General features: G+C 29.9%; 9 protein-coding genes across 15 annotated transcripts; 5 read left to right on the top strand and 4 right to left on the bottom strand.

Annotated features, from left to right (window-relative positions):
- Positions 1-11,030: 11,030 nt before the first annotated feature.
- On the top strand, positions 11,031-14,377 carry LOC122273829 (uncharacterized). The gene is made up of 3 exons (XM_087157169.1): positions 11,031-11,316; positions 11,453-11,553; positions 11,628-14,377. The coding sequence occupies exons 1-3, from the start codon at positions 11,164-11,166 to the stop codon at positions 14,236-14,238; spliced, it is 2,865 nt and encodes a 954-aa protein (XP_087013295.1). The 5' UTR covers positions 11,031-11,163; the 3' UTR covers positions 14,239-14,377.
- Positions 14,378-27,855: 13,478 nt separating this feature from the next.
- On the top strand, positions 27,856-45,672 carry LOC107449635 (ras-related protein Rab-18). 3 transcript variants are annotated; one of them, XM_043044019.3, is made up of 6 exons: positions 27,856-28,113; positions 31,814-31,864; positions 40,351-40,474; positions 42,873-42,997; positions 44,068-44,192; positions 44,863-45,672. In XM_043044019.3, exons 1-6 carry the CDS (start codon positions 28,005-28,007, stop codon positions 45,286-45,288), a joined length of 960 nt encoding a protein of 319 aa, XP_042899953.2. In that variant the 5' UTR covers positions 27,856-28,004; the 3' UTR covers positions 45,289-45,672. The 3 variants fall into 3 exon arrangements, with proteins under 3 accessions (XP_042899953.2, XP_087013302.1, XP_042899954.2); XM_087157176.1 differs by lacking the exon at positions 40,351-40,474 and adding an exon at positions 28,484-28,499; XM_043044020.3 differs by lacking the exon at positions 31,814-31,864 and having other exon boundaries at positions 27,858-28,113.
- A 4,536-nt stretch (positions 45,673-50,208) lies between these two features.
- On the bottom strand, positions 50,209-62,087 carry LOC107449613 (uncharacterized). Its single transcript, XM_043044021.3, has 8 exons — positions 61,900-62,087; positions 60,907-61,123; positions 58,784-58,849; positions 56,991-57,116; positions 55,017-55,166; positions 54,644-54,773; positions 52,609-52,666; positions 50,209-50,368 (listed from the first exon to the last, which is right to left on the bottom strand). Exons 1-8 carry the CDS (start codon positions 61,902-61,904, stop codon positions 50,275-50,277), a joined length of 846 nt encoding a protein of 281 aa, XP_042899955.1. The 5' UTR covers positions 61,905-62,087; the 3' UTR covers positions 50,209-50,274.
- An 83-nt stretch (positions 62,088-62,170) lies between these two features.
- On the top strand, positions 62,171-79,201 carry LOC107449630 (E3 ubiquitin-protein ligase PPP1R11). The gene is made up of 4 exons (XM_043044022.3): positions 62,171-62,473; positions 66,165-66,273; positions 73,923-74,069; positions 78,120-79,201. The coding sequence occupies exons 1-4, from the start codon at positions 62,387-62,389 to the stop codon at positions 78,134-78,136; spliced, it is 360 nt and encodes a 119-aa protein (XP_042899956.1). The 5' UTR covers positions 62,171-62,386; the 3' UTR covers positions 78,137-79,201.
- Positions 78,873-91,370, bottom strand: Dbp73D (putative ATP-dependent RNA helicase Dbp73D). The gene is made up of 3 exons (XM_016065218.4): positions 91,008-91,370; positions 84,925-86,739; positions 78,873-78,997 (listed from the first exon to the last, which is right to left on the bottom strand). The coding sequence occupies exons 1-3, from the start codon at positions 91,034-91,036 to the stop codon at positions 78,925-78,927; spliced, it is 1,917 nt and encodes a 638-aa protein (XP_015920704.3). The 5' UTR covers positions 91,037-91,370; the 3' UTR covers positions 78,873-78,924.
- A 34-nt stretch (positions 91,371-91,404) lies between these two features.
- Positions 91,405-100,563, top strand: LOC107449620 (uncharacterized). The gene is made up of 3 exons (XM_016065203.4): positions 91,405-91,978; positions 95,401-95,550; positions 100,164-100,563. Exons 1-3 carry the CDS (start codon positions 91,696-91,698, stop codon positions 100,394-100,396), a joined length of 666 nt encoding a protein of 221 aa, XP_015920689.1. The 5' UTR covers positions 91,405-91,695; the 3' UTR covers positions 100,397-100,563.
- A 3,363-nt stretch (positions 100,564-103,926) lies between these two features.
- On the bottom strand, positions 103,927-124,317 carry Fbw5 (F-box and WD repeat domain containing 5). The gene is made up of 8 exons (XM_016065201.4): positions 123,392-124,317; positions 120,260-120,434; positions 116,456-116,868; positions 113,543-113,717; positions 111,538-111,775; positions 110,602-110,787; positions 108,279-108,491; positions 103,927-107,358 (listed from the first exon to the last, which is right to left on the bottom strand). The coding sequence occupies exons 1-8, from the start codon at positions 123,743-123,745 to the stop codon at positions 107,142-107,144; spliced, it is 1,971 nt and encodes a 656-aa protein (XP_015920687.3). The 5' UTR covers positions 123,746-124,317; the 3' UTR covers positions 103,927-107,141.
- A 194-nt stretch (positions 124,318-124,511) lies between these two features.
- Positions 124,512-150,343, top strand: Polr2B (RNA polymerase II subunit RpII140). The gene is made up of 21 exons (XM_016065200.4): positions 124,512-124,694; positions 126,503-126,726; positions 128,509-128,621; positions 130,027-130,246; positions 130,335-130,493; positions 130,572-130,736; positions 130,974-131,170; positions 133,009-133,315; positions 134,923-135,066; positions 135,841-135,980; positions 136,060-136,171; positions 136,738-136,892; positions 138,933-139,134; positions 139,672-139,937; positions 141,447-141,541; positions 141,619-141,740; positions 142,256-142,474; positions 142,950-143,171; positions 143,855-144,015; positions 146,182-146,377; positions 149,947-150,343. Exons 1-21 carry the CDS (start codon positions 124,676-124,678, stop codon positions 150,034-150,036), a joined length of 3,528 nt encoding a protein of 1,175 aa, XP_015920686.1. The 5' UTR covers positions 124,512-124,675; the 3' UTR covers positions 150,037-150,343.
- A 2,944-nt stretch (positions 150,344-153,287) lies between these two features.
- Positions 153,288-189,768, bottom strand: LOC107449633 (protein phosphatase 1 regulatory subunit 21). Of its 5 annotated transcripts, none has more exons than XM_087157164.1 (22): positions 189,469-189,768; positions 188,456-188,519; positions 187,519-187,587; positions 185,972-186,115; positions 183,261-183,365; positions 182,531-182,695; positions 182,394-182,452; positions 179,879-179,973; positions 178,283-178,470; positions 177,245-177,343; positions 176,247-176,332; positions 172,660-172,790; positions 170,958-171,050; positions 170,406-170,533; positions 163,437-163,589; positions 163,267-163,359; positions 163,071-163,109; positions 159,182-159,235; positions 158,056-158,196; positions 157,876-157,974; positions 156,437-156,565; positions 153,288-153,541 (listed from the first exon to the last, which is right to left on the bottom strand). In XM_087157164.1, exons 2-22 carry the CDS (start codon positions 188,513-188,515, stop codon positions 153,518-153,520), a joined length of 2,154 nt encoding a protein of 717 aa, XP_087013290.1. In that variant the 5' UTR covers positions 188,516-188,519; positions 189,469-189,768; the 3' UTR covers positions 153,288-153,517. The 5 variants fall into 5 exon arrangements, with proteins under 5 accessions (XP_087013290.1, XP_087013291.1, XP_087013292.1 ...); XM_087157165.1 differs by having other exon boundaries at positions 188,456-188,516; positions 189,469-189,598; XM_087157166.1 differs by having other exon boundaries at positions 189,391-189,590.
- Between the last annotated feature and the right edge of the window lie 34,148 nt (positions 189,769-223,916).

The raw sequence follows: 223,916 nt of genomic DNA, 5'->3' as shown, positions 1-223,916 counted from the left end.
TGTTTATGTTTGTAAATAAAATTTAATATTGAATGTTTCACTCTCAACTGAAATTATTTAGAAGATTTATAGAAGTCTATGGATTAATACGAAGTGTTCCCGGCCTTTTGGTGGAGGTAAGCTATCTCCTTTTTGATATCTTTTGGTAATACCCAAAATCTGGCATCCCTGCTCGGGATCAGAATAGACATACATAGACTTAAGAAATTAGAAAGACTAGAATAGAACTTTATTAGACTTTATAGACTTTATGAAACTTTATACGAATTAGATATGTCAGTTGAGAGTGTTAGAAAATTACGAACGCCAGCGAGAAGTAATTTCTCAAAGGCATTGAATAAGGCGTTAGATTTATTGAAAGATAATGAAAATGATCCCGATATTTTGGCCACACAAATTGTTCTCTTAGAACAGAAATACAAAGAATTGAAAGAATTGGATTTTAAACTTTTATCCATTTTAAGTGATGATCAAACATGCTCGCAAGATAATTTTGATTTAGAATATGACGCAATAACTGTGTACGAAGATAGATTTCTAGAAACCAGTACTAAATTAAAGAGACGATTGAATATTATAGAAAAATCGAAAATAGAAGAACCTGTTAAAAAATTCTACTGAAAATATTAGTTCGCCGCGCAAATTCAAACTTCCTGAATTAGAATTGAAACAATTTAATAGAAACATTAAAGAATGGCTTCAGTGGTGGGGGCAATTCAAAAAAATACACGAAGATTCGGACATTGAGGATGACGATAAGCTACAGTATTTAATTCAATCAACAGTAAAAAATTCGGCAGCGAGACAATTAGTAGAATCATTTCCCCCCTCAGGAAAAAATTATGAAGAAATTATTAAATGTTTAAAACAGCGTTTTGGGAGGGATGATTTGTTGATTGAAGTTTATATTCGAGAACTTCTTGCTTTAGTAATAAATAATTCAAATCTTCAAGGTCAAAAGTATTCCTTAGTAAGATTGTACGATACACTACTAGAAGGCCAATTGAGATCTCTTAATTCTTTGGGTGTAGCGAAAGATAATTTTCCCGCTATTTTGTTATATCCCTTGATTGAGTCATGTTTGCCAAGCGATTTATTGAAGATATATGAACGGGCGCAAAGTGAATTAAAAACAGAGATTTCTGGAAATGATAGATTAGCTAATCTCTTAAATTTTTTGAAAAAGGAAATAGAATCAGAACAAAAATTATTGATAGCTCGTTCTCCTTTCGGATTAGAAAATCATAACAGAAAACCGATGACTCACCACTTCCAGAGGAATAAGATATCTGCCGCTGATTTAATTAATAGCTCAAAACAAAACGTTTCACATCTGGCAAATTCGAAAGTGGATGAGTGCGTATTTTGTAATAAATCCCATTTAAGTCAAGATTGTAGATATGCTATGAATTTACCATTTGAAAAAAAGAAAGAAATACTTATGGAGAAGGGTATCTGTTTTCGATGCTTAAGTTATAAGCCTAATAGACATATTGCGCGATTTTGTAAAAATAAAGTTAATTGTTTGAAATGTAATGGGCAACATTTGTTAATTATGTGTAAAATGAAAAAAGAATTTCATGGCAATAAAATTAATGAAAAGGGGTCGGAAGAAAAAGTCGTTACGGAAAGCTCTTTAACTAATACTACATGCATGCGTCAGGTTTATTTACAAACATTAGTATTACAAATACGAGGGGATAATAAAACCAAATTTATTCGGATTCTCATTGATACGGGTTCGCAGCGATCGTACATATCGAAATACGCTGCAACGTGTATGGAATATGATGTTATCGGTGAAGAATCTATATTGCATTCTTTATTTGGGGGTGTTAAAAAGACAGAAAATCATAGAAGATATTTAGTTCATATAAGTAATGTAGATAACAGTTATCATTGTAATTTTGAGGTATTGGATCAGGAAGTAATTTGTTCTAATATTTCTAGAATAAATTTATTCCCTCATATAAAAGAACTTAAATCTCGTAGCATATTTTTAACTGATACTACACAGGGTTATAATGATCAGTTGTTGTATCAGTCTTCTCCCTTAGAAATTCATTTGTTAATTGGGGCTGACATCGCTGGCAAACTGCTCAGTGGGGGAATAGAGGAACTTAGTTCAGGACTGGTTTGCGTAGGAACTAAATTAGGTTGGACTCTAATGGGAAAGAATAATAAAGCAGAAGAACAAGATAGTACAAATACCGTCCTATCTTGTCACGTGAATGATGCGAATATTTCAGATTTATGGCGGTTAGACCAGTGCCGTAACTTCACCCCTCGGGGCCCTGGTTCAAAAATTTTTGGCGGAGGCCCTTTCAAAAACTTTCAGTACTCCATCTCTAATCATCATTTTCGCTATTTATGTATTATGTTAGCGAATATGTTTATGAAAACAAGTTATTTGTTCGCATATAAATTGGATAACAAAACATTGTAAGTTTTCCACATGGCAAAATACAAAATTTCAGCGAAATCGATTAATCCTGAGAAATTAAATTTTAAAAAAGTCGTACTTATAAAACTCAATTTCTCAAGAACTAATCAACCAATTTCGCTCAAATTTTGTATTTTCCATGTGGAATTAGATACTTTAAAATGATACAAAAAAAATATGCCTTGCGATTCAAAAGTTTTCAGACTATTATTGTCCCGTAGTGGACTGATCGTTAAGACTCGGCTCCCAGCAGATCACCGAAGTCAAGCATCACTGGCTGCTGTCAGTGTGCGGGTGTGTGACCACTTGGATCAGTCTGCGTAGGGACCGAGGGTGTGCGGTATTGGTCCTCGTTAAACTGTTCTACCATAAAGTGCTCGACTTCGCGTGCAGGTCGCCGGGCTACCGAACCGGGGGTGCCATCCTCTCTGCAGAGGATCAAACCTCAAGGGATGTTTCCCAGACCGTCGCCAATAGCCCATTGTGTAGCAGTAGTGCGACGTAAATGATCAACAACATCAGACTATTATTAAATAAAAAAATAATAAATATTTACTAAAAGTTATTTTTTGCATGGAATTATCTTTAGATAAAAGAATTTTATAATAGTGTGCAAAAATTTTTCGATTCCCTTAACATTTGGGGGTCCAAACTTTGGATAGCCCACCCGACCCAACTATTAGGACCATATTTCTCAGATTACAGCTACCTCCTATATTACGGGGGTTAGAAAATCGAATCTGTTGAACAAAAGTTATATTTATTCAGGGAAAGTATGTTTTTGTATCTGATTGCGTAACTTAATTAAAATATCGTGCACTAATTAATTTGCATATTTGAAGTCACACCCTCGAATTATTAAGATGGAGGCCTAGAACGTGAAGATCCGATCATTAAATCAAAAGTTATTCAGGGTGGTACGTTTTTTGTTCACTGCACATAAATGTTACCAATTTACGGCATCTCACCGAGGAAATATGACTAGGGGTGGGGGAAGCTATTCATGTTGTCTCCTCTTGTCTCGCATGTCCACAGTAGCTTCCTTTTCCTCTAAATATAATGCTAATCATAAAATACCAATTTTATAAACCTGTTGAATCCGGTTACTATACCGCTAGAAAGGTCTTTTCAAGACAAAACCATTATAATAATAAAAATTATTTTTTAGTTTCAAATCTAAAAGTTTTTGATCGCGTTATGGAAACTGAAGGAATTATAGACTTTTTTTTCTATCGGCATATATATCCACATTTTAAAAAGTCCTAATTGAAAAATTATACAGAAATTCTTTCTCTATATACATCGATTAACAAAAAACAAAGTTGCTTTACTCCAATATGGACAGGTCCCTAGAAAATATAGCTATATTTTGAAAAGAATTCGTTCTTGAATATTTGGCCTATGTATTCATGACGCCTTGTAATCATATCGATGGTTCAAAACTAAAACGACACTTCTGCACTCACTTCTCATTCAAATAACATGAGAAGATAGTGCAGAAGTGTCGTTTTAGTTTTGAACCAACGATATGTGGCAAAATTATGACAACGAGTAATAGTTTTTTTTTTTTTTTATGAAAGAAAAATGAGAAAAAGCCAAAGCATATTTGCTAATTAAAAAAAAAATTCTTCTTAATGGTTTGTGTTGTCATTCCCTGGGAAGGATAGCTACGAAGTCTTTTTCTTTTTATACCGCCAGATGGCGTTCTTTTTAAATTTGTATGTGTTTGTTTGCTTTTTGTTAATAAACTTTCACTTTCTGTCTGAATCTCGATCCACGGACAACAGTTGGCAGCATGGCTGTGGTTTTGAAAATTATGACGCAGTAAAAAGTTTCACTTAGTTTCGCCGTGATTTACATCGTTTAGATTCCAAAATCAAAATGAACAGGGATCTGCCGAGTATCCCACTGCTGAACAGTGATAACTTCTATCAGTGGAGTATTAAAGTCAAGGCTTTGCTGACACTTAAGAAAATTGCTAATGTGCTAACTGAAGAAGCCCCCGTTGATCCAAAGTTGCGGGAACAATGGACATTAAACAATGATGACGCAGTTGCATACATACAACTATCGCTTTCTGATGACCAAAGTCTTCAGTTCGCAAACGAAACTAACGCTAATATTCTATGGGAAAAAATTCAAAGCACATTTACTGGTAAAACAGAAGATCGAAAAATCGATGCAAGTAACGAAATAAAAAATCTTGAAATGAAAGAAAATGAAAATGTGTCAGACTATATTGCAAGATCACGAGGACTTCAAACGAAATGTTCATCACTTGGACTGGAAATTTCTGAAAGAGAACTTGTTTATTATACTGTTAGAGGATTAAGAGGAAAATTTGCAAACGTAAGGGAAATCCTAAAAACCCAACGCGAAAAACAAATGGAGGAAATTTTAGAAATACTGCGGGAAGAAGAAAACATCCTATCAAAATTAAGAAATGATATTCCCAGACGAACAGAAGCATTCGGAGTAAAACATAAAAATGAAAATAGAAGCAGGAAGAAATGTTTCATCTGCCATAAAACGAATCACCTAGCTAAAGACTGCTATTTCCGAAACAAGAACGAGGGAAATCAAAACCAAACATATCAAGAGAAAAGAAAATTTTCGAACTATAAATCGGGCATGAACAAAATCAAAAACAATAAAGCTCATTGTGCATTTGAAAATCAAGATGAACATTCTAGTGAAAATTTTGCACTTACCGCAGAACAAGAACACCACCAAATAAATTCTAGTGCTACCGGTAAAAACAAAACTGTTTTTATTTTGGATTCTGGTGCTACTTCACACATGGTAAAAGATTTAAACTTTTTTGAAAACTTAAATCATGTTAATGATGGAATAATACAATTAGCAGGTAAGAAGTCAAATTTAATTTCAAAAGGAATCGGTATTGTAAAAGTTACAACAACAGTTGATAATTGCAGTAAAAATCTAACAATATACGATGTAATATATGTACCAGACTTACGAAACAATTTAATTTCAGTATCTAAATTAATTGATAAAGGTTATAAAATAGAATCTAAAGGTAATAATATTTTGATTTTAACTAATGATAATCGCAGTGTTTTAAAAGCTGTAAAAGTAAACAATCGTTTCGAAATTTTAATGGAACCGTGTAATAACATTTCACCTAAATTTTTTGATTATAACGATGTAACTAATTCTGAGTTAGAATGTAATGAAGTAAGTAATTTGGATACTTATAATATGTGGCATAAAAGACTATGTCATTTAAATCCACAATACATGGTTAAAATGCAAAATGTTCTTGGCATAAATTTTAAAGATTTTGAAAATTATCATTGTGAATCTTGTGATATAAGTAAAGTAACTCATAAGAGTCATCCATCAGTTAATATTGCACAAAGTAATTCTGTATTAGAGTTAATTCATGCGGACCTTGCAGGCCCTATAAATTGTGATTCATTAGGAAATTCAAAATATTTTTTAGTACTAGTGGATGATTTTTCTGGGATGTACTTTTCTTATTTTTTGAAACATAAAAATGAAGTATTTGAAATGTTTTGTATGTTTAAAGAAAGGTATGAAAATTTAATGAATAAGAAAATCAAAAGATTCAGAACAGATAATGGTCTAGAATTTGTTAATAACGAGATTGATAGTTTTCTAGAAAAATATGGGATCATACATGAAAAAACAGTACAGTATAATCCTTCGTCAAATGGACGTGCTGAGCGAGCCATAAGAGTATTAGTAGAAAGGGCTAGAACATTATTATATGAAAGTGAATTACCATTAAAATTTTGGGCTGAAGCAATAAATTTTAGCACACACATTTCTAATCTTACACCGCGTAAAAATGAACAGAATCTTCCGATTGAAATATGGTCAGGAAAAGAACCTAAACTTAACTACTTAAAAGTATTTGGATGCGTCGTTTATTTTCATATACCTAAACAATTCCGAAATAAATTTGATGTTCCGGGAAAACGTGGCATTTTCGTCGGTTATTCTAGAGAAAGGCGCGCTTATAGAATATATGATGTCGATAAAAATATTGTAATTGAAGAGCGATCTATTAAATTTAACGAATCATTAAGGGGAAGTAAATTTCTTACAAACAAAAATGAATGTAGTATATGGAACATTGAGGATTTGACCCAGTTTAATATAACTCTACCACAGATCGAAACTGAAACCCAAAACTCCCCTCCAACTGAATCAAGCAGTGAACATTCTTTTTCTCATAAATCTTCTCAAGAAAGTGCTGATTCACAAAATGAAAATAATCAAAATACTCCTGCATTAAGACGTTCCGAAAGAATTAAAAATAAAATATCCGCAAACGCGAACTTAGCCTTGAAAGGATCATCTATTCCTCAAAATTATGACCAGGCGATAAATAGTAATAAATATTCCGAGTGGAAAACCGCAATGGAAAACGAACTTCTTTCGATGGAGAAACATAAGGTTTTTGAATTAATTGAGAGGCCTAAGAAGGATAAAATAATAAAAAGTAAATGGGTGTATACAATTAAAAATGACGATAATAAACAAAATAATAACAAAATTTACAAAGCGCGACTGGTTGCAGCAGGGTTTAATCAAATTAAAAATGTTGATTATTCTGAATCATATTCACCTGTGGTAAATATTGAATCATTCAGGTTATTAATTGCTTTAGCAGCAAAATTGGATTTATTTGTTAAATTTTTTGATATTAAAACTGCTTATTTATATGGTGATATTGATGAAACTCTGTATATGGAAATACCTCCAGGCTTTGAAGATAAATATGGTAAAAATAAAGTGTGTAAATTAAATAAAAGTATTTATGGTCTACCTCAATCTGGTAGAAATTGGCATATAAAGTTAAAAAATGAACTTAAAAAGATTGGTCTCACTCAACTTGCATCCGACAATTGCGTATTTACTAAAATTAATGACAATGATTTTTTCGCAATTTGTGTATACGTAGATGATTTGGCAATATTTTCTAATAATTCGAAATTATACAAGGAAATTATTTCAAAACTTAATCAAACATTTGAATTAAAAGAAACAATTGATGATTCAAAATTTTTAGGCATTGAGATTTCACAAAAAGAAAACGGAATTGGTCTATCTCAAACTCATTACATTGAAACTTTAATGAAAAAATATGGTTTGGAAAATTGCAAGAAAACAAATATTCCCATAACTAAAGGTGAAGATAGATGTTTTAATCCTACTGATGATTTAGTAGATCAGACTGATTATCAGGAAATCGTCGGTGAACTTTTATATTTAGCAAATAGAACCCGACCAGATATTGCTTTTGTAACTAGTTATTTATCACAATTTAATAAACGTCCAGAAAAAAGGCATTATGTTTTGGCCAAGAGAGTTTTGAAATATTTGAACGGTTCAAAAGATAGAGTCTTGTTTTATAGTAAAGAATTTGGTATTTTAAACTGTAGTGCGGATGCAAGTTGGGGCAATGCAGAAGGAGGAAAATCTTTTTCAGGTTGTGTAATTATGATAGGTAATTCTCTTATAACATGGAAAAGTAGAAAACAAAGATGTGTAGGACTATCAACATGTGAAGCTGAATTATTTGCTGCAGCTGACACAGCTCGAGAACTTACTTGGATAATTAATATGTTAAATGAACTGAACTGTAAAAATTTTATTGATGCTCCTGTTACTATGTTTTCTGATAGCCAAGCAGCTATTGACTGGTTGAATAATGGTAAATCTTCTAACAAAACCAGGCATGTAAACCTTAAATTTCATTTTGTGAGAGATATGATTGAAGATAAAATTTTAAAAACTGTTTATAAGAATACTAATGATAATATTTCTGATTTTTTAACTAAAGCTGTAACTTTTGAGAAGTTAATTTTTTCTTTGGAAACAATAAGTTTAATTTGAAATTTATGTTAAGAGAATTAATATTTTTTATGTGTATATTGTTATATGTGTTAAAAAGTAAAATCCTTCTCGCAGGGGGAGATTGTTGTCATTCCCTGGGAAGGATAGCTACGAAGTCTTTTTCTTTTTATACCGCCAGATGGCGTTCTTTTTAAATTTGTATGTGTTTGTTTGCTTTTTGTTAATAAACTTTCACTTTCTGTCTGAATCTCGATCCACGGACAACAGTTTGTCATGGCAATAAATTTTAATTGCTACGGATTTCTAAGCTAATGTTCATAGCTTTTTTATTAAATTAAATGCGTTTTTTTATTAAATTAAATGCGTTTTTTTATTAAATTAAATATGATTTTTTTTAGATAAAATAAAGATTGCATTTCATTTTTTAATGAAAACAAAGTTGCTGATAACCCTAAAAATTCGAAGTTCTAATTTAAAAAATTTAAAGGTCCTAATAATTTAAAAAATTTAAAATAAGAACAAAATTCATGCACACAATAAACAGTAAAATTATCAATTAAAGTACTATGCAAATTAAATTTTATATACGAACATAAAGATAAGCAATTTTTATGTTACCATTCTTATAAAAGAATTCTAACAGTATATAAATATAAAATTTAAATGTATTAAATGAGTTAATGCAAACATTTACTTACCTCCTTATAAATAAATTTACATTTGGTTTTCTTGTTTTCCAAAGAAAATTTTTATTAAGAATGGGAATTATTGATATCACGATTTATGTTTGAAAAAATGAAGTTGCAAATAATTTTAAAAACTCTTAATTAAAGTTAAATTTCAAAAATTGAACAAAACAAAAGGTAACAGAATTTATATCTGAATTAGAAATGGTTAATTTAAATGACGCAATTAAATGAGTTAAAAACTGGAATTTAACTGCAACGTTTTACGTTTGTCTCAGAAAAAATCTCTTGACAAAATGATCTAAGTAAATGTTAACAAGAGTCATCCCCTTGGATCCCTTAAAAGCTTACATCCGTTTTCCTAGAACATCTAGATAATTGCTAGTTTCAGACAACTTAAGGGACATATAGATGGTACTGTAAATATGTGACATTTTATAAAAGCACAAAAGAGCCCAGGGTCATAAAAATGATTTAGGCAATTTAAAGAAGGAAAAGGTCATTTTCCCATGGTGAAAAAGGAGATGGCTATTTTTTGAGGAGTCAGATAACTGTGGGTCAACTCTGTGGGGGATATGAAGGTTTTAACACCTTCATACCACTCACAGTCAAAAGATGCTTTCAAATATATCTATTAGTCTCAGTGTAGAATGCATTTTTCAGGATGCAAAACAGTGGTGCTTATTTTAGTTTTCTAAACACTTGTTATGTTTTTTTTGATGTGCTCTTCTTCTCTTTTCGTGTTTTTGTTTTAAATTTTTTTAATAAATTAAAAGTTGTAATATGTAGTAAAAAATTGAAACAAAACCGAAGAATTTTTCTTGGGGGGGGGGGGGATTTCTATTTCAATTTGAAAAATAGCTATTAAATTGGGAAAAAAGTAGTTTCTTTTTCTGAAATTCTCAATTCTACTTTACTTTATTGTAGCGAATTTCAAATTTTCAGATGGGGAGGCTAAAGTTTTCGATTTGGAAAATAGCTTTAAAGTCGAAAATAAGAGTTAAATATAAATTTTACTCGATTTTATTCTTGCGAAAGTCTGATATTCAGAAGGGGTGAAGTATATTCTTCACCCCCTCACTTTAAGAAGAAAATAAAATTTTCTTTTTTAAAAATAGCTTCAAAGTTTTTTTTTTTTTTTTAAAGAAAAACAATTTTACCGGACTTTATTATTTCAAATGTCTAAATTTCTGAAGATACTAAAAACATTTTAGCCCCCCTTACTTTATATCAGAAGAAATTAAAGTTTTCTATCCCCTTACTATAATTTAAGAGAAAAATGAAGTTTTCTATTTGGAAAATATCGTCGAAGTTATGAAACAAAACAATTTTTTTCCACTAAAATTTTCAACTTTACTTGATTTTATTCTATTAATGTCTAAATTTCAGAAGATGAGAAGCAAATTTTTCACCCCCTCACTTTTATTTCAGAAGAAAATAAAGCTTTCTATTTGGAAAATAGATTCAAAGATGACATTTTTTTTTTAGTTACCAATTTTTATTATTTTTGAGCACTTTGAAATTTCAGAAGGGGCGAAACACTATGTTCGCCCCCTCATTACTATTTCGGAAGTAAATAGAGTAAAAATTGGAAATAAAATACTTTTTCTACTTTTACTTTACTTTTCCAAAAGTCAAAAAACATATTAATCGCCCATAACAGAATAACTTGATGTATATCTTCAAAGCTGAAAAAGAATAGCCTTTTTTTTCCTCTAAAATTACCTACTTTACTAGACTTCGTCTTGGCGAATAACTAAATATCAAAAGAGGCAAGGCACATAAATGTTAGAGGAATATAAAGTTTTCTATTTCAAAATTAGCTTCAAAATTGAAATTTTTTTTCTTTTTAAATTACTGATTTTACTTGACTTTATTTTTGTGAGTGTCTAAATTTCAGGAGGGGCGAAACGCATCGTTTGCCCCGTCATCTGAATTTTAGAGGGGCCCTCTGCCTCCCCCTGGTTGGCACGCCACTGGGTCTGACCGTGACCTACGAGATGAGAAGGCCTTCCAACTGCGTCATCAACCCCTCGTGACGTCACCATACTTCGATCATTCCCCGCGACATGTGACACTTTCTTCTTCGTTTGTTTTAGTCAGGCGTACTAGTATTTTGATTTGGATATTTGTAATCGAAACTCATTCTTATGCAATTAATTATTACAAAATTTTAAACAAGGTATGCCTCATCCATGTTGTGTACCAGCATGTCGAGGGAATTACAAAAATGGCCCTAAAGTCAGTGTTTTTAGCTTCCCTAAAAATGACGCATTGAGAGAAAAATGGATTCGCGCCATTAAAAGAGAGCATTTCAGTCCTACAAAACACAGCAAGGTAAGCATTATGCTAGTATTTTTCTTTTTTCTTTTTTTTTTCCTTTTCTTTCTCCCATATATTCTCTTGGCATTTGAAATTTTGGAATTTCTTCAAAGATTTAAACATGATTTAACCTATTCTTAATTGTTTTTAGGTGTGTGAAAAACATTTTAGTGAAGAAGACCTCCTTACAACTACATCTGCCTATGATAAGAAAACGGGCCTACTCATAGAAGCCGAACTAAAGATTAAGAAGTAAAATTTATTTTAAAATCAAGTATTTGTGTCTCTGGTTATATATTATATTCTAATTTTCTTTTTACTTATAGATTAAAGCCTAATGCAGTACCATCTCTCCATCCAAATTTACCGAAGCACTTCTCTTCCACAGCTGTTAGTAATCGAGAATCTTCGGATGACCGAAAATTAAGAAAGGAAATGGAAAGTATTCAAGCTGCAACAGCTGAAAATGTAAAACGTCAAGAATTGTATGATGCAACACAAAAATTTTCCTCTTTTTCAGACCTAAAGTCTAAGCTGCCGGATACGAAGAACTCCTGGAATATTATAAAAAGTGAGAGTTACATTCTTTTCATGTTATTAGATGTTCAGCCAGTACCAGAAGTAAATATCTCTTTATATATAGATTCCAATTGTGAAGTAAAAGCTTATGTTAAAAAAACAGAAATAAAAGTTTTAAAAAACTTTAAATTTCCACATCAGCTTGTTGCTATTGATACAATAGATGATATTTTGAATGAATTAAAAAAATTAGCTTTGGATACACCACCAACGGATAAAGATGTAAAAATAATTATAAATACTGTTAAAGAATTTTTAAAATCCCTTTTAAATGTCACAAGTGTATGCAACGATGTAATTTTATTCATTATCGATCAACTTTCTTACATAGGCGATGATAAGCATGCATACAGGTATTCTGCCGAAACTTTAATTTTTGCTTCCTTAATTTATACAATATCCCCTAATGCATATAGATTTGTACGTAAAAGTGGCAATATTATTTTACCACATCCAAACACAATAAGAAACATCTGCTTAAAATCAAATATTAGTCCGCAGTTCGAACAATCCGATGAATACTTTTTAAAGTATATCCAACAAAAGTTTAAATTTTTAAATGAAGACGATAAAACTGTCCTTATAATGCTAGATGAAATACACATAAAAGAATATTTTGATTATAAAAGTGGCAACATTGTAGGAACTTCTTATGATGGTAACTGTACTTCCAGTGCCCAAGTATTTATGTTGAAAAGTGTTCTCTCTTCTTATAAAGATGTAGTGCACGTCTTACCCGTAAAAAAAATAACTGGGGAAATACTCCACGAATTCCTAAATAAAGTAATACTGGGATTAGAAGAGTTAGGATTCTTTGTTATTTCTGTAACAACAGATAATAATTCCATAAACAGAAAAGCTATGTCCCTATTTGTTAATCCTCCTAAACTGCAATTTGTTTATCCTCACCCCATTGACAATAATAGACCTCTTTTTTTCTTAATTGATTTTGTGCACCTGTTAAAATGCATACGCAATAATTGGCTTAACCAAAAAAATCCCGATAAATGTTTTTTTTATCCTATGTTTGGTGAAAAATCAGGTAATGACGTAGGGCACAATTTTTACACTGCATCATTTTCAGCATTAAAAACGCTTTATGATATTGAACTCAATAGCCTTGCAAAATTTGGTTTTAAATTAAGTCTAAAATCTCTTAATCCTTCAAGTTTTGAAAGACAAAATGTTAAGTTAGTTTTGCAGATTTTTAATGAATTTGTCCCTCAAGGATTGCTTGAATTAGGTAAAAACCATAGTATTGTTCATTATGAAAATACTGCCAATTTTATAAAAATTATTAATAACTGGTGGAATATAGTAAATGTAAAAACTCCAACTAAAGGTTTTCACCTAAAAAATGAATTTCAATATCCCCTTTCCTATAAGAACGAAAGAAGCATAAACTTTTTAAACAAATTTTTAGACTGGTTGGATGCCTGGGAATCAATGAAATGTGATACAGGAATGTTTAGTAGAGAAACGCATGCAGCTCTAAAATTAAGTACTGAAGGTATTCTGCAACTTATGGATTATTGTGTCAATGAATTGAATTTTAAATATATTATGCCTGGGAAATTTCAAACCGATGATTTGGAAAGTAGATTTGGTTGTTATCGACAATTAGCTGGATGCCAATACAATATCTCAACTAGGCAGTTATTTGAATGTGAGGCAAAGCTCAGATTAAAGTCCCTTTTGTATTTAAACATCCCCACAAAATCATTTGGTCTTGTCCAAGTCACAGAGTTGCTACACAATGAACATTTTGCAGAAGAGTTTCAAAATGATAAGATATTCTCCTCTTTAAAAATTATGACACCTGATCTATCCTCTGCAAAAACTCAATTGCCTGTTATTGTGTATGTTGCAGGTTATTGTGCCTTTAGTGCTTTAAAAAAAACCAACTGTTTAGATTGTAGAGAAATTCATTTATTTGACAAAGAGCTACCTATATCTAAAGAATACAATTACACTCAAGCTCTTGACAGAGGGAGCCTCTTACTTCCAAAAAAACATGTGGTAAATGCGGTTCTGTTAAATTATATTATTGTAAAGAAGTTATGTTTTGAATATGAGGCCGAATTTAACAAACAAATTAATCAGCGAAATGTTGTTACAAATTTAACTAAAAATTATCTTGTAGAAAAGGATTTGCTTGGAAATGAGGAATTTTGCCCCTCTGGACATTATATGGAAAAATTTTTGGATATGGTTGTTTGGTCTTCCACTAATGTATTTTTAAACAACTACACGAAAACAAAAAATGATGCTTTACTGAAGGAGAAAAAAAACGCAGCTTTATTAGCTGAAGTAAAGAGAAATAAGAGAAAAATTGAAACATTAAGCAAGAATAAATAATACTAAGCATTAGTTAATCCTCAGACATAATAAACACTAAATTTTCAATAAGCAACTTTGTGCATGTCAATTTTTAGTTAAAACATTATTATACATAATTTTTGAGTTGTTAGGTTTTTATTTTTATTATCCAGAAGAAAATTATTTTATATCATTAAATATATTTTTATTAGTTTTTTTTATTTTTACTTTAATTTATTAAATAAAAAATAAACTAAAATAAATTAAACACTTCTACAAAACGTTAAACTCTCTACAAAATTAAAATAATTAAATAATGAAACAAAATAATTATTTTGTAATGTTTGATCACTGTTTCTCTGCAATATCAAATTTGTTATAAATACACTTCAGTAATATTGTTATGTTAAAATCCATATTATATTTCAACAATTGTATTAAAATTTTAATCACTCTTAGTTTAAAACTTGGAATTTTTTCTAATTGTACTTCAATAATTGTATTATTGAAAATCTTTTATATTTTTCTAAGCATTTAATGCAATTTTTAACACTCATTGTCTAATGATTTTTATAATGATTTACAATATATTTCAATGTTTATTTTTAAGTAGGTAAGAAATGGAATCTAATTTTTTTTTCATTTGTTGTGATAGAAATAATGTCAAAATAAGCATTAAAAGTTTGTTGTTACTTTTTTGTGTAATAAAGTATTCCTTTTTTGTGATTTACCATGTTTCTTTTTTTATTTAGTATTTGATATGAAATTTTTATTCTGTTCACAAATAAAATATTCAAAAATGATATCTAAGCTCCAAAAATCACTTTTTTCTTAAGGACTGTGATTCATATATTTGTACGGATAACATATTTTTTGATTATCACGAATTTTTTAGTTTTCAAATTTTTCTTTTAACAGTTTTATTAATTAAATTTAAAGAGAAAGAAAAAAAGGTTTCAGTCCTTGTTCCCAACTATTTTTGCGGCATTTTAATGAGTGTCTAATATTATATGAAGAGACAAAGTAGAAATAATTATATTAGGAAATCTTTCCCCATGTTAAAAGCTCGCAACAAGCGCAGAGGAATGATCGAAGTACAGTGACGTCACGAAAGAGTTGTAAGGCCTTCTCATTCTCGAAGGTCACGGATGAATAGAACACCTGCAGGCATAGAAAATAGCCCTTTGGTGGTGACAGAGGGCAAAGAGATGTGAAAACCATGGGGTATCCCTGTCCAGTTTAGCCCAATTATCTTAAATTTTATCAGGCGTGAAAATCACTTTGAAAAGCGGCTTTCGAATTTGTTGAATATACAAATAGAACCCTTGCTGTAAATTAGCGTAAATCCTTTCAAAAAGGAAAGTTTTGCCACACATGGTGGGAATCACTGTCACAAAACATTTAAATACTAAAAACAGGAGGTGCCTCTGCCTTGCTTAAACCAGACAGCCATAAATGTAATTTAAACGAAGTATTAGGATTTTCTGAAAATCAAGGATTAAATTGTAAGTAATCATTTCTTATGTATTGAAATCATGCTCACTTCATTATTTCACGTTATATTTTATAGCGATCGATATACTTTCTAGCAATGCCAACTGCTCCACTTTCTTTAAAATATTTTATTCAGTGGTAGTTAAAAACGAAACCATGCAGAATTTAAGATAATTCTGGTAAAATTTATAATTCTCAAAATAACCAAAACAAAATAACAGTAAACAAAAGTATGTTTCACGTGATTTTTTTCAATTATTTATTATTTAAACGTAGAAAGGGAAAATGGTTTTACATTAAATAAGCAAAGAATCATACAATAAATGTAACTTTTGCACTCAATAAAAAATATTTTTCTATACGGAGCAGAGCAAGTTTGCATCTCTGTATATGCAGATTCAGAGGGGCGTTTACTACATTATAATATTTTGTTTTTGTATATAATTATTTTTATAAAACAAAATCGTTTAATATGCACAATGATATTTTGGTAACAAAAAGTGAACTTCGTGAATTAAATGCTCGTTATTGTATTATTATTAAAAACAATGTCTTAATGGGAAGAAAAAACGAATGCTAAAATTTGAAATGTTGGAAACATAATTGCAATAAGTAAATATTTTTGTGTAAATTACGTAGCATTACGAAATAGATTTCCTTTCATTCATTAAAAGATAGATTTTAGGTTTAAACACTCATAAAAGTTCAATTTATTTATTTTTAATTGGTTAATTTATTTATTGAATGAATAGATTAAGGAACGTATCGTTAATTGTTCAAACTGATCTTTTTTTCTTTTCTTTTTTTTTTTTTAATTTTGCCCTTAAGTCACAGAAATATTTTTCACACTCAATTTTAATTTTAAATTAATGACTTAAGCTCAAGTTTAAATAATTCTTTTGTTTACAAATTGAGAAAAAAAAGAGTTGTGTAATTTATCAAGACCTTACTTAGTATTTTTTTTAATTTCAAAGCATCTTATTTGTCCATTATAATTAAAATAAAATGGAAAAAAATATCACTGAGGCTTATATGTATTTGAGGCTTATTTGTAGGCACATATGTATTTTATAACTATCTATTAAAGCAGCACAATAAAAAAATTTTTTCATTAATTAATTCCCTTTATTTTAAGAAAATAAGAAAAAATTAATAATAAACATCTTATAGAAAAATTCGAGCTTGTTTATTTATTAAACATATGCATTTTTATAAAAATTCAAAAAGCCCTCTGTCCTCAAAATATTCAAAAGATTTATATTTCGCTTTTTTTTTAAAATTTTGGAAAGACTTATTCGGATAATGACTTCGTCTAAAAAATATCGATGGTTACATCCTTTATTTTAAATATTAATTATTTGTTGCTTGTAAACTGAAGTTGCATTTTAATCTAAAGGTTCTCGATTGGGTAAATTTTTAACCGCTTAAAATTTTAAACTTACTTATTACCCCAGACAATATTTAAATTTAAAAAAAATGTCTCTGCACCATTAAATGTTTAAACGAATAACCGCTAATGCAAAAATTTACTTTATTAATAATTATGTATTTGTCGATCTATGTGTTAAGATTAAATTTGATCATATGAACTTTAAATCATTTTTTCTATAAACGTGCATTTCGTCTCTCCCAGAGCCGTTTTTAAGGATGGGCCCAGTGGGCCCTGGCCCAGGGCCCCGAGTTCCATAGAGGCCCCCGAAAAGTCTAAAATCTCATGGCATTAATTGTTTTTTTTTTCTCTTTAAATTCTAACTCATTTATTATTTATAACATAAAAGGTCCCCCAGATCCCACTTTTTTCTTCTTTTTTAGAAAAGTTTTATTCGGAGCTGGAGTCCTCTGAAGCCCATAATACATTGTTTTTCTTTTTTAGATTGTCGGACGCCTTTCAAAATCTAAACGAAGAAGTGTTTACAATTATAAAATTGTTACTCTTCACTTTTCTATTCAAAAGAGCAATAAAACACTCTTTCCCGTAACGAAAATATCCCCTCTTTCCCAGCTACCACCCACAGAGTTGTCAAATAGCCTCCTCACTTTACTCTGTGAGAAAATGCTATTAGTTTCTTTAAATTGCCTTGGGCTCTTTTTTTCCCAGCTTCGGAAATATCAGATATCCTCGAAACACCCTTTTGTCTGATTCCTGGTCATAAATTGTTTGAAACAAAAAATTCTTAGGGCTGTAAATAGGGGAAGGGTCTTCTTAGTATTCTTTGGGTCATTCTGTCTCGAGATTTGCGTTTTGTCACATTATCGTTATATTGGTCCTCGTTCAATTTTAATTTTTCTTTTTAAACAAAATTTAAATATTTTTCCTAATTTATTATTTTTTTTCTGATTTAAAATTTAGATATTCTTTAATTATCTTAAATGTTCCAACTAGCTTAATTGTTTAATTTACTTAATTATTGTAACTGATTTTATTTTGTAATTTTCCAAATTAATTGTACATGAATCCGCGAACGAGGAATTTCTGTATCAAATTTTTGTAGGATATCAAGAAGACAGAAATTTTTCACCTGTGGAGGTAAGCAAATGTTTTTATTAAATCAACTTTTGTTGCAGTTAGGGAAAACATGAAAAGTTTGCACAGTTTTTTATTAAAACATTTTTTAACATAATAAATTTTAAAGTTGAAATTATTTATTATCTAATAGCTTATAATATTTGTCCCCTGTTTACATCAATATTTTTTACCCAAATTCGAAACTTTATCAAATTAAAAAATATATTTTATAAATAATTTTTTAAGAGCTAAAAAACTGGGTCAAATGTTCTTAATTAAAGGGTAATTTGTCCCAATTTATTCTGAAGGATGAGTAGTTAAAGAACCAACAAAGCAATAAGTGTATAAAAAAATTTGATAATTTTGTTTAAAGAAACATCAAATTTAATAGTTATTTACTAATGAAAAGTAAGAAATCTGAAGCATCATTTGTTTAAATCTCCTGTATGACCAAATTTTCCATGTTTCCCCTAAATATGAAATATGTTTAATTTGTAATATTATACACTGCTGGACAATTGCTAAGGACGGATAACACTATCATCCATAGCAACCACAAAATGAAAGGAAGCAAAATGTGGAAAATTGGAATAAGTGCGGGATGTAGTAAGAAGAGGTATGCGTATGCAAATTTTTTTCCCACGTCTGTTCATCACGTGATAGCGCTGAGACAGAGCTTTAAAGGTTTTGAAGCGTATGGAGAGTTGTTATTCCAAGTCAAAGTTTTACAGGAAAGATTTAGTTGACGAACCTGAAATTTTCGGCATGTTTTCTCGATATCACTTAGATGATTTTAAGCGTGGCCGAATTATTGGAAAGATCGAAGAAGGGCGAAAAATAACAGATGTTGCCAGGGAGTTCGACATCGCTCACAGCGTTGTTTCACGGCTGTGGAAATCATTTAAAACTACTGGAATGTGTAGTAGACGGCACGGGGGAGGTTGTGTTAGAAGTACGACGCCTGCAGAAGACAGATACATTGTCTTATCAGCAAAAAGGAACAGGCGCACCACAGCTCAGCAGGTGGCAAATCAGTTTCTTGCTGCCACAGGAAAGCAGATCTCTCGAAAAACTGCTGCCAGCCGTTTGAGGGGAGGAGGACTATATGCCCGCAGACCTGTTGTGTGTGTCCCATTGACCAGACAGCACCGTACTGCACGTTTGCAATGTTTTCGTGAGCATCACAATTGGACTGAACAGGACTGGGCATGCATACTATTCTATTATTCTCAGATGAGAGTAGGTTCTGTCTGTCATTGGATTGTAGACGCCAACTGATCTGGCGCGAGAGTGGTACTGGTTATCGCCCAGAAAATATCCAGGAAAGGGATCGATATCCGACATGCAGTGTCATGGTGTGGGCCGGCATCATGATCAATGGTCGCACGCGCCTACATGTGGTTGCGAATGGGACTATGACGGGCCAACGATACATTGGTAAAGTTCTACTTCCTCATGTTCGTCTTTTCCGTGGTGCTGTCAGTGATAAATTTGTTTTTATGGACGACAACGCAACATGTCATCGAACACTCGATGTTCAGGATTGTCTAAACAGTGAGGGTATTTAACGCCTCGTATGGGATTCACGTTCTTTAGATCTAAACCCCATTGAAAATGTTTGGGATGCTTTGGGGAGGCAACTTTTTGGTCGAAACTATCCACCGACAAGCAAGAACACCCTCATCCGTGCACTGACAGAGGAATGGGATAAATTGCCTCAACAGCTGCTGGATAATGTTGTGAAAAGGATACGACGTGCAGAATGTTACATCACACTCCACGGTGGACATATCCCGTACTGACACTTTTCTTCAAGTTGCCTGCTGACATTTAGATGCATTGTTCCATTTTTCCGTACGCAGCATCAAATGAACATTTTTTTTCTTTCAGATGTTTCATAGCTTTTGTACTTTCCAGAACAATGAATATTCTTTATTCTAATGTCTGAACAGTGTGGCAACTATATTTTATCCTACTAGGCCTCGTGTCTCGCTTAATGTTATGCTACATTGCAATTTGTGATCCGTCCTTAGCAATTGTCCAGCAGTGTATTTCAGACACAAAATTCATTTATTTAGTTAGCTTATGATTTTATTGTTTATTGATCATATTTGTTTCCATTTTTAACTCCTTGATTTTTCTTGTTAAAGTTATGTGTTTAAAGTTAAGAAGGCTTCTAAATTTTTTTTATTTAAAAAGGCTTTTAAATTTTTAAAGCAAAGTCGAAACAACTTCTTAAAATTGTAAATCGAAACTATATATGAAATTTTGGCAGCTTTAGTTTTATTTTAACGAAGTTTTATTTTCATTTAATTTAATAAAATAAGAACAAATAAAAAATATAAATAAATCACTGGATAAAATAAAATACTTCGTTGTCATTAGACGGGAGCATATTTGTTAAACAATTTGAATATTAATAAATTATTTAAAAATAAGCAATTTTTTAGTGTAAAATATAAAAAAAGTTTTTGATTAGTTTAAAAGGTAATTTTGCCCCATCATTCGATCATAAGAATACTTAATATCTGTTCCTAAGGATCAGAATTCCTTTTTATTTTACTTTAATATTTTAAAAGTGATATATTTAATACTTTCATGTGATATGCTGCAGTTTTAAATACCTAAAGAATGACTGAAATTGTCAATTCAAAATAACAATTAATTAATACTTATGATTATGAATTTAAATAACTTCACACGTATTTATATTATCTCATTATTTAGAGCAGACAGATGCTTGCGGGTGTGTGAATGATACAAGTAAAAGAGGTGTATAAAAAAAAATTAATTTCAGTTAATGCTTTCAATATTATATATTTAAACTCCTCGCAAAAATGTAGTAAAAAAAGGTATACAAATTAATTGTCGCAAACAAATTAATATGAAGTAAGAACGAAACAAAAATTGTATCAAAATATGCTGAATCACTAGTGAGACAGGTGGGTTGAAAGGCATCGAAACCAATTTGATTGAATAGTAAAACTAGAAAATGTTTCGAAATCCGGAAATCTATCTGGCTTTAATTTTTTTTTCTGTCACAAAATTTATCAAGGGCTATTTGTTAGATTTCAATATTGGCTATGTTCTTTCTTTGATTAAATATTAGACATTAAGAAATATTTGTCTTTTATAGTATTTCATTCTATAATAAAAATAATTATTCTATAATTGTAATTATCTTAAACTAATTGATGTAACGTTTTAGTGTGTTCCTTTGATATATTGAATGCTCGTTTTGGCTGGATGCCCGGGGCTGTTGCTCTTTTACATCCTAGTCATTGTACACCAACAAGAGCAGAACTGATACTTCAAACCCGTATCACATTTATTCTCTCTGATATTTAATAGACCTTGTAATAAATCCTTAAAAATATAAGCTGAAAATTTAGATAAATAATGATAATTATTATTCTTGCACAAAAATTTGACAAATGTACTCAAAACAATTAAAAAGAATGCAAAAATTATGAAGAAATATTTTTAATATAAACATCAATTGAATAATATCAGCTTCTCTACCTTCTTTCTTTTTAATATTTTCAACTAATTGACGCTTGAGTGCAAATTTTAAGAAACGACATTTTTATTAACTAAGATTTAACGTAGTAATTTGGTCACATAACAGCCTACTTTGGTTTTAATAAACCGTAACTATAGAAAATTCTCAGAACTATTTAAAATATTTAATAATAATATTACATTACCTTCCTTTAAAAAGCATTTTATGCCCGCTCGAAATAATATTTTTTTAAACTAATTCTTTTAGCAATTTTTTTATCATATCTTTTATGGATTTTTTTAACAATACCCTTGGTACCTTAGCCATGGCCATGTTTGGAAAAATAAGATTATTGTAAAACAGTTTTAATTTATTGCATTAATTCAGAATATTTCTTCTTAGAAATAAAGCTTTTATCCTCCATTTTATTTATTTTGTGAAATATGCGAAAATTATGTGACAAATTCAAATATGAACAAAAGAAATCAATGTGTGTTATTAACATTTTAATATTAGTGCAGATTTTCTAAATGTGTTTTCAGTTATTATTGTACTTTTGTTACTTTTTTGTTTCTTTACTTAAAAATAATATTCTATTTAGCTCAAATTTAAAGGAAATATATTAGGGGGAGGACCTGTTTTCTAGTCTAAGGTTCTGGGGAATACGAAGATCAAAAACCTAAATTCGATGAAAAATGTTTTTATTAAGGGGAAGTATGCTTTTACATTTGATTTTATTGCTCAAGTTAATGTATGCACTAATTTCTATGGGTTTAAAGAAAAATAAAGTAACTTACAATTTTATCGTAATATTTTGTAATTTAAAATAAAATATTTAACGTTTCCCTATCGAACCATTAAAATTGTAATAATACATGATTATCTGATACTAATAATTAGGATTACCAAAGTTCAAAGGTAATTCTTTTTCTAGTTTACTTGATGGGTTCCAACCACCTTCGGACTTATGTGTATAAAATGAACAAACAAGAATTAAAGATAAGAATTTTTAATTTAAATATACAAACTTTTAATTAAATATTTAAATCTTTTGAATAGTTCCAAGTCTACCATACGATTTTTAAAAAAAGTTTTATAATCCTAAAAAGAAGAAAAATTCGAAACGAAACTAAAATGTCTATACTTTAATTGTCTTTATTTTCCTTTTAAAAATTTCAAGCACGATGCCGCAAAAATATGTTCATAATAGTTTCCATTTTCTCAACCTACTTAAACATTAATTATTAACAATATCATTAAAGAAACTTTTTCTTGAATTATCACTAATAATCACTCGAGTTTAGAATATATTAAAGATAATAAAATTAACCCGATTGCGACTTTTGATTTCCAGGATCTTTTCAATAGCATTCCCCTTTTTAAACTAAAAGATGTCTTTTTGAATTATTACTATGATTTTAAAAATATCCTTAATTGCGATTTTCATAGTATTTTTAATAACTACCTTAACAATGGAAAAGAATATTTTTTCAAATTGATGGAATACCACAAGGATCTAATCTTTCATCTCTCTTAGCTAATTTATTTTTGCACTATTATGAAGAAAAAAATCATGCACTTATTATTAAATATGTTTTTAGATTTATTGGTGATTTAATTATCTTTAATTTTCAAAGTTATACAATTTTATTAAATAATATTTACCGCAAAGAATTAATCTTACTTTGTAAACATGATGATAACATTAATTAAAATTTTTTAGATTTGGGTATTATAAAAGAAGAAAATATTTGCTTTGTTGATTTAAACGATAAAAGAAATGATTTTAATGTAAATAAACTAATTACTTAGAATTTTAATGTTTCTAAAATATCTATTTAAATACGATGTTTAATCAAATGAATAGAAATAAAAAAACATAAAGTAATGGTTTTTTTCTCCAAAAAAATTGACAAACTCTTCAAAACTTGAAAGAAAAAAAACAATTGATACCCAACTAAAGTGATAAAATTCTATGTGAAATCATTGAGTTAATTGTATGTTATTATAAATAAGTTAATTAAAAACTTCTTGGTTAATTTATATAATTTTTACCACGTGCAAATCTATTTCGGGCAAATCCGTGGCTAAAAATATGCGCCAAACGGCAATTCATGCTTCTTTCTCTCTTTTTTTCTTCTTAAATAAATGTTATTTTTCTAAAATCATTAAAATTGTATAATTAAATGTAAATGTCAACCTATTAATTATTAACTTATCCAGAATAATATCAACTCGCGCACATCCATTTTCGAGCCAATCCTTGGTAACTTACAAATCAAACGCGCTTCAGTACTGTATTATATATATATATATAAAATATTTTAAGAAGGGGCGCCGATAGGGAGGATTGCCATACGCGCCATTTTCTCTAGATACGCCTCTGTTAACACTTCCTCCTTTTTCGCGTACAAAAGGGGATTCAGAGCCAATCCATTTCATATTCCCCATGAGGAGTTTTTTATTAAAATCTACTGAGATTTTTTTTCCTTTCAAGATCGCAGAAATACAATAGCGATAGCTGTGTGAAACATAAGGTTTATTTTATAATCGTCGTTGAACAGCAGACCCAATTTTATTGGTTTATGATCATATATGGCAACGTTACTTTTAAAAAGTAACGAGTAAAAGAACAAGTATTTTTAAAAAAAGTAATGAGTAAAAAGTTCTTATTTTAAAAAGTAACGAGTAAAGAGTACAAGCAAAAGTACAAGTACTAAACAAAAAAAGTAACGATTTAAAAGTGCATTTCTAGGAAATCGAAGATTCAAAGTAACCTATAATTTTATTGAATATTATTCTTATGCTCTTTAATATTTTTTCAAAATTGTTGTTATTTATTTAATTATTTTTAATTTTGAAAGTTGTGGACATTAATTTATTTTGAAATTCGGACGAATATTATAATATAATTTTATAATATAATCGTATAGTATAATTTTAAAATCAAATATAATTTTAATATCAAATTTTTTTGGATTTGCACGAAAAAGAAATTTTAACTATTGATTTTAATTTTTAGTTTATTATTTTTATTTATTCAAATTACCATTGATTTAAAATTGTTTTACTCTATAGAAACGCGTTTTAAAAGCACAAACATAAACAAAGCAAACACGGGGTTTCATATAGCTTTGTGATCTTTGAGCTAGTAAAAAATAATTGCATGTGCAGTATAAGTTGAAACAGAACAGTCTACAATTTTATTTGTAACAATGACTAATGCTGAAGTCATGCGAGAAAATCATTTTCCGAAAATTTCTGCCTAACAGAATAATTAAAATTTGTAAACGAATTTTAGTATCAGCGCTAAATTAATACCTTCGAGTTTTCAAGAGTTAAAATAGTAATTAGTAATAGTAATTTTCAATAGCACAAATAGTTCTGAAGTTCTTAGAGATTTGACTGGGCTTTGTTTGACAAGGTCGGGCATAAACATAATTTTAGTAAAAAATGTACTAGGTAAAAACGTATTTAGTAAAAAATGCATTAAGACAAAAATGTATTATTAGTGAGTTCAAACGAAAATTGAAAAACGTAATAACAAAATCCAACATTTTTTATTTAAAATTTATTAAATAAATGCATAAAACTCGAAAATGAATGAAAATGACTTGCTAATTAATATTTTTTTTCATTTTGCAAAATAATTGCATTTCGAAAGTGGTGTCACTGAGTCTGCTGCGAGAATTTCTCAGAACGTGCTTAGCCACGCTGAATAAGCGCTCCACGGGAGCACTAGAAGGTACTGTAGTATTATATTTCACATATAATTTTTTTGCGATTGGATATCGATTCAAAATTGATATGCTTTCCGTTTCGACATTTGAGCTCATGTATGCCTTAAATTCTTCTGTCGCTGGTGATTGGCATGATGTTTTCAGCTTTAGAAAATTTAAATTCCCTGGGTTTTTTTTTCTGTTATGTTATTAGTTATAGCAGGGTGTTCAGCTTGGACAATTCTTTCCAATTTTTTTGTAGCCTCCTCCCTAGCTTATTCTTCCGACCAATTAAATTTGATGCAAGGTACCAGACCTGCAGCAAACAATAAATCGTACTGCGATTTCACATCGCGAAACCTTTCGCAGTTCAAAAGAGCCGTCTTTTCCCTTTCAGGAGTGACAATTTTCAAAGGTCAAGGTATTTAAACACGAAGTTAGCAGTGAATACATATATATTGCACATTAATTTTATAAATTAAAAAAAAACATAAGCATTTATTTTTAATTTGATCTTTTTTTTTTTAGAAAGCTTACCGAGTTTTAGAAAAAAGTAACAATTTCATTCGACATTTCCGTTACATATACTTGTACTTTTTCCCTAAAAAAGTAACGAAAGTACAAGTAAAAGTACTAAATTTAAAAAGTAACGAAGTACAAGTAAAAGTACGTACTTTTTACTTGTACCGGCGGTACAAGTAACGAAAGTAAAAGTACTGCCATATATGATTCTTATACACAAATTGATTTGAAAAGATGTCTAGAACAAAATTCAGACCATAAATGGCCCAATCAAAATGGGGAGATAGTGTTACAATCTGAAATTAAAAGATTCTTGACATCTCAATGAAGTTTTTTCCGGTTAATTTGAAATTTCAATTATTTTTTTATTCATAATAATGATGATAATAATTGTCATGCTGAAATATGCATAAAATTTTTCCTATCATTTAAAAAATCCTTTTTCAATAAATAAAATAAATATCAATATATAAAATAATATTCAATAAATGAAATAAATTTCAATAAATAAATATCCTGATCTCGGCTCAATTTATTTCAAGGGAAAAAGATGTGATTGCTAGAGGAAATTTATACTTTGTTGAAGAGGTTTGATTAGCCTTTACCATAAGTTGAAGATGTTAATGAGTTCTAGTTAGTTTCGATTCCATTAATTGAAAGGTTGGGTGTTTTTATCATAAGTTGAAGAAGTTCAATGAATTTACCATTCGTTGAAGAGGATGTTGATTGGTGTTGTCGTCCATATATTATTCCAGTCCGATGTAGGCAAGCAATTATTTAACGAAAATCATAACTTGCTTAATAAAAAATTAGATTGGAATAAATAAAAATGTTTTACTTTTGAAATTTATGTGTAATGTTATGGAGCTCCAAAGTAAAAAAAAATGATTCATACATATTATAATAAAACGTAGAAAATGGTGAATTGAAATGTGTATAGGCCAAGATCCACAATGCACCTCTGTGCATCAGAAATGCAAGTGTAATGCGTACGTTGTAATAGTTTTTCGAAGGAAAGTTAAGAAATTCGTATATTGGCTGTCAATTGATCTAATTTAATGCCGAGGCTCTTTTTTTATAGCCTTACGCATTCGAATACGTTGGCTGAAAAGAAAGAGGAAGAAGTCCTAACGAATTTTAATGAAATCAAAGCATTAGCAACCATATAATGGTTTTCGATTTTATGCTAATGCGTTAGGCAGAAGTAGAGGGAATCTCTAAAAATATATTTTATTCTGTACTCAATTAAAGGCTATGGTATTTATTTTTATTTTTCCGGTCGTTGAACAGCCGACCTAATTTTGTGTTTACGACTCCTAATGCTCAACTCCGTAGCCTTGTAATCTTGAAACAATCCAGAAGACAAAGAAACTCCAGGATCAGTACCCCCAAGGGTATGGATTTGTTATGCATGACTAACATGTGTCATGCATGGAGTGTCTTGTCCATTATTGCTGGGTAGTGCATGGCAAAATACACGAAAAGTAAAATGAACATTAAGGGGACCAAACTTTGGATCGCTCTCCTGATCAAACTACAGGAACCATATTTCTCAGATTGTGGCTGCCCCCTATGTTAGCTTGTTGAGCTTGTTAGGTCAGAAATCCTAATCCATCGAAAATAGGTTAAAGGAATTAAGTGACTATTTTTCTTAAATGTAATTTTCTACTGATTATCATCATTGTTATTACTTAAATAAAAATAATAATGAAAGATAAAGTACAATATTTGTGATATATATATATATATATATATATATATATATATATATATATACCGTCATTTGATCCTTCTTTCTATTTCATTGCTTAATAAACTCTTGTGCCTTGAATTTATAAATCCAAAGTGAAACTTGATGCTACAGCATAACTATTACGTAGGTTGTGACGTAACTTTCGTAGATTATCTCACTTTATTGAGATTCATAGCTTCGAAAGGATTTCTTTCATTTAGATAAGAGATTATCACACGACAGATGAAAGTTGATTTCGACATTATTATTGAATATTAGGGTCGGTTGTTCAGCGAAGTCTTGAATGGAAAATGTAACAAAATAAATGGAATGGGTAATAAAACAAACAGAACGAGTAACATAACAAATGGAATGGATAACGAAAGTCAACAATTTAAGCTTGAGTTTGGGTTTAATATTGTCTTACTAGGAGAATCCGGTGAGTAATCTCACTTTTTCATAATGATAATGAAATATTACTTTTTGCAATTTGGATTATGCCACTTTTTTTTCTATTGGAAATTAATAATTCTTTTAAATAAATGTTTAAAAAAAATACTAAGAAAGATACTTTTCAGTTTCTAAAACTTTTCGTCGATAGATGGCGTAATTTTCAATTTCAATGAAAAACTTTTATTTTAATGACATTTAAAAAGATTCAGTTAGAAATTGGTTGCCATTGAAATCAAAGACAATTGATCTTGTTCCTAAAATGTCAATCATAAATCAAAATAAATCGAATTAAGATAGTAAACTTTATAGTACCATGTTTGGAATTCATCTTTCATATTCTTTTTTTTTTTTTATAGCAGCAAGAAATCACAGGTAAGCCCATTTCGATATCCTTTCAAAAATTTACCAATGGAAACAGATACTAAGAACGAGATATTTTTTGTTTAAATGTACAGTGCGCAAAATAAAAAACGGACCACCCTGAATAACTTTTAATTTAATGATCGGATTTTCACGTTCTCTGAATAAACATACCTTTTTTCGACGGATTTGGATTTCAGACTTCCGAAATACAGGGGAAAGCTGCAATCTTATGGCCCCCATACTTTGATCATGAGAGAGGGTTAAAGTTTAGACCCTTTAATGCTAATTTCATTTTTTGTGTATTTTGCCATATCTTGTTAAACAAATTGAAAGATTTTTGCACACAATTATAAAATTTGTTCATCCAAACATAATTCCACTCAAAATATAACTTTTAGTGCATATTTATTATTTTTTTTATTATTTTATTTAATAATAATTGGAAAAAAATTTAATTGTAAGGTATAAAATTTTTTACAGCATTTTAAACGATGTAATTTTACATGGCAAAATACAAAATTTGAGCTCCTGAGAAATCAAATTTTGAAAAACTGCTTCTTTAAAATTCAATTTCCCAGAAATTACTTGACCTATTTCGCTCAAATGTTGTATTTTGCTGTATAAAATTACATTCTTTAAAATGATGTAAAAATTTATATACCTTACATTTAAAAATTCTTTTAACCATTGTTAAATAAAATAATAAGAAGTAATAAATATCGACTGAGAGTTATATTTTGCATTTTATGATCGTTGGATAAACGATTTTTATCATTGTGAGCAAAAATTTTTCATTTCGCTTAAAAAGTTCTGGAAATATGACGAAATATGCAGGAATTAAAATTAACATTAAGAGGTCCAAACCTTGGACCGCTCTCCTAACTAAACTGTGGGGGCCATATCCTTTAGAATACAGCTACCCCTATATTTTGGGTAACATAAATCAGTATTTGTCGAAAAAAATTATTTAGACTAAGTAAGTTTTCGAGTCTGATTTCGTAATTTAAAATACCGTCTACACTAATTAATTAACACATATTTCAGGTCACCTCCGCGATAATCATTAAAATTGAGTCCTAGAAAGTGAAGATCCGATCATTAGATCAAAAGTTATTCCGGAAGTCCATTTTTTTATTTTATTATTGTTTTGCGCGCGGTACATAAAAATCTTTTGAAGATAATGACGGCTATAACAGATAAATTATATAATATGAGGTTAAATACATCAAGAAGATCTGCATATCTTTACCTTGCCATCAGCCTAAAATTAATAAAAGGTTTTTACGCGTATGTTATTTATTTATCCTTTATTTTACAGTATTTACCTGAAATATTTATTAATCTTCCAAAAATTTGTCTGTTATTATTACGTTTTCACTTTTGACAATGGTTTAAATTAAAGGCTTGAAAATAAAATATATAAACACACTACATTTTAAAGCAAATAATATGCTTTAAAAAATTATTTACCTCAAAAAATTAAAAGACAGTGTAAGCAAGTAAATGAGCATTTGCGTTAAAAAACTTGAAATTGGTCTTTACATTTATTTGACACTTTTAATTGGTAATAAAAATGAATTTAGCTTGAAATAAGTTTTTTAACTTTTTTTGCCCTAGACAAAAGATTTCGGCTAGCCTTAAAAAAGTACTAAATCTATTATTTTCTTTTTATTGACATCCAAAAGTTGAGACTTAACTTGAAGCCAAATGAATAGCTTGAAATAAGTTTTTTAACTTTTTTAGCCCTAGACAAAAGATTTCGGCTAGCCTTAAAAAAGTACTAAATCTATTATTTTCTTTTTATTGACATCCAAAAGTTGAGACTTAACTTGAAGCCAAATGAATAGCTTGATGAATACACACATTTAATAAATACTGTTCACATTAAATTAGAATTTATATAAAATGCGTTTTAGATAAATTTGGCATCAAATACTTCTGATGCGAAAAGCACAAAAACAAAGTAAACAGAATAACTAGAAGTGCAATTTCGAATTTAAAGATGAATACAAACTTAGAGTTCATGTATAATTATAAAATAGTTTAAAAATGCGTGCTTGACGTCACGTCGCTTCATTACTCTTCTTCTAGTTAAAACCTCATTTGAATGTGTCGAGACGAGAAATTTAGATGAAACTTTAGTAGGTCTCCTAACACTTGATGTCTTGTTGAAAGCAGCCTTCTTTCTAACCATTTTCACTTTAATATTTGGAGTAGCTTATTTATGAATAGCTGGTGGTATGCTGACTGTGAATAATCGAAGGAGTGCTCTTCAAGTCTGCAGATTGTTTCAAACGATTTATAGAGATGCTTCTGGAATTGTTAACGTTCTAAGATTTTTAATTTTTAATGTTCTGAGGATGTTCTTCAAAGGTCCAATTATGTCAAGTTGAATTTTGTCGATTCTTTCTAATGTAGGTAGGTACCTCCCAAGCGATTTATATACTTGTCGCTGTATCTTGAAACTTTGACAAGATAGACAGGTCTTAATGAATATCTTGACATCCTGGTACATCGAAGGCCATGTAAACTTCTTTGACACTAACTTTGTTGTTGCTTATTGAGCTCCTTGAGGACATAGATTACTTTTTGAAAACAATTGGAGGCATACATGGATGTGGTTTTCGGGAAGAAATATTACACTATAAATAGAAATACAAACTTAGAGTTCATAAATAATAATAAAAGCAGAAAACGTGATTGATGTCACGTCGCTATAAAATGATTTATGTCCTAAATGTGTGTACTCAGATATGTAACGTATGAATGTTTGGTTGCGTAATTTGCTGGTTTTGCTCAACTCTCATCTCTATTGGTTACAAGGATTATGTGCTGCATGCCTGCTAACTTTTAATCCTTTCGAGGATGGTTTTCCCCAGTGGTTGTAAAATGGAATTTAAATTACAAATTTTAGGTAGAAGCATACGCTGTATTTTGAAATAGCTTATGCGGACTACCACAACAGTATTACATATTAATACATGTGCTTAATTTTCTTAAAAATAGTGGTGGTCAAAAAGATTATAAAATAAGTTTATAAATGCAAGTAATATATAGAAAGCATACATTTTACTACCACTTTCAATATAGAAATAAAATTTTACGCCAAATGCTTAAAAGTCCTGATATTATAAGGTTTGAGAATTTTAAATTCGTGATCAAAAAGCAATTAATTATTATTATTAGTTAGTGTTAATTTGTTTTGTTTTAGCATTAGAGTTTAATTATACTACATGAATTAAATATTTCTATTTTGCTCTAAGTTTCGCTAATTTGTTTTGATAAGCAAGAACACAATTTATTATTATTTTTTTAAATTTCAGACGTAGGAAAAACATGTTTATTTCGAAAATATACCACTGGAAAATTCAAAGGTAATTTACATGAAAATTAATTTTTGTTTAAGCCATATTTTCTTAAAAATTAATTTTAAGATAATAGTTTAATGATTTTATTGTCAAGTATGATACATTTATATTTTTGAAAATAATATTCATGATAATGTTATGTTAACTGAATAATAAGACTCAGCAATAGTACCATTTGTGTGACGAATGAAAATTTGTTAGAATTCCCTTTAGAAGAAGAATTTATTGTGCGGAAAAAGAAAAAAAAAAGGTTTAATCTTGACATCTAAAAAAAATCCATCCCCATAAATTCATAGCAGGAGCACTGTGCATTATAGTAACCCCGGTAGCAGAATTTTCAGAGTCAATCTGCATCACTCTATTTTCATAATTTTAAATTTGCCTGCTACGCTAAAACAGTCAAAATTTTATTATAAATACTCGGCTTACTTTAGCATGCGTGCAGTGCGGAAAAAAAATTGACCACCCTGGAAAAACTTCTGATTTAATAATCGGATCTTCACATTCTAGGACTCAATCTTAATGGCTCGAAGGGGTGACCTCAAATTTGCTAATTAATTTGTGCAGACCATATTTTAAGTTGCGAAATCAGACACAAAAACGTACTTTCTCTGAATAAACATGCCTTTTTTTCGATGGATTCCGATTTCTTACCCCAAAATATAGAGTGTAGCCGCAATCTAGGAAACATGGTCTCAATAGTTTAGTCAAAAGGGTGCTCCTAAGTTTGGACCCATTAATATTAATTTTACATTTTCCCTATTTTGCTACACCGCGAGAACTTTTTTGAATAAAATTGAAAAAAAAATGAAATTTTAGAAAATATTTTTTATTATTTTATTTGATAATGGTCCAAAAAATTTCAAATTGTGCACAATTTTTTACATCTTTTAACAGAATATAATTTTACACAGCAAAATACAAATTAATTGGTACAGTTAAATTGTTCATGAGAAAATGGAATTTCAAAAATTTCAGGTATTTATTATTCGATTTCTCAAGAACTACTAGACCGATTTTGTTTATTTTTCAAGCATTCTTAAATAAAATAATAAAAATTTATAAATTTAACTCAAAGTTATTTTTTGCATTGAATTATCTTTGGATAAACGAAATTTATAATTGTGTGCAGTAATTTTTCAATTTCGTTAGAAAGTTCTCGAGATATAGCAAAATACGCAAACAGTAAAATTAACATTAAGGGGTGTGAATTGCTCTCCTGACCATATTTCCCAGATTAAGGCTACCCTTATAGTTTGGGGGTCAGAAATCCGAATCAGTCGCAAAAAAGGTATGTTTATTCAGAGAAAGTACCTTTTTCGTAACTTCAAATATCATCTGCATTTATTAATTAGCATATTTGAAGTCACCCTCTTGAGCTACTAGGATTGTGAAACCATGAGAACGATACGAGTCGATCATTAGATCAAAAGTTATTCAGGGTGGTTTGCTTGTTTTCATTTTTTGCTCATTGTACAGCAAAATTAGCACATATAAAGTAGAAAAATTACACGCTCTTAAATGGATTAAATAATTAAAGTTAAAAAATTGGTATAATTTTACGAAAAGTTAACAACGAAAAGTGTCCCGAGTTAAGTTCCTTTTTTTTGCAATTAAAATTTTTATTTTTTGAAATTCCAAATAATTTAAGTCAATTATTTGGAAATTTTGTTAGTCAATCACTTTTCTTTTGATTATACATCTGCAAATTGGCTAAAAGCAGTTTTGTTATAAGGACTTGAGACAAATAGTAATTGAGTACGTTTAGGGTTAAAAAAAAAAAAGGTCTTTTCTGTTTCTCCTCGTAGTAATTTTCAAATCTGACTTTTTTGAAATCTATTGATGAAAAATAAATAAATCTGCAGATGCTCTGATAATCTGCATCTCCCGTTTCCGTACTAGAGGATTTCTGCTACCGGAATTGTAAGTATCTCATGTTTTTAACCCTTTACCGCATTTGGAATACCGGTGTCCTTTTTATATATTTTTTTCTGATGCTTTAGTCACAAGCAAAAGTATATTTTGGTATTTTTCAAAAATTTATCCTTAATTTATTTTGTGAATTAAAGAAACTTCAATGAAGAATAACTGTTTCTCTTAGATCTAAGTAATTGCAAATTTGAAAAAATTATTGTTTGGAAATGAGCCGTGTTTGAAAGATTTTACCTTTCACGCCGACACCGGTGTTTCATGCTGTATTTCATGTCCATAAATTATTCTGCGTCAAAGGGTTTGTCGACGCTCAGGTAAATATGAACTCGCTCAATAAACAAAAAGAAGCGGACTGTAAATTCACAATATTTATTTATTATTATTTGGAAGAGAGCTTTTTTGTAGCTCGTTACAGCTCTCCTTCCACACACACTCTTTTTCTCAGTGTTACAAGTTATACTAGGTGGCGCTACAAATCCGTGCGGATACATACCGCCGGGCGTTGCATTGTTTTAACAATCAACGATATTACTACAACTATCAACAATATTACTACTATTACACAAATATTACTATACTAAACAATTACTATTACACGATAAATTTCACTTTTTACATGATTATGAAAAGTAATATAAAGTTTTTTTAAAAAAATATTCATTCAATTGGCAATAAACAAATCTTGGAAATGGGCCTTTTAAAGATCCCTTTGTTCGTTTTAATACTACAAACACGAACTCTGCCATCCTTTCCCGGAAAGACCTCCACAATTCTACCAATTGGAAAATTACATATAGCTAAATTATCTTCCTTTATCAAAACCATATCTCCAGGTTTAATGTTTTGTTTCTCAATGTACCATTTTGACCTTTGTTGCAAAGTTGACAAATAGTCTTTGTGCCACTTTTTCCATATTAATTGCACGAATTTAGTGGTTTTGTGCCATAAACTCAACCTATTATCAGATACATTGGTTACATCTGGTTCAACAATTGATGTGAACGGTCTTCCGATCAGGAAATGGCCTGGAGTGAGAACGCTCAAATCATTGGCATCTGAAGATAACGGGGTAAGCGGTCTTGAGTTTAAAACGGACTCAATTTGAGTAGTTACAGTCAAAAAATCTTCATAAGTTAATTTCTTATCACCCACTACTCTTTTCAGATGATATTTGAAGGATCTCACTCCAGCTTCCCAGAGCCCTCCAAAATTCGGACTCCTAGGTGGCAAAAATTTCCATTTGATATTTTCATGACTCATATAATTACATAAACTCTTATCAGGATTTTTAACTAAGCTAAATAATCGCTGTAACTCATTATTACTCCCAACGAAATTAGTCGCATTATCTGAGTACAGAATACTGCTTTTTCCCCTACGCGAAAAAAATCTCTTTAACGTAGCTATAAATGCTTGAGAGCTCAACTCTGTCACAAGCTCCAAATGAATCGCTTTTGTGACGAAACATACAAAAATCGCGACATAAATTTTTTGAAAAGTACCTTTCCGTTGGTTCTTGTATTTAATTGCAAATGGACCGCAAAAGTCCACACCTGAAATGGCAAATGGAAAGTTTTGACTCACACGACTTTTGGGTAGATCACCCATAAGTTGATCACAAGTTATTGGTTTAGCTTTAAAGCACGACAAACACTCACGAACTACTTTTCTACAATTAGATCTGCCATTGATTGGCCAAAATCTTTGCCTTATAATAAACAATAATGTTTGAGGTCCAACATGTAAATTCTTAATATGATTACTAATAATTATCAATTGTGTTAATTTATGTTTTTCTGGTAACAACAATGGGAATTTTTTGTCAAAGCACAAATTACTATTGGACAAACGTCCACCTACTCTTAAGAGACCTTTTTTATCAATGAAAGGACATAAATTTCTTACCTTACTCTGCTTTGAAACTTCACCTGTAATTTCTAAATCTCTGATTTCCTTGCTGAACTCCCGTTTCTGCACTAAACTTACCAATTTTAGTTCAGCTCTTTTAAGTTCATCTGGAGACAAAGACCCAGTTGATGTGTCATAAGTGCTCCGACAATTATCGATGAACCTACATACAAAACTTAATACACGAATGAGTTTACTATAATTATTACTAATTTCCAGAAAATTATCAAGAAAATTACTATTATCACTAATAAAACAATTGAAGTCACTAGATGGTTTAAATTCATTAGAAAATTCATCTTCAATAACTCTGGATGGAATGTCTCTATTTGGATATTCACTGTTACACAAGAAATTTGGTCCTTCAAACCACAATCTACATTGTGAAAGTTTATCAGGATCGAGACCTCTGGAGATAATGTCTGCTGGGTTCTCAGTTGATGGTACATATCTCCAACTGTCAATGTTAGTTAAGTCTTGAATCTGGGATACACGATTGGCAACGAAAGTCTTAAGTAGAAATGACTCCTTACGTATCCAAGAAAGCACAATCATGCTATCACTCCATAAGTAGATGTTGGATATAGGCAAATCGAGAGCTTTTATCACTTTTTTCACTAATTTGGCTAGAAGCAGTGAGGCACAAAGTTCTAGTCTTGGGATGGTTACTCTTTTCAAAGGTGATACACGACTTTTGCTAGCAATCAATTTGATAGTCGCTGCTTGACCATTTTTAACACACTTACAGTAAACAACAGCACCGTAAGCAACCTCTGACGCGTCGGCGAATCCATGAATTTCAATCATGTCAGCTCCCTCTGTAAGTATACATCTATCAAATTCCATGTTGTTAACACTCTTTAAAGCTTCGACAAACTTCTTCCACTCTTGGATTTGTTTCTCAGGTAGTTCTTCATGCCAGTCCAGTTTTAAAGACCATAGCTGTTGCAAAAATATCTTTGCTTTTGACACTACTGGTCCAAGCAATCCAAGGGGGTCGAAAAGGCGTGCAATTGTGGATAAGACACAGCGCTTCGTGACTTTCGAATCTTTTCTTTGTGATGCACTACAGGTAACTTTAAAATAAAGACTATCTTTCATCGGACTCCAGGAAACTCCTAGCACTTGAGTTCCATCACAGTTAGTAAAATTATATATTTCTTCACCATCAGAAACTAACGCTGCGCAGTTGCTATGCCATTTGTGGAGTTGCATGCCAGCATTTCCTAAAATACCAATTAACTGATTTTTAAGTTCCTTTGCAGTTGCTAAATTATCAGAGCCGGTCAACACATCATCGATGTAGAAATCATTTTCAATGACTGGAGCAGCAAGAGGATACTTTTCTCCTTCATCAATAGCTATTTGCTTTAATGTACGAGTTGCTAGAAATGGTGCACACACCGTGCCGTAAGTGACGGTATTCAACTCGTAGGTTTTGACAGGTCCTTTCTCTTTTTCTTTCCAAAGAATACGCTGCAATTTTCTTTGGCTTTGGTCAATTAAGATCATTCGGTACATTTTCTTTATGTCTGCTGTGAAGGCATAGACATATTTACGGAACCGTGTCATGATGGAAAATAAATCACTCTGAACTATGCCTCCATTTAATTGCAAAGAATTTAAGGAATTACCAACTGAGGTAGGATAACTCGCATTAAAAACAACTCTTAGGACAGTTGATTGCTTATCAGGGCGGTAAACTCCTAAATGGGGAATGTAGTAAGTGGCTTCTTCCTCTTCATCATCCGAAATTTCTGACATGTGTCCCATCTCTAAATATTCATGAAGGAAATCTTTATATAAAGATAAATAATTTGGCTCCTTAATTAAACGTTTCCACATCAGATTTAATTTCTTAAACGCAAACTCTTTAGATTTTCCCAAATGTTTAGGATCCTCTTTTAAAGGCATCTTTACTATGTACCGTCCCTCAGAATTTCTAGCACAGTTGTTTTTAAAATGTTCTTCACAAATAATTTTTTCTTTACTCTCAATTATTTCAGTTTCGATATTTTCTATCTCCCAAAAACTTCTAACAGTTTGTTCTAAATCAAGAGTTTCTTTAACTAACCCACAATGGATTTTGTTATCCTCCATATTTGATATGCTTCCACTAACTAAATAACCAAACACAGAATTTTGTAAGATTAAATTCGAGTTAGGAGGGTAAATTTGCCCAGGTTTTATTAGCTCAAAAAAGGATTCCGCACCAATTAATAAATCAACTCTCTGCGGAATGTGAAAATACTCATCAGCTAAGTTAATGTTTTCCAACCCTTCCATACACTTGTTTACTTTCTTTGAGGGTGTGAGATCCGTAATTCTAGGAACAACTAATAAATTCAGATCTGCGTTAAAAGTTCGGGCTTTATTTATTAAAGTAGCACAAACTTGAGACCTAACAGAAATAGCTGAATCATTCAACCCAGACACTACTATGTTTATTTTATTCTTTCTCAATTGTAGGCGATCTGCACATTCTTTACTTATGAAATTAGACATAGATCCCGAATCTAATAAAACACGAACTTCACTTTCATTTCCAAAAGAATCACATAAATAACAAATTGCAGTACTCAAAAGAACTGTTTTGTTTTTATTCCAGACATAACTACTCGTGGCCGAAAAGATATTGGCGCCTGTGTTTTGCTCTTCGCATGCTGCTGGTGTAAATTCAGAAGCAAGTGGAGAGAGGGGGGGATTTCCTCTATCAATTTGTTTTTTATTCGATTCTGAATTCATAATGTTCTCCTCTCTTATTTTTGATTTCGCTGAATAATTATGTTCTCGATTAAAGTGTAATGAAATATGATGCCTTTTACCACATTTAGCACAAGAATATTTTGATTTGCAAGACATCACTTTATGTTTACCAAGACAATTAAAACAAAATTCATTATCTTTAACAAATTGCATTTTCTCAAACACAGATAATTTCTTATAAGTAGAACACATATAAAGGGGGTGATTTTCATTACATAAAATGCACTTCGAACTCTTAACATCAGACAAAAAGGTTTTAGAAATATTTCTTTCATTATGACTTTTATTATAAGAGCACTTAGTTAAAGATTTTCCGCGAGAAGTCATAAATAAATCTATTTCCTTTCCTAGTTTAATTGGTTCAAACCAGGTGTCCGATTGTTTTACACTTATATAAGTAGCGGTTTCCCTGTCCAATGTTTGGAAGAGTTTATCAGAAATTATTAGCTGATTTAATGTTTTGAAATCTGTGACATTTCTTAATTTTAAGTAATAATCCCAACTAGTTGTTAAACGTGACGCAAACTGGACGTGCGTTTCGTTTAACTGGCGCGTGGTTGTTTTGAAATTGTCCAGACAAGATTGAGCCGTTGGCTGAAATTCTCTAAGTACTATTTCTTTCACTTTTTCATAATTATTAAGATCATCATCACTTATATATGTGATAATATTAGACGATCTTTCTCCAAGCAGATTAAGAAGAATCTCTGATTTATATTTATCTGGCACACACTTAACTATAAATGCTCGTTCTAACGATGTAAAGAAGAATCCCCAATTTTCGGGTTTACTCGGCACTTTAATGGTCAATGTTCTAATGCTCTTAATCAAAGAATCTAGGGAATTATTAGATTCAATTAGCTCTATATTATTCTCTTTTGGCTCAGAACGAATGCGTGCAATTTCTAATTCAGTTTTTGTTCTCTCGAGCTCCTTTGGCTCAGCACGAATACGTGCAATTTCTAGTTCAGTTTTTGCTCTCTCGAGCTTTATATTCTCTAACTTTAATTGTTTTGATTCTTCAGACTTGCGCTCTTCTACTATTAAACTTACTAGATCACTAACAGTTTCAGAGTCTGTTTTATATTTTTCACAACTTTTAATTATATCAATTAAGTTTACCACAGTCATATCATCACTAATCTCTAGATCTAGTTCACTGGCAATAAGCCTTAAATCATCTTTTTTACAATTCTTAAACATTGTAAATTAAAGTATTTTATAAAAAATCAAAACAATCCTACTTCGAATGGGAAGGCACGAATCCACAGTTTTCTCGTAACACTGTCCACAATGGTTATCTCTTAGAACTCAAAACGAAACTCTTTTCGTTAATTGTTTTTAATTTTGCTGATTATTTCTCCTGGTGAGCGGACCACTCATGTCGACGCTCAGGTAAATATGAACTCGCTCAATAAACAAAAAGAAGCGGACTGTAAATTCACAATATTTATTTATTATTATTTGGAAGAGAGCTTTTTTGTAGCTCGTTACAGCTCTCCTTCCACACACACTCTTTTTCTCAGTGTTACAAGTTATACTAGGTGGCGCTACAAATCCGTGCGGATACAGGGTTAACTCTATTCTCCTTTTCTCTGTTATCTTCTGCTTGGACAATTTTCCATAAATTTTCAAATTTGTATGTATTGAAACAAAAAATAATAATAATTCAATTACCATTAATAGCAGTGATATCATTGCACAAAAATATAGAACATTGTTATGACTTGAGAAGAAAGAATAAATAAAATTTAGAAAGAAGGTTTTTTTTTAAAAAAAATTAGATGCTTAAGAGTGTACATAGTTGGTACTTTTATCTGATTATATTTCACTCATGTTTGTCAGTTAAAGTTTTACTTCAACTAAAGGGTTGATCATCATTTTAGAAAATTTTAATCAGAAATGGGGCTATCACTACTTCTTTAAACAACTTAAGGTAAAGGATAAAGATGTGGAATTATTTATTGGAGTAATTGGTGGTCAAAAGAGATATCGCAGATTGGTACCAAGGTGAGTATAAAAAAGTCATTTTTAAATCAAATTTGTTACATTTTAGCGCTAAATATAGCTTACTTTTTGCAAAATATAACATATTTACCAATAAAAATTTTATTTGATTATACTATTTTCTTACATTATCACTGTGTCGTAACTTAATTAAGATTTATTTTTATTACCCATGACAAAATTTGTTGAATGCAGGGTGCCTCAGGATTATTGGGAAAAACTTTAAGGGACGGTAGGGGGCCATAACAAGGATTTAGAATTGCTCAATTAGTTATGCTGAATTTAAATTTTTATCGCTTTTATCCTAATCAAATACTGATATTTGATGCTTTTTTAAGCTGGCTTGTTCCATTTTAACCTTAAATCATTATTTCTATTTAATTCTTTTCTAGTCTTAAACCAATTTAAAATTTTTCTCTTAATTTTAACTGATTTTGGTAAATTTATATTATCGTATAATGTGAGTTTCCGAGGGAAAAAAATTATTTAAAAGGCTCATTTCCTTTATTTCTTAATTTATATCTAATTTTATTAGAATATAAAGAAGAAAAGTTTGAAAAAGTTAATGCAAAATTATTTTTAAATAAATTCTGTATAGCTTACACTATTATTAAAATTCTCCTAATAACAAACAAGCTTGTTGCCAGATTGTATGTGATGATGTTAGAATACAATAAAATTTCCTGGATGACCAGAAGTGGGTGGGACAGGAACATTGATTGACATTTACCTTAATAATAAGTTCAAATCCTTAAGTAATAAAATCTTCACCTAAAAAATAAAAAAAATAAAACTGTTTTGATGATCCAGTTAGAATCTACTTAAAATTTTTCTTTCCAAAATGTCGGAAAATCCACACGATATTCTTCATATTTTTGATATTGAAAATGTTAGTACCCTCAAGACGTTTAAAAAAACTTAATTATTTGCGTATAATTTGTGACTGTTGGTTGCGTTTGCGGCCCAGTGCACTTTTGCGATTTTTTTTAATTCTTTTCCTATCTTACAATGAATTGTTTGTAAGACTTAGTTTCAAGAAGATCACCAAGGTAAAGCATCACTGGCTGTGGACAATGAACCAGTGGTTTGTGTATGTGTCAGTGTGGGTGGGTGACCCCTGATCAGCCAGCGAAGGGAATGAGGGTGTGCGATATCGATCCTCGTTAAATTGTTCTATCGTAAAGTACTCGACTTCACACCCAGACAAGGGCGCCGGCAGAATAATATAAAAGGGGGTGCAACCCTCTTATAAACTATCCCCCCCCCCCAAAAAAAAATTAAAATGTTCTGTTATTGCACCCAGACAAGGGCGCCGGCAGAATAATATAAAAGGGGGTGCAACCCTCTAATAAACTATCCCCCCCCCAAAAAAAAAAATTTAAATGTTCTGTTATTGCATTTTGTTTTGTTATTACATATACTTTCATCTGTTAATTTTTTTCAGCATACATTTCTTCATTGTTAACAAGATATTTAAAAAAAAATAGTACGAATTTCTTGTACTTGCAAATTCTGCCACGAGAAACTGTACTGATGGCGCTGGTATAGCTACTGACTTTGAAACACAAATAACTACGATAGTAGTTTCGTATACTAACGTGTTTGTGCATGCTTAACATTGGTATTTATTGTGTTGATGAAGTCTTACAGTTGTGAGAAGTCAGTTTGTGCTATACACCTTAGTTAAACTAAATAACTAATACAAAATATAATATTATTTATATTTTATTAAATGAAATTTAAAAATATAGCTTAGATATTTGCCACGTTTGAGCATGCTCAGTGTGCATAAGAACAGTATCAAAGATGACTCAGAATTCATTGAAAAAGTTATGAACAGATTTGGACAGCAAACAAGACGATTACAATTCTTGTTTGATTAAAAAAAATTTTAATTGTTATGTATCAATTATTTATTTGTTTTTGAATAAAAATATTTTTAATAAAAATTTTTTATAACAAAATTGTTTTTCTGTATCGCTTTAATTGCTTAAAAAAAGCCAGGATAGGGGGTGTAAGTGCACCCACTTGCACCCCGTTGCCGGCGCCCTTGCACCCAGACATCTGGGTTGTCAAAGCGGGGAGCCATCCTCTCTATTGAGGATCAAAACTATGATGGCGTGTGTTCAGATCATCCTGGGGTGTTTGCCAGACCATCTCCATTAGCCCATTTTGTAGCCCTAAAGCGATTTAAATAATGTACTACCACAACTAATTATTTTTGTATGCCTACTTTATCCTTTTATTTTTTTTAATCTTCCTGAATTTATTTTTATATTTACCTTAATAGTAAATAAAGACCCTTTAGTAATAAACTTTTCTCCTCGAAGAGCAACAGCAACAGTTAAAAAAATATTTATTGATAATGCTGCTGATATATTTAAATTTTTTTTTATTCCAGGATAACTCAAGATGCACACGGTATTCTTCTGCTTTATGATACTGCAAACATTCGTACCTTTGAGAAACTTCGAGAATGGCGTGAGATAATGAGGGATTTAGCTCCAGAAGCAATCATATTCATAAGTATTTATATTACTAATTATTTCTAGTATTTGGACCGAGATAGCCTGGTTTGTAGGACGTTGGGCTCGTGTTCTTCAGATCACGAGTTCGAATCCCGCAGGTCGAATAATCCCCGTGCATCAAATGGTGACTGGTGCACGTTGAATCTGCCGGAGTCACAAAGTCTTCCAAGTTCCGATAAAAAAAATCAATACCTCTGGAGGTACTGAATTGGAGATTGATCGTTCTCAGCTTAAGGTCAAAATTACGATCCGTGTATGAATGAATTGGTCATCGCTGTAAAATGGACTGTGATGTGTGCGTGTGACTTGAATCGTATGCTTGGCCGTAGATGGCGCCACTTAAAAACAAGAAACGCACCCTCTACCTTCCAAATTCGCTATGTTTACCCACAGCACGGTTGCTGATATTGGCAAGTGGCATAAGTAACAACTTCTAGCATTTTATTTTCACAGATAGCTTAAAAATAAATATTTATATCGGAATATTTCTAGCTGTTTTTAATTGGATAGGGTTTCTGAAATAAAAATACTTATCTAAATCTTTTGCCGAGTAATGCAAGGGTTGTTTATGACCATGGAGATAGTGCAATCTTCAGTTTGTAACCCTTAGGTTTGATACAAAATACACATGTTTGAAACTTTACAAATTTCTGCATGGAGATACCATGGGGAAAAATATGTCTGTATGTGTGCAGTGTGGCATTTAGATGATACAAATTAATATGGACATTGGAAATTCCATTTATGGAAAATATTTGGGCGAATAAATATTTGGTTTGATTATATTAGTGAGGGTGAGAAACACATTCATATGGTAAGACAACTTCTCGTGTCGAAATCTCTCCACTTCTCAGCTGCTTGCGCGCCTTTTCGTTTTTATAAGATGAACTATCCATTATGTTAGAGTATCCACTGATATAATTCAAGAACAGTTGCATATTTATCGAATTTAACGAATTGAGCATTAACTCAATAATGTTACATTCCCACTAAAAAACAATTTGTTGATAACAATTTTTTTCTGGAGATTTCATGTTTCTTTTAATGAAAATATTTTATAATTGACAGTTGGTGCTCGATCTGACCTTTTCCACAGAAGGGAAGTACTTTTTGAAGAAGGCCAAAATTTTGCCAAAAGTGAAAATCTTGAATTTTTTGAATGCAGTGCCAAGACTGGTGAAAATGTTAAAGAAGTAAGACATTATAGATTTAATTCAAGTTTTTATACAAACTTATTTCACGATTCTCGATCACCATCACTACATACATACATCTAATACGATAGTGTCATTTTAAACTGAGATCGTGGGGTACTTAAGAAACTGAAAAAATGGCAGCAAAACTAAGAGGATCAGTCGCATTCCATTACGGTTTATATTCAGCAAAATATTCGATTTCACCAAATACAATTGCCTGCTTAAAAAATTTTGGGTTTCGAAATTTATTTCTTTAAAAATAACTAATTTAAATTTTCCTCGGATCCCCTCCCACTCTTCAAAAATAGTTTAAACTTTAGATTTCTTAACAGAAAAATATGTATATTAATATTGTATAAAAAAAATTATACCTCGTTTTCAAAACTTTTATTGCTAATTAATTAGCATATCTGCTACTGATTTGTCAGCATATATATGAGGTCACACATCCTACTGGAACCGTTAAAATTGCTAAATACGATTATTAGTACAAAAGTTATTCAAGGTGATATCCTTTTTTTCCTGCCTAGTACGCTACGTTTGAATATATGCAAAGGTAACTAAAGGTTAAACGAGATTAAAAAGTTATACTTCTTTCAACCTTTCTTTTTTTTTCCTTCGATTATTATACTATACATATTCATTTTCCTTTCTTAAAAAATTGCAGATTTTTGAACAAATGACTTTGAGAATACTCGAAAAGGAAGAATTGATATCATTTATTCACTCTTTTGAAATTGAAATAGAAGGAAAGTCTCCCGAATGGAAGCAAAACAAGTACGTGCCTGCTACGCGCACTACAGATGAAGAAATATTCAATGAATCTGCTAATAAAACAGAAGTTCTTCCCCAAAAAGATTCAAGTTATCTAGAATATAGCGATTTGGAGTCTAGAGGTGAAGTCGAGAACTTGATTGTGATAAAAGAAGATATTATTGGTACTAAATCAAGCAGCAAATTAAAACCTTTAGAGCTAAACGAAAATTACCATCCTTCGAATGATAAAAAAGATGTAATTCCGAAAGTAGAAAATTATATGCTTTCAGAAAAAGAGATGCTCCTAGAAGGAAAATGTCCAGCGTTGTTTGCTTGAAAAAAAAAACTGTTATTTGGCTCCCTTTAAGTTATGATGTTTAAAGATAAGCTTGTTTTTCCCGCACAGTTTTAAAATTTTATCTGACAATTTTTATTCCTATTTTCTTTTTGCAAATTCTACTTATCATGGATGTATACAAGGCGTATGGATGTATAGTACAAGACGTAACAGGCTGTACTTCTTGGCACTATAAAACACGGGCTATGACAGGGTTCTCTGTCAGAGATTCAATTGAAGACACTGTATGAACTGTGCAGATTTTAATTTCATTTTTAGATTAAGCCAAACATAGTGTTTTTTAATGTTTGGAATCAAATTTGATAGAAAATTTTTTAAATTGTTTTTGAAATATGATTAATAAAAAACGTTTTCTTTTTTAAATTAATTTTAATTTTAAATTTGTTCTTTAAATTTTTGTTTACTTCGTAACTAATCATTTTTTACAAAAAAAAAAGTATTTTCTATCTTATTTAAAAAATAGTACAACTTCAGTTTATTCTGCTTAATTGAGTACATAAAAAATCAGACACTAGAAGGAAAAAATAGTTAAATTAAATTAAAAATCGTTTGACTTTTTAGGTTCTGTGGCTCAAAATGATCAAACATGGAATTAGCTCAGTAGTTAAAAAGAAAATGCCTTCATATGCTTTGCTTGAATCGCAAAGGAATTGATCTTCGTTTTCAATAGCGATCCCGCAGGAAAAAGATAGTGTTTGTTTCATCGTGGTCATTCATTATCTGTTTCATCCTTAAACATTATATTTTTATTTATGAAACGTGTTTTGAATCTTATATATTCAACATAGTACAAATAAAATGTTATAAAATGCATTAAATAGAAATACTATTTTTTTGAAATGGCAATTCGGACGATTGAAAATTATTTGAAATCATTTGTAATTTTGTATCGTGTTATATGTTGCCAAACATAGTGCATATGGTTATTAGATTCTAATATCATGATTAGAATATTTGATGACTCGCTCTACAAGATATTCTATAATAACGAAATAGATAAATCTATTTCATTCGGAGGAAAGTGATTCAACATATCCATTTAGGTATTAAAATTACAAAATGAAAAAACTCTATTGGAATTCTGGTTTTAATTTTATGAAATTAAAATTCCGTATTTTCTAGGCATGGCTAGGTTTTAAAAATTGGATAAGAAAATCATATGTTTTTAATATATTAAAAATTAAAGTTGCATTTAAAAAATCTTAAACAGTAGGTGAAGATTTTTAAAGTGTGTTGAGGTACTCAGTAGGAAATTTCGTATCTTTCTAGACAACGACTCTATGAATTGTTTATACAGTTTGAAACGATTGTTACAGTTAATATTACAGTTTCTTTTTTCAAAAGACATTTTCCTAAAATTATAAACTGAAACTCAAATCAATGACAAAATATACAAAGAAATTTGCAATGCTACACAAAGGAAATTCAATATATCTTCGCGGATTATAAAAGTTTTTTTTTTCAAAATTAAAGAATCGGATTTTTTTTAATTGATTTAATTGCAGAATTCGTATTACGAACTAGCAGTTGCATTCAACGTCCAACTGATCCACTCTCACGAAAATAACAAATTTGTCTTTACCCCATGACTTGCCGCCCTGTCTCAAGTATTTTGCTTTTACTCACGGACTCGTAAATGCATAACTTTAGATTTATAAGCTTCAAATCATGAATTAAAAAGATGTGAAGAGTGTTAGGGTACTCAGGCCAATTTCCAGACTCTGAAACAAGAATAGTAATCACTGGTTAAAAAAAAACTAAACTAAGAAGAAAAATAAGTATAGCTTAAATACATATTTTTAAAAAATTAAATTGATATCTCATAAAAATAATATATTCTTTTAAATATTAATACACTATCTTTGCTGTTTTTGAAACAATATTTTCTAAAACTGCGGAAAATCCATGGAAGAATTTCTTATTAAAACTGTACCAATTACCATAATACCAGCACTGTTATGAAGTATCCCTGCCCTGGTTTTGCTTGCTTTATTTACATCAGAATTTCTTTTTGTTGCATCATATCTTCTTCTTCTGCATGCAGACTTTTGCTTTATTTTATAATACAAAAATTTTGAATGCTGCAAAAAAAAAAAAAAAGAAACACGAGATTTTCTTAATTTTTTAGCAACGTGAAAATAAAGCTAAACAATTTAAATGAAGCTTAAATCAAGCACAAAAACAAACACACTCTAGTTTCGGTTATATACTCAACAAATTTTCTCATCCAAACACAGAAACAAAGAAGGATAACCAAGAATTTTAGAAGGAAAGTCACAAAAAAGATATTATATCAAAGAAGGATGGGAAACAAGTTAGAACAAGATAATCAAACAATGGAGGGGATTTAAGAAATAGATTTGGGATATAGGGTGAGGACCTCAAGTCTGCAAGATGTGAAAAATATAAGTCGTGACCGATGAGCAGAGTTGAATGATTTTAGCCGAAGAAAGCTCAAACCAATAACATCCCAGTTATGTAAGTCATTATCCAACATAGACAAAGTGACACAAATAAGAAATTTGGTAAATACACCAGCAATTAATATCAACGATGTGGACTTTAAAATGGGTGAAATTTAGTTTATTTATAGAAGTGAAAACAACTTTAAAATGGGAAAGTTTCTCATTATAAAACTGGAACTATAGCGAACTTTGCGGCTTTATTCGTGTCTTATTCACGTTGTCTACTTTTATTTTATTTCCTTGTATAACACAAAATTTACACTTCATCCAATTAAACACACCATCATTGTATCTGAATCGGCTTTATTTTCTTACAAAACGGCACAAATTAAAGCGAATCTCTTGTGTATAATATGTAAAGGGAAAACACAGGTAATTTTGAGGTTTTTTTTTTTTTACAAACTGGGATAATAGAAGGAATTTTGGTACTTATTTTCGTCTTTTAAGAACTGGTAACCACTCTAAGTGCAATCTATGGGATATTTAAGGATTATATTCCAGCAATTATAACTAGTTCACTTACTATAACATTATTTGTTATAAGTATATTCAGCTGTTCCTTTTTTACTGAAGTTTTTCCAGCAATTATAACTAGTTTAGTTAGCCAGTAGAGTAGTTTTAATGTGTGTTCGAGAGGGTTATCTCCTTTTAATGCATATATTTTATAATAATATTGTATTATATGTTACTGTTAAAGTGTAAAATTGAGTTATTTCATACAATAACTAGGTATTTCATGAAATAACTCGACAAATCAGTTAAAGTATATATCAGATAAAAAATTTCATACTTTACCTAGTTATTCTGTGAAATAACTGATGATTGGTCGTTAAAGTGAAAAATGAACTATCCCGATGTTTCGAATGACCCGTCTTGTTCTGCTTTTTTCAAAATTTCTTCATATGTTGTCTTTCTTTATTAGCCAGTTATTACGTTGAATTAATATTGCCTTTTCTGCATGAAGCGACCAAAAATGCTATGAAAAGTTCTGTCAGAGCAATGCGTTCCAGAGACTTGACTGCCAATTTAGAGGGAAAAGAATGATGTCGTCATTTTAAGAACAGGATATTATGACAGAGCTAATTAGTAATAGAACACGGTGTTTAGATAAAGATATTATTTGGTGTAGGGCCAGTTTTATCATTATGTGCCATCTTTTTTATCTCTTAAATAATTCTAGAAATTTGATCAAATAGATGAAAAGCTATATAACATTCAAGGGCTATACATAAATTGTCTTAACTTTTGGGATCCCATTTCACAGATTCCAACTCCACCATATAACTGTAGGGTGATGAATCCAGACCTTATTTTATAACCAGTACTCAACAGCTAACCCAATTTAAAGTTTAAGACTATCTATGTTTAACTCCAATAAACTTGCAATTTTGAACCCAATCAGAAAACAAGAGAACTCTGGATCAAGTATAGAGACAATCTACCCTTATTTCTTTTTAATGGAAAAACTCACCTTTTCACATGGAGAGGACAAAAATCACAAAATCCCCTACTGTTAGCCCATAGGGAAAAATATTCTAACCCACGACTCCATCTACAACTGAGGATATTTTACATCAGCACTGTGACTGGTGCGAGCCTGGTGCAGAATTCATATTGATCAAATATCATTGAGATTCGAACTGGGTCACCTCATTAAAAGGCAAGCACTCTATCCTCTGAGCCCTCACAGCTCATACAAATCTGTTTCATCTTATTTAATAACCAGCTTTTAACAGCTGACTCACTATTGAGTTTTTTACCATCAATGTTCAACTGACTTTTAATTTTAATCCCAAGCCAGAAGACAAAGGAACTCCTGGATCAAGCAATAGGACTAGAAAACAATGAAAATATCTCACAATTAGCCTAATGGCAAGGGGATTCTTACCCACGACCCATCTATAACAGAGGATATTTCATCTAAGAATTGTGGTCAGTGCGAGTTGGGAGCAGAATTTGTATCAACCAGCCAAAGCAGGAATTCCAACCTGAGTAAACTTATGGGGAGGTTCCCCTGAGGGTCAAGGCTCATCCAAATCGATTTTTTTAAAAATAAAACATACTTCGAATCAGAGAAAGTATGCATTTGTATCCTATTTTATAACTTAAAATGTCCCCTGCACAAATTACGTAGCCTATTAAAGTTCAGACCATCAAATCCATTCATTATATCAAAAATTAGTAAAAGTGATCTGTTTTTATTATTATTACTATTATTGTTTACTTTGGGCATTGTACTGTGAACTATTTATCACCTAAGATGATAAGCCATGCATCACTTTCTTGTTTTGATATTACATTCAGCTGAAAGTACAAAAAGAGGACAAAAATAGAATTATTAGAATGATAAAAGCACTAACTTTTGCTATTTGTTTTAGTAAGTGTTTTGCTTTTTATAACTTGAAGTTTCTGTACTTTAAAGAAAAATCATGAGGATGATATGAACTATTTATTATTAAATAATGTACAAGCAAATGATAAATGATAGAAATGGGAGAGTTCAGGAGAGCTTTACGGTGAAGCGCACATTTTGAGGATTATGAATGGACCTGGAATTGACAAGTGAAGGACGTGGATCCACCCTCTCACCTAGTCTGCAAAAAGAAAGAAAAATCAAGCTTTGTTAATAGAATATTGATAATACTGAACTATAATTTTGGGAACAAGAAAAATAGTTTTGGTAATTTGTGATGTTTAATTAAAACAGTGAGATAAAGTATTCTAATAATATTACTAATTATTGTTGCAACTAATTATTATAACATAAAAATTGATACTTAACTATGAAAACAGAAAAAGCTTGACTTTGAGAGTTACAGCAATAAAAAAATAAAAATACACCATTAAAAAGATGAATCTCAACTTTCCAAAAGATTTTGATTGTCCCAATTAGGTTTGCTCCTGATTACTTAAGATAATACAAAATGGAAACGCTTGAAACAACAAACAAGATTATTTCCAATAATACGTTTTGGAAATGCTTCTTTTCTGTTATGTGTTCTTTTCATTATATGTGTTGTAAACATAAACACGTGATATTTTTTTATTGTCAAATATATCCTATTTTAAGTTAGTGAACAAGTTTCTCTCAAGTATTATTTACATTTCAGAAAACATGCATTTTGGTATAACAATTTGATTGTTTTCAAGTAAAGAAACTTCCTTCAAATTGCCGAAGAAAAAAGTGCCCTCGATTCAAAGAAATTTAAAACTCAAAAATAGAATTATACATATTAACAATTGGACAATATAATTAGCTGACACAAAAAAAAAATTTTTTTTCCACAATACTTTTTTAAGAAGAAATTTTTACACATTTCTGTCCATAAAATTTCTAGAACTTATTAATATATTTGTTTTCATGTATTGTACATCAAATAAATCATTTTGTAAAAAATTTGGAAAAGCATTAACATTTTCACATTTTTCAGACCAAGTTATTGCATCCTAGAATAGAAGCGAACTAAGCTTTTTTTAAATTTGTATCTACCACTTTATGATAAAATATTTTACAATATATCTCTTAGTTTACATATTGTTTTTTTTAAGAGGGTTTTTTTTTTTACAACATTAAGCAAAAAACATACCATTTTAGAATAGTTTAAGCAAAGAAAGAAACAGTATGAAATCGTTCATTTGCAAAATGCCCCTTGGAAAACAGAATTTGATGCACTTTGCATTTTCAAAGAGCTTAATCAAGGTCCAAGAAGTAACCGAAAACATACTTTGAACACTTCAATAATCATAAGGTCATCAAAAAGAGAGTTCAAAGAAATCAAAGGGTTTCCATGAGAAAGACCACTTGAGAAATTTGAATAAATGAATGATCGCTACAATGAATGGCAAAACATAGCTTGGACTGAATCCTTATGAACTTCAAAAAGTTCAGCTTCTCAGTGAAGAAAAAAATTTGCGCAGCTCCAAAGATGCTGAAAACTTTGGAGATGGGCAACAAGTCAGCAGTGGGAAAGAATCTCTTCAATTGATGATAAGATCCAACACGCTCAGAACTCCCAGAACAATAGGATCTGGTTTATTGACACTCCAAGCAGCACTCCGGCAATTGTTGAACATCACCAAAATCCAAAGCCAGAGTCAGGAGCAAAACACCTGATTTTATTGGATGATGGCCATAAAATAAATCAAAAAGTTTACCAGCGGGACATTTTAGAAGCTGTTATGCTTCCACAGACTAAAAAGCACTTTAGCAACGTAAACTGGACATTTCAATAAGACTCCGACTAGTTTACAAGAGATTGGTGCAAGGCACATTTTTCTGACATGATATAATTTGAACTCTACTTGCCAAATTTCAACCCCATGGATTATTGTGTATGGTTCATTTTGGAGTCTAAGGGCAGCACTGGACACTCGAAAACAATTGATTCAGCAGGAATAGAATAGAATAAAGATAGAAGACTAGTAGTCCTTTGCTGAAAATTTCAATAAGTGTTTGCGCCTCTACAACGGTGCAAAAAGCAGCCATTTTGAATGCAATTAAATGTATTATTAGTAAAGGACTACTCTCATGATTATTTGTTATAAAGGTATATTAAAATTGTTTGTACAGGGTTTTTACCAAACCCAGCATAACATTGACTGATTTATTCAAATGAGGTTTTTTTTTTAAACGATTTAGTTTTTCTTCCTTTATGTGTTGACCAACTCGTTCATACCATACACTTTTTAAAGTGTTATACTTACAGGAAGGTTTCTATTTAAGTTAACTAAAAGAAAAAAATCCTTAAAAATAAAAGGGAATTCATTGACACTCAATCAATTTCAAAAACTTATTTACACAGCATGAAAAATTATAAAAATAGAGTGTGTTTACCTTTGAGAAATGAGTGATGATCGCTTGGATGGTTGAACTTGGCACATCATTGGCTGACCTGAGATAGGAGAATGTACAACAATCAACAATGCAAAGTAATACATTCAAATCAATGATTTCAAACATTATTTTAATCACTTGAAATTTTTTTTTTTAAAAAAAAGCATTAAAATCATGGAAGTAAAAATATAAAATAATAATACAATGAAGCACCAAAGCACATTTTATTTATTGTTTCATTACAGTTTGTTTACATGAAGAAAAAAAACAACATATTATCAGTTATATGTTTGTTTGTTTTTTTCAAATTAGTACATAAATATTAGGTCTGGATTTCAGAAATTTTAAGTAAAGATCTAAAAAGAAATTTTTTCCTTTTATATTTTTCCTTTTTCTGAAATAATAAATTTTTTAAGGTAAAGATTTTTTTTCTATTTTGAAGCAAGTAGATTGTTTCAATTTTAATTACTAATACCTCTATCGGTTTCAATATTGATAATATTAGGAGCTAAATTAACTATATTAATATGTTATCAAATTGTGATTTTCACAATGAATTTCTATTAATTTAATTTTCAGTTTTAAGTCTTTTTATTCATGCTTCCCCCGAAAGAGGTTGAAACCGTGCTGAACTATTCACGTAATTTGCCATGTTTTCAAAAGAGATTTTAAGATGTTAGAGCAAACATGGAATTCCATTTAAAGTAATACAATAACTTTTATTTTTTTACTCGAAAGTTATGCACAGACATTTTCGCATTTACTTATTATGCAAAGGTAAGTGATAAAACTATGCAGATACCAGAAATTTTATTTACCGGCTAAAAATTACATAATTCGATTTTTTTTTCTTAATCAATATATTAATTGCATCATACCTGCCAACATTGGAGAAATAAAATAATGGAGACTTTAATAGTGACACTTTTTAGGCTATGAGTAAAGTTTTGATACATCATGCATAATCATGTGTAAGTCAAAAAATCATTTTTAAATCATTATTTATTTACTTTTTTTCCAATGGCAGGCACTGAATTTGAATCTTTTGCCTATACTATGCCAGAATTGTTGCTCAATTAGCGTTACCCAGTGGGCACCTGTGAACCAAAGTCAAGGAGGCGAGCAACATTGCCCACGTCACACTGCCACAAACCCGTTTATAGGGTGGGCCACATTCACACACACAACAGAGGACAGCACAAAGAGATAGAGAGAAGCATCCATGCCCAGAGTGGGATTCGAACCCGCAGCCTATGGCTTCGCAGTCAGGCACGCTAACTGCTCGGCCACCAGGCCGGCAAATCATTATTTATAATTACTTAAACTATAAGCACTCAGCACACTGGAGTGCTGGCAATAGCATCATCTATAGAGGAATAAGAAAAGTATTATTGAAATTAAAGGATATTTTATCGCCAATTTTTCTTTATAACTTCTTCAACAAATACAGGGAAAATTTTGAGAATATGCAGGTAAACAGGAGATAGATGAAAATACAGGAGTCTTCATTAAAAAACAGGAGACTTGGCAGGTATGTTACATGAATAACATCATACTTGAGAACTTTAATGTTATAAATGCTATAGTTTTTTTCTTTTTGTGTGTGTTACTAAATAACTACTTATAATTTTTGAGTGCTATTTGTATAATAAATCTCAAAGCAGTAGTAGAAAAGGCACTAATCCTCTCAATTTCTTTTGTGAGTGAATTATCAATTATTATATAGTTATATAAATATAAATATGCACAAATTGTATCATTTTAAAAATGAATAACTAAATAACTTTAAAACATTCAATTCTTAACAAAACCTTGAATGAGAAAAATTTTAAAAAATCAAAACTTAAATTTTTTTCATTAAAAAATGACTTTTGTACCCCTGGACAATTAAATACTCATCTGAACGCATAGAACTGCAAACTTAATTATAATTTAAAAGCTAATGTTTTCTCAAACAAAGCTTTAAGCTAAGTAGCAAAAATTAAATTTCAACTAGCTGTGAGTTTTCTACATAAATAACTGAAGTAAAGGTTACCATCTAATAATCTTTGATGATAAAGCTCACAGGCTTTGATAGCATCATTTGAATCAAAGAATTCAACAAGAGCAACCCCTGGTTGAGTCATTTCAACACGCTTGATTAATCCAATATCACCAAACAGCTCCTGAAATAGGAAGAAAAAAATGCATAAATTAAAAAAAACTTAAACAATAAATTAAAAAATAAATATTATAAACATGCTTAGCTTAACGTGTCTATAAATGCGGTTGCAAACTTAGAAATAGGTATTAAAATAAAAAATACATATTCAACAGATGTATACATATGCATACGTCTACTTTTATTAAAGCAAAGAGCATGCTCATTTCAATAATAAAAAATGTTAATAACAGACAATGCATCTTACCACAATGTCTTGCTTAGACACTGATGCATGCAAGTTAGAAACGTAGACACACATAGAAGGTTGTTGTTGCAGAGTTGAAACCTGATCTGCTATCATTGTATCCTGCATGTCAACAATCTCTTCTGCAAGACTTCTATTACTTGGAAGTGCCTAAAAATGCATCATAAAAAAATTTATAAATGACAACATTGTACAATAAATAACAACAACAATAAATAACATTAATGCTCACATTCAGCAATATTTCCTACACAATTTGGTATATAGTCTATACCACCCTAACTTGGCAAAAAATGTAACAGTGCACCTTGAGAAATAATTGACAATTATTTTGGAATTTAAAATATAGCTAAATTTGTATGTGATGCAAATGGGCGTCGTAAAATACTAAAATTTAGTTTAAAAAATTAGAAGTCTTCTTGCATTAATTGTATTAAATTTGTAAATGTCCAATGAGCAAAACAAACATCTAAAGATACAAATTCATTGACAGCTAAAAACTCTTAAAATCATTTTCTTTTAAAAAAATAGTAATTATAAATAAATAAATAATCTTTATTATGCATAAAATTAAACCATGAAGTAATAGCAAACACTTCATTTTTTTTCAATTAATTTATGATATCTTGATTATAAATCAATTGATTAAACACCTAAAAATTGTTAGAATAAACTTTAAATATGGAATAAAAATTATCTTTCTTGAAATCAGCAATCGAAGAAAATTAAAACAGGAAAAAAGCAAACTACCAAAAATCTTAAGTCCAGTTCATACATTCTCTCATTCCTCTATTAAACAAGTTGTTAATTATATTGCATGATTTTCCTCCCACATTATCGAATTTCAAAATCATACATTCCCGAGAGTAAAAATAACGAGCTTGACCTTCAATGAAAGTGGGAATAAACTTGACCTTCAAGATAGATCGTTCAAGCACTTCATCTCTCTCATCCCTTTAAATGATCTGTATATTTCTTTTCTGTTCTTGTGACCTACCTACAACAGAATGTGTGAAGAGGCATTCTGATTTGGTTGAGGAGCTGAATTCTGATATTCGTTCATTTTATCGATAATATTAATAATATTTGTTCATTTGATTGATAATATTAAGTTCGTTTAATAATTTTTGATTATTAACATCAACCCAACATGCAAAAAGAGTTCTCACAGCCAATCACCAGGACATCAAATCACGATAAAAGGTCTCATTGAGTAAAAATAAACAATCCTACTTGCCAAAATGTGAGGCCTACAAAAAATTTTTTTTAACTCTCTCATTTGAAACAGAAAATAAAAGAAATTCTATTTTTCCCTTGATCACACTGATGAGCACTCAATTTCACAAAATTTGCTACAAAATATTGAATAGAAACGGTTTAAAAATTGTTTAATTTCCTGATGTAGAGACATGAATATAAAGAGACTGTGGACTTTCCGAAGAAGAATGATTTGCAACAACTGTTTGGTAAACTTTACCATAGTCATACATACCTGTAACAACATCATGCAAATAGGTCAAATAGGTATTTGTAAAATTTTGAAACGGCATTTGAAATTTGGGCTTCAAGAAAGAGCTAAAAAATATTTGAAAAGTGAAATAATATTTAATATTTCTTATTACATGCACTTGCTTTTTTTTCTCTCCAGAACTCGTTTTGTAGCTTGTATAACTGATGGTTTAATTTTAATTTAGATCAGTAACTTTGGTAGTGGAAATAAATAAATTTTACTTAAATTTTTTCTTCTTCATTTGACTAGGGTTTTTTCTGGCAAATAAGCTAAATCACTAGAAATTGCTAGTCAGTTGAAAGCCAGCGAGCTCCATGCAATTTATCTTTATTGTAAGACATTTTTCATACCCATAATTTAGAGTTAAAAATTCCAAGTGTAGAATATAAATTAATAAAAAATTACATAAAAAAATATAAATATTTTTTCTTAATCAAAAAATAAAATAAAGAAGAGAATATTACTTTATTCATTCCAATGAGAGTAGATGGTAGAGAATCCATGTCAAGAACATCATCAATACCCAGATTTTCCACATTGGTTGTTTCAACATCAGCAGGGGACCACCGAGGAACAGAGTGTGGAAAGACCTTTTGAATTATTACTAATTATTAAAATTTCAATCTAGCATACAATTTCTTTTTTATAAAAAAAACACATTAAATAATAGGTCAGTAGAAATCAAAATTGGACAATTAACTAAAATAGACCCTCACCAATTTCATGATCTGCTAGTTTTTTAAATTAGTTAGAAGAATATGCTGATTGATAGAGTTAACTTCACAAGCTTCTCTAACTTTATTTTCAGCTACTTGTTAAAGATACATTGTGCTTCTTACAATCAAAAGTATAAATAGAAATGAAATGCTTGAAGTTAACATTTTAATTCATAGTGATTGGCACTTAGTTCCTGAAAACTAAGAAAATGATCAGAACAAAAATTATTCAGAGGAAAACCTTTTTTTCTCACTGCATGCATATATATTTGTATACAATTATGTGTGTGTGCATATATATAAATATATATATATATATATATATATTACATACACACACAGTTTATCTCGAATCTCACAGGAAAGGCGAAATATTTGAGATAAAGAGGCTTTCAGTTATACAGGGACTTACTACTCTATTTAAAGTGCGTTAATTGTTTTCGGTATAAAAATATAGGTATTTCTTTAAATTAATCATGCCACATACATCCATTTACATAACATTTTTTTAATATACATTTAACACTGAAAATAATTTTTTGAAGTTTTTTGACGTGTAACCTTATTTGTTTTGATTATTCTTTTAAGGTTAGAAAGAGCAAAAATCACTGATAGCCAACATTTTACTGGGATTCAAGAATAGTTTATAAGAATTCTACAGCTTTTTTTCCCACCTCTTTTGCATTCTTTTTTGGTTCATCAATATGATCTTCAGCTTCTTCATCTGATATTCCTTTGACATTATCTACGATTTCCTCATCTGTCTATCTTCTGCCTGACAGTTGTCTACTTGTAAAAATCTTCAAAATTAATGTCAACAATTAATCCAGATTTTATTGCATTCCATTCTAGCAAATCTGCACTGCATTTTCAGCATCAACAGTTTCTTCTTCTTTACTGATGCCTTCAATCTCTTATTCATCATCGTCACAGCTATTCCTAAAACCAGCTTTTTAAAACCATTTTGGATTGCTTTTAAAAACACATTTCTCCAGGCAAAACAGTAATTCTGATAGCATCTACAAGTTTGCATACAAACTGTTTTCTATAGTTCACTTTAAAACTGGTAACTATCCTTTGATGCATTGCTTGCAATTTTGAGGTGAGAATGAATTTCTATTCTTAGCTTTCTTATCTATGTTGTTAAGGTAACCCCTGGTGGTCACAACTCATTAACCCCTCACTTACTGCCAGAATCATTGTATTCCTTTCTAGTTAAGGATAGTGATTGAAATTCCAAGAAACACCCCCAACTTGTTCATCCCTACTTCCTGCGGATTCACGAATTTCATCTCTGACTGCAAGTTCTACTGATAAAGAAAGTTTTGACACTTGCGCTCTATTATTAGAAATTTGAGAAACGAAGGTTTTGAAATTTATTTTTTTTACATAAACATGGAAAATACATGGATTTCAGACAGTAAATGTAGGGAATTTTAGAAATTTTGAGATACAAAGGTTTTCGAGATAATCAGGTTCAACTGTATATATGATTGCAAAGACTTAAATGTAATTTCATTTTAATTGACAACAGTTTTTACCTCTTTTGACTTTGCAGTGATCACAATATTTCCATCTCTTGCCACTTTCACACGTTTTTCAGGAGGCTGAAATAAGGACAAATGAATAAAAGTGGACCACAAAACTACATAGAAGAGAAACATATTTTTTGAGAAAATGAAATTTTGCATTCTTTCCAAGACAGTAATATGATGCATAAATTCTACATTTTAGATAGAAAAGAAATAAAGAAAAGATTTTGGTCATAATTTAAAAAGTAAGAAAAATATCAGACTTATATACAAACAGAATATCATGAAATCAGGAGCCATGGAGCATTACACCTCATGCTCCAAGTGGTGTAAATAGCATATGTAGGTATAATTAACGCAATATAAAAAACTGATATGACAAAAAATGAGTTAAAAAACTGAATTTAATGCACTCTATATAAAATGTTCAGTACAGTACAGGACCCGTTATCCAGAAATCAGAAAACCGGAACGAAATTCGATAAATTTTCCAGCCATTTTTAAAAAAAAAATATTTTTTCCTCATAAGATTTTAGGATTTTTCTTTCTTTTTTGAAAGATGATTACCTTACCATCATTTTGGAAATAATCATTAGTGTATTACTTAATCGTTTTTTCTTCTTTTTAAGATTATTTTCAAATATTTGTTTCTTTTTGTTGGGTTTAACAATAAAAAAATGGCTTTTTGTAGCGATTCAGTAAACCGGAAAAATGAGTTATCCGGAATAGCGATGGTCCCGATCGTTCCGGATAATCGGTTCCCTACTGTAATTTTAAACATTAAAAATTAATAAATGCTAATTGGGTTTTAATTATAAAGATGTTTATTAATTTTGATAGGCATGAGATTATAGAATAAGAAGGAAAAAAAGGGGGAAATGTGAAATAATAAACAATCAAAAGAGTGTTCTTGAAAATCAATAAAAAGACTAATTTTTCTTTAAATATTGCTTCATAGGATAAAAGGTATGAAATTTTATATGTTTTAATAATTTTCTGTTTGTTTTTTGAACATTAAACAAAATTGACATTTCATATCCCAAACAGATCAACAGAAAGCAAAAACACAAAAATTTAAAAACAGCAAACAATTAAAGCAGCAAAAATTTAAAAACACAAAAATTTAAAAAGTATTTAAAAACAGCTTAAATTATCCTGAAATAATGAGATATGATAATACAATAGTTAAAGCACGAAGCCATTATTGTGAAAGATTAAGGTTAAACCCCTGACGGATACTAGAAGCTCAATTGGATACAAATACAGTTGTATGAAAAGAACATAATGCTGATCAATATTGCCGCATGTTTTTTTTCTCCAACTAATTTTGATAAAATAGAAAATAGGAAAAAGAATCTATAAAAAGAGAGTACAAGATGGTTAAGCTCTTAGGTTTTAGTTTTCTTAAAAAAGAAAATGCTTTTAATATTATCAAAGATACTAACTGATGTGTTAACATGACAAAACTAAGGATATAAAAAATAAAAATAAAACTTCATAAAATATCAAATTAAAATATTAAGAACTTAAAATTTAAAGTACAAAGAAAAATCTATATCAATTGAATAATAATAGCTAAATAAACTAAAAACAGTTAACAAATGAAAATATACTAATACCTATCAGGATATCAGACTGAAATTCTGATCGGACATCTCACTCTTAAATAATATGAAAATAAATATAGGGGTTTAACTTTTTTGTTTTGTGTCAGATTTAATAACTTAAGAAATGGCTAAATTATTGGCATATTTTTCTGGTAAACCAATCCACATAAATTTTTGCAACTCTTTGAAAATGCTACAAATAAATCTAAAACTATTAAAGATGGGATAACATTTTTTCAATTGTACCATATTCATAAAAAAATAGATCACATAAGTTGTTTGAATTGCTTATGTTTTTCTTTTTACAGAAACTCTGATCTGTTATAAATTATTAAATTAGAAAGTTAATTTATTAAAAGGTGGAATTTCAAACGTGGAGTAGTAAAAAGATTTAAGCTTACACTTTGTCAGCTTTGATTTGAAAAGTCTAAATTAAAGATATTTATACAGATCTTAAGCAAACCAATAAATAATATACACCACATGGTGGATAGTAATAAATACAACATTAAGAACAATACATACTGCAACTTGGGAAGTACTAGCATTTGAAGGAATTGATCTTTTTGTGGAAGAAAATGATCCTTGAACATTAACACCTGCACGATTCATTGGTCTAGACTTGTGTTTTGAGTTAAGAATACTTCGGGCATCCATTACCCCACGAGGTGCCTTTCTTATCATGTTTGTTGGCCTTTTTAGTTGCTTTCTGTTGATTAAATATCTTGCATCTTTCATAGTTCTGAAAGAGAAACTCTTTGTAATAAATGTACATCAATAAAATTAGAGTAAATGTTTGTCTATCTTGAAACAGAAAAATTTAATAAAATTTTTTAGAAACCAAAATATCTATTTCCTATAATACTTAATTTTATGAAGACAAAAATAGAGCATCTTGATACTCCTTTTAAAGAATGATTTTGAAAAATTTTATTTCTGAGAAAAAATTAAATAAAAAAGTCATTTTAAAATTACTATGTTGGAACCTGCATCAAAAAAGTAACGAAATTTTGTTAATGACAGGCAGTGACACACCAAAGACATTTTACCAAAGTATAAAAATATGCTCTTTACAGGCTTCTGCACCTTCCTTAGTAGCAATCATTCCTTTTCAAATAATATTTAAGATTTTAGGCAAAAAACTTATAAAGACAACTATAAAACTTTAACTTTACTTATTCTAATGTGAATGAATAAAATTACACGAATTTATAGAATATAGCATAAAAGTTACAGGCAATCAAGCTTTTATTTTTACAACTTAGAACCAATCAATTATTTATTACCAATCAAAAAGGTTTCAATCTCAATTAAAGAAAAAATAATATTTATAAAACGTACTAAAAAACAACAATCTACATTGCTAAATTAATAAACAGGAACAGTCAAAAAGCACTAAATTTATAACAACAATTTAAAATTGTTAAAACTTGCAGAATAATTCTTTAATTGGTTCTAAAAATGAGGCATTTATTAGGAGCAAGAGGGTTCAAAAATAGCCATTGCATATTAACTTACTTCATTTTGAGTTTCTTAAGAGCTAGTTTTAAAAAAATATTCCTCCGATATTTCAATCAAACTGAGCAAAGAAAGAATTTATTGAATCAAATAAAACAACTTTCCAGTAATCGAAATATAACAATTAAGCAGGGACTATGCACAAATAATAATAAACAACTTATTGAATACCGTTTCTGTCTGCCTATTTCTGCAACTCAATAGGGAGAGGAAATGTGGAAGGATTAATTTAGCTGAAATCCAATTTTATTAGGGTAATTAAATATTGAGTTGGACAAAAGTGGGCGGGTGGAAGTTTCTTCACAAAATATCAACATACCGTTAAATTTAACAAAATATTGTTATCTGTAAAGTATCTAAGATTGATGGATACCTGCACAACTTAATTTTCTTCGTATGGTTTATATCATAATAAACTTAGTCTCAACATTTCTACCTTCACAATAACACTTCTTTTTCTGGTGATTAATTAAACTCGTAATTTTTCATGGCTGGAATGCAGAAATTAAAAACTGAAGAAGCGACTGCTTCTTCCACGGTTGTTATAGAATCAGATGATAACGAGGCTACTGCTGTAATGAATTTTAAACTATTTATAATAAAGTTTTGTGCTGCTTCTAATTGTTTTGAAATTGTTGGTATAATAGTCATAATACCTTATTGTTGTATAATGGCTTTAGTTCTCAGGAATTACTTCTAATATTGATAGTTTAAAGTGATGTAGAGGTATTTTAATTAATTTAGAGGATGTAAAGATCGGAATTTTAATTAAATTTCAAAGTTGGGATTTCTTTATCATCAATTCTTCTGAATCCTATTGGTCAACATTAATTCTGTGCTTAATCAATGCTAATGCTTGTTTGAAAATATACTATAATTATTCGCTGAATTTTCATTATATTCAAAAACTAATAAAAGCTTCTGCTTTCTTAAAGAAGACATTGTTTTAATTAATATCCCTGTATCTTCAAATATGAAAGCTTATAGTCATACTTGTGCTGAAATTTTTCTTTTTCTACAACCTTTTCATTATTAAATAAGCAATTTGATCGTTGTAACTGAAAATTAGCACACATTAAATTAAGTGGACTTTCTGAAATTTTATAAGTAGAAAATAAATAAGACATCTGGTGGCTGAGTGGTAGCACTTTACACACTTATGCCACAGGTCCTAAGTTTGATCCTTGGACCAGGCAAGGTTGACTCAGCCTTTCATCTATTCAGTTGGTTGATAAAATGAGTACCAAGCATGCTTGGGAACTAAACACTGGGGGTTCGATGTCGGTCTGACCACCTAACCAAAACATCTGCTCCTGTACTCCAGAGCCCTTGGTAAAGAAAACTGAGATGGACACAGTTGACCTTATCTTACCATAAGCTGTTAAGCTATTGTGTCTAGTTTTTGAAAATAAATAAATTAACATTTTTAAAAAATAGTTGGAATTGCGAGAAAAGTTATCACAATTCTATGTGTACATATTTTAATCTATAAATTTTTGATACTTTACTGTGTAGTTTTATAATAGAATTCTGTTTTAAAATTTATAACATTGTGGAAATGACAATTATGTCTGTTTTAAAGGAGAAGAGAGATAAATAAATATTATTTGAGCCTTTTGAGTTCTGAAAATATGTAAATAAAGAAATTGAAATATGCCTAAATTTTTCTAAATCTTCCTAATTCTTGAAAAGTATGTTTAATTTATAAATTAAGATGCATTGACCATTACAATGACGTTTACAACCCTAGCTACTTTTAAGTATCCAATTCAGTTTTTTTTTATCTGTTTAAATGATATTTAAACAATAGGATAATGATATATGTATTGATATTTATTTTATTCATAGCTATATAGGCATAACAGGCATAAAATTTTTGAGGGAGACAAAATTAAAATACGATGTTGCAATATTTTGGAAAACTTCAAATTTGAAAAAAAAAAAATAAACTAAATGACCTTCTAATAGCTAAATAATTTATTCCTTATAATAGCTGAGCACTTAATTTTTTTTAAATTTCTTAGCGTGTTTATATATTAAATAATGTTCAACTTTATTACGTAAAATTCCAAATTTTTTATCTTATTTTATTTAAAAGGCTTGATCAATGTTTCAAGACTTTCAAAAATATTTATATCATTTATTTTTATTCTTGTTTAATATGTAATTAATGTTTTATGTAGTGTCTAAAGTTTTTTGCTATCACACAAGTTTAGTTTTATATATATATATATATTTTCAAAACTAATTGTGACTTGTCTGTTTTTGAAATTTCTAATTTTAAGGGAACATATAAGCACGATTCTCTTTACCAACAATAACATGATCATGGACATTAAACTAATGCCCCATTGACCAAGCATAATGACTAAATGACACTTTTTAAGCCAAATAATAGGTTTCAAGCTATTTTTTTATTTGTTTTTATAACAGTAATTGGGATATAGCAGAAGTACATTTGTTTAGCATACTAAACTCAGTGGCGCAACAGCCCATAGAGGGCCAAGGTCTACTGTGCCCATCTCAATTTTCTTGAATTTGGACTCTGAGATGCAGGTGGTCAACCAAGCATGCTTGATACTAATTTTATCAACCCACTAAAGGGATGAAAGTCTAAATCATAGGTTCCCAAAGTGGTCCAGGTGCACCCCCAGGGGTCCGTAGGAGACCACACGGGGGTCCACGTAGACGTGAAAAGAAAACAGGGGTTCACAAGTTGCAAACGGGGGTCCACGAAAAATTTTCTGGTTTTCATAATAAAGAACAAAACTTTTGGCTTGGATTTACCTTAAAAACTTCGCAAAAACTTTGAAGTCGGACACTAAAGGCGAATCGATAGTCCTGAGTGATTTTTTTTTTACAGAAAAATCTATTCCATTTACAAATATAATTTCGGTGGCAGCAGATGGAGCTCCTGCCATGTTCGGGTGATATCGTGGCGTACACCTTGTAGCGAAAAATTTGAGTGATAGATTGCCCCAATCGCCTCAATTTATGATTAACGCAGTTAATAAAATAAGAAGCAATGTTTTGACTACCCGTTTATTTGCACTATTGTGCGATGAAAATGATGAAGATTTCCAACGACTACTCTTGCATACTGAAGTACGCTGGTTGTCGAAAGGTGCATGCTTATCGAGATTTTATTCACTTTTCGAATCAGTGATAGAGTGTCTGGAAACTAAAACACCAGATTTAAAAGAAAATCTGATCAAATATAAAGCGGATATTGCGTACTTAACAGATTTATTCATAAAATTCAATGACGTTAACTTGCAGTTACAAGTGGACAGCCTTAATTTAATAAAAACAAAGAGGGTAATTTCGGCTTTTCTTGGTAAATTGAAATTAGCACCAACGAGGAACTAACTGAAGGTGGAATTTAAAAAAGGCTATCAAACATTTTGGCTGCAGGCAGAAATCCCCGAAAAATATCCTGAGCTATAAGAAATTGCGAGAAAATTTTTGATAGCGTTTCCCTCGTCATATCTTGTCGAAAGAAGTTTCAGTGCCGTTACCAACCTGCTGTTAACAAAAAAAAATAGCAGATTGAACATCACAGAATGGGGAGATTTTAGATTACTTCTTACAAAACTGAAGCCAAATATTGATAATTTGCTGTCAATTCATCAAGTGCATCAGTCTCATTAAAAGTATGACTATTTTTTATTGTTGATTTACATTTCTGAGTTCATTGTTGATTTTTTTGTAATAATAAATGCTTATAATTTTGTATAACCACAAGTATTATTTTAATAAATAGGACACAAGAAAATGTGCTACTTTTTCTCCCTTCTTAGCACCCCCAATTTAGGGCGATATTTCTTAGGAGTTTTGGGAATACAGTAGAAATGTAGCAGCAGGGGGTCTACCGAAAATAGTAAAACTTTGAAAGTGGTCCACGAGAAAAAAAAGTTTGGGAACCTCTGGTCTAAATCAATCTTGTCCGGCCTGAAGATCGAATCCTGGATTTACCTTTCAGCCACCAGTCGTCACATTTATTTAATAAGACATTGAATAAATATTTATACTTTTGATTTTTGTTGTTAGTGATGATTTTATCTTTCTGCCCTTGTATACTTTTTAAGTGTATTATCTATTTAACTCTTCTCATAATAATGATTATGAGCAAAGAAGGAATGAAGCGCCTACTGAGAAAAGTGACTATTATGTTCATTTTTTCTGTAGCAATATGTTTAATTTACAAAATTTTTTTCTAAATAATTTTAAGAGGCATAATAATTTCAAAATTGTTTTTCTTTCAGTCTCTTCAAAGTGTGAAAGTGAAATTGAAAAAACCCAAAAAGAAAAAGAAGGTTGGTTGGACAGCAGACACTGTGGATAATGAAAACATGAATAAAAAGAAATCAAAGTGTATGTAATCACTGTTTATTACTATGGTATTGTTTTAATCTAAAAAAAAACCATTCTGTTTTTTCTTTCTTTCTTCTTGTACTTAAAAGTTTATCTTTCTTTGGGTAGACCCAGCCTTTATTTTTTGGACATGCTTTTGAAAAAAAAATTTTTTTGAAGAGTGAAAATACTTTGTGACTTATCAGTTATTATTTTTTGTCTTTAATATTAAAGTATTTCAAAACATGTGTAGTAATTTGCTAAAATACTAAAAATATACTTAAAAAAAATGAGCTAAACTGCTGGTAAACTGAAGGAAAATTATAAATTTAATGAGCGATTAAAGTATTCTGAATCTTTAGAGATTATCAAATATATGTATTAATGTAACAATGTACTTCAAATGTTGTTTGTAAAAAACTAAATCAAAATGAAAAGGGAGAGGGAAGAATTTCTAAGATGAAAAAGCAGATGATAAATTCTTAGCTTCTTTATGTATCTATTTCTGCGTGCATTACAGTATTCTCTGTGGTTCTGAAAAACCTTAGCAATATGGCTAATCTGCAAAATAAACCAGCTGAATGAAAGTTAAGTTAGCATAATTAATTTGCCACCTTCCTTTTACTGATCTGTATACAAACCTTCCAAATCTCCTGTTTTTTAACGGAGACTCCTGTATTTCACGACTATCTCCTGTTTACCTATATGTTCTCAATTTTCTCTGTGCTTGTTGAAGAAATGTAAAAAAAAAAAATTTTTTTTAAAAATGGTTTTAAAATATCTGCGGATGGCAAAAATACTTCTCTTCTTCCTCAACAGGTAGTAGTATTGCTGGTACTGTTTGTTGAGTGTTAAAAGTTTAAGTAGGCCAGGATAGCCTGGTTGCTAGGACACTGGGCCCATGTCCAAGAGTTCATGGGTTCAATCACAAGCCGGCCGAAGACTCCCCGTGTAGTAAATGGTGACTGATGCACGTTAAATCTATCAAGTCGCAATATCCTCCCTGTTCCCAGAACAAATCAATACCTCTGGGGATACTGATCCAGGAGTTTCCTTGTCTTCTGGATTGGGTCAAAATTACAAGGCTATGGAGTTGAACATTTGTAGTTGTAAACAAAAAAATTGGGGCGGCTCTTCAACAACGGATGTTTAAAAAATAATAGTTTAAGTAATTATAAATAATGGTTTAAAGAAATCTTCTTTAAATTAAAATTTATATACATATATTTTACTTTGCTAAATGTAAGTGCTTATATTATTTCCAATTTTGAATTTCTCATTTTGACTTACATGGTGTATCAAACCTTGTAGCCTAAAAAATTTTGCTAGTAAAATCTCCGTTATTTTATTTCTCCAATGTTGGCAGGTATGTGTATACAATTATCAGCTATAGAAACTACAAAAATTATTTTACTTCAGAAATTTCAAAATGGCAAGAAAGAAAAAGAACTCTTATAAAACGCTGATGTTTGATTAAAGTTAATTGTACTTTTCGTAATAGCACATTAGTTGATTCCAAGGTTGGCAAGATTTTGCCGCAGGTGGAAAAAACCATGGTAAATACCGGTAAAAACCGTCCTGGCAAAAACAGGTTTTTGCCAAGCAAATTGGCAAAAAGGGGCAAAAACCTATATTTTCCAAGATGAGAGGACAAAAACACATTTTTGATACAACATTATTCCTAAAATTGGAATATATACTATAAATATAAATAATTACAAAAAAATTAACAAAATTATTATTCCATAAGTAAATGATAATGTAATAATATATCATTCTAGTAGTTTAAAACATTATTGATTGGAAAATTTGTGATTATTCTTTTTTTTTTCCAGTGAAATGAGCTTATTTTAAATTAATATAACTATAATTTAAAGCATAAAATATCTATCAATATGTGTAGTTAATTATTGTACAAATAATAATTTTTTATAATAAATAATAATATTATACAAATAATAATATTTATTTATTTGTAAAAAAACATTTATTTTAGGATTCTAAAATGAAAAGAGATCACAAACTTTCAATCTTTTAAAAATTATTACCATTATATTAATTATTAATATGTTAAAAATAATTTTTTCATGTAATGTATCAAAATTATTATTCCTTATGATTGATTTAAATTTGTTTCAAGTATTTTGTAATAATATTTAATCAGCAATTTAGATAATTTGGTTTTTGCCGGTTTTTACCAGGTTTTTGCCACTGTCCTGGCAAAAACCCCTTTTTGCCGGCAAAAACTCCAACCCTGGTTGGTTCAATAAATGAAAAAAATATTTCTGAAAAAAAAATCAAATTACAAATCATAGTCAATATTAAAAAGTAGTTAAGATTCTTTTAGGCAGGCACACATCAAATGCCTTCTTGAAACTATACAATGACCTAGAACAGGGGTCGGCAACCTTTTGAAATGAAAGAGCCAAAAGTTACAATTTTACAAAATTTCCCGCTTTTAAAGAGCCACTGAAAATTTTTGATTTAATACTATAATATTTTTTTATGTATTTATGATTTTTAATTAAAAAAAAACGGTTTTGAATACAGAATAATATTTATTCTTTATTTTCAAAATAAGCTAATAATTTTTTTAAAATTTAGTTTTTATTTAATTTTTTTAACTTATTTCTTTTTTGGGGGGATAAGAATATTTGGGTGATTAAAATTCGATGAAAATTGTAAATTTTCTTACTAATTCTTGTCAAATTTTCAACAGAAAACGCGATTTTTTTTATTAAATGTGCAACGAAACACAATCTTATCAGACAGATTTTATAATAATTCTTTTTAATTTTTCATAGCAATTCTGTAATAATATTCATTTATATTATATCAGAATTTTTTCACAATTTTCCTTTTTTAAGAAATATGTACCGTCTATTCTTGTTACTGTTAAAAACAACTTTTAAGCACTTAATTATTAAACATTTAAATAAATTTTGCATTTTTTTGTCAAGGCAAACGTTAAATCGACTTAAGTGCTAGAAACGATGGTCACATACTTTTTCTATTTATTATAATTTTTATTTCTATTTATTTTCTATTTATTGTAAAGATTTATTGAGCCTCGAGCTTTCCAACTCAAATAATTTAACATTTTTTTAAAAAATTAATTTAATATAAGTCACTGAAAGTAACGATCTTCTATTATTTTAAATATCTTTTATACGCAAAATTACAACATTAATGTATTTGCTTGCTAAATTTAATAATATGCAGGTAATTCGGAGTGACCGTTCTTAATATGCATTTAAAGAAATTTTGTTTCAAGTGAACGCGAAAACGAACGGATAGAGGTCACACGTTAGAATTTTAACAATCGAAAACAAACAAATCACTGTTGAGGAAGGCGAGTGTAAAAAGGCGATTAACGATTTTTTACCAAATTAAATAACTTTATTAATTAAAAACTTCAACATTCACCAGGCAATTAAACAGGCCTGTTATTATTGCTATTATTATAAAGATTATATCAATATATTGCATTAGATATTTTTTAAATTTATATGCTTGTTTTTTCCCTTTTAAATTTTAATTTACTACATCCGCAGAAGTAGATTTTTATCTTTATTTTTGACAAGGTTTATAAAAATTTGTATTAAGGGTGGTCTTTTCATAACATCATGTTTTACATGATAATAACATGTGATACACATCAAAGGCTTTAAAAAATGTAGATGAAAATTAAATTAGTATTTATTCATTAAACTGAAACATTAAACTGAAAAATTATCAGACATCAATTATGACTCGTGCATTTTTTTTAAACTCTTAATCTAAGTAGGATTCTTTCTGATGCATTTCAAATATTATATCCGTATTTTATTTAATTTTAGTAATTTGATTTGCGAATAATTATTTTTAATGCTTATTTATTACTAAAATTTTATTTTTCATTTTCATTTAATAATTTTATTTATTTTTATTATTCATTTTATAATTTACATTGTTATTAATATAAGAGCTGTGACTAAAATCTTGAATGGGGATACAGAAATAGTTTTTTTTTTCTGGGGGGGGGGATGAACTAGTTTTGGAAGCACAGATAAATTTTTTCATGCATTCTTGCCTTAAATTTGTAAAATGCTAAATTTTTTATCCGAATACTTCTTTATATAAAAATAATACTATATAAATAATAAATAAAACTTTAAAAAAAATTTAACTATGTATTCAAACATTGCAGCATGATAAATCATAAATAAATATTTTTAAAATTTGATGATTTGTAAATAATGCTTTACCGAAGAATGTTTAAGTCTTTTTTTAAAATATTAAAAAAAAAAACCTTAAATCGCAAAATAATTTTTTTTTCTAGTTAAGGTAGTTAAAGTACAATTTTGTAGATTATTTATTTTGTTAATTATCGTGCCTTTTAATACAAAACTGTGAATTGAGTTTTTACTTAATTACAAAAATATTAAGTTTCTTTTTACTAATAATTAACTTAAACAAATGGAAAATTGTTAACTTAAATCTAAAATATAAATAAAAAACATTAAATACATACGAAATACATCAACATAGTAACAAAAAAGATGAGAAAAAAACATTATTTAAAAGAAAACTGCAGCTTTTCTATTTTTAAACACATTACATTTTTAATAAAATAAGCATTAGTATAGTTTTGTTCATAAAGGATTGCAGTTTGAACTTATTATAAAAACAACTGCTACGAACAAATATAGAATTTGATTTTTGAAATTTAAATTAAATAAGATCTGTGAAAAATAATCTCAACTGAAAAAATTAAATTTAAAAATAAATTACTATTTTAAACACGAAATTAAAAAGCTTAGTAAATAACTATTTAAAAAAAGGAAAAAGAATTCTTATATTTAGATTTCATATGTGATTTATCTGTTTCCATCTCAAGCTCCTACTAATGAATATAAATAAACTAAAAAAATTTTAATTGCTCTTTTTTCTTTCTTTTAATCATTTTACAGTGGAAAAGAGATTAAAAATTTTTTATCTACTTCATAAAAATCAATTTTTACCCATATATATTTTTAAAAAAAATTTTTTTTTTCTTTTTTGAAAAAAGTCTTATACCTAAATTTTGAAGCAATAATTGAGGAATTAATTTAATAAGAAAATAACATATTTAATGAAATTTAATTTTACCTTAATATTTAAACAATAAGACTGCAAATAGTAAATATTCATAAAAAATTTATACTTACATTCAATAATAATATTAATTTATAAGATATGCTTTGAGTAACTAAGTACTTGTAAACTGGTACTGGACAGTTAAAGACAGGTCAGTGAAGTAACTGGGGGGTGAGTGAAAAGAAACTGGACAGTCATATAGAGAAAACCACAGCTGTATGTGCATTGAGCCCTTTCCTTCCCTTTCTTAACGACATGGACAAAGATATTGTCTTTATTTTAGAAAGAGCAAGAGAAAACGTGAGAAAAAGGCATTTCTAAATAAATACTTTTAAAGCACCCTGGATTTTTCAAGTTGACAGAAATTTCTGGGGTTTTGTCTGCTGTTTCACAAGATGAGAGTCGCAGGCATCATCCTTTTTTTGTGCCTTTTCATGTTGTCGGTAACGGCATGCTCAAACAGACAACAGACTTGCCACTTTTCCGGGTGAATACTCGGAATCGAGTCGGAATGAGACACCCCTCTAACCGGGCTTAACGACGGGCCTGAGGGTAGCGGTTTGTAATTATCGATTATAAGAATAGAAAGCTCTTGAGAAACTAGGTACTTAAAAATTTTTTTTCTTATTTTTAAGGGCTTTGGTAACAATTTATTAATTTTTTCGTATGGAACTGGAGAGCCGCAACTTTACATCAAAAGAGCCACCTGTGGCTCGCGAGCCACAGGTTGCCGACCACTGACCTAGAAGGATTGTATTACAGTACAGAACCATTTATCCAGTATCCAGAAAACCAAAGAAAATTTTGCTTGGCTTTCCCGCCATTTTGAGCTAGAAAATTAGGTGCATCTTCAAGATTCTTCTATTATTCTTAATCGTTTCTGAGTGGATGTCTGAGTTAAGGAACATGAAACTTATAGTATTGACATACTACATTCACTTTAGTTACTCAGTTTATGTTATACTTATTTTATTATGACTAATTATTTTATAATGTTTTATAAAACATTTTAATTGCGGTTAATTATTACGAGCAAAAGTTTTTTTCTTGATGTGGAATCACGTCTTCTTTCGTTAAAAATCGTCTGCTTTTATTTAAAAAAATATAAGAAGATTGTTTATTAATCTAAATATACCATTATTTATTACTAATAGTAGACAATTATTTTATGAAGTAGATAACAGCTCTATTTCTTTTAAAGAGATACATTTCTGATCCCACAATGTTTTGAGTTGCTTTTTTTTTGTTGCAGTAATTGCAAGTTTTTGTTGCAGCAATTTTTTTTTTTTGTTGCCGTTTGTAATTTATTTTAAGAAAATTTACTATGATTTCAAAATTCTTTCAAAAAAGAAAGAAAGAATTACCTCTTAGCTCTCACAATTTCGCGAATATGATCATTTACTATAACTATTCCTTCTATGCTAGACATAAAACGAAAAAAAATTATATTTCAATGACCAAGGAATCGGGATTGATCCAATTCCTAAATTAAGCCAGGAGTAGATACTATTTGTTACTCGCAAATCTTCTCACTCTGCTGTAAATGCAGATTTTTTCTTTAAGGTTTTAATTTAGTTCTCAAAGAGCTCATTCTGCTACTGGGATCTATTTTTTCTCTGCATATTTTAAGTTATTAATCATGAAAAGTTTTGGGTCTTAGGCTAAACATTTTTGTAGTATGTTTACAATCTTGGTGGGTTTTTTTTGGAGTGCTATAGAGCATAAGTTAAATCGCTGTATAAATTTAAATTTTGTAAAAAAAATCCAGATTCTGCTTGAATTAATCCCCAATTTCTGTTATTTTTTGTATTTGTAATTCATCGTTAAAAATCTAGGAGGATATACATATTTTTAATGCAATAACAAAGTTATTTAAATATATGAGATATTTCATTTTTTGATGCATATCTGCACATTGGTCTACTAAGCTGAAAATTTCTTGTAGAGTTGAGGCTAATTCTTTTGAAACCAATGTATTGAGTTATGGAAAGTGGCACAGCTGCATTTTTGCTTTTATGAAAGTAGAAATTATTTTTATTTAATCTGTTCTAGAAAAAAATGAAGTGGTCCAAATTATGAAATACAATTTTAATACATACATATTTATGCAAGCTAAATTTCTGATTTATATATTTATTCAAAATTGCCTTAAAGTTTTGCAAACATTGTTTTGTATTTAAATAACATTAATAAACATGAACTTTGTATGTAAACACAGAATGAGGAAAAAGATTTTATGCAAAACATACATGCTTCTATAGGAGAAAACCGGAACTGTCTGCTTGCCAGCAGGTTAAATAAAATACAATTCTGCAACATGCAATGCACAACATTACTACAAATAATTCTTCCTTTTGGTATTTTGATTCAGAACACAGTTTTTATGCATGCAAGAGAAAACTGTAAATGTGTGTGTGGAAATAAAAAATAAAATGGCAATTTTATTCTCTGTTTCTATTTTTTATTTCATGAGTAGTCATAGCTCTCTTTTTGAAACATATTAAATAAAAATGTAAGTAAGATGAAATTTTAAGAGATTGTTATTTAATCAGGTTGTTGCATATATGAGAAGCCTCGGAAATTTGACGAAAGCTCTTCTGAAACAGATGACGAGTGTGAGCATTGCAAAGGCCACGTTGAACGTAAGCATCAACAAGCATCAGCAAGTGTAACTTCTGTTGAAGAAAATCATACAAATGGTAAAAGTTTATTTTTTAAAATTTTAGTGTTAATTATTTAAACCATTTATTGCTATCGCTGAAATGCTTCTTTATAAATGCATAATACAACTGTGATTTTCTTCTAAAACAAGCAAAGTATTACAGCTTGCCTTTTAAACATGAGTGCCACTCTTCAATCTTGAGGACTAAAATCAGTCAAGAAATAACCAGTAGACTGAGTTCCAGACTATTAATCTCTCTTTCTAATTTTTTTTAAACTAATTTTTCCAAAAAGAAAAAAAACATTACTTTTTAATTAAGACATCTTTTTTTCCTAATTATTGCAAAATTATCAAATAATGATGTCACATTGCAATGAAAGAATTGCAATGATTGAACTTCATCTTTTCATGTTGAATCTGGCTCTGCTTGAGTTAATTTTATTTTTCTCCCTGATGTTTAGAAATTATGATCAAAGTTAAATTGATTTTATTTAAAAATATATATATATATATGGATCTAGAACTAAAAATTGGTGATGGTGAAGTGAAAAATGGAGATAAGAATGGCTTCAAGAAAAAAATTTGTGATTTATTATTTAGCAATTGGTGTAAAAAGATATACCAGGTAGCTTTTATTTTCTATGAAAAATGAAGAAAAATTAATTTTTTTTTGGAAAAAGTAAACAAGTCATAGATATAATATGTAGGCCATGCTCATGGAAAGGTACTTTTTGCAGTCATTGAGCAATAAATTTCTGAAAATTATGCTGAACTGCACTAGATTTTAGTCAAAAAATAAGTTCAGTCTTGAAATTTTTTTAAAGTGCTTATAAAATTTAATAGTTAAAATTTAAAATATTTTCACTTAAGTCTGAACTTATCACTGTCATTACAGTTACCTAAAAGAATTTTCCTCTTATTTTTTTTTATATGTATAGATAATTTTTTCTAGAGACTTTGGTAAAAAAAATTATATGTTGAATAAAATTATAATTTATCAGTCTGAATAATCTATGAATAAAGAAATATGATTGATTATTTTCAAAGCATAATTTTTTTATTGTTAGTAAAATAAAGTTTGTTAGACTATGGCCCCATCAATGTGACCTTTCCAATATAACCACCTATATGCAAAGTACTGTTCCATAGACACCATCTAAAACATTTGAAAACCCATTAGGATATCCAAAGTAAACCATTCATTCCAATATAGGGACCAAAATTTTATTGAAATTTAATTCCTAGAAAATTACTCCGACAGGTGTTACACATTTTTATTCTTTGAAAACTAAAATATTTTCTTTGACAGTGAGTCCATGGGTTTCAAAAGTCTTGAAGAAATTATCCAAACCACTATTCATTTTGACGTTACCGCTCAATAAACAGGAATTTCCTATTTTTAACTTAAGAGATCCTATACATACTCAATGGTCAGAAAGATTGCGAAATATTGATGACTTTTCATTATTGAGAGGTTGAAGTGCATATTGTATCCTCATGTGGAACTTGGAGTTTCTCGTATGCATTCATAACCTTTGTAAATTTATTTTCAAAGGGTTTAATAAATTCCTAAATTACACTTTTCTTGTTTGAAAATTATATTTCCTCTTTTTATTAAATATTGAAAAAGGTGGTTTTATTTGTAGAGTTAAAACAAGTGATAACCATGCTTTTCTTTGTTTTAGTTTTAGTCAAACTTTACAATTCTCTGGGCATATAGTGTTTCTTAACAAAATAAGTGTATTGCAACATATGAAAATTCAGAAATATAAATGGTGAATAAAAAATAACATTTTATTGTAAGATTTAATAAACAAATATTTGCTGCAAATTGAATTGTGCAAAATTTTATTATGAATTACTAACCAATTTTCGACTTTTTTTTTTTTAGAAAAAAACATAAAATAATTAGTCTTATATTAATTGAAACTATCTAAAACTAATTTTGCTTTAATGAAATTCTAGTTGTATTTTCACAAGATTTATGTGATTGAATTACATTGACTTTTTTTGTCATCTTTCAAAGCATATAAATACAAATTTCAAATCATGATATTTTGTTTATATTTGATGCATGTTACATAATTTATCCATGTGATTATGGGGAATACTTAACAATTTCATTCAATATCTGAATCTACATGATTTAAATCATCTCTCTATTTTACAAAATGGAATAATCAATTTTCAGCAAAATTTTCTTTTCTTCTTTTTTCCCATTCTTTATAATTATTTCCTTTCTGATGTGGAGAATCATGATATCAGCTCATCAGAAATGGATGCAGAATTTGTCGCCCTACTTCTTTTTCCATATATATAATACAGAGTGTCAGTGGTTACCCTATAATTGTTTTAGATTATCTATGCCAATTCTATTTTTAACCCACTGAGGATTACATCAGATGGCATTCCTTATCCTTATTAGTAGTGAAGCTCCACCAGCCATTTCATATCAACCAAAAGAAAAAAAAAAGACTTCAGGCATTTGCTTGTAGTGCATTTGTTAAAAATAATTGTGTTCTCAAGCACCTATTTTTTAATACAAAAAAGTATAAAATGCAGAAATAAACTTATTGGTGGGTGCATGTTGGCATTAAAAACATTAATTATTACATATATTATGATTATTATTTTATTAAATGTTTTGTGCTGAAAACATTAATATGTTTTGTGCTGAAAGTAATTTAATTTGAAGAAATCTTTTATATCAAATCACTGTTCATTTTAGTTGGGAATTTTTTTCCACTTGAAAGAATTATTAGTTTTTAAGATATAATTCTTATAAAAATGTACCCAATTATTTAAATATAACTATAAAAATGTTTAAAAACATGAATAATTTAATGAATTTTATTTACCTTTTTAATTTTTACAAATGTTAACTAACGTAGAAAAATTTAAAAAAAAAAAAAATAAGTCCATTTATTTAGTTTACTTTTAAAAGAAAGTTAGAAATATTGAAATGAAATAACTTTCAAATTAATGATAATTTATTTGCCATTTTTTTTTACAGACAAAGTTTAAAATAAAAAACATGATGCAGGAGAAAGGCTCTTACTCACTTCATAAATTAAAGGTTTTTAAGTAATAATTTGCAAAGAAAGAAAAAAAACTTATATTAATGTCCCATACTTTAGCATCCATAATGAAAATTTCAGCTTTCGGCAATATTTTTTTTAGATATTCCATTTAAAATTTATTAATAAATTGTTTAAACAAGATATGCGGTAATATCTGAATGTAATTATCCAAATCCTATATGATTTTTTTTTGTTACCCACTACAGTTCTTAATAACTTTATTTTAAAAAAAAAATCTGTCAAAGTATTTAATCTATCATCTAAGATTTGAATAAAAATTTTGTTTAATATTGAATAATATTTTTTTTTTCTTTTTCACTTTCTTTGGCACATTTGAACATTAAATAAATAAATACAAAAATGGAGAATAAGTAATAAAAAGATAAGCTAAATAATTTTAGTGTGTTCTAGCTTTAGTTTTCAAAGTAAAAAAAAAATTATTTTATTTTGATTTTTTGAAATTTTTTTAATTTTAGAAATTAGAATTTTAGTGCTTTTCTCTAAATCAATTTCTTATGATTATTTTAATTTTCTTAGTAGCACCTTCTAGCTGCAAAAGCAAAAAAAAAAAAAAAAAAAAACATAACATACGTTAAAAATTTGCTATTGACTTTTTGTTGTATTTATGAAATTTAAATCTATATGTATATATATATATATACATATAGATTTAAATATATATATAGAGAGAGAAAGGGAAATAAAACTAATTTTCTTTGTTTTCTCTCTCCTTTCATTCGCGCTATATATATAGAGAGAGAGAGATATTTATACATAAATTCGCTCCTTTTCCTAAAAAAAGCAAATGCAATTTTTTAAAAGTTTCTAAAATTCATAAATTTTTTTAAATAAATATTATGTTATTTATTCAATATTTACTTTATTCCCTTTTGTTTATTTTTTATATAAAAAAAATCATTAATTAGAATTGATCTTCAAAATTAAATATTGTAATTTTTACTGCTCTGATAAAAGAAAGTCATTAAATATTTTAATGTTTGTTTCAGATCCTGAAAATAAGTGAAGACCAAAACCATTTCAAATTAGGACTCAGTGTTTTGTGTATATAAATATTTATGTGTCTGTACATACTTGTTCATTGACAAATTCACTAAATTTGTTGTTGTTGGCATAAAAGAATTAAGATTCATTTAGATTTTCTGCTGTGTACATAGTTTTAGAATTCATGTGATTCAACTCCCTTATATATGCATGCACGTTTGATGAAAAAAAATTTCACAATCATAATGTTAATTAAAGTTTTATGATGTAAGAAATTATTGTTTTCTTCTGCATTGTATTTCCAATGCTACGATTGAACTACATGTTGATTGACACTTAAGGAATTTGCAAACATCACTTTTAGAATGTATAAAAAAATATTGGGAGCTTCTGTTGAACTTCACCTTTTATGACCTAGTAAAATGCACTTATAATTCTATACATACAGATCTCCATAACATATAACTTAAACTAAAATTTAAGTATTTCAAAAATGTTTTTTAACATGTTTAAGTACATGAATGCTTCATAAACTCAAAACTGTTTTTAAGGAGGCACAATGCATGGATAAACTTTCAATTTGAAAAACTCAACTATCTCCTTAATTAGGTAAGAAAAAAGAAACTGTTAAATATAATCAATAATAGTAGTACAACAATAACTTGTACTGCAATTTCTTTAAAATATATGTTTCTGTATTAAATCTATTCAGTATTGACTGCAATAAGAACAGGAAGAAAAAAACATTAACACAAAAGTTTAATAAAAACATTTGTTTATTGGAGAAATAATAATGATATAAACTAATGGCTAGGTTTTTATGTTTGACTTTCTTCTATGCGTCTTCTTTGAAGCATTACTACGTTTTGTATTTTTCTGTTTCCTGCAAAGAAAATATAATGGATTAAATATTCCAAATTGTTTTTAATTACGATTATAAAATTAAAAAAATTTCATAGAAACACAGCATAGATGGAGGTCGTAGTACTCATACTGAGCTTAACAGAAAGTGACAAAAAATGCAAATCAAACATTAATGGGGAGGCTTTAACCTAATTAAACAATAACCAAAAAAAAAAAAAAAAAACTTGTCTGAAAAATCCGAACTAATTTGTAAAAGTCAAATGCAATCTGAGTAGAATGAAATGTAAGGACAAATATAGAGATAAGTTGATAGCAGCAATTGCTAATTCTCATGCCAATTTTGGTGCTAACAATAGATGTTTTATTAATAGTTCTAATATCCAAGAGTTCATATTTCATTCTAAAACAAAAATTTAAATTTGATATTGCACCGTTTATATAAAATTATTGTTTTAAAAATTATGTTAATTTTTTTTTCTTTCCCCAATTCTTATTATTTTCTCAAAAAATACCTATTTTTTGAGTGAGAACTCTTTTCTTGATTATATTAGGCACCATAAAAACAATTTATACACAATTTAAAATATATTCAATATTGCGTGGCTCATTCTATTTTTAAATTATTAATTACTTTATTTGATTATGTAAAAATATTTTAATTCAAAATGAAAACTAACTACTATTTAAAAAGGTTTTCGAGTGTATTTTACAAATGTAATTTTTGCATACGTAAAAAATTAAGATAAGTCAGAAAACTTTAAAGTCATATTACAAATGTAAATTGTTGAATGATTCCTAATAAATATTTACTATAATTTGTTTTGGTTCAATATTTTCTCAAATGGTCAAAAAAAAATTTCAATACTTTTGAAATAAAAATACAATGAGTATTGAAGCTAAATATTTTTTGCTAGAAATGAATTGTTATATGGTTTTTACACTCATAATATTTAACAAATCTTAGATAATAAAATTTTTTATTTCAATTGTTTTTAAATTAAAATATTAAGAAATGAATTAAAGTTTTATTTTTGGAATGGCAAATCTGAATAATATAAGATTTTTTACTGCATTTAAAAAACAATAAAAGTCCCTCACTTCATATTTTATTAAAATCTTGCCTCGAAATGTTATTGAGCTTTTTCATAGCACTGAAAACTGTAAAACTTATAATACAATAAAAGTTTTAAAAAATTATGCAATTAGTGAATGGTCCCTCATGTATAAATCTTACGTTTAAAAACCTCTATATATACAACAAAATGAACAAAAGGGAAATACAAATTTTAAAAAGGTTAAGCTTTGTTATTATTGACTGCTCTGGGGGACCCACATGGAAATACATAATTAGTGAATGATCCTCAAGTCAAGTTTAAAGATTATGGTTTTGATCTATAAATAATATAGCATGAGAAAGCCATTATCTTGCCAGTGCAGATTATGATGTTTTACCAACTATGAAATTAGCAAGAGAAATAAATTTTTTTTATACTCTTATGGCTATATCACACGAGAGAAAATATGTGCAACTGCAAGTGTAAGTGCAACTGTAAGTGAAATTTCTCCAAAAATCGCTCGTGTGATATAGAAATTACGGTTGCACGAAATATCTGCAACCGTTCAGGCAATTTCTTTCATGAACCAATCAGATCGTTTGCTTTTTATGACGTTTCAATTTTATGTGATGACATATACAAATGTAAATAAAAATGGCGGCGACGTTAGGAAGAGGATGATCGGATGAAATTTTTTTATAGATGAGGCGGAACAAGTTTTTAGTTTAATAATAACATTTCCTTTAAAATGAAAGCATTAAAAATACTTTCGCACTATGAGATGACCATCTCAATGCAGTTGATGTACTACCATAACAGGAACCTGCACACGATTTTAGTATCGGTAAGTATAGTACATTATTTTTGCGATAAATTTTCTTTTAAAATATTTATTTATTTTAAGCTAATAAAATTAAAACTTATTATAATTTGTTCCGATCAAAGTTTTAATTACTTTAAATAGAAATAATTTCTATTTTTATATATGTAAAGAATTATACTGGCGAAAAGCTTTACTTTGAAATATTCGCCAAGCAACTCGCCAAACTTTGTTTCAGTATTATAACATAAAATATAATAATGATTATATTTCTTTATTTTTAAATTTTAATCTTTGTTTCTGTTGATTGTAAAAGCATGTGTCCAATTATTTGAAAGTTTTATAATTATTAGTGAAATAATTATTTTATTCTTCCCTAAGAATTCTTTTAATTTTTGAAAATCTCATTTTAAAACAAGTTAGAAAATATGTGTGGTAAATATTTACCTTGCTTCTCACAAAGTTACCCCATTTTCCAGTAATTATTGAAAAGTATTACAAGAAAGGTAGTATATTATATATAAAAAGTAATTATTAAAAATGCAAATTCCCAATCTCCTTGTCTGTTTCTACATTCATCCCTTCTATTTTTTTTTTTTTTTTGTGTATGATGATTTGCATAATATTTTGTTTATAATTATTCAAAGTTAACTAATGATACTTTACTTTTTATTTATACTTCACATTTATCTCTTGATACTTAGCTTTTCTATAATGACAGTAAGTATGTAAGTGTACCTTACTAATTTTTCAATATAATTACATTTTTAAGAGTCTTCGTTTATAAATACAATTTATTTTTCTTGAAACAAATTTCAATCCAAACATAAGAACTACAAAACTAAACACACCTGCCATCTTTCATTAGTGTATAGAATAATCTTAGAACTATAATCAAAATATCTGTCAAACTTAAAGTAAGTTTAAAAGGGATACCTAAGGACTTAAATGATTTCAAATTATTGGCATTTAATCTTCCTTATTCTAATAATGTGTTGGTAAAATTTTATCATGAAAGTGATTTCTTTCTTTTATTTCAGATATTTCGTATAATCCTGTAAGGTTTATCTGGTAAAGAAGGAAAGAGATGTAATACTGTTTTTATGGAAGAAATAAAAAAAATAAGAAATAAAAATGAATAATGTTCTAAATGTTTCACTTGACAATAAATGTTTTATTTTTTAAATTGATTCTTGTATTATTTAAAATGCAAAACAAAACACGTAAAGGGCTATAACAAAATAATATGATACATTATAAGTATGTTCTTAATAATATATTTTTTTTTTCATAGTTATAAATAAATTTTAATTTATATACTGTATATTACAATAAATTTGTCCCAAAATAAATCCTATAATTTTTAATTAAATTATCTTATACCAATAATGAATGTTTTAAATTTTACAATAATAAAATGTAAAAAAGACATTAAAAATCCTCTTATATTTAAAAAGCAATTTTACTAAGAAAGTGGAAAAAATAATTTTCATAAAAGTGATATTCCTGATATGCAATGTGTAAATGAATAAAATTGATGATCCCTTCATGTAATGTAAATTAATTTGATGAAAATAAAATTCTGAGACATTATAGTATAGACAAGTCTGACATTATTTATTATGTATTTTCTAGACTCAATTTAAAAAATAGAATTGATTTGATAGATCTAATAGTTTTGATGTTATAAATATTTTATGAGTGAAAGGTAATTCAAAAATTTTATATTTCATACATTAAACCATCATTTCTTCTACAGAATTATTTCAAAGGACTATGTTTTTGAATTAAGCTTAAAAAATAAATTTGAAGAAATGCCTTACTTGATTAGATAGCAATGCCAGTTGCATAAAGTGGTATAAGTCATAAAATTGTCCTTTCTACACATTAAACTTTTTATAAATTTTCGAATTGTTAAACTATTAAATCAGACAGCTTGTTTTTATTCTCATTCGATTTAGTGTTTACATAGATAATGATACCGCACTTGCCTAGCTAGCATGTTACATAGTAAATATATATAAATAAACTATGCTTTTACAGGGTGCGGAGCCAAATCTTTCAACAAAAAATAAGCAACTTTTAAGAACATTTTAGGCACTCAAAACATCCCGGAGGATGATCCGAAGACATGCCATCACAATTTTGATCCTCTGCGGAGGGGATGGCACCCCCGCCTCGGTAGCCCGACGACCAGCGAGCGAAGTTGAGCACTTTGCGGTAGCACAGTTTAACGAGGACCCATACCGCACACCCTCGGTCCCTACGCAGACTGATCCAAGTGGTCACCCACCCGCACACTGACCATAGCCAGTGATGCTTGACTTCGGTGATCTGCTGGGAACCGTGTCTTAACGATCAGTCCATTGTGGGACGAATGATTTCTGAAAACGTGAAATAGAAAAATGTGAAAAGTACGTTTTTACATAATATGTGGCGAAAATCGACATTCCTTTTCATAAATCTCTTTTTCGAAAAAGGAAAATAAGGCACTTTTTAAAAACACTTATTAAGAAAAGCACCTTTAAGGGCCTTTAAAAAATGAAAATCAAAAATAAGCACTTTTTAAAAACGCTACGCACCATGTTTTATACCTTAGTCACTCAAATCAAGATAAAAAAAATCATCAAAATTCTAGATAGTATTTAAGTCCATCCCCCTTTCACCCCCTTATCCTTTTAGGGACACAACATGAAATTCATTGATATCTTAATATCATTTTATATTATGAGGTAGAAATCATAATCCTTTTTATACTATGCTACTTCACTTAAAAAGCACTTTTTAAAAATGCTCTGCACCATGTTTTATACATTAGTCACTCAAATCAAAGTAAAAAAATCGTCAAAATTCTAGATAGTATTTAAGTCCATCCCCCTTTCACTCCCTTATCTTTTTAGGGACGCAGCATGAAATTCAATGATATCTTAATATTATCTCATATTATGAGGTAGAAATCATAATCCTTTTTATACTATGCTACTTCACTAATGGGGAAATAAAGTTTTCAGAATTTTAATTTCCTGCTGAAGAAAAGACTTAACACAAATACAAATGTAAAAAATTAAATCAAAATCAATCAATATTCTACAGCATCTTTACGAACATCGTTGAGAAACTATGATATAATAGAATCATATGATAAAATAAAATATGAGCCAAAAGTAAAGATAAATAACAAAATATGGTAACCCAATTTCATGCAACCGTTCAGGCAATTAAGCAACCCTTTCGGCTACTCCGAACGGAGGAATTTCACTTACACTTGCAGTTGCACATATTTTTCTCTCGTGTGATAGAGGCATTAGGGAAAGAAAATTTGGTAATGTTTAATTGGTTCCTGTGATCAGTAAAACTTTCACAAATTGTTCAGTTCGATTTCAGAGGGCGGAAAATAAAGCCTAAAATTGAGAATCTCTTGCAAAATGCAGCAGAGTTACACATGAAAGGACCAGAATCCTTCCCACTGAATCCAGTTCAGTATACGCACATGCAGAACTGCAAGTGATTCATCAAGTGTAAACATGTAAAATGATTGGCCCTTTCACACAAAAATAATGTCTTAGTATTTTGATGATTTTTACTTATTTTAAATTTAATATGCAAGCATTAAATTTCATAAAATAAGCTTAAAAAGAAAATCAATATTTTTATTTATGAAAATTAAAATAATTATAATTTTTTAAACTGTTTATAATTTTATAATAATTTTTCTGCTAAAATTACAAGTATTTTTTCATGAAGCCACAATCAACTGTAAATTCATTTATTTTTCAATCATTTTTTGTTGAATGTGTGCAGCCAAAAGTTTCAGAATCTGTAGACAAAGTGATGAAAAAAAAAGTTCACCCCTTACTTTTAAGGATAACTGTTGATACATATATTGCAGATACTTTAGGATTCTGTGTGCAGATTTAGAAATTAAGAGAATATCTTTTATATGTATATATGTTCTTTATATATATGTTTATATACATAAAGAACCGTAATAGTAATGTAAATAAAGGTAATATGACTATGCATTATTATTGAGAATCAAAAACAAACGAATAAAAATCAAAACTTGCTTACCTAAATTTTGCATCGGCAGCTTGAAGTGCTTTTTGGAAAGTTTCTGCATATTCTTTTAAATGCTGAGCATTTACTGGTAAGTTGATAGGAAGAGCCATACCTGCATCAGAGAGCATTTTCTTAAAGCTAGGAAATTCATCTTTAGAAACCAGGGCAACTGCAGTTCCTCCTTTTCCCGCTCTTGCCGTTCTTCCCACCCTATGTACATATGTCTTCAGGTGAGGCGGGACATCATAGGACACGACACAATCTACGCCTTCTATATCTATTCCTCTTGCGACTAAATCTGAACAAACAATGACGTCTATTTTTTTAGAGTTGAACTGTTTCAATATTATTTTACGCTGAACTGGTCTGTAGTTGGAAGATATTTCTCTGGATCGAAGGAGCCCCATCTCCTCTAAGATCAGTTGTAATCTGTTCGCTCTTTCAACACTCTCAGTAAAGCAAAGGATCTTCTTAAATTTATATTTTTTGATAAAATGGCAGAGGACAAGAGGTTTTATTTCTGTTTCACAAATAATATGCTGAAGAACCAAATTTTCAGGAAGGGAGCACCTACCTGTCGAATCCTCAGAGTTCAGTTTCTCGCTCGCAATAAATAACTTTGGTCTGTACAAAGAAAGCGAGTGTAGTTTTTCCGGATCGTGCGAAAGGGTAGCCGAATACAACAGCTTCTGAAACGAATGACTCGTGCGCCCAAATCTACATGCATTGGACTGTCCAGACTGTGTCCTCTTGTCACAAACTGAGAAGCATGCACATTCATCACAGTCTCTAAAAGTTGCTTCTTGAATTTTCGTCAGCCATCCTTTCAGTATGTCCTCTACCATTCGGTCAGCTTCATCTATAACAAGATACCTCAAATGCTGAAGGGTGAATCCCTCGGTCTTTTGAATATGATCCAATATTCTTCCTGGTGTAGTGACAACTATGTCTACTAAGTTTAAAACTCCATAAGTTCCATGTTTGATGAGAGCATTTTGTTCAGCTTGAAAAGACTTCTGACCCGTTAGAAGCACCACTTTCAAGTCAGTGTTTTTCACGAATAACTCAAATACTTTGTAGACCTGCATGGCCAACTCACTCACTGGAAGAACGACCACGGCACGTATTGCGCACACCGTTCGTTCTTTCAAGGACTCCACAATGGGTATTACGAATGCAAGAGTTTTGCCACTTCCTGTGGGAGCAGAGACGCACAAGTCGTGAGGTCTAACAAAAGAATTGTGATTATTTTGCATCAACCATGGAATGACTCCCAGCTGTACAGGAAATAAAAATTTTATTCCAGATTCAGTTAAGTTTTTTTTAGAGCTGTCATCTAAAAATTTAAGGTCTGAGATGGGGATTTCCTGTTCTCTCAAATCAATACTAATGATTGAGGGATTTCTAATCCATTTTGGTAGATTTGGTTTTATTTTTTGAATATTTTGATTTCTCTTTGGGCCTATGACACAAAAGGCTTCACTGTTATTTTCTAAATTTACAGAATTGTTTACTTCATCTTCTGTGTGGAAGTCAATATTGTTTTCTTCTTTTTTGGAAGCAGACATATCTTGAATTTTGTCAGCATTTTTATCTTCTACTTTTGTAATGGATTTATCTAGAATTTTGTCAGCTTTTTTATGTTTTACTTTTGTAGTAGAGATATCTTGAATCTTGTCAGCATTTTTATCTTTTACTTCTGTTGTAGATATAGCCTCATGCTCATTTTCAGAGACTGAAGTTTTTCTCTTTCTTTTAAGTTCATTTGACTTTCTCCGCTTCTTTTCTGAGTTATCTAGCTTTGACTCTTCATCACTTCCATAATATCTAAATAAAAAAAATCAGTTATCACATTTAAAAATGAGTTCAGAACAAAATTATTTATGGGTCAATCTGGATTTCCTATAAATTTTTATTTTTTTAGAATTGTAATGAAATATAATATGAAATTTTGGGATAAATAATTTGGAATATTGAGAAAAATGATATAAAAATTATATTTTTAATTAATTTTTTTGTTTTTTTAATAATTTTTTTGTAACCATCTAAAGAGACAGTAAAAATTTCCTGTTGATGTTTGGACAAAAAAAATTAACGAGTTTTGCAAAAACAAAATTTTTTATTTGTTTCTTCTTATTTTTAAAATTTGCATATTTGATGGTTCTTACTGTTACTTTATCTTACTGTCCTAGTTAATTGGCATTCAGAATTTTATGCATGATGCTTTTGCTGACAAAAACAATTATATTTTAGAATTTAATTAAATTATTTTTTTAAGTAGCAGTAGTAGTTCATTTACGTCGCACTAGAGCTGCACAATGGGCTATTGGCGACGGTCTGGGAAACATCCCTGAGGATGATCCGAAGACATGCCATCACAATTTTGATCCTCTGCGGAGAGGATGGCAACCCCGCTTCGGTAGCCCAACGACCTGCATTTTTTAAAAAAAATTCAGAAGCTTTTTTTTTAATGAACTCAATTTCATAAATAGCTTTAATATTTCTGAATATAGGTATATTTTAGCTACTTTAGTATAAGCAGGGTGCCAAGTTACACATCGGCCCCAGACCCTGAACATATTTATTTCATTATTACCAAAATCATAATAACCAAAATCAGCAAGTAGATAAATTGGCATCTATCTAAGTTGCTTATGCTGAGGAAAAATTAATGAGAATTTAACCCACTAAAACTTTGATGGATTTAAGCACATTTTTTGGCAAGTAATTCCTATGTGTTTGTACTTTATGCTTATATTATTCATTTTTAAAATCATTAAAGTATATTTTCCAATATTTATAGGGAAAAAATAACCTAGTTAAATGGTAACAAAACAATTCTATAAATTTAACAATAGTGCAGATTGTCAATTGTCATACATATGAAATTTATCTTTTGAGTTTGGACAGAAGAATGGAAACAAAATAGAATCTTTATTATAGTACAGTGCCCGCGGCTAATAAAATCACCGGATAATAAATTCCATATTATTTAAGCCGTTTGAGTAAATTATAGTTAGAGTTAGAGCACGTATCATTTTTAAGTTCGTGTGGTGTTAAATTTTATCAGCATGCCGAAAAGGAAGGATTTGAGTCTTAAAGATAAACTCGAAGTGTTGCAAAAATATGATAAGCTTCCAAAAAGTAGTCAACGTGAAGCTTCAATTAAATTAGGAATTTCCCAAACTGCTCTTTTCAACATTCTGAAACAAAGGATAAATATTCCCGAGGAAATAAAAAAGAATGGAAATCTTTCAAGAAAGCGTAAGCGTGAAGGAAAATCGGAGGAAATTGAAATGGCTCTTTTAGAATGGTTCAAAAATGCACACGAACGAAGAATTCCAATTTCCCGTGGAGTTTTATTTCAGAAAGCACAGGACTTTGCTAACCTATTTGGTTATTCTGATTTTAAAGCTACAGATGGGTGGCTAACCCGATGGAAAGACCGCAACAACATTGTCTATCATAAATTGCATGGTGAAAAGCTAGATGCTGATTTTAGCTCTGCCGTCGATTGGGCAAACGACATGTGGCCAACACTCATCAAAGACTATAAACCAAAGCAAATTTTCAACACAGATGAAACAGGATTATTTTTCCGAGCACTTCCTGAACACACACTGCTGTTTAAAAATGAATTGACTGGTGGATGCAAAAAAATAAAGGAAAGACTAACTGTGCTGCTAACATGCAACATGACAGGAACTGTGGAAAAAAACCTTTAGAGATAGGAAATAGTTTAAAACCTCGATGTTTTGAAGGAGTAAAACACCTGCCCACCAGTTATGCCAACAGCTATAACGCATGGACATAACATTTGTTCTGCGCACCCTGCTGATGAGGACTTGCGTTTGAAAAACATTAAATTAGTGTTTTTGCAACCCAACACTACAGCTATATTTCAACCTCTTGATCAGGGAATCATAAGATCATTCAAGTTTCATTACAGAAAAATGGTTGATCAAAAAATCATTAGTGACATAGACTGCGACAGCTCTTCGGAACTCTTAACTGCAAACAAACTATCGAAATCCCTTACTATTTTAGAATCAATGCATTTGATCCGTAACTCATGGGACATTGTTTCAACCCAAACAATATCAAATTGCTTTAAAAAGTATGGATTTAGCACTGTGGATGGAACTGATAACTGTTTCGAAGAAATGCTCAGCAATAAAGAAAATGAAATGGACGAGAATTTTTCACGTTACGTAGCTATTGACGATAACCTGCAGACATCAGGAGAAAAATCTGATTCTGAAATCGTTACAGACATCAAAAATTGCAAAGTTATTTCCAATCAAGAAATGGAGGAATCAGACTCAGAAGATGAAATAAACTCATCAGTGTCATCTTCAATGGAAGTTAGAAAAGCACTTAATGTATTGCGGCAAGCTTTAGAATAAAGAGGAGGAAATATTGAAAACTATAAAAACTTCTGTAAACTCTCAAATGATGTTGAAAAATTAATTTTAAATACTGCAACTCAAGCAACCATTGATCGTTTTTTTGCAAAATTTTTGTAAATTTAATCTTATATAGGGTTTTACTTTTTAAAAAAATTAAATTAGTTAAAATAAAGCATGAATGTTGTCATTATTTCAGCTTTTAAAGTGTGTGCATTTAGAATATATCGTAAAAATGTGATTTTTTTCTTCAAATGTTGAATCGCCTCCTAATAAAATCAAAAGAGCATAAAACGAAAGTGATTATTTAATAAACGGCGGGCACTGTACTATTTAAAAAATAATAGAGCTTCAAATTTTGTGAAAGATCCTTTTTTGTGAATGTGTAAAGAGCCACTAAGAAGTTCTAGAATTCATTTATAAAATAATGTTTAAAAAAAAAACTTTTAGTGCACTAATTTTTGTTTCTATTCTACATTCAGAATATCAAGTTCTTTTACAATTTGAAAAATAAAACTATACAATGATAAATATTTGTATTTTCCCTGTAAAATAATATAAATATATCAACACTTGAGTTACAACAATAATTTTCTTATGTTTACATAATAAATAATTATGTTTTCTTCTTTCTATTGAATCAAAAGATTTATTAAATGTTATATTTTTAACAAAGGACAGTATTAGCGAAAAGTAGTAAGTTAAGGTGAGAAATGCTTATATGATTCATTTCTTTAAAATAAAATTGCAAGATAATCCAATTTATATTTTTTATGACTTAAGTGGCATTATGACTTATAATGCATTTTTCTCATAAGTTTAACAAATCGTGATCTGTTGCGCTAACTACAATCGCCAAGGTGCCAAATAGATTATAAACTTGCAAATTTGTTTTTTAAAAAAAACATGTAGGTAGCTAAGAGTTATAACTTTAGAGTTGGTCCCTTTTTGTAATATTTTTTCTAGTTTCTCGTGGATCACTGCCCGGAAGTTTCCTAGACTTGGCGATTATTCTGCCACAGATTACGATACGGAAATCTCCCCCGATTTAAATTGACGCACAAAGATACAAATTCGGAAATATCAACTTAACAATAATTAACAAAGTGTCGAACTTATTTCAATTTATTGTAGATAAATTGTCTGAATACTTATACAAGTTTTGGTTTGAGTAACATAAAAATAACTAATGGAATACCTTTAATACAATACAGTCATTTTAATACATTTGTAGTTTTAGAAAAGTAATTCACAAATAAATACTAACCAGATTATAATATTTGCTGTATATTCTACAGAATTTATTTATCGAATGAAAATAATTCATTTTAATCATGAGTTAATACATACAGTATTGCATCACAATGCTTTAGATTGCTTAAAATTTAAACATTTTCCAACCTTTTGTAGAACGTTTACCATTAAAATCTTATTGCTCATAAAACGAAATATTTGATGACTGAGTATACAGAATATTTCGTCCGGGAGGCAGAATATATCCTGTTCACCGAATATTCAATATCCATCAAAATTCATAATTATAAGATTTTAAAACAAGATTCAAAATTTATTCTAGTTACTATTATTACTACTTGAAATTTAGTTATTAGACATACTATTTACACGCATTTCTAGCAATCGCCCATAATTAATAATTCAGGGAAGTTAAGCCCAGCAAAAAAAGTTTACCTTTGCATCAAAAATAACCCATCAGCCATTGTCGTCAAAGTTATATGTATAAAAATGTAATTAAAAAGAACCAAATTGTGTTTACATGTGTTCAAAAACACTATTTTGTTTATTTATATTACGTAACGGTCTGCTTCATAGACTTCCGGCTATCTAATTCTTCTAACAAAATAAGTTGCTTAGGCAAGCCATGTTTTCTTAATATCAAAATCAAAGACAAAATTAATATGAAAAGGAGAATTATTAAAATTATATTGATCAATTTGGAATTTCAGAATTAGTAATATTCTTACAAATAAAACAAAGAATGGAAAATAATGAAGTAACTTCAAATTAAAATGTGAGATTTCGATTTAATTGTCGGAATCGATATTTACGACAACACACCTGTACGATTAGTTCCTTTCGTTTTTTGTTTTTACCTGTGGATGTTCGTTGTTATACTGTGTTTCGGTTGAACGAAGAGTTGTTTTGATTATTGGGTGTGGTAGAGTTATTTTAGTTTAGATTTTCACAAATTCCATTTTGACGAAAGCAAAAGCTTAATTTTTTACTTATAATTATTGTTTTTAATTTATTCATTTTGTTTTATTTGTTGTTTTCATTGTCCCCAATTGTAAATTATAACCCAGTTTTAAAAATGAGTTACCTTATACCTTGATATTAAAGGTTTGTTTAGTCCCTTAAAATGGTTAAATCAGGAATGGGTAGTGGCAAATTTCCTCCTGTGATGCTTACAGCATCTGCTTTCCTTGGTGTGAGTGCGATATTCATCATTATAGCCTTCACAACCCCATATTGGTTAGTTTCAGATGGGAGAGCACCTGTGGAAAAATTCCAAAAATTAGGTTTATGGGAAGCTTGTTTTAAGCGTTTTGTGGACATCTACTATCGTTATGATCGTGAATTTCATGGCTGTAAGTGGATTTTCGATGAAGACTACAATTTTATCCAGCATTTTCTCTCACCACGTAAGTATCCTATTTGTTTCTAACTCTTAAAAAAAAGCTCATCTATAGTTAAAAGAAAACGTTGCCTTATCGGTATCGATTCGCATCCACTAATTCTGTCAAGGTGCCACAGGATTTTTCTTTTTTAAACTAGCATAAATTTTTTTTAAAAATATGTTGTGTTTTGTGTACCATTTGAGTGGTCCATTTCTGTGATGTTATATTTTTGTTTCTCATAGAGTATTTGCCGAAATTTGCTTAAACTTCGCAATTATTTTGGTGTAGATACTGTTACAAAATTCTTCCTTATAATTCTTACATTTGGCCGTTTTGTATGTATGTATTATTAAGATCTTGCTATACAAGATGCACTTAATTTCGTGCTGTTTATCCCTGACAGACAAAATGTTGAAATCACAATGTTGAGTACATCATAGCAAAAGCTTCTTAATTGTAGTTGCAAATTTTGTGTATATATTCTTCCATTATAAAAACCAATATAAGCAAATAAAGCTTGCTACGCCACAAGTGTTTTCACCGGTCACCATTACTTCCACTGATAGATTAAATCGGTTAATGATAGTAAAAGTTGAGTTTCTGATATACTATTTATACTTACTTTTTTATCATACCATACATGATTGTAAATTATTTTGTTTTTTCTATGAATTGATACCAATATTACATAATCTGGTGCTTATTACTTGGGAAGGACCATATAAGATATACATTAGGTACATTTCTATTTAAACAACTCAAGACCTAATATCTCAATCAATTAGGTATCTGATTTGTAAGATTCTATTTAATTCTTTAAAATGGATTAAGTATACTAACAATTTATAAAAATTTTCTTTTTGGTGGTTATGTATGGTTAATAAATTATAAATTACTTTTCATTATTGCTGATCAACAGTAAATATTGCATCGTTTCTGAAAATCAGCAATGATGTGCCATGATACCACTAGACTTCAGAAACTACAACTCTTGATTTATGACCTAGGATTATTGTTTTCTTTTTTTACTAAAAGCAAGTTTTTATTTAAAATAGTACAAATCTCCCAATAAAGATAATGTGATTAGTTATTGATGCATTAATAATCTAAAAAAAAGTATTAAAACCAAAATTTCTTTATCAATTATCCTTAAAAGATGAAAATCTGGTGATTTTTTCAAATGTGAATAAGACACTTTTTAATCTTTTTGTGTATTAATTCATTATGCTGATTAGACCATTTAGAATAACATTTCGTTAAAAGCAGGATAAAACAAGTATCACTAAAACAGAATAATTTATGTATGTTACTTAATTGTAAAAAAATATCCAAATGTTCTAAATCTCCAAAAGTTGTGGAATTTTATGTTATTATAATAAATTTGCACTTCAAATAATGCTTCTGAAATCGAAGCAAAACAGAGAAAGGAAGGGGAAATAGTATTCTTTAAAATGAAAAAAAAAAATGTGATATTAGGCTATTTGTAAATTCTTAGCATGTTTATCCTTGTAATTTCTTAAATTATAGAAAACAAAAAATTTCGAAACATGAAGAAAATTATACGCCAATTGGCAACATCTTATTTATGTTTAGATCTAAACCTTTAATTTTTTATGGTTACATGCTATAAAAATTACTGAAAACTATGACCTGATTTTTGGTACAGTAGAACCTCAATCCATTGTTTTCCCTGGCAAAAATTTCTTGAATTTTTGCTGTTCACGGGGACCAACTAGAGATTGACAAATTTTTTTCTCAAATTGAAATTTAGCAACAAAAAAAAGAAGAAAGAAAAAGCATTTTTATTTCTCCTGTTAATTTAATTTGGTGACGCACCATTATCTTCATCACTGGCAAGCTGATGGCCTTCTTTTCCTGTGCTATTTATGGAATAGTGCCATTATCCTTGAACTTAACTGGGGATCTTTCACTGATAACATACTTTCATGTGGGTCCCTGGATCGTTAAGAATCACAAAGCTCCATCCACTCAAAATTTCTGTCTCCCTTTTATTCATCTAGTTAAATAAAGATAACAATTGAGATTTTTACCTGAGAGACCTTCCACTACTTGCACACAAAAATTTTAGACTTTTATTTTACTTAATTACTTTTTTCTTACTTATAATATTATAATATATTAGTTTTACAATTTTCAGTGCTATGAAAAAACTCAATAATATTTAGAGGCAAAATTTTAAAAAGTATAAAGTGAGGGTCTTTTACTGTTTTAAATGCAGCAAAAAATCTTCAGTTATTTAGATTTGCCATTCCAAAAAACTTTAATTTATCTCTTAATGTTTTGATTAAAAAATAATTGAAATAAAAATTTAATTATCTAAGATTTCTTAAATATTATGAATGTAAAAATCATATAATTTATTTCTGGCAAAATATTTAATTTAACTACTCATTGTATTGATGTTTCAAAAATATTTTAAGCAAAACTCTAATCATTTAGTTAAAAACTGACCAAAACAAAATTATAGTATTTTATTAGAGACCATTCAATAATTTACAATTGTTATATAAATTTATTAAAGTTTTCTTAGTTTGCTTAATTCTTTGCACGTTTTTCTTAATTCGGTATGATCAAAAATATTAATCTTGTTAATGTTTGTTGAATATGCTTTTGTAAATTACTTTTGTTTAAATCTAAAAATTCCTGGAAAACTTTTTTTTAATAATATTTAAATTATAATTTTGAATCAAATTTTTTTTAATGTAATTAAAGTAAATATTGACTAAAAAAATGGAATTACTCAATATTGAATATATTTAAAATTGTGTATAAATTGTTTTTATGGTGGTTAATATAGTTAAGAAACAAGTTCTTTCTGTGAAACTAGTTATTCTATCATAAACATGTCAAGTCTTATGAAACTATTTTGCATTTTGTTAATAATCTAAAACTTTCGGCAATAAGGAGATAAAAATTTTATTGATGTACATATCCTAATTATCTTTTTTAAAGTGCTTAAAATATTTTTTAAGGTGCTTAAGTTGTGTTTTTTTTTTTTTTTTTTTTTTTGAAAAATGTGACTGAGCACTTTACGAAAGTCACCATTTTTATTAACTGAAGCATAAACATCAAATGTAGGTAATGTTTGGTATATTTTACCTTAGCTGTTACAAATCCTATTTTTCTTCGTCAAATGCAATCAGGAGTGACTATTTTTTCTCCAAAAAAATAAATAAATAAATTCCCTCTTTATTCAATTCTGAGTAAAAATTTTGAATGAAAGATGCGGAAATATTTGAGTTTAGAAACTAAACTAGTAATAATATTATAAGAATAGCATTTGTGATGGAACTGTTATACAATATATCCAGGAAAACAGAAAATGTAGGAACAATAGATTGAAGTTAAACTGCATTTACTAAGGGCAAAGGTAGTAAATACACATTTATGTGACTAACATATATTTTTTTGTATTTTCCCTGTAGCATTCTTCATTGCAGTTCAAGTCCTCTTCACTCTAGGATTGGTGTGCATGCTTCTGGCATGTCTAGTGCTTATGGTGTTCACTTTGTGCCTTGTTTCTGACAAAGATGTATTTGTTCTCAAATTATTGACAGCTCTTGTTCTTACAGCTGGTAAGTATTTCTCTTTCTTTCTTATAAATTAGTTAAGGAGTGGCCTCATCAGTTAATTAGTGTAATATACTTTAACACCTTACAAGGAATACATTTTTCATCACTCTCTTAAAAGAAATTGATTTTATTGGGAATATTATCAAACAAAGACATTTAGTCTTTATTTTCAACACAAGTTTCAATTATGAAAGATGAAGTTGAAAGCATTATCTATTAAATGAATCTTATACGACCACCTATTCTGGTTTAATAGTGAAAATGTGAAACTTTTTTAGAAAAATTTCCTTTTTTTAAGCTCTGATGATTGGGGGAAGGATCCAAATATTTTGTCCAGTTAAAGCTTTCCATATATTAATTTTATTCCACGAAAATGGCACCTTTTAAAGTGGTGACATAAGAGATATTAACTTATTACCATACTAATTAAAGCCGCTCTATATATATACATATAACGTCGTTGCCGAGTGGAAGGATTAAAACAGGTCATAGGTCGGGAAGGAGGGTACAAAATTTATTTATTAATTATTAGACAAGAGCAGTCATGAGAATGAGTAAAAGTGCACATGAAAAGTTGCGCTCCTTGGTTATATGTTAGGGAAAATCTTGCAAAGTAAAATCCGTAAAATGTCTTAATTTAGGGAAAGAGGGAAATCTTAGTAGTTGCTATTGGTTTATGAAATGGATCGAACGTTTCCCACACAAGAGCAAAGGAAAAAATGTCCTGCTCTTAATTAAATGCATACTTGAGCCAAAAATAGATTTAAGAACAGGATGTGGCTTTTAAAAGTGTGAGAAAGTATTTCGTTTAGAATAATTAATTAAGATGAAGTTTTATAAAAGAAACTAACATAAAAGGATTAATTGAAGCTTTTTATGTTACATACATATATGCTCTATACCTATGTACATAAATCACTTTATTTCATGATTATGGCTATGTTGAAAATATTATTTTAATGTAATCAGTGTAAAGTTATACAGTTAAACTCATATCTTGATCAGCCCTAATTTAACAAGATTTTTTTTAATAACTCAATGATAAATAAAACTCTGTCATGAATATAACTTGGAGTTTTAGCTATAAATTTCTCTTAATGTTTGAATATGTCATGATTATTATTTCCAACTCTCAGAATAAAGAACATCTATCTATATGTTAATCTTCATATAGTTTAAAAATGTCTTATGTAGATAAGCAACAAAGGATGTCCTCACCTTCCTTGTCATGAATTCACATGACTAATTCTACAAATGAGAAGAATTTGTTGGTAGTGATTGCAATTGCTAAATAAAAGATGTTGCTATGCAAACCATTGAAAAGGTCAGGGGTCTGTCTAGGTTTTTCTGACAGGTACCTATTTTGTGAAAATTTAGACGTAATTTGTGAAAAATTAAAAATTATATTAAAAAATCAACACAAAAATATGGATTTATCGTTTCTTAAGGGATACAAAAATGAAATTTTAAGAAAAAGTATTTTGTGAAACTACCGTTTTTCCTAAAGTTGAATTTGTGAAGGTACCGCTAAACGGTAGTAAATTCGGCCTGGACAGACCCCTGAAGGTCTATGTTTTGCTGCTCATTTGCCTGTTCTATACCCTACAACACTGTTTCCCAAATTTATGACTTTTGTGTACCCTTTCCAAATTTTTCGTAACGCTGTGTATGAAAAATTTAGTACCACAAATAAAAAAAATTAATGTATTTTTTACTGTAAAAAAAATTTCACAAAAGTTTAAAATCACAACTAGCTGTCAACACCACTAATTATTAACTTTTAACTCTGCAAAAAATAGCCAATAGAAAAATGTGTGATTGTAAATTTTCATGGCTAGCTTTGTTTTTAAATAAAAGCTTTTGAAATTTTTGTTAGTTGCAAGATATTTCGCATAAGAACGCGTACCCCCGCTAAACTGTTCCCGTACCCCTGGGGGTATGCATACCACACTTTGGGAAACACTGTCCTACAACATTGAGTTAAGTTGTTCTGGATTCAAAATGTGTTAGTCATTGATTATGAATTTTATTCCAAGAGTATTGTGTGCCAAATTGTTACAGAAAATAGGCACAAGTTTAATCAAAACAAAACTCGTGTATTTAAATTTTAGTGAAAATTAAAAACTTACCTGATACCCTGTAAAAATATCGCTTTCCAGGCTGGTCCTGGGCACTTGGTAAAAATTTTATTTGCTACCAGGCTGGTTCAAGGTACCCGATAAAATTTTAATTCATTACTCAACCAGATATTATAACATTTATTTAAAACAATAAATAAATCGTATGATTTCCTACTGCACAAATATTTTATACAGTGTAGTTCTTTGGAAAATCATTACACTCTGTTGTTTTTAATTAGAAATATGAACTTTTATTTTTAGATTTTTTTTAAACTAAATTTTAAAAAAAAGTTTCTCAATGAAATTTCAAGTGATCATCCGAATATAGATGGATTAACCTATAATTTTGTTAGAAAGTGAAGAAATTTGCTAATGGTGGATTTTTTATTAATTTTTCATTTGTTTTACACAAACTTTCAATGGTCTTTTTTAATGTAGCTTTTGTTAATAGTAAATATTTTAAGTATATTTTAACTTTCAGGATATCATTTTTGATCATCTGATTACTATAAAGGAAATTTATATATAATCAGATCTACCTTAATACAATCTCTTGAATTTTTCCTGACTCAGTGAAAAATTTTAATTTCTAACCAGAGCTGAAGATTTATATAACTTTTTTGATGTTCTGTGAAGCTGATGTGTAGTTGTATAACACAATGGAAAAAAAACGAAGCAAACTAAAAAGGTTTTATTCTTTAAAAATAGAAATTAACTAAGAAAAATGCCATTATCAATTTTTGTTAAAACAATTGTTGCAATTTTAATGTGCATTTATTAACTAAGAGACAAATCTTCAATAATATTTGAATTAGAAATAACATTAGAGTAATTAATGTGTCACTTGTTAAAAATATTTGTTTTGTCGGCCAAATAATAAAAACATATTATTGCATTTACTCATTTGCTGAAAGCAAATTTAGATTGAAAGTAATACAATATATCATTTTTTTTAAATTTTTTTTTATAGTTATCTTTGAATTTTATTGTAAATTATGATTTCTTTAAATAAATATTAATGTAATTCCTTATTGGCAATCACAATGGGCTATAGGTGGCGTAGAGCAGAACTCTCTACCTATGGCAACACTTCATAGGCTTTCTCCATTAACGCGTGGAGACAAGAAGGAAGTACGTTAATTTCTGTCTTGATTTTCAAATAGATAAAAAAACTTTTATGTTTGGAAACTATATGGAACTGAAAACTATGTTGAACATAGTTCTAAAAGAAAGTATTGTGGAAATTTAAAAATAAAAATTTTGACAGTTAAATACAAAAAATATTAAGAAAGTAGAAAATATCATAGTACATTCCTATACAACTGAAAAGAGGAGGGAGGGTCAAGACATGGAACCGGCCTTCTCCCCTGATGGTGTATTTGAACGTTGTGATTGAGAATTCCTAATTTTTATTTGGACCTAATCTAGCATGGCTCGCATAACGTTTTCAAAAGTTTTTGCTGAGAAAAAACACTAACCTTTACATTTTAAACCTAATGGTTGTTGTTTTTAATTTTTATAAATAATTTTAAATTGAGTATTAAAATAATACACAGTAGTAAAAAATGTCTGTTTATTTTTAAGTATTTTGTTATAAGTATTTGTATCTAAATAAGCATAAAACTTAATTAGTACCATTTTAATATGTTAAATGGCAAATTATTTTGCTTAGAGATAATGGAAAGTTATAGTTTTTTACATCACTTTAATCCACATTTAGTCTTTTTTTTTTATTCTAAACAATTTGCATTTATTACCCTCTATCATTATTTCTCTGCTGAAAACCTTCATTATTGATGAAATCAGACTTTTTAAAAAAAATTAAAATACTTAAATATATTAGTAAATTATCCTAAATAAAAAATATTTTGATTTGATCAATTTTTTTTAAATCAAGTGGTTTAAATGCCAACCCTGCTGTATACATATATTTTTGGAGAGAGGTAATATCTTTTTTAATGAAAATAAAATGTTTGCTACAAAATATAAGAATGATTTATTATGCTATTTTAGTTAACATATTTTAAGTGTAATCCTTAGATTATATTTAATTAAATGTTTATATATGTGGTAAAAAATGCCAACTACTATAATTTGTGTGCAATTATTAAGTTTTCGTAGTCGAGATTTTTGTCTTACAGTAGAGTAATAAAAATACAATTTTTGAGGATTTTTGTAATTATATGTACGAAATAAGTTTTTTTTTCTCCTTAACTTCCAAGGCTTATGAAATTTCGCTGTTTGTAGTTAATATTAAAAAAGAAAAGAACACTTAAGTCTTACTTTTTTTATTTAATACTAAATTCAGGCATAATGTTAATATTAGGTATACTGTATATACCTATATAGAATTAGGTACCTTAAGATTGTGTTAATTAGAAATTTGCTAACGTTATATATGTGTTACTTTATTTCTGATTACAGATAGCTAGTTTGGAAAAATGGCAAGAATATGTAGTTTGCATGCTTGTAATTTTTTCTCTTTTTTTTTTCTAGGCGTGTTCAGTGTGATTTCAGTAATTGTATTTGGGGCTTATGGGGATGAAAGGAATTGGATGCCTGATCCAGATCATAATTCACTCTCTTGGTCATTTGCTTTGGGTGTCATAGGTGGCTTCTTTGAACTGATATCTGGGGTACTCTTTTATATTGAATCTCGACTTGCTCAGCGTAGAGTGAAAGACAGAAATCAACAAGTGTTTTCACTCAATCAAGTATCAAAAGCATAATTATATGTGTCATCATTGTATATGTTGTTTTCATTTTTTGATCTTCAAATCTCTATGATCTTTGAATCTGTATGTATATTTTTAATATGTAAAGATCTAGGTTGTGTATCATTTTTATCTTTAAATCTCTATGTATATTTTTAATAATAAAATTTTATGTCGTGTTATTACTAGATTTCATTTGGAAACTGCACTCTCTTGGTGTTATTATTTTTGTTTATAATGTTTTAAATTGTTATGTTTAAAATAGTGCTTACTATTTTTATTTTAAATAATACGAGTTTATTCACTGATATTTTGTTTGAATAATTTCATAAAAATAACCTGATCATTAAATAATGACTGGACATAAATATAGTTGCATGTTTCAAAAATCATTACTGATATTAAAGGGAAAAAATAGTTCTAACTCTTAGAACTTTTGTGACCTTTCCACGGAACCCTATGACTCTGTGGAACATTTTTTGGGAATTCTTAAATATTTTTGAGAACACTATTGGTTTGTGGAGTTACCACTCTCTATCTGAGAACACAGAAAATCTGGAATACTAAATCACAATTAATTCTGGAAATTCGTAGAATATTAGCAATGAGCAGTATTGTGACAATGATCACTCATAAATTCACCACTTATATGTTTTAATCGATTATTACACCTAAAACTGTTAAACAACTTAAGAGATCTCTCTTATTTTTTTTCTGATCAATGACTTTTTAATACATTTAGTTCTTTTTAACAGAGAAAGAAGTAACTCTTACATGTCGGTGTTCCTTATTCAAAGGGTACATGAAAAACTTTTTAAAGAAATGTAATTAAAAATTTACGTTTTTAGATTGCCTTTATTGATTTTTATTCATCACAAATTGTCTTAAAAAGTAATGCTTAAACTTGTCTAAACAACCAGTGGTTGTATTAAAGTCTTGAATGAATATGAATGTCAAATAACTTGAAATATAAAAATCAAATAACTTAACATTTTCATAAATTTCAGTTTTTAAAAACTTGTTTGTTCTGGAATGTTCCATATTTTTTCACAATAATCCATATATTTTTTATTTTCATGTTAATAGTTAAACTCTTTGCATCTATATGATAAATATCATATAAAAATAACACGGGTACAAAGTTGCCCTTCCCAACAGAACCCTAGCTATTTTTTTCAATTAAGAAATCATCCCTCTCTCAGTATGGTCCGGTCATCAGACCACTTTTTCTTTCCAATTGGTCCCTGTTTCTGCAATATTAGTTTCTGTACATCTTTGCCTGATTCACAAAAAGAAAAGAAAAATTTTTTTGGTTGCCCCAAGGTAGGGTTTTTTCAAACATTCCACCCGAAGCAGCATTCTCCGAAGAGAGGGATTTTATTTTGCATTTCTTACTTATTGTAGTTTTCTTCAGTGTCGCATTTAATGTCCCTATTAAAAGAAACCAGGGCGAACAAAAATGTCCCTCAAATACAGTGCTCCTTATAAGAAGCACTACAGTAATTCTAAATTAATAATTTTGACTTCCTGTGAAAAAATCATTTCTTGTACTTCAATTAGACCTTCAAGCATAAAAAACATATGCTAAGCATATAAAAAACATATGCTAACAAGCATATGCTAAACATTAAATTTTTTATAAGATTCATAGTTATATTGAGCTTGCAATTAAGTTAATGATGAATTTATTAGAGGGAAATTATTTCATTTTTTACCGAGTAACAAACTTTCAAACATAAAATTACAAACTGTTAAATTAAAAAATATATACAAGTAATTTTTTTCCTGCTAAATGCAATCTATAAAAATAGGTAGCTTTGAATAATTAAAGGTGATTTATCTCTGTAATTTTCTAATTAGGCAACTTATGTTACGAAGGGTGAAAATTGGAACACAAACTTATGAAAGGCAAAATTCATGAAGTACCAAAGGCAACAACATAGTAAAGCATCACTGCTTCTGCTGTAGACATTAATAAAAACAGCTGAATGCATGTCAATGATTCTCAGTTTGAAAATTTTTAGTAATGTACTAAAAACACGAGTGTATGTATCATGCATCTCAGAATACCATAAATTTATTAGTGAAAGGACCTTTAAAACTGTAAAAATCATTTATGTTAACCCTGTATATTTTTTACAGAAAATGCAAATTTCTTAGGAACATTAATCAGTTTTTTTTAATACAAGGAAACCCTGCTCACTCACCACCCTGATTGCCATGTGTCATCTTTATTTTAAGAAGTCCATATTATGCAACAGGAAAAAAAGATTTTTTTGTTTATGAAATATATAATTTTGTGCAAGGACATTTTGTTAATCTTAACAAAAATGAACAGCTAATTGGATCTGAAAAACTATTAACCTTACTTGAAAAGAAAAAGCATTTAAACTTCGGAATATAAAATGTGTGGTATGATAAGCAGTAATAAAGGAGTTTTTTTTTTATTTGTTAGCAACATATACTGATAACTTTAAATTGTATAACAGTTAAAACTGGAAACAAGTTATTTCTTGAGTTATTTATACTTCTATAAGTTCCGCAGTGGACTGATCGTTAAGACACGGCTCCCAGCAGATCACCGAAGTCAAGCATCACTGGCTATGGTCAGTGTGCGGGTGGGTGACCACTTGGATCAGCCTGCGTAGGGACCAAGGGTGTGCGGTATTGGTCCTCGTTAAAGTGCTCGACTTCGCGTGCAGATCGTCGGGCTATCGAAGCGGGGGTGCCATCCCCTCTGCAGAGGATTAAAATTGTGATGGCATGTCTTCGGATCATCCTCCAGGGATGTTTCCCAGACCGTCGCCAATAGCCCATTGTGCAGCTCTAGTGCGACGTAAATGAACAACTTTTAAAAATTTTGATGTAGATGTTAATATTTATAATTGGCCTAATCAGACTCTCTTATTTGTTTTGTTTATTCATTTTTTTATACTTAAACATTTTTTTCATAATTTTGGACCTTTTTTTTAATTCATTTTTTTCAACCACTAGCTTATAAAAATGACGAGATATCTCAATGAAGATAAATTTATTTTTTTACAAGTCATTATTTAATGCAAAAAAAGTGAAAAAAATATTTACAAAAAGAGCATGTGAATTTGTGATGACTTTCAAACGAATTGAAATTAAGAAAAATAACTTGTGTTATATTCATAAATGAAAATGGTATTTTGATTGATAGAGCTATATTTTTCTATTAATTATGGTTATCAATTAATGCAGTTTCAATAATTTAAAGCTATATTTAAGTTATAGTGAGGCTTTATAACTAACACTGAGATAAGTGCATTTTATTAACATCAGTTGACCAACTAAGATTTTTTTCTTTATGTAATTTTTCTCACCTTTTTCTTCAGTTTAATTTAGATCAAAGGAAAATTTAGATTCAAAGGAATTAAAACACTTGTGTCTTAAACACAAAATATTGTGTATATAGGGAAATTCTATGAATTATTTGTTTCAAATGTAACCTTAAACATTTTTCAATACTGTACAACATGTCTTCATGGAAATCTATTAAAATGAACAACAATGGGTCATACTCGTGCACCAAAGACTTTTTAATGAAATAAATTATTTACAAAAAAAAAAAAAAATTTATGTTATTACACATTTGGGAAACATGAAAGTTCATAAATATCTCTTTGAAACAATATAAAATACATCAAATATACTTGTTTATTTTTGTTTAAACAAAATAAAGTAGTTTTTTAAATTTAAATACAGAATACTTTTGATCTCCATTAAAAATTTTCAATAAGAAAATAATAAGTTATATTCATCACAATTTTTTTTCACCTCTTCATATCAATTTAAATTGGTTGTGAGTCGAAAGACTTTATACAATGTGCAACGTGATTGTTAGTTGGCATAAAATATCAAAATACTTCTGCATTTTTTAAAAGACACTCACAGAAGAGCAAAAAAAAATTGACATCCTTAGCACAGAAAAAATATCACATAACTATTCACCTGAAGAGAAATAAATTTCTACCCACTGCTCAAGGAAAAATTGCAGAAAATAAATATTAATTGTCTGCATCATTTATGATAAAAAAAAATTTCAAAGAGTGAATAAAATTGGCCTAACCATTTTTTTTTTCCTGGAAGCTTAATTTCTGTTATTTCAAACAATCAAAAGTGAAAAACTGTTATAAATTAGAAACATTTAAATCATAAAAATTACCTTTGTTTTTTAAAAAGAAACATTAAATAAATTTAAAAACAAAAGGACAATTTTGTGTGAAAGCAAAGGGATAAAAATTACATATCATCCAAATTATACATTTTAAGCTTCCTACTAATAGTGACCGGTACACGTTAAATCTTTTGGGTCACAAAGTCTTCCAAAGAAACCTCTGAGGGTACTAGATTGGAGATTGATCATTCTCTGCTTTGGTTCAAAATTACGATCTGTAGATCTATGAAGAGTCTGCTCAATAAACTGGTGTGGCAAGAAGTCGAATTCTTGGCCAAAGAGGGCGCCACTGGAAAACAAAAACAATCGCACCCTCAGTGCCTTAATAGGGTACGACAACAACAACAAGGCTCCTACTGATTTTAATGATCTTTAGGGTTGCTCTTGTTAAAGGAATCAAATGCTATTTGAAACTCATTATAGCTCATAGAAAATATTATTTCATTCTTTAAATCAAATTAAATATAAACTGAAAATTGCTGTCAATAACTGATTGTTATTGAACAAACAATAATATTAAATCATATTAAGAAACTTTATTTATAATTAGTAAATATTAAACAACTAGCTTTTATGTTAAACATAATGTAGTTGATATATCACAACCAATTGAATTTGATATTAAGCATATTTAAAATGTTATTAACATATAAATGGTACATTCTGAGATATATTTTCTTTTTATAAAACTTAGATAATAACAATGAGTTTTGTCATCACTGGCAATTACAACATCACAATAGCATTTTATAATAAACACCAATATATTTCCTTTAAGTTTTGATTTTTTCCAAACTTAAATATAAAATATTACATCCAATCTCTGTAAATGCTGATGGGTTTTTTTTACGTATTAATTGTATGCATATAACAAGAAAAAATATTTGGAAATACAAATCGCATTCAGATACAACTTCAGTACACATAACAATGTAACACTCTATCATATAAGCTCAATTTAAAAAAACAAAATAGACATCAAAGAACATCCTCAAACATTATATATATATAAAATTATAGTACTACTTAGGACATTTTTATCTCAACTTCATACTATTTATAAAGTGTTTAATAACAATTATATTTTCACCATAACAATTTACAAATAATGCTTATAAATACAGCTGCTCTAAAATTGTAAGTGTACTCACATTCATTTAATTTAAAACCAGCCATTTATTTATTAATTTTCAAACAAAAATTCTGAAAAAAGAAATTGATATTTATTTCCTGAAAGTTTCAAGTGATTGTACATTTAGAATTCATGCAAAATTTGATAAACTTTAATGTGTCAAAAAAGTGAATGCCCTTTTAACATTCTGGTTCTTTCTTCAGCAAGCAGAAAATTGCATTTCTTGTTGTTGAGTAGAAAATTACATTTTCTGCCCAACTATCCAATTTTCAACATCTCTTTATTAAGGGAAAAGGAAAGGAACAACTGCACAAATTTGTAAAAGAGCTAAGGGACTAATGGCTGATGAGAGATGACCATTATTGAAAGAAAAAAATTTCTTAATGAACATTTCATGCATCAGATACTATTTATATGTAACTATATTGCACATAATGAGTATTTTTTGATATGTTTGTTACAAAATATGAACCATAATTTTGATTTCTATAACATATTACAGTGACTTCGTTCCTTTTTAAAAAATTTATGAAATTACCCTTAGTTGAGAAATTTTGATTCAGATTATACTATATGCAACAGTTAAAGTCAAATTAAATTCTTTAGTAGGACAGAAAAATTAAATTATTTTTAATTTTTGTAACTTTTTTTCTAAATATTCAAGAATATAAGACAACAGAAATAAAAATAAATGGAGAAACAAATTCCCAGAATATTGGGGAAAAAACATACATTGAGGTTGAAACTACTTTGCTTAGTTTTATCAATTTTCTTGCCTTTCTGAAATGGTGGGATGCTTATGCTTTACCAGTAACATTGATTGCCATAAGTTGCTATGCCAAAAGCACCTTGAGCAAAGTTACATTTGTGGAAGCCCAACTACACAATGTTTAGGAATTACTTCCCATTAAGTCATTATTGACAAAATATGTTCATATTTATGTTCATATCTGCTGTAAAAAGAATTTTTTAAATTCATGTGCTGATCTTTAAGTTTTTGATGTGGGGCATCTCAATCAGCTTTAAAAATGAAGAGTAGTAAGTGTTCTCTCTATATAAATAAAATTTAAAAAAATAAAATTATATAAATGTATAAATAAAATTTAAAAAAAAAAAAAGATTTAAAAGTAACAATATGACAAATCATATTTTTAATATAAAGTTCATATTTTTTTTTTAAGAATCAGAGTTCTTACTGTGTAATATAAGTATATAGTTTATTTTAAATTTGCATTTTCAAGGCATTAAACTTGGTCTTATGTAATGTGATTGCAGTCCATTCATGCAGTAAGGATAGATATCTATTACTTTATTTAGCTGTTTATAAATGGCAAATGTATCTAAATGCTTAACAAAACAAAATCTTAACCAGCCCTTATGCTATTCTAAAATAATAATAATAATAAATTTTTAAATCTAAAACAAAATCACATTCTCATGTCTTCTCCCATGTCAATATTCAGCTCCTTGATCCGGTTTCTAGATCTCCAGACTTTGAGGGTGAAATCATCACTGGCCGTTACCAGCATTTCAGGATCTTTAGGGTTGAAAGCCACTGAGTTGACCACATCTGCATGAGGCAGCTTCGCCAGGCAGTTTCCATAATGACGATCCCACAAATATCCACGTTTATCCTCAGCACCACTGAAACCATAACAATACATTAACTGAAAAAAACTTTTTTCTCCTCACCATAAGTGAAAATTCTCAAATGTGATGAATAACACATACCGAGTAAGTAAAACAATAGTTTTAAACGATTTATTAATTGAACAGAAGATATAACACAACGTGGACTAAATCTTAAAGACAGTTTCAAAGACAACTTTATGTAAAACTATGATTATCCAACACTCAGAAGTATGTCAAAAAACTAAAATTCCAAGATAGTAGGGAGTACTCAGTCAATTAATTTTTTTCTTCCATTTTACAAAATGTTAACCGTCACAAAATAAAAATAACATTGAAATTTTTATAAAACTAATTATTTCATTTTATAAAGTACTAAGTTAGCTGATAACAACTTTTATCAAAATTTACACTTAACAAAATTTTAAAATAATATTCCAAGTTACTACTAAAACCTAAAAAAAATTCAGACTTTCTTTTAACAATATTAGAAAATTTTAAATATTTTTTTCTAAAAAAAATCAAAATTGTGTACTGATTTTTTACTAATTAAAAAAGACATGCATGCTGTTGGGCAACTGAAAAATAAACAGTGCTTCATCATAGATTTGAAGAAAAGTGATTTGACAACTATTTTCTTTCCCTTGCTAATACTAACAACACAAAAATAAAATCTTAAGAATCTGATGAAAAAAAATTATTTTTTGAAAAAAAAGCTTTGCAATATTTAACCAGTTATAACAAAATACTAAAAAGCCAACTATACAAATATCTCAATTTTGAATTTTCTGTTTCTTACGTTGACTTTTCTATTGCAAAGCAATATGACAAAAATAAATAAATAGAAATCTTTTGTTAAAAGATTTCAGCATTATCCACTAAGTAGTTTGTCAATTATTTATGTTATGCTTGAAATAAAAAATAAAACAGGTTACCTAGCAACATATTGATCACTAACATCCAGAAAAATGAAGAAACATTCATCGTTTGGAGTGTAAGCTTTATGAGATCTGAGCATAGTACCAACTTCTTTTAGAGTGCAAAGATCAATGACATGTATATCTATCTCTTGGGCTATGGGTGGAGGGCTTAATGGGTTATCTATCACATAGTTCTGAGGCCATGGCCTACTGTTCACGTACAGGTATCTATGAGAAAACACAAAATAATTAAAGCTATTGAGGGAAATCCACCAAGAATTGCTTCATTGAAAATTTTGCTGTTTATGACTAATGATTGGTAAAAGTAAAACAAGCAAATGCAGTGAATTTAGATTAAAAAAATAGTTTTTCTTAAAAAAAAAACTTAATGTAACTTTTAGGTTTTAAAATGTTTTCCAACCATTTCAAGCATAATTGTTAATTTAATTTTTCCACATTGATCCAGCTAGCTTCAACATTTGGTAAAACTTTTTTTTAAATTTAGCTTATAACTTTTTTATCAATTGAATCTCAAGAAGAAAAAAAAAACGTTTTACAAAATTAGTCAAATAGTTCTTTAAAAAAACAAATTTAAACATATATATATATTTTTTTAAATTTAATTCAGAAACTGTTCTACCAATTGGAATCATATTTTTTTAATTGCAGCAACCACCCATATTTTGAAGTTCAAAAATCCAAATCCATCGGAAAAACGAATGTTTTTTAAGAGCAAACTGTTTTTGTCTAATTTTAAATTTGAAATATTGTTCGAACAAATAAATTAGCATATTTATAGTAAGGCCCTCCAACCATTCACATTGAGTCTTTGTACATGAAGATCGGATCATTAGATTAAAAGTTATTCAGGGTGATTATTTTTTGTGGCTTGTAAACAACTTTATAATCGATAAAAAAATTTAGATATTAAGACCCATTTTTAATTCAAGCACACATTTTCTGTTAAATACTAAAAAATTACAATTTAGGAAAAAGATAAACATTCCAAGAATTAGAAAAACAATCCAAGGATTAAGTAAATGTTCAAAGAGCCCAAGTGAGGAATTCAACAACCTGAATATCCATCCACTAGCTGTGCTACTGCTAAAGTGTCAAGGAACCTACGTTTACTCGATGAAGTTATACCACTAATAGCATTTTTAGCTCTTTATTTGAAAAATATATTCAGTAATGAGTGAGTGATTTCCAAATGATTTTGTTTACAATTTTTTGTAAAACAAGTCATTCTGTTGACGATCCCTTATAGTCCTGGTAAAAACTAGTAAAAATAAATTTTAATATCTTAAATTGTTTGATATCATACATAAGAATAAGAAAAAGAAACCAAAAATCTGAATTCTGTATGTATTTGCTATTCTGATTACAGAAAAGAAAACTATTTTAGCCAAATACAATTAAAATAATAATTCCGAGATCTAAAACTGCTATTTTAAATTTATATTCTTAATAACTTTTCTTGAATAATTTTATGAACAGGGGTCTGTCCAGGTAGTTTTTGAGTTAAAAATGAAGTTTTTTTCCCTTCTTTTCCATGATTTCATTACAATATACATTCTTTCTCAAACCGCCCATCTTTTGATCATTGTACTTTTAAAAAGATTGCATGATGAGGAGAAGCTCATTCCCTTTGAAACTATTTTTTGTGCATGGTGTCTTATGAAGTTTTAATTTATATTTATTAGTTTAACACCAGTTTTAATAATCGTAACAAATTATTTAAAATTAAGACATACTCTATTTATCCAAGAAAGTCACAAATTAGAATCTATAACTAAGGATTTTTTTTTCTTGGTTAATGGCGGCACTTGGGTCCATTTTCCCATCAGAATCCCATTTTCCAATCAGGCCTCAGAAAAGCCAGAATTGCTACTCTCTTATCATTACCCAGTGAGCACCTATGGCTAAGCCACGGCGTTGGAGTAGCGTCGTGCACGTCATACAACCACAAACCCGTTTATAGGGTGGGTTATATTCACTCAATCACGCAGAAGAAAGGACATAGAACACAGAGGGAGATAAAGAAACATCCATGCCCTGAGCGGGATTCGAACCCGCAACCATCGGCTCCTCAGTCAGGCACGCTAACCACTCGGCCACCTGGTCGGCTAACTAAGGATTATTCCTTTAGGCATTTACATATATACCTGATGTTGTTTGAAATACGTTAGTTTGAATTGTTCATACACCCTGAGGATAAAATATCAGAAATCAGATTTATAAAACCAGAAAATAAAAATTCAGGCATAAATTTTTTGACCTCTAGGAAATTTTTTATCTGTAAAAAAATAAAAGTTAGACAAGTGTGGAGTGAAAATACCTGTGGTCAGGAGAGAGTCCCATTCCAATGATGTGTCCATGCAAATCAATGACATGGTCGATTTTATCAAAGTAATGCATGACACTCTGCTCATCATACCAATTGGGAGATGTAGTTGGGTTTCTTTCTTGCCTCTCAGCAATACGCTGCACCAATGTGGGAGTCTCTGTGATTCGCTCAGCAAATCTTTACAAAAATATTTTAATGTACAAAACAGTTTTTATTGCAACAAAAAAATTAAAAAACAGTGCAACTTACTTATTGCAATACAAATTTAAGAAGAAGGTTAATTTTTATTATATAATAACTTTGAACATGAGGCTTTACTGAATGATACGTCGAGATGTAACGAATAATGATTAAGTATCCGGCAGCAGAATAGCAACATTTTTTAAAATCATTAATAATTATTACCTGTTATTCATAAGTAATTTTTCTCATTATTGAAGACTAATCAAAACTTAGCTATATTATTGGCATGGGATCTTAATTTAACTTTTTTACCTTGCCATATTTTTAGAAAAAAGTAACAATAAAAAATAATGATAATTAGAAACGCTCTTTAATGCAGAGTCATAATAAAAACATTGAAAAAGTTAATACAAAAACCAAATGGAACAAAAAGTTCATTCATAAAGGTGATTTCATACGTTGGTACTTTTTTCTCTTTAGAAGACTTTAACTTAAGAGAAATAATGCATAATGTAACGTGTGTAAATGCAATAAGCTTTAAAACTGAAATCTAATTGACAACAATCAAAAAGAAAGATCCAAAGCTTTGTCGAATTCACATATAAGTTGACTTTGACTTTTTTTAAACAAATTAAAATTTTTTGTGTTGAAATAATTCAACTTTAATCATTTACAATAAAAAAGCAAAAATCATTACATTTAAATGAATCTTAAAAATTGTCAGAAATAAGGAATTATTTTTACTTGAAGGGCTTAATCCGCTTGAATCCAATTTGGTGTGGTGTGTAAGTCAAAGAGCCAGTGGTAAAAATTAAGAATTTCTCTCTTGGGTCTAGAATTTTCCCAACACTCCCGTCCTCTTCCAAACTATCTCCTGCCTCACTCTCTTCTTCCTCTTGCTGAATGTTGGTCTTCTTCTGAGACAGTTTACGAGACTTCATCTTTCTTCGACCAAAATGCTGCTGTTGGCAGTTCTCTTCCTCTGAAGACACCAAAAATTTAGTTTAATTAGAATCAAGCTCTCTGAAGAAAGTTTCTCTTTTGAAACTACCTAACAAGGCATCATTTATATCTTATGAGAAGCGAGAATTAGTTAAAATGTTTTTCAATCACTTTAAAAACAGAATAGAGCCTTTTTAGAAGTTAGATGAAAAAAATTATGAATATCTGCTAAAAGATTTATATTTTGGGGTTTGAGATAAATGTACCGTTACCCTTCAAACTTTGGCAAGGCTGTGATCTTTTAATTGAATTTTGGTAACAGTTACCCAGGTTCAAAAATAGACAATTAATGAATTACATGAAACATTTAACCAGTAAAATTAAATTTCATTATAACTATAAATTTTTAACAAACACAACTTCAATCATTTCCAGATGCCTTCATGTGTACAAAAATTTCCAATTTATACACTTTTAAATTTCTAAATTGTTATACTCAAGATAAAACTTTTCGATAAAAAGCACTTTTAAATTTCATATGCATAACATTCAATTAATTCACACTAAAAGAGACAATTACGAAATAAAAATACTTGCTCATTCTAAATCTACAAAAACATTTAAACTTTAGGTCATTATATTCCTACAACCGATAATTAGAATCAAATATCCAAGGCTCATCTTAAAATAGGTATCTTAACACCTGATAGAAATAATTTAAAATTCGGGATAAAATGCTCTTCTAAAAAGTTACTAAAAAGGTAAGAAATTAGAGTTTATAAATACAAAAGGAACTTGCAGATCACCTTCTGGAACGCCCACCGGGTTTGCAGCTAGACTTGTGGAGTAGGAGAACTTCGAGTTTCCGCCCGCCATTCAATTCTTTAAGCCCTCCATTAGTAAGACAGAGTGCACCAGGGAAACATTCGATTTTCAGTCGAGGAACGCTCAATTCTTGCCAACCGCCTTAAACTTAGCGACATTCAGTCTATCACTTGAAAAGATTCAGTCTCACAATAGTTGACGGGAGTCAACTATTCTGAGGCTTCAGATTAACTTTCTTCCAGACAACAGCTCATCCGATCAATGTTGCGTACCTAGTCGTTGCATCCAGAGATTCTTTCCAAACATCAACCTTTCAGCATTTCAGCCTAGATCAACTCACTCCGAGACTCCAGCTATATCTAAACTCTTTCTCGATGATACCGGCTCAGAACACAATTCTAGCAGCCATGATAGATCCCGTCAGCGGTGATGTCTCAACCCAACATTCCATCGGGCACGATCTGCACTCCCGTCGCACTGCTTTCTCCGCCACTCTTCACGCCTCTTATACTCTTTTCAGCAAGGCGAAATAATCCATACTGACCTGTTTACTCGCTTAAAAGTCATTCCGTATCTCGTGAACATCAGAACAAAAAAAAGATCCATTAGAAAAAACAGTCACAAACCCTCTAATCCGCTATAAAAGTGATAATACAAATCTCCTTAAATGTTAATACAATTAACTATCCACAATCTACCCCATAAATCCCATTTTAAAAGGATAAATAAAAATTTCTCATAAAATATCATCATTTTGATTGCATTTAAATTTTATCATAGTGGTGCCCCCTATTGAAAAATAACCCTTCTTTAAAAAGTATCTATAAAAAAAAAACTCCAATAAATTCCTATTTATTACATAAAGTACCAATTCATGTACAAGATAATAAATCTATCTGTAACTAATGAATTTTGATTCAATAATGAAGTTATAAATGAAACCATATCTATTTTAACTATTGAAAAGAAAAAATACGGTTACCACTGAGTCCACTCCACTCTTCATCCCATGGAAGCAGGGGGTCTTCAAAGTCAGAGCTAGTGTTCTCTTCTTCTTCACTCGACTCAGATTGGACCTCAGCACGACGGTATTCTTGACTGTACCTTATCGGACTTTCCATGGTGCATGCCTCTTTACTCTCAGCAGTGAAGTGAACCTAGAAATAATACTATGTTCAAGTGCATGTTTCAAAAACACATTGTCAAGAAAATATAAAAACTCCCAACAATAATACACTTTTTTTACTATAGATTCACTGATTATTAGACTCTAGGTCAATTTTACTATAGTGCCCGCCATTTATTAAAATCACTTTCGTTTTATGCTCTTTTGATTTTATTAAGCGGCTGATTTTATTAAGAGGCGATTCAGCATTTGAAGAAAAAAAATCCCATTTTTAAAATTCTAAATGCACACACTTCAAAAGCTGAAATAATGACAACATTAATGCTTTATTCAACTAATTTAATTATTTTAATAAAGTAAAACCCTATATAAGATTAAATTTACAAAACTTTTGCAAAAAACCGATCAATGGTTGCTTGAGTTGCACTATTTAAAATTAACTTTTCAACATCATTTGAGAGTTTATAGAAGTTTTTATAGTTTTCGATATTTCCTCCTCTTCGTTCTAAAGCTTGCCGCAATACATTAAGTGCTTTTCTGACTTCCGTTGAAGATGGCACTGATGAGTTTATTTCATCTTCTGAGTCTGATTCCTCCATTTCTTGATTGGAAATAACTTTGCAATTTTTGATGTCAGTAACAATTTCAGAATCAGATTTTTCTCCTGATGTTTGTAGGTGATCGTCAATAGCTACGTAACGTGAAAAATTCTCGTCCATTTCATTTTCTTCATTGCTGAGCATTTCTTCGAAACAGTTATCAGCTCCATCACCAGTGCTTAATCCACACTTTTTAAAGCAATTTGATATTGTTTGGGTTGAAACAATGTCCCATGAGTTACGAATCAAATGCATTGATTCCAAAATCGTAAAGGATTTCGATAGTTTGTTTGCAGTCAAGAGTTCCGAAGAGCTGTCACAGTCTATGTCACTAATGATTTTTTGAACAACCATTTTTCTGTAATGAAACTTGAATGATCTTATGATTCCCTGATCAAGGGGTTGAATAATAGCTGTAGTGTTGGGTGGCAAAAACACTAATTTAATGTTTTTCAAACTCAAGTCCTCATCAGCAGGGTGCGCAGAACAATTGTCTAAAAGTAAGATGACCTTTTCATTTTTCAGCTCCTTGTCCCATTCAGGAAGAAATTTTGTGAAGATGCTGGATGTCATCCATGCGTTATAGCTGTTGGCATAACTGGTGGGCAGGTGTTTTACTCCTTTAAAACATCGAGGTTTTAAACTCTTTCCTATCACTAAAGGATTTTTTTTCACAGTTCCTGTCATGTTGCATGTTAGCAGCACGGTTAGTCTTTCCTTCATTTTTTTACATCCACCAGTCGATTCATTTTTAAACAGCAGTGTGTGTTCAGGAAGTGCTCGGAAAAATAATCCTGTTTCATCTGTGTTGAAAATTTGCTCTGGTTTATAGTCTTTGATGAGTGTTGGCCACACGTTGTTTACCCAATCAGCGGCAGAGCTAAAATCAGCATCTTGCTTTTCACCATGCAATTTACGATAGACAATGTTGTTGCGTTCTTTCCATCGGGTTAGCCACCCATCTGTAGCTTTAAAATCAGAATCACCAAATAAGTTAGCAAAATCCTGTGCTTTGTGAAATAAAATTCCACGGGAAATTGGAATTCTTCGTTCGCGTGCATTTTTGAACATTCAATAAAAAGTAAGATAAGAATTCAACCCCTTCGATCCCCTGTTGAGTGAGATGGGTTTCTCCAAACTTCATTCAAGTCAAGGAATTGACACTGTTAAATTGATTTCTGCGAACTCGCCGCTTACCACCCACATTTTTCCTTAACTCTTACACTATGTATATCACAGGAAAGTGCTAACCACACCTGTTTTAGAGGTTTGTGAGTAACTGTTGCTTCTTCTAAAAAAATCTTTAAACTTCGAAAAATTAAAATTTTATAAATAAGAACAAAAAAAGCTAAAATATCGCACTTTTGATTTATTATGTAGTCAAAATTTTGATTTTAAAAAGCGGCGGTGTTGATTTTATTAAAGGATGTTTTTAACATGTATTAATATTGTAACGATTCAGGTCTTGCCGATTTGATTTTATAAAGCGGCTGATTTTATTATCCGGTGATTTTATTAGCGGCGGGCACTGTATATACATATTTTGAAAGATGTAATAATAATTTATGAAGAAACTTACAGACATTACTAATAAAGTTAATAATGCCAAATACAAAATAATATTTTTTTAAGAAACTCAAAATAAGAGATGAAAGGAGTACAAATTACAAGGCATTTTTCCTTCTGCTTCTGTCAAAGTAAGATAAGTAGAATCAAGGCTAAACAAAGAATTTATAGTAGCAAGGTTAAATTTTACCATTGATTCAATTTTTGCAAGTATCAATTTATATAATTAAAGTTAATTTCAAATTTTTGTCAATGCTTATTCGAACTAAAAACCAAATGTAAGTAGTTTTATATTTTTCTTAATCTAAGCTAAATGTGAAGAACACTTTGACTTAAATTGTAGAATTTTGCTAACATACATAAATATAAAGAAAAATTTAACAAATTAAAAAGTATTTGCCTTCCTTTAAGGAATTTTAGGCTTTGGAGAGTCCTGGTCCTTGGAGAAATTGTCTCTGTTGAAAAAATTTGCGTCTACTGATCAGCGACCGTTATATAAGAGACTAGAAAGGAGGACAGAGCATTACGACTGGTAGTATGAGTGTTACAAACCCAGTCACAATACAGTATTTAAACTTCAGTCAACAAAAAATCATTCATTTACCTTAATATCCTGGGGAAAAGAACCTTTGGCCAGTTCTAGTGTCCGCCCTCTCACACGAGACCAGTTATTAGCTGCCACAGCATCTCTGGACACAGGGTTTCCGTGTGTAACAGTTTCAGAAGATGAGTGGGGTTCTTTAATGCTGTCAAGTTTGAAATCTGACATGTGACAGTTAGCCACAGTAATAGTACGTATTGAGCTGGCTTTTCTGTTGTAAAACTTAAACAGACGCTTCACAATGGGCTTTTTTTCAGATTCAGATTCCTGCCATGCCTTGTTTAACCACAATGCTGAACAAGAAACTAAATGTCCAAGAAAATGAAGTCTCCCAGACAGCAGATATTCATCTGTGTACCAGGTACCAAAAATATCATATGGCTTATTCAATACACGACACTGGAGAGTAAAATTTCCTAAAAGAAATAGTCATTTAAGATTAAATAATAAAATATCGAAAAAAATAAGAAATTTCAACAATTTTGCTCAGATAAGTTTTTCAGAAGTAGAAAAATAAATACAGCAGAAAAATTTTCAAGAGTTTTTATACTAATATTTATTCTACACAATATCTTATGTTAAATTTCATCAACCACAAACCATAAAACACAGATTACGCCACTATATTGAGGTCGGAATTTCAGGGCTGCCACTGGATGAAAACAAGAAAAATAGTTGCTTTAGTTGCATCATATATGAAAAAAAAGTCTCCTAAATAGTCTCCAAGATATATAAAATAGTTGCTAACATCATATCCTCTTCGAATATAATTTTAATTACTTGTGCTGTAATAGCATAAAATTCAAATAACATGCAGTTAGATACTCATATTTTATAAAAAATGTACATTTATTTGAGGATTTGCAAACAATATATTCTTTCACACTACGCATAAAAACAGGTAGTTTTATTTTTATCTGTTACAGAACAGTTGAATTTGAAACTTGAATTTCCTTTCTCAGTTCTAATTTGCAGCTGCTTAGTTTAGATATTTAAAAAAAAAAGAAATATTGCAATTTAATTCCGTTTTATTTTGTTTATTTTTCATAACTGACACATTTCCAAATTTTAATGCTATCAAAAAAATTATGATCACAACTCGACGAAACGAATATCACCATATACCTTTTTTTCTATTCTAAATAGCTCTAAAAAAATTAACAACACATTTGGAGTAATTAAAGACAATTTTTTTAATTTTGCTACTTCGTTCAAATTAAAAGAGGGGAAAAAACGTAATCCTCAAAGATATTACATTAGCGTTCTGAAGCAGGAGGAGCATTCACGTAGAGCGAATACCAATTCCATCAGTTTGATTGGTTAAATATGCCTGTCATGCTTTTGACATCAAACAGTGAGAAATAATAAAGTTAGGATCAAACGAAAGAGCGGCAAAAAAAGTGGGGGAAGGGGGAAACTCATGAAGCTATTCTTCATTTTAGTCGTTTTGGCTTAAAAAAGTAGCCGATTTTAAGCAACTCATTGCAAATTAGTTGTTTTTACTCATATTTCTTCTAAAATAGTCGCCATAGTTGCTATTGCTTTAAAATAGTCGTTTTAGTCGCCTCTTTAGTCTCCTATGGCAGCCCTGGAATTTAAAAAGAAGGAAAATGCTATTTGAAAAAGCAATGTCAATGATTTTAATCAAATATAAATATGAATAAGTATAAAAAACAAAATGCTACAGAAATAAATGATTGAAAATAATTGTATTTCAAAAATCCTAAATTTCACCATGGTCAAACTTTTATAAACTCTGTTATTTTTAAAATAAATTTGTCTTGTTCTCCCCTCTTTTATAACATCATATTTTGCATGATTAAGGGTTTTATTCAAAAACAAGATAGTTCAATTTTTGAGGTTTAAACTATTTTAAGATTTAAAAAAAAAAATTATAAATCTAGTAAGAATGTAATACTAAATCTAGAAAAGGTAAACATTTTTCGGTAAATATAAAAATTAATAAAACAGAAATATAGCACTATACAAAATAAGCTTGAAGTTTTCAACTAAAATTTCCTATCTTTCAATAAATATTATGACAGTAAATAATATTGCAACTATAAATTCTATATTTCTGTCGGGACTTTCTGAAGTCTGGAAAATAGATTTTCAAAGAGATAAGCTTTAAGGCAAAGAAACATCAAAGCCTGTGTTGTTCAATAAAAAATGAAAAATAATTGATAATATTAATTTTTACTTTATGACATCTTGTTATTTATTAAATGACTTTTAATTAACGAAAGTGTGTTTAGCATAATAATCTACAAGTCACTAATAAAATGAAATAAATAATGAAAAAGTAAGCAGAGTATATGCTTCATTTTCTCTTCCATGAATGCAGATTTCCTCTTTGAATTCTATTTGTAGAGAAGAATTAGGAGTTACAAATATTCAGATGAAAAAACAAATTTTAAATTGGAAAGGAAAATTGACCCCATTTAATAAAAAGAAAAAAATATTATTAAAATGTGAAACATATTTATCACAGGGTTGGCAAGCTTTTGACACATGACGGTTTTTACCGTCATGTCAAAAACCTCTTTGTCAAAAACGTCAAACTGTAAAAAAAAAACATAGTTTTGTTAAAACTGCATTTTTATTTGAGTTTAACTGCTTATAATTTAAAATTAATTCATTTTTGGGCAATAAAACTAGAAAAAAAGTTGTTAAAAATTATTTAAGAACAGATTCTTGCATTTTCCCAACATGAGTATATCAAAACATACTATTTGAAGTAAAATATTAGGATACTAAAAACAATTTCAACATTTCCAAGTATCATTTTGTTTGGCATATTACATTACTGAAGAATGTCAAGATTGATTACTTTCATTCTTAAAATCTTGCTATGAGAAACACATGTACACATAAAAAGAAAGCCTCATAAAATAAACTTTTCTTATCAATTCTGCTTTCAATATTTTACACAGAAATGAGACATGAAAAAGCCTGGGAAATCCTTTTAGAGTTTCAATATTTCTGTATGAATGTATATCCTTCTATAAGAATACATGCATATAGTTGCAAAATCAATAGCAATCATTTACAACATTTATTTATGAAGGCAATTATGTCAAAATAATATATTGTCCGCTATATGCCATAAATTAAAGAAAACAGTAGGCTTTGACAGTTTTTACCACTGTCATGTCAAAAACCAGTTATTGACGGCAAAAACCCAACCCTGATTTATCATTTACCATAGATTTTTGAATGAAAGAAAAAAGAAGCTGTTAATGGGTGTTTATTTTTTCAATCCCTTATTCAGCTGCATAAATATTTATTGTTAACAACTGAAGTTTGTTTTTCTTCAACTGCTCTTGTCTTTTCAATAATTCCTAAGTGTGCTAATTGAAAAGACAGAATAAATGGTTAATGCATCAAGCAAAAATAAAATTTTCCATTTGTAACATTTTGAACAAAATAAACGTTTAAAAATGGAATATTTTTTCGAAAAAAAAAAGCTGTTTAGTGATTGTTAAAAAAGGTTTTAGAAAATTGAGGTTTCCTGAAAATATATACAAACCAGTCTAGATGTGGGACTTTCTACTGTATTTGAAAATAATATCTTATTTTCTCAGTCTAGAAAAACATAAATTATGTGCTATAAAATTGCTTATGCTGCTGAATGGGGAAAAAAATTATCAAATGAAAAAATTATCCCAATATGTATGAATAATTTTAAAAAATTTGAAAGAAAAAGATTAAATATTTTTAAACAATCGTTATGACTTTATTTAAAAGTGTTACATTTGGGGATCATTTGCACTCTTTTTATTGGTATTATTATAGCAAACAACTTACTTTGAAGATTGAATACTGCAATCTCTCCTGATGCTGTGTGAGCACCAAAATGAACACCAGATACTAAGAGAAGAGTGTCTGTTTCATTGAACTGAGAAAACTGTGTGTAGTTCCAACTGAAAGACTTCATATCCGTACTGTGACAAACTGTTGCCGGGTAGGTAGCATTCCACACCTGAAATATCACATTAATTACGATATTTTCATTCATCAGGTATGACACAATAAAGGTCACTTCTGGAATTTTTCTTAGGAGAGATATTATATATCACAATTACGTTTTAAACTTTTGTTTTTAAACAAATATTACTTTATTTATTTCAAAAAATATTGAAAGTACCAAGAAATCTTTTTACAAAAATAAAAAAAATGTGTCTTCAGTACGAAACAAACTTAACAATTTGATGAAAGCTCGGAAAGACAACCCTTGTATTAATAGTTCAAAAAAAAAAAAAATAGTCTGAATATCTTGCGGTTTTAAAGTAGGAACATAAGGTAAAATGGAGAATACTTGCCAGTGATAAGACGAGCAGTAGCTGGTCGCCCACAACATGCGTTTGTTGAAAAATTTTATTTCAGATTTTAGCTTTAACAAAGCTTTTCAGTTATTTAAGTTGGTCTAAGTCCAAGTCCATATTAACTCCAATAATCTGATAGTCTATTTCCAAGTACTAGATAATTAAACTTTGAACAAAAAGAAACTAAACACTTTCATTCTAAAGAGCTCAAAAGTGAAGTGAAATGAAAAACGTAGCAAGTACCTCAAGTTACAAACATTTGTTCTCCTGAACAATTGCTCATAGTATTTTCTGTTTTTATTCCTCTCTTGATCTAGCAATTTTTTATACTTTCTATGACTTTTTCTTTAACTTGGATATTAAAAGATTCTGGTCATTTTAAATTATCTTAGATAAGACACAATACATAGAAACCTAATTTTAGTTCGAAGAAGAAAAATATGTTGAAGACAAGAATTTAATTTTTGGAGACTTAGATTCAGATTTATAAAACAAAAGAGAATAATTTTCTTCAAGATTAACATCCATTACTTTGAAACTACATCATCAAAGAGAAAAGAAATTTCAAATTCCTTGTAATTTAATTCATTTTTACACCAAAATTGCAGCATTTAATTCAGAGTTAAAATTTTTACTCGCCAGCTTGCGAGTGGTGGTTGAATATTTAAATCGGGCAAGTAAGTTTTGTCTTGCGAAATATTGCATTTCAAATCAAACTATCATAATTACATCAGATTTTTACAATAGACTTGATTGGGTCTCAGGATTCTAAATTCCCTAAGAAGATCTGCTCAGAATTTCTATAAATACAGCACAGAACCCGTTATCCGGAAATCAGAAAACCGGAAAACCAAAAAACCGGAACGAAATTCGATAAATTTTCTCGCCATTTAAAAAAAAAAAATTTTTTTTTTCCTCGTAAGATTTCGCGATTTTTCTTTCTTTTTTTAAAGATGTTTACCTTACCATCATTTTGGAAATAATCATTAGTGTATTACTTCATCGTTTTTTTCTTATTTTTAAGATTATTTCCAAATTTTTTTTTTAAGTTGGGTTTAACAATAAAAAAATGGCTTTTTGTAGCGATTCAGAAAATCGGAAAAATCAGTTATCCGGAATAGCGATGGTCCCGACCGTTCCGGATAATCGGTTCCCTACTGCAGAAAATTTCTATGTTTCTTCAGAAATGCTATAATAGAGTTTGACCATAGAGCTGCAACTGACAAATGGTATTTAGCACAAAAGGCAGTGGTAAATAAATATAAAGTGCACGCTATAGGATGGGGGAAACTTTTCATGATAAATTCTGTTTCACATGAATTAGTAATTATTAATTTAAGCAAAAGAAATGTGAGATAATGTAATGCAAGAATAAACCATAAGTTTCAAATGCTGAATTTTTTTCAAAATATCAAAATGTGTGGAAATTATGACAGGATTGGATTACTTAAGATTACATAATCTACCTAATTTGTTTGTATTTTGATTTTTTTAACTAATCATTTGAAACTTTCTGGTTTACATTCGATTTACATGAACTCACTGTTTTTTAAACCTATCACAATAACGTTTTAACTTTCTACATTCTTTTCTAATTTTAATCCTCAAAAACTTCTTTATACTAAATCTGTAAATATTTGAAAAATAGATGAGCAAAAACTTCAGTCTAACTAGTACCTTTCAAACTGAAATTTCAAGCCCTGGTTTAATCCATCTGCACAAATTATTCCGTTTCATCCTTAAATACTTGTCTTTTTCCTTAGAATAATACAAATTCCTCTAATTTTCTTTCATTCAGTTAAAAGAAATACATAATAAAATCACTTAAAAAAATTATCCGACCAAAAAATATTTTGTCGAATTTCTCATTTCCTAAAAAAGATTAAAAATTACAGTTTCAGTAAAACCAAACTTTATCTTATTTGTTATTTTATGCAATCAGGCAAGATTTTCATAAATAATTTATGAAAATTCTCACCCCATTCAATTAAACCAGGGATTATAAATCTGCAACTTTGTTTCTTATTTTTTATGATTACAAAAGTAAACATTGAAAATATGATTATTTTACAGAAAAATACTCTCCTCCCCAAATTTAAAAAATTACTTCTTTGAATAATTTAAAATATCCCTTAAACTCACATGTTTACATTTCTTTTGAAAAGGAGCAGGATGCCTTCAATAAAAAAGGCATTTTTTTCTACAAAATGGCATTTTCAAGGGAGAAAAAAGGCACTTTTTTCTCATGTAAAATAAAACTGCCAAATTAGATTTTTTACCATAAAATAATCATCACTTTTTCAATCCTAACTAGGGTCCAAAGTAAAAAAAAAATTTTTGTTTCGAAATATTTATGATATGTTTTTTCCCATTCAAATTCTGATTATGTATAAAATGTAGGACAGAATATTTCGTGACTGGAAACATCATTTATTGGATTTAAAAGCCAGTAAAGACCTTTGTAATGTTACGAAATTGTGGCACCTAGTTGAGTTACAACCAGTGGAGTCCACTCCTCTCCGAAAGCTCTGTGCCTAGAGCCCTTGAATTTCTAAATCATGTCTGGATTATCAATAATATTGACCACAAACAAAGAGGGAAATAATTTCATTACCTTAATATAACCATCCTTAGAGCTGCTTGCAAACATCTCTCCATTGTGTGAAAAGCTGACATGAAGCACCTGATGAGTGTGTTCAACCAGCACTTCAGTCTGATGTGTTGGTGTGTGATACTTCAGTCTCTTGTATTCATTGAACCAAGAATACTTACCAGGTGCTATTGGAATATTCTTGTCAATTTTAAAGTCATTGTGCAAAAGTCTCTTCCACAACAGTTCATCATTGGCGAGACGATGCCAATTCTTGCAAGTTTTCCTCACATTCAACAGATCTTTTGCACTTAAATGAGAAAAAATATACAATAATACTGGATCCGGGGTTATGTGCCATAATTCCGAGGCTTCCATTTTTTTTATTTTCAGACTAAAAACATCATTTTACTTAAAATACATTCAATCAATTCTGAACAAATCTATCCACTCTAAAAAGTATCCAGTGCAAAAATTCAACAAATTATTATATAAACAACGAGGCAAGTTTTTAATTATGGATATACTTTTTATTACCACAATTCTATTTTATAAAATACTTTTAACGTAAAACACAGCCTAGTTAAATCTCGGACAAATTGCAATTGCGTAAAATATTGATTGGACATTAATCTGAACAAATAAGGAGCTTAAAATTATTACGAAATACAGGAATTTTGCTATGAAAAATCAATGTCGTTATTGTATTTCTTGGATAAAGACGGGCAAGTAAAAATAAGTTTCATCAGAGAAACTCTTAAGCTAAAATACTCAAAAAATGAAGCAATTAAATAAGCTTCAACATATGCTGATCTTATAAATTAGGAATAACCCCAATTTTAAAATTATTCTTGTTTTTCGAACGTTTCCTCAAGCCGATTTCCAAACGTAAACAGATAAAGCTTAGCAGCTGATCGTGCAGCTATTTTCGGTTTTGGATCCTCGACATCAGCGATGCCTAAAAATAAAACTAAAAAAAAAATTAAATATGCAAAAATAAAAAAGGAGTGAAATTTTCTTTTTTGGGTTTTAAATTATGCCTTAATCTTCTTTATTATGAATTTTTTCATATGTATTTATTTTAAAAAAGGGCACCAAAGATAAATAGCAAAATTAACAATACTTAACTGTAATCGAGATTTTAACTGTCACAACAAGTCAGTTCTAGTGAGATTAGCGTTAGTAGAGTGCGTGGAGTTTCTAAGTGGTGTTTGTAATTTAATAATAAATAAATATATATCTATTTATTTGCCTGTTGATTAAATATTTGTAACTTGATAAGGTTTTGAATTAATTCTGAAGCTAGTCATGTATGAGGCTGAAGATGGTTAGCATTTTTGTACATTCTTATTGATAGAATGGAGCAGTGATTTTTTTTTTACCATTGCTTCATCTAAATAACTTTAAAACTTGTTGCGGAATTTTTTGTTTATTCGGGAAGATTTCCGTATCATAATCTGCTGCTATTAACGCAACCGATCACGGTTTGGAACTAACACCGAATAATCGTCAATTCTTGATATTGGCCCCAGGAAATTAATAATTAAAAACATCACAGAAGTCCAACTCTTAGTCACCCCCGGTCAAACCTCTACATATTTTTAAAAAAATATGCAAGTTTGAAATCCGTTTTGCACCTTGGCATTTGTAGTTAACGCAACACACCCTATACGGAAATATTCCATAATTCAACGCCGTGGTGATTGTAGTTGGCGCAACAGATCACTATTCGAAAATATACTCGTTTATTTAATGTGTTTGTTAAATTTAATTTCTGAGTAGTTTAAATTAATCTGGTTAATTCTCTGACGTAAAATTAGAAAATTTAGACACTGGCATCAAAGTGAAAAACTTGGTTGTCTTTGCCTAAACTTTTTATTTAGTGATTCAGGGATTAGTTTAACTTTTTTTGGACTGTAAGAGTGAGAAAGAAATGTTACCCCGGCCCTCATACTTCTAGAATATACCTACTAAAGAGAATGTGAGATGGTAGTAAAGTAATGAAATGAGATTACGTCTATGTGATCTTGGGTCACTAGTGTGTGAAAAGCTCATTTTATCTGTGATAATGTGGGTCATGAAGGATGAATCACTCAATAATCTATATGCAATCATGATATAGAGGAGTAGAAGTATTTTTGTACCGTTAAATGTCGTACAATCTACATACGCTAAGGTGTTAAATGAATTTCAAACTTGCACATTTTTCTAAAAAAGCATGTAGATGTTTGCCCCGGGGGTGGCTACAAGTTATACCTTTCGAGTTGGTCCCTGAACAGTCTGCACACCTTAATGCGAAGCCAATAATTCCGGATTTGAATCCCGCTCAGGGTATAGATGTTTCTCTCTGAGTGAATGTGGAAAGGGTCTGTGGTGTGAGTAATGTTGCTTGCCTCCATGACTTAGGTTCACAGGTGCTCTACGAGTAGTGATAAATGAGCAACAGTTCTGGCTTCCTGAAGTTCAGCACCTGCTGTTAGAAAAAAAAAATTCACTGAGCATTATCTATAAATCATGATTATAATTTTTGTAAAGACGGTTCTCATGACAATTTATAACAGGAGTAATATAATTTATAATAGCATGATACTAGGTGGGTTTTTTCGAGAGGTTATATTTTATAATAAAATGAAATACAAACTACATACAATGAAATATCTATATTTTCTTTACTTCTATATTTTGTGCTTTAAATTTTTTAATGAATAAAAATAAGCAATCCATACAATCCTGGATAAGAAAAAAGGGTAATTTACTACAAATAGAAAAGAGGCAGAAGCAATTAAATAAACTGATACTTTAGATAGATTAAAATGCTTTGAATATTAAAGAAGTGAATTTTAATATTTTGATTTATTAAAATTATCATATGTTGTTAAGCTGAAGCATATGTTTGAATTTAAAATGAATACACTCTGAATCTTTGTCCTTGTTGTTTCTTTTGTCTGTGCTACGGAAAAATAATTTTTCTTTTCTTTTAACAATTATAAAAATAAAAAAAATGAATAATTAACTATTACAATTTTAAAATTATGAATTTAAGATTCAATCTGCAGTTGTTTTCTTAAGCTATAGACCGAATTGCAAACAAATTTTTTGTATAAATTTATTTTTAAAATAAAAAATTTTCTTCAGAAAACTTTGATGAAGATGAGTCAGAAGAAATAACTGCCGATTTATGGCAGGAAGCCTGCTGGATTGTGATCAGTGCCTATTTTGATGAGAAAGGTCTGGTGCGTCAACAGCTGGACTCCTTTGATGAGTTCATCCAAATGTCTGTGCAGAGGATTGTCGAGGACACCCCTCAGATAGATTTGCAAGCTGAAGCGCAACATACAAGTGGAGAAGTAGAAACTCCAGTGAGTCAATTTGTTTTTATCAATGTTTTACTTAAGTAATGCTCTTTTTTCTTAAATAACAATAGAAATTAGTCAATGAACCTTGAGGTTTCTTAGCAAGATTTTATTTTATGATAAGCATGAGTTCTGTTATACTGAAGACATCTTAGTTCTCTTTTATTTTTCTGTATTGAAAGTATCCTTACACTGTAAGTATAATATTGTTGTATAAGTCACAGTATAGTGGATTTGTGCCCTCTTTTCATTACATTCCAGTCCTATCTGCAAAATTGGATGAACGTTCGTAAACTATGGACATAAGCATGTCAATCTATCAAGTAAGGCTAGATGATAGTTTGAATGGCAAAAATAGAAAATAAAGTAAACATGAGGGGTGACAAATTTAAAAAAAAAAAAATTATAGATTCGAGCTATCAATGTTTTTAATTAGAAGTGATCTGCATCAAAGAAGAGCAGCAATGTAATTTGATGCTCAAAGTTATAATTTTTTCTTTCAGCTATAAATTATAAAGGAAAAAAAAACATTATATGTGTATGAAAGAAGGTGGATAAAGACTGAGTAGATAAGAATTAAGGACCTGTTGAGGCTAAACTGTACAGCTTAGAAACTATCAGGTTTTTTTTTTCAAAATATTCATTTAAGGCTATTTGTGCTTTGAGGAAACGGCCCATAATAAATTTTGTCCTGTAGCCTGTAAAATCTCTGTTCAGTGTTGAACATATTTATATTCTTCCTCTGCTGCACTGCAAGCAAACGCAAAAGCTTCCTAGCAAACACAAATCAGGTGAGGGTTGGCTAGACCTTGTAGCTACCTTCAGAGCAGAAGTTATCAAAGTGCAACTATTAGACTAAACTCTTATTGTATGTTAGGAAATGAATCTTTAATGGTATAAGCTGGACTCAAAATAATTTTTATAAGTGTGAGCCGATAAATATGGCTGGTTTAAAAACATCAGAGTTGGTGTAGGAAAGCAAACTTATCTACTCGGACTCCTCAATTAATCAACAGCAACACGCCAGTATGCTAGGTCTTTCATTTTAACTAGTAAAGTCTAATTCAAAGTTCGTCTCCTGTAAAACAGAATTAATTTAACAGTTGTGATACCCAATGTTAACCCACTATCTGGTCTTGCCCTACTCTTCCCTTGATAGTTTTGATATAATTTTACTGGCATAAATCTGCTATTGTAATATTTTTTGTCTCAACTCCAGAAAAATTAGGCTACCCATGGGTTGTGTCATAACTTATTTTTTGCATCTTTTTAGCTTTTAATATATTTGGTGCACTATGGCAAAGAATGAAATCGCTGAACACATTTATTTAAATTTGTAACTCTGTATGCATGAGTGTATAAATTTTGTGAATTTTATTATTTTTAGTAGTCATTCATACCAATTAAAAATAAGTTACTAAGCTTTAGATCATTTTCAAATTCTGATTCATTTTTGAGACTTAAAAGAGAGAGAAAAAGTTTGGAAGTCAAATTATGCATACAACTTATAAAATTGTTCAATTTAAAAAAAAATTAAAATAATTAATTTTTCATATAATTATTTTCGAGAAAACAAGCTTTATAATTCTTATAATTTTTTGATTACTTCATAAGACTAACTTCCAGCCTGAAATAAGGAAAAGTAAAATATAACTAATAAAATATAATTCTAAAAATTTTTAAATCATTTTCCAATCTTGCATTTCAGAAGTCAGATATCATTTGTGTCTCATACATTATTTCTTTTATTAAATGTAGATGTAACTTTCTTGGCTTTTTTTATTTTAGCCTCGATACTTGGTTAAATTTGAACAGATCTATTTATCCAAACCAACACATTGGGAGAAGGATGGTGCTCCTAGTCCTATGATGCCCAATGAAGCTAGGCTGAGAAATTTGACGTAAGATAAAACCTAGTTATATACTTTATTTACAATTCATATTTTCTAAAGGAAAGTTATACCCTCTTTGCTTGAAGCTTAAGGAATTCATTATAATGCACGACTCAAAGGGGGAAAAAAGAGCTCCCCATATAACTTGATATGAATGATCATATCACGATACAATTTCCATGATTCAAGGGGAGAAAAGATGCTTTTCATCTGAATAATCATTAAATTTATTTTTAATTTTTATCAATTTTACAAAAATAAATTGCTATTAGAAAGTTCTTACTTATAATCTTTAAACTTATAAAGTCATAGCTATATTGGAAACTTGTTTTAAATATCTTTAAAAAAAAACATGCAAATAATTGGGTAGGAAGGAAACGCCACCTGGAAGTAATGATTTGTTTCTGTCAAAGCTAAGAATGTGAAACTAATTTGTGAAAAAATCTATTTTATGTGCCTTGAAGTTTTTCAGATTATCACTTATGCCAGCAAATCTTTGAAATTCACCTTAAATATTTTTCATTGTGTACTTAACGTAAAACTCCTTTATTTTTTCAAAAATCCTGGTTTTTCGAGTTAAAAAAGTATTTTATAGGTTTTTAAAGTTTTCAACTTTTTATAAATTTTAAAAATTCTTTTTTTTTCTATTAATGCAACTAGTTTAATAGGAAAATTAATAAATTAAACTTAAAAACGAAAATGTCATTTTAAAAGTTTAACAAGTTTTTAACTGTGTTAAAGTGCGTATAAATCTCCTTGACAATTTTAACTACAAAAATGGAATGAAAAAATTTAAGCAATAGTAAGCGAAATAATGTTTCAAATAACTAATATAAGAATACAAATATTATCACAAAAGATGGTAATTAAAAGTACTTTATTTAGCATATTGTCTGTGTGTTTAGCAGTCGTCTAAGATGCTAAACCATTTTTAGGAAAGAAAATGTTCTTTTTTCTTATTTCATAAATTTTGATTCGATATTAATTGTTTATTGTGGTTCTCTTTTAAAAATGTTTGTGTTGTTGAAGAAAAAAACATAGTAATTTATATTTTGCAATAAGTGATTCAACTTCAGAAAGGCTGAGGGTTGCTTTGTAATTTTTTTTTTTTTTTTTTTTTTTTTTTTTTTGTAACAAGATTAAAGGATGAGAGCAGCAAAATTTTAACCTTTGAAAACAGTATATAACTGAGGAGCACCATAATACATATATATAGATAGATGGCTTGAAACCTACAGTTACTTCCCTCCTGTATAGAAAAAAATCCAAAATACTGATTCTTCTGGTTTTTAATTGTTTACAAACAAGCCGCATTTTATTTGTTGTATCGTAATTTATTTGTTATTGAATTTATGCCTTTTGCAATTGAAACATCATTATTAGACCGTGTATTATATTCAACCTCCTTATCTAGTTATTCTGCTCCACTTTATGTGGATATCACAAAGACTGTCATTAAAGAAGGTGAGGAGCCAGTAGAAACTCAACTTCAAAAGAGCTTTATTGGAAAAATTCCTATCATGTTAAGATCTACCTACTGTCTTTTAAATGGCCTCACCGATAGAGATTTGACAGAGTTGAATGAGTGTCCTTTAGATCCTGGTGGCTATTTCATAATTAATGGATCAGAAAAGGTAAGAAAAAATCTATTAATATAATTCAGGTAAAAGCTCCATTAACCGTTTTTCTCTTTTTTCAAAAAATATCTTCTATTTTTTTTAGGTTTTGATTGCACAAGAAAAAATGGCAACCAACTCTGTGTACGTCTTTCAAATGAAGGATTCTAAGTACGCCTATAAATCAGAATGCCGGTCTTGTTTAGAGCACTCGTCTCGTCCCACCAGCACATTATGGGTAAACATGCTTGCCAGAGGGGGGCAGGTAAGATGAATATCTTCTGAAACGAATTCTCCGTTATAGAAGCTTCCCTCCCTACAACACATATCAATTGTTTTTCAGGGTGTGCGTAAGAGCGCTATTGGACAGAGAATAATTGCTATATTGCCATACATTAAGCAAGAAATCCCCATCATGATTGTGTTCAGAGCTTTGGGATTTGTAGCTGATCGAGACATTCTGGAGCATATTATCTATGACTTTGAAGATCAGGAAATGATGGAAATGGTAAAATTTATTTATGTTAATGGCATTAGAAATGTTTCGATTGTGTATTCAGTATTTTGCATTAGCTCATATTTTTCTGAAAATTTCAAAAGTTCTATGAAATGTGAGTCTTTAGGAAGTAACAAAAAAATATGGTTACAACCAGCATTGTTAACTTTGTTGTTGCCCTTTACTGCATTTTTTTAATCACTGCCAATTTTTTTATTTAATTTTACAATATTTTTTTTTTTTAATAAGGTTAAACCATCTTTGGATGAAGCTTTTGTCATTCAAGAACAGAATGTGGCACTGAACTTTATAGGTTCTCGTGGTGCTCGTCCAGGTGTCACAAAGGAAAAGCGTATTAAGTATGCAAGAGAAATTTTGCAGAAGGAAATGTTACCTCATGTTGGAGTCAGTGATTTCTGTGAGACTAAGAAAGCTTATTACTTAGGGTAAGTTATATTGCTTCATATATGAGTTTAAGATGTGATTATGAGTACTTTAAACGAAATATTCCAGATTTGTAATGAAACAAATAGAAATTGAGGAATTTTCTCATTTAGATCCAATTAAAAAGATTAGGTTTCTTAAGTGTTCTGTTGCACCATGGATGCTCTGTAAAGATTGCGCTCCTGATTAATATATTTGATGTAGTTTTTTGGTATTTTTAAATAAAAAGTGTCAAAAACCATTTTAATTGAAACAGCTATCTGAGTTACTTTATCTATACCAGTGATTCTGTTTATGAGCTATAAGGCATCAAATGCGCCAAAAAATCATTGATGGGGTGCAAAATAAGTTATGATGCATTCTCTGAGGCATGCAATTTTCCAGCGTAGAATAAAACTAAGCAGTACCCTAGTAGATTTATGTACACAAAATTATAACCAAGCTGTAGATGTATATAAAAAGATTATGTATCCTGATGTATATAAAAGAAATCTTTTTATTAAAAGTGAAAATTAAAATGAGTATCAAATTACGTTGTTGCCTTTCCTTGAAGCGATTGGTTGTTTAAGCAGTTTTAATTAAAAGTTTTGACTGTCCAAATATAATTCCTTTTTTGATTTTGTAATTTTTTGTTTTATATATCAATAGATTGTGATAGATTTGTTATATGAATGCCATATTAATAGATAGATAAAGTGGTATAGAATTTTTATTTTAAATAGGGACCTGCTTTTAATAAGAAGAGACCCAGTGTCGAAGTTCTGAGTTCTACGGAACTGCAGTTTCCGAAGACTAGTGAAATCACTGCCATATCATAAAGTTCATTCTCAACCCTAGTGGGTGGTCAAATCCCTCAGAGAGTACTAGTAAAATTGTGATTATTTAAAAAAAAAACTAATGTCGAACTGTGGGGGTTAGAGGTTTATAAACAAATAATCAAGCAAAATAGATTGAAGTATATAAAATTATTCTTTGTAGTTAAAGAATTAATTACATTTTCTATCTCAACATGTGTTACTTGTTAAAGTATTTGTTATTAAAATTGTTTGTCTTAACAATGACAAGAAAAAACTGTAAAACTGACGAAATTACTGTTTAGTAATGACGAGAAAAAATGTGAAATTAAAAAATTTATTTCTCCCAATTTGTTCGCAAGTAGCACGCCCCTGCTCTCTTTTTTTTAAAAATGAGGAAATCTTGTTATAATGTTCCATAGTTATTGCATCAGCATCGATTGGATAAATCTTCACTTATAGTTGGAATGGTACAAAATTACGTTATTGCTTTTATTTTTGAGAATTTTGCTTATTTTTTTTTAGATTGAATTAATACTTTTACTTCCTCTGTTTTTTTGTAAAGATTTGTTTGATTTCATGAAGTTGTGCAGTATTTAGGAGCTCTCTCTGATTTTTGGATGCTTATCTGTTAGTACATTGCATTACGAATAAAGTAAGTTCAGTTATGTAATGAAGTGTAAAATCTCCACGTCTGGAAATCCTCCCTATCCTTAAGCTTGGCTGAAGACACTTCTTTGTTAGAATGGACATTCTTTTTGTTTATATTATAAAAACGATGCAATGCTTAATTGATTGAAAGAAGCAAAAAAAAAACTATTTCCACAGTGTTTATATTAATAACCTATATTAGTATATTTGGTTCTTATTATCACAGTGCCTATTGCCTCAGTACCTTGACTTTTAATTTGTTATACCTTTATTTTAAGTCCTACTTTAACATATAAGTGCTGATCATAGTGGTACGTCGTTTAAGGTGTTAGACGTAGGTAAACTTTGCTTTCATTGCCTAAGCAAAATCTAAACAGAATGTTGTTGTTTTTCAGTTACATGGTTCACCGATTGTTGTTGGCTGCCCTGGGAAGGAGAGAGTTGGATGACAGAGATCACTACGGTAATAAGAGATTGGACCTGGCAGGTCCCCTTCTAGCTTTCCTCTTCAGAGGATTATTTAGGACTTTAACAAAAGAAGTCAGGATGTATGCCCAGAAGTTCATTGATCGTGGGAAAGATTTCAACCTGGAGTTGGCCATCAAGACAAGAATCATCACAGATGGGCTGAGGTACTCCTTAGCCACTGGAAACTGGGGAGATCAAAAGAAGGCTCATCAAGCAAGAGCTGGTGTCTCACAGGTTAAATCTTTTTCTTAATGTATGACTTAAAGTGGGCATTAATTCTTTTTTAGGAGAGTAAATTAGAAAGTAGTTAAAGTAAGCTATTGAAAATTTAATTTTAATATTTCCACATGTCTTATACTATTTTATAGCAAATTTTCTATGTTTAAAAAAGTAATAATTATCTTGCTACAATCTTGTTACAAACTGCAGATTTGGATAGTTTATACTCCCTGCAAATATCAGCTTGATTGCATCCATTTTCAATTTTTCTGATTATGCCCATTTTATCAGCAATGGAGAACATTTTACAATCACTGCTCGCCATAGTTAAATTTGAGACACTTGTTTGCAGGATTTTTTTAACTGAACTGAGATAAAAAAGGAGTTGAAATGAGGGCCTTATCAACACATATTAGTGACCAACCCTTTAACTAATAATGAATAATTACTCATTCCCTCTGACAGAAAATGCATATTGATCCCACTGACACCTTACAGGTGCGTCATCTGCGCCTGGGTTGGAAACTTCTGCTTGGTTTGTTTAGGGATGGGAAAGTGAGGTAAAAGAAGTAAACAAGAAAAAATGCTTATCGCTACATTCCCCTCTATAAAATCAGTATATGTATTTATTTTGAAGAAGAAATTTCAAAATTACTACCAAAAAATGAAGAAAAAAATCAGTCGGAGACAGAAAAAAGTTCATTATATCCAACTTCCTTGCTTTTTTGGTTCTCTATATCCACAAAAAATATCACTATACGCACTGTAAACCGTGTTCACTATAGCGGGATTTGACTGTATTTTTATTTATCAAATTGATTATTATTGTAATTTAAAATTTGGATATCTAATTGATCTACTCACAAAAAAATTTTGAAAGGACGAGCAATGTTCAATCTTTCTAGCAAAATCTCTGAGTTAACCTGCCATATGTTGTATTCTTGTGGCTGATACCAGCTCTTGTGTCTTTATTCATTGATAAAAGTTCCTTTTATCACTGAGAAATTCTTAAAAAATATGGGGGAACAAGTAGCAGTATAGACAGATCAATCCGGATTTCAGTGAATGGCTTACAACTGCTTTACAAAATGATAATGCATTTAAAACTAGAGTTTAAAAAAATGTATAATAGTTTATAACTTGTCTAATGTATAAATGAAAGGAAGATAGTTTAATTACAAAATTTTGTAAATTTAATAACCTACAACAACTTAATTTATAAGAAATTATGATCTGTAAAAACTTTAATTCAAGAATTTTTTTTTTCTTTTAAATGGTGTTTTCTTTAATTATAAAATGGATTGTATTTGTTTGGGTTCTTAAAAGCTCCCTAATTTTCAATTAATAGGTCTGTAAGTACCTACTATTTTAGTCAATTTATTGTCAGCTTTGTTATGCATTCAATTCAAATCATCTTTAATTTTATTTTAAAAAAAAATGTTAAAAAAATTGAAGCATTTTATTGGAAGTAAAACTATAATTTTGGTCATTGTTTTTCCCTTCCTATTCTGATTTTTCTTAAACATTTATAGATTTTAAAATGTGATACTTGATTATCTCTTAAACAAAAAAATTTTTTTAATTATGTAATAATTTATAAAATATTTAAAAAAAAATTTCAGGTGTTAAACAGGTTGACTTTTGCTTCAACACTTTCTCATCTAAGGCGTGTCAATTCACCCATTGGCCGTGATGGTAAACTAGCCAAGCCACGGCAGCTTCACAATACTCTTTGGGGTATGATATGTCCTGCTGAAACTCCAGAAGTAAGTCCTCTAAACAAATTTATATCTCTTGTAAAAAATAGTTCTGTTGCAGGGTTGACTAAAATCTATCTTCCTTAAATCAAAAAAATCTAATTTAGTTTTCCTTTTTATTTACAAACTAAAGTATCTAATAACATGACTTAGTTTAATATTATTTAAGGACAATATTAAAACTAAAAAAATTACATTTTGTTTACATATTACAAAAAACTAATCACAAAATAAATAAAAAAAAATTTATTTTTTTTTTTCCCCTAGCTTAGCATTCTTATGGATTGTAAGGATGGGAAGGCAATTTATCTATTAAATATCTGATGAAGAGTAAATTAGTTTAGATCAGAAAACATTACTGTACAAAAACAATTATTCTTAGTTATTCTGGTTACAAAATCTTCCTTCATGATTGATATGCACTTATTTTTAACAGCACTTGTGTTTATATAAATATAAAAATGGGTATGATTAAAATATGTTCATTACAACTAATTAAAAATTATAGTTTAAATTTTATCCCTATCTTATCCACTTAGTGTATTTATTTAGTTCATTATGAAGTATAATAATTTTATATGCCTTATATTATTTATGTACCCTTTCATTATTTCTTTGTATATATCTTAGACTTAATAGTTTTTGGGTTTTTTTTTTTTTTTTTTAAATTAGAGGGTTTGAATTTTTTTTTTTTTTTTTTAAATCACAAGTTATTTAAAACATGATTTTTAATCATGCCAACTCTTTTCTGTTGTAGTTGTAATGCATATTAATTCTTTATAGGGGCATGCTGTAGGCTTAGTGAAAAACTTGGCTCTTATGGCCTACATTTCAGTTGGATCCCAGCCATCTCCGATTCTAGAGTTTTTAGAAGAATGGAGTATGGAGAATTTGGAGGAAATTGCACCTTCTGCTATTGCTGAGTAAGCCTAATTTTTTTTTAAATCATTTTTTAAACTCTTTTAAAGCATATTATTGATAATGTGTTGTCTGATTTTCTAGAGCCACAAAAATATTTGTAAATGGCTGTTGGGTAGGCATTCACAGAGATCCTGATCAACTGATGAACACTTTGCGTAAACTTCGTAGGCAGATGGATATCATTGTGTCTGAAGTATGTGTATATTTTAAAGTTCTTTCTTTTTTTGAGATGGTATTAGATATTCTTTGAATTCAGTCTACCTCATTTAGTCTTTTAATGTGGCTTGTTATGTTTAAAATGCTGCATGTCTGGTTAGCTGCAAACCATTACATGTGTTAATGTTTTTATTCAGTAAAAAATAAATTTAGTTGCATTTTGTAAGTACCAATAAAATGTTGATATTAGGTAACTTAACAAATTGATTTTAATATTTGTGCACATTTGTATCGTTGTCACTCCTTACACTTCTTAAATTTAAACAGTTTTTTTTTTTTTTTTTTTTACAATCAAGTCTTCTTTTTTTTGTGATCTGAAAATTTTTCATTCTATTTTGTGCTAACTTTAATTCCCATAAGTAGATTAAAAGTTCATTTTTGATGATACATCTTTAATGATAATAAGCCAATTTATGTTTTACTGTTAAGCAGTTAATTTGGTTGACAGTTAGAAACAGTTTTAATGAAAACTTGATTTGGCATGCTTATCTCTGTAATATAGTTTAAAAGTTTCAGCTTTAATCTAAACTTGATGCTTGACAGGTATCCATGGTAAGAGATATTAGAGACAGAGAAATTCGTATTTATACAGATGCAGGACGAATTTGTCGCCCACTACTTATTGTGGAGAATCAAAAACTTTTGCTGAAGAAAAGACATGTGGATCGCCTGAAAGAGCGTGAATACAACAATTACAGGTAATGATGCTTGATTCTCTTGTCTGGACCTATCTTTAGAACTTACCATTCCTTAAACTGTCTTGTTTGCTTTTAAAGAAATTATATTTACATCATGGGTGAGTGGAGGATTATATTTTATACTGACTGATCACATATTACTAATTTGTATGTAAACTAATTAATAACAAAAAAACTAAACTAGCTTAATAATTAGACTAACTTAATAAGATTTGAGACTTTTCTCTTCCGATCACCAAAGTCAAGCATCATCGGGTGTGGTCAGTACTTGGGAGGGTGACCACCTGGGAACACTGCATGCCCTTGGCATACCTTTTAGGGCAGAGATAGCCTGATTGGTAGGGCTCTGGCTCTATGTCCAAGAAGTCATGGGCTCCACACTCGGCAGCTGAAGACTCCAAATGTAGTAAATGGTAACTGATGCATGATAAATCTGTCGAGCCTCAAAGTCCTCCACATTCCCAAAACAAATCATATCTCTGGGTGTACTGATCATGGAGTTTCCTTGTCTTCCAGATTGGCTTAAAATTACGAGGCTACAGAGTTAACATTAGTAGTCGTAAACCCAAAATTGGGTCTGCTGTTCAACGACGGTTATAAAATAAAATAAAGACTTGAGACTGTGCATTACATAAAGTTTTATGTTATATTAATCCTTTTGCATATTAAACTTACCTACTAAATGTGGCAATGTTTATATGTAACAGATTAATTATGCTTTAAAGCAATTTGTAAATGGAAATACTTTAAAATAAATGACTAAATATTTAATATTTACAAAAAAAAAATTAAGGGTTTAGAATTAACAGCCAACAAATTTATAAATTTTTAAAGGCTTTTTAGGTTATGTGATTTACTGATAATTGTGGGTAATAGAATTGTATTATATAGATCTGAAATTATATCATAATAATTCTCTACTATTCAAGAGCAATAATTCAAAGTCATAAGAAATATTCTCCCATCCCCTTGTTTAAGTTTTCTTCTGCTTCCTATCCCCCCCACCCTCTTTGAACCAAGAAAGTAGTAATAAAGAAAATTAAAAAAAGCATTTGATTGCTTTCTTATTTATGTGCATAGATCAAAGTCTTAATCTTTGTGAGAGCTTCAAGTTCAGGTAATTTTAAGTGATTTCGTTCATAGTAACCATTTTACTTTTTTCAAGATAAGTAATTTTGGCCAAATTCTGACAAATCGGACGCAAATTGTTTGTTTTCCGACCACTTAACAATTTTTATTTATTAAAATTATTTTTTTAACCAAAGAAATTGTTTTAAATAACTTCAATTGTAATAAATTCAATGAATTTATAATATAGATTTTGTTTATTAATAATGAAAATATTTCACATTTTGTGTCATGCGCAGGATATATATTTAAAGTAATTTTGTTCTGGTATTAATGCACATTTTCAGATATTAAATTGATATTTTGATGTCTTATCTTCGTATTGCTGATTTGCCACGGGAAAAAGAAAAAAAAATTTAATTATACTTTTTGTAGGGGAAAAAAATTGTTAGTGAAATTTAAATAATTTTATAAACATTTTTGTGAATTTTAATTTTTTTATAGATGCAATTGTATAAGTGGCTTATTAATTCATAATGCTACCTACATTAATATCTATTACCTTCCAAACAGTGAAAATATCTTGGGTATTTATAATGCTAAAAAAGCATAATTTCTTTATGTTCATGCAAAATACACAGTTATTAACTCACATTTTTCCATCAGTTTGATAATCTACTTACTAGTCGCTTGTGGTGGTCAGCCTGTTTGCCTACACAAACTGCCTCTGCCTACAAATACCACTGTTTTATAGTTGCAATTTTTGGTGTTAAATTTAAGTTATTCTCTTTTAATTTATTTTTGCTGATAATCTGTTTTAAAGAAAAACATTTTATACGGTTAGATATTTAAAGTAAAAAAATTGTAATGATTCAAAGATGTCATAAGTCTGCTGGTTTTAAAATCAGAAATAATTCTAAGAATATTTAATAAACAGAAGCATTATTTTTAATTTCACCAATTTTATTGCAGTTGGCAAGATCTTGTAGCAAATGGTGTTGTTGAGTACATCGACACCTTAGAAGAAGAAACTGTAATGTTGGCCATGACACCCGACGATCTTCTTGAAGACAAAGGCCAGGCCTATTGTTCAACTTACACGCATTGTGAAATCCACCCTTCTATGATTTTAGGAGTCTGTGCTTCTATCATTCCATTTCCAGATCACAATCAGGTTGGTGTTTTTCAGGTTGAGTTGTGTCGTGATCACTTGTTAGTTATGAAATCTAAGCTTACTTATGGTTTATTTTATTTATTTATTTTTTTATATCATTTGGGCCAAGTATTTCTTAAGTTATTCAAGTAAAAGAATACTATGTTCTACAGAATAGTGTTAAGTTGTGAATTATGATTACCCATTGGGTTTGTACATGGATTCTAGGAATTCATTAAAGTTTTTCTAGTTTTTTTCTTTTTTCAGTGAAATTCATTAACATTTATTGAGGACTAATGATCTCCCCATGAAAATCGTTGCTCAAACATTTCGGCCCCAACTGATAAAATAGCGCAAGAATGTCACAACTTCCATTATGCATTTTTAACTATCTGGAAAATTTTTTACAAAAATATTCTATTTTCTAAAATTATTGCGATTTATGATAAATTTGTTTGCTCAGCCTATTTCTAAAAGTCTTATTCTTTTCTTTGATGAAAAAAAAATTCTTCATGAGAAGTTCACGATTAATTTAGAAATTTGTTTGTTTTTTTACAGTCTCCTCGTAATACTTATCAGTCTGCTATGGGTAAGCAAGCTATGGGTGTCTACATCACAAATTTCCATGTTCGAATGGATACACTGGCTCATGTACTGTATTATCCTCAGAAGCCTCTTGTGACAACAAGATCTATGGAGTATCTTAGGTTTAGAGAATTGCCTGCTGGAATTAACTCCATTGTTGCCATCATGTCCTATACTGGCTACAACCAAGAGGATTCTATCATTTTAAATGCCTCTGCCATTGACAGAGGATTCTTTAGGTAACACTCTCTCTTTTGAAAAGAAGAAAAAAAAAACATTTTACTACTTACAACAACATAACATTTTTTACTACTAATGGCAGCTTACATGTTGACCCGTAAAACAGTAATGCACATTAAAGTTTCGAAAAATCAAAAAAAATTTTCTTGAATTTTTTTTTTTTTTTTTTTTTTAGTAGAATATTTTGCAGGCAAGTTCCTACATGCCTGCAAAAGTACAGTATGTAGTTTAAATATAAATTGAGAAATATATAAAAAAAAAATTAAATGTACTTCTTAAAAATGCTAAAATGTAAATTGAAATATTTTAATAAAATTACCAATATTGCCAACTTTCCTTAAATATTATTAAATAAATGCAAGACTCAATCTTAGAAATATAAAGATCAGACTCTTTGTCCATCTCACTATAAAATTAACTATCTGTAATATGAATTATCATTCAATTTATGACAGTACGTACACATTTATTAGTTTATTATTTATCACAAGTTTATTACATGCATGTACAGAGAAAAATAAATAAAATTAAAAGACAAAAGATATTTTCCATAAGAAAAAATATTTCTTGAAAACAGAAAAAAGAAATACTTACATGTGCTTTTGAATGAAAATTGAAAAGAACAATCAATCAAAAAACTCTAATATATTTAACATTTTCAAAAATAATTAAAGTTTGAACGGAATGTACAAAAATATTTATTTTCTGGCTTTTTCATTTTCCAATTTTTTAGTGTGCTAGTCAAGTGCAAAAATAAACCTTGCACAAAGACGGAAATAATCAACTGATTTTTCTTCTGTTGCTTCATGAAAATAAAGATTTCATAAAATGAGTGCCATAAGAGATACACCTTCCTTGAAGGTATTCATAGAAGTCCAAGCTATGAGTTTAATGTTGTGAAATTACTAGAATATTTCTTCTCAGCTTATACAAAAGCATTCTTCTTTTACATATTCATTCAATCTTTACTTCAGATATGTGAATCAATCTAATAAGCTGAAAATAAAGTCCTTGTAGAAATTTGTTTATGTTGTTAAGGGCAGCTTTAATAATAACAAATTTTAATTAACAATTCTGTTATCGAAATAGAATACATGGGAGAAAGGTATTCTATTGCCACTGAAGCTTCCCTTCTCCAAAAAAATACGTAATTTTATTGACTCAGATTTTATTTTGAATGACAAAGAGGTTTAATTTGCGGTAAGAGATTAAATTTGCATAAAAAATACTTAGTTGTATCTTATAAAAAAGTGTTTTAATTCATGAATTAAAATAGATTTAAATGAATTAGGATTTATATCAGTTAATTGGGAAGCTCTGTTCAGGATATTTAAGGAGATAACTGCCCTCTGTCAACCTGCTGTATGATCACTGAACAATTGTAACAGAATTATTTAAATATAAACAAAGAATCCAATTGGACAATTCATGCCAGAAAATTTGCGCTTTCGTGTTTCTCAGATCACAAAACATGACATTATTGTCCTCATGAAATTTTTGTTTTTCAGATCTGTATTTTATCGTGCTTACAAAGATGCTGAACAAAAGCAGATTGGAGATCAAGAGGAACAATTTGAAAAGCCAACAAGAGAAACATGCCAAGGTGAGCATTGTTATTATTTATTTATTTTTGTTATGATTTGTTGTGTGCGATTTTTTAATATTTTTTCCCCATTTAAGGTATGCGTAATGCTATTTATGATAAATTGGATGATGATGGCATTATCGCTCCCGGTACCAGGGTTTCCGGAGACGATGTCATTATTGGGAAAACCATTACACTGCCTGAAAATGATGATGAGGTTTGTCATAAAATTTCACTATATCTTAATTTATTTGAAAAGATATATATATTATATGTATATATAGCACGATAAATAAATACAAAAAGAAAAATAAGGAAAATTAAATAAATCAATGAGTTTTATTTACTGTGCATAAGCTGCAAGTATATCGAACTCATAAAATAACAGTTTTTTACTTGATATTTTTTACTTAATGTGTTTTTTTATTTATTTATTTTTTTCAAAAACTTTTTTAGTGCTCCTCACTCTATTGTATCGATATATTTTGCTTTGGCTATATTGATAAAATATAAATAAAAAAAAAACACTTCTTTTTGCGGATATAATCGTGTGAGCTGATGTTGAGATTATATCTTCTTTTTTTTCCGTGGATTTTTATTGAAGTTTTATTATTATTGCTATTATTTTGTTACTTTATTCTATTTTAATAATTTTCTTCTCCTCTTTTCATTATTCTGTAAGTGATTGTTTTCTCTATATTTTGAATATTATGTTCATCTCTGTGTTTTCAGCTGGAGAGCACTACTCGCAGGTTTGTGAAAAGAGATGCCAGCACGTTCTTGCGGAACAGTGAAACTGGAATTGTCGACCAAGTCATGCTGACCCTCAACTCTGATGGTTATAAATTTTGTAAGATCAGAGTGCGTTCTGTGCGTGTACCCCAAATTGGTGACAAGTTTGCATCCAGGCATGGTCAAAAAGGAACTTGTGGTATAACATACCGTCAAGAGGTATTCCATTGTTTTCCATTATCTTTAACTTTTACGGCCTAAGCTCACATTAAAAAAAAATTTATTCAAATTTAAATTTTATTCTTTCTTTAAAAAATGGTGGAGAATTTAAGAGTTATCTCATCTTACAATTCAAACTTTGTTCTGCGATTCAAAGTATTTTATTCAGGGTCCTGAAACCAGCATTAACTAAACATTATAACTTTTAAGGGTGGCCATTGTTAAATTTGCTTCACCCAGCCACTGGCCAATAGTCAAATTTCCTAATTTTGCACTGTAGTCGGCACTCTTTCTGAAAACCTGGAATTCTCGTTGAATTGGAAAAATCCCATCATTTAAATTATTTTGTTGAAAATTTTGTCCTAAAAGTTGCTCTGGATAATAAGCTTTTTCTAAATAAAGAGGGATTTGTGCAAAAATGATATTGTTAGCAGAGTGTTGCATTACTTATGTGTTGAACTTATTTGTTTCCTAGGATATGCCATTTACTGCTGAAGGATTGACGCCTGACATTATCATCAACCCCCACGCCATTCCATCTCGTATGACTATTGGTCATTTAATTGAGTGCCTCCAAGGAAAAGTTTCATCAAACAAAGGAGAAATTGGAGATGCTACACCTTTCAATGATACTGTCAATGTGCAAAAGATATCCAATCTTCTTCAAGAATATGGGTATCATCTGCGTGGAAATGAGGTTTGTACAATTTCTTTCTTTTTTTTAACCTTCCGTTAGTCGCGCACTTGTTTCCGACATGGTTAATCGCGTTGCACCTATGAGGTGTTTCTGATTTTTTGAAAGCCAAATGAAATTTAGTCTAGTTTAAATAGTTAATTGTTACCAATTTAAGACTCTTTACAGAGATAAATATCAAAAAATTTATTTAGCGAAGTACCGAAGATAAATTTTTCTTGCTCCCGCGTCGGATCTCTTCCTCCATCACAAGATGTTCAACCAATTGACGCAAGAAGGTTCTGCGGTTTTTTACTCCGTAACCATTTTCTGTGTATATAACTTGATCATTTATACCTGCTACGTTGAGTAGGACAGAAAATGAGATAAAATATATATATTTAATTCATAAAAATATTATATCCATAATACTTGCGTCAATGGTCGTGTTGCACCAGAGGGGTGATTTGAGCGGTTCCAACTCTTCATCGACACATTCTAAGGTCGGTTTTACACGGACATTTGAGTAATCCAAAGTTAGGAACATAACATTAGGCTCGACCCCCGGAAAAATCTATTGACGGCAAAGGAGGTGGAAATGCAGTAGGGATGCACCTGTGAGGTGCGCGCGACTAACGGAAGGTTAAGAAAAGAATAAAAAAAATTACATTTTTTCAGTGTTGCTAATTTATTATCTTTCCTAACAGGTAATGTACAATGGCCACACAGGCAGAAAAGTGAATGCCCAGATCTTTTTAGGCCCCACCTACTACCAAAGATTAAAGCATATGGTGGATGACAAAATTCATTCAAGAGCAAGAGGTCCTGTCCAAATTTTGGTTAGGCAGCCTATGGAAGGAAGGGCAAGGTGACTCCTATTCTTTTTTCTCCCTTAATTTCTTCATATTTTATTGCCTAATTTGAACCATGGCTTTAATTCTATAATTACGTGCCATTAATTTTATATTAGCTTCGATTTCCCAAATGGTTAGAAAAGTAAGTTATATATTTTTGTAGATATTTATGTGGAACTGATTTGGTGATAATCTGAATTATAACAAAGATTGGTGTTTATCTAAATTTATCATTGAATTTTTTAACTTAGATTCATGTTTTTATTGCTCAGTCAATTTTAATACTCTTTCTGTATAATGATGATTCTCTTATTATTTTTCATTAAACATTTATTATGAAGAAAGAGCCTTGAAATTGAACTACTATTTTTCAAATGTACATGGAGCAGAAGCTCTTGGAGACTTTTATAGATTTATTTTCAAAAAACAAGTACACACTTTTTTCACATAGAGCATATAGTTATTATTTCTTTCATGTCATGTGATCCATAATATCCAAAGTTTTTGTTAGGGCTGATATTGCAAGAAATAATCGTAAGACTGGATGCAGATCTATTAAAATATCAAAATATTTATTAAATTGAATGGGAACTGCAATTCTAATTTCTTCTCTAAGTTAACTGGCCCATGAATCATATTATAAACTTTAAATTAAAGGGCTGCACATAAAAAAATTAAATGTTACTTACAGCTTTATATAGGACTTTTTTTTTTTTTGTAATGATACTACAGTGGAAAGTCGCGTATCCGGAATCGGCGGGACTTTCCGAAGTCTGGATAATCGATTTTTCCGTATAATAGACCCCCAAGGTAAACAGAGATTAAAATTATCTGAATCTAAGAAGCAGAAATTAAATAACATTATTTTTCTTGCAATAATGTTTTAGTACAGTACAGAACCCGTTATCCGGAAATCAGAAAACCGGAAAACCAAAAAACCGGAACGAAATTCGATAAATTTTCCCGCCATTTTCAAAAAAAAAATTTTTTTTCCTCATAGGATTTTAGGATTTTTTTTTCTATTTTACTTCATCGTTTATTCTTCTTTTTAAGATTATTTTCAAAAATTTTTTTTAGTTGGGTTTAACAGTAAAAAAAACGGCTTTTTGTAGCGATTCAGAAAACCGGAAAAATCAGTTATCCAGAATAGCGATGGTCCCGATCGTTCCGGATAATTGGTTCCCTACTGTATTAGAATGACATCTAATCAATCAAAAACAAAATATTTTTAAAAAAAATAATTATTGCTATTATAAAAATAAATATAGGAAACTAAAAAAATTTACAGTTATGAAAATATTAATTCCTCTCTCCGCCATTTTGAACTAGAACGTTTCAAGCAAGAAGGGGAAATTCCCGTCATTCATTCATTAAGGTGGGTAGGTGAAGAAGCAAAATTCATTTCCTTCTTACTTGTCATTCAAGTTGAAGGGGGGGAAGTGACAAGTTCTTACTTTCTCTCCTGTCATTGGCTATCAATCAAGCATAAAGGCGTGGCATGCTGATTGGGTTCTCTTTATTTTTTCTTGTGTGACTAAAGGGGATTCCCCCTCCACTTTAACGTTTGCTGTGTTTACCCTTTTTCACAGTACTTCTTTCCCTAACACTTTATCAAAAAGGTTCCAGGAAATGCCTCTTTTACTAGCCAGCTGCACAGGAAAGAAGGGGGGAGGGGACTCAATTGTGCTCGTTTGAAAAAAAATCTCCCCCCCCCTTTCCTGCATTCCAGAGGAGGAGCGTTACTAACGGTAGGGTCTTGGTAGATCTTCTGTTCTCTTTTCTGTTGATTTATGGGTTTAATGCATAGATCACTAGAAGCTAAGAAAGGAAAAAACCTGTCAAAAAACTTTTTTTTTTTTTTTAAGAGAGTGGGGAAGATGAAGAAATGTTTGTTTATTTTGATTGTTAAAAAGTGTCCGGGAAATTGACCCTTCCGGAAAAGGGACGTCCGGATATGGGACGTTACACTGTATTTTTAAACTAAATGTAAATGCTACTAAAAATGTGAAGTATGTGGTCAAAGAGATCTTCAGACTGTGCTTACAATATTTTGTTTTTTTATGAGGACAAAAAGGAAGATGGGTTAAAATAACTCACAATGACTAAATTCAACAAAAAGCTAAATGAGTTCTAATTGAAGCTATTCCATTTCTCAAACATGAAATGTCTTTCCTTTTCAGAGATGGAGGTTTGCGTTTTGGAGAAATGGAACGTGATTGTCAAATAGCTCATGGTGCTGCTCAGTTCTTAAGAGAAAGGTTATTTGAAGTCTCTGATCCATATAGAGTTCACGTATGCAATTTATGTGGTCTTTTAGCCATTGCAAATCTGAAAAACAACACTTTTGAATGCCGAGGATGCAGAAATAAGACACAGGTAATTAACTTTTTCTTTACCTTTAAAAAGATGCTACACCATGGGATAAACCCTTTATGACAAATTCTGTTTCACATACATAATAATTTAAAGTATAGAAAAAAGAATACTTAACCAAACTCAATTGAAGCGTAAACCAAGAATAAAACATGAAGCTCTAAATGCTCTAATGCAAAATCTCTAAATGTAAATAAATTATTCAAGATTGTAGAGTGAGAAAGTAATCTTCTCTCAATGTATTTATATATTGATAAAAACATTTTCAGCATTTGAAGCTTCATGTTTTACTTATCATGTTTTGTTTATCGATATTTTTTTTTCTTTCTAAGTGAAACAGAATTTGCCATGAAGGGTTTCTCCAGAAATAAAGCATAACATTTTTACCAGTCAGATTAGTTTTTCATCTATACATTTTGCATTACCATAATGAAAAGTATATTTGTGACTTAAAGCCCTCTTAATATACTGAGAATTTAAATTTTTCTTTTAAATCTCTAAAAATAATGTATAAATTAGTATGATTCTAACATTAATTTAAATTTATTGGTTATGAAAATTCCACTGTAATGCTATTTTCACAATCCCAGTAAAGGTGAGAAGTAAAACAGAAAATTAAGTAATAAATAATAAAGCAAGCCTTATTTATAGTAATAAATTTGAAACATTTCTTTTTAAAATGTTTATCACATTTTCAGTTTCTTGCTATTCAAAAGTCTCTATTATTAAATTAATGAATATATTATAACTATCTAAAATTAATTCAATATCAAAACCATGAATTCAAAAATATAGCAAACATAATAAAATTTATCTTGTCTTTTACAACAATACTTTTGATAAATATATAGTTTCGATATTTTTTTATCCAAAAAAAATTACTTGTGTCTAAAGTATTTTAGATCTAACATAATAGTTAGCATGAAGTTTGGTTTTTTTTAAAATAATATGGATTTTCACATTCATGGCCGTTTTTCCCTCCGTTTACAATATGCTTCACCTAATTTGGTCAAGATGATTATCCCTTGATAGTCCACAATTATGAACAATCTCTGATATTATAAACTAAATACAGTAAAACCTCACTACAACAATATTTTTGTGACCAAATAAATATACTGTTGTAAAGGGATATAGTGTTATATCGAGGGTCTACTAACTTTGGGAACACATTAAGATTTTTTTTTTTTTTTAAATTTTAATGTTATATATGCAGGGGTCTGTCCAGGCCGAATTTACTACCGTTTAGCGGTACCTTCACAAATTCAGCTTTAGGAAACAAATTCAATTTTAAGAAAAACGGTAGTTTCACAAAATACTTTATCTTAAAATTTTATTTTTGTATTATTTTTTAATTTTGTTTTATTTGAAGCGATAAATCCACATTTTTACCATATTTTTGTGTTGATTTTTAAATATAATTTTTAATTTTTCACAAATTATGTCTAAATTTTCACAAAAAAGTCTCTCAGAAAAACCTAGGCAGGCCCCTGATATGTATTAAATGACGCCCGGTGGCTGAGCGATAGCTCTCGCGCTGTCGTGCCACAGGTCTCTGGTTCGATCCTCTGGGCCGGGCAAGGTCGACTCAGCCATTCATCCATTCAGTGGGTCGATAAATGAGTACCAAGCATGCTTGGGAACTAAACACTGGGGGTTCCCCGTTCGGCTGACCACCTGGCCGGAACATCTTTTCTTGCACCCCAGAGCCCAAGGTCAAGAAAACTTAGATGGGCACAGTAAGCCTTGGCCCTCTATGGGCTGTCACGCCACTGAGTTAGACTTCTAATCCAAAGGACTTGTAATCCAATCCAAGTTTTGTTAGACTTGTAATCCAAAGGATACGTTTTTACATTCTTGAAACATCGGGGATTTCGGTATTTTCCGATAACAAGTAAGGGCAATTTCTCTGTCCCAGACGCATTTCCTTCAACTAGGACAGTCAAACATTCCTTGCTCATTTTGCCCCCTGAGCAGTTTTCATCCTTAAACATCATAGTCTTATTTGGAAGACATTTAAAAAATAAACCCATTTCATCAATATTGAAAACATCATTTTAACTGTATCCTTGAAGTAAATTTGGTAACGTTTCATTTTACCACTGCTCACATACTTCTAGAGGGACAGCTTTAGCTCCTCCATGAAGAGTGCGAAAGACATTGTGTGTGTGTTGCAAAGGAAGTGTGTTGAAATTGAAGATAAAAGGTTCGGGACCTCTTAAAAAAATCGAGTTATCGTACTTTGAGTTATAGCGAATTGACTGTATGTATTAAAAATAAATGTATATGTTAATTTGCAAATAGGTTAATTATGGTCAAATATTTAAAACAATTGAAATAAAATAAGATCGCTAAATACTTGAAAACTATTTTTATTGAAAATAATCCAATATTTTTGTTTGAGTTCAAAGTACGAAAATTATTTTATTTTGTGAATGATGCTCCTCCGACCCTTTGCGGAAAAAATTCTCTTTCAGGTGTTAATGTGATGCTTGTGGTCATTTGTGACTCCTGATCACCTTTTAACATGAAGGAAATGAAATTAGATAGAGAATGTTACATCTGTGACTTCTTAAGTGATAAGGGAGGCAATTCTAAGAATGGAAGGTCTTGGGGTGGTCAGCAGTGAGTCATTTCTTGTCAGAAAAAGTTGGAAAAATGGCAAAAGATGATAAAATAATATTTATATGTTATAATACTATATGTTTGAGAAAATTTAATTAAAAAAATTTTTTTTTTTTTTTTGAAAAATTTTATTTGACCACTCTTCAATTTCCCAACACAAACAAGAAATTTTCGATATTCGTAACTCATTGCTGTTCATTTTCTTTTTGTTCAGAATACAAAAAGTTCCACATGGTTTCAAGAGCTATGAGGCTTTCCACAAATGTTGGCACTGGTTGTGACTTCGTTTCACCGTCTTCATTGATATTACTTATCACTTTGTCTGCTTCTATAATCATTTCTCAAACTGACAACACCACAAATTTCAGCGTTTTCATCATCTGACGTATAAACGTTCAACATGTTGTTTGAGGCATTTTTCCCAAACTGTGACAAATCCTTATTTTCTTCATGATTAGCATCAAGATTTCGAAACGAAATAACTTCAATATTTTTTTTAATGTCAGTAAAATTTCTGCATGAAAGATGCTGGAGTCTCTTATTTTCAAAAATGCATTCATTAACATTATAAAAGAATTTGTGACAAGACCATTACAATAATCCAATTCGTACGGAAATCAATAAAGGTTCGACTGACCCTATTGCACAAAAAGAGGAAGAAACCAATTATTTCATCAGAAGTTGAGTCTTGTTACATCTTCTAATTTCAATTTCTTTATGAATAGCTAATATTATCAGTATTCTTTTTTATGTGTTAATTAGAATAGTTTGGTATTAAAATAAAAGTTTGATTCTGCTGAAAAATGCACCTTTTTATTTTTTTGGGGTAATGCAACTGTAAAAGTGAAGTTAGCTTGTGATCTGAAATGCATTATTTTCATGTGTGATCAATGTATCTTATTTGTAAAATGATGATTGTCTATGCAATAATGATTTTTGTTTTACAGATATCTCAAGTAACTATACCATACGCTTGCAAGTTACTCTTTCAAGAGCTTATGTCGATGTCCATAGCACCTCGAATGATGGTGATCTAAAAGCCCAAAGACTTGACCTAAAAACTTGTATAACATTTTGTTTTTGGAACTGATGTTAAGATTTTCATCCATCACCTGAAATAATGACGACTTAAAACAATTGCTTGAATTGATTCTCTTCATTTTCTTTTAAACCAGAACAATTAAAATCATGTGTCATTTGTATTGTATTTTGTATATTCATATATTATATCATGCCTCAAATAGTTTCGGTATCATTTTTTTCCCCTGATTGTATTTGAGTAATGGTTTACTTCTGAACATGTAAATATTTGTGCATAATAAATCATAGTTTTGAAAGAAAAAACCAAGTTTCTAAAAATTTCTACTAATCTTTTTACGTGTCAACTTTTTTGAATAACGAAGTGTTGCACATTTTCAATGTAAAAAATATTAGCACGGCTTTTGTGGCATTCAGCTTGTTGCATGAGATCCTATTTCAAATTCACGAATTTTTCAGTCCTTTGCTATTTTTCTTAATAATATAAAAAAATAATAACCACACTGTCAAAAATGTTTTGCCAATGGGATATGTAACATAGTGTGGGTATCTCGATCCTGATTGGTTGTTGAAATGTGGCTTTCGTTTATCTTAGCAACTGTTCTTTCCATTTTATTTCGAGAAGGCTAAGCCGGTCAAGTATCAATTCTCTTAAATGACTCATTTTATATTCTTTCACTAAGGTTTCAATTATTTTACTACATATTTCTTACTTAACACAGAGACAAGTATGGAGCCATGTGGAACATAAACAAATTATGTATTGAAGTTGCCTGGTACACAAAACAAAAACAAGTCACAGTTACAATAAAATATATAAACAAATAATCTAAGTTTAAAAGATGTAGAGAAAGAATTATATCTTAACAAATTTGATGTGCGGGGCAGGACGGTATTTAATTAACTTCCCGTTAATTAACATTCTAACTTGTGAGGAGAAACTTACCTCAACACTCCATTTTGCTTATAAACAATCAGCTAGCACTGACGTCATTAGGGTCTGGGGGTTTCAATGATCTTCTTGAAGTGCAAGTACCCAATTAAACTGAAATTGCATTCATTTGGCTGATTATTATATTTCAGTTTAAAACACACTCTTAAAATAATTTGTACTGGTTAACATACTTCGCACGAGTCGTAGTGGCTCAGGTGGTAAGGGGCTCCGCCTCCTACTGAGGTGACCAGGGCTTTAATTGTAGCAGAGACTGGTAGATACGAATTCTGCAACCGGCTCACAGTGATGACATAAAATATCCTCAACAGTAGATGGATCCTGGGTTAGTCTCCTAGCCATCAGGCTAACCATGTGGGCTTCTCCTGGTTTTCCCCTTTGTGTAACGCAACTGTGGGTCCATTAAAAAGTCCTCCACAAAGGCAAATTTCTTCCATTACTTGATCCTTGGAGTTTCCTTGTCTTCTGTATCGGGTTCAAAATTACAAGGAGTTGAACATAGGTAGTTGTAGACTCAAAATTGTGTTTGGCTTCTCAACGACGGTGATAAAATAAAAAGTTACGAGCGCAATATTATAAAGAAAGTGTTGATAATTATCATGTACTAAATATCTAAAAACCAATCAAAACTTTAAAATTAATTAATTGATAAAGGCTCGTAAATTAAGTTTTTTGAAGTGATCTATCAAATCATTTATAAATTTCTTTTGTAGTATTATAATTATTGTAATATTTTTACCTTGATCTTTTTTCATTAAAACTAATATTCAGAACATTTTCTGACCTGTTGATTTAATAGTGTTGCTAAATCTCTTGTTACTACTGATAATATAGCTTTCAAACTGAGTCTTCTTACCTCATGTAGCAACATGTTTTAATGACCAGATGTTCACAAACTAAGTGCCACTATTAATGATTCAAAAAAGTCTAAATTATACTAATTAATTAATACTAACTATTAATTCTGTTACAAAAACAGACACAACATACTTTCTCAGAACTTACATACCGTTTTTCTAAAAAAAAAATTTACCGTCAAAATAAAAGGGCCCTAATAATTCTGACATGAGAACGCCCGAAAGTTTGCATACTTTAATATTAAGTTTCTGCGTATTTAGCCACATCTCGAAGTTTTAAAGCGAGTCGGAAAACTTTTTGCTCCCAATTATAAAATTCAAGTAAAAAAAATTTTTCAGTATATTTTATTTCATTTCTATGGGTCAAAAAAAGATTGGATTGTGAGGTATTCAACTATTTGTAGTACCATTTTAAATTATGTAATTTTAAATGTCAAAATACAAAACTGAGTTATAAAATTTCTAAAAAGCCATAATTTTAAAATTCAGTATAACAAGGAATTACTCAAGCAACTTCTTTCAATTTTTTTATTTTACCTAGTTAAAAATTATGTAAAAATCTGTTTACCTTATAATTTATTATTTAGAATCATTAAAAGTAATAAATTAGAAGTTATTTGGATAAAATGATAATTGTGTAAAAAATTTTGTTTTGCTCAAAAAAATCCCGAGATATAGTGAATTGTGTAAAGAATAAAATAAACATTAAGGGAAACAGTATTTTGACTGCTCTCCTGTCTACATTATTGAGACCATATTTTTAAGATAGCAACATTTTGATAGTGAAAAATATAAATCTTGTGTCAAAATCAATTTGAAATCTAAAAAAATGCAGAATCTATTTTTGTGTTTGATTCTGCAACTTAATTCTTAGCACTCATTAATTAGCATTTTTTAGGTCCCTTCTTTTTGGTATGTCACTAATGCTTTAACATAATGTTTCTCTCAGAAAATTGAGATTTATTAGAGGAATTAAGCGGACTGTGCATTGTTACAAATAAGAACTATTTGTAATTCAGAGCTGTAGTTTGCTTTTTAACTCTGGAGTTAAAATCTCAATGTTCTCAAGACTTCAGCTATTACAAAGCATACTATAGCTATATATTTTCTTCCAAAATTTTTGATTTTTTAATCTAGGATTTTGAATTAACGATTTCACAATTTTATTATTATGTTACTAAGTTTTTTTTTTTTTTCGCTTTTGAAATATGATAGAACATTTTATAAAAATTATTGTAAGGCAATGTTTTGTTTTCCTAAATTACATATTTAATCCAGAAATATTTCCCCACAGTGGTATTTCATCCAAATATTTTTTTTCAACCCTCTAAAGCCTTTTTTTTTATTGTATAATCATTTCCATCCCCCTTGTTCATTTATATTTTCACTTAATGCTGATGTGCACGTTGAAAAAAAAGAAGAACGTCACATTCAGAAACTGTTTCATGTTGAAAAATTTATTCAAACTTCTACACAGACAAATTTGTTTCTTCCAAGAACATAACTATACAACTTTGAATACATTGAGTTTTCTGTTATTGAGAAATAAGGTTCAACTTTTTGCTGGACACACAGAAATTTAGATAAACTAACTTGGAAAATGTATTTGTAAACACAATGAATCATTTAACTTTCAGTAAAATTCACTAAGCAGTAAAATTCCAGTCTCCATTACTTGGATTTTCCTTTTTTTCCCTGTAAAAAAATAAAATGCATATAAAAAGAAATTTAACAGTTCTTTCAGAACAAATGTTAGTCCTGGTTCAAGACTGAACTAAAAGGTGATTTGATCCAGATAGGCCCATTTGAAGGGATCATATTCCAGGGATATTAAAAAAAAAGTACATTTACCTTTACTTTACATTTGATTATAAGCTTTTTAGCTACCAAAAGTATGACGGAGAAAAAAACTAATACAAAAAATATGCACTTTTGGCGCACCATAGATGTGGTACCACTTTATATGCAGATGTGGTACCACTTTATATGCTCATTGACAAAATCTTTGCTCCGTGGAGGAGAATAAATCTAATTTTAAAAGTGAAATTGTTTTAGCGATGACAAAATAATGATGGGCATATTATTATATAACCATTTGGTAAAATCTTTCCCTACAATGGTACTGTATCCAACAATATGTGTTCTTAAAATTTTGCAATGAAAATTCTATCATCTTTAGAGCTGCGAACATAGATTTATAAAAATTGAAATATTTGAGCATAAAATAAAATTCGATAATCTTGTTTATTAAAAGAGAATGATCCTTAGCAAATTTTTACTTTTTTTTTTACTTATATGAGTATAGTATGGAAGATGAAATGTACAAGCATACAAATGATAAGAAAAAGTTTACTTATGTTCATATTATATTTAACTAATTTCTGAAATTAGCATTCATTTTTAATTAATTAAAGAAACGATCGTACTATTTGAACATTTAAGTGTGTTTAGATTATCTATTGATGTGTTTTACTAGATAAATCCGTGAAATTAGATTTTTGTGAATAGTTTAATGATTGTAGAGATTAATATCACTCGTATCAAAGTTAAATCGAACTTTTTTTTTTTAAAAAAAAATTTTATCATGTACTCACTTTAACAATAACAAATGGTTCAAGAAACTAAATTTCGAGCTAGAGTTGAAAAATCAACAGAAAACAAAATAAGGAAGGAAATCAATATGGTTACCATATATCAAAAAGTTAAAATTTTAGTATTGTAAATGCAGATAGATTTTAATATGGGCTGCACTGACTCAGTGATTATGGTACTGAAATCTCGTTAAGAAGAACCTGAGAAGAGATGGTGGCCTGTGCGCAAGGCTGACCATCTAGCCACAATCATGCTGTTCATCTTGAGATTGTGAAGCCTTAATCTCTTTCACATATCTCTAGCCCACAATGGACTGTTGCGAGAATGCTTTGCTTTCAGAACTTAACAGCACAAGTGTGGAATTAAGTTATATAGCGCACTAAATCTATTTTTTCTACAAATAAAAAAAAGGAAAAACTTTGATGTTGCGTTCTTATTGAAGCAAATGGTGCTCAAAATTATGTCTGACGCTAAAACAACAAAGTGAAAAGAAACATGAGAAGCTTGCCAATTCTTACAAGTTAAAAAGAGATATTATTTATAGCCTCTGTATTGAATCCCTTTTTACAGGATGTCTCTATGTCCTTTAGACAAACTTAGAGGAATGGCTGAGCTTACTAAAATATGCATATTTTGTATGGGATTTTAGATTCTAAAGAGATATGTTAAGGAACGAATGCAGAAATGAGAATAGGTGGGAAAATGTGTTTATTTACAAGTATTAAGTTATTGTAAAGTGCTTATTTGCAGCAATAGAGTTTTCACATTGAATGCTCAAAATTGCGACTATTAATAGTAATACGACTTATCGCTGTGATTGACAGGCAATGCAGCAGGTTGAGGGCACTACTGTGAGTTGGGCAAATCTCTTGATTCAATGCGTCAGCATTTCTGCTTTAAAAATTCACTTTAGACCCTACACTCTTATAAGAAATATACATGAACACACACCCATCTCTCCGAATTTGTACCCTGATTGTAGAATCACCCTGAATATTAATGTTACAAAGAAAACTTGCTGATTGGATAGAAGATTTAAATTAGATCAATTGCACTGTAATTATTTCACAGTTAGAATTTTTATTTAAAATTAATTTTGTTTCAATGCAAGACACTTATGAAAGTGTATCAATTTCTTTTTATTATTATTGTTACAACAAAAAGTCAAGATTATTAAATTTTTATAACTGTTATAATACATGCAAATAAAATGTTAAAAACTTATGTTTTTGGAATTGAATCAACTAGCTCATGTTTGTAGAAGCTGTTTCTTTTTTTAAAAAAATATTTTTTTATTTCTTATTTCATTTCAAAATGGATTCAGATCCATGAATTCTAATGAGACATTCCATACAATCTTGCAGTTTAAAGAAAACACCTTCCACATTTTATTACAGAAAGATGCCATCCCAATAGTTTTTATATTTTTTACAAAAAAGCAAACTATGGAAAGAATAAAAATTATGAAAAGTTTTTTAATGTATAGCTCATAAGCTGCAGAAATGTCTTAGGTAAAGCCTTTCTTTTTGAAGGGTGTATGGCACCTGCAATTTTTAAGTTAAGACAAAAAAAAAAATATTTCCATTATACATGCAAATAGCTACAGAAGTAAATTTTTTATTTAACATTTTTTACTAAAAGAGAATTATTTAACAAAAAAAATCACATTTATCCAAACAAATTTCAAGAAAACTGCTTCTAACAAAAATGAAATGAAAAACAAAAATGCCATTCTATAAAGAGAAAAATTTAAACGCAACTGGTAGACTGTAAGGATACGGCACAAAAATTCAAGTGCATGCAAATTTTTCAGTTCTACAATCTTTGAATACATTATTTAATAGCATCAAAACACTTTTCAATTAAATTGGAAAAAAAAATTTTTTTATGGGTGCTAGGGATTTTTTTTACCCATAAAAAAGACAATGCTAGTAAGAATGATGAACTATATTGTACACTCATCATGATGCTTCTTGAATTATAAATATTATGACTCACCTTATTTGAGTGTTTGAGTGCATCAATTTCATCCTTTTGGGCAGTCAGAGTTTCATTCAAATTAGCCAAATGCTCACTCATTGTGTTCAGCTGCTCATCATACGACTGCATCAGTGTCTTTTGCTCCTCCTGTTGTTGATTTATAAAAAATTAAAAAAAATTCTAACAAAGTATCCTTATTTTTCATTATTTAAAGCAACATTTGAGGGCCCGTTGCATTTTTTTGCAAAAAACACTAAAAATTATTTGGGAAAAATAAAAGAAACAAAATTCATTTATAATTTTAGATTAGATGATGCAATTCTGGAATCATGAGATCAGATTATGATTTGAATAATAATAACACAAGACATTTTAATTTTAAGCATAGAATCATTATCAAAGGGGAGAAGTTAAAGTTTAAAACTTAAGCTTAACATGAATTTCATGTCAATGACATGAATTATGCCCATATCTGAGTTCCGAGTTCAAATTATAATTAAGAAAGCCAATCTTACATATAATTTTATCTTTAAGTCTATGATAAATAAAATTCGCTATTGAAAGAAAATGCTGTTAGGAAATCCATATCATTTACAAATACTTAGCAATTTAACCTCCATTAAAAAAATTTGAGTTGATAAGAAAACTGTTTATTAAGTTTTATGAATATTTTTAGGTATAAAATAAAAATAAATAAATATAAATATGCATATATATACAAAACTTAAAATAATATATTGAATAATAATAATAAAAATATAATAATTTAATATGTATGTATACACACATATACAAATAAATATGCATACACACATATATATATAAATACATATAGATACACACATATTAAAAATAAATATGCATAGAACTTGCTACAACTGAAAAAAAAACACTTTTGACAGAAAACAAAGGTTTAAATTGCTACATAGTTAAAAAAGATAAATTTCCTTTCTTACCCTTGCAAACATCTCAATAAAATAATTTTAACCTTTCCATTTTATTATCAAGTTCTTTTAGTCTTCTTCTTTCTTTTTTTTTTTTTTTTTTTTTTTTTTTGGCAATAACATAAATTTGACTAACGTGAGCACAAAACTTTAAAACTTTTTCATTAGCCACTTTTTAATTGAATTCATAGACAAAACCAGAAGAATTTGGAACTGTAAACATAATTTACCTAGATCTAATCCCCCATTCCACTGTAATTTAATTTTTAAAAAATTGTAATTAGAAACATTATTTTAACAAACATTGATTTTTATCTTATATATTAATATTATTTTCATTGGCCTATTAATTTCCTAAAAGAAAAAGTAAATCAGTCTATCACATTTTGCTGATAAATAAACTGGCTTTGATAATCTAGGCCATTCTCAGAACAATTGAAACTCTTATAACAAAAGATGCTGTTTTTGAAATAAAAAATTTGTTTGAAAAAAACCATACATAAAATTTTATACCTTTAACCGATCTACTTCCTTTCTTGACATCAAAACCTCACTCTCCAATACTTCTTTCTTCTCCAGACTCATTTTCAATCTCTGGTGTAGGGTCTCACACTTTAAACAGCAAACAAGAGTTTTAACAAGTGTTTTTGTAAAGAAACAAAGAGAAAAACAAACATTTTGCTTTATTCTCACCTCATTTTTAAAGGCAATAGCCTTGCTGTCAGCAAACTGAATCTGTTTGATAAGTTGGTTGACAGTGTTTTTGACGAACAAATGGATTTCGTCATAGTCTTGTAATTTCATCTGAGGGCTCCCAGGTTCAGAATTAGGATCCTATAATGAAACACGTGATTAGCTATTTCTCAAAATTCATTAAAAATAAATTTCAAAGACTGCATTCAGCGTAGGCAGAAAAAGTTTCAGCAATCCTAGAGAATTGAGATACAAATTGTTGTCAAATAGTAGTATACAGTTTAATAGTACTCGAACTTTTCTTTTACTGTACTTATAATAGTAATTTTCTTTTTCATGTATGTGTATATTTTGCCATTTCAAAGAAGCTTGGTTTCTAAATCTTTAATTTTCACTACCAGATTCCCTTCACAATTTTAATTTCGACATTTAAAATTTCATTAATTAAATGACATAGAAATTTGGATACCTTATAGCTCAAAAAGTTTTCGACCATTTTTAAATATATGAACAATAATTTTTACTTGGAATTTTGTATGCAAAACTTTTCTTAGTTTACTTCATTAGTTCCGAAGGTATGGCAAAAACTGGGAACAAATTAACAGTAAAGTGTCCAAACATTTGACCGCTGCTCTGACTAAATTATTGGGGCCCAATTTTCCAGATTGTAGCTCTCCCTTATATTTTTAGAGTCAGAAATCTGAATTCGTCAAAAAAGGCATGTTTGTAAAAGTTCGTGTATGTGAAAGTTAAATGATTAAATCAAAAGTTATTCAGGGTGCTCACTTTTATATTTTGTGCATCATAGTGTATTTTATTTTTTCTAATGCTAATCTATTGATTATATAAATCTCGTAGATCCTTTAACTCAATCTTTTATTACCAGAATTGTCAATTCATCTTATTACTTAATATAATACAAACAAAAATGGTATAAGATTGACTCTTTTGCCTGAGTGCTACAGACCTAGTCCCAAGGCATGCTTTTGTTAATGTAATCTTCAATAAGTATTATTTAAGATATTTTTCCTTACAGCTTATGATAAAAAAAGTTATTTGTTATGATAAGGTTCTCAAAAATTGATGTTTTGAGCATAATTATTATGATACTGATAATTAAACTCACCTGTATGCTTTTCACTTTCATCAGTTCACATTCCAACATCCAATTTTCTTTGTCCTAAAAATGTAAATATTTGACAAATTATACAAAAAAAAAATTTTTTTTGTTGCTTCAAAAAGTAACAGAAACTCCCAAAAGAGGAAAACAAGATCACAATATGCGAGAATTAAAAGTACATACAAAAAATAGTCTCTTTGCTGTTCTGGCAAAAACAGTAATACTCAAGGCACAATTTTTCAATAATAATAAAATTGTTAAGTGTCTTGAACTCAACAAGATTACAATTACAGAAAATTTTGTAAAAAATCTATGCAACCTAAGAGACACAATCAAAATAGTCAAATGCAAAAAACTGAATCAAAAAGACTACATTATGAATAGACATTTGATATGCCTGATGATTTAAAAACTTCATTTACTTAAAAAATATTAAGAAAGTAATAAAGGTCAACATGTTTCAAAGGTCAAAAAGCACCCTTTAGAATACCCTAAACATAATGACTTTTATTACAATCTTCTTAATTTTAAAGCAAATGAAGTTGAGTCAAGTATTTCTGTTTATTATTGATAAAGAAATTTCAATTAAATATTATTTATGATAAAAAATTAATCCTATAAGCTGTAGCGCATTTTGAAAAAGTTATAATAGGTAAAAGCTCAAGACTACCAAACATAGCAAGCATTTTTATTTGACATATTTGGTTTCTTGGACGTCAAAATATGGGGGTTGTCAAAAATTTTTAAAAAAATAGGGCCCCAGTAACTAAAGTAAGAGAAAAGTCATAAGTTTGGGTCTCTTAATGTTTTTCACTTTTGCCTATTTTACCACAAATAAATTAAGTGAATCAGCAAAATTTTACACACAATTTTACTAAAAATTATTTTTTTTTCTTTTATAATTTTTTTAAAATTTAATAAAGGTCAAATAAATTTGGCAAATTCTCTTTCTTTTCTCAAGAAATTTTTCCTAAAGTAAGAAAGATCTATGGTTGAATGCTTAAAGCGTAAATATAGTTAGTAATTTAATTTAATTTCACCCACCACTCTATGTACCGAATTTAAAAATTTAATAAAAATGCAAATATGCTTCAGTTTTTTTGTGAGAAGCCTTTTAAATTGTCAGCAAAAATTAACCAAAATCTTATAAGTTGTAGTTATAGTTTTTAATCTGACATCACTTTAAATGAGGTAGTTGGCATCCTTGGTTAAAGAATATAAAATTTAACACATTTTGAACTATTTAGTTTTAAATGACAAAATGCAACATTTAAAAGATACCAGGTGATTAATTCTCGAAATATATTTCTCTGAAATGACGAAATACACAAAAAATTAAATTTAGATTATGGGATACAAACTTCTGACCACTCTCCTGAATAAATAATGGAATAATCTATTTTCTAAATTTTGGCTTACCCCTCCCATATAATGAGGATCATGAATCCAAATTTGACTGGAAAAAAAAACATGTTTATTCAAAGCAAGTATCTGATTTTTTTAATTTAAAATATCATTTGCTATAATTAATTAGAATATATAAAGTTAGGCTCGCAAACCATTAAGATTGAAACTTAATACCTAACATTAGATCAAAAACTAATCAGGTTATTTGCTTTTTTTTCATGTAATTGAAATAATTAAAATAAAAAAATTCTTTTCCATTTCTGAACAAATAGTTTTTTTAGAGTAAAGTTTGTTTCTGAAATGCACCTGAAATCAATGTAAACCTCTTTTAAAGTGTTACATAATTTGTCTGCTTTAAACAGTTAATTTAATGGTATCAGGTTGTTCCGAAAGTTATTTCGTTTTTCCAACAGAGAATTTAATTGTATTTTTTCGAGCCCAACTTCCGACTTAAGCCGTATTATCATTATATATTTCAAGATCTGATACAGCAAGGCTTGTGCGTGAAAAAGTTCCATTAATTCTGCGCAATAGTTTTTGGTTGGGGCCCTTTTAAATATGGAGAGCAATAAACAGCATTTTTGTCATATTTTACTTTTTTACTATAGAAAAGGTAAAAATGCTGCTCATGCCAGAAAGAAATTTGCCTATGTGTATGAATAAGATGTGGTGACAGTGCGCCAGTGCCAGAATTGGTTTTCAAAATTTTGATCCGGCAATTTTGATGTCGAAGATGCACCACGTTCTGGAAGGCTCGCTGAAGCTGATAAAGACACGATAAAGGCATTAGTTGATGCAAATCGGCGAATAACAACACGTGAGATCAGTGAGAGGTTAAATTTATCGAATTCAACTGTTTATGACCACTTGAAAGGCCTGGGTTTAACCTCAAAGCTCGATATATGTGTTCCCCATGTTCTCACGGAGAGAAATTTGTGTCATCGCTTTGACGTCTGTGATTCGCTTCTCACACGTCACGAAAATTATCCATTTTTGAAGAGCATCATTACTGGAGACGAAAAATGGGTTGTTTATAACATTGTTAAACGCAAGAGATCATGGAGCAAAAAAGATGAACCGGCTCCAAGCATTTCGAAAGCCAATATCCATCAAAAAAAGGTGATACTGTCGGTTTGGTGGGATTTCAAAGGAATAGTTGCTTTTTTTAGCTTTTAGCAGAGGACACATCACTTAATTCAGAAGTCTACTGTCGTCAGTTGGATAAACTGAATGATGCTCTTCAACAGAAAGGGCCAGAATTAATCAACAGAAAAGATATAGTGTTCCACAAAGATAATGCGAGACCTCATACAAGTTTGGTCACTCGCCAAAAGCTGTTACAGCTTGAATGGGATACACTGCCACACCCACCATATTCTCCAGATCTGGCGCCTTCGGATTATTATTTGTTCCGGTCACTAAAAAATTCCTTGGATTGTAAAACCTTTACTTCAAATGAGGAGGTCAAAAATCACCTGGATCAGTTTTTTTGCCAGCAAAGATCAAAAATTTTATGAGCAACAATAATAGAAAAATTTTATGAATCATGCTACTACCAAAACGATGGCAAAAGGCGTTGGACCAGAATGGCCAATAAATAATTTAATAAAATATTTATTCACTATACGAAAATTATCTTTACTATTACCCAAAAAAAACGAAATTACTTTCCAAACAACCCAATAGTTAACTTCTACAAGCTTTAATGAGAAATTTATTACAATTATTCAAAATGAATGATTACTGCATTATAATTTCCTTTCTGATTTTAAAAATTTGATTCAAAATAAGATTGACCTTTAAAACATATAATTAATTCAAACATACTTAAAAATTATCTAATAACAATGTAGTCACATTTTTAAAACTTCAGCTTCCTTCAATTATTATTTTCTTATTACTTTAAATACTTTTGGAAACTGGAACTTCTGGATTGGTAACTATGATTTATTTGATATGATGGCTCTCAATGATTTTGAAATGTTAATGAAAAAGTGATGTTAAATATTTCTCCATCCATAGTATCCTGAAATTTGATTACATAAAATATTCTAACCAATTATGAACTCCTTAAAAAAATGATATGAGTGAACCAATTTCTCAGTTTTTATTTAATATTAGTACATTTTTGATAAAACTTCATAAAATTATATTTTGATCAATAAATGGAGCAACTCCAATTCAATAAATGGAGCTAGCATATCTGACTTCAATGATTCAATACCTCATTACTTTTCTATACAGCAGAATAGCTGCATTTTTTATTAACTTGGCTGTTTAATAAAGATTTCATCTAGATTATCACAATTTGCTCTACAAATGTTAACATCTCTTACAATTTATTTCCCCAACCATAAAATGAAGTGATAGAGAAAAACAAGGCTAAAAAAATTCTAATTCTTCAATGAAGCAAGGTATCAAATTAAAACTGTTGAAGTTTAAATTAAAAAATAGTAATTTAGTTAATTTTCTTTCAAATATGTATTACCAATTCCAACTGCATCAGCTTGTTTTGATATTCTTCCAACTAAAAAAAAAATAATTGTTAGCAATATAAACATTAAAATATAATAATAATAAACAGGAAACATTTTACAACAATGAATAAAGTTTATTGAATGGAAATTTTAAGACCTAATGTTTCTTTACAAAATGCATTTAATAATATATATAAGAACAACTACCTGTTGTGTAAGATTTTCTCGATTGTCAGCGTGATCACAAAGTGTCTGATAATTTTTCAGAGCTACTTCATAAGGAATGGAAGGGGATTCTTCCTGGAAAATCATAACCATTTTTACATTCAATTGAACAAAATACATTTTGTTAAAAAAAGAGAGATCAGAAAAATTACCTGAGCAATACGCTGTAAATAGTTGCAGCCCCTTTCTTTGAATTGCCAAACACAAGGGCTAACAGACACTTTTCCATATTTTGCCACAAACTTAGGTTTGTACCAAACATCACTGGAAAGTATTCCAATGTTAGTTTCCATCAAATCAGCCAGCTGAAATAAACAAGAGTGAATTGCAGAGATAGAAAAAGGTTAAGGGATATGGTGCTTTTCTAAAATAAAAATAGGTACCTACACTGTTGTGCAGTTGGAAAAAAACAACACAAGTGCTACACAATAGATTTCAAAAAAATAGCTCGACAACTATTTTTTTTTCTATTGCTAATGCTATGAAAACTAAAATAGAGTTTTTAAAAACTGATGAAACAAAATTTTTTTAGAAAAAAAAACTTTTTTGCTATCGATAGCTTATCAAATATAAATGCCAAATATATAAAAATGAAAAATATGAATTTTTTCATCACTTGCATTTATTTTTCCATAGCATGGCAAGATGTGGTATTTTAACACATTAATTGAAACTAATAATGACCTTCTTCATATTCTTAACTAAAGCTCATTGAATAGTATTTTCAAAAATATATATCATTAAAATAAAAGTATTTAAAAAAATATATATCATAAGCTTTCAAAAAGAATTTTATAATATGAAATTAGCAAAAATTAAGTTTCCAAGCTTTATATCAGTTATCAAGAATTAGGTTGATAATTAGCGTACTTTATTTAAAAGCTTGACTTGAAAGTGGCTATGTTTTTTATGCAATAATCTATTCATCAATTTGCCTTTTAAAAATTTTTATAAATTTAATGGTAAGAATAAATTTTTTCTGTGAATCTTGCATTTTAGATGTTGATGTTTGTTTGCTTCTTTTTCAAAAAAAAAACTTTTGATAAATATATATATATAACGCATCTCTCAATAAGTCTCCAGTCTGACACATAAATAACACCACTACTAACAGAACCATATGATTTCTGGATATATATGTAGGTTTCAATACCATAGTGTAACAACTGCGAACATTGCGTCATCCACCATCTTGTAATATTAAAGGAAGTTGCATCATCCTCTTGACATTGAAAGGCGCCAGCCAGACCAGAAGGGGAAGTCCCGAAGGGAAACTCCCGAATTTATAATTAACTCTTACTTTATACCATAGAACAATCTAATTCTTAGTCACATGCATTCCGGAGACCACTGCGAGAAGGCAGCTCTCACGAGACATGTCAATAATGCTAACTGCTATATCCTTCTACGTATCTTTTTATTTCTATTAAATTGTTATGTTTATTAAATGATCGTCATCATTTACTCCTATGCTGCACTATCCCCCACAAATAATGGGGGCTCGGGCTCGAGTCCGGAATTTGAACTGCGAGCTGTAACTATTTCCGAACTCTGAAATCCCGCGAAGGGGATTTTAACCAACTACTTCGAAATCCCGAGAAGGGGATATTTTTCAGCCAAGTAACTTTGCAAATCCCGAGAAGGGGACATTCACCGAAAAAAAAAGGAAAGCAAAATTCTGCGCTCGAGAAGGAGATCCAGATTTTGTTCCTATTTTAAATCCCGAGTAGGGGAATCACCGAACTGTTCACCGAATCACCGAAATTCTACGCTCGTGGAGGAGCGATCTGTCAAAGTGCAGCAAAAGCAGCTGGAATCCACGAATTTTCAGGAGTCATAGTAATCGAGAGGGGAGAAGTGCAGCAAAAAATCAGCGACTGGAGAAAAGCAGCAGCAGAGACCTCTAAACTTTCCTAAATCAGCAATAACCGGATCTGTCGCGAAGGACAGAATTGATCCAGAAACTTCTGTCGCGAAGGACAGAATTGATCCAGAAACTTCTGTCGCGAAGGGCAGAATTGATCCAGAAACTTTCCGAAATTATTGGAATATCCTGTGCTAATCAGCAAGGCAGTCAACTTTTCCGTGGAAGTGCAGTGTGAAATCCTTGGATATGAAAAGGAATACGAATCTGGTTTGAATCAACGAATCGAAAAACATTGGATTACCATTGGACACTGAGAGTCTCTTCAATCAAGGTAGGAAATTTTCAATTTTAAAAATGTATAAAAATTCAAAGAAAGAAGACCTAGTAAAAGTATTAGAGGAAATAGGAGGCATCGCAGACAGCAGCGATAATATCGTTAAATTAAAAGAAAAAATTGAATGTTCCGAAATATTTAAGAATGATTCTGAATTTGTCAAAAATTTGATAAGTAACGCCGTAGAAGAAAGAGTACAGGCAGCAGACAGGGACCTTAAACAAAGCGAAATTCAAGTTGAGTTAGAAAAACTAAAATTAGAAAGACTCGAAAAGGAAATGCTTTTATTAGAGTCGAAAAAGAAAGCATTTGAAATAGACCCTCCCAAAACAATAAATGATACACCCGAAACAAACATTGAGAATTTAATTCATAGCATTAAAACTCTATCTCTTCCAGTTCCATCGAAACCTGAAAACTTTAATCAATTTTTTTTCATCGTTGGAAAGAGCTTTTAGTACGAAAAACGTAAATGAGGAGCTTAAAGCCGAAATCTTAATCAATATGCTAGGTGAAAAAGCAAACAGCATCTTGTTATACATTGAAGATGAGGATTTAAAAAACTACGAAAAATTAAAAGCTTTAATATTGCGCGATTTTCAACAAACTCCCCAAGAATGCTTGAATAACTTTAAAAATGCCTCAAAATTTAAAGAAGAAACATATATTCAGTTTGCTACTCGCTTAAATTCACATTTTGAGTATTATTGCAAACTACGTAAAGTTGAAACATTTAAATCATTATGCAACTTAATTATATCCGATAAAATAATTGAGACATTAAATAAAGATAATGCCAGTCATATTTTAATCCGTCAGGGAGAAAATTGGTTTAATCCCGTCGAGTTAGGACGAGAATTAGACATTTACACTATGTCGAAAAATATGCCTTACAGAGAAGTTTCTAATACCCATAAATATGGGCAGAACACTTTTTTTCGAAGCGAGAAAAAATATTTCAGAAAAAACCAGCCGGATCGTTTTTCTCAACCAATAAATAAACAAAATAGAGCAGAGAAACAATGCTACATCTGCGGAGAAGTCAGCCATTTTGCACGTGATTGCGAAATGAGATCGAAAAAAACATACGAATCCAGAAGCGATAAATCAGAAAGAAAAAATACCCCTCCCAGTGATAACTTAAGAAATCAAAGCTTTAGTGTTAATTCCTGCAAACCATCTGGAGAAAATAATTTTAAACACGAATTACAGTATGCTGAGATTTATTTGAATGGAAATCACCCGGTGAAGGCCATAATTGATTCTGGGGCTCAAATATCAGTGATTAATTCAAATAAAATAAAAATAAAAGATTTTCCTAAATCTAATATAATGCTGACGTCATGTTTTGGGGATGAACGGAAAGCGAAACTTATACAGATCCATATGTCTCTATATCCCAATGAGTCAGGGTTGAAGGTCAGCGCCGCTGTTTCGGATGATCTTAAAGTAGATGCAATAATAAATTCAACGATTTACGAGCAATTAATAAAACTAGGTCAGCTTTCTTCAAGTGTAAATACTCAAACCAAAACTTCTAAGAGTGAAGATTTTTATGAATGTTCTTGTTTCAATATTAATGACTCTTGCTCTTGTGAATGTTTTTTATTTAATATCAACAATGTGTATAGAAATGATGAACTTGATTTATCACATGTTAATGATCCTTGTATTAGAAATGAACTGTCCGCGTTGATTAATAATTACAAACCAAACAAAATTAAGACACTAAGTTAACAATGAAAATTATTTTAAAAGATGAAATCCCAGTATGTCAAAGAGCTAGACGTTTATCTTTTTCTGAGAAACAAAAGGTAAATGATCAGATATCAGAATGGTTAAAAACAGACATAATTAGAGAGAGTTGCTCTGATTATTGTTCCCCAATAGTTCTTTGCAAAAAGAAAGATAATAGCTTAAGATTATGCATAGATTACCGGAAATTAAATTCAAAAACAATTAAAGATAGATACCCCTTACCTCTTAATGAAGATGTGTTAGACCAATTACAGGGTTCTAAAATTTGTAACAAAATTGATCTTCGAAATGGGTTTTTCCATACAGACGTGGACGAGGATAGTAAAAAGTACACATCATTTGTAACACCTGATGGGCAGTATGAGTTTAATAAAGTGCCATTTGGGTTGTGTAATAGCCCTAGTACATTCCAGAGGTACATCAATTATGTATTTCGTGATCTTCTTAGAGAAGGTGTTGTTGTCATCTTCATGGACGATATTTTCATACCCGCAGAAAGTGAAATAGAGGCACTGAACAGGTTAACACGAGTATTGCAAACTGCATCCGAATACGGACTAGAACTTAACTTAAAGAAATGCCAATTTTTGATGTCTAAAATTAACTTTTTGGGTTATATTATTGAGAACGGTACCATTAAACCCTCTTCTGAAAAAAACATTAGCTGTTCAAAATTTTCCTGTACCTAAGTCTACTAAACAGGTGCAGAGTTTCCTTGGGTTAACCGGATATTTTAGGAAATTTATTCTTAACTATGCTTTAATTGCTAAACCATTAAGTGATTTACTTCGAGATAACAGTGTATTTTATTTTGGCCCAGAACAACAAGCAGCATTTCAAACTTTAAAACAAAAACTTTCTGAAAATCCAGTACTACACATTTTTAAACAAGGAGCAAAGCTTGAGTTACATACAGATGCAAGTAAATTTGGGTATGGTGCTATTCTTTTTCAACAATCTGATGATAACAAATTACACCCAATACACTATATGAGTAAAAAAACGACTCCTCAAGAGGAAAATTATTCAAGTTATGAACTTGAAGTGTTGGCTATAATTGAGGCTTTGAAAAAATTTCGAAATTATTTGGTGGGAAATAAATTTAAACTTGTAACAGACTGTTCAGCTTTCCAAAAGACTATGAGTAAAAAACAATTAACTCCTAAGATTGCTAGGTGGGCATTATTTTTGGAAGATTTTGACTATGAAATTGTACATCGCCCAGGTAAACAAATGAAACACGTTGATTGTTTAAGTAGATATCCAATTATGCATATTACTTGTGATGAATTAACCTCTAAAATTGTTATTAACCAAATAAATGATGAATATATTTACTCTATTAAACAACTTTTGGAAAATAAATCGATTGATGATTTTGTGTTAAAAAATAATGTTTTATATAAGCCTGAGAATGATAATTACTTGTTAGTGGTTCCACAACAAATGCAAACTGACATTATCAAATCTACACATGCTAAAGGTCATTTTGGTATAACTAAAACTCTCGTTGTACTTAAACAAAACTATTATTTTCCAGATATGAAGAAATGTGTTGAAAATGTTGTAAATAATTGTGTTGAGTGTATATTAGTAAATAGGAAGGCAGGAAAAAGAGAAGGGTTTTTGAACCCGATTCCTAAAAATAATATTCCCTTAGATACTTACCATATCGATTTCATTGGTCCCATGCCTTCAACTAATAAAAACTATAAACATATTTTCACCGTGGTAGATACTTTTACCAAATTTGTTTGGTTCTACCCAACCAAATCAACGTCAAGTCAAGAGGCAATAGACAAGTTAAAAGCTCAACAGATAACATTTGGAAATCCTTCACGAATAATTACTGACCGAGGTACTGCGTTTACTTCAACAGATTTTCAGACTTATTGCCAAGATGAAGGTATCGAACATGTGAAAATAACAACAGGCATTCCTCGTGGTAATGGACAAGTGGAAATAATGCATAAGATCCTCATACCGATACTAGCAAAACTATCAATAAAAGATCCTACTAAGTGGTACAAATTTGTTCCAACAGTACAGCGTACCATTAATTCTACAGTTTCTCGGAGCACTCAGATGACACCTTTCCAGCTTCTGACCGGAGTGAAAATGAAAACAAAAGAGGACTTACAAATTCTACAAATGTTAGAGAAAGAACATATAGAATCATTTATCCAAGATAAAGAGAACATTCGAGAAGAAGCCAAAAAGAATATTTTGAAGATCCAAGAAGAGAACCGCAGGCAGTACAATAAAAGAAGAAAGAAAGCCAACGAATATCGAATTGGAGACTTTGTTGCAATCCAGAGAACTCAGTTTGGATCTGGTCTCAAATTAAGACCCAAGTTCTTCGGTCCATACCAAATCACAAAAGCGAAGAAGAATGATAGATATGATGTGCTAAAAGTCGGGAATCATGAAGGACCGAACAATACTTCATCTTCAGCTGACCACATGAAACCGTGGCCAGTTAATTAAAAAATTGCTTTTTATATTTTCATACTTTGCTTTCTCGTTTTTTTTTCTTTTTTTCAGGTAACTGTGTCTGGTAGCTATTCTGATGAAAATGAGGACATTTTGATGTCAGGATCGCCGATTGATGTAGGTTTCAATACCATAGTGTAACAACTGCGAACATTGCGTCATCCACCATCTTGTAATATTAAAGGAAGTTGCATCATCCTCTTGACATTGAAAGGCGCCAGCCAGACCAGAAGGGGAAGTCCCGAAGGGAAACTCCCGAATTTATAATTAACTCTTACTTTATACCATAGAACAATCTAATTCTTAGTCACATGCATTCCGGAGACCACTGCGAGAAGGCAGCTCTCACGAGACATGTCAATAATGCTAACTGCTATATCCTTCTACGTATCTTTTTATTTCTATTAAATTGTTATGTTTATTAAATGATCGTCATCATTTACTCCTATGCTGCACTATCCCCCACATATATATACATATAAATAATGTAAAAAGATAAATGTTATAAACCCCTTAAATTTTATTTTGAAGTGTCACCAGATATGCCATATTTCCTGAACTTACCCGCAATCAGCTTTAAAAATATACAGTTCATAATAAGCTGTCGATAAGTACAAGTACCAAAAGATCAAAATTTTCAATGATTTCACGTCAAACAAAATCTCTTACTTTTTTTGAAGTGGATGCGACTGATACCAGAGTAGAGAGTATGCAATCATCCGTGCTCTTTTCTGAATCGCTTAACGTGGGCAACTGGTGATCCAAGGCAATTTTTGATCCAAATAATTTCCTAGTATCTGCGTAGAAATAATAATGAGGTTTAATATATTATTCAAGAATTGAAGATCTATGAAATGAATTATATTTAGACTCAGTGGCCAAAGAATTTGTCACTGTCTCATAATGGAATAATATTTATATCTATGTTTAGTTTATTTACTTCAAAAAAACTTTACAAAATTTCAATGTAAAGGTTATGCTTACAGAAGAAAAAAGTGAATTGATTCTTTAGTTTTCTCAGCATTTTGTTAGGTTAGTTTTCACGAAATCAATCTAACAAATGTATCCAGTCAAGTAGATCCAACACATTTTAGATTATATTTTATTTTTAGATGCTTGCTACATAAAAACGAAATTAAGCAACAAGAAAAATAGTGATTACAATCTAATAATTATCCCTCTAAGAGGTAAACAATTACTAACTAGAAGATAATAACTTACCATCAAGTAGCGTGTGTAAGGATTGCACAGCCAAGAAAATCTTTTTCACAACAACTGTCTGTGAAGCATGATAAATGTCCTTCTCTGATGAGCCTGGAAATTTAAAATAAATTATTCTGAGAAGAAATGCTTTTGCTTAAGGTTGGGGCAAATGAGGCTCAAAGCTTCATATTTTTAGGACTTCAGAGGCCTCTTATCTGTTATATTCAAACAAAACTTCTAATGAATTTAAGGAATTTTATATACATTTTTTAAAAGAAATAATTTTTAGTATTTTAAAATTTAAAAAAAAATTGTTTTCCATATGAATCATATAAAAAAATTAAAACCTAGGCATGGCATTATAAATTCAGTAATCTTCACATTTTTTAGAAAACTATTCATAGAAAACAAAACAATAAAATTATAAATAAAATATGTTAAAACATAGATGCAAAAACTAGAAAATGTGTGCAGGGAGTACCAGGCCAATGAAGCCACCTCTGTAATGATGATATGGGTAGTGACTAAAGTAGGAGTAACTGCCTGATGTGGAAGAATGAAGATGGTGGAATTTTTCGATTTATTACTTAAATGTGACTCTCAAAGGCGAAATTACCCAACCACACCAGATGTATAAAATCCATAAGAAAAAATCTTAGGTTGTTCATTATTAGGAATGAAATTTGAGAAATAAATGAATTATATAACTTTCTTAATATAAAAAAAGCAAATTAAAAAAACATATCTATATTACCTTACATATTAAAACTATATATATTAATAAAATAATACACAAATCATGAGTTAGTAAATTAAATAAAGCCTACAAAAACAGTGCAAATTTTATCACTGAAATATGAATTTAAATATGACAAAATTACATTTAAAATTATATAATTACAACACGGATATTCACACAAAAAAAAAAAATCTGCGTTAAAGTGATGTATCAGAAATCTGGGTGCTTCATAAAATAAATCAATGCATAAAGGCATACATGTATGACTGAGAGTTCAATAAAAATAGGTCACAGTTCCATTACTAAAATTTCATTAAGAAATGTCAAAAGGATTTTTAATCTTTTGACAGTTTAATCGATAAACTGCACTAAAAAATATTATTTTAAAATAATTTTGTAATAAACACAAAATTATTTAAGAAACTAAATTTATTTCCTTTCAAAATAATAATTAAATGCAAATCATGGTTTTAAAAAGTACACATCAACTAAAAGTGAGTGAGGGGAAAATAACGTATAATTATAAATAGAAACAAAAATTTTGTAAAGGCAGAGCTCGTTTACATAAGAGTCAAAGGATTTTTCAAAAAATTAAAATTTGTTTCCAAGATTAGAAATGTAAAGAATAAATATTTTAACTGGTTATAAATTATTTTGAAAAACATTTACTTTAATATTTATTTTGAAAACATTTAGAAGTAAATACTCTATAGTGAACAGCTTATTCTTAATGACAACAAATTGCACATTTGCAAATCTGATTAATATTTTTCTTCAAAAATAATCCTCCAAAAGTTAAAATATTAAAGCTAAGCATTTATTTTGTTGTAGATATAAAATTTATTTGTTAGTAATTAAAGTAGTAAGTAGAAAAAAAGAACTACTCAAACCGAAAATGGAAAACTAGAATTTATCCAAACGCATTTTATCTGAAAAAAAAAAACACATTTTTTGAACTTGTGAAGAATGGTTAAGTCTTACCAATACAAGAAAGCAGTTGAATGTAGCGGAAAAGCTTTTTGAAACAAGACATTAACTTCTTTGCTGCCACAATAAGTTTTGGAACTAACTCCACCATCTTAGAAGATGTCCACGACTCTTTATTTTGAATCCTACATTCAGTGAATCACATATCTTTGAGAAGAGCATTATTTTTAATTTTATGGAAAAAAATTATAGTTCAAAATTACATATTTTGAATGCACTCATTAAAACTTTCTGAAATTGTATGATTAACTTGAATTTTTAAAACATTCATTTTTAATAAAAGAAATAATTTTTCTAAAAATTAATTGCTTACTAGTTATCAAAGGTGCACTCTATTTCACAAAACCAATAATTTTTTAACACATTCAAAAAGGTACCAAAATGTTCTTTAACTTCCACTAATTTTGCAGTAAAGTTAGTACTACAGACAATTTCTGAAAGCTTTAATAATAGCCCCTCTTGAAAATTTATAAAAAAAAAATAAAAAAAATTTCTTGTGTAAAAGTTCTTTTTATAGAAATAAGATGAAGGTGCATACAAACATTTTTAACTGACTGCATACAAATGCACACAGAAACAAAAATTTATATGTAGGAGAGAATGAAGTAAAACCAGGTACATCAATTTTGTAGAAATTAGTTCTGATTTCTTGTGAGCAAACTCTGACTTTTATTCTACTAAATAAAAAAAAGAACCAATCACATTAGAGTATTGTTGTTAATTAATGCGTGGCACCTGTGTAAGTGAATTTGTTTAACTATGTCAACTCTCTAATGTTCTCTTGTTAAAAAAAACTATTCTTATTTATTGGTCATTATAGTTATAAAAAATAATTTTAGTCAAGATTATTATATGTTTATTACAGAATCATATCCTAACAAAGGATAAAGATTTAGCAAAATAGTATCGCTGTTTTGTTTTGTTTCAATAACCCCTGCTCGTGGAGTAAGACCAAGTACTACCCTGTTGTCTCCCTCCCCCTTTGATGCGAATGTATGCTGGGCCTTCAAAAGATGCAGTGCAGTGAAGGAAGAAGATAACTACATACAAAGCTAAACAAAGGTTTCACTGGCCCCTTTCCAACACACAAAAAAACTTCTCTTCAGATTTTGTAGAATGTTTGAAGATATTTTATGCAAAATTGTAGTTTTCATATAGATAAAAAGAAATCCTCCACAATTTTCTTCTAAAGAAACCTTAATTAACACTGTATCTTTGTAGGGAATTCCAGTTGGGCCCTGGGACAATAGTACTTTTCTCTCCTTCCTGTACTGAAGTACCGCCTTGCTTATATCACATGAAAATTACATGCATAAATTTCTTAAATTGACATATCAAGTAAAACTGAAATTCTAATATTTTTTAATTTCTCGTAGAATTAACATGTGTACCCAGTTTTAATCCACTAGTGCCGTAAGACCAGGTAGTTTGACTTTTTCTAGAAAAAAAAAATTTTGTAAAAAAAAATTTACATCTATGATTTTTGATAATGAAAAATTGTGCAGAACTAAACAATGAAAATCTTGGTTAAACCCAGCAGCTTTTAAGTCCCACAGTTTAACTCTAAAAAACCTGTGAATCTCAGTTACCATTACCGTCACCTTCTCTTATATGTAAAAGAAGATTAAGTAAAGAATAGTATTATTCCTAACCTAAATACATCGGATCTTTATTAAAAAAAAGACATTGATTATTATTTTTTTCCACAAATTATGAACTGTAAGACTAAATGAAATAGCATAAAATAAATTTTTGATGGTAGAAGGAAACAATTAAAGTTGTGCTAATGTTTCTTTGCTAATAATCAAAGGATAGTAGTAATCCACTTGAAACAATAAAAAGCTATGCTTGTTAAATGTAACGGTTTTCCCCAAATGTGCGCATACATTCCGTCTAATTTGATTTCACCAAAGCAGGAAGGTAGAGCAAAGAGCTAAACTGAAAATCTTTTTAAAGGATTCCATTCAAGGTAAGTCCCTAAGAGGCCTTCAAAAATGTATCCTTAAAATGGAATGTGTCTTAATTAATTATCAAAAACTGACATTTGAATTAATAATAATGTTCAACAAATCATATGGTCTTTTGCCATTAAAAATATTTATTTGGTACACAACTCAAAGAGATAGGGTTAGAACCATCAAAGATTAGTAAGCTCCATATTAAAATTGCCAGTCTTTAATAAAATAAAGTATGTAATAGTTGCAATTTTTTGAAGGTGTCAATAGCAATATATTATCAGAAACAAACACATTAGATTATCTGTAACCCTTTACTCTAAATAACTTTTTTGTAATATTTACTTTTTTAAAAATCGATTTTGAATTCCGGATTTTAATTTAGGTTTAAATTTAAATTAATTTAAAAGTTAAATTCATATTTTCTAATTTAAATCATATTATTTAGCAGATTGACTTTTTTTATGATGAATATTTTTAACTCCTTAATTTGTTTAACAGGAAAATTAATATTAAGCTCTCAAGCTCTAAAGATCTACAGTCATAAAATTCAGGATACATCTCACTGAATTCTTTAAATGCTAATGAAAAAAGTCTAATGTACTAAACTAAAAGACAGATTCCTTTAATTAGATAACTTTATTCTATCAAAAATATTTTTTCTGTGCATATTTAGGATAATTGAGACTCAACCTCACATTTTCGTTATTAATTTATGTAATTCTATTAGCAACTATTTTTTAGACATTTACTCTTTCAGAGATAACCATTAATTTTTAAAGTCCCATTTCTTATTGAAATATGCAATTATGTAACATGAAATATGACAAAAACTTTTTTTAACAGAAATAAGCATAAACAGAGAAAATAAATAACAAATAAGTCATAAACTATAGGGAGCGTTTTCTTTAAAAATATTAATAAAATTAAATTAAAATCTAAAAGCAGCATTTAATTTAATTTTTCTTTTAAAAACACATACATAAGAAATTATTTCAAGAGTACAAACAAATAGTTGTACAAGCAAGCTGATTTCCTTAACATCAGGCTTGTAATGAAACCATTATTACTTCATGTAACTTTCTCTGGTTCAAGTCAATATTACGATCTGTTGATGTATACATCTGTGTAATGAAGTATGATTTGGTTCTCTCCATAAAATGGCCATTCTTGGCCATAAATGGGGCCACGGAAAAAACGAGAAGAGGGCTTTTTGCCTTAAAAATTTGCTTGATTTTAAATAGGTTTGCTGATTGGCAAGTAGCATGAGTAACAACAACAACTTCATGTAGGCATTTATTCTTATAATTTTTTAACTTTTATTATAAATTCTTATGAAATTAAATATTTTTAATTACAATCCTTGGTCAGAAGAAAATATGAGAAATGCTTTCTCAGTTTTATTCTGTAAAACAAAAGCTGACAAAAACCCTCCCTTTAAAAAGTAAAAGAATGACCCAATAAAAAAAAGGTAGTTAATCACAGAAATTTATTTAAATGACTAAACAAATCAAATATTTTGAGCATCCTTCATTTATAAATAATAAAAATTTACCAGATTACATGAAAAAATAATTTATTTTGTGATATTTCTGGGTGAAAGACAGAAGGTAATGCAGGTCTCACCTTAAAATAAGAAAAGGTAGCATCTTATCCAAATACTTTTCATATCTTTGGAATGCTAAACAAAAGTTTTTCACTGGTGATTTATCCTACAAAGCAAATATTAATCGTTCAGTATCCAAAAATAAAAACCTTATGCAAAGTAAAAAGTAATCAACACAAAAAATATTTTGGTTTGTTTCATGTGTACAGTAAGTTCAAACAATTTTTAATAGTACATTGATTTTAATAAGATCAAACACACACAAATAGAACGTAATTCAAAACAAAATGGATATTTGAATTAAAGTAGAAAAATATGTATATATTCTAATTTCTAATATTTATATAAACTTTAACAGCTCTCAACTATTTACAAAAAAAAAAAATATTCCCCTCTAATAATAGCTTTGCTTATAAAAAGCTCATTACAGCTTTACTTATTTCTATTCATTAAATGTACAAATCTTTGTAGGAACAAAATTAACATTAGCATATTAAAGCATAAAGCTAATTATTAATTACCAATATAAGCAAAAAAATAACATTGAAATTTAAAACATTATACCAATTAATCTTTAAAAAATAATTATATTTTAATTATTTACTTTAGAAACAATAATCCTTAAAATTTAAAATAACATGCAACAATAAAGGAATAAAATTTTTCACAGATCCCCATTTTACTCTATCATCCACAATCAATCAATGACAAAGAATTTTGAGATAAATTATTCATTTAATAATTTTATAAATATTCCATAAACAATTCACCAAAATTATAAGAAAATGAATTTAAGAGTTTACAAAAAGTTAACATGTCTGTTTCTGTTCTTCATTTTATTTTTAAAATTAATAATGAAAGAAGAGTTTTCCATATGCTTGGTAGAAGGGTTTTTATTGTTTTCTAAGTCTAGCTTAAAATTGCAAGCTTAAATAACTTAATGGTTATGCCATAAATTTCCAAGGTGGATCAGCTCTTTAACAGTAATGAAAGTAAAGATAATACCCATTATACTTACCCATGTTAAAGTTTCAGCTTTGATAGCACTAACAATATTTTCAAAATTGAGTGGAATGACTTTTAATTGTTGAATACTCTCTCGCAAGCTTATTTCTAGCTGAAACATTGAAATTTAATAGTTGAAATCAAAATTACAACCTAAAATTACAATAAATACAACTTCAGCAAGTAACAAAAAGCACGATTATATTCAGTTTTACATGCATGATTAACAAAAATCAAAACGAACATAATAGGAAGGCTAAAATCAAACTGCAAAAATGAATACATCAACACAAAGTATCCCCTAAAATTGTCTTCTATATTGAAAGAAGTATTCATTGCACTAAAGTGGACTTAAAAGAGGATTAAGATAAATGGAAATTTCAACAGTATACCTCATTTTAATTTTTTTATCAATGCTGCTTGATAAGTGATACAAATCCTCATAGAGAACCACCCAGAATTTGAATTTAGGAAGCCCCACCTTGAAAGAGATGGTTAATTTATTGTATGGTAAAATTGAAAGTAATAGTCATTTAAATTTTTTTTTATCTTGTAATTTGTTTGTTTTGTTTGGGAACCACAAAAAAATATTTAACCCTTGTCTTAATAGTTTTCCTGGGGAATAAAAAATTTTCAATTTAATTTTGCACATTCAATAGAATGAACACTAAATTTGTCATAATGACAGTTAAAATAATATTACAAACATGGAATGGACTTAGTATAGGTTGCTATAATGGAAGAGCCCAATGTCATGATGAAGATGTACTAGAGCAGTGATCCCTATGGATGTGGTGAATAATAAGATAAAGTATTACTTAAAATTTAGGTCATCAGGCAAACCTAATGATTTTCAGAAATTTTTTTCTTGAAATAGTGTATTATATTTTAAATTATAAGACTACAATCAATTACACAATCATTATTAAAGATAGATATTGGTATTTAAACTGTTAAAAGTAGTAAAAAAAATACTATTTCATAACAGAACAACAAATTAACAGAACTAAAGAGAAATAATAAGGCGATATATGCAGCATGTAACAGTTACCTTTACGGTGACAGCTTTATTGTCTGTATCTGAAGCGCAAAGTCTTTGTATCATGAAAGTGTGCAAATCGGACATTTGCCGGCAAAACTCGTATACAAGGTTTTGCTTCTTGAGCATTAGCAACAACAGCTGATTGTGCTTACCACGTTGAATAATGGGAGTATTCAGAATATTTAAAACATCCTTAGCTGAAACATGCACAACCCAATGAGTAAATATTTGTAACAGAATTTCAGTAAAATGAACAACAAATTATATACTTTTTAAGATGTAACAGTTCCTTCTTATGGGATTTACAAAAAGAAAAACATACATTAAAAATGAAATAGACAAGTTCTGTAAAAACATAAAACTTCATTTAAAATAAATAAGGAGAAATTAATCATTACGAAACTGGTGGGTCAAATTTAAACCAATTTAAGATTAGTGACAGAATCAAAATAAAAAGTGTTTTAAAACGGGTGACCTCAAGTAAAGATAAAAATGTAGAAAATACTATTCCAAAATCGTGATGAGTTTTGACACAATCACATATAGATGGCAACGAAATTTGCACTAGTGTATTATATTACATGGGTAATGAAGATAATAAAGAGTATGTAAACACCCTATTTTAAATTGAATGCAAAAAAGATGGATAAAAATTTAATATATCAATGTTATAAAATGTCTAATGTGCCACGCATAATTCTTAAACAGTTTATTTCAATTTTTACTAGACGATTACACTTCTCTAAGGGTGGTTCAAATTTCAAACTCTCTTTGGAATGGAGTTGAATCTAGTTTTAACTCATTTAAAAAGTGTTTTTTTTTTAATTGATGATTTCAATATTTAATAAATCCTAAGCTAGTAAAAAAGAAGTCATACTATGTAGCGTATAAAATAATAAAAACACTGATACTTTATCTTGATTTAAAGAAAAAAACTAGAAAAATAATTTTCACACAAGTGATAAATGTATCTCTTACACACTACCTTCTCTAAATCACCATGCTGCATGAGTGCTTCTGGAAGCCTGTCCAGGGTTCATTAGTTCATGTGGTTGAAAATATGAACTCTGTCAAGTATGTGGACAATCTGGACAATGATACTCACTCAATTCTATGCCAATATTTCGGGAGAGGACCATTTCTCTTTTAGCAAGATAATTGCTCTATTCACACACCGAGACTTGCACAGTCATAATTTGACAAAATTGGTGTGCAAAACTGGACTAGCCTTAAAACCCAGATCTAAATTCCATAGAGAATCCTTGAAATGAATTAAAATTCAAATTACACAGCCTCACTGCTAGCACTCACTTCAGCTAGGATGGGTATGTGAGATGGATGGATATCAATTCCTATTGACACCAATCGAAAAGTGACATAAATTCTACTAAGACATATGCACGTCATCATAGAAACAAATGAGAACCAAGAGCTCTGTGTCTGCACCATGGTGTGTCTAGAGACATTTGACAAGACAATGTATCCTCTACTAATTTATGCACACAAAAAAAATTTTCATCATTCGGTTTATCTTGAGACAATCTGATCAAAGATCAATAAAGACAATGATAAATAACATAAAAAACAGTTATTTCTAAAACTTACACTTATCATTAAACAAAACGTTATTGGCTATAATTGTTTTCATTTCTTCTATTTGAAGATTTAGCTCTTTGTTCTCAGCTGTTATGTCTTTTGACCTAAAAAAAATATTATTGAAAGCGAACAATATCAAAAACAATATCAATTTTATGAGTTAACAAAATTGCTTTAAAATAAAGCAATATAAAATAAGGAATACTAAAAATACAGTTTTTGAACAAAATCAGCTTTTGAAATTGCAAGATATGTTACATAAAAAAACAATAAACTCGTTTGTAAAATATAAAGTAATTATATATATATTTATCATGCCATATTTTTAAAGGAATTATAAATTCCTATAAAGATACATATATTGATTAAATTAAACACAAAAATTATAACCAATCCAAATAAATTAAAGACAGCTCAAATCTAAAAATAAGAATTGAATCCAAACAAATTAGCTTTTAATAATTTCACTCAATTCAGAATAAAATCTAGTTGCTTTCCTTAAAAAAATCTATATTGAATCTAATCTAAATCTAACACATATATTGTTGTTTAGAAATTTTTTTACTGGAGTAATGAGACAGTTAAACACAATGAAATAAAGCAAGCCTATTTCAAAATAAATTATTCACAAAGATATGCTTGGCAACGTACAATTTGATACCAACGAACGTAAAACATATAATTTGATGTCTCCTTTATAAAGCTGTGGTAATATTTTTTTAAATATCTCCCTTTTAAATTTGAATACAAATATGTAAAGAATACTGGTATTAAATTTTGATATTTGATGAGGAATTGCTTTTCACACATTTACCTTTCAATGAAGCAAATCAGGCTCAAATTTTAGCAAAAGCTAGTCCATTTGTATACTATTCTAGGAAAACATGGGCCTAAAATATCTCCAGTGACAAACCAATCGTAGGCTAGAAATCCCTTGCTGTAACTGAAAGAGGTTTTTGTGGTTTTCATTTTACCTAACATAAATGTGCATCATTTTCACTCAAAAAATCTGCTCCACAAAAGCAAGTTCATCCTAATCTTTATTCCAAGAATCCACTTATCTTCTGAGTTGGGTTAAAAATCACAAAGCTGCAGAAATTGAAAAGAGGTAGCCAAAATTCTATGGGGTTAGCAGTTGAACACAAGTCATCAGGTAAAATAATGATAAAATAGAGTCACAATGATCACAAGAAATTAGAGCCAAGCCACAGCGATTAAGACACTGGGCTGTCATTGTAAAAAAAAAACTCAGGTTTTATCCCTGGTGGTGACTTAAAGCCCATCTAGGATGGTGGGCTTTAAATATGGTATGAAAAGTAAGGATGGTGGAAGCTGACTACATCACCACACATTGACTATGAAATTCTGCAAATTTAACCTCTCGGACTTCCTGATCCACAATTGGCTGTTGCAGAAATGCTTTACTTATACTAATATTAAAATCATGAAAAAAACTGTACTTAAGGCTTAACAGCTATAAATAATGGGAACTGGAATACTATCATGTGTGACTGAAAATTCAGGTAAAACATCAGTTAACAAGCAAACATGTTTATTGTTATTAGTGTTACAAAGACACCAGTTCAATTTTGACAAGTTAGTCAGCAAGAAACAGCCTCCTTAAATCTTTGTATACATAATAATTCAGCAGCTGTTTATAATAAAGATTAAATTAGTTCAATTATTAACTGCCCATTTGAAAAGCATAAATGATGTATTCTTCTTGCAGGTTACATTCTTTTGTGGAACAAAGTAACCTTTAAACTTAAGAAAATCAAGTCTGATGTAAATGCAGATATTATTAAAAACATGTTCTGAAGCTCTATGCATTTTAACCAATCTAATGAAAAGTTTCTCGAATTTCACTAATTGTATTTAAAAAAAAAAGCTGATTCCACATAAAGCTAAAATATATTAGCTTCAATAATTTTCAAACAAGCCAGTTTTATTGTAGTTAGTGTTGCTAAGTAACACATGACTAGAGTCAGACGCTGTGAAAATGGTAGCATAATGGCACTATGCAAATAAGTGCATATATATATACACACACACGCTTATTTGCTTCTTTGAAAAACATCATCACACTTGTCACAAACAACTTATCTATCCCATCATTAACTGAAATGTATTATTGCCTTCTTTCGCCTTCTTTCAGAATACCCTACACACCAGAGAAGTGAGGAGACTTAGTAATCACTTTTGTGAATTTTATAAAATCTTGGTTTGGAATATATTATTAAATTTTATTATAACTGTAGCTTGTAGAGAGAAACCTATTGCAGACTAGAGATCAGTGATGCAAAAATATGTAAAATCTGTTAAGAAACCTCTTACAACAGGAAACAAAAAATAAGTTGTTCCCCAATGTAATCAATCTTTGAAGTACAGTGATTACAGATGGTGTACCATTTACAAACTAGACCAAACATGATGCTAGTTTTAAAAAAAAAATTTGAAAAAGCATAATAAAAAATACATGCAAATATGGAAAAATTTCAAAAGATAATAAAACAAGCACAAGTACTTTATGTCTTCAGATGAATTCAACTTTTTTAATTCTTGCTCATGATTTTTTATGCAAACCTGAAAAAAAAGAGAAATGTAGAAAAAGAAAAATAATTTTAATATGAAAGGGATCTTAATTAAAATGGATGTAAGTACCTGCATTTTTATCTTTTCTTTCTGCAGTGTATCTATCGTTGTTTGTTGCTCTTTGATTTTTTCACTACTTTTTTTCTCAAGTTCAGTTAAATTTGACTGTAACTGCTCTACAGTAGAATTTAGATCAGAGACAATTCTACCATGTTCTTGATCTGCAGTATAGACCTTAAAATAAAGCATGAAAGTTAGTATTAAATATTAAAAAAAATTCTGTTAATAATATTTTGTTTGCTTTAAACTAAACTAAGAGTAGCCATTTAGTTTACAGTCACAATCTCTCCTACACAAAAACCCAATTTTCTTTTATGTTATTCAATAGAGAATAGATGTTCAACAATAAAATATTTACGCAAAGAATAAAATGTTCTATTTCACTTTTTAAATATTAAAACTATTTTATTAATCGATTGAAACAAGTTTAGACTGCAAATATTCTTATTTGAATGAGTTTTTTTTCCTCCTAAAACATTTCAAAACTTTTGCTGAAATTTGAAATTATGTGTATTTTTTGGAAGCTTGGAAGATAGCGCAAAAATTGGGGACCTTACAAAAAATAACTGTAAAATGCCGCTGGTTTTAAAAAAGAAGAAATACAATACAGTAAACAGATTATCAGAACATAATTTAAAAGAAACCGATTTCGTACAATGCTTACATTAATAACAATTTTTAAAACATTTTATAATAATTTTTAGACCAAAAAAGGAAAATTTAAATAAGTTTTTCCCACCTGTTGGTGCAGTCTTTCATTTTCTTCTATTCTACTCTGTAGTTCAGCATTCAAAACATTGTAAGATTCAGATAAATGACCAGACTGAACACCCGGTGATTTACTCTGAAAATGAATTAATAGTACATTTACTACCCAAAAAATATTTGTTCTTATATTATGTCAATTAATAAAATATTAACAAATAAAAATAATAGAACTGGATTTAGCCTGGGAGAATCAAAAATAAAATTTAATCCATTGTAATGATTTTAATGCTTTATAAATATTTAATAAATAAATAAATGATGAATATCCTTTACAATGGCTTGAATTTCCTATTCCAATCATTGCAACACACCATGAATTGATATAAATTAAAAACCAATTTAAACAATAAATTAATTTTACAAATATACTTAAGCACTAAATTTGAACATTCAAATTCCTTCTAACAGGTAGTAAAGAGCATAGAAAAGATTCATTACACACAACCATAACAGAAAAAAAATTAATGTGATGTTTAGAGGCATGATGGCTCAGGGGATAGAGGATTCACCTTCCAATGAGGTGAACCAGGTTCTAATCCAGTGATGGCAGGTCAATACGAATTCCGCATCCATCACTGGGATTAGAACCCGGTACCAATTCCGTATGTGGCTCACACAGACCACAGTTCTGACATAAAATATCATCAATGGTAGACCGATCATGGGTTGTAGTCCTCTTACCGTCAGGCTAAACGTGGGAGGTTTTTATGGTTTTCCACCCTGTGTAATGCAAATGTGGGTTGGTTCCATCAAAAAAACCTCCACAAAGACCTTCTCCCAATACTTGATCCAGGGGTTCCCTTGTTTTCTGGATTGGGTTCAAAATTACAAGGCTATGGGGTTCAATATTTGTAGTCATAAACCCAAAAAATTGGGTAGGCTGTTCAACGACGGTTATAAATTAAACTGTGATGTTCAAATGTGCCTATACACTACTAATAGGCACTTTAGAGCATTACAGTGCTCAAGTATTTAAACTATCAAAATGTTCAATTTTTTTAATTAATTAATTTTCTTCTAACAGCACAACAGCTGGATAATGACTTAGTACTCAATAACTATTAACCCTTACACTGCATAACTATTTGCCCTTTTCCGCTTAATCTAACAATCTAGTAAGTGACCTACGTTTCTCTTTTTCCCTCAGGCTCATGTAAATTTAATTTATTACTGCGTAATTCTTGTCTTAGATATGACCAAACCATCTCATCTGCTGCATTTTAATGACCTTAACTATTACTGGTTCACTAAATTTATTGTACAATTTAGATATATCATAACACTTAATTATTTGTCAAAATTTTTTTAAAAAAATTTGTTACAATTTAAGTAACAACAAAAAGTACTCTTTGTGAGTCAAAGAGTGTTTTTGTACTGCATTTTTGGATTATCCACAATACATATATACAACATTTTCCACAATAATTATTAAGGCTCCATAATTTTGTGATCTATGTCATAATGATAGCAATTTGAACAGCATTGAGCAGTGGTCGCCTTTACTTCCAAACAGGTGTCATCGATCTGAAGCTGAATGGGCTTCAAATATCTACCAGGGTAAGAAAAATAACTACCATTTGGTGTTTTAAACACTGTCCCATTATGGCTTTTATACAATGATAAATTAACTTTTTTATGGCAATATTTTAAAAGTATAAATAAAATCTATTAAAGTATATAAAAAGATTTTTTATTTTATGGTCATACCATAATATATAACTAACTATTTTTATAACTTAATATTCATAAAAACAAGCTTATAATAAAAATGGTGTAATTGTACCCAATATATTTCTTTGATTTTTAATTTCCTTTTTCAGTTACTATTAAATGACTGTTTTCTAATAGAATAAAAGTTCAACTTGCATCCAAATGAAACATGAAAACAAGCTTTTAAAACCCTTTTCGAATACTCTATACATAACTCTATGCATAATACATAAATCCATACATTCATAATACATACCAGTTTTATTTTAAAAAATATGGGTCCCATTTTCAAAAAGGCCTCGTGTTAAACTCTGAATAAAATTAGTAACCACAAAATATCATCTTCAATACTACATAAAATCTAAGTCAATTAATCCTAACATAAATTGATTTTTATGTACACATTTTCCAAGAAATACAAAACTCTACAATTACAACTACTGCTGCAATTACCAGGAGGGGGGAAGGTCGACGGCAAAATCGTGCAAATCGGGCTCTTCAAAAAGGGGTTCTTTCTCATTTTATACTAAATGTACTAAATGCAATACTGAATGCATGTTTTCATTTTGAGATTTAGTTGTTGTAATAAATAATATATTAAAAATATAGGATTTTAAAAATGATGTAGAAGTCAATAGTAATTATTGCAAAAAAAAAAAACAGAACTAAAATTTCTGCAGAAAAAAGAAGACCAAATTTTTTATTTCATTATTCTTTATTTTTGAAAAAGAATTTGAGAATAAAATAATCATAAGCATTTTTTTCGACTCCGACGGACGAGAAAGGCATCTTTTGAATATAAATAATCTTAGGAAAGTTTCTGAAAACCAAAATTTTTTATTTCCCAAAGGTAAAATCTTTCTGCAAGAATTTGGTATCGTTCTGCAACAATGTCGCCCCGTTACCACGATTATACCACAAATATATATATAAAATGACAAAAAAATCAGCAAACAAACAAAAGAATATTACCTTGGAATGATGCTTTGTATCAACAACCTCCAAATCATTCTGCAAAATAGATACTCTTTTTGAAAGCTGCAGATTTCTGAAATTCAAACACTCCACCTCCTGCTCTAGTTTACGAATCAACTGGTCTCTTTTCTTTAGAGCTTCCTAAAAGGAGAGGAACAAATCATTTAAAAATATCTATAGTGGAAGTAACAATTATTGTCAGGAATAATTTGTCTGTTAACCTATTAATCACAAAATAAAATTTTGTTCAACTTGTTTCACAATGGGGATTTTTCTCTTCACAGTAAATAAGTAGAGCCTGAATTTTTATGACCTAAAAAAATCCCTATAAATGCTTTTAAAAAATGACATCAATTATAAAAAATTATCCTAAGAGTCCTACTATTTAAGTAAACATATTAAACTAAATAAATCTTTAAAATAATCAGAATTTATTTCAGAAATTTAGCTTTCAGAATTTATTCCTGTTGCCTACCCACAGTTTCTTTCAATAGCAGACAACAGTAAATTCTTGCTTAAAAAACTGCAATCTTCTAAAAAATACAAATCAGAGAAGATGGGAAAGCTGTAAAAAATGATACCTTCTCAAGATTTTAAATTAATAACATAATAAATGAGGAAAACTTGGTAGTAGATGATATTGCGAGTGACAAAATAAAATGTAAAATTATTAGGAAAAACTTGCATTAATATTTAAAAAAATTTATAGCCAAAAAAAAAATAATAATAATGGAAAAAAATACCCTAAATACTTAAAAAAAATGCTGTAAAACACCCTTGAATTAAAAAAAAATTCAAATAATAATGCCTTTATTTAATAGAAAATTCCCTTAAAGATAAAGTGTGTAAAAATCCAAATAATTCAAATGTTATCAAAAGACAAGCCTAAGTAATATTCTCACATCTCAAATGATTTTCTTTTCATGACCATTGCATTAGTAGTTTGAACATGACGAAATGCTTCAATGATTTATTAACTGGCTAATTTGTAGACCTGCACAAGATAGTTATTAATACAAAAATTAAAAATGCTAGGCTTGAAGTATGACATTAAACTTGATACAAAGATTTTAATTGCATTTTCCTAAAATCATAATTGAACATGAATTATTGAGTTATTTATAATTTTACATTTTTTTCTCATATTTTCATAATTGGAGCATTGTTTATTTGAATTTAAAATATAATAAAAATAATATCAAATTTTAAAATAAGATTGTTCACAGTGAGTGTATATGGGGAGGGGTAAATAAGGATGAAATCAATGAAAATAAAATAAACCTCGGGTTTTTGAAGCATTTTACTTTTTGAAAATGTTTTGATTCCAATTCTTATTACATTTTTAGAAATTCAGACCCTTCAGAAAATGACAATATTAAATAATGATGTGATTACAAGTTATTTAGAAAAATATTCTTATGTTGCCCTTTATTAAAAATAGACATGATAAAGGTAAATTTTAAAAATTGAATCTAAATAAATGGTTTAATGATAAATGTATATTAATATTAATTTAAAAAACTACTACTTTACTTCATACTTACTTGTAATTCGGATGCATTAGTTTGTTCATCTGCGACTGCTGTCTTCAAAACAGATATTTGAGCTTTCAACTTAAATTAAAAAAATTTATTTCAATATGCAAATAAATATATTTGGTAAAAATTTTAGATACTTCTTGAAAAGTTTTCTTAAAGTTAAAAAAAATGAATTTAATGAATACAATTTGGCATTTGAACAATTTTATAATTGTTGGATAAATATTTTACCATGTAACCACATTTAACATGCATATATAGAAGTTTAAGCTATGAAATATCATAATCAAGAAACAAACATTTTCATGCATTTATTCATTTAAACAATCATTACTATACATATCTATATAAAATACTTAATTTTCTAACTCTATAATTTCAGATTCACATAACTGTTTACAGAACAGTACTCAAAGGAGGCACACAGGGACAAATGCCCAAGAGCCTGATTGAAATTTTTCAAATATAATGTAATTTATTTTAATGTTTTATAAAAAAAAATGATTAAAAAAAATAGGCAGAGAACTTTTTATAAGTATATCGCAATTTTTTTTCAAACAGTTAAACCGACAGTAACTCAAAGCATAAAGTTAGCCAACAAGTGCTAAGTTTTCAGCAAAAAATGTAATTAATAAAAAATTTAAAGGTGCATAAAATGAGTTTGAATTGAGTTAAAATTGAGTCGTATTTGAAGTAAATTTAGTATGTTTATGAAAATTGATGTTTTGAGCATCAAAAGTTAAATTACCGCTTAAAAAAGGCTTTTTAAAAATGGCTTGCAAAATAAAAAGAAAAAATAAATGTTATGCTTTAAGGAAAGAGCCCTAATGAGTTTTGACTCTGGGTTTATAAAATCCCTGTGTAACCTTGCGAATAGAGAAAAAAAAAATTCTTAATTTAATAAACAAAAATTGTTAACAATAATAATGAAAATGTAACTTACTTTTGAATATTCAAGTGCTAACTTTTGATACTTAGCTAAAATTTCTGGATTTTCATCCATTCTGCTGAAAAAGAAACATAATTTTTATAAAATAAGAAATTAAATACTAAAAATATGAAAATTTAATAACAAAATATACTACAGTTTCAGTGAAAAGTTCCAAATATTTCCTTTACAGATGTTTTACCTAATAATGAAGACCTAAAAGAATTAAAATATCTTTGCCCTGGGTCAAATGGTAGTATATCTTTAGTAAAAGATTGGAAAATTTAGCAGAATATTATCGTATTAATAATAGATTTTCTAAAGGGATCACAGATTCTGAAGACTCAAAATTGGAGGATAAAAATGTATCATTTCTATATAATTTACTATGTCTAACAATGGCATAGGCTTGTTACATCCTCTTAACTCGCTAAAATAATTTGGATATTAAAGTAATAGGCTAAATTTAGCTTTGATCACCTTTTTTTTTTTTTGAGAACTTGTCAAAACCTTGTTAAAAAAATAAATGAACTAAGTATAAAAAATTTTACATTATTATGACATGCTTATGTGTGATAGTATAAAGAAATAACAGCAACAATCATATCTCTAAGATTTGGAAGAAAAAAAACAAGAATTGAAAATTTTCTCAAAATTTTTATTTCTTACAGATGTATTAGGGTAAGGTGGGTGTGCTTTTCTAAATGATAATTAGTTGATAATATAATTAAATGTAAATGAGAAAGGATGATACAATAAACTTAAGAAAATTGAGAAAAATATTATAACTCTGCTTAATATAGTACTAAACATCAAAAAAATATAAAGTAATACGCAATTGAAAACAAAGAAAAGAAGGATAAATCAAGCTATAGAATTCAACAATTACAATAAAAATCACTTCTTAGACAAAATTAAAGGGGCGTTATGTTGCAACATTTTATACTAACGTTAAGTCACCTAGAAGAATAAAGCATAATTTTTTTTAAATTTTGAAAAAGTAATTAGGTAAATATATATTTTAGTACTTTTTTAAACGAGGCTAATGAAAAATGAACATCATTTGTCAATATATTATCTTGACAAAAACACATCCTCCATTCCTAATCAACTTTTCGTCTGCTTTGTTTGTTGATAAATAAACCGGTTCTAATTTCATAGACTATTTTTTTAACTTGTAGCTTGCTATGCTTTTAAAAATAAAGTAAAATTAATCATAAGACGTAATTTAGAAACAAGAAATGATTGAACTAAAGGGTCATTCTCATTAAATATGATTCATGCACACATAATCATGAACCGAGAAAAATTTAGAGCCAGATTGATGAAATGTTTTTTGCGAGAAAAACCAACCAATTAAGGTCTCTGTTTCTCTCTGCAGAAATCAGAGGTGCGTGATGGGTTGGAAGGTATTTTATTTACGTCGCACTAGAGCTGCACAAAGGACTATCGGCGTCGCTCTGAGAAAGATCCTGAGGATGAACAGCGGACATGCCATCACAATTTATATCCCCCGCGGAAGAGATGACTCATAAAGTTGAAATAGTAACTCTATGGTCGACGCTTCACCAAAGAATATAGAGGTGAATATACCCCTCTATATCCTTGCATGGACAACCCCAATAGTTGAAGAAGTTCTTTGGTTAGACAGACAAAATTTCCCGTGGCAACTCAACTGCAACCATTCATTGTGGGGAATTTTAACTATTGCATAAAAAACGGTAGCAGAATACCACAATTTCAAAAACCACTTTATAAATGCAGAGTTAAGATTGCATGAAACTCATAAATCATCTGAACATATTGGATGGACTTCGCTGAGTATAGTCATTACTCATTCGATTAAAGTTTCATTTTAGTTTAATGACTACACTCACTTTAAATGAAATCACCTGAGGAGCAGTGAGTCTGTACATTTTTACCACTTCCAATTTTGACTTTAAAAAGCGTCTTCTCACACTTATTTTTATGAGTTGATCAAGAATTATTCTCAAAACGGCGCAATCGTTAAGAACCAAACATGTAAGGGTCAATAGGTTCGCTGGTCTATGCATATGGACAATATGTATCTCCTCTAATAAGCACTTTATGAATGAGCCATAAGATGTATTCTTTCAAATTCACTAAAATTAGACGCAAAAGGTGAAAAGCAATATCTGGATACAGAATAATGAGCTATTAAAAAAGGCCGCCTATATTGATGGATGTGATTTTGTTACTTGCGAATAAAAACCTCATGGGTAAAATATTTTTACCCGAGAAAAACTAGTCTTTCCTGTTTCCTCTCATTCGAATCGCAAGCGAAAAAAATCACATCCAGTGTAAACGGTCTGTTATCTTCCAATTTGATAAAAAATTTTCTCAAACGTTATAATTAGTAAGAAATTTAAAAAAAAATAATCGAAATGAAAATTTGAAGGAAAAAAAAATTAACTTTGAGGTATGATGGGTGGACAGCATACTTTTATGTGAAATTTTACATCGATAAGTCGCATCTATTGCCTCACATTACGCATTTCTTGTGCAAAAAAGATAAAATTAAAAAAATATATATATATTCTCGCAAGGCCTTAGGGCAGAACCCTGCTCCCTCAGACATTGACAACGAGATGCCTATTGATTGTCTAGAGCCTATATTCCCAGCATTTTTAGACTGACCTCCCTGTTTTCGAAATAAATTTGTTTTTTAAGGCTCCCTTAAAAAGTTAATTTATCAAACATTTCTTAAACAATATTAATTAAAAAAAACATCTTTTATTTATTATTTTCAATAGGGAGCATTTGTAACCATATCGTCAATTTATTGAAAAACCCTCTAGACCAATGACTATTTTTGAAATTCTTTCAGCATTTTTTTTAAAAATAAAAATAGCCTTTACTTAGGTAGGAATTTTCTGCTGCGAACATCTAAATAGAGAGCAAAATAACTTTTAAACAAATTATCCTAAAAATACCAAATTGTTGCACAGAATATTCATGGGGTATAAAACAAACATCAAAATAATTTGTTAAAAATTCAAAATGAAGAGTTGGAGTTCTGAGAAGGGAAAAAAATCAAATCCAAGATCCAACTTCATAGTTTAATAACTTTATGTGTAGAGTAGAATTGAAAGCAAAGTGTTACTTTAACCATAAAATTAGCATAATTTTTTTCTCATACTGAATCAATAATTGCTTTAATAGCAAGTAATTTATGCAGAATTAGGTATGTAATGGTTTTTTGATTCTAACTCAAACTATTAATTCCCAAGTGTACTAGATAGTTAAAAAGTTTTCTCTTGTATGTAATTTTCCACACACCCCTTCAATACCCACTGGAGGTTTGGCGACAGCACCCACGTTGGGAACCTAAGGTGTAGAGATATAATTTTAGCAAGTTTACAAATTCGAAAAAGGTATTTATAAACCGAGAAATTTATTTTCTTATCTTTAAAAAAAAATTAAGGGATTCGGAGATTTTTGCTAATTTGAAAACCACTTATGTATCACTTTCTTATATCACATCAGTCGATCTAGGTAGCATTAAAAAAAATAAAGTTCGAGTGGTCGAGTGCTGATACTCTTTCAAACTGAAAGGGTTTCAAGTGCAGATAAAAATGTGAAAGTGGTGATAACTAATAACTCATTAAATGTAATGATCGATATAGTTTTACCATTCCATCATAAAATAATTTCATATAATAAAAATTTGATAAATAAAAAGGAGTATTTAAAATGTTTAAAATCAGGGATTTTCAGTCTAAAATTCTATTAATATCTCTACAAAAAAGAAAAAAAACTACAGTTTCAGACTTGCATTTCTATAATAAATTTCAGCTTAAGTGTAAAAAAATTATTTTCTAACCAAATGTTTATGGCTAAATTATAGATTTTGTGGTATTATTGAGCGAAATTAATTTATAAGGTTCCTTTTCCAAACTCAAGTCCTTATCCACGTTAAACTCTTAACAAGAATAAAAAACTTGATTTTTGACCTAGTTTTGGAAACTAAACAACTGTCTTTCAGGTACATAGTCTATGGACATCATTTTATTAGAAGGACTCTCATAGAAACTGTTTATGTTCAGAGATTATAGGTTTCAAGGTACAAATTTACAAAATTGAGCTCCCCCTCAAGCGTCAAATTTTTAATCCCATTTTCATTTTGAAAAAAAAAAAATCGAGTTAATTTTCTCGTTTTAAAAAAACACTTCAGGTCAATTGAAAAGTAAACAGTACCATTTTACAAATGTCTGTAATAAAAAACATTTCAAATCTTCGCAAACTGAAATTCTAAAAGCGGAAACTCAATAGATTCGCACTGTTTTTATACATTTTGACAAGGCATCGATGACTCCAGAAGATGTTGATTGTGGATGTAGTTCTGAAGACATGACATTTCATCTGAAGTCAGGTGTTATCTGAATAAATAGATAAATTGCCCAAATTGAATCAACAAACTTGGCAGAATCTATTGCTCTGTCACTTTATAATACGACCCAAACATAAATGATAGAAATTATTCACCTATAAAAAAATAATAATATACTAGATAAATACAGAAATTATAGTTGTGTATTAATTTTCCATATGATAGTTGGCATTGAAAGTCTTTTTTTTTTAACTTACAATCTATTTGCTGTTTATGTACGTCGACCAAAAACTTTAAAATATGATAAGAATTGTTTTTACATCAATTTGTATATTAGCAACTGCAACTCATGTAAGTAATTTTTATATCACTAAAAATAAACAAGTAAATCTGCGTAATAATGAAAGTACTTTATTAGTTTCAAAGATTTTAAAGGTGGGCGCTTATTTTTTGAGCGCTTGAAACCTGTCGATTTTATTCCATTTTTATAATTTTTTAAGATCCGACCGGTCTGCGTAGGGGTCAGGGTACAGGTCGTGCATCGGAAAGGTTGTGGGTTCTAATCCCGGGCCTGGCATGGATATTCTTTTATTTTTCTGTACTATCTGTCCTTTGTGGGAGCAACGTTGGCTCACCTAATATGGAGCCCCGCAAAACGAGGCTAACAAATCTGCCCTTCAGATGTCCGCATGACGAAAGGTCATTCTCCAGGTGGGCATTGGAAGAAAAAATAATAATAATAATTTTTTAAGAAAATTAAGTTTTTACGTTAAGTTGTTTGAGATTATTCATACAAGTAAATATGTTATTGACTAATCTTTGCTATTTCCATTAACATTTTTATGAATACCTATAATCATATTTGATTTAATTTAAAATAATGAAACAAAATAAAATTTTACAGGACCAAATATCATCGAATGATAAAATATTTTTACACTGACCTATAAAAAGAATTAATGCGAAATAAATAAAAACTCCAAAAATAGAGGCAGAACAAAAAATTTCTCTACTGAACCATTAAACGAAACTAAATAATCTTGAAAATGATTTTAAAGTTATAGAAATATGGCATAAATTAAAATCAAAGATTTTTTAAAATAGTTATATATATAAATAGATTTTATTCAGTGGTAAAAATACCCTTTGACATAACTAAACAAGATCTAAATTTAACTCATTTAGCTTTATAACATATATAAGAAAAAATTTGCTTATTTCTTTAAGTGAAAAAATAAATAAATAAATAAAAAACAAGTAGAAGGCATTATAAGGCAAAAAGGATTTGCAGATTGAACGATCGATGCTGTAAATTATAACTGTTAGAAATATTTGTTTATCGTTTAAATGATTTGTAAATTTTAGTTGGAGTATGGAGATTGTTCTATCCTGAAAAAATGTCTCTCAGGTGAAGTATGCGTCAGCACATCGTTCGATTTGGAATGTTTAACATACGCTAAAAGAGGTGAGCTCACACCTTTTAAGTTGCTTTAGAAAATTATTCCTTTTCATTTTATAGCTTTTATTTTTAAAACCGGGAACAAGTGATTTTTAAAAAGCTCAATAAATAAATAAATAAAAAGTAAAATTTGTTAATCCTCTAAATCGTAAAATAGAAAACCGAAAATAGGAAGTTATTTTGAATGCTTTTATTGTAACTCGAAAACAAATATTTTGTATAAACCAGGCAATATTTCAATTTTTGTTAATTTTGATTGAATATTTGAATGTATGTTATATGGTAAATTGAATATTAAATATTCGAATCCGATGGATCATTTTCCGTACCCTTGATTGAGTTCATGATTTCACAGCCGTACACTTTTGCCCGGTACTTCCTACACTGATGTTTTTATCAAGACTAAGAGCCACTAGGCTGTATTGACCTCGGTTTCTCTTTTCGGTCAACTGCATAGACTCTGTGTCCATCAGGGTTGGCTTTTTTGCAGGGTTGGCAAATTGGTTTTTGCCATGCCAGTGGCAGAAACTGGTTATAACCAGTAAAAGCCGGCAAAAACTAACTGGCAGAAACTAAAAAAACGTCTATATTAGTTCTAGTAATTGCTTAATGACATTTTCTTTAAGTAAACTGAAAAATGTAACTCCATGTAACTATAACAAACTTTTTAATTCATTGTTCGTAAATATATATTATTTTGTTTATATTAAATATAAAAAGTGCAGTGTATCAATTATTTACATATAATAAAGAACAAAGTAATGTAATGATAAATATAAATACTAGATTTTAGTTTATTTTATTAAACTCTGAAATTCAGTAATTATTATCATTTAAGTCTTAACATAATTGAATAGAGCTATTTTCAAATAGTTTTTTACTTTTCAAGACATAATTTGCATGGCAACAATCCAATTATTATAATAGTATCAGTTTTAATCTTTGTATGTAAGAGAAACTGCATCAAAACTTGTCTTTTGTTATAGATTACTGCAGAGTGCAAGCAGTGTAATATTTGATTTTGAGTGGTGATAATTATGTAAATAAATTGTACTTTGTTTAACATTTAATTGTTTTTTTTTTCTATGAATTATCCATTGTATATCAATCTCAGTACTTACTTTTATGTCATTTTTTGAATTTCTGCCACAAATGTGGCAGAAAAGGGTTTCTACCATGCCAGTTTTAACCGGTTTCTACCAGTGGTCGGCAGAAACTTGCCAACCTTGGTGTCCATACACCGATGATGGTTTGTATGTCCACTTATATATATTTATAATATATAGGTGAACAATGCTCTCTGTATTATGGTGACGATCTCGGAAACATACCCATATGGAGTAATTTTCCCCCGTGTGATCCGGAACGAAACATAGTATGCACTCACAGAAATAGCCGAGTAAGTACTATAAGTAAAAAATCTTTTTTTCTCTCCATTTTACTCCGAGCTACTCTTTCTCTCCATTTTAAAACACGCATCTCGAAAAAATATAAAGAAAATGATTTACAATATTTTTTTTATATATATACTGTAAAAAACAAAACAAAACAAAAACGAATTACCTTGAAAAGCTTTTGATCGCATGATCTGGTTTTCCCGCACTAAGATACTCTAAGGGGGAAGCCTCCAAATATGCTAATTAATTGGTGAAGAGGATAATTTAAGTTAAAAAATCAGACACAAAAACGTACTTTTTAGGAGGATTTGGATTCCTGGCCCCCAAATTGTGGGATGCAGCCTTATAATGTAGAAAATATGGCTCCAAACCAATAGTTACTACCTATAGTTGTAGTAGGTTAGAAGAATGGGCGTATCACAATACGATTATAAAATTCGTGTTTCATTCCAAAATCCATTTTTAATTCTAGTCTATTATTTTTTTATTTAATAATGGTCGAAAAATTTTTGAATTGTAAGCTAAACAAAATTTTCTACTCTCTTAAAATGTTTTTGAGATAGGGCGAACTAAGTAAGATTAAAATTAACATTAAGGAGGCACTCCTGACCAAACGATTAGGACCGTATTTTCCAGATTGAGAGTCACGAATCCAAATCCATCATGAAAAAGGTATGTTTAATCAGAGAAAGTATGTTTTTTGTCTGATTTCGTTACTTGAAATATCGTCTATGCTTATCAATTAGCATATTTGCGGTCACCCCCTAGATCCAAGAGTACGAAGATCCGATCATTAGATCAAAAGTAATTCTGGGGGGTCCGGCTTTTTTAGCGCACTGTACAAGTTTTACATTTTACTTTTTTTCAAATGGCAGAATAGGGCTTACTAAAATTTGAAAAATTAATAGTGTTTGCACACATTTAATCTTTGAAAATAACCTAGAAAGAAACGTGGAAAAATCACTGGGGCACCTCGGGGTTGTTAAACCCCTATTTACCTGAAGGTAAACCCCCTGAGAAAAGACTTTATTTAAATAGGGACATATGTACGCACGTGTAAAAAAGTAGAGAATTTGAAATATAATAAAGTACAGGTCAGATTCAATATATCAGAATAATTGAAAAATTCAACTTTAAAAAGTATTTTATTTACTTAAAATGATTACAACTTTAGTGATTCAAACCTAAGTATTTCACAGTATTTTCAAACATAAAAAAAAATCAAAATAAACCATTAATTATTATTAGAATATTGTTATTGTATTACATAGTATTAGAAATTCTACGTGGTCCAAAATATTAGAATATTTCATAAAACACCAAAATTAAATTATAAATGGAGAAAGAAGTTATGTAATATTTTGTATCATCACTTTTAGCTTTGATCACTGCAAAATAATGATCTTGTAGCCCTTTTTTTTTCCTGTCTACATTAGCTTAAGTAGACTTAATCCTTTCCTCTAGCTCAACGTTGTTTGTTGAAGCAACTTCTTGTAGTTTTTTCTTTACTGTACCCCTGTAAATTTTCGAATGAATTAAGATCTGGTGACTTAGCTGGCCACTGTAACTTTATTATTTGGCACTGTTTTCAACCAGATCTTGAAGGTGAAGCTAAATCGTATTGGAAAATAAACTCAACCTCTAAAAAGCTAATTAGCAAAATACACGCATTTATCCTTATTTCATTATACGCATACATAAATAAATCAGAAAGAAAAAAAAATTCAAGATAAGAAGGAAATAGATAAGGTTCAAGCAGTTGTTGAAATCGAGAAGTATGATCTTTGTATTGAATGGAAAGATTTTCATAAAAAACGAATCTAACAAAGCCTTCATTTACACTTATATACGAAAGAAAATGTTTAAAAGGTTTATCTGCAAATAAAAAACACATAAGACAAACATTTTTAAATATGATGGAAATGTTTATGTGAACAACACTCACGATGAAGAATTTTTTGGATTATTTAATTCTATTTTTATGAGATTAAAAAGTTTATTTTCAATCTAAAAATGTAAAAGAAACTTTAAAGTTAATAAAAATATGAACAAATGGTAATATTTAAAGAATCCTAGTAGAAGTGTTAAATATAAAATATATTATTATTGCAGTGTTATATTTAAAAATTATTAATATTATTCATTTAGTGTTAAATTACAAAATTATCATTATACTGCTGTAAACTAGGTATAACTTAAAAATTGGTATTCAGTATTGACAAAAGTAGTTCAGGTATAATTTAAAAAAAATTTATACTGTTAGGTTCGTAAACGTGGTTATAATTTATTTTTTAATTTCATGATCATTTTAGCCTATAATGTCCTTTAATAAAATAATATAATAATAGATCGTATAGAATTTGAAATAATTATTCAATAGTTTACATTTTTGCGTTGTGTACAATTTAAATCAAAAATCAAATAACGTATCTAAAATATTCAAATAATTATGACGTGATTCTAAATTAATTGACGTGATGTTAAATTAATTGGTATATTCATACTTTAAAACCAACATTTAAATTCAGTATTTACTATCTCTCCAACGTGCTCGGGCAGGCCATCCACGTGACTCGAAAATTTGTTAGCAATATTAATCTGCTAATCTAAACAGCAATTTGGATTGGAATTAATTTTTAGCAATGATAATTGGCATTATTTAACGAAATATTTAGTTATTTAAAAAAAGGATTATAGATAATCTTAGAGAAACATGGCACTAGACTGCACGTGCACGGAATTTATTCCTATCCAAGAATTAGCACGAGGCATACTCAGAATTAGAGACAAATATTACTTTTAAAAACAAAATGTATTAAAACATAATTCTTGGTTACAATATATGTAATGACTATATTCCATACAAATAATCACACCAGATTTACATAATAATAAACTTAACTTTATTAAAAATTAAAAGAAACTAGTCATTATTTTTATATTCGAGCATCCAGCTCTTAAACAACCAAGGGTGAACCTCTCCCGAACAAGATAAACATACCTCTACCTCGATTCCTAGCATGCCCCCGAAGGGGTGACACAATGCGCCAAGTGCGCCTGAACGATCGCCAAACATTACACCTTTCCCCCTAAGATAATGATTATATTACACAATAATTAATCGTTAATCTGAAAATTAAAAAAAAAAACTGTTTGCGATCAAAAAAAATAATAATACACATTGATACATACGATAAACATGATTATGCAATATTTCCAATGCAACATAATAAGAATATTAAACAGATGAGATATTCAAACTACTCATATATAAACTCAGTTATCATTAATTATACACTATAACGCTAGCAATCAACAATTCAATCCTATATAACCCTTTTTTTTATAGAAAAAATAGTTATAAAATAATATCTAATACAAGAATAATTATCCACTTTAACTATAATCTACTGACACACAGTAATACTAATAATATTTAATACACACATTATTAATTAAACAATTATTACTACAAACCAAAATAAAAAAAAATATTTTAAAACCATAACACTTCAAAGATCATGTATAAACAATTATATGAACAATTATATTTCCATGGATTTTTAATCATATCTTAAAATTATGCATATAAACAATGAAATTTACTATTTTTCAAACACTAAATCATTCATTTTTTTCTTTTTGAATTATAAAGATCTTACTTTAAAATATGTTTTCAAATTAATTAAGCACTTACCTTAAGCACTGTTATTTTAAATTTATCCACAAGTAAATATTAATATAAGCATATAAACACTTAGAGTCTCTAATAAAATATATAAGAGTCATGAAATAACTTTTAAAACTAACTGACCAAGTCTGCATTGACCTCGACAGTTTATTTATTTTTAATCACCTGAGATTGGGAGTCTGGAAAGGGCATCTGCGTTTTTAAGATTTCTTCCCGGACAGTGCTCGATACTTAAATTATATTTTTGTAGGGCAAGCGCCCACCTTTGGAGCTTAGACGATTGGGGAGCATTTTTAACGATGAATGCCAGTGGGTTGTGGTCGGTCACAATTTTGATTGGGGAGCCAAATATCCAAGGTTCGAATTTCTTCAATGCCCATACTATTCCATAGGCCTCTCGCTCAATAGTGGGCCAATTCTGTTGAGATTTAGAAAGCTTTTGGCTGGCATAACACACTGGTACTTCTGAGTCGACTTTCCGTTGAGACAAGCAGGCACCTACTCCCACCTGTGAAGCATCAGAGTGGATGATGAAATGCTCGTTGGGGGTAGGGGTAATCAATTCCGTTGTTTTCGCCAATTTCTCTTTGAGCCGTTGGAAAGCAGACTCATGTGTTTCTCTCCATTCAAGCATCTCCGGTTGTTTTTTTCTCGTGAGTTCGGTGAGGGGGTATGCGACGTCTGCATAGTTTGGGATGTATTCCCTGTAGTAATTCGTCAGTCCTAGAAGGCTTTTCAGATGAGTTTTCGTCTTTGGCGATTCCAATTTTTGAATGGCTATTATTTTCTCCGGGTCAGGTTGATGTTTTCCTGATCCAATCACGTGTCCTAAATATTTTATTTGAGGTTTCGCAAAAGAACATTTCTTCACGTTGATGGTAAATCCTAATAATTCTAATTTTGTAAAGACTTTTTCTAAATCTTGAAGATGGGTTTCGAAGTCTTTTGAGAAAATAGCAATATTGTCAATATATGATCTTGAAAATTCTTTGAACTCTTTTAGTGACTTGTTCATAACTCGCTGAAAAGTGGCAGCGGCATTTTTCAATCCAAATGGGAGAACTTTAAATTGATACTGCCCACGGTGAGTTTTGAAAGATGTAAATTCTTTGCTTTCTTCCTCCATGGGAACGGCGTAATAACCTTTGAGAAGATCAAGCGTGCTTATTACATTGGCTCTTCCTATATTGTACATTAGATCCACTGCATCTTCCATCGGAAAATCGTCAGCTTTGGTAACCGCATTCAGAGCTCTATAATCAACACAAAGTCTGATGCTTCCATCTTTCTTGTTTACACAAACTACTGGGTGAGCTATCTCAGCTTCACTCTCCTCTATTAGTCCTGAACTTAACAAATCTTCTATTTCGGCATCAACTCTTGTTTTCAACGCTTCTGGGATCCTATATACATGTGGTTTCTTTCTTTCTACATTTGGAATCAATCTGATCTTGTGGGATTCTACTTTAGCCATTTTTACTTTTCCTGTAAATAATGCTTGATGCTGGTTGATGAGGGTCATTAAACTATTCTTCTGAGTTTTATCCAAATTTTCTAGATCTAAATTTCCTTCAATTTTTAAATACTCCAAAGGGGTTGATAAGTCTTTTCTTGGTAGAGTTATGACTTCTCCAAAATCTTCTTCATTTTCGAATATCACTCCAACGGCGTTGACACGAGCTTGAAATTTTCTTATTTTGTTGGAATGAACATGTTTTATTTTTCCATCTGGTAGTTTCACTTTGTACGAGTGAGGAGGAATAAGACTCACTATTTCTCCAGGACCACTCCATCTAGCATAAAGCTTGTTGTTAGAGTCCGGTATAAGTAAATAAACTAGGTCACCATTCTTGAAACTTTTTGGCACGGATCTTCGATTGAAATATTCCGTGTATTTTTGTTGTTTTCCACTTGCGATCAATTCAGCTTGTTCTGCAGCTTGCTCCATTCTTATTTTCAACTGTTGTAAGTATTCGACAGCTGATTCACTCAAATTTGGAGGAATGGGTATTTCACCAGACCATGATGATTTTAGCACTGCCAAAGGTCCTCTTGGCTGTCTTCCATACATTAATTGAAAAGGTGAGATTCCAGTGGTGCAGTTGGGGATTTCCCGATAGGCAAATAACAGGAATGGGATATGCTTATCCCAGTTAGATGGGTCGCTCCTTATCACATGATGTAGCATCTGCTGTAAACTCCTATTCCATCGTTCAACTAGTCCATTGGAAGCACTGTATCCAGGGGTTGAAAATCTAGGATGGGCACCCAATCTTTCTTGAAATTCTTTAGTCAGTCTTGACACGAAATTTGTACCATTATCACTTGCAATAGTATGCGGGATTCCTGTTCGCATGAATATTTCGAGGAGAGCTGTGCAAGTAGCTTTTGCACTTAAGCTTTTCAGAGGAATGGCCTCCGGCCATCTTGAGTGTTGATCTATAAGACATAAAATATATTTGTGTTTCCTGGCAGAGGGTGGATCAATGGGGCCAATAATATCGATGTTTACTATTTCGAATGGCAGTCCAGGTCTTGCTACTGGAGTTATTGGAATTTTATCCGACCTTTTCTCAGGGCTTCTTAATTGACATTCGCTGCATGTTTTGCAAAAGTGTTCCACATCTTGAGAAACTCCTGGCCAGTAGAAGGAGTACCTAATTCTCTCTTTTGTCTTCCGCATGCCCATATGGCATCCAAATACCGAGTTGTGAGCTAGATCAAGTACCTTCTGTCTTCTACTTAATGGGAGAACTAATTGGCGTATTTTTTCTCCAAACAATTTTTCTTCATGATACAAGAGTCCGTCCATAATAAAATAGTTTCCCTTCTTTTCCTTCGACAACTTCCAAGGCTCGTGTAGAGTCGGGCATGTTTGTTGTTCTATGAACAGCTGTTTGGCTGTCGATACAGTAGACTCGATGGGATTGGCTGTTGCATTATCCTCTAGCCACTCCCCAAAGCTTGACTGGTTGCCAGGGGCAACTGATGCAATGCCCTTCTCCCTCTCCTCCACCTCTTCATTTCTCTCTTCTGTCGTATTTTGTTTCTCTTTTTCTGTTTCAGTAAATAAAACGAACATTTTTTCTTCTTCGTTCTGACGCCTTTCTTCTGCGATGTCGGAATCCATGTTCTTTTCTGGGGGGTTGATCAACAGTTCATGTATTTCGGGAGTTAATAAACAAGGCACATTTAATTCATCCGTCACAGCAATAAAGGTATCTACTGAATTAAATAAGTTAGTTCCATCATTTCTTAGATAAATCGGCGTACGGCAAACTTTTGCTTCAATCTGTTGTCCGAATGCAGAAGTTAACAAAATTTTCCCTCCATCTCTCTCCTTTACATCCGGAATGAATGACGAATGTAGAATTGAAATCTGAGTTCCAGAATCGACGATTGCCTCGATTTCTTCGGAGTTGATAAAAATATTAACTTTCTGCAGGGGTTTAATAATGGTTTCTCTGACGTCACTCCGTAGATGAGATGAATCTACTTTCGCTACCACCGCTTCTTCTCGGCTTGACTTTATTCGAATTTCTTGAAATTTTTGTGTGATCCCTTTCATTTCGCTTTCCCGTCATTTCATTCTTTTTCTTTCTATCGGAACAGTCTCTCGCAATGTGTCGATAGCTTCCACAAATGTAGCATTCTCTTTGCCTGATGAAATTGTTTTCTTGTCTCGGATATTCTTTTCTCAGAGGGGGAACATACTTTTCGGGTGAATATGTTGCGTCATCAAATCTCGGGCGTTTTCCTTCACTTCGGTATTCATCAAAAGATTTTCTTCGCGCTGAAAAGTAAATATCACATTCTCTAGCTAGTTCAGGCCCCTCTTCCCCACTGGGCACTATGGGCACGTGCCCAGGGCCCCGCGATCGAATGGGGCCCTCTAGTTCCTGCCAGATTACCAAATGATAACCGATACATTATTACCGAAAAACATTAATTTTGAAAATTCTGATGATAATGACTTACTACAATACCTACGCTTATTATATTAGCTTTAGTTTGCCGCATGCGGATAGCTATACCTTGTACAACATAGCTTGAACTTTTTGACAGATGGGTCAGTGATGGGAAACAGAAAATATCTATTGGTGTAAAAAATGTGTTGGCTAAATATGTGGCTGTATGTATGTTTTAAACTATTCAAAATAAATAAATTCATTCGTCAATCAATTTTATTGCACTAGACATAAAAACATTGGGTAGGTAAGAAACCATTGTTTTCAGTTTTTCTATTTAAATTTTACCTCGAAGCAATAAAAACCACTTAAGACTTTCGGAAAATGCTTGAGTCCTTAACAGGTACTTTTATGTTGTGTGTCTATTCTTATGATTATTATCAATTTTTAATATTATTAAAATAAGAAGATATTGTTCGTCGTTGCAAAGTTATATCGATTTCAGATTTGACATCTGTCAAAAAGAAAGATCAAACTAATAAATAAACAGGGTATAATACTCCACTCTCTCTCAAAAATGAGTTTTTCCGATATTAGTATGTTTAGGTTAATTTAAATACCTATATGTAAGTATAAGAATACAATTTAAAAAAAAATTATTAAATTAAAAAAAGAATTATTTGATGCGGTGTGGTTTATGTCTTAAAGAAACCTATTCGAACGTCATTCGTAATACCAAAGACAAAAAAGGGGAATTCCCGATTCCCGATCGTCGTTTGACTTGACGAACGGGAATTCCCTTCAAGTATTTGTCTGCTATGTTGTGGCGTTTGTTTTGTTTGTAGTTGTTAGTTTGTTACTGACTGTGCTCGAGCTCTGATAAAAAAAATAGTATTGTTTGATTAAATCGTCGTTTTGTCTGTTTTGTGTTAGCGAATATTTTCGTTATAAAATTAATTAAATAGTGAATTATAATATAAAATGTCGAAACGGTCATATCCTAGTGGATCTGAAAAAAGGAAAAAAGCTCTACATCAGAAAGAAGTAATTGAAAAGTTACCAAAATTAACATCATATTTTACTACTACTACTGGAGAAACTTCTGTAAGTAGCAATCAACTCATAAATGTTCCACATGATGACTCAGCTCAATTACAAATTGCGGGAATTTCTAAACCTTCATGTTCCAATTTTGAAAAAGAGATTGAATCAGAAAGCAACTATTCCTACGACGAAAGTGCAACGACTTCAGTGACTTCACTAAAACCGACAACTCCAACTGTGTCAATTGAACAGCAGTTTTCCAACACAGAAGAATTAATATCGCACGATCCCGCCGATTATTTTCACGAAAAGTTTGTTGAAATAAATCGCGAAATTTTAATTCGTAAGGGACCAATATATTTTCAAAATAAAGATTCTGACTTTTCCGAGGCATCCAGAACATACAAAGATGGTAATAAATTAGTAACGAGATATTTCAACAAAGCATTATTTATTCGCAAATTAAAGAACAATGAAAGCGTCGAAAGAAAATGGTTGCTGTATTCGCCTTCCAAATGCTCTGTATTTTGTTTTTCATGCTGCTTATTTAACCCAACTGATGTTAATCTTTGCTCTCGGAATGGATGTAATGATTGGAAGCATATTAATCACATAATTTTAACACATGAAAATAGCCCAGCGCATAAGCAATCTATGATGACTTATCTGGCACGAAGTAAAGCGGTTGGTAGAGTAGATATAGACTTATTATCTCAACATCAAAAGGAAGTGGATTACTGGAGAAACGTACTTAAACGGATTGTAGCTGTTGTAAAATTTTTGGCATCGAGAGGGCTTCCATTTCGCGGCGACAATGAAATCCTAGGATCTCCAAACAATGGAAATTATTTGGGTTGTGTGGAATTATTGAGTGAATTTGATCGATTTCTTGCAGATCACTTAAAAAAATTTGGGAATCCTGGAAAGGGTAACATTTCTTATTTATCAGCAAATATCTGTAATGAGTTTATTGAAGTAATGGGAAAACAGGTTCTAAAAAAAATTATAAATGAAGTTAAATCAGCAAAATATTTTTCCATAAGCGTTGACAGTACGCCCGATCTGTCTCATATTGACCAGCTAACTTTCATCATTCGATACGTAAAAGACTGTGTTCCTGTTGAAAGGTTTTTGAAATTTATACCTATTAAAGAACATAAATCTAAGTATTTAGCGGAGACCATCTTAAATTTTTTAGAGATACATGATATTCCCATAAAAGATTACAGAGGACAAAGCTACGACAATGCTTCAAATATGTCGGGAAAGTATAGTGGTCTACAAACAAGAATCAAGGAAAAATGTGAATTTGCCACCTTTATACCATGTGCAGGACATTCACTAAACTTGGTAGGTGTCCATGCTGCTGGGTGTGTACCGGAGGCATCACAGTTTTTTGAAATAGTTCAGAAAGTGTACAACTTTTTTTCGGGCTCTACCCACAGATGGAATATGTTAACAGAACATTTAGGTTCAAAAAAAGTTGTTAAGAGTCTTTCACAAACCAGATGGTCAGCCCGAGCTGATGCAGTAAGTGCTTTGCATGGGGGTTATAAAAGAATATTAGAAGCTTTAATCACCATCGCAAACGATACTGAACAGGCACGAGAAACAAGAGACGAAGCCCTTAGTCTGTCTAGAAAAATGGGAAATCTAGAATTTATTATACTGACGGAAATCTGGAGCACTATATTGGAAAGAATAGACAAAACAAGTAATTATCTTCAGAAAGAAACAATAACACTGGACGTTGCAACCAATTTGTTGACTTCACTTTATGATTTTATTACTAACCTCAGGGATAAATTTGATAACTTCGAATCATCTGCCAAAGAAAATAACCCAGAATCTGACTACAAGGATCTATCTCAAAGAACAAGACGTAGAAGCTCACGGCAGAGTTTTTTTGATGGCTCTGCGCCATCAGTCCAATTGAATGGAAAAGAGCGATTCAACGTAGAAACCTTTCTCCCAATAATCGATACCTTGAGTGTTCATCTAAAACAGCGACAAAGTTCATATGAGATCGTCAGTCAACGTTTTAGTTTATTTTTTCACTTAAAAACTCTGAATTCCGAAGAGATACGACAAGGATGCAAAGAATTTTCTCAAATCTATCACGAAGATGTAAATGAAAAAGAGTTAGAAATAGAATGTCAACATTTAAAAGAATACTTAATAAATGTTCAGAGTGAAAATGAAGTAACAGGAACAGTGTACAGTGTACAGGAGTATACAATCTATTAAAGCAAAACAAAATTGAAGACACATTTCCTAACGTAGAAATTGCATTGAGAATATTTTTAAGCATGATGGTAACTAACTGCAGCGGAGAACGCTCCTTCTCCAAATTGAAACGAATAAAAAATGAATTAAGAAGTACAATGCTTCAAGAGAGATTAAATAGTTTGTCGCTGATGTCCATAGAATGTGATATTCTCAATACCATAGATTTTGAAGAAGTGATTAACGATTTTGCTCATCTTAAATCTAGAAGGGTACCTTTGCAATCAACATAGAATTAATCTAAGGATTTTAAGTTAAGCGAGTTACTTTTGTAGATTATTTTTTATATTTCCTATTTTTTTATAGCTAGTAACTAAATAAAAATAAATTTAGAACCTTGTTTGTCTTTCTTTATCTATTGTAACTAAATAGTGTTTTCTCAAGGTCATAGGGGCCCCATGATCCTAATGTGCCCAGGGCCTCAAATAGTTTAAAGACGGCCCTGAGCTAGTTCCTGAGGCTTCAACCATGTATTTCCTTGTCGTATTGTGATATGGGACGCTGTCTCTCCGTCTAAAGTTTGGAATATCTTATCGGATATAATTAGTTCCTTAAGTGTATCAATATCTTCTGCATTTCTTAATTTACAGTAATAATCCCATGTTGCGGTCATTCGTGAAGCGAACTGGATGTGTGTCTCTCCTGAATATCGTTTTGCTCTTCGGAAATTTTCCAAACAGGTTTGGGGGGTCGGTTCATATTCATTCAGAATCAGTGTTTTTATTTTTTGATAGTCCTTTAAATCTTCTCCCTTGATATAAACAAGAACATTGACAGCTTTATCCCCAATTAATTTCAACAATATCTCTGCTTTGAATTCGTCCGGAACATTCTTATGTTTAAATGCTCTTTCGATGGAGTCGAAAAATATATTCCATGCTTCCGCTTTCTTCGGTACTGGAATCGTCAATGTTTCTACTCCTTTTATCAGTTTATCCAGGGAAATTTCGCTTTCTCCACGGCTGTGTTGAGCGTCTGGGGTAGGGCTTCTGCTTTCGATACTTCGTGTCGTTCGGATCTTCGCCAGCTGAATTTCGTGTTCTCGTTCTAATCGAATTTTTTCTTCTTCTAATTTCGCTTTTTCTGTCTCTTCAGCTCTCTTCCTGTTTTCAACTGTAGTATTTAGTATTTCTTTAACAAAGTCCGGATCGTCTAAGTATTCCTTGCTATTTTGCAACATATGTTTCAGCTCCGTTAATTTCAGTTCCAAACTGGCTTCTTCACCTATCTCTGACAAAACTGTCACCAAATCTTCTTTTCGTACGTTTTTGAACATTTTTCTCTCAGATCAGAATTCTCCAACTAACTTCTGATTCTACTTCCGAAATTGCTTTCTATAGGTGCAAAGCTCTGGTTCTCGAAACGAGAGCGTGTTGTAATGACTATATTCCATACAAATAATCACACCAGATTTACATAATAATAAACTTAACTTTATTAAAAATTAAAAGAAACTAGTCATTATTTTTATATTCGAGCATCCAGCTCTTAAACAACCAAGGGAGAACCTCTCCCGAACAAGATAAACATACCTCTACCTCGATTCCTAGCATGCCCCCGAAGGGGTGACACAATGCGCCAAGTGCGCCTGAACGATCGCCAAACATTACAATATATATATAAAACATTCTTCTTAACACACTAATTAGGATGTTAGGAATTCAAATTTTTTGGTACAACATCTCCAAAATAAAATTTAAAAATGTTACAATAATTTAAAATACATTATGGAGAATAATTCACATTTAACAACTTATAAAAATTGGGCTGGGTTTAAAAAAAAGAATTATTAATTAATCGCCCGTGCTTGAAGATTATCGGCGTAATTAGATTTTACGTATCTATTTAAGTTAATTTAACATTAAAATACTTTTAGACATTATTAATTAAAGACATTCGACATTGTTAATTGATAAAAATTACTATTATACTATTAAAAAAAATACTTATCGGACGTCCGGTCCCTGGATCCAGGGCCTAGTAGCCCTAAAACGACTACCTAAAAAAATAACGAGTTACCTTTAAAAAAAAATTTACGATACTGACTCACGCGCTCCGCGTCGAAGATTCGAAAAAAAGGAGGGAGAAAAACAGCGCCCTCTGGCAAGCTCTGATTGGCTCTCACGCCATTACATCATCCTTACTCAGCTATTTTTCTGCCTGTTGGGGAAAATCGTTTACACGCGACCCAGCCACCAGCCAATTTTACAAACAGATTAAATATTAAAAATATAATAAAAATAGTTTTAACAATTCCATTAATGGTTTGTGATGTCTCGATTTTTTTTTTTTTTTTTTTTAAATTTATGTCCCGACGAAAATTAATATATAACAGAAGATTGTAGAGAATTTTATTTATTTACTTTTTAGTCTTACAAAAAACAAAATGCAATTGGATGAAGTCGATCGGACGAGGTTTTAAAAACTTACTTGAATGGATTACGCGGCTTGATCGTTCCTTAAATAAGATATAGTTCAAACGCTCACATTGCTATTAAAGACGTAAATTCGTATTTACGCAACTTGAATACCTTCAAAAACACGAAAATCCTTTTACCGAATTAGTTTATACGGTAAGAATATTAGCGAAATGGGATGGAGATGAAAATAAGTAACTTCTGGAATGTTTTTCTTTTTCTTCTGAAAATCTTAATTTTTGTTTTATTTTTCTTTGTTTTCATAAATTTTTCGGAAGAGAGGAGTGCATGACGGATTTATATTTCCTGTGCAAAAATAAATAAATTGCTGCCTGTTAAGGAAATATTTAAATCGTAGTTTTATTAGCGAAAAATTCCAACTAAAACAAATCCATGGGTCCCTTATTCTATGACCGCGAAAAGCACGACAAGCACCAACCATTTCTCGCTGAAGAGTGGTCACGACAAAAAAAAAAAATTCAGTTTTCAGTTAAATGTTATATGAAATCCAACAAAAAATTCAGATTGAATAAATGAACTGTGTTCATTGTCCGATTGGTATTCTAGATCAGGGGTTTCCAAGTTTCATAAGGCTGGGGGCCACAATTAAAAACACAAATTAAATGCGGGCCGCAACTTTATCAAAATTTTATGTAGGACTCTTTTATATTTGAAGGAACATTAAATATTATTGTCTGATTTTTACCAAGTTGTACAAAACAAAAGTATTGAATTACAAATTAAAATAAGTAGATTTTTAAAAATATTTAATTGTTGTTAATAATATTTTTAAATATATTCAATAAATGATAAAAATTTAGGCTACAATAACTTTAATGTGCACCTATGAATTAAACAATTAAGGTGCAACAGATATCTAATTGTTCGAATATAAAACTTTAAAAAGGTTGGTATTAAAACTTACATAACAGTACACAAAATATTCAATGAGAAAATTGAGGTTTTCTGCTGCAACCACCAGAGAATAGATATTTACATTTCAAATTTAAAGTTTACAAATATGTGTGTAAATATTTTCGTCTAAATTAGTGGTTTCAAAAAGTTAAATGGGAGAATTTCTTCGAGAAAATTTCTGATAAGCACATGCCAAATTATATTCACAAAATACAAAAAAATGAAATAAAAAAGAGCAGCATACACGATTATTTTTGTATTTGAATAAATATTTTCGGGTCGCATTCATTTCATCGACAATCACTTCATCGACACACCATTTCATCGACACCACTTCATCGACAGGCCGTTTCATCGACTAGGTCATTTCGTCGACAGGCCGTTTCCTCGACAGGGTTGTTTCGTCGACAGGGTCATTTCGTCGACAGGGTCATTTCGTCGACAGGGTCATTTCGTCGACAGGGTCATTTCGTCGACAGGGTCATTTCGTCGACAAGTCATTTCGTCGACAAGTCATTTCGTCGACAGGGTCATTTCGTCGACAAGTCATTTCGTCGACAAGTCATTTCGTCGACAAGTCATTTCGTCGACAGGGTCATTTCGTCGACAAGTCATTTCGTCGACAGGGTCATTTCGTCGACAGGGTCATTTCGTCGACAAGTCATTTCGTCGACAGGGTCATTTCGTCGACAGGGTCATTTCGTCGACAAGTCGTTTCATCGACAGGGTATTTTCATTGACAGGATCATTTCGTAGACAGGGTCATTTCGTCGACAAGTCATTTCATCGACAGGGTCATTTCGTCGATAAGTCATTTAGTCGACAGGATCATTTAATCGACAAGTCGTTTCGTCGACAGGGTCATTTTATCGACAGGGTCATTTCATCGATATGATCGTTTCATCGACAGGGTCATTTCATCGTCATATCATTTCGTCGACGGGGTCATTTCGTCGACAGGGTCTTTTCGTCGACAGGGTCATTTCGTCGACAGGGTCATTTCATCGACAGGGTCATTTCGTCAACAGGGTCATTTCGTCAACAAGTCATTTCGTCGACAGGTTAATTTCGTCGACAGGGTCATTTCGTCGACAGGGTCATTTCGTCGTCAAGTCATTTCATCGACAGGGTCGTATCTTCACCTAGGTTATTACATCGACAGGGTAGTTTTGTCAGCAGGGTCATTTCGTCGACTGGGTCATTTTGTCGACAGGGTCATTTCATCAACATGATCGTTTCATTGACAGGGTCATTTCATCGACAAATCATTTTGTCGACAGGCCGTTTCGTCAACAGGTCATTTCGTCGACAAGTCATTTCGTCGACATGATCATTTCCTCGACAGGGTCATTTCATCGACAAATCATTTCGTCGACAGGGTTATTTTGTCGACAGGGTCATTTCGTCGACAGGGTAGTTTTGTCGACAGGGTCATTTTGTCGACAGGGTCATTTTATCGACAGGGTCATTTTGTCAACAGGGGTCATTTCGTCGACAATATTAAGAGAAGATTATTTTGTAGGCAAAGTCATGCGTAATTTTGAAACTAGTCTTATGATTCTTTTACATTAGACGTTATGCCCCTTGCACTTTTTTGTAATTTAGTATATTTCTGATGACATTTTTTAAGCCTAGCCTGATGCAAAATCTTAATAGTATGTTGAAGTTGCCGGAAAAAAGCATTTCATTTGAAAATTGCCTACTCCTCTATTCATATCACGTTGCAAAAACGAAACATTAATTGTATTTTACACATTTAAGTTGTATATTACACAATTTTTTTCTAATCATATTTAACACATTTGTTTCTAAGATTAATTTTTAATGTACATTATTGTAGATTATCATCGCAAAAGCAATTGCAACAACTATTGTGAATGATTCTTGATGTAGGGAGTAAATGACGGGTGAAATTAGGAAGGAAAAAAAGACGGTATAAAATGAATCTGTGAGATAATGAAACCATGGGTCGATAGATAATTTCAATGACAAGGTTTTTTCGTCAACAGGCCATTTCAGCTGCAAAAATTTTCTGTCGATAAAAAAAGAAGATTATACTTATATAACGTTCCCCCGCAATGAGTAAAACGCATTAATACAGTTTAAAATCTTGTCCAAAAAAAAAGAGAAGGAAAAGGAACTAACTTTTGCAATGATAACAATGGTGATGTTTACGAAGAATTTAATCCGAAAAACACAAACCTTTTAGATAGTCAGCTAGTAAGATTACTTCTTGTTTTATCAAAAATTTAAATATTCCCTGTGTTTAGATATTTATTTTTTTCAAGCTCAGTTGATTTTTTTTACATACAAGTAATCGTTAATTTTGTTACTATTGACATATTAATAAAATTTTCTTACATGAAATTTCAATATTTATATATTTTCTCTTTAAAAGAAAGATAGATATAGGAAAAAAACAAACTAAGTTGTATGAGTGGCTATTACGAAGGTTGGCGAGCGAAGTGAGCAACGGGCTGAACTTTATAGTATTATAAAAATCTTGGGAAGAAAATGCATGAGGGGAAAAATAAAATGAAAATCCAACTTGGAAAACATATTGGGAAATAATGTTGATAAATTTTTTGTTCTAATCCTCTTCCTCATGTCTTTGTAAGCTATTCTGCTGAAGAGGGAAGTTTCTGACAATTCTTGTGAAATTTAAATGAAATATTATTTTAAACAAAAATCTTGTTCTCGCATTTCCAGTTTATTTTATTTCTTATTTAATTAATTATTTATAACGTTGTGACGTTTAATATGTATTTTATCCTATATGTTCCCTAAACATTTATAAGTTCTTTTACCTTATAAAATAAACTTCGTTTAAGTAAAAAAAAAAAAAAAAAAAAAAAAAACTCACAATGACTCCACATCCTCGGTATGCGATGCAATCGAAATGATATAAAAAATGGTTCTAAATCAGAGGAGGGGAGGAAACCTGTCTAATTGGTTTTTATGATCTAAAACATTTGGGGAAAAAACGCAATTTACTACGATATAACAAATAAATTGACTTTTGAGTTTATAATTGAGGAGAGTTATCTATATGCATCTGATTTTATTCCCATTAATGTTTAATTAAAATAAGTTTAGCAAACTTGTTTTTTTACTCAAATATTAAAATGTTTTTCTTTTCGATTTGCAAGAGAATAAAAATTTATTTAAATTGATAAAATTTGCAGGGAGAGTATATATTTTAAAGGCGAGCAATAAGTCCTTTAAAAAGTGTAAAAGTGTAAATTTTTAAATTCATGTTTGATATGTGTCCTGATAAAGAAATGTGAATTTTCGTTACCAAAACGAAAAAAGTGGAATTTTGAATGTTGATAGAATATTTTGTGAAATTTTGCCCTTGTGGTTTTTGCTATGCGTGAAAATTTTTATAAATTGTTTTTCTCATTTGTAGTCTATTGAACAAACTTGATATTTTAAATACATATGTATTTTTTATTTTCATTTTTTCTACATTTTAGTTTTGAGTCTCCTGGCTTGTTCAGGCAGAAAATAATCAAAATTTTGATTGGCGATAAGTCGTGCTAATAGTGGTCAGTAAGTGTCTGAAAATTGTGTTTTCATCCTGTGTAGAAAATCAGTTAAAAATTTCAACAATTATACTAGTAAAAAATTGGTCAAATTTTAAGTGCAAATTTTTTCTTTCTTTTTTGTAGAGTAGGAGTTATTTATTCTTACATTTAAATTCCAAGCTTGACTTTTTGTTAATTTTCTTTTAAGCAAAATGTGTCTAATTTAAATCCTGCAAATAAAAAATGAATTAATTCATCATTTACTTACTACTATTATTATTCTTATTAAATTATACTATTATTATTTAATTATAATAATAGTATAATGCAAAAATAGTATAATTTGATAGTATTAGATTAGAATTGAATAATTAATACTATTATTAAATTCACTATTCATAGAAAAAACATATTTTGTGAAGACCAAACACTAACAGGCTTGCAACGTTACGCCCGTGCTTCTAAACAATTTTGGTAAGCTGAGTAGCACTTTAAATATTGTGGGAATCTACAACCGCCTCGGTAAATACCTAAACATCAAGCTTGTGTTCCTATTGTTCTTCGAAATTTCTAATAGTAGTAACGAAACTAAGACTCAATTCGATTGTTCGAATACGCATATTCCTGTCCTAATGTTAAAGATGCTGAACAAAAAGTTTAAAATTGCAATTAAAGTGAACATTAAGAAATTACTTTTCCATCATAAAAAACCTAGAATTTTTTTTCTACTTAAGCAGATATAATAATTAGGTCTATGATTATTTTCATTTCTGTGAGAATTCGACTGATGTCTATGTTTTTGTTAAAATTTATGTAAAAATGTTGAAAATTTTTACAGCAATAAATTTAGCTTTCCTCTTCTTGAAATAGTGTCTAAATTTTCATTGTAATATATTTTTATTGCTTTCAATTCTAGAAATATATTTTGTTAATTTGATTTGATATTAAAAACAATTTGATTGTTAACGTCACACTATATTAACTGTAACCACGGTCCGGATATCATGCTTGGTAATGTTCTGAAGACAATCCTTACCTATCCTAAAAATAAGTGTCGAGCTATTACGATTTAGATATAGAAAAGTAGATTTCGATACATCAACCGTTTAAACGCTTCTCAACTACCTATTAATTAATTTAAAAAGCGAACTTCTTTTAATGCAATTGGAACAATAAACCGCCATAAAGAATTTTACTTTAGTATAAAATTAAATAAGTGAATTTTTCTAATTAATAATAGAAATATTTAGATTAAATCTCTAAAATAGTTTCAGAATTACGCATGACACTAGCAACGAAATGACCCTGTCGACGAAATGACCCTGTCAACGAAAAGACCCTGTCGACGAAATGACTTGTCGACTAAATGACTTGTCGACGAAATGACTTGTCGACGAAATGACACTGTCGACGAAATGACCCTGTAAATGAAAAGACTCTGTCGACGAAATGACCCTGTCGACGAAATCACTTGTCGACGAAATGACCCTGTCGACGAAATGACCTGTCGACGAAATGACCCTGTCGACGAAATCACTTGTCGACGAAATGACCCTGTAAACGAAATGACTTGTCGACGAAATGACCCTGTAAATGAAAAGACTCTGTCGACGAAATGACCCTGTCGACGAAATCACTTGTCGACGAAATGACCCTGTCGACGAAATGACCTGTCGACGAAATGACCCTGTAAGCGAAATGACTTGTCGACGAAATGACCCTGTCGACGAAATGACCATGTAAATGAAAAGACCCTGTAAATGAAAAGACCCTGTAAATGAAAAGACCCTGTCAACGAAATGACTTGTCGACGAAATGACCCTGTCGACGAAATGACCTTGTTGACGAAACGACCCTGTAAATGAAAAGACCCTGTCGACGAAATGACTTGTCGACGAAATGACCCTGTCGACGAAATGACCTGTCGACGAAATGACCCTGTAAGCGAAATGACTTGTCGACGAAATGACCCTGTCGACGAAATGACCCTGTAAATGAAAAGACCCTGTAAATGAAAAGACCCTGTAAATGAAAAGACCCTGTAAATGAAAAGACCCTGTCAACGAAATGACTTGTCGACGAAATGACCCTGTCGACGAAGTGACCTTGTCGACGAAACGACCCTGTAAATGAAAAGACCCTGTCGACGAAATGACTTGTCGACGAAATGACCCTGTCGACGAAATGACCCTGTCGACGAAATGACCCTGTCGACGAAATGACCCTGTCGACGAAATGACTTGTCGACGAAATCACTTTTCGACGAAATGACTTGTCGATGGAATGACCCTATCGACGAAATGACCTGTCGACGAAATGACCCTGTCGACGAAATGACCCAGTCGACGAAATGACCCTGTCGACGAAATGACTTGTCGACGAAATGACTTGTCGACGAAATGACCCTGTCGACGAAATGACCCTGTCGACGAAATGACCCTGTCGACGAAATGACTTGTCGACGAAGTGACCCTGTCGACGAAATGACTTGTCGACGAAATGACCCTGTCGAAGAAATGACCCTGTCGACGAAATGACTTGTCGACGAAGTGACCCTGTCGACGAAATGGCTTGTCGATGAAACAACCCTGTCGAGGAAACGGCCTGTCGACGAAGTGACCTAGTCGATGAAATGGCCTGTCGATGAAGTGGTGTCGATGAAATGGCCTGTCGATGAAGTGATTGTCGATGAAATGAACCAGACCCAATATTTTCTTGGGTGTAAAACCTGAGAAATAAATTTTTTTGCACCATTGTTATGTTAAATTTCACAGAAACGAAGAAATTAGTTTTTAATTAACGAGAAAAGTATTTTAAACCCATATCGATTTTTTACGAAAATTTTCCGCAAAAAAGTGACTAATATATTTCAGTTCGCGGGCCACAAAAAAAAGCTTCGCAGGCCGGATGCGGCCCCCGAGCCGCCAGTTGGAAACTCCTGTTCTAGATTGTGCTCAACTAAAATTCTATATTACGATTCCAGGATATACAGATTACACTTAATATATGTCCCTGCATTATAACATTAACTTAAAATATACAATTCGAAGTTTAATAAATAGGTCATTTTGGTAGGAATAAAGATTTTTTTTTGAACAAAAATTTAAATTTGTATATTTGCAAACAGTAATTGATTCGAGGGCGAAACACGTGGTAGTATGAGAAAGCGATGGTGTAAAATCCCTACAGCCGAGAAAAGTTTTTCTCTGGATTATTTCTGTTAGAGCAGATATTGACTTATTCAAACTCTAATTAAATTTTACTCAAAACAGAAGAAACTTTTAAAACAGGAAAAGATTCCATGAAAATAACTATTTGGCATTTTAATAAAAATCCCATTTCTATAAAAGTATATTTGTAATTTTTTTATTAAAACTGATAAAAGGGAAAATAATAGATATTTATTAACTATTATAGACAATCCAGTACAGAAGTTTTCATTTCTGGGCTCGAGCCTCTCTATTTCCTAAGAGAAAAATGTTTTATAATCTTTGAAATAAACTAAGAGAGGCTTTTAAGTAATGCACGATATAGTATTATATATACATCTGTCGTTGAACAGCAGACCCAATTTTTGGGTTTACGACTACTAATGTTCAACACCGTAGCCTTGTAATTTTGAATCAATCCTAAAGACAAGGAAACTCCTGGATCAGTACCCCCAGAGGTATTGATTTGTTATGGGAACATGGAGGACTTTGCGACTCGACAGATTTAACGTGCATCAGTCACCATTTACTACACGGGGATCGCCGAAGACTCGAGTCTTCGGCCGGCGGGGATTGAACCCACGAACTCTTGGACATGGGTCCAGCACCCTACCTACCAGGCTATCCCGGTTTACGATCCAGTATTAATATTGATAAAAATTTTCTAAGGCCAGGATAGTCTGGTTGGTAGGGCGTTGGACCCATGTGCAAGAGGTCGTGAGTTCGATTCCCGTCGGCCGAACGCTCCCCTTTTAGTGACTGATGCACATTGAATCTGTCGGGTCACAAAGTCCTCCATACTCCAATAACAAATCATACATCTCAGGGTACTGAATTGGAGATTGATCGTTCTCTGGTTCAGGTCAAAAGTACAATCTGAGGATGAATGGATACATGAATGAGTCCACCTTTTAAACGGGCTGTGACGTGTGTTCGGCTGAAGTCGTATTCTTGGACATAGATAGGAAATGCACGCTCTGCCTTAAATACGCTTGGTTTCACCAAGCAGGCTTGTTGGATTGGCAAGTGGCATTAGAAAAAACAGTAAAATTTTCTAACATTACTAAGGTTCAATCCCAGGCTCTTTCGTATCGATTCACAACCCATACTTGCCAACCTAAAACATAAATGTCTAGTATGTTCCTGTTTAAACAATATGGTACGTTTAGACAAAAACTGTCAATCATTCAGTATACCGGCATAGGGCGAAATTAACAGTCTCCGCCACATGGTGGGTGACCTTATAAATTAAGTGGCGATTAGAAAAAATGTCTGCAAGTCGCCATCCGATGGCCACTATTTTCGTCAAAAATGCACCCCATGTTCATTTTATTATTATGATAATTTTAATAAATATGGAATTATTTTCAATATTTCACAATATTCTGCGAACTTCATTAGTTCCTGCTTGTTTATAAAATGTTTTCCTCATTTTAGAAATTAATCTTGTAATGCTTACCATATTTTGAGAAATGCTTCTTAAGACAATATATCAATGTTAACAGCTTTTTTAATCGTTTAAAATTTTCAATTTTCTTAAAAGTGTACACGTGCTTTAGAGAACTGCTAAAAAGGCTACAATTGGCCACTGGCCAGTAGCAAAATGTTCAAATTTTGCCCTTGACATATAAAAAAAGCCACATGGTGGATGACCCTATAAATTAAATGGCGATTAAAAAGAATGTCTGCAAGTCGCCATCCGATGGCCACTATTTTCATCAAAATTGCACCCCATGTTCATTTTATTATTATGATAATTTTAATAAATATGGAATTATTTTCAATATTCTGCGAACTTCATTAGTTCCTGCTTGTTTATAAAATGTTTTCCTCATTTTAGAAATGAATCTTGTAATGCTTACCATATTTTGAGAAATGCTTCTTAAGACAATATATCAATGTTAACAGCTTTTTTAATCGTTTCAAATTTTCAATTTTCTTAAAAGTGTACACGTGCTTTAGAGAACTGCTAAAAAGGCTACAATTGGCCACTGGCCAGTAGCAAAATGTTCAAATTTTGCCCTTGACATATAAAAAAAGCCACATGGTGGATGACCCTATAAATTAAATGGCGATTAAAAAGAATGTCTGCAAGTCGCCATCCGATGGCCACTATTTTCATCAAAATTGCACCCCATGTTCATTTTATTATTATGATAATTTTAATAAATATGGAATTATTTTCAATATTTCACAATATTCTGCGAACTTCATTAGTTCCTGCTTGTTTATAAAATGTTTTCCTCATTTTAGAAATGAATCTTGTAATGCTTACCATATTTTGAGAAATGCTTCTTAAGACAATATATCAATGTTAACAGCTTTTTTAATCGTTTCAAATTTTCAATTTTCTTAAAAGTGTACACGTGCTTTAGAGAACTGCTAAAAAGGCTACAATTGGCCACTGGCCAGTAGCAAAATGTTCAAATTTTGCCCTTGACATATAAAAAAAGCCACATGGTGGATGACCCTATAAATTAAATGGCGATTAAAAAGAATGTCTGCAAGTCGCCATCCGATGGCCACTATTTTCATCAAAATTGCACCCCATGTTCATTTTATTATTATGATAATTTTAATAAATATGGAATTATTTTCAATATTTCACAATATTCTGCGAACTTCATTAGTTCCTGCTTGTTTATAAAATGTTTTCCTCATTTTAGAAATGAATCTTGTAATGCTTACCATATTTTGAGAAATGCTTCTTAAGACAATATATCAATGTTAACAGCTTTTTTAATCGTTTCAAATTTTCAATTTTCTTAAAAGTGTACACGTGCTTTAGAGAACTGCTAAAAAGGCTACAATTGGCCACTGGCCAGTAGCAAAATGTTCAAATTTTGCCCTTGACATATAAAAAAAGCCACATGGTGGATGACCCTATAAATTAAATGGCGATTAAAAAGAATGTCTGCAAGTCGCCATCCGATGGCCACTATTTTCATCAAAATTGCACCCCATGTTCATTTTATTATTATGATAATTTTAATAAATATGGAATTATTTTCAATATTTCACAATATTCTGCGAACTTCATTAGTTCCTGCTTGTTTATAAAATGTTTTCCTCATTTTAGAAATTAATCTTGTAATGCTTACCATATTTTGAGAAATGCTTCTTAAGACAATATATCAATGTTAACAGCTTTTTTAATCGTTTCAAATTTTCAATTTTCTTAAAAGTGTACACGTGCTTTAGAGAACTGCTAAAAAGGCTACAATTGGCCACTGGCCAGTAGCAAAATGTTCAAATTTTGCCCTTGACATATAAAAAAAGCCACATGGTGGATGACCCTATAAATTAAATGGCGATTAAAAAGAATGTCTGCAAGTCGCCATCCGATGGCCACTATTTTCATCAAAATTGCACCCCATGTTCATTTTATTATTATGATAATTTTAATAAATATGGAATTATTTTCAATATTTCACAATATTCTGCGAACTTCATTAGTTCCTGCTTGTTTATAAAATGTTTTCCTCATTTTAGAAATGAATCTTGTAATGCTTACCATATTTTGAGAAATGCTTCTTAAGACAATATATCAATGTTAACAGCTTTTTTAATCGTTTAAAATTTTCAATTTTCTTAAAAGTGTACACGTGCTTTAGAGAACTGCTAAAAAGGCTACAATTGGCCACTGGCCAGTAGCAAAATGTTCAAATTTTGCCCTTGACATATAAAAAAAGCCACATGGTGGGTGACCTTATAAATTAAGTGGCGATAAGAAAAAATGTCTGCAAGTCGGCATCCGATGGCCACTATTTTCATCAAAATTGCACCCCATGTTCATTTTATTATTATGATAATTTTAATAAATATGGAATTATTTTGAATATTTCACAATATTCTGCGAACTTCATTAGTTCCTGCTTGTTTATAAAATGTTTTCCTCATTTTAGAAATGAATCTTGTAATGCTTACCATATTTTGAGAAATGCTTCTTAAGATAATATCAATGTTAACAGCTTCTTTAATCGTTTAAAATTTTCAATTTTCTTAAAAGTGTTCACGTGCTTTAGAGAACTGTTAAAAAGGCTACAACTGGGTATAATATGAAAAAAGCACAACTACTTCCACTTACTAGGAATAACATTTACCGTTTAGTTTAATTAATAAACTGAGTTTTAAATTTGCTTACTAAATTCATAAACTTCGGTAAAACAACAATATAAATTATTTCCAAAGGAACTAGACTAATACAATTCCAACCTGGCGAGTAGCGACTTATAACAAGACACTTCGTTTGATGCTTTTACTTGTTGCTAGAAATCAGGTTCGCAGAAAATGCTGTTTACTAGTTAAATTTAGTAGGAATAACACGATCTGTGACGTAGGCTATAGTATGCCCAATTGGCCACTGGTCAGTAGCAAAATGTTCAAATTTTACCCTTGACATATAAAAAAAGCTTGACATCATGACTTTGTTTGTTTTTTTTCTAATGAAATTGAATATTAGATCCAAAAATTTTATATAGATTACAAATATCATGCTGCTATTTACCATTTAATAATAACATAGGGTAGATATCGGAAACTAAAATAAGGCACAAATATGTTAAACAAATGCATTTATGAATTTTTTTCTCAATATATTAATAATTAACAATATGATACTGATTTTTGATACTTGTTAATATCCATGTACAATGCGTGACACTTGTTGTTAATATCCATGTACTTGTAATTATTACGTATTTTGCCATATTTTGAGAACTTAAGCGAATTGAAAATTTTTTGCACACAATTATAAAATTCATTTATCCAATGATAATTCCATACAAAAAAATAAATTATGTATTATATTAATATTTATTAAATAATAGAAGAAAAAATTTTGAATTGTACAGTTTCTTACATCATTTCAAAGTATGCATTTTTACATGGCAAAATACAAAATTTGAGCGAAAGCAGTTAAAAAGTTCCTGAAAAATCAAATTTTAGATAAAATATTTTTCTTCTTTAAAATTTAACTTCTCAGGAACTATTCTACCGATTTTGCTCAAATTTTGTATTTTGCCACTTAAAAATACATACTTTAAAATGATGTAAAAGATCGTATAACTTACAATTAAAAAGCTTTTTGACTATTATTTAATAAAATAATAAATACTTACTAAAATTTATTATTTCTATGGAATTTTCTTTGAACAAATGAATTTTAGAATTGTGTGCAAACGTTTTATAATTCGCTTAGAAAGTTCTTGAGATACAGCAAAAAGTAAAATTTACAAACTTTAGATTGTTCTCCTGACCACACTATGGGGTCTGACCACTTTTCCAAGCAGATAGAGGGAAGACGATTTCATAATGTTCAAAATTTTGCGTGAGGAGAGAACAACAAAATGAGTGATACGGGGAAATAACGCTGAGGATTTTTTCAATTGACTCCTTAGCGCATTAGTTACGTTTCTAAAGTTACATTTATCCCTTAGTATAATTATTTTAAAACTATAAATGAATGAATATAAAATTTAGAAAAGGGAATGTCGGTTTCGTATGTGCTAATAAGGCCTTGGAACTTTTATTGATGACGATCAACTTTTTAAAAAAATATATTTTTTATCAAAATTCACCATCCCTTCCTTTTGGCACAAGTCTAGCCGCATAGAATAAATATACACTTACAATTCAGAAGTTAATTTTAAAAGCTTTAACCAGAATCTAACATGCTACACTTCTCTACAACTCCTTTATCACAATTTCACGAACTAAAACTTTCTACAAATGTGACAAGAATTTCTGGAATTCCCTCTAATAATTGTGAACGATCTCTACGGATCAAAAATTTTCTTTCTCAGTGAAATCAACACTCTACCAAGTCTACTGAATTTTTCCGATGCTCTCAATTCTTCCTACCAACAACGCTTTTCCGATATCAGGCTCCTTTTCCCCTTTCAATGGCTTTCTGAATTTTTTAAGTCCGTTTTTATTATGGAATCGTTCTGCTTCTATAAAGGACGTTATTTTATTTTGGGGGTCAGAAATCCGATGAAAAATGGGTATGTTTATACAGGGAAAGTAAGTTTTTGTGTCTGATTTCGGAACTTAAAATATCGTCTACAGCAGTGTTTCCCAAACTTATGACTTTTGTGTACCCTTTCTAAATTTTTCGTAACGCTGTGTACCACTGATAAAAAAATGAATGTATTTTTTACTATAAAAAAAATTGCACTAAAGTTAAAATTCACAACTGGCTGTTGACACCACTAAATATTAACTGTTAACTCTGCAAAAAATAGCCAATAGAAAAATACGCAATCGTAAATTTTCATGGCTAGCTTTGACTTTGAATAAAATTTTCGTCTGTTGCAAGATATTTCGCGTACCCCCTCTAAACTGTACCCGTACCACACTTTGGGAAATACTGGTCTACAGTATTTAATTAACATATTTGAGTTTACCTCCTCAAACCATTAAGATAGAGCCATGATTACATGATCATTAGACCAAAAGTAATGTAGGGTGGTTCGCTTTTTTGTCGCACAGTACTTTATTTTCGTTTCGAATTTTGTGCTGATCTGTTAATTGTCCAGTTTTGGGGAAAAAATTTTGAGTACCAAATCGTTTTGCTACTTAAATATAAATTTAAAGTGCTATATAAATACAATTGTATGAATACGTTTTTATCTTAGTATGCCTTCGCTTATGCTTTTTTATTATTTGCCATTGGGTTCAAAATTTTAAGATTTTTTTTTCTTTAATTTTTTCAGTAATAAATAACTGTTCTCAGGCAGAATTTCATAAAGTAGCATTCTAGTATTAATATAACAGTTAATATTAAGTTTTTATAATTGAAAAAAAAAATTGTGACATGGCTTTTTCCCTACATTTCAAATCAGATAGCATGTTTAACGGCGAATATCATACACACAATTAAATGATTATTGGGCAAAATATAACTTACTGAAAATTTCCAATGTTGACTGACTGTAATTAAAAAGCACTATAACGGCACAGAATTACTTAGAATTTGTAATAATCGAGTAATTTTATTCCTTAGCGTGTAATTTACGTGAAACATATCATAGTTCATGATTTACCCAATACTTCAATATCACAGACATTTCCTTTATCTTTTTCTTCCAAAATCAGGGACTGTTCGTCAGTTTCTAATCGAGATAGCGCTGTTGCGACCAGCAAAAAAATATATTTAGTCTTTTTGCGAGGCTATGTGAGAGAATTAAGTAAATATATATATATTTCTATTTATGAATAATAATAATAAATATTGATAATTGACCCTTTCCTTTCCAGAATATATGCACA

This window comes from Parasteatoda tepidariorum, chromosome 2, assembly GCF_982258835.1.
Source record: "Parasteatoda tepidariorum strain Cologne lab strain chromosome 2, Ptep-v5.0, whole genome shotgun sequence".
In the NCBI taxonomy this organism is placed as follows: domain Eukaryota; kingdom Metazoa; phylum Arthropoda; class Arachnida; order Araneae; family Theridiidae; genus Parasteatoda; species Parasteatoda tepidariorum.
This window is presented reverse-complemented; position numbering and strand designations above follow the sequence as displayed.

Coding starts and splice junctions, on each gene's coding strand:
- LOC122273829 (XM_087157169.1), top strand. CDS start 11,164: ATGCCTCATCCATGTTGTGTACCAGCATGTCGAGGGAATTACAAAAAT. Junction 11,317..11,452: donor GTCCTACAAAACACAGCAAG/GTAAGCATTATG, acceptor AATTGTTTTTAG/GTGTGTGAAAAACATTTTAG. Junction 11,554..11,627: donor GCCGAACTAAAGATTAAGAA/GTAAAATTTATT, acceptor TTTTACTTATAG/ATTAAAGCCTAATGCAGTAC.
- LOC107449635 (XM_043044019.3), top strand. CDS start 28,005: ATGGGTAATAAAACAAACAGAACGAGTAACATAACAAATGGAATGGAT. Junction 28,114..31,813: donor TGTCTTACTAGGAGAATCCG/GTGAGTAATCTC, acceptor TTTAAATTTCAG/ACGTAGGAAAAACATGTTTA. Junction 40,475..42,872: donor TATCGCAGATTGGTACCAAG/GTGAGTATAAAA, acceptor TTTTTATTCCAG/GATAACTCAAGATGCACACG.
- LOC107449613 (XM_043044021.3), bottom strand. Junction 55,167..56,990: donor CTCTCATTGGAATGAATAAA/GTAATATTCTCT, acceptor ATGCATTTTTAG/GCACTTCCAAGTAATAGAAG. Junction 52,667..54,643: donor TCATCAAAGATTATTAGATG/GTAACCTTTACT, acceptor CTCCTATCTCAG/GTCAGCCAATGATGTGCCAA.
- LOC107449630 (XM_043044022.3), top strand. CDS start 62,387: ATGGCTGGAATGCAGAAATTAAAAACTGAAGAAGCGACTGCTTCTTCC. Junction 62,474..66,164: donor ATGATAACGAGGCTACTGCT/GTAATGAATTTT, acceptor TTTTTCTTTCAG/TCTCTTCAAAGTGTGAAAGT. Junction 66,274..73,922: donor GAATAAAAAGAAATCAAAGT/GTATGTAATCAC, acceptor TTATTTAATCAG/GTTGTTGCATATATGAGAAG.
- Dbp73D (XM_016065218.4), bottom strand. CDS start 91,036: ATGGCTGATGGGTTATTTTTGATGCAAAG. Junction 86,740..91,007: donor GGGTTATTTTTGATGCAAAG/GTAAACTTTTTT, acceptor TTTTTTATTTAG/ATATTATGGAAGTGATGAAG. Junction 78,998..84,924: donor GCTGCCGATGCAAAATTTAG/GTAAGCAAGTTT, acceptor TTTTCTTTGCAG/GAAACAGAAAAATACAAAAC.
- LOC107449620 (XM_016065203.4), top strand. CDS start 91,696: ATGGTTAAATCAGGAATGGGTAGTGGCAAATTTCCTCCTGTGATGCTT. Junction 91,979..95,400: donor CCAGCATTTTCTCTCACCAC/GTAAGTATCCTA, acceptor TTTTCCCTGTAG/CATTCTTCATTGCAGTTCAA. Junction 95,551..100,163: donor AGCTCTTGTTCTTACAGCTG/GTAAGTATTTCT, acceptor TTTTTTTTCTAG/GCGTGTTCAGTGTGATTTCA.
- Fbw5 (XM_016065201.4), bottom strand. CDS start 123,745: ATGGAAGCCTCGGAATTATGGCACATAACCCCGGATCCAGTATTATTG. Junction 116,869..120,259: donor TGCAGTATTCAATCTTCAAA/GTAAGTTGTTTG, acceptor TATTTCTTTTAG/GAAATTTTACTCTCCAGTGT. Junction 108,492..110,601: donor GGACTCTCTCCTGACCACAG/GTATTTTCACTC, acceptor GTTTTCTCATAG/ATACCTGTACGTGAACAGTA.
- Polr2B (XM_016065200.4), top strand. Junction 130,247..130,334: donor TAATTAATGGATCAGAAAAG/GTAAGAAAAAAT, acceptor TATTTTTTTTAG/GTTTTGATTGCACAAGAAAA. Junction 136,172..136,737: donor TGGATATCATTGTGTCTGAA/GTATGTGTATAT, acceptor GATGCTTGACAG/GTATCCATGGTAAGAGATAT.
- LOC107449633 (XM_087157164.1), bottom strand. CDS start 188,515: ATGGATGAAAATCCAGAAATTTTAGCTAAGTATCAAAAGTTAGCACTT. Junction 187,588..188,455: donor TAGCACTTGAATATTCAAAA/GTAAGTTACATT, acceptor TTTTAATTTAAG/TTGAAAGCTCAAATATCTGT. Junction 163,590..170,405: donor TCGCATCCACTTCAAAAAAA/GTAAGAGATTTT, acceptor TGTTTATTTCAG/CTGGCTGATTTGATGGAAAC.